The sequence below is a fragment of the Xyrauchen texanus genome, chromosome 17 (genome assembly GCF_025860055.1).
Source record: "Xyrauchen texanus isolate HMW12.3.18 chromosome 17, RBS_HiC_50CHRs, whole genome shotgun sequence".
NCBI classification, from domain to species: domain Eukaryota; kingdom Metazoa; phylum Chordata; class Actinopteri; order Cypriniformes; family Catostomidae; genus Xyrauchen; species Xyrauchen texanus.
In genome coordinates this window covers 34,802,952-35,091,309 of record NC_068292.1, presented here as the reverse complement: position 1 = coordinate 35,091,309, position 288,358 = coordinate 34,802,952, and the positions used below count along the sequence as shown (strand labels likewise).

General features: G+C 38.1%; 3 protein-coding genes across 4 annotated transcripts; 2 read left to right on the top strand and 1 right to left on the bottom strand.

Annotated features, from left to right (window-relative positions):
* Nucleotides 1-32,467: 32,467 nt before the first annotated feature.
* Nucleotides 32,468-83,597, bottom strand: LOC127658402 (ER membrane protein complex subunit 2-like). The gene is made up of 11 exons (XM_052147675.1): nucleotides 83,532-83,597; nucleotides 82,098-82,211; nucleotides 70,916-70,980; nucleotides 69,243-69,328; nucleotides 67,020-67,077; nucleotides 57,365-57,450; nucleotides 57,126-57,185; nucleotides 45,955-46,036; nucleotides 45,404-45,514; nucleotides 39,058-39,162; nucleotides 32,468-33,024 (listed from the first exon to the last, which is right to left on the bottom strand). Exons 1-11 carry the CDS (start codon nucleotides 83,569-83,571, stop codon nucleotides 32,938-32,940), a joined length of 894 nt encoding a protein of 297 aa, XP_052003635.1. The 5' UTR covers nucleotides 83,572-83,597; the 3' UTR covers nucleotides 32,468-32,937.
* A 20,983-nt stretch (nucleotides 83,598-104,580) lies between these two features.
* Nucleotides 104,581-163,574, top strand: LOC127658397 (eukaryotic translation initiation factor 3 subunit E-A-like). The gene is made up of 13 exons (XM_052147668.1): nucleotides 104,581-104,726; nucleotides 107,127-107,244; nucleotides 107,383-107,500; nucleotides 112,675-112,717; nucleotides 114,752-114,856; nucleotides 126,407-126,532; nucleotides 130,443-130,567; nucleotides 138,020-138,146; nucleotides 141,005-141,106; nucleotides 147,906-148,015; nucleotides 161,759-161,861; nucleotides 162,358-162,492; nucleotides 163,362-163,574. Exons 1-13 carry the CDS (start codon nucleotides 104,637-104,639, stop codon nucleotides 163,398-163,400), a joined length of 1,341 nt encoding a protein of 446 aa, XP_052003628.1. The 5' UTR covers nucleotides 104,581-104,636; the 3' UTR covers nucleotides 163,401-163,574.
* Nucleotides 163,575-166,220: 2,646 nt separating this feature from the next.
* On the top strand, nucleotides 166,221-260,283 carry LOC127658404 (R-spondin-2-like). Of its 2 annotated transcripts, none has more exons than XM_052147678.1 (5): nucleotides 166,221-166,999; nucleotides 211,688-211,834; nucleotides 229,011-229,154; nucleotides 229,529-229,717; nucleotides 259,014-260,283. In XM_052147678.1, exons 1-5 carry the CDS (start codon nucleotides 166,897-166,899, stop codon nucleotides 259,121-259,123), a joined length of 693 nt encoding a protein of 230 aa, XP_052003638.1. In that variant the 5' UTR covers nucleotides 166,221-166,896; the 3' UTR covers nucleotides 259,124-260,283. The 2 variants fall into 2 exon arrangements, with proteins under 2 accessions (XP_052003638.1, XP_052003637.1); XM_052147677.1 differs by having other exon boundaries at nucleotides 211,688-211,876.
* Nucleotides 260,284-288,358: the final 28,075 nt, after the last annotated feature.

The following is a 288,358-nucleotide window of genomic DNA, read 5'->3' as shown; positions in this document are numbered from 1 at the left end:
ATTTCAAGATACTTGTTTAATATATCATTATTCAACCTCAGACAATATAATGCTAATAGGCAGAGGCAAGTGAGACTAACCTTCCTGCCTCAGACACACATGGAATGGACATTTCTTTTTCAACTGTGTCTTATTTTTCATTTCGGTGTGAAGTTGGAAAGAAAATGATTATTGATACTGGTATTTTCAAGTTTAGCTCTTGGTGACAAAATTACATTTACATTTATACATTTGGCAGACGCTTTTATCTAAAGTGACTTACAGTGCTCTTATTACAGGGACAATCCCCCCGGAGCAACCTGGAGTTAAGTGCCTTGCTCAAGGACGCAATGGTGCTGGCCATGGGTATCGAACCAGCAACCTTCTGATTAACAGTTATGTGCTTTAGCCCAATACGCCATCACCACAATCTCACATTAAATGAAAGAAATGTTTGAAGAATAGAGTTTGTAAAACATCATTTTCAGTTCCAGGTGGTAAATTAGTAGATAAGCCGTAGACAATTATGAACGATGAGGCAAACACTGGTATTTCACAACATGCAGACTGGGAACACAAAAATATTCCCACCTCAGCTTGAGGTCAGTAAAGTTCATACTATTTACTCCAGAGTTTTAATGGTTTGGATTCCATTTTTGTTTCTCATGGGGAAGGTTTAAACACGAAAAACACAAACCTCCTTGTTTGAACACTGGAATGCAAGTTAACTGAATGATGCTATGCTGAGAACTTTTTAATGTCTGCTACAAGAGCCATGAAACATACTAATATCACCTTTGAAAAGGATACATATTTTTGAACTGCCCGTACAGTGGAGAGAGCCCTCTCAAACATGCGCTAATGGAAGCTAGAGTGGGGTTGTATGCAATTACTGGCAAATGAATGTGAAGGCGATACTGTCAGCACCGAGCCTCGCTGTGCCAATGTAACATAACACTTCTCAGTTTAACACAGCAAGAACAATATAAAAAACATCATCTGTTTCTACATCTCTCACTTTCCAAAGAACTTTCTCAAGCTGATTGGTGCAGAAGAGTCTTGATTGTGTTTAGATGTTATTTGGCTGTTGGGTTGGGTGAAGACGTTGAAGCAGAGGGAATCTTTCTATATCAATTTACACAATCTTCACTCTTTTGTTTCTTTAGTTCTTCCATTTGTTTGCCATTGTATTTTCACAGTCACATTTGCATTCGATTCAGACATGGCAAGTTTGACAGAAGGAGTCAGGGTTTGGCTGATTAGCATGGCCTGTTAGCCCCTACTGGTAGATGCTGTTACTACACCACCCTGCTGCCAAAAAGCTTGCTTTTCACTGATTGTCATTTAAAAGTAGCAGTGTAATCTGAATTTTTTTTATTTAATATAATTTAATTTAACACACACCAGCCGAGTAATGGCCATTGAGAGATTTCTCCAGGTATTATAAACCTTGTTGGTCTTGAAATGCTCAAAATGAATGCAAATGTGAATTAGATTGCTACTTTTATGTTGTTATTTTTTTTATTATTATTATTATGATAATTCTTTTTCATAGTATGTAAAAGAGCCATTTAGACATCCAGCTAAATATCTTGGTTTAAAGAAATAAGTAATATGGGTTTGGAACAAAATTTGAATAAATGATTAGATTTTTTTTTTTTTGTGAATAATGTCTAAGAGGCAGCAGATACAAAGAATAGAAGAGGCCAGAGGTTAAACACAACTGTAGATTGTGGCGCTGTATTTGACATGTGGGTGGTGTTCTACTGGATCAACATTGAACAAAGCTTTTCCCACAGTGAAGAGAGCAAGTCTGGCAAAGCATTGCCAAGAAAAAGCTTCAATCTGAGAAAGAAAGCTCTGACAAGAAATCTCTGCGGGTGCTGAAAAGACCAACATAGTTGGTCACCAACATACTGTATGGTCCCCAGCATGGGATGCTGGAGTGCTGGTGTTCCTACCAGACTTCTTAAAAGTTATAGTTCACCCAAAAATTTAAATTACAGTACTTACTCACCCTCATGTTATTCCAAACCTCCAATGACTTACTTTCTTCCGTGGAACAAAAAGGGTGATGTTAGACAGAATGTTCAGTCACAGTCTAGCGGATACTTTGGGCATCAGACTAGCACCAAACCAGCATTAACCAGCATAAGACAGTCTGAACCAGCATGGAAATTCTGGTCTTTTTTGGGAGGTTCCCCATTGTCTTTGTTTTTAAAAAAGGAGTAGAAGTGAAAAGAGTAAAGGTGGGTTGAAAGAGAGGTGCTAAAGGGTCAAATTCTCTTTTCGATCATATCATGAGTATGTGTGTCCATTTTCACACACTGCTCAAGACTGTGACTCTGTGATCAGTCTGGACAGATTCTATAAAAACAGAAGTCACCCAGAATAAGATAATATTGTTGTTCTGAAACTCAAGATGTGGCCCCAACAATGGCAGCTAATAACTTAGACCCTGCCCTCACTCCATACCTCCCACGGGTAGGTGGCATTATAGGCATACACTCCCACAGAATGTGAGGAATGCCTTCACACTGAGAAAAGGTCATTGGTCACTCAACGGTCTTCAGCAATGGCGGCAAAAAAATGCTCCGTCTGCGAGAATCCGCTCACGCACACACACCTCCATAAAGCTACACACCCGATCCTTGGAACCGTTAACATTCTCTGCTCAGATTACGATGTTGATAGTGTACATTTAGTGGGAAGAAATAGCTGGAGGTGTGTCTGCATCTCCATGGGCTGTGGCTGCTGGCGCCTCCATTGTTTCCTTCTGTTATTTCAGAGCTTAGAAACTCTTGAAAGTTGATTTTCTCTGGACATTAGTGTGAGAGCTGTGAGAGCTAATGTCAATCTGGAGGTCTACATCATTCAGTTGCATATCTGATCCTCAGTTTCCTCAACTTGCTTTGAAACAGGCCACACAGAGATAAAAACTTGGCCAACATAACATCACTGCCTGCTGTCAAATCCTGTTAGAGAGCCCGACTGCTTCAAAACAAAGCTTAAAGGAATGGGAACACGCCAATGAGTTACTGTGAACGGCCAGTGAGAGAAGAATCATAAAAACCTCAATCCCAGTCATTAAAGCCTCAATCCTACCTAGTATTATTATTATTTTTAGAGCAAACACATTGGTTGCGCACACTGGCAAGTTTCTGACATTTTAATGAATAGACATTGAACAGAGGACAGAAAAGGGGAAAGAAAGAGAAAACCTAAAACTTTAATGAGCACCACAGCCCTAACATGTATAATGGATCTCAAGTGGTTTGCTTGAAAACCCAGATTTTACAATAGGGACAAGTGGTGACCCAACACACTACTGAAATTCTTTATTATTAAAAAAAAAAGCCCTTAAATCAAACATTGAAATGTTCATTTCATGTAACCTGTCCATGCTAATTTGGCTAGCTTCTACATGGCGCAAAATAATATTTCACAAATAATTTTGCTTGAGAGGCCAAATGACATGTGTTTTTAGAAATCTAACAATATTCAGTGGGATTTATGCTTAAAACAGAGAAAAGCTGTTTACCAATTGGGTAAGTAAAATAAATCTAATCCAAATTAATTTGTTTAAGGCTGATGAGGCCTCGCTAAACAAAAATCAAAGTGTAAACGATCAGCTTGAGCTTTTTTCAGTTGCTTGAATGTAAATTTGTCAACAGCTAATGGCTCAAAGCCTTGAAAAATACTCACTATTTTTTCTTACACATCAAAGGACCTCATTGATTCTGTCATAGGCTCACTGACATGAAATAATTATATTTTTAACTCTTGCCCTTGCCATTCTAAATGTCTTGTAAGATGTGAGTTTTGTTGGCTCTTGCATGGGTAGAATTGGGGTTGAATAAGCAGGAATGCCCTCATGGCAGCACTTGGATAATAAGTGGTCATCAGCAGGCCTGAAATCCAGAACCTTTTTTTCCCATGCTGGGCCCATAATGAAGGGACAAGAGGGGTTAGGAAGCCCTGGAGGTTGAATCAGAAAGGAAGACCAAATAAGCAGCATGGGTTTCAAGCATTTACTGAGATATCCTCACTGGGCAAACAATGTTTAAGAATGACCTGGTTGCTCATCATTTAGGGTCTGTTGTATTGAGCACTGTGTTGCATATACTATAAGCTACAATGTGTTAAAGTTCTAACAAAGGATTCTTTGGCGAAAGAAAATTGAATATCGCCAATGACTAGCTGCGCCAATCCGATAAGACTGATTTACAGTAAATCCGATGCTGTGTGCTAGTCATGGTGGTTACTGTCCAGCTCTTAAAATGACATTAAAGACCCATAAAAGCACTATTAAAGGAATAGTTCACTCAAAACTTTCATTTACTCACCCTCATGCCATCCCAGATGTGTATGACTTTCTTTTGCACAACACAAATTAAAAGTTTTAGAAGAATATCTCAGCTATGTAGGTCCATACAATGCAAGTGAATGGTGACCAAGTTTGTGATCTTAGTTTGTGATCTTAGATCTTAAGATCTTAGTATGTGTTCTGCAGAGGAAAGAAAGTCATACACAACTGGGATGGCATGAGGGTGTGTAAATAATTATGAATAATGAGCATTTTCATTTTTGGGTGAACTATTCCTTCCAAGGAACATCAAAGTCTTCTAGACAGATCTAGACAACCACTTACCACTAGTTTGCCTTTAAGCAATTGCTGAGAAAAATGTATTTGCTGAACATTTTTTTTTTTCATTCCATTTATCAGAGGTTTGTCCTTTTCATTTTATTTGGGCTGACTTTGGCTCAAAACATAGAATATATGCATTCCACATTTTACTTCACTGTGTGAAAACATCTCAGAGACTGACATTTTGATGCTGCTCTCACAGCAGGCATCTGACCAGGATTTCTGAGGAGGAAAAAGAAGCTGTGAGTATTTTTGAGATCACTGGGAGAGTCAGTCTGCACTTTACTGACTATGTCCAAGTCAGTTAAGATTTGTTTTTTAACAGTTCTCTTTAAAATTTCTTTGATTGGAGGCCATTTAAGAAGGCTTCCTCTAAAATTCAGGTCAGGCTGGTCTATCTATGCCACGAGTGGCTAGTCTGTAGCTTGACCATTTGAAAAGATATGTACAATAATGTTTTACTGAGTTCATAAACCTTTCATGAATATAAGAACTGCTCTCCTCCATAAATCACGAGGTGTTTAAGGCAAAGCTGTAAAGTTGATGCAGTGGGAAAGGGAAATGTATGGTGGGGCAAGACTCCAAAGAGTTGAAAACGGCCAGATGGATCCTGCCTAAAATAATACACTTATTCACAATATTAATCAAAATTGATTTTGCACATAAGTCATGTTGGAAGAAATTGGTTAACGAATTGGATCTAGCCACTGAAAAAACATTGCACAGGTACTTTTTGTTTTAGCATTCACAGGTGTGAGAATTCTCTTGCACCAAAAGCATTTAATTTCTTACGCAGTGAAGGAAGTCTTTTAAATCACTGTCTGTAAATTAAAAAGCTCAGATTGGGGTCATAACGTCAGCCAACCCTATTGTGATATTGGCTTGGACTTCCAAAAAGGATAGCAAATGTCCTTCAAAGAATTGTTGCTGACTCTTTAAACATGATTGATGTACACCATTTTTTTTCCTTTCTTTTCCTTAAACGAATAGTTCACCAAAAATTATCTCATCGTTTACTCACCCTCATGCCATATCAGCTGTGTATGACTTCTTCAGCAGAACACAAACAAAAATTTTTAGAAAATATATCTCAGCTCTGTAGGTCCATACAATGCAAGTGAATGGTGATCAGACCTTTGTAGCTCCAAAAATCACATAAAGGAAACATAAAGGTAATCCATATGGACTCCATTGGTTGAATCCATATCTGTAGAAGCAATATAATAGCTGTGGTTGAGAAACAAACACTAGAAGTCCCTTTTCACTTCTAAATCTCCACTTTCACTTTCAGATGTTAAAGTGAAACATAACAGGCACCACATGTGACTTTCAGATGTAAAAGTGAAAGTGGAGAATTAGAGTAAAGAAAAAGGACTTTAATTTTGATCTGTTTCACAACCAAACCTATTATATTGCTTCTGAAGGTATGGATTACTTTTATGTTTCCTTTATGTGATTTTTGGAGCTACAAATGTCTGATCACCATTCACTTGCATTGTATGGACCTACAGAGCTGAGATATTCTTCTAAAAATCTTCATTTGTGTTCTGCTGAAGAAAATAAGTCATACACATCTGGGATAGCATGAGGGTGAGCACCCTTTTTGGGTATCCTTTTAATATTCAGCTAGGCCATTGCTTTAGTCATACAAAATCCTCATGTGGTTTTGGACTTGTTCAACAACAGTGTGTCATGCTGCTACAACACAGATTCTGTACCATTGTAACAAATAACATCTGTTTCTCTTCCCAACTCCATTATTCACAGACTGCTTTGCTCTGTAGCCTGTTAAAAGCAGAGAGCCTTATAGGTCTTTTCCTGAGTAGCGCAATATTTAATTTTTGACAGGAATGAAAATGAGACTGTGAGAGATTTTACAGGTTTACAGTCTCTTCAATGTGAGTGCTGGCTGATAAAACAATCTCAATATTTATAAAAAAAATGTATACAAAATCCTTGATATCCATGATAAGCTTTTGAATAATTTTCAATATTTAGCCTATGTTCTACATCTAGCCAATAAGATACATGTCACTAAAACACAAGCAGTTTGGTAAAGTTATACACTGAACTCTACACATAACTGAATCAAAGTCATGAAATCATAGACCTAGACCTTCTATCATGTAAACCAGTCATGAGGCTAGGCAGCCGCTAGCTAGCTATCCGGCTAATATTATATCATTATTGCTATTTACACTGGTGGCCAAAAGTTTGGAATAATGTACAGATTTTGCTTTTATGGAAAATAAATGGTACTTTTATTCACCAAAGTGGCATTCAAATGATCACAATGTATAGTCAGGACATTAATAATGTGAAAACATTTACCAAATAATTGCTTGACCAGATACACGCTTCCTGAAGCACTTGCCATAGATGTGGCTGTCTTGTCTGGCACTTCTCACACACCTTACAGTCTAGCTGATCCCACAAAAGCTCAATGGGATTAAGATCCATAACACTCTTTTCAATTATCTGTTGTCAAATGTCTGTGTTTCTTTGCCCACTCTAATCTTTTCTTTTTGTTTTTCTGTTTCAAAAGTGTCTTTTTCTTTGCAATTCTTCCCAAAAGGCCTGCACCCCTAAGTCTTCTCTTTACTGTTGAACATGAAACTGGTGTTAAGCAGATAACTAGAGACTCTGATGTACTTATCCTCTTGTTTAGCAGTACATCTGGCCTTCCACAACTCTTTCTGTCCCTGTTAGAGCCAGTTTGTCTGTGAAGACTAGTGTTCAACTTTGTGTGAAATCTTCAGGTTTTTTTTTTTTTGGCAATTTCAATCATTGTATAACCTTCATTCCTCAAAACAATGATTGACTGATGAGTTTCTAGAGAAAGCTGTTTCTTTTATTTTCCCTTTTTGGCCTAATATTGACCTTAAGACATGCCAGTCTTGCATAGTGTGGGAACTCAAAAACAAACACAAAGACAACGTTAAGCTTCATTTAATGAACCAAATAGCTTTTAGCATTGTTTGATGGCAAGTGATTTTCTAGTACCAACATTAGCAATGTAGCATGATTACTCAAGGATAAGGTGTTGGAGTGATGGCTGCTGGAAATGGGGCCTGTCTAGATTTGATAAAAAATGACTTTTCTCAAATAGTGATGGTGATTTTACAACAGTAATGTCATGACTATACTTTGTGATCAGTTGAATGCCAATTAAAGTACCAATTTCCTTCTGAAACAGCATCTGTACATTATTCCAAACTTTTTGTCGCCAGTGTATTTATGTACTATTTAGGGTTTTCATAATCCATAGCGCTGCCATGTCCACTACTTTTTTCACACAGGCAGTTTACATAATAACTTTTTGGCTACAGCAATTTAGTCATCGTTTTTAAAAATTCAAATTTTTGTATGTTTACACGGAGACGATAATGGCATCGTTTTCAAAAACGTGCACTTTGAAACACGTTTTCAAATGTTTGCGTTTTCAGGCCCCAAAACACCGTTGTTGTGTAAACGAATAGCCAAAACGCATAAAAAGTTTTCAGTTTTTAGTTGAAAACGTTTTAGTGTAAATGGACCCTTAAAAATGAATGACCATGAGGAGAGTTAAACATCTGCTAAAGACAATGAAATTGTGGTGAAAAGAGGTCACACACCTTGTGTAGGATTAAATCCAAGGTATACTTCTTGGAATTTATATTAAAAGTAAACAAACATGTAATATGTACATTTATTCTTAAAGTCTAACAAACATGAGGAATGTATTTCCTTCCCCATTAATGTTATGAAATGTACATCTACAAATATCGATATTGAGTACCGATATGAAATAAAATATTGTGATAAAATGTTTGGCCATGGGCCTATCGCCCAGCCCTACTTAAACTGCATACAATGTATAAAGATGTTTAAAGGTTCTAGATAAAATAACATGTGCTTGGGGCTTCTATAATGGCAGTGCCGCATTTAGTACCACATTTGTAAGATGCCATGATTCTACTTTCAAAAACATTTCTCGAGACACCTGCATTTCGTTCTACTCAGTGGCGTTTTTAAAATGCAATAGCAGGTTCTGTATGAACAGACCCTTATACACACATTCAGACAGTCTCTGTGGGTGCACTATAGCTCATCCCTTCCTCCAGTATTATAGCCAAAAGTTTGATAGCCCCCTGAGACCCATCCACAACCCGGCGTGAGTTATCCTCTTCCAGTCGGCCGGATATGCAATCGCCTCACCAAGGTTCAATGCATGAGGGAAGACACATGCACACTGCTCTAATCATCTGCAGATGTTCTGATCATAGAAACTGAATCATGGGTTATGTTTGTTGAATATGTTTTTGTGTCTGTCATGAGCTAGATGGACGTCTTTGGCCAGAAAACTGTAGGTTGTTTAAATGTTTACAGTGGCAACTGGTGTGGTCACAGGTGTGCATATTTTGGTATTTTATACATTTAAATTTTGCTCATCCAATCATATTTAAATTGTCTGAATTTTAGTTTTAACTCATTTTACATAACGTGAAGCAGCTGACTAATAAAAGTTAGAAGCCTAGCATTTGTTATGATAATCGTATCTTTTGGTTTTCATTTGTATGTAATTCACTGGATTATCGAAAAAGTACTGGGATTACTGCCACGTGGTTTTGTAAGATAGGCTATAAAACATTTTTGGGTGGATTTTCCAGCAAATAACTGAATCAAGATACAATTACCATGGTATAATATGACTCATACCGTAATATAAGATTTTGGTCATATCCCTCAACTATGCGGAGGACGACAGATCTTTGATGGGTGTGCACACTGGACGATTTGAACAAGCAAATGCTTAGTTAATATATCATGGTATCAGTAGATCAAATGGCCAATCAAGCCATGTTATATTTTCCATTGCTCAGCATGAAATGTTCACGTGAAATGCAATCCTACAGCCTGGGAGTGCTGATCAATACATTGATCAGGAACTATAATGTTACAACCAGAACACCATGTTACAGTCAATTACACAACATTTGCCCTTACTAAGCAAATGTATGCATTTCCTTTTTGTCTCCTCCTGTTTTAACAATTTCACATTGAGGTGTAAGGCTCTTCTGGTACATTCCGGACAAACTGATGGAATAGCTAACCAAAAATGTTAATTCTATGCATAAAACATAAAAGGAGATTTTAAACAGAATGTCTAAGCTTTTCTATACAATGATAGGAATGGACACTGGGGCTATCATGCTCCAAAACATAAATACGAGACAATGTGTTCGCTAAATTCCAAGTTTTCGGAAGCCATACGATAGTTTTGTGTGAGGAAAAGACTAAAATTTCAGTTGTTACTTGATGTAAATCTTCTCGGTCGTAGCTTTCAAATCTCAATTTTGGGCAAACTTCTTAAAGCACTCACAAAAAGGGGAAAAAATTTGGGAGTAAAACAAATTTACACATTTTTTTTTTTTTCTTTGTTTTACATGCACATAAAGGCTAACTTTATGCCTTTATTAATCTCTTGGAATCAAAGTTCATGAGACATGTGTTTGAAGTGACATTCTTTGAATAGAAAAAGCCTTTGGTAAAATAACAAGAAGTAGATGGAATCTGCAGGTCCAAAACCTCACTTGGATGAGATGGGAAAACAACCTCAAGATTCCTCTACATTATTAAAAGTGAGCTGCAGATATGTGCTGCCTCTGCATGAATCTCCATAAATGGTGGAATACAAGCCAGGTCAAGCAGTAACTTAGAACAGGTGATATTTCACAGTTTATTGCTGTGATCATTTAACCTTTATTTAACCAGGTTAGTCCCATTGAGATTTGAATCTCTTATACAAGAGAGAACTAAATGTAACATTATTGGGACTGCATTGAAAGTAGGTCTAATTTATTATTTGTAAAGGGAATTATGCATTAAAAAACATTTTTATTAGTAATCAAGTACTGATAGAAGATTTAAAATCCCATCACACCTGTTGAAGGCAAGAATTTACTTGCCAAGCCTTCATACTTTCTCATACTTTTTTTGTTTTCAAAGTTCAATGAACCAGTGTAACTCAGACTTAAATGAATCTAATTAGGGAGTTTTGTAATATCGCTTAACTTCCTAAAAACACAAAATGTTCACTTGAAACAAAACTATATATATAAAAAATAAATCAGGTAAAATCTCTTTTAACTGGTTTTATTCAAGTAAAATATTATTGAATATCACTGAATTAACCTGACTACAATAGGTGGCACCAGCAGAAAAGTTATTTGAATATTTAACAATGTCATATTGTTAAATGTCATATGATCTTTGTATATATTTTTAAGATATACATTATGTGCACTTTTGGCACCTATTCGGCATGTTGATGAACTAAAACCTCTTAATAGTAATTCTGGAAGTGATCGTGTCACCTTAAATGTAAGCTTATTGGGACTACATTAAAGTAATTGATTATTAATGAAAACTCCATTCTGACACCATGAAAATACCAGAAGAATAACATTTTAAAAATAAATGATGTGAATAACATTCCAAGATAGCCTTAGGGTTGCCACAATCTAAGAATGCTCTTTCCCTTTCTTTATTAAGTTGGAAATCTATAAGAGCAATATAAGTGGACACAGAGAGCTGTTATTTTATCACATTACTTCCAGCACATCGTGTGATTCTTGCAGTAGTGGACAGTAACGAAGTAAATGTAATTCGTTACTGTACTTAAGTAGCTTTTTTGCGTATCTGTACTTTACTGAAGTATTTAAATTTGGGGAGACTTTTACTTTAACTCCACTACATTTCAAAGTCAAATATCTTACTTTTTACTCTACTACATTTTCAAAATCAGTCGTTCCTTTTTATTTATGAGTGGATAAAAACGTAACTGGTCAAACGAGCCACCAATCACAGTACAGCGCGCACGCTTTGTTTTGAACTTGCCTTGGCGGCATCTACTAAGCGCGAACCAGGGGTGCGTTTCCCAAAAGCATCGTTAGCCAACTATGGTCGCAAGTTCCGTCGTTATCATCAAAGTTCAACGAGTCGGTGTTTCCTGAAACCATCGTTCCAACGAACATTCGCAAACAGCATCGCAGAGTTGTGTGGTTGGAACGACAGCTCTCGACCTGTGGTTAGAAGCAGAGTTTCTTGTTATTATAACATGTGGGCTTAATAAATTATTATCTTGAGCCAAATAAGCAAGATGACATTCAGTACAATCAGTATCTTTTATTTAGAAGACATACAAATGTCCTTTATGTCTTTTAGTTTGTCAATAGATTTAAAGCACCGTTTTTGAAGAGTGCGCATGTGTGAACGTGCTCTAGTGCGTAAGAACGAGCCTATGATTGAATCTGGAAATAAAGCAAATAACTGAGAAAAATATGAGATAGTCCTCAGATGACATGTCCGTAATTTATAACAAAACATCTAGCATTAATTCGATCGCAAACAGATTCATTAAAAGTAGTTTTTACTCCACCACATGTATGACATCATTAACCAACGTGGTTGAACAACCAATTTGCGACAATACGGTTTCGGGAAACAATCGTGACTAGCAAGTTGATTTCTTCAACAGTGCATCGTACTACGGTAGTGGAGCAGCAAGTTACGTCGTTGTACGGGAAACGCACCCCAGAGCCGTTAAATATGAGAGCTGCGAACATAGACGGTTGCGACAGTGATCTCGCCGCCGCGCGGTCACGTGATTCGTGTAGCTCTCAATAGTTCCAAAAAAATTGCGTTGCCAATGATTTTAAGCGGGGCAGAGAGCAGCAGCTATTATTGCAGCAATTATCGGTAAATATTGATGCATAATGTACATTGCTTATTATGTTGACACTAAAATGACTTGCACATAATAGCATTTTTTTCTGGGGAGTAGCAGAAACACTGCATTAATACGTTTTTGTGTTTAATTTTGGAGGAAATTGGCTGCTCCCATAACATAGAATATATATATATATATATATATATATATATATATATATATATATATATATATATATATATATATATATGTGTATATATATATTTATATATTCTATGTATGTGTGTGTGCGTGTGTGTATATATATATATATATATATATGTGTGCGTGTGTGTGTGTGTATATATATATATATATTTAATGGCATTGTGCAGGTTTATGTGAATGTATCATAACATTAGGATGTTAATAATTATGACCATAGACACTCGAGAAAAATATATACAGTAAATACTGTAAATGTATTATACCTTATGGGAACAGTCCCCTTCCCTCCAAAATTAAACACACAAAAAATGTATTCAATTCAAATATATATATATATATATATACATCTGACTAATTAATGTCATTTTATTAATAGATTGGTGTGCCAAGAGTGACATTAGTCTTCATGTAGACTGAGTTAAGCAAGAGTCTTGTGACAAATTATAATAGGACATTATGGCCATAAAAAATCATAGTACTTGGATACTTAAGTACATTTGAAGGCAAATACTTTTGTACTTTTACTCAAGTGAATGTTTAAAGGCAGCACTTCTACTTTTACTTGAGTAATATTTTACTTTGAGTATCTTTACTTTAACTCAAGTACATGGTATGTGTACTTCGTCCACCGCTGCAACATACTGGCTTTCCATGTTATCATGTTGCAAAATGTATAAACTTCATATCATTAGAAATTAAAATGTCATAAAAAATGTGAAGTGTCATCTGCAAACTGCAATAATGATGGTAGACCTTTTGTCAGTACTAACACAGCCATTTTTGCTACTACTTTATACTAAATATCCCCATGGTCATTTTTTAGTTGATGTATAAAGTCAGTTCCACTTAAGTTCATACTGTTGTCCTAGCAGAGTTAACCATATGTATAGTTCAGCACATTAACTATGAACATATTCTTTTAATATGTCTTTAATTTCAATTATATTATTTTGAACAGGATTTCAGTCTTGTAACTTTAAATCACACACAATTCTGAATATTCGAATCACTGCCCGCAAGTGTCCAAATAGGGAAGTGTTTTTGAATGTACCTGTATTTCCAGGAGAGATATCCACAGAGTGACGCCAAAAGCGAGTTGGATTTTTAGTTGAAAATGATGTAAAACACTCAACCGGAATACAAATTGTGTTAACTCTACCCCCTTACCCAAACATCAACCTTAAACCTTACTGTGAGTGGAGTAAATATTTACATTTAGAGCAGATATACACCCTCCAAACCGCACTCACCTTGTTTATGTCAATTACATTTCTTAATGATTTTTATAGGATCAGACCTCATGTCTCAGAGGTTTTGGTCACATGGAAACCAAAACATTATCACATTCATACCCAAAATGGTATTAGTTTAGCTAGAGTTAAAGATGATCACGCTTCATCATCTGCTGCAAAAATGTCTGATGGGGGATGGTGTTATTTGGCTGAATAGGGTTGATTTCCGTTTACATAAACTCTTGAAAACAAAATTTTTATTTCCATTTTCAGTTAGGCTTTAGTGTCCAAATACATTTATGTGGCAACCGGTTTTCAGAGTAATATGGTTATTCTATCTAATACCATCATTTTAACATAGTACCTTCACAGTATTTTTTGTAATGGCAGTCCAGAGATGCCGTAGATGCTAAAATATTGGAGTAGGGAGCGTATTGTGGCTTCTCCTCTTACTAAATAGTTGGCAGGCGGAAGAGATTACCATCTGTTTGTGGGAAAGCGAGATGCCAAAGCAACCACCGCAAACAGCCAAGGTAATAGTGGAGGGTTCCACTCAGTCTCTGTCTCTCTCCACAGCACGTGGCCAACCAGAGAAATCAATGTCACAATTACCCCTCACAATTATTATGGATAAATACATTCTCAATTTGATCAGTCTCTCTTACTTTATCTTTCAATGTTCCTGTTTTATAGTAATTGAGGCACAGTTCTGTTGTCGTATATTTTATCAAACAATAATTGTTTTCACAAGAGTCAGCCAGACAAAAAAGCCTCAGTTAAATAATTTTTATCTTGGGAAATGTGAATAAACAACTTCTAATAAAAGTTCCAAAGATAATAAAATCAAACTGCTTGCTGCTGTTGTTATTTAATAATCCTAAAAAAGGAGTGGGAACGTTCATGAAAAGTTCTGAATTGACGGTTAATCATAAATGTTCAGTTAAAAATCTATCTATTTAATTCTTCCCTGTGAGTGCAAACATTTCATAAAAAAAATATTACATGAACTGTATATATCAAAATCCTTGAGTTTCATGTAATCACTGCCATTCGACTCTTTATTTAAATTTTTGTGTGATTGTTTTTGATGTGAGAATAATACAAAAACTTATGTAGAGATCTATCCAAATACTGCACATATATTAGACATCCAACAACATTAACCACATTTGGAATGAAAATTGAAAAGAATAAAGTGTGATTCAGCAGTTGGACAACTAACCAAACAAACATTTTAAGTGGTTGGCTACATAAATTATGGTTGAATGAAAACAATGGAAATGAAAGCCTGCTGGAAGATATGCTCACTGTAAATAGCCCACCAACTATGACACATTTGCTTCTGCCAATTTATGCAACAATGTAATATTAATTTTGTAATCTGAATATCAAACCATGACAAATTAGCCCTCATTTTCTGTTTTGGGGTCTGAGTTGACCCCAAGACCAAATTGATATCTCGACAAATGCACTTAACATTGAAGTATCGGGTTGATGCCCTTCCTAGTATTATGAGAACTGAGAAGTGATAACATGGTCCAAAAATTATGAAAATTTTTACAATACGTATGATTAGGATCTCCGAGACCTCAGATATTAAACATGAATAAAACCAATTCATTTTCACATGTTTCAGTCAAGAACAGGTGAGGACCAAATGCGAAAATTTCAGGTATGCGAAAATGAAAATCTTTTATTTCTTTAGAAAAAATAAAGATCAGAAATCCACAGAATCCTAAGAGAAGGAATGCCGAAATTTGGCTAGTAATCCACAGCTCCGACCAGTCCTTTTACCTGGAGAGAGAGAGAGAGAGAGAGAGAGAGAACTGGTATCACTCCCAGGAATGAGCCAGTCCTCCAGTGAGTCTGAGAGAAGAGAGGAACAAATGGGTTGGCAGAGCAGAGAGAGAGAGAGACATGATCATCTAGATGACTGCAGAGAAATAGCGAGATACGGAGTTGGTGAGATCGGCCGAGAATCGACACAAACAAAAACAGAGGAACAAAACAGAGAGGTGAGATACTGATAGTCGATGCAGGGATGTAATGAGCCATCCTTTTTGTCCACAAAGAAGAACTCCGATCCTGCTGGGGACTGGGAAGGGCGGATGAGGCCAGCTGCAAGCGACTAACCAATGTACCTCTCCACTGCCTCCCACTCTGGAGAGGACAGAGAGTAGAATCGCTCATGAGGTGGAGAAGTGCCAGGGAGGAGCTCGATCGTGCAGTCATACGGACAGTGTGGAGGAAGGGATGTGGCCCTGTACTTGCTGAAGACTGTTCCCAGGTCATAGTAAACTGCCAGAACTCCATTCAGATCTGCCTATTCCGCCTGAAACACAGAAACAGAAGACGCAGGAGACAAGGCAGATCTCAAAAATGGGAACTCCATGAACATTTGCCAGCCAATTAATATACAGATTGTGTTTTACCAGCCAAGGATGACCCAACACCACCAGGTTATTGGTGATCATAACAGATAAAACACAATCACCTCTTCGTGGGTGCTAGACATTTTCACTCACCGACAGTAGGGTGGGTGACAGTGCACAATGCGCCCCCTGTGAGAGTGTGGGTGATGATGAGTGGATCCACAGGAACACAGGGAAAATCCCAACGTTTAGCCACTACAGGATCCATGAGGTTCCCTTGGGAACCTGAGTCTATAAGAGCAGACTCCTGGCAAGAAGTATTTCTCCAGAAATTTAAAGCAGGAAGAATGGCACAAAGGATGGAGGACTTCTCCAGAAGATCCTGCTCAGCAGTAGCATCTGATTTACTTTAAGCTCTGTCTTTTAATGGGCATGTTGCCTGTAGATGTCCATCTCGGCCACAATCAATGCATAAGCCTTGGAGGATCCATCTCTCTGTGTGGGAAATCTTGACTCAATCCACCAGCATAGGCTCTTCAGTGGACCCTGCAGGTGATGCGTGGGCATGCAGAGGTGGTGGAGAATGAGCGAAGGACGAGCTGATCCATAGTGGCATCATAGTGAAAGGTGGTCAATTCTGAAGGCCAAGTTGATAAGCTTATCAAGGTCCTCGGGCGGTTAGAGGAAGTAGTGGTAGGATAAGACTGCCACATCGAACCCTAAATTAGACAACATTTTCATTAGTATAGAACATAAAAACATCAATGATCCTGCATCAATGCCTTTGAATCCTGCATGTCTAGTGCTATAGGTCGGAACCCATTTGAAGTCTTCTAGTGCCATATTCAACTCAAGGCTAAACTTTCAAATGTAAAAATTAAATGAATGAAAATGTATTTTATAAAAGTAACCCATTCTATTAATGTGCTATATGTTAAGTCTTCTGAAGTCATATAATAGTTTTATGTGAGGAACAGACTGAAATTTAAGTCAATATAGTTGCTTAATATAATTTTTGCATTAATCTAATATATAACATCAGTATTTTAGGTCACAAGTTACATATGCCATTGTATTTCTATCCATCTCTCTCTTTTTCTTGCTATTTTTTCCAATATAAGGCCCAAAGAAGTTTCCTGAAACTTGGATTGTGAAGTTGCTCCATATGGACCCTCAGTTTTTGACCTCTGGATAAATATGGGTGTCAAAGCATTTTTATGTGTTGTAGGAGAGGGGTACTTTTGGGAGGGGTGTAGAGGTTCATTGCTACAGTAAAGCCCGAACCTAGTGCATATGATCTGTGGTAAATTGACACACTGACCCTGACTCAGCACAAGAAGCAGTCAGACGAGATTAATGAGGATGGTTGCATAACCTACGATGTCCTGTAGACAGCCCTGCCATTCTACACATCTGAAAGATCAAGTGCTGGCATTTTTCACCCTGCTTGTCTTAACACTCGATGGTGCCTGGCAACCCACACCACTGTACTACGGGTTACACATGGTTTCCACAGAAATGTTAGACTTTGGTTGATATCAAATCTGCGGTGACTTTAATTTGAGATACTAAAGTTCAATGTACTTTGCAAGCACACTGTAACTTTCAGTACCTTCCTTCTCAGTCCAAAATTACCAACTTTTAAAACTGAGTTGCAAAAACGACTTACTCTTAAATCATGAATCCTTGCAACATTCCAGTTCCAGTACCCTAGGATCAACCTCGTTTTGATGACACACTGACAAGTGGCATCTACTTTCAGACATTTTTGCAGTGGCTCAAGCATGTTTACCTTTCCCTGAAGCATGACTGGAATCACGTTGTGTCAGCAGCTTAGGAGACCCGTGTTCGGATGCAGCATGTAACCAGGCAGTAATTGTGTTCATATAATCATTGATGAGTGCCATTCGGAGGACTTTTTCCCACTAATATTACATTTTTACTCCACTGATTGTTAGTTCGGGGGGTACGGTTTATAAAATATGCATTCCTCTTCACTGTATATACTTTAATCCTGTACAGCTGTAAACAACTCACTTTTGATGCCCCTCTGTGGACAGTACACCCGGAAAATGGAGCTCATACATACCCATACAACCAACAACACTTAATGCTTCGGGCTCTGAGCAGTGTTTCGAATTTTGGTAAGCATTACCAAAAGCATTACCTTTAGCCTCCTTGTTAGAGCACCCGCCTCCCACGCCGGAGACGTTGGTTCGAGTCCCGTACGGAGCGGGTAGAACAGGAGCGTCACAATGGTGCCGTGACCCGGATGGGAGTGAGGTTTAGGGGGGGGTGAGTGTAACGGGAGCCAGCTGGTAGATAGCTGTGCAGTGTTTAAAACCTGACTCTCCTGACCTCAAGAGATGCACTAGCGACTGACGCTAGAGGCTGAAGCCTTTAGCCTCCTTGTTAGAGCACCCGCCTCCCACGCCGGAGACGTTGGTTCGAGTCCCATACGGAGCGGGTAAAACAGGAGCATCACACATAGACCAATTTTAGTTAAGGAAAAGTCAACTTACTGTTTCCAAATTCACAGTGAGATCAGTCTGGAAATTGAGGCCACAAATACAACTGGAATCACATATGTTTTAAGTGACCTAATCACAAGTAAACATCAAATTCAGTTGTAAACGAGGTCCAAAATGTTTGTGAACACTCAATTTGGAGGTTGTCAGAAATGCATGTGCATCCATCCTTACTTTAATACAAGCTTTTAACATTGTTGAAAATAACTGTCTGATCCAAAAAGTAGGTCCATATATGGAAAAATGTCCATAAATATACACAAGACTTCACATAACTTCTCAAGCTCTCCAGAAATCTTAAATGCACTGCAAATAAAAAATAGAAATTGGACTGTTTAATTGAAAGGGTCAGGGGATGGAACATTTCTAAACTAAATTATTGAAAAGCTTTATGAACATTAAAAATGAAATCATACAAAAGTATGATATGACACATTTAATAGTTCACCAGTATCCTAGTTTAAGTAGCTTAATCATGCCAAGAGTCCATTACACTGCCTTCCTGGTAAGCAGATTTGAAATATGCAAGAATCCAGTGGTGGACGAAGTACACATACCATGTACTTGAGTTAAAGTAAAGATACTCAAGGTAAAATATTACTCAAGTAAAAGTAGAAGTGCTGCCTTTAAACATTCACTTGAGTAAAAGTACAAAAGTATTTGCCTTCAAATGTACTTAAGTATCCAAGTACTATGATTTTTTATGGCCATAATGTCCTATTATAATTTGTCACAAGACTCTTGCTTAACTCAGTCTACATGAAGACTAATGTCACTCTTGGCACACCAATCTATTAATAAAATGACATTAATTAGTCAGATGTATATATATATATATATATATTTGAATTGAATACATTTTGTGTGTGTTTAATTTTGGAGGGAAGGGGACTGTTCCCATAAGGTATAATACATTTACAGTATTTACTGTATATATTTTTCTCGAGTGTCTATGGTCATAATTATTAACATCCTAATGTTATGATACATTCACATAAACCTGCACAATGCCATTAAATATATATATATATATACATATATATATATACATATATATATATATATATATATATATACACACACACGCACACACATATATATATATATATATATACACACATATATATACATACATAGAATATATATATATATATATATATACATATATATATATATATATATATATATATATATATATATATATATATATATATATATATATTTTCTATGTTATGGGAGCAGCCAATTTCCCTCAAAATTAAACACAAAAACGTATTAATGCAGTGTTTCTGCTACTCCCCAGAAAAAAAATGCTATTATATGCAAGTCATTTTAGTGTCAACATAATAAGCAATGTACATTATGCGTCAATATTTACAGATAATTGCTGCAATAATAGCTGCTGCTCTCTGCCCCGCTTAAAATCATTGGCAACGCAATTTTTTTGGAACTATTGAGAGCTACACGAATCACGTGACCGCGCGGCGGCGAGATCACTGTCGCAACCGTCTATGTTCGCAACTCTCATATTTAACGGCTCTGGGGTGCGTTTCCCGTACAACGACGTAACTTGCTGCTCCACTACCGTAGTACGATGCACTGTTGAAGAAATCAACTTGCTAGTCACGACTGTTTCCCGAAACCGTATTGTCGCAAATTGGTTGTTCAACCACGTTGGTTAATGATGTCACACGTGGTGGAGTAAAAACTACTTTTAATGAATCTGTTTGCGATTGAATTAATGCTAGATGTTTTGCTATAAATTACGGACATGTCATCTGAGGACTATCTCATATTTTTCTCAGTTATTTGCTTTATTTCCAGATTCAATCATAGGCTCGTTCTTATGCACTAGAGCACGTTCACACATGCGCACTCTTCAAAAACGGTGCTTTAAATCTATTGACAAACTAAAAGACATAAAGGACATTTGTATGTCTTCTAAATAAAAGATACTGATTGTACTGAATGTCATCTTGCTTATTTGGCTCAAGATAATAATTTATTAAGCCCACATGTTATAATAACAAGAAACTCTGCTTCTAACCACAGGTCGAGAGCTGTCGTTCCAACCACACAACTCTGCGATGCTGTTTGCGAATGTTCGTTGGAACGATGGTTTCGGGAAACACCGACTCGTTGAACTATGATGATAATGACGGAACTTGCGACCATAGTTGGCTAACGATGCTTTTGGGAAACGCACCCCTGGTTCGCGCTTAGTAGATGCCGCCAAAGCAAGTTCAAAACAAAGCGTGCGCGCTGTACTGTGATTGGTGGCTCGTTTGACCAGTTACTTTTTTATCCAATCATAAATAAAAAGGAACGACTGATTTTGAAAATGTAGTAGAGTAAAAAGTAAGATATTTGACTTTGAAATGTAGTGGAGTTAAAGTAAAAGTCTCCCCAAATTTAAATACTTCAGTAAAGTACAGATACGCAAAAAAGCTACTTAAGTACAGTAACGAATTACATTTACTTCGTTACTGTCCACCACTGGTATGTTGTTTCCTAGAGTTACAGTACCCTAGGATCAGACACATTATGCTGGCTCACTGACAAGCGGCATCTTCCATCTACGGTGCCAGGAAGGGACAGGTTGGGTTCACTTAGTTTTGTCGTGGCCACATCATATCAACTCGTGGGAATGTGATAATATGTTGTGGCCACTATATATTATGTTGAGGGAACAACATCCTTTTCTTGTGACCACAACTTTTAATTATGGGGTAAAGACATTCTTTTCTCATGGCCACAACTTTGTATGTTTTGGGAATGACATCCTTTTCTCATGGTTCTCGCCACAGCTTTTTATGTAGATAGAAAGTGCAAAAAAAGACCTATATGACCACGTCATGGACAAACAACAAAAATGGAGATGATTAATTAAATAAATAAAACATTGTTTTGAATTAGGAATGACATACAAAGACATAGTGCGGCTGCTGGTTTTAACACATGGTTACATTATAAATTAAAGGCATCTAAAACGCATTCTGAATGTTAATGGGTTTTGCAGACGAAAATGTACAAGTTTAAATTAAACTGTCGGATTTATCAATGATCAGTTAAACGGTCCCATACGCTTTCACGGATACCGCTGGATGCACACAAAATGTTTTGAAATGGTATAAAGAGAAAAGGATGTTGTTGCCTTAACATAATAAGTTGTGGCCACGAGAACAGGATGTCATTCCCTCAATGCAATATATAATAGCCACAACCCCTTATCATGTCCCCACGAGTTAATACGATGTGACCACAACAAAACTAATTGAACCGAACATGTCCCTTCCTGGACGCCGTACCCATTAGACATTTTTGCATCAGCTCAAGTGTGTTTATCTTCATTTGTGGCATGACCGGAAGCCCGTTGTGTCAGCGTGGAGTGTGGCGAGACACATATGCAACAGTCAGCTTGGCCTGACCGCTCACACCGGAGGCTAATTCCCTTATCAAAAGGAGGGCTATATAAATGCCTGCAGGAGTAACAGAAGGGTGGGAAGGGTGGATGCCTTGGTTCTGATGGGTTTGGAGGGGAGAAGGAGAATAAAAAGATAGAAAGGAAAAGGGAAGTCTCTAGTCCATGTGAACAGAAGAGGGCGGTAATGCACTAATAAGTCTGCGATCCAGCATAAAATACGAAAAGAAGAAGAGTGGGAAGGATCTCAGAGACAAATGCATATCTAACGGTCTTCTTGTTTCTCCCTGATCCAGGCAGTGATCGATGACCACTCACACTCGCTCACGCCAACGTCACGTTCCTTTGTCCAACAGCCCGAAAGTGAACTCCCCCCGGTCCACAGAACATACTGACTGTTCACATCACGACCTGCACGAGCACAAGAAGACACAACTCGGCGCTTCACTCCTCCCTTCCTTCTCTACACACCTTGATTATTAATGAATATCCCCCGGGGACCTCCTGTTTATTGCCTCATTTTATCCCCACACCCCGCTACACCTGGGTTGAGACAAGGTCCCTTTCAAGACAAGTCAATCCACTCCATGGCCATCTTTGGAACATTACCGGGCTATTTCCTACGTAAACAAGACCAATTTTAGATACAGAAAAGTCTGATTTTAAGGGTGGCCTCTGTATAAAATGGTATTCATAAAGCATGGTATTAATATGGGACTCCAAGATACAACAAAGTATACAGGGATGAATAACGGACAGGACAAAAAGAATGGGAGGTAACACATAGTAATATGGACCAATTCATATGGACTTTATTTCCACATTTTAATCAGAGAAAGAGAAGTAGAGCGAAAGCAAGAGAAAGAAATATATAACATTCAACACATTCCAATCATGCCCTTTGGAATAGGAATAATGAGGGAAGAAAAATCGAATGGGATGCATTTCAAACATACACCTCATATCTGGCAAAGGAACAATTGTTTAGATGGGATTACAAGACAAGGATGAGATTGTGTAGTAGATCTGAGATATCCATAATATCATAACAGGCCACATCAAACAGTTTAATCTCTGACTTGGCTTGTGCTGAAAGAGCGTGTATGTCAACACAAGTCGACCATACACTGTTCATGCAAAAGTCAGTGTGGTTCAACTGTCACCCTGATTCTTGTATGCCTTACAGATGTGTATGAGAATCCATCTTAGTGAGCAAAATCAAACAAAGACATGATTCAGAGCGGGTGCTTCGGGTGTTTAGATCATATCTTTGAGGGTTTTGAAGCCTTCCATTTTTCTCAATTATAATTTTTAAATTAGCATTGGCCAATTACCCCAATTTCTGTGGAGCATCTGAATGTCTTGCACAAGGAAAACTAAACAGCCTACTCGTAAATCAAACCATGTATATCCACCAATCATTTCTGCACATGTGGATGTCATAAAGATAGCTGTTGTTGGGTTCAGTTCAGAAACGACACGCAGAAGAAGAAAAGGATAATAGTGAAACTTAATCAAATAAAGACACCATTTTTAGGTGTTTAGTGAGGCTACGCTCAACTAAGATATCACAATCCCTAAACCTCTACTCAGTGAACCATCAAAACAGTTTGTGTTCTTCATCTAAAGGGGTGAGATTGTTCCAAATAATTAAGATTTACCACTATTGTTTTAACTGAATCATTCACAATAATGCATCTAAACAATATGAAAGGAATAATACGGAGGTGTAATCTGTTTGAAACAAAAAGATGGTCTCAAATGCAACCTTAACAAAATTTTCCCAAACATAGTGTTTTTGTCACCTGATTTTAAAAGACAAGTCAAGCCTCTAGTGAGCAAGCCTATGATATAATGCACCAAGTAATTGCGTGTTTATGTTATGCTAGCTCTTATTTCTCCTCTTAAACAGCTGTTTGACCAACAGCGACCAACCACAGTTCAAAATGTAGTTATGTGCCATTTTGGGGTAGGAAAATCTGAAATTGATTGATATTCAGTAATAAATCCAACAGCGGTGCAGTATTCATTGTGAACTGTTGAAAAAGTTTGTCATCAGACTCATTTACATCTATCTGTCCAAAAGTAATAAGTACTGATTCATTTATAAAGAAAATGATGCAGTTGTGGTGGCCTCCAACAGACTTTGAAAATCAAAGGTTTGATTCTACAAACATTGGAAAATCCAGTAACTAGTTATTCCTCAAATATGCTCATAGCATTAACCTGGTACCTTTTAAAACATTTAACATTTTGCTTTAACTGACAAAAACCTGTGCAATCTGACCCTCTGAAATCACGTAACAGTAGGGAATCTGATTGGTAAGTACTTGCCAGTTTGGCGTGCAACATAATTTTAAATTCTATGAAAAACGTTGGATTGGATTTTGAGGTATGTTAGTCTAAATGGTAAATACAATATGTTATGTTTATTAAGATGGATCATGGAATCTCAAAATGCTAGTGTCCACCATGAGAGGTCAACCCGCTTTATGTAGAAAACAAAAAAGCTTGTTCTAGACCACTGGAGGCTCTAAATATTTAACATAATTTCAAACATACTATTTGTCATATTGTTCAAAAGTACATTTGAGTGGAAAGAATGGCTTAGTGCACCTTGTTTCACAAATAGCCTACTACTGTTAGGTGCAAAAGAAGTTGCATGACCAGCAAATACTGTATAGGTGATAAGAATGCAAGTTATATTAGTAGCCTAGCCACGTCTTCAAAGGAGATCCAATGATTTTCAGAGCAAATTCAAATAGCTGAGTCATGACTAGATGTGTGAGGCATGCATGTGTGCACATGTGCAACACACTGAGAGAGATAGATTCAGGCTTGCTGTTGTTCACAAGATATCCAAACCAAACAGAGGAAGTGTCAGCATCAAAGGAGGGAACTGTAGTGAAATTCTTTTCACCTTCAATAGCTGCCATTATGAATTCAGCTTGGCACACGTCTAAGACTCCTTTGTCCTTGAGCTGAAAGGCATCATTGTTTTGAAAGAAGAAATGAGGAGCAGAGTGAAATGCTTGTGAAGAAGTTAGTGCGAGTACAGATCTGATGTTTTCTGAAACTCAACACGAACATCTTCTCATGTCAATTTGATGTGCCTCAACCTGAATGCTATTCACAACAATACAAGGGCTTCACGGAAAATAGAAGTGGCCCCTTTCTATTTGTCTTCCATCTTTGCTATCAATTAAACAGTGTCATTCAACCAACATGATCACACAGGAACTCGACATGTACCAGTAACCTGACACTGACCACATTCTGTAGGATCAGAATCTCCCATCAGATATTTTTGCATCAATTCAAATGCCTTTACCTTTTCATGTGGCACTACTGACAGCATGTTACGTCAGCAGCCCCAGAGATACAGGTTTTGGTCCCAAGTGGAAACCAGGAAATAATCATGTTCACCAAAACAATAGTTAAATTGATTCAGAAGTTGCATTTTACCTCCAACGTAAAATTTTTAGTCCATTGACGGTTAAGTTCAGGGTTGGGGTTTGGGTTAGGGTGTATGTTAAATTATGCATTCCTCTTTACTGTATTACATCATATACAGCTAAAAAAATAACTCACTTTTGGCACTATTCTGTCAACATTTCTCCTGGAAACTGCAAATTTGTTCAAACACTTCCTGCTTAGACCACTGGAGGAAGTGGTTAAAATTTCAGTAATCAGACTGATTTTAGCTGAACAACTTTCGACCAAATGTCGTCAAATTCACACTGAGATCAGTCTGGTTTAGCTACATTTAACTGCTGAAGCCGCTGCCATATTGGTTCATTTTACACGGCATCATGACTGTCAAGTCAGAGGTTTCATAGAATGATGTTGTAAACAAGCTGTAAACTCAAGACGTGAATGGTTTCACATCGTATTTACAATAATTACGGTAATTTAGACATGACAGGAATGCACCATAATTTTAAGAAAAAGTGCTCAAGAAGCATACCGTTTACCAACTCAGGTGAAAATGACTTCTGCTCGCAAACATCTGTTTAACGGCAAGTGAACTTTAGTCAGGGTAGACGCCATGTTAAATTTTTTTTTGCGATTGGAAACAAAGCTGTGAGTGATAGTACAGTATGTTCAATGGGTTCTATTTTTTAAATGTTTTTGATCACGTCTTATCACAGCCTGTGTTTTCTGGTGTTTTTCTTCAGCTGTATTTTACATTTTCAGCTGAACAAACCAACTAAATATATTAAATATATATATATTAAATGATGTAAAAAAAAAAAAAAGAAAAATGTATGGCATCTACCTTGTCTAAGATCTTTGTATGCTCTAACTAATCTAACTTCTGTGGTTACTGAAACATTGTTTTAAAACGCTGTTGAAGGGTTTTTAGTGAAATATGTAGAATTAAAACAGACTTGATGCTAGCTTGACCCCATATTCACACCCTGCATTCACCTCAGTAGTTCAGTCAGTGGCTATGTTTTGGCTACAGGGCCTCACTTGGGATAAGACACATCCATTTGAGCCCAAAAGATTATCTAGTGCAATCTAAAGTCTAAAGAACCAGGCATACTGTAACTGTCTGAAAATTGGGATTTGAAATTGGGAGTGTGCCTCTCTGTTTCCCTCCTATACATTGACTCATGCCATGTGCTGTGACAAAAGCAAGCTATTAGCAACTCTGTCTTTGAATACATTAGCTGAAAGTGAGCAGCTTGCATCTAAAGTATGGTACAAAGACATCCTGTATAATTTACAACTTTTGAGGTACAACTCTCTCGTAAAAACAGACAGCTCTGGCTGAAAATAAGAGTTGGACTTTGTACACAAGGTGGTGGGTTAAACTTGATGTTACTTGTCAAATGTAAATATTGCAAAGCACTTAGATTTTTCCTCATATGTCTGTGGTAAAATTTGCTTTGAATGATGAATCTGGCACTAACCAAACTTAAAAACCAAACACATCATAGAAGATTTATTTCCATCACATTATAACTTTATTGTTTCTTTTTAAGGCAAAACCACTGTGTATAATTTGCCAGTTGTCGGTAGAGAGGGGAAAGTATTCCACTTTGGTCTTATGCATGTTTCGTGAATATAAACACAATAAGATTAGCATTGGCTCTGTTAATCTGCACATTTTGATCAAAATGCAGTTTCCCACTCTAAATGATGTGTTCTTTCAATGCAATACAAAAACTTGTATAGCCTTGCTTCACCGGTACTCAATGAAAAATATATCATTTAAATATTTTTTTACCAAAATGGAGTCGAGAGACTTGCATTTTGAAAAATGGGATGTTATACTTATGTAACAGTGGCATTTGAAAAGCAATGCACATCTGTCTGTCTTCGCCAGAGTGAAAAATTGTCTCTTGCGATAGCCATTCTAAATGAATAACTTCTGAAAATAACTGTTTTACCCAGTAGTCAATATGGTCAGGTATTGCACAAATGCTTGGACAGTTCCGTAAATTAAGGGTAAATTCATAGAACAACCTTTTATTAAGAAAAACCTTTGGGATTTTTAAATGGCTAGCCATGTACTTGGAGGATCATTTCTTACAAAAACACATTGTTCCCAGAAACCATGCATTTAATTTTAAACAACATAAGCATACAAAAGAGAGATATCAGGGATGTTGAGTGAGTCAACGTAGGTTTCTATGCATTAAGAAATTGGCCAGCTAGCAAAGCATATGGTTTTATAAGTTAGGAGCATGTGGAACTTAAAGACTTAAGGTACAATTATATTTGCCCGTACACAGTGACGTGCACAGACCTTAGCAGGGATAGGGGATGAAGGAAATGGAGAGAGTGCCTGTATTGTACTGTAGCACGCTCTCTTAAAGGCACCTCTGCTTAAATCTCCCCTTGCCCAAAAGGGCACCTTTAGATTTGTGAACGAAAGGGGCAGAGGCTTGCACCCCTGTAGCCCCCGTTCAGTGCCCATACGTAACATCATGTTTGTGTCTTACTGGCAATGATTTTGTCATCAATACATTTTCAAATGGAAACATGCTTTGATCCACAGCTTTATAAAGCTCATGAAAGTCATTTAATGGATGCTGACGTCTTGCTGTCTGTGATTTTAAACATGGAAACTCTTCATAAAGAACCTAGTGGACTCCCTCCAGCCAGAGGGAAAGAGAGAGGGACAGAAGGCCACAGAAACTGATGTGGTCTGAGAACATTTCCCCTATTTACAGTATTTTCTTTTCTTTTTTTTTGTAGTGGAAAAAATCCTCATAGCCAGAAAAAGAGGGGATAAACACAATGCCCAGGTGATGGCAAAAAAGAAAACTGCATACAAAAGACCGGGAAAACCGCAGGTGGAGATTTCTCCAAACCTTTCAGATTTATTTACTGTACATATCAAGCAGAAAATATCTCAGTGGCTTGTTTTTTTTTTCTTTGTTTTTGGTTGATTTCATTACTTGTGGTTTTGTCTAGGACTGAGAGCACTCATTGCATCCTCTCCTAATTAATTTAGCTAAAAGGAATAGTTCTCCCAATAATGACAAGTCTTACTCACCACCTTAAGACTTTCTTTCTTTCATGGAACATAAAGTTTTAAGGTGAATATCCCCCTCTTTTAATATAAAGGAAATGGGCTGTCATTCTCCAAAAGAAAAAACAAAAGCAGTCCATATGACTATATTTGAATTCTTCTTACACAAGTCGTTATTCAATGAAATTCACATCTGCTCTAATTTTCTGTGGCACATTCACAAGAAGATGAGATTTCATGAATCAGACTGAGATCAGTTCCGGTTCTCAAGTTACATTTACATTTATGCATTTGGCAGATGCTTTTATCTAAAGCGACTTACAGTGCACTTATTACAGGGACAATCCCCCCCCCGGAGCAACCTGGAGTTGAGTGCCTTGCTCAAGGACACAATGGTGGTGGCTGTGGGGATCAAACCAGTGACCCTCTGATTAACAGTTATGTTCAGTTCAACAATTGACTGGTCACTGCAGTTAACATCTCACTAGAGGAAGATTATCTGTGAATAATGATTGAAATTTCAGTATGTTCTTCACACAGAATATATTGTATGGCCTCAGAACACTTGGAATATATTGAACGAGTTGTATGGGCCTCTTTAATGGAACTTTTCATTTGTAATTTTGGAGCTTGACAGCCCCAGTCCTTACTCACTTTCATTATATGGATATTCACCCAAAATCACAAACTTAATATGTGCTTTATGAAAGAAAATATCTGATGGGAGATTCTGACTCTGCAGAATGTGGTCAATGTCAGCGTACTGGAACATGTCGAGTTCCTGTGTGATCATGTTGTTTGTATGACACACAGTTTCTTTTTTCTTCTTTTTTTTTTTTTTGGAGGTAATAAACAGCCACAAATGCTGTTAACTGAGCTTCACTTGTATTGAAACCGGAATATTTCTTTATGTCAACATCAATTCAAATTTTAAGCCATAACAAATATAATAAAATATTCACAAGTACTGTATATTCTATGTTAAAAATAAATAAATTCATACGAGAGCATTAAGTACCCCTACATTTTTAATTTCCATACATTTTTGGTGGTATTTTGCCCTCAATTCTCTTGACAATTCCAGCCACCTTGGGAAATCTCTTGGGAATCATATTGAAACTCCCTCTTTTCTCACCTTCTTAGCTTCCTCTGATCATTTTGTCCTCTTCGCAAGAGCAAAGTCACTTTCTACATGCAAAGATTAATCTCCATTTGCCATCTGCGGTGCTGAGTGTATGGATTATAGATGATTAATACCTTCACTGACTCATCAACTGGGGAGAATCCACAGGGGCTTAAGTGTGTAATTCACAGCAGACATCCAAGTGTATCCTAACCACCTCAACCCTCCCCCATTTTCCCATGAATCACAGATCACATTTGAATCAATCCACAAGCTCGCTCTCCTGGTTTACGATAGAGGAAAACGTGAGCTGTGACATAACATGACCGAAGTGTGGTTGAAGGCTTTTTCTACCAACCTGCTGAGTTTTGAACATACCATTTGGAAGAAATTAAATAAAAAACAAAAAAAAAACATGAACTAATCCACAGCAATTTGTCATCGACATAAATGGCATAACCTATAATTGCTCCAGCTGTTTGATGTAATTGGCATAAACAGAAGTCTGGTTCAGCTGATTTTCTATCTTCATATGCCTCACCAGTGAAATTAAAGCAGTGATTACAAGACTACTAAATCAGATGCAGTCGTTTTTTCTGTATGTGTGTTGATGATAAATGACAATGTGATAAAAAAAAAAACACATTCCCAGAAATTTAATTAGTGGCTACACATACACGTCTTGAATGTTAAATTAGCATGACTCAAGGTGCACCTATGTGCCTTGGCAAATTTGATTGAATGTGAGATGGATGCATGTTACACTTTCTCTTTCTAAAAAGTTTTGACCTTTGTAAGAAGAAATATAACAGTATTTGAAAAGGGAAAGAAGAGAGGACACCAGAAAAATACCCTCCTGACTACAGATGGCACTATTGCATCAAGTTGAAGCTCGGTTTTCAGGGTTGTACACATCATTCACACATCAAAGTGATTGACATGTTCTTTTACAGACCACTTACAAGCCTTTAATGACCTTTACAAGAGAGGGCATTTACTTCTTCCATCCCTAGTTGCCCGGGAGACAGGAGAGCCACATGTAAATGATATTCTCTCTCAAATGAACCATCCTTGATGGCTCCTCAAAAAGCTACACTTCAATGCAGCGGTTGCTGTAAAAATAACCACTCTGTCAGTCTCCCTCCGCGGTCCCTGGGCTTTCATCGGTTCTACTCGTGTGGAATGCAAAATCAAACGCAGACACATCCACTGACCAAAGTATTAAAACTGATGAGTAAATGACTTTCACCGCTCCCACTTCAGGCTTTCAAGCCCTTAACAACAAGAGTCAGAGTCAGTACATGAGGGGAAAAAACGGAGGCAATAAAGTCAACGCTCAACTTTTCCACCGGCCTGCATGTGAAATTATGAGACAATTGCCACGACTTAATAAACAAAAGAAATGGAAGTAGCAGCCGACCCTGCATGGGTGATTGAGAAAATACGCTAATTTAGTCCCAAAGCGATGTGACCATTACAAACTAGTACTATAGGAAACCAGACCTTCTTTTCACAACGTCGCTAAATCTTTCCCTCTTTCCCACTTGAGAAAAGCCATCTAGATTTATGTTTTGAAAGTGCCGTTGTTTTAATTACTGGCGGAGCTTTCCTGATGGTGTTTCTGTAACTGAGAAGCATGAGTCCCAGTCGAAGTGATGGAGTGAGAGACTTCCTGCTCCTCTGCCTTCTTTTAATGGGAATTTCTGTTCTTCTTAAGCGTTTCAACAGATCCCTGTTGTTGCTTGTGGGGTAGCTTGAAGCCAGGGCTCTATCGCTTCTTTAACTCTCTGAGGGCACATTATATGACCATAGCAATGGTGATTATTATCCTTTTTATTGCTAGTATCATACAGACGTGCTCAGTGGGTGCAAGACTGGTCTGATATGCATAGCAGGTTAGAGCGGTGGGCTCTTAACCGTTGTTCTCATTAGCTATATTGCTGTGCGGTGAGGAGATGGTCTTCCAGACAGCATAAGCAGCTGGGCGATTGAAACCATCTAGCCAAAATATTACAAAAAGGAAGGCTAGATGGAAGAAATTATCCTTGGAGGTCTTCACATGGAACAGATAATTGATAAATGTACACACCAAAGCGTTGGTAAAAATGGTTCCTGCTCGAAAAATCTGCTAAAAACAGCCTAAGCTGGTTAGCTGGTCTTAACTGGTTGCCTCTGGTCAGGCTAGTTAATTAGCTGGTTTTAGAGGGGGGTTGAAGAAGACCAGCCAGGCAGCTTAGGATGATTTTAGCAAAAAAATTAAATATATATATATATATATATATATATATATATATATATATATATATATATATATATATATAAATAATAATACAAAAAAATCAGCAGGGATATTGAGCCAAGAAAGAGACAGATCAGTCATTTTAGTTGCACATGCAGCAAGCATAGTTTGAGTCAAAACAGTGTCTGCATTCTTCTTAAACATTACCAATTAACTAACTTTGAAACGCATAGATTTTTCTACATTTATGCTTCTCATCTACACTAGAATGGCAATCTCCTCTAAAACAGAATGAATAAAATGCTTTTCGTAACGTCACGTTTTGGAAAACAATGTCATTGAACAATGACTGATTAGTGTGGATGTGGTCAGTCTTGCAAACTACAAGAACTGTCATAACTAAAAACATTACGATTTTCCTTGTACGCAAACATCCATCCCAGACACATTTCATTCCCCAATCAACCCAACACTAAGCGTTTTTGATAAATATAGACACACCAAAGCATTGGAATGGTTGTTAAAAAAGCAGTCCTTTATTTTGTCAAGTGACAGATCAGTCATGTCATTTTGTTCCACATACATTTAGCAGTTTAAGTCTACTTTAAATATCACTCAAACTTCACAAATCAGAGCCTTTCAAACTACAAGAATTGACATAACTAAAAATATTCCGAAACATACAGTAAATGTTCTTGTACGCACACATCCATCCCAGACACTTTTGATACCCCCAAAAGCCAACGTTAATCTCTTTATAAATTAATAAAGGAGTGCTGGAGGTTGAATCAAGAAAATGTGTGGAATCACTGGTTTGAAGCCCATCCAGAGACCTGGAACAATACAAATATGGATGAACAGATACAGAGAATGTATGCTAGGGTGGTTGGGTGGTCTGGTCTGTGGGTGGTGGTGTACTGTAGTGAGCAGGGAGAGCTGCCATGGTGTTGTGGTGACAGAGGTTGGGGGAAGGGTGTACAGAACTGAGGTTTAGGACATGGTGATCTGCATGGACTCCAACATTTCTTCCACTGCCTTCACTGAGCATTTGTTCTCTTTCTTCCCACGGCCAGCCATCTAGGAGAAAGAGAGGGAAAGGGGTTGATGAAAGGACCTCATTCCATTTACAATGTTTTTGTACGTATTACGTTTTAACACAAACATTGTGGTGCGTCAGACTCAATAACACACTAATGCTAAAAGACAAGTATTTAGGTACACTTCCCATATCGCCTTGCAGGAGCTGCATTTATAAATAAATTCAGCCCATTTGTGAGATTGTGAAGGACCAAGAAGGGTTTAATTCTAGATCTTAGACACGTGGCCTATCCTGTACTAATGAGTAATTGAGATGCCAATCGCAGGTATCCTCTCTCTTTGTTCGCCCAATGAAAGTAAGTGGATTGAAGGGTTACTAAGGCCTAATGAGTCACAAACTAATACACTCACTAATGAAGACCCATTAGCCAAAAGTCCCCATGGCCAAGCATACTTACTCACCCATTCTTGCCACATCCGGTGTGACTCATCTGCTGAGACCCCCTGAGCACACCCTCCGCCTCACTCACATGAGACAAATTGACCATATCGGCCAAAGCACACTCCTCCAGCCAATGACACAATAAACTGATCTGCAGTCCTTTAAAGATTGCACTCTCCATTCCTGCAAATTAGGCCCGTCGAAAGTCTGAGACATATGCAGATCATCACTGGAACTTTAGAGATCGGCAACAACAGCTCATTGTGGCTGCCACAGCATTTGAACAAGGTATTTGAAGGAAACTGTTTCTCTGAGATTTAGTTGAAATCTTTTTTAACTTGTAGTCCTACACGTCGACTGCGACTAGAAAATAACACAGGCCTGAATTAAGAGGTTTAAGCATGAAGAACATACCATTCGTGTTAGCTGGACTACTCCCAGGTAAAAATAGCCTTTGGATGTGAATGAATATTTTTATATGTGATCGATAGCAAATGTTCATACAGAGATAGAATGGTATACGTCTATATGCTTATTGTGGGAACGTAAACAAATATTGCTAACATGAAATCAAATGTGTTTACTCAAGTTTATCTACAATTTGAGACTGGCTTAAGCCTGGTGACCTTCTCCTCAAGACTGTGGCTAAGCCAGGACTGTGCTTAAAAAGTTTGAATGCATTATTGCAGCGAGAAGGCTGCTTTTGCCAGTGTGGACCCGTGCTTGAAGTGGAAGAAAAAAAGTGCAGGTACTCTCCTTGTTAGTTTTAAACTTGATTTCTTTTTAATAAATAAACAATACTCTGAGACTGCATTAGATCACACCATATGTTTATTTACAAATAAATAAATACATTTGGGGTTTTATACAGTACAGCTGGGCTCTTCATCTACTTTATTGCAGAAGCCAGATTATCCATATGAAAACTCAACGGGTGCCAAACTCTTTTCCATATTTATCTTGCATAACACTTTCATTGTAACTGACATGTTAATATGACAAAACACTGTTAATAATATCCCTTTATTTACAAAAGAATAATCAGGGGTATTTAATAAAAAATTTTAAGGTGTGGCCATAAATTCCTTATACAGATCTGCATGGCTGAAGATCAACCATGACCTCACAAACTAAAATAACAAATAGGTTTTGATTAAATTTACTTTCAAAGTAAAAACACAATGATAATTTTTGTAGGGTTATTCTTTATGAAAACTGAGGAAGAAATGTAGACCTGCTAAAGTCAATAAAGACAATATCAACCCACATCAGGAAACAATGACAATCTAATGTTTCGGGGGCAGTGGTGGCTCAGTGGTTGAGGCTCAGGGTTACTGACCAGAAGGTCAGGGGTTCAAGCCCCAGCACCTTGAGCGAGGCACTTAACTCCAGGTTGCTCCGGGGGGATTGTCCCTGTAATAAGTGCACTGTAAGTCGCTTTGGATAAAAGCGTCTGCCAAATGCGTAAATGTAAATGTAATGTAGAAATGTCTTTTTACATCAAATAAATGTAAAACTGAAAATGAGTATAGTCTGTTCTTGCCTTTTTCTGTATTATCCTCACAATGAGGGAAAATTAGCCTTTCTTTGTAAATGAAGAATAAACGGATCTGATGATGTTCGGGATTGAGAACACTGACACACATGTATGTAGAACTTAACACAATCAGGATATATGCATGTATGCAGGTTTAGTGGCATGTCACGTTTTCACTTTTTATGAGCACTACAGAGAAGAATGAAGAACTAAAGCACACTTTCCTATGTATTTTCTTTGAAGGTTCATCATCGATTTATCTTTGGTAAAAAATGGTTGTGCATATGAGCTGACATCACCTCTGTGATGTATATTTTAACTTAAGTCAGTAGTTTTGACTGCACCCAGCAGCAAACCAATTTGCATAAACACATTTGATTGAATGAGACGCTATAAAATGTTTCCACCTAAAAGTTGCTGATACATGTTTTGGAGGGAAGTATAACTGAACTATTCCCAGACAAGCTTAAACACACGCACTCCTGTCCAGAACTGGACCACGGATCGCTTCTGAAGACTGCTGATGACGTTGCATTTATTGAGTGTTGTTAAACTCACCGCTGAGTTTTGCGCAGAAAGTGATCGTTTGTTTAGACTGTGAATCGATTTTACTAAAATCAGTTTGATAAAAATGATTGGTGGGCCACACAGAATCACCCACTGACTTACATTAATTAAAGAAATTACATTGTACCTGGGAGAATCTGAAAAACTACTGCCGGTACTCTGTAGACTGAATTATAGACATGCAGGTACTGCGTACCGGTGAGTACCCACCCACTTCAAGCACTGATGTGGAATATAACTCACTTTGGTTGCAGATTAGAACTTTGCAAACAGTCAGGAAAGTTAAAACTCTGGGGCAGGGAATCGCTTTCATCATTGGGATGGCGTCACCACACTTGTGCCAGTTTATTATAAGGGAATTCACTTAAATTAGGCTTGTCTGCTTGTGTCTGATAATATTTGAATTTGTCAGACATTGGGAGGTTTTTACAGTCAACAGGCTAACGGAAACTCTGGTGGGTGTGCTTGTAGAAGGAAGGTGGAGTAGCAAGCCATCGCAGTGAACTCGCTGCATAAACAGTGTGAGACACACCAAGCATGGCCAAGGGAGGATGGCAAAGTTTAGTTTCTGGACTTTCTGGAAGTTCATATCTGTGTGCTCGCAAATAATTCACGAGTCCCACTGGACATGTACACATACAGAGAGACAAATGTTGTTTTCTTACCGGAAAACCCTTGCAAGATTAATAGAGCTGATATGTGGTCCAAGTGCCAGGCTGCAGTTCCCAGCATTCTCACAAAATACCCACACTATTGTGCAAGTGAGTTGTGTGGTTTCTTCTGAACGATGGATTCCATCACGTCTGATTTTTAGAAAGAGTGTAGTAGTTATTTAAATGGGGAATCTATAAATGGTGCAAAAGTCTACTCAATGTTTACCAGCCTATGCATATGATACCTTACACATGTGCACATGCTGACACAATGCCAATGTTTTCACTCTTAATGTCTGCATTAGTCATGAATAACACTTGGAAGGAAAATTTGGGATTACTCAGCCATGAAATTAAGCAATGTGCATAATTCTGACCTAATTTTGATGGCAAAAATGCCATCAAAAGTGACATAAATGCCCCCAAATTCAAAATGTGAGGGGAAAAAAGCCTGCTGTAATAAATGTAGATTTTTTTATTATAATTTTTTTATGTATAACATTTGATACATTTCTTACCATTCTACTCGAGGCCTATTCACATTATTGCTTAAAATAGGTATAGATGTTGATTTAATTTTATGGGTAAGATGAGTAATCTTTTTATAGTTATATGCCCTCATTAAGGTAAAAATAAAACAATTATTATTCTTAAATTCTTAAGAAATTAAGACTTAATTTCTGTAACTATTCCAACTACACTGAGCATATCTCTGGGTCCTGTCGTATCACTCAATCTAATAGGAGTTATGGCTTCAGCATTACGCATCACAAGTCCTGTGCTGCACCCTAATCAATCAGTGGGGTGAGTCATCCGTCTGTATGAGTATTATGAAACATGGACTGACGCAGGCCTTGACAGCGGCTGAGGCAGAGTGATATCAGCGGTGAATTATTAGCTCTATATTGAGACATGTGGATGAAGTTAATGCATTTACGCTCAAAGTCAAAAGACGGGAAGCAATAAGGGGAGAAAGGACAGAGATGAGTAGAGAATATGCCATCAAATTCAATTCTAACAATCGTCTCAGGACTTCACTGTGGCCAGAACGTGACCTCCTTAGCAACTTCAACTACCCTTAAATGAAGGTATGCTAACCACACCGTAGGAGGCACAGTTAACCTCTAAAAGACCTCATCAATCAAAACTACTCTGGTAAAGAGTGACTCAACCTCTCTTTGAAAGACTTTAGAAGTTCTTCAAAGCAAGCCAACAGGTTACAATGACCTTCCGAACTGCCCCATGACAAAATAATACTCAGGTGCTTTCAGGTACAGTATCCCATGAACAAGGCTAAGAACAAAATGCTTATTCTAAACAGCCTTAGGTTAATTCTTTAGCTGCACAATCAAAGCCATTTCACCATTGCTCATTTGTGAAATTAGAGACCGCACATAATTATTTTACAGAATTTCATTTTAAAACCATCTTTAAAGTCTATGACTCATCCTGTGTGTCAAAAAAATATTTGTATATCATATATAATTCCTCCCAAGTGCAAGTGTTGACAGCAGATATCCTTGTACGCATCACCTCGTCCCAACAAGCCATTTCGTGTGTCATGTAATTTTTTTAGTACAATTCAGCCAATCAGAACATATTTCTTGTTACACAAAGCTATGTGGACCTCTTTTGGACCTATTTCGAGATATCACTGAGCGTATATTATATTAACCAAGTACTGTCAAAAAGTCTTGACATAAGATGCCATTCGTAACCAATGACGTTCTCGTGAGTGAAGTCTCTCCTGAGGCACACAGATCAGATCAGTGGATGGAGGAATTCAGAAAAAGAAACCACCCTTGATACCAGGATGGTTGTGTAAAACATGATAGAAGGAATTAAAGCAATATTAATATCTGTTATTGGGTGGTCTGGAAATTCCAACAGAAAACAGGCCAAGTTTTAAAACACCATCAGGGTACGAGACAAGGTCGATGTGTTTTGCTTTTGAAAAGTGGAAACAAGAATTGGGTATTTATTTTTGTAAAAGAAATTTGAAATTGTAACAAAGGACAATTTATAGAGCCCTTAAGCATGGTAAGTTCCCATTAATTCATCTAACTGATTAGACCCTGCCATTTTTTCACCATTTTCCTTTGAAAAAGCAGATTGCTTTTGTGATATTCAACTTAGATAGAAACCTGACTAGTGTTCTCCATGGCGTTTAATAAAACAATAAAATGTCAGTGGTTCTGCGATGTACCCTAGAGCTGAGACACCCACCATCAAGACACAGGAAAGGGGGCTCCATTCTACAGTGCGACAAAAGTCCTCTTACCGCAAAGGAAACTCTTCAAGGCTATGTGTTTGTGTGTATGTGGCCCTTGATGGCCCCACTTGCTGATAAAGGACCCCTTTACTACACTTTTAACTGTCATGCTTAAAAAAACTATGTATATCACCCTGATGGCAGTTAAGATTTCTAATAAATCTATAATATTTATGCTCCGTGTACCATGGCAACAGTATAAACTAAAGTTTTGAGTGATACCATTTGCGTTGCACTTCACTTTTTCCTCACTTATGCTATCATTATTCCCTTCCTTTGCAGCCGTGGTGAATGCACTGCACATTTTCCTTTATTAACTCCCGAGGCCTGTGTTTGGCACCAGCTGTTATGCTTCACAGGGATAGTGGCACTTTAACATGCAGACAGAAATCAGCTGCGTAACACAATGCCAGGCCCTGTGGGCTTAAGTCAACGTATTAGCTTTGCTTTGCTTTGCCTTGCCCAGGCACACACATTCAGTACAGAAGCAGCATGAAGGCATGGCATGCTCTCACCTTCCATGGCTATACTCTATTGTCTGTGTATCAGATTGTGCCCTGCATCAGAGAAGCATTATTAGTCACTCATGTACTCTTTTTACCTGATAGGCTCTGCTAATCTGAGACGCAGCCCATGCGGCGTACTTCACGCTGTCCTTCTTCACCTTTGCACTAACTTTTGGGCTGGCAGCGATGTGACTTGCAGACTGCAGAAGAAGAGAAGAGAAAAACACAAACAAGTGTCAGACAGACCAGTGCTTAGGGCAGTGCTTGAAATTTAGAGAGATGGTACTCGCTTTGTTTGCAAAAACTTATAAATAAATCATGTTTATTTGTTAATATATATATTATTTCTGGTAATAACATAAGTTTCTTTTTTAACATTATTAAATGCTCTCAAATAATTTATTAATCTTGGTTAAAATTGTTGAACTCCCTCATCAACAAGGCGTTTCCATCTGCAGAACTGCTGCTCACTGAATGTTTTTTGGCACCATTCTGAATACATTCTAGAGACTGTTGTGTGTGAAAATCCCAAGAGATCAGCAGTTACAGAAATACTCAAACCAGCCTGTCTGGCACCAACAATCATCCATGCAATTATCTAATAAGCCAATCATATGGCAGCAGTGCAGTGCGGTGCATAAAATCATGCAGACACAGGTCAGGAGCTTCAGTTAATGTTCAAATCAACCATCAGAATGGGGAAAAAATTTGATTGCAGTGATTTGGACCGTGGCATGATTGTTGGTGCCAGATGGGCAGGGTTGAGTATTTCTGTAACTGCTTAAAATGATGCTTGATATTAGGAAATAAACTGGCCTTATTTGCCTACAAGATGACTTAAATGATTAAGATCCCGATGAAAGGAAAACAAAATCTGTTAAGTAGTAATTTTTCACTAGAACAGTGACAACTCAGTAAAGTTTTCTACTAATGAGAACAGTCAGAATAGTAAATCTATTCTTGCTGATAATTATTTATGAAAAATAGTAGCCTAAACACATTTAGAAACTTTAAATTCAATTGCCACAGTTAGATTCCACCTAATAGATTACAATATTTAATATGACACTGCAATATGACTCTTTTCAAAATACCATAATTACAGTTACTGCTGTTAAATTTTGATTTATTTTAGTAGGGGTGATGTGTATTTGAAAAACCTTCGCAGAAAGGTTCTGTGATGGCTTGCGGGAGTCGCGCCGACCTTGCACAAAAACCAGGCTTCAGTTGCGTTGCACAAATGTGCGTCCCAAAATAGAAACATATTTAGTGTCTATAAAACACCAACATGGAATGCATATTGCTATTTTTCCGGTGCCCGCCATTTTCAATGTTGGAAAAACAATGAAATGGTGATTTAATATGTCAGTCAGACAGCCCCTTTATGTCTGAATTGACAGTTCTTTGCCAAAATAAATTACAATTAGTATTAAAGTTGATGGTCAAAACTCATGAGCCTAACAGCAGTAAGAGCTGCTGGACCCCAAGAAGAATTCCCGGTACAGGGAACAGAATGGAAATGCTCCACATCAGGGAGTACCAGCCCATTTTGCATGCTGGTTAAAGGGAAACACTAAAAGATTTCAGTGTATCACCATTCCTGGAAAGCGTCAATAAAGTGTCTTAGAGATAAATGCCCATCCACTCCCCACTTAAAGCCCACATAATGGAAGAGTGGCTAAACCCTGATGGCAATGTAGAGTATTTTTTAAAGTGTGGAAAATGTGAGGGTTTCAGCCCTAACTGTGTAGGGAAAAAAGCCAGGGTGCCCTGTGTCACTTAACACTGTCTGATGTCTCTGGCATCAGAGATACAATGTGCTGACAGGATTGGGAGTGTCAGGGAGGGAATGTGTGAACTGCAAAGCACAAGGGGAATCATGCTCTCCAGCCACGCAAAGATCTCCAGTCTACAACCACAAATCTCTGTCGACAAGCACATGAAAGAAAACTCTTCCCCATGGATGTGGTAAAATAATTCATGTTAAGGATATCAGAAACAAGTAGGCTTGCGATCGATGCCTTTGATGAATCGATAATCAGAAAATATTCCTAATGATTATCAATCTATATCAGCATTTTTCAGATATAAATAGGGCTACTCATTGCTACACCGAACACTTATATCTACAGCAAAGGCTTACCAGTATTCGTCAGTAGATTGTGAGGTCCTGGAGTCAGTTTTAAGAGCGCCATCTCAAGCTGCGTATGCACAATTGCATAAGATATATATTAAAAGATATTAAAGTGTGAGCGGCAGGGTAACTAAAACAGTGGTTTCATTTCCTTCATCGTGTTTTGGAAAAAGGGACTTTACACCACGTTAAGCAGCTACATATTTCTAACTACACATTTTGCTAAACAATTTGGTAGCTTTTCTGACTGTGGGGAATCAATTTATATTTTTTCCTAGGGTTCAAAGTTTCCATAATTTTAGGTTGTGTCTGTTTACTGCCTTTCACTGCACATTCCTGCCATTCACCATGATATCTGTTCATATGGGATATTAGATTGGTGGAGTATGGCAATTCTGCCATACACATTTTACACATGGTTTTTGATTTATCCAGGTATTGGCCAGCTCCATCAACCCAGAATTTGAAATGACTCCAAACTTTGCTTTTTACATCCGCTGAACAAATGTAGAGGTAACTGAGGTGAGATAACTTCAGGTAATCTGTATAATAAATATCACCCCTTTGTGGTCTCAAAAAGCTATTACGCCAAACTACATTAAACGGAAGGCCAATTCGCATGAAATTGGAAAGCACACAAATTAGGCTTCTAATGTCAATTTTAATACTGTATATCGATGCTTCATAAAATGTATCTAGAACATAACATCCATATCAATAATTGATGTATCAATATTTTATGTAGGGCTGGGCGATAAAACGATATCAATATTTATCGCGATAAAAAAAATTCTGCCACCATATTAATAATTGATGATAAGCTTGTGAGTAATTTTTTATATTTAGCCCGTGTTCTACATCTAGACATGTGTGTTGCTAAAAACGCTAGCAGTTTGGCTTTCTTATTGTATGCTTCCACTGGCACGTAGTGAGCGAATGGGAGCGTGCGCTTTCAATTCCTTTCTATTGAAGCCGAGCTTCAAGCTCACGAGGTGGATTGTAAAATTGACAGCAGCCCGGGGCAAGCGGTTCCCTAGAATTGGGAGTGGCTTTGTGCGGATATCTTCTGCGTCAGTGGAAACGCAGCCTCTGTATGAAGTTGCTATTGCCCCCGCTACGCAGGTCACCACGTTCCGGATCCGGACCCCAGATTGATTCCATCTTGACTGCAAGACATCATGACGACGGTTATGCTCCATCATCGTCTCTAGTGAGCAGCGTGAAAAAATAACAGTGCCGGATACATGATATCTGATCTTTCTGCTTTCTTATTCAGATCTTTCTGAATAATTTTCTCTAGCACCGAAACACGCTTCACTGATGCCCTGTCCCAGTCCACACCCGCTTCCGCTTTCCCCACATGTGAGTAAACATGAGGTTCGTGTTTCCAGAGTGCCTTTAGACCATAACGTTTTTTCTTTCTAAATTTAGTTTTATTAATCAGCATGTTCCAAGCCTTTAATAAAAAACAAATGGATTCACTCAATTGATAAACTTGATAAAAAATTATCAAGCAATGACTGTGTACTGCAATGGCTGTGTCTGGGCCCCTAATGCAGATTTGTAAAGACTATTTAGACCAATTAGGATGTATTTATATTTTTTTGGGGGGGGGAATTCAAAAAAATGTGCAATGTGCAAATGTGATTGAATATCGTGATAAATATCGTAATCGAATGATATGAAAAATAAATATTGTGATAATATTTTTTTCCATATCACCCAGTCCTAATTTTATGACATTCCTAGACACTAGCATTGCATATTTGCTTTTGTGTTTTTGAGTGGCCATCTGGTCACTTGTACTAAGTACTTGAGTACTTAGTTATGTAATAAATTGAACTTAAGAAATTTTCTTCAACTTCACACTGATTTGAAAGACAACCTATATGCAAATTTCCCAAAATCAGACCTCATTTTTAATTTTGCCATTTGTTATTGTGGCATTTTGGCTGGTATTTTGGGGTCAGAAGGGGATGGCAACTTGCATCTACACTAAACATAGTGACGTTGCTGGGACAGCAACTGCACTCATCACTGTATGAACTGTACAGATTTGATATTTTCTGAAGTTGCCTTCCTAACAATTAGGCTATGCTGATCACGGATTGATTCCAACCAGACCTACAAGTCTTCATGATGATGGTTGTGCCCTCTCATCGTCTCTAGTGAGCAGCACGACAAATCAACAGTGTTGTGTACACCAGCTCTGATCTTTCTGAACGGAGTTCTTGAAAAACAAATTATAGCGCTGAACACGCTTCATTTATGCAATTTATCCTGTACCCGTAGCCTCTTTTCACCGCATACGAGTAGACATGATGTTAACGTGGTTCCAAAGTGCCTTTGACCATATTGTTTTTCCTTCTAAATTTTGCTTTATTAATCAGCATGTTTCAAGCTTTTAATAATAAGTGAATACTGTAGATTTCTGTTCTAATTTTGTGAACAGTTATCAGATGTCATCATCTCTGGCATGGATGACAAAGAAAGACAATAAAATGACTAGTTGGTAGCCTAGTCTTTCTCAATTCAATGAAAATATAAAACTGTACCATTTACATTTTTTTCTCTCAAGGATACCCCTGAACTCCCATATAGTATCATTCCAGTCACAAGGGACTTCTATGCTCCCGATACTTCGGTATCTGAATGAAAGAAATATATAATTTGAATGTAAAAATAGGCAAACAAATACTGGACTGCTGTCATTATGCTTCAAAATGAACAGATGATCTTTTAACATTCATATCCAACTGCACTCGATTGATAAACTCTATAAAATATTGTAATATTTTGGTAGAAGACCGTTCAGAAGCCAATGCTTTGGCTGTCCCCCAATGCAGTTTTTTTAGACTATTTTAGACTAGTTTAAGATTCAAAAAAAAATATTTTCTTCTGCCAGCTTGGAAATTAAAAATATGTGCAATGTGCAAATGTGAATGTATATCGTGATAAATATCGATATAAAACAAGATAAAAAAAAGATAGAGATAATATTTTTGGCCATATCACCCAGCCCTAATAGACCATTCGTTGAGATCATACAGTGGTGGCCAAAAATATTGGCACCCTTCGTAAATATGAGCAAAATCAGCCTTGTTTATCTTTCATTCCAAAAAAAATAAAATCACAAAAATCTACATTTACATTTGACATTTATGCATTTGGCAGACGCTTTTATCCAAAGCGACTTACAGAGCCTTTATTACAGGGACAATCCCCCCGGAGCAACCTGGAGTTAAGTGTCTTACTCAAGGACACAATGGTGGTGGCTGTGGGGTTCGAACCAGTGTCCTTCTGATTACCAGATTACCAGTTATGTGCTTAGACCACTACACCACCACCACCACTCCAATAAATAAATCCCATGACTGTTTCACTCTTCAAAATAATTAATGATGGCTGACTCCAAATAGTGCATTTTTACAATTACATTAGAAATTGAGAACGGTTTTTGTGTGATACTGCATCTACAGTGCTAGATGTCAGCGAACGTAAAGGGATATTTTACTATTTGTACATTTAATTAAAAAACAGCGCCAATGGAACTTGTGTTCGGTTTCGCTCAGTTGATTTACTTATTGAGAATTTGATTAATAAAAAAAAACTAAAAAACAAACACAATATGCACATCCCTAATTCACTACATACCTGTAGAGAGACACGCAGTGCTTTGCTGTTTTAGGGGATTGAAACATTGTTGCATTGACCTGACTTTCTACTTGTAATAGAGCCAGTCTTGTCACACATGCATATCGCACATCAAAGACCGTCAATGACAGTCGTGGTTCTGCGTTTGAACTACTGAAGCATGTGTGTGCGCAAGTGAATATTTTAACAGTGCGCCTGTGAGTGGCTCCCTGTGGTGCACCCTCTGTCAGCCTTCTGCCCCTGGCTGGCTGTTTGTGTTCATATGTCAGGAGTCACTTACAAATGATGCATTGGTGTTAATGGACAACTTCCCGTTTAAACAAATACAGATGAAAGGCTTATTCAGCGCAGATATTGCCTGATCCTCTCCAGCAGAGCCACGTGTGACAGAGCAGTGGCCATTTCTCTTCCATTATTTTGTTGTCAAAGGTTTGTTTATCTTTGTCATAAACATAGAAATGCCCTACAAAGGGCCAACGGATTATGTTACAGCAAAATTACGAGTCTGGGTTTTTCCAACGAAGGGAGTGGAAACATCAACTTAAATTTCCCCTGTGTGAACCAATTACGGCCCCTGCATTCATTCACAGGCATAAAAGAGAAAAGGAGAAAGGTGTCTGTTATTCTGAGGCAGAGTGCGTGGAACAACTCACCATGTAAAGACCGAACAAGGCCCTCATGTTTCTGTTGTTCAGCTTCAGTGCCTGCGCAAAATACTTCCTGGCCAGCTCAAGGTTTTCAAGCCCACCCTGGGTGTACTTTACCTGGAAACAGATAGGTGATGTTACACATGAGATCTAAATAAGCAGGACATGACAGCCTTACATAAACAAATTGAACTTTATGAACAGAAAATATAATGGATGCAGCGAACAATAGAGTGCTAAATTCAAGATACTACTGGCATTTGGGACCGAGAGTGGAACATGTCCCAACCAGACGCAATGTGACATTTCTAGTGTAGAAATTTTACTATCCTTGCTTGAAAATTACACACTTCAATTTAGTGTTTAATAGAACTCTATGTGGACTGGGCTTTTGGAGAAATTAGATTTTACTGTATGCAGAACTAACCAAGAAACTGACAAAAGGTCTTTAATGTGCATTGCTTGTCCCACTATCATGTCACATCTGATTGGAATGTAGTCGAAGTGGCAGAAGGCCAAAGGAGTTAGAGACAGACAGGCAGGGACGGCTACTATACCTCAGCATACTGTTCGCAGTATAAGTGATTGTGTGGGTTTGTCATCATTAGCTCTTCAAGACAAAAAGCTGCTTTTGCATAACTGTGGGAGAGAAAAAACAAGAGAGAACAAAAAAGATCACAAATACACACATGTATAATTCCACACACACACAAACAAACGCACATACCCACCCACACCCAGTAGCATTGTGGGTGATTATGCAAAGCAAAGCTCTGTCTCGTTGACAGTCAAGAGACGGGACAGTCTGAGGTTTCCTTTCATCAGCTTTTACGAGGATTAATGGAAATCTGTGTATGAACACCCATATGGTCAAATGATGAATGAAACTTTGCAACAGAGGTTGCAATACTGCCCTAGATTCGTCATGCCCTTTTTTCCACAAGGCAAAAGACGAACGAGTGGCAAAATATGCCAGACCTTTGCCACATTTTTAGAAGATGGCTGCAAATTTGTCCAGGGGCTCTTAAAGGAATAGTTCACCCAAAAATGTAAATGTTGTTTTCATTTGCTCACCCCTATGTTGTTCCTAATCTGTATGCTTTTTTTCATGGAACATAAAGCCTGTGCGTAAGTTAGGGCTGGGTGATATGACGATACACAGTATATCGTGGTGACGATATAAAGTGTCAATCGATAAAGACTTTGCTATATCGTGAATATTGCGACATGTAGATAGATATTCATGTGTGCAGTGTGGGCTTATCTATTAGTGGGCAGGGCTTCACGTGAGATGGAGAGAATTTAACATAGACAGGGTTTTTAATGGTATCAAAAGATTTTCGGTTGCTACCAAAGCAAATTCAATAAGATTCATCTTGCGATCAGCGCTTCATCCGACATGCTCATCGGTGTTTCATGTGAGTGTTGTGTGCGCTTTCTCTGGAGCATGCAAGTGCACACAAGTCCAGGTAGATACTTGATATTACAGGAAAGTTCAGAGCAGGATCACTCATACTACCTAATAATTTTTGACCAAGGAAAAAAGCATCCACAGAATGGGACGACTCCCAAACAAGTCAAGAAAGGAGTTTTCTGTTTTAATAACAAGAGGAGCTTGTTATTAAAACAGGTGTGACATCTGTGGTGTAGGTTAAAAAATTTTTATCTGCAATCTGTCGCACAATAGGGCTGCAACTAACAATTATTTTTATAATTGGCTAATCTAATGATTATTAGAATGATTATTTGACTATTCGGGTGATTATTGCAACGATTAATCATTAGCTCTTAACTGACTATTCACCTTGTGCCTCTACTTAAAAGGTTGTATTAAATGTGCTTACTAACAATAAAGAGGACAAAATCATCTTAGAAAAAGACCTCTAAATGACAATCATTGAATTAAAGAGGAAAAACTACTTGGATTTTTATTGTTTAATTAAAAAATTGACTGCAAAAAATCCTATTGTTATCAAGTGTTTTTGTCTTGTTTTCCATTTAACATTATCTAAAAATCCTTAAAATAAGATACATTTACTTGAGAAGCAACATATAAGATATTTAGACTTTCTTTAAGAGAATGTATCTTAAATATAAGTGTATTTTTTCCACTTGTTCATATTTCTGCCAGTGCAGTAAAGACAAAATAGACTCATATTCAAGATATATGCTCTAAAAGCAAGTCTAAATAAAATATCTTCTATGTTGCTTCTCAGGTAAATGTATCATGTTTTAAGGATTCTTAGATATTTTTAAATATTGAAATTAATAAAAAAATTAAATAAAAAAATTCTTTCTTCTTTATAGAGCTGCGTATTACCGATATTCTTCACCATAAGATAAACACTGTGACACTCATATATAATTCACTATGTTGCAAGCAGTCACTAAAAACTAAATCTAGCCACAGCAAGCATGCACCAGTGATGAGCGTCTCCGTGCGGGACAGTGTATCAGCCGGGAGAAGTTTGAAAATCTCTCATGCTGTTTTTCATGCAGCTCTATCCGCACAGACAAATGCCAGCTTCGAATTTGTGCTTATGTTTACAGCCCACTTCCTTATTATTTGAACTTTAATAAAGGATGCATTAAATACAGTATATAATTGCGCAGTGTTTCCTTTTTAGACATTCTGACAGGCAAGTTTTGCTCAAGCGGAAACATCAGGAATGGCTCCGCTTTATTTCACGAAAACACTGCCTCTGTATTTACTTATTTAGCATTTTTGTATTAAAATACTCTGCAATCTACATCACCTTAATCTGTTTGAAAAGTTTAGAGTGCATCTGGACTGCGAGCTGTTTTTTTTCCTCTCCTTAATCAAGTGCGAGCTGAAGTGCTGCTCTCCCACGTCATCATTAGCATTTCAAAAGATCTCATGTTGTGTTAAATGAAATCAGATGACTATTCGACAACTAATTTTTTTGTCGACAATTTTTACTAATTGTTTCAGCCCTATCGCACAATGATAATCACTTGTTATAACAGCAATTTGTTTTACCTCCTTAAAAATTAAGCACACACAAAAATATTATGAAAGCCAAAATACGCTCTCCGCATTATGTGGTGAGTAGAGTGGTGGTGTCGTAGTGGGCTAAAGGACATAACTGTTAATCAGAAGGTCGCTGGTTCGATCCCCATAGCCACCACCATTGTGTCCTTGAGCAAGGCACTTAACTCCAGGGTGCTCTGGGGGGATTGTCCCTGTAATAAGTACACTGAAAGTCATTTTGGATAAAAGCATCTGCCAAATACATGTAAATGTATAATGATTGCATTTTTTTTTTCTTTTTACTTTGATTTTTGCCAAGTTCCAAATAAAGAGTAAATTTTATAAGAGGAAGTATTTGGAAGTATTTAATTCAATGACAGGATTATCCAAAAATAGGCATTACAACATGTTTTTATATATATATATATATATATATATATATATATATATATATATATATATATATATATATATATATATATATATATATAAAAACCTATTTTTATTGATTTTCAAACAAAAATGGTGATACATCGTTATCGTGATATTAAATTACTCATATCGTGATTCAAGAATTTGGTGGTATCGCCCACCCCTAGCATAAATGATGACAGAATTACAATTTTGTGGTAAAATATCTCTTTAATTCACAGATTGAGACTGCCCTGCGGGCATTCTCCAGAACTACTCTCAAATGAAATTACCTCTATCAGCAGACTGCTAAGCTTGCACTAATTTACAGTTCCATGTCTCAGACGCTCTCTCCTTTCTAAATACAACACAGGTCTTCAAATTTCTTATTGCTTACACTAAACAACCAAATGATTTCACCAAGGACTGCAGGCAAACCGCAGCACACAAAAATGAGCTGAATGCATCCAAAACCTGCAGAGAGGGCTGAGAGAATCGTTATCGCCTCTAGCACCACTGAGTCCCCCAAAACCGCACGGCTTTTCCAGCTACAATTAGCAAGCTTTCTGTCTCATTCCGTGCAAGGTCCACTCATCAAGCCCTGTGTCGTACGTGCTCTCGCACACATCAATTTATCAAAACACATAAAATCCTAAAACAGAGCTGGACCACTTCCAATCCAGTTGTGGATGCTAATCTTGAGCAATCATACAGCTAGCAAATGGTGGAAAAAAGCGTGCTGACGCAAACAAGACTTTTTGGTGGAAAAAAAAGGGGCTAGCATTACTGCCTCGCACGAGATGATGGGACTATCTGGCCATTTAGAAAATGTTCAAGGGACTTTTTAAAAGAGCACTACGAGTGAGTGAGAAACACAGACAGCGAGAAAGGTTGAGCGAGCCAGAAAGATCAGGCCACTCAGAAGGTTGAAGGCTGTTTGCAATTACCATTTCCTCTCCATAAAGACTTTCAGATGTGCTCCTGCCATGGCGTAAACTGCGGCAGAGCAAAGCCAATAGTGAGAGAGCGACACACGAGAATGCAAGGCAGGCATCAACCTACACTGCTGGTAAACTCAACATTTCCTGTGCATCACATTGCACCCAATTCAACATCCATGGCCAAATAATACAAGACCTCTATGTCATGATGAAACTACAATGTAAAATTAAGGATAGGTCCAGATGTTAAACTAGTTAATTAGACACAGGGAAAGTCAGCGCCTACTGAATGCACCTAATAAATTTGCGCATGTACAGTGCGTGAAACATACCAGCACATGGAAAACTGAAGTACACTTTGGCCTTTACAGAGACTGTTGGACTGTCAGCACACAAAGCCCTCTCTGAGATGTTGTGTTTTGTAAAAAAAAAAAAAAAAGAAAAAAAAAAAAGAGACCTAGACCAACCCATTCATGCGTTTATCTAATCAGCCAATCGTGTGGCAGCATTGCGATGCATACAATCATGCAGATACGGGTCTGGAGATTCTGTTAATATTCACATCAACCATCAGAATGTGGAAAATTTTTGATAACAGTGATTTCGACCGTGGCATGATTGTTGGTGCCAGACGTGCTGGTTTGAGTATTTCTGTAACTACTGATCTCATGGAATTTTCAAGCACAACAGTCTCTGAAGTTTACTGAGAATGGAGCAAAAAAACATCTAGTGAGCAGCAGTTCTGCAGAAAACACCTTGTTGATGAGAGGTCAACGGAGAATGGCCAGGCTGGTTCCAAATAACCCCTCTGTACAATTGTAGTGAGCAGAATAGCATCTCAGAATCCACAACACGGAGAAGACCACATTGGGCACTTTATTAGTACAGTTTTCCTAATAAAGTGGTTGATGAGTGTACTGTAATTCACACATGAGATCACTTTGGCCAACGAGTTTGTTTGCCAAACTGATAATTGCATAAATTGCCAAAAAAATGTGATCTATTATATTTTTATAATGTGTATAGTGTAGATAGCTGGCCGTCATGGCTTAAGGCCATGTAATCAGCCGGCATGCTGATAAAGCTAAATTGGCGTGGCGTGAGTATTCAATTAGCGAATCTCTGCTCTTGCCTAACAAAACAGACAAACTACATCTCCTCACCCGTACAAACAAGGACTTTTCAACCTCTGCTGCCTTGTGCTTCATGGAAACCTGGCTGAGTGAAGCCATTTCGGACAGCGCGTTATATCTGCCAGGCTTTCAGCTGTTCAGAGTGGATCGCAGAGTTAACATGGAAAATAAGAGGCGGTGGAACATGCTTTTACATCAATGAACATTGGTGTATAGATGAAACAACATTAAAGAAGATTAAAGTTAATGTTAAAGGAGTTTTTTTAGTTTATTTTGGTGACTGTTTATATCCCACCACATGCGTGCATGAGCACAGCACTGCAACAGCTGGCTGATCAAATCACTGACATGGAAAAACAATACCTGGACTCAGTTATTATTCTTGGGGATTTTAACAAAGTAAACCTCACACGTGAACTACCCAAATACAAAAAGCACATTATATGCCCAACTAGAAACAGAAATATTCTGGATCATTGCTACACAACAATAAAGGACGCATATCACTCTGTCCCTAGTGCAGCTTTGGGACTCTCTGATCACTGTCTTGTTCATCTTCTTCCAACCTACAGACAGAAACGAATATCTGATAAGCCTGTAGTAAGGACTGTAAAAAGATGGACCAATGAAGCAGAGCTGGAAATACAAGCCTACTTTGACTGCACTGATTGGAGCGTTTTTGAGGCTGGAGCCACCAACCTGGACGAGCTCACAGATACTGTGACATCATATATCAGTTGCTGTGAGGATATATGCATTCCTATAGGACTTATTTAATGCTCAACAATGACAAACCATGGTTTACAGCAGAACTTAGGCAGCTTCGTTAGGCCAAAGAGGATGCTTACATAAATGGGGATAAAGTCTTGTACAATCAGGCCAGGAACACACTGAACAAGGAAATCAGAGTGTCTAAAAAAAAATAAAAAAAAGGTACTCTGAGAAGCTGAAAAACAAGTTTTCAACAAATGAACCAGCATCAGTGTGGAGTGGCATGAAACGACTTACAAATTACTGGACTCCTGCCCCCAACCCTGTGGTGGGCCAACAACTGACTGATGACCTGAATGTGTTCTATTGTAGATAAAAAGGCCCAATCTCACACCCCACACCCCCTCTGACCTTTATTTCACAGAAACACCAACATCTCCTGCAACCCCCCTCCTGCTACTCAACCTGCACTTAAGATCTGTGAAGAGGAAGAGTTCCATGTCTTCCAAAAACAAAGGACAAGGAAAGCACAGGGCCCAGATGGTGTTTCACCCACGTGTCTTAGATCCTATGCTAACCAGCTGGCCCCCATCTTCACACTGATTTTCAATAGATCACTGGAGCAGTGTGAGACCCATGCTGCTTCAAAAATTCAACCATCATTCCTGTCCCAAAGAAACCAAAAATCACAGGACTTAATGACTACAGTCCTGTCTCCCTGACATCTGTTGTCATTAAATCATTTGAGAGACTGGTTTTGGCCCACCTGAAGGACATCACTGGATCCTTTCTAGATCCCCTTCAATTTGCTTATTGCAAACAGGTCTGTGGATGATGCAGTCAACATGGGATTGCATCATATCCTGCAACATCATGACAGACCAGGGACATATGCAAGGATCCTTTTTGTGGACTTCACTTCAGCTTTCAACACCATCATCCCAGTTATACTCCAAACTGAATTTCACCAACTCTCTGTTCCCACGTCTATCTATCAGTGGATTGCCAGCTTTCTGACAAGCAGGCAGCAGCTTGTGAAAAGGGAAATTCACTTATAGCACATATACAAGCAGTACTGGTGCCCCCAGGGATGTGTGCTCTCCACACTACTCTTCTCCCTCTCCACAAATGACTGCATCACCAAGGACCCCTCTGTCAGGCTCCTGAAGCTTGAGGACAACGCCACTGTCAGCGGCCTGATCAGAGATGACGATGAGTCTGCATACAGAAGGGAGGTAAAACAGATGGCTGTCTGGTGCAGTCAAAAGAACCTGGAGCTGAACACGCTTAAAACGGTGGAGATGATTGTGGACTTTAGGAGGAACACCCCAACACTGACCCCCATCACCATTCTAAACAGCACTGTGGTAGCAGTGGAGTCATTCAGGTTCCTGGGCACTACCATCTCAAAAGGACCTGAAGTGGGAGACCCACATTGACTCCTAGAAGAGGTTGTACTTCTTTCACCAGCTGAGGAAGTTCAACCTGCCACAGGCACTGCTGATACAGTTTTACTCAGCAGTCATTGAGTCTGTCCTCTGCACTTCAGTAACCGTCTGGTTTGGTTCAGCAACAAAATCGGATTTCAGAAGAATACAAAGGACAGTTTGGACTACTGAGAGGATTATTGGTTGCCCCCTGCCCTACCTTCAAAAACTGTACACTTCCAGAGTGAGGAAAAAGGCAGAAAAAAAAAATCACTCTGGACCCCACTCACCCTGCCTACTATCTTTTTGAACAGTTGCCTTCTGGCTGAAGCTTCAGAGCTCTGAGCACCAGAACAGTCAGTCACAGGAACAGTTTTTTCCCTCAGGCTATCCATCTCATGAACAGTTAAAAGTGCCCTAACTGCAGCATCTCAGTCTCCACCGCACACAGGCATCATAATAATAACAACGTGGGATACAGATGAGTTATTTAAACATCTTTATTAAATAACTCCCTGTAACGCAATTCAATGGAAAGGAGGCGGCAAGAACTGGCTTGACAACATAAATAATAGTTTAATAAAGAAATAAACCAAAAAGACACAAACACACACATAGGACGGACAGCTGCCTGTTAACATTCTCTCATTGTCGAATCACCATCCGCAGTCGGCCTTTATCCCTCTCGGAGGCTTGATTAGCCTGATAAGGTCCCCGTGTGAAGAATCACGACCCGGCCCCACCCTCTGCCCTGTCACACTCCCGAGCAAACTAACAATAATTAATGTGCAATACACAGCATAGTCTTTTTTTATATTTATCCAACATATACTACTTCTTCTGCCATTCCATTCCATTGCACTGTATATATACACTCACCTAAAGGATTATTAGGAACACCATACTAATACTGTGTTTGACCCCCTTTCGCCTTCAGAACTGCCTTAATTCTACGTGGCATTGCTTCAACAAGGTGCTGAAAGCATTCTTTAGAAATGTTGGCCCATATTGATAGGATAGCATCTTGCAGTTGATGGAGATTTGTGGGATGCACATCCAGGGCACGAAGCTCCCGTTCCACCACATCCCAAAGATGCTCTATTGGGTTGAGATCTGGTGACTGTGGGGGCCATTTTAGTACAGTGAACTCATTGTCATGTTCAAGAAACCAATTTGAAATGATTCGAGCTTTGTGACATGGTGCATTATCCTGCTGGAAGTAGCCATCAGAGGATGGGTACATGGTGGCCATAAAGGGATGGACATGGTCAGAAACAATGCTCAGGTAGGCCGTGGCATTTAAACGATGCCCAATTGGCACTAAGGGGCCTAAAGTGTGCCAAGAAAACATCCCCCACACCATTACACCACCACCACCAGCCTGCACAGTGGTAACAAGGCATGATGGATCCATGTTCTCATTCTGTTTACGCCAAATTCTGACTCTACCATCTGAATGTCTCAACAGAAATCGAGACTCATCAGACCAGGCAAAATTTATCCAGTCTTCAACTGTCCAATTTTGGTGAGCTCTTGCAAATTGTAGCCTCTTTTTCCTATTTGTAGTGGAGATGAGTGGTACCGGTGGGGTCTTCTGCTGTTGTAGCCCATCCGCCTCAAGGTTGTGCGTGTTGTGGCTTCACAAATCTTTGCTGCATACCTCGGTTGTAACGAGTGGTTATTTCAGGCAAAGTTGCTCTTCTATCAGCTTGAATCAGTCGGCCCATTCTCCTCTGACCTCTAGCATCAACAAGGCATTTTCAGCCCACAGGACTGCCGCATACTGGATGTTTTTCCTTTTCACACCATTCTTTGTAAACCCTAGAAATGGTGGTGCGTGAAAATCCCAGTAACTGAGCAGATTGTGAAATACTCAGACCGCCCGTCTGGCACCAACAACCATGCCACGCTCAAAATTGCATAAATCACCTTTCTTTCCCATTCTGACATTCAGTTTGGAGTTCAGGAGATTGTCTTGACCAGGACCACACCCCTAAATGCATTGAAGCAACTGCCATGTGATTGGTTGATTAGATAATTGCATTAATGAGAAATTGAACAGGTGTTCCTAATAATCCTTTAGGTGAGTGTATATTATTGTATTTACAGTACATTTATGTATTTGTATGTGTGTATATATATATATATATATATATATATATATATATATATAGTCTTATTGTGATTCTATATATACTATTTCTATTCCATTTATCATTTTTATATATATAATTTTTTTTATTCAATTTTAAAGTATTATTATTATTTTATTATTATCTGTCTTGTTAATGTTTTGTATTGTTGTGAACTGAAAGCTCCTGTAACCAAGACAAATTCCTTGTATGTGTAAGCATACTTAATAATAAAGCGGATTCTGATTCTATTTGTTTTTACTGGTTGGGAGAATGGGTGCCACCACATTCTCTTGGGAATTTCTCTTTTTCCCTGTTCTCCCTTTCTTTCACAGCATGGAAAGACATGTGATAAAACTGCCTTGCCGGAAGAGGAGGGAAAAGGGAAAAAAAATAAGAATTGTGACTGACCTGAAATAAAGAAAAGAAAGCAAAAAGGAGAAAGAGGAAGAAAGATTAAGAGTGACATTGACACACCTATAGATAGAGGGTTGTAGATAGAGAGAATGGTGTGATATTAGAAAAGTTGGACTAAGCGGGCAGATAATCCTCTCACCCCTGGATTTCCTCTGTCTGCCACAGAAATAATGCCTTTTATATAAAACCGTGAGGTATCTAATAAGCGCTCCTCTCACCAAGTGCCCGCATTCCAATGCCCAGTGGCCTCCAACTGGGACAACCATCTTTCTCTCACACACACACAAATCCCCCAAGCCCCCCTCGTGAACAATACGACCAAAACAATTAAAGAAGGATGCAGTAGAGGAGACATAAACAAAGTAAGTTTCCTACAATCCTGATGCCTGGCAGAAAGTATCCCCTGGCAAAAGAGATATCAGTAGGGGAGCGCAGTCTTATCCTGGGAGTTGGAGAGGGAGCTCAAGGAACAAATCCTATTATAGCCTTACTCCATGGGACTAACAGACACTGAGCTTTAAGCAGGAACCCTGGCTGAGACTGGCATTTCACTGTCTTTTACTCTTAAGTGTCCTACAGCTCTGCAGTAACCATCAAGCCTTAATGGAAGGTCCTGAGAATGACCAGCAAGTTTTGTGGTGAATGTGACTTCATCACCTCTAGTAAACATTACATTTATTGCAGAACACTTCTGGACATTTGGCTGACACATTGATGAATCATGAATCGATTTAAGACAAAATTCTATAATAAATGAAGAGTTTTTAAATTCCCTACACCATTGTTTGCCAATCTGACTTTTCTCAAACAATGCTAAATGCTAATGATAAAATGCAACTCACTGTGTAATTGTGCATATTTGGCTTAGCAAAATAAATAGGCTTGTCAACTTTTAAACGGGCGAAAACGCTTACCATATCGTTTGTTGCACGTACAATGAAATTCTATTGTATTTTGCCGCAAATTCATCTGTCACATTGTAATAAGGGACATTCTTATTTAATATTTGGCCCAGTGTTTGTTCCATGCATCAGGCAAGTAGCAATCCACGCTACTGCTGTTGTTTATGGATTTGCAAAATTGACAATTTTACTATTCAACATGTACAGTATGCCATTTTGCTAAATTTTGGTACTTTGTTATCTTGCCTCTTGATGTGCAATGTATGGGGGTCTGTTGTGCAGCAAAACCTGCCCTACACATTATTTTACATAGGCTAAAAAAATAACCAGCCTATTGACCAATTGTTTCTTGTCCTAAGAAAAACATTTCTGTGTCTACATAGAGGGACAGCACATTAAAGTCAACCTGAAACCTTGCTGATTTGGCTTATTCTCCCACTTTGAGAGAGAGCGAGAGAGAGAGAGAGAGAGAGAGAGAGAGAGAGAGATATTATTCATTTAATTCTTAAAAAGTCACGCAGTCGCAAACATTAACATTAATCAAATTATCACCTTTACCACTGTCAGGAATTCTCGACAGAATAACGATCCTTTTAATTATGTCTTGACTTTAAGCAGGTATAAAAGCGAGCGTACATATAAAATGAGGTGAGAAATCGTACTCATGCTCATTGATGTAGAGTTCTGACAGCTCATGCCATGCTTCCTGGTCTCCCACAAACCTGCAAAACAAAGAAGTTGAAGTTAGCTCATCAGAAAGGCCACTTTGGACAAGGGGTGGGTAAGGGTTAGGGAAAGACTTGGGGACCAACTCAATCAAATGCAAAACCCCTTTTAATTAAAAAGTGGAGAAGAAGGGGAGGAGGAAAGGGAGGTCTAAATCCTCTTGTAAAACACTCACTGCTCCAGATATTCGTTGAGCTCACGAATGGCCTCACTGGTTTTGCCCTGCGCTCGCAGAATGGAGATCTTGCGCTTCCTTGCTGCCTGTGAGTTGACAACAGAGGATTAAGGCTTTAGTTTCAAGTGTTTGTTAGGAACAGAAAAGAGCAATGACTGAAATAAAGAGTAAACATCTCGTCAGGTTTCTGGGGTGAATTACTAAAACGTCTTAAGTCTGGAATCCTATTTAATCTGTTGGGAACTATAGTGAATTCTTCAAGTTTATATACATGTTCTTATGTAACTTGTTAGACCTTAACTACTTACAGGGATAGGTCACCAAAAAAATTGTATTCTCTCAACATTTATTCCTCATGCCATACCAAACTTATACTTTCTTTCCGCTGCAGAATACAAATTAAGTTTTTGTCCGTACACTGCAAGTCAATGGGATCCAGAATGCTTAAGCGCCAAGAAAAACATAAAGGCAACAGAAAAGTAATCCACTCGAGTGGTGAAATCTGTGTCTTCTGAAGTGATACGAGAGCATTAGGTGAGAAACAGACCAAAATTCAAACCCTTAATCATTATCAATCTTGACATCAGCGGTTTCCTTGGTGCATTCACACACTTCCACGTGCTTGACACAAGCGCAGAGCTTTGTATAAAAACCAGATAAAGTGCTGCCAGGTTCACGGTTTTCATGCCCAGTTGGGCTATTTTTGTAAATTTAGAAGCAATTTTAAATTATAGAGTCTTGGGTTTAGTTCTTTTGGGGATTAGGCCTGTGCAATTAATTGAAATAAAATCTAAATTGCGATATGACCTTGTGCTATTATTAAATAAAAAATAATACACTAATATATATATATATATATATATATATATATATATATATATATATATATATATATGAAAGAAACCCAGAGCATCGTGGGTGAAGCAGTCTTCATTACTGTCTGCGGTGCCGGCATCTCAATCTCCGTCGAGTACAGGCATCATAATAATAACAATGTGGGATACAGATGAGGTATTTAAACATCTTTATTAAGTAACTCCTGAGCAAACTACATTAACAGAAGCACCTGTTGAGACCACAAGCATGCAGGAGGAGACAGGAGCGAGGAGTAGAAAGAAGGTGGGAGGGAGGAGAAAGGAACGAGGAGTAGAAAGAGGGTGGGAGGGAGGAGACAGGTGCGAGGAGTAGAAAGAGAGTGGGAGGGAGGAGACAGGAGCGAGGAGTAGAAAGAGAGTGGGAGGGAGGAGACAGGAGCGAGGAGTAGAAAGAGGGTGGGAGGGAGTAGACAGGAGCGAGGAGTAGAAAGAGGGTGGGAGGGAGGAGACAGGAGCGAGCAGTAGAAAGATAGAGGGGACGGAGGATAAAGGAGTGAGCAGTAGAAAGAGAGAAGGGACAAGCTTAGGAGTCAGGAGCAAGGTTCAATTTGTTTGCATTGCATTGAGCAGTATAAGATGAATTAAAATAAGTGGCACATTAGCTTTAACAGCATAATATATAATATTGTTAATTGATATGAAAAGTCCATATTTCTTCAGTTTCTTATTGTTTCACAACCCAAATGCATGCTGTCCACCTGAGTAGACATATAAAAAAAACTCTTTGAAAAATGAGTTTAAAAAAATGATGTTTGATTTTTTTACATATGCCTAAAGAGGATTAAAAACAATTGGGGGAAAAAATCCTGACTACGGTTGTCATAATTCATGCATGAAAGTGCTAGACTGGGTTCCAAAAAAGAATGATGCTGAATAGTGGGCTGCGACCACATCAGAAATGGACAAAAACAGGTACACAACAGACAGGTACAGTGTGAATATAAAGAAAACTGCATTTTTTATTATTAATTTTTTTCTTTCACTGTTTTATTATTTATTTATTTGTTTGTGGCAGAATTAAAAAGGTCCGAGTTTAGTGCTTTATAAAATGCCTGGGTAGTTCAGCGAGTAAAGATGCTGACCAAACATTGGCAAAACTTTACCAAATTTTGGTTAAAAGGACTCACTAGTTTTTTGTTTATCATATATATATCGCAGTCCAAATTGCAATTTTACTTTTTGTCCAATTCGTGCAGCCCTATTAGGGATACTTTTAAAATGCACTGTGGTGGTCAATAGTTTGATGACACTTGCAAATGAAAATGTCAAGATACATTGTAAATAAGGACTTAAAAGTTTGGTGTTTCTCAACCAAAGCAATCGTATCACTTCAAAAGATGGATTTAAACCACTATAGTCATATGGATTACTTTTATGGTGGCTTTATGTCTTTTTTGGTGCTTAGTTTTGGATGCCTTTAACTTGCATTGTATGGACAAAAACACCTCATCCTTCGAGATATCTTTGTTTGTGTTCAGCAGAAGACAGAAAGTCATCCGATTTTGAGATGGCATGAGGCTGAGTAAATGATAAAGGGTGAAGTGGCTGAAGTGGATGCTGGTTCATACGTTAACCTAAACAAAACTTCTATATTTCAATTAACCATGATTAAACATTTAAACTCATGACAAATTATACGGGTGTTATACAGTATATCTTAAAATTAACTTACAGCATGAGCATTATATAATATTTAGACAGACACTTTGATCAGGTCAATTTAAAGCAAAAGATGTCATGGAGGTAAATTAAACCATGTCAATTATTGGGCAGACGTGGCACTTCAGTTTGGTCTTCCTTCCATAAGGCAGTTGTAATAAACAACCTGACTTAATCAGATGGTCCAATAGGACGTTTCCCTGGAACTTATTATTACTGACACCACTGCATCCAAGACGAAAGTAATATACCAGAAGATATCGAAAAGTAATGTCTTTATCAAATTAGAAAGCCTGTGGATTCTGGTGCACGAAGCACCACCCTTCTGCTGAGGGACGGTTGAGAATAGAGCTCAATTAAGCAGAAGGTAAGAGAAGACTAAAGCCATTAAAGAGGTAAAAACAGCAAGTTGACAAAGAGCTGCAGGCCATATGCATTCACATAAACTTATGAAGCCTCGCTTGCATCAGTCACAAATAATGTCCGCCTTGTTCCAACGTAGAAGTGACCTTCAGGCAGATTAGATTCTCATCAATCTGAATCAGAAAGTATTACACCGACTTCAACGACTTTTCCAGGAGTGCTTCTTTTTCCTTAGTTTCCCTTTTTGCTGGTAAAAGGAGAGCAAAGAGCAGACACTTTACCATTAGAAGTGCCTTGCTCTGCTCCACATATTATTTATGGACTGGCACTTGATAGAGTGGGTCTTCCCTACTAGCACAGTATGGCCCAAACCCCATCAAGCTGGGCATGAGTCACTTCTGAAAGCCCATAAATCTGAAACCGCTATGATACTACCGCCACTCCAAATCCACTTATCCATCAACCAGGCAGCCAAACGAACCTGCTTCACCGGCTGCTTCAAGCCGAGACAGACTTGCACACATGAGCAAAGGAGTTGATGGATTGCCAAACCCCTACTGTATGCAAGTATGATAGTACTTACTGGATCAGTGGAAGACATGGATTCGTATTACAGGGCTATAGATGACACTATAGATGAGTGAAATAAGACAACAGCTACAACATCAAGCTGTTTGGAATATTGCACTAGTTTTATATATCTTTATCCTCAAAGTATTTAAATAAACTATGGAACCGTATTAAACAGAAATTCTAAACAATACAACCTATTAAATGTTATTTGCAATGTACACTTTCTGCCAACAAACTGATGCCTCTGCATTGCTTTCTTTCTACTTTCATAGAACAAGTTGGAAGACTGTTTGCAACAACAAGTTACAGATCCCATATCTGCCTTTTATTTCCTCTAAAAGCACTTGGGATAGATAGAAGCATATGGTGGCTGGTAGACCATAGTCTTAAGAAACTTTATTAGACATTGAGCTATTCTAAACCATACCAATATTTTCTTTCTTTCCAACCTCTCCACAAAGGCCAGCAGTGATCTCATTTTCATACTTTTCACGATCTAGCTGTTTCTATCACTCCTGGATTCACTTTCTCAAGAGGTCAGACTGTTATTGAGAGCCACCTTGAGAGATAGCAAAGACAACCATCGTTCCCAAAGGGTGAAGAGGACGACTCTCAAAGCTGTGGTACACCGACATGACCTGACTTCAAATTCATTCTCCAATAAGAGAATTACTTAATGATTGGATTTAACATCCACAGACTAGTCTACAGTCTCAACACTATGAATGATTATAAATTCTCCAAATGTGGTTTAAGATGAAAAAATGACCTGTCTCGGTCACTGAATAATGAATACAAATTTTCAAAATGACCATGACTTAAGTCAAAGTATGAATTCCAAAATCAATACAAACTTATTAGGACATCCAAATCTTTTAAACCAGCAGTTAACAGCATACATCACTTTTTTTTTATTGGAAACAGTAATTGGACAAAAATTTCAAAACTGAAATTTCTTCCGTTTTGAAGAAAACTCCAACTATGTCTTTAACATTTACATACTCCATATTGTCCTGTGTAGTAATTACATGTAATTCTAGGAGTCAACCTCAGGAGGATTCTCATTGACCTCAATTGGTTTAACAAGCAAAACCATGTTTATGCTGTTGAATTACAGGCAGAGTTAGAGGGCTGAATGCAGTGAATCAAATAAGCATGCTGTGTCAATCAGTGTTAAAATAAACAGCTTGTTAAAAGTTACCTTTAAGTGCTTAAAAATGTGCACTGTATTAAGTGAGCAAAGGAAGACCAAAGGGAGAGATGTGGGGTATAAACAAAAATCAAAGAACGTAAATAAATGAAAGGTACATTTATTGGACAGACAGACAGACAGACAAACAGACAGATATGAGCCAGGAAGAATTTATCTAAATCATTGCTGTAGGTATTGGACCATAATGAGCGATGGAAGGGCTAGGAGTTCGAACATTTTTGGACACCGCCATGGCAGAGAAACCTTGAGCAATTTTTGTTGATTCAACAATTTTGGTTAATGGGTACCACATCTATTCCACAGCCTATAATTACAACAGTTCAGTTTCCAATCTCAGCTCCGCATGCTGGGATGCCTCACAAGTCCTCATAGTAGCCGCCAATTTTCCGCCATTTTCTTGGATCATGCCCTCATCCCATTCCACTGAACATGTTAAAAAACACAGCATTTAGATAAGCCTGGCTTCAACCAAACATTTACAGACAGGTGACCTAGATGAGGTCATCCCTCCCATACCACAACCTCTGCCACCCCGCCAAAGAGGGTTGGATTGTGGGAAAATATGGTTTAGTAGACATTGCACAACGGATCCATTTTATTCCATTCCCTCCCCCGATTTAAGAAACACGCAGGATTTGATGGGGTGGTGGCTTAGTGTTTGGAGATCAGGAAACAGACAAATCCTCTATGGGGCCATCAGTGAAATCAGGGCTGAACCTAATTGTGTCAGGGTAGTTCACATGGTACCCACCTACACACTATTTCCACAAGTGCAAGGGTGCACCTTACTAAGTCCACTATATCCTGTAAATGAGCATTAAGTGTGAAGATAACACATGGGTACTTGGTGCTTTTCAAAGCAAAAAACATCCCCTTGATGACCATGCTCCTAGACTGCTTTGGTCATCTGTAGATTTGATACAATCATGAGATTATTTTGGAGGGATATTTCAAAATTCATAGAGAGCAACCAAATCATGATAAAGGTCTGAAAGAGCACAGTCCCAAAATCCAACAGCATGACATTTCACAGAGTTCCTGTGCTCAAGCAGAGCTTTAAGAATCTAAGTGTCCTGTCAGCCCATTTTACTTCATTTCCCAGACTTCCTGGTGCAAAAAATTCATTCACAAATGCACATTTCCCTTTAGGAGATGATGGTTGCAGTCGGTTTCTGAAAGAAACTGGTGAGGTAATGAGACGTGGTTGGACACTATTTTCCAGCATTTTTCCTTCTAAAATGTGTGTGAGAGGATCATTTCATTTTATTGATGATGACAATTCACATTTGGAATTTTGGTTAAATGACAGATCCTCTTACCATAAGAAAGAAATTTGGCACATCTGTTCCTAGGTTTTTCTCATTGATGCACATTTAAAGGAAAGTTCCTGGTTCAATACAAGTTAAGGTCAATCAACATAATTTGTGGCGTAATGTTGATTACCACAAAATAATTTCAACTTGTCCCTTGTTAATAATAAAAAAAATCAAGGTTACAGTAAGGCACTTACAATGGAAGTGAATGGGGTCAGTCCACAAACAGTAAAAAGTGTGATAAAATTGCTTATTAAACTTGTGTAAAGTTATGTTTGTATAAAGTTACATCCATCCAATACTTAAGTGTCATGTTACCATTTTTGCTTTTTTTTAATAAACGAGCCAACATAATTTTTTGTGGTAATCAACATTATGCCACAAATGCTGTCAATTGAGCTTAAGATGTATTGAACCTGGAACGTTCCTTTAATTCTGATTTTAAAAAAAAAAGACAGCATGCTTGTGCTTCAGACTTTTACAAGAACTGCATCTCAATACCCAATTTCACAAATATTCCTACCTGCAGGAGTTATGTAATAGGATATTATATTTGACCTGATGGTTTTCATTACTACAGCAGGCAAGGTTCACATAAAATCCAAGACTTTAACAGGGACATTTGCAAAATCATGTTAATGTCACATTCTATTACAAAACGTGTTTAGCTAGGATAACACTAGTACACTGGGAAACACATTTCCCCCGTGGGAAAATTTATTTCATATCTTCTGAATGTTAACAGAGGAGCAAAGCGATATTATTACAAGATTGTGAAGAATAATGTAACCACACTGGTTTGATAATATCCGTTTTGCGCCGATCTTCTCAACTTCCCATTTACACGCCGTTAAATGTGCTTGTAATTTAACCTTGATCATGGGAATAGGGAGAGTGCCTCGGTTGAAATTCACAAAAAACAAACAGAGGAGACCTCTCATTTTCAGAGGAGGTAAGACGGATGGGGCAGTTTGGTCCAATGGTAACAGATAGTTAAATAAATAGCAATGGTAATGATATAACATTACCAGTGTTTTAAAGTGATGACGGGAAGAGACTGGAAAAACACACTTGGAGTACACTTGCATACTGTAAACCACTCGACTGAAACTCAATAAATATTCAGTGAATAAAAATCAGATTGCTTGTGTTATGCCAAGACAAGAGAAATCAATATTTAACTGTACATTTGGTTTTTAATACCGGAGTGATCTTTAAATAATAAATAAGTTAAGACCAAATCACATAATTTATCTAAAAGGTTAAAGGTAAATAAAAAAAATTATGAAAACAAAAAGCCCTTCTCAATGGGGTCATAGGAAGTGCCATAAATCCCCCGTTTAAGAAAACAAGGCATACATTTTTGCTGAGGCTGCATACAACCGAAGTCCATAAATCAAATACCCTTTGTTAAAGGGATATTTCACCCAAAAACAAAAATTGTCTCATCATTTACTCACCATTATGCCATCCCAGATGTGTTTGACTTTCTTTCATCTGCTGAACTCAAATGACGATTTTCAGAAGAATTTCTAAATTTTCTATTTTTGTTCCATACAAATTTTGAAGCTACAAAAATCAAATAATTCAGCACAGAAGTAGGGCTGGGCGATAAAACGATATAGATATTTATCACGATAAAGAAAATCCATGATATCGATGAAAAGCTTTTGAGGAATTTTCGATATTTACAGCGTGTCACTAAAACACAAGCAGTTCGGCTTTCTCAGGCTGCGTTTCCACTGGGGTGGACGAAATCCGCTCAAAGGCGTTCACAGCGCTAGGTGAGAGTTTGCTCCGCACCTCTGCCAATCCTTTGATCCACCTTGCCAGCACGATGCTCGGCTTTCATAGGAATTAATTGCTCTCAGCTTCATTCACAACGCGCCAGTAAGGTCAGACTGGATGAACTTGCTAATGCTAGCTGCCTTGCTAACAATTAGGTTACGTCGGACAGGAATTGATTCCATCCGCAACGCAGGACTTCATGACTACGGTTCTGCCCTCACATCGTCTCTAGTGAAGAGCGCGACAGAACAACAGTGTTGTGGACAACAGCTCTGATCTTTCTGCGCTGTAATCTTGAATATTGTTCTCTAGCACCAAACATGCATCATTTCTGCCCTGTCCCGCTCCACCTGCATGTGTGTAGCCATGAAGCGCCGCATGAGTTAACATGGTTTCAAAGCACCTTTTAGACCAATATGTTTTTCCCTTCTAAATGTATCTTTATTAATCAGCATGTTACAAGCCTTTAATAATAAACAAATCGATTTCTGTTCTAATTTTGTGAAAATTAATTAGATGTCTGGAATGGATAAGGAAAGACTAAAATCACAAATTGGTAGCCTAGTCTCTCACTTTAATGAAAATCTACAAATGATTTTTAAATTTGAAAAAAAAAAAAGTTTTCCACATTTTCTCTCGGGACACCCCTGAACCCACATTCAGCATCATTCCACAGTCATAAGGGCTTCTATGCCCCATACTTGGGTAGCTGAATCTAAAGAAATATGAAAAAATATTTAATTTTAATGTAAAGATATTCCAACAAATACTGGATTGCTGTCACTATGCTTCAGAACAAACAGATTATCTTTTTTACATTAATTTTCAATTGATAAACGGTAAAAGAGGTAAAAGATCCTGCAGACCCCACTGCTTTGGCCATCTCTAAACCCCCTGTGCAGTTTTGTAGAGACTATTTTGACTGTTTAGAATGAATTTTTTCTTCTTTTTTTCGATCAACTTTTAAATAAAAAAAGAAAGTGCAATGTGTAAATGTATATCATGATAAATATCGATATTGAACAATATGAAAAAGATTATAGTGATAACAATTTTGGCCATATCACCCAGCCCTACATAGAAGTAATCCACAAGACTCCAGTGGTTAAATCAATGTCTTCAGAAGCGATTTGATAGGTGTGGGACAAGAAAGCAAAAATTTACTTAAATATTGATCTGTTTCTCACCCACACCTATCATATCACTTCTGAAAATATGATTTAAAACACTGGAGTTGTATGGATTACTTTAATGATGCCTTTATGTACTTTCTGAAGCATCAGAATTTTGGCACCCATTCACTTGCATTGTATGGTCCTACAGAGGTGAAATATTCTTCTAAAAATCATAATTTTTGTTCTGCAGAAGAAAGAAAGTCATACACATCTGGGATGGCATGAGGGTGAGTAAATGATTTGAGAATTTTCATTTTTGGGAGAACTATCCTATGTATTTACTCACACACGTTTGAAAGTGTGCGTGTTTTAGTGTAACTTTATGACTGTGGCTGAGGTCATTGAGGGGAAAGGGAGTTTAAAGGGTTAGTTCACTCAAAAAAAATGTATTGTGTCATAATTTACAGTCTCATGTTATTCCAAATATGACTTTCTTTATTACATGGAACACAAAGGAAATGTTAGGCACAATGATAGCCTCAGTCACCATTCACTTTCATTGCCATTTTGTTTTCTGTACAATGAAAGTGAATGTGACTGAAGCTATCATTTTGCCAACATCATTTCCATTGGTGTTTAATAGAACATTTCAGGTCATCTAGATGAGGGTGAGTAAATTATATCAGAAATGTCCTTTTATGTTCAAAAGATGCAAAACAAGCTTCAACCACAATTTCAAGACATTATTTTGCTTACCGTATTAGTCGGGTCATCTTGTAGTACTGAGTCGTAGAGCTTATTAGCATCCTCGTACCTTCGCAGGCAAAAAGAGAAATCATGTTTTAGGGAAAACAACAAGAACACCGTCCATGCCAAATTAGGTGTTAGGGATATCAAATAAAGTTCACAGAAGCCAACTTTTTGTATACAGATTGCCTTGTTTCTATAGTGATTGAGAATATATTTTCTCTATGTATCTAAGATGCAGAAATAGTCATTACCATTGCTGCTCATATAGCCAGTGTTGCGAGAGGTCTACTAGCTCCACAAAGAGTGTAATCCACAAACACGATTGCCTGCACTTTGATTAATCTTGAAACAAATCAGCATGCACTTCCACCACAAATCAGGCATCGTTTCTAAGAGCCGTTCACTTAAAAGGCATACAGAGGCAGGACGTATATGAGTTACAGATTCAAAAAAACTAAATAAATATATAAACACTTCAACCTGAACAGTGTTAGAAAGTGCCATGTGTTATGAATTATGACGCTTAAAGGCATGGTGACTAAGACTAACACACTGCCTAACTTCTTGTTTTGTATTCCACTGTAGAAAATAAGTAATACGGGGTTTGGAACAGCATGAGGGTAAGTAAACGATGACAGAATTTTCATTTCTGGATGAACTATCCCCTTAACTCGTGTAGCCTATTCTGTGTAATGGGCAGGCAATGCAACAAACACTTCACTTGTCATTTTAAATGAATGTGGCAGTATGAAATGGTGCTCGTTTTTATTAAGGACGACCTGCAAATCGAATCCTTGCACAGCCAAAGACCAGGCCATATGATCAAAACCTGTTTCAGCACACAACCAACAACAGAAGCAGCTCTGGTTCCTATTATCACAGAGTTACAATGCCACTCCTCTCATATCCACATTAGAGCTCAATCACTCTCTGGCACATCTCACATGGCACCAGCCACTTTGACTTACTCTATTTATGTAGGATTCAGTTGTGTGAGAAGGGAGTTTCATTTAAGCTGAGCGTCTGATGGCAATTAGACCCAAATTTGCAGTTTATTTAATCTGACTGTGCAGGAGCAATCACTAACATTTATGGAACAACCCCTGGCATAACTGATAAACAAGCTGAAGATATAGTGGCAGACTGCTGCTGAAATTATATACATTAACATCAGTTTATGACTGTTTATGAATTGTTTGCTCAAACACAGAGAGAGAGAGAGCAGAATACTGTTAGAGAAGAAATGCAGACCATGGGTAGGGGTCATATACATATAGAAATGTGTTTTGTTTCTATTGTGGTTATCCAAAATGCCACCATATGTTATAGGGAATGTTTGTTCTAATCATTTTACATTTAGAAAGAAAATGAGGAAGAGCATAATAAACGAGCTGTGTCCTCTGTGATGTGGAACCCCTTACTGATGATTTAATTATTAAAAATCACACCTTTAACATGTATTTATACCTAGTACATATTCAACAAAACGTTTTCCGGTCTCAAATGAAAGACTAAATCCAAAATAAACAAATAAATATATAATTGAATTGCGTCAGAATAAGAACATAAAAGTAGCCTCATTTTTGGTTTTAGTTTGTTATTATTACAAATACAATTAATTAGTCAATCATTTGTTATTTATTTATTTATTAGGTTTTTATTTATAATATACTGTACATTAATGTTAAAAAACAAATATTGTAACTATTTAAATGTGTAAAAATTCTGCCATTGCATTGGTAGATAGATTTTAAATAAAAAATAAATTTTAATTATAATTTTTTTAGAAGTTTTCTATAAAAACGTGTCGTTTCTATAAAATATCATGACGTATAACACTATCAACCAAAATAATGCAAGAATATTGTTAGTGTGCCCCTGTTTATAGGTCTGGCCAGCCATGTTTTCCCAACTAGGGAGACAAATAGAGAGAGACAGGAAAAAAAAAAAAAAAAAAAAAAAGAGCAGACGAAGAAAATAGGAACTCCCAGAATAATAGCAGGAGAGACCACTTCCACTTTCGGAATTCCTTGCTCAGGCAAAAGAGCCACAGGACTACCAAGTGCTGAAGCGATCTCGCTCACTTTCCCACTTAGCAGAAGGAACAGTGGCTTGCAAAATAAACAGCCTCCCTTCCCATGCATCCTGCCACTTATGTCCCAGAACCCCCCCCACCCTTGTAGCTAATCCAAGGCCATGGTGTTAAGACGGTGTTGCGGTGTATCTTACCTCTCCAGAGCCTCAAGCCGCATCCCTGCTAATCGCTTCACTCTGTGACTGTCTGGAAACTGCCTCTTCAGCTCCTGTAGACAACTCTACACAAATAATAACAACAACAGTTGGAGTGACTGTGTGAATATGGACACATACAGTAGATTCACCAAAACAAGATTCAGGAGGTAAACAAACAAACAAACAAAGCACATACTCACAGCAGATGTCACTTTGATTATTTTATTATTATAAAAAAAAATTATTCATTGTGATTTTTTGCCAAAGAAGAACGATAAATAATAAAAATTACATTCGAGATGGTTAACAAAAAACAAAGCAATTAGCCTTAAGTCACGATTAATTGTCGATTTTCTGACGATTATTTACAATTAATTCCCAAGAGTTTAAGAGCAAATTCAAAGCATGCTGGATTTACAGAGCACTAGAAAATTATATCATATCGGTCAAGGGTGATGAAATGTGGGCTTCATAAAAAGAAATACCAAAAATTTTACCCACAGCACTTTAAAACTTTATAGATCTACTCTAAAATGTGTGATGTGACTAGTCTGACATGACGATATTACAGTGAAGGTTTTTGTTGACCATAAAGTGAAACAGTAACTTTCCTGTCTGTGGGTGCCATGATAAACAGGTCAGCCATACAGCTGTGAGGGAAGATGTGAAAAATGGCAACTGACGTGGGTGAGAATTTAGAACACTGCACAGTGGGATCCCACAATTCCACACTGGCTACTATAAAAAGCATAGGCGGGATGCTACTTTTACCAGTTCTTTCCCTCCAAGAAGTACTGGGCCCTGTTTTTTTGTCACACACTCATGACTTGGTGAGGAATGGTTACTGTCAAATCCAATATTTTCCTGGTTCGGATGGAAAATGTGCTCTGTAGTGTGGCCCAGCTGATCCATCAGGCACTGTTAAGAACCTCAGAAACGGACTACTGTAAGAGTCTCAAGTCAACAAGGAGGACTGAAGTAAACAGCTGACAGCAAAGAGTATGGTTGCGTGATTAATCTAATAAATAAACAAGATTACAATTACAGATTCTCCACAAGTAATTAATTGGAAAACTTCTCAATTACAGCATTCCATTTAGGTTAGCTACCATTGCGTCACATTAAAACAGTAAGCCATGAGAGGCTGTGCATCACACTGGCAAGGATGTTCTTAGGCATAATCGCAAAGTGAAGTGGAATAGACACCACTGTCCTTTGCAACTTTTTTGTAGGTCGATTTCAGCATATAACTTATTTGTAATATGAATATCTGTTTCTTTTATATTCTGTCTAGAGGGTTAATGTGAAGTTCATCATTTATCAATAAAGTAATTAAAGGAACAGTTCTCAGGTCGTTTTGAATGTGTAGTCACACAAAATAACTATTTCAATGTAATTATATTTATCCAATTAAATCTCCATTACAATATCATGGGAAATGAACGACAATTATGATTTTGATTATAATTGAGCAGCCTATTACAGAATTCCTTTTTTTACCATCCCTGATTTTAATCCTAAGAAAAAAACATTCCTAAACAGAACAGGCAGTGATGTGTTTTGGATGGGTAAAAATCATTATAATTTTGGCAAATGTGCTGACAAAGTAGTGTAGCCTGTGAGAGATGAAATTGGGTAAGTTAGGGATAAAGTTTCTAAAAAAAACTAACCCAGGCCAAATCGTCCCGACTGCAATCCAGCGCGGCAATCATCACCTGCTCATAAATTATCCAAACTGGGCACAGGAGACACAAAAAATGACACCATATTAGTAGATTCTATTTTTCAGCCTGGTAGCACAGATGATAAATTAATTTCAAACCCATGTGAACTCTACTCAAGCAAACTGTGACATTTCTTCTCTGTATCATTAGAAAAGACAATCTTTAACATCCTTCAGCAGCTCAGTTTGTCTTCGTAATCTCTGGGTGTGGTCGAGCTGGCAGATCATATGGAAATGGTCAGGAAATTCACACCACAATGCCAAATAAAAAGAAGCTGAATTTTGACATGCAAACTTGAGCATATTCATCAGTTTTATGTAACATTTCATTAAAACACTGCAAAGCGTGAATGATATTCAGCCTTTATTCAGCCTTTCCAGTAAAAAGTTTAAATCATTAAAGGAATGCTCTACGTGTTTTTGTCTTGTTTTCCATTTAAAATAGTCTAAAAATCTTTAAAACACGATACATTTACTTGACAAGCTATTTAGACTTGCTTTAAGAGAATGTATCTTGAATATAAGTGTAATTTTTCACTAGGTTATAATTCCTGTGCAGTAAAGGAAAATAAACTTCTATTCAAGATCTTTTCTCTAAAACCAAGTCTAAATATCTTATTTTCTGCTTCTCGGGTGCATGCATCTTTTTAAAATGTTTTCGATATTTTAAAATATTTGTATTTTTAATATTATATTCAACATTCTCAGATAACAATTTTTTGTTCTGCAGTATAGCTGCTAAAGAAAATGTGCATTATTTTAAAAGGAGTTTTAGATATTTATATTGGAAAACAAGCCAAAACAAAAACAAATTAAAAATGTATTTTGTTGCAGTGTATAATGGGACGAATACTACCCTCTCTCAACTTTGTTCACTGCAATCCATCTTTAACTCACAAAAAAGAAAACGCTCTCATTTTAATAAAGCTGTGTATTGCCTATTTTCTTCATGATAATAAATGCCCAGTGAAGCAAATATTATGATTCAATAAGTTGCGAGCCATCACATTATAATCTAGCTACATCAATCTTGTGCGTTCAAGGGATGAGCGTCCCAGTGACAGATTTTGCCTCAGCCGGGTGCAGTTTCAGTCTCTCCCCCTTAGATAGGGATACTTCACGCAACTCCTAGAAGAGGCACTGACAGCACAGAGAAATGCCAGAGTTAGAGTTTGTAGTTATTTATATGACCTGCTTCCATATTATTTGGATTTTAATTAAGCTATAAATGCATTATATATAGTGCATCCGGAAAGTATTCACAGCGCTACACTTTTTCCACATTTTGTTATGTTCCAGCCCTATCCCAATATTCATTAAATTCATTATTTTCCTCAAAAGCCTACAAACAATACCCCATAATGATAACGTGAAAGAAATTTGTTTGAAATCTTTGCAAATTTATTACAAATAAAAACCGCATCATAAAAATTGGCATCAATTACAGCCTCAAGTCTTTTTGAGTATGATGCTAGAAGCTTGGCACACCTATTTTTGTGTGACAAAAAGCTACAAGCTTGGCACACCAATATCCTTCTTTGCAGGACCTCTCAAGCTCCATCAGGATGGATGGGGAGCGTCGGTGCACAGCCATTTTCAGATCTCTACAAAGATGTTCAATCGGGTTCAAGTCTGGGCTCTGGCTGGGCCACTCAAGGACATTCACAGAGTTGTCCCGTAGCAACTCCTTTGTTATCTTGGCTGTGTGCTTAGGGTTGTTGTCCTGTTGAAAGTTGAACCTTCACACCAGTCTGAGGTCCAGAGCGCTCTGGAGCAGGATTTCATCAAGGATGTCTCTGTACATTGCTGCATTCATCTTTCCCTCGATCCTGACTAGTCTCCCAGTTCCTGCCGCTGAAAAACATCCCCACAGCATGATGCTGCCACCACCATGCTTCACTGTAGGGATGGTATTGGCCTGGTGATGAGCGGTGCCTGGTTTTCTCCAGACAAGACGCTTGCCATTCAGGCCAAAGAGATCTATCTTGTTTCATCAGACCAGAGAATTTTGTTTCTCATGGTCTGAGAGTCCTTTAGATGCCTTTTGGCAAACTCCAGGTGGGCTGTCATGTGCCTTTTACTGAGGAGTGGCTTACGCCTGGCCACTCTACAATACAGGCCTGATTGGTGGAGTGCTGCAGAGATTGTTGTTCTTCTCCACACAGAAAACGCTGGAGCTCTGTCAGAGTGACCATCAGGTTCTTGGTGACCTCCCTGACTAAAGCCCTTCTCCCCCGATCACTCAGTTTGGCCGGGCGGCCAGCTGTAGGAAGAGTCCTAGTGGTTCCAAACTTGTTGAAGGCCATTGTGCTCACTGGGACCTTCAATGCTGCAGAAATATTTCTGTACCCTTCCCCAGATCTGTGCCTCGATACAATCCTGTCTCGGAGGTCTACAGACAATTCCTTGGACTTCATGGCTTGGTTTGTGCTCTGACATGCAACTGTTAACTGTGGGACCTTATATAGACAGGTGTGTGCCTTTCTAAATCATGTCCAAATCAACTGAATTTACCAAAGGTGGACTCCAATACAGTTGTAGAAACATCTCAAGGATGATCAGTGGAAACAGGATGCACCTGAGCTTAATTTTGAGTGTCATGGCAAAGGCTGTGAAAACATATGTACATGATTTTCTTTATTTTGTTTATTTTTAATAAATTTGCAAAGATTTCAAAAAAACTTCTTTCACGTTGTCATTACGGGGTACTGTTTGTAGAATTTTGAGGAAAATAATGAATTTAATCCATTTTGGAATAAGGCTGTAACATAACAAAATGTGGACAAAGTGAAGCGCTGGGAATACTTTCCGGATGTAACACTGGGGTATTTCCTTTAAAGAGCTCCAGCTCTGCTTATTCTATAAGGAGTGTGCTTCTGAATTTACTTATTTAGTATTTTTGTATAATTTTCTCATACTTGGTGATCTAAATCACCTGAAGCTGTTTTGAATGTTTAGAGTACATCTAGACTGTGAGTTGTGTTTTCTTCCTCTCCTCAGTAAGGTACAAGCTGCAGACTGCTCTAAAGTTTCATATGATCTCATGTTATGTTAAATGAGGTCAAACGACTATTCGATAATGAAAATCTTTGTCAAAAATGTTTTTATAGTCAGCAACGTCGACTCATCGATTCAGCTCTAACTGTAACCTGCGAAGTGATATACTACAAATATGTTTGACAATTAAAGGATCTAAACTAGAAGTGACTGATAGCGGATATTGCCGATACGATTACTAAGCGAAAGTGGTGGAAAAGGCCACTAAGCAGTTAATTGGCCTATTACAAATTCTTAGTCTTTACTTACTATGATGGTATGGACATACGGAAGATGGTACAAGAGTCCAAAATAAATAAAATCCCAGAAGCTGTTTATTGTGCAACTAAATTCCCAACAAGAACCAGAAAAATAATATTTGAAAAAAACTAATATTTGGTGCATAATGTGGGACTGTGGTAACTATTAACAAGCTCAAGGGACTCCTAATTGAAATGGAGATTTGGCTCTGTTACAATACTCTACCAATTTTACCAGATCAGGTTTAATGAGGAATAAGGTTTCTTATTACATTATTCACAATATATGCGGTTGGAGATCTCAACTATCAGCATAGATTTTTGCCAATAACCGATAGTTCCAAAAAGCAACTATCAGCACAGATTAATCGGTAAAACCAATATATCGTTCAACCTCTAATCTAAACCTCCTAGATTTACCTCTTGGCTTAATTCAAAGAATAACAACTTCAAAGCTGTATGGTTTGCAGTGTTTTGCGGAAAAGCATTTAACATTTTGAATTAATTTGCTATTATTTATTAAAAACGGAAGTCCTAGGTTGTGAGTGTGACATCCTTTTGCCCATATTGTTGCAAGGTCTAAAGTATTTTGCAAGCATAAAGCCTAGTGTGACCATACCACTAGTTCTTTGCAAGATGGTAATGAGCTTGTTAAAATTGACACCAGTTTGCGGCATTCCTGACTGCATGCACTGTGTTCACGGCTTTCTTTTTACTACTATTTAGATGCGGCTCTGTCAGTAAGCAGCTTTATTTGTAGCATTAAGCAGCTTTATTCGGAGCAAAATTCACTATTTTATTATCTGGTGCTTCACTTTATTTCCTGATTTTCCAGAATTGTTGCTGTGTTCGTCTCCTTCACTTTCCTTAGCGACTTGCAGAGCAAGAGTGGGGTTTCCCCACTTATGTAAAACTCTGGGATTCTCGTTTACATGTTTCAGAATGCCGCTTTCAGCAAAAAACCCTGGAATAAACAGTTTTCTTAAGTGCATGTAAACACGGCCAATCTAAACGTACAACTGGCAACTGTCACAAAGGGAGTGGCGCTGTACTAACAGTAGCTGTACTATTTCTTTAAAAAAAAAAAATAGCGGATTAGTGGGTTTGGCTAATGGATCCAATTAATGAAACTAATGCTCCATAACTGTCAAGTGTGTTTTGACAAGCATGCCAGAGTCTATCTGCTGAATGATTTAAAACCTGTTAATTGAGAAAGAATAATAAAATCCCACTGAACAAGAAAAACTGATATGCCAAAACAAACAAGTGCCTGGAGTTTTTTTTAGCTGTTTTTATGGTTCCATGACTTTCTTTGATAATTACCATCTTGTTTCAAGGCCAATTTAAAAGCTGGTTTCAATAAATCCAAGCTGTGTAAAGTATTTACCCGGCTCTTTAAAGACTTTTATGAATCATAATGACAACAACAAAATAAAAACGTTTGGGAAAATGCACTACATCATGCATCAATACGACGCAACTCATCACAGCAAGTTCTATTTCTCAGTGTCAGGGCGTAATTCCAGAATTCACCACATTCAGACATCTGAGTGAGTGGAAAGGAGAACAATGCCTATTCACAAGACAATCACTAATCTTTGGTATGTTCTTTCCTTAAAAGGAAAAGTTCACCTAAAACTGAAAATTCTGTCTTTATTTACCTGCCTCATGTTGTTCCTGTATGATTTTTTTCTTCTTCTGTTGAATACAAAAAGAAATGTTAGGCAGAATGACAGCCTCAGTCACCCTTCACATGAATGGTGACTGAGGCTTTTATTGTTCCTAACATCATCTTTTGTGTTTCACATTATTCATGAAGATTCAGTGAATATTTTTCTTTTTTTTCCTTTTGTGTTCCATGGAAGAAAGACATTCTGGTCTGGAACTACCTTAGGGGAGTAAATAACGGCAGAAATTATATTTTTGGATAAACTGTTATCCAAAGTTAATAAGAGTCACATATACAGTCGTGGCCAAAAGTATTGGCAGTGACACAAATTTAGTGTTTCGCAAAGTTTTCTGCTTCAGTTGTTGTGGTGTTGATTCACATTGTTCCTAGATTATTGTGTGATCAGATGCATTTTAAATAATTGCAAAAAGCTTCATTGACCAAAAAATGTCACTGTTTTTTGGCCCCGACACAAAATGACCAGCTAACATCAATTCACTAATCATATCAGCAGCAACTGGGAAAGTGTGAACGAGTACTAGTCAGGTGAAATCACTATCATTTTGATTGGATTATAAGAGCAGACTGATTGCTATAAACGTTGGGAAGAAGTGCTTCCAATCATTGTGTTCTTGTTCGCAACGGTTACCTCTAAAGAAAGACATGCAGCCATCATCGCTTTGCAGCAAATTCCTTGCATGTGAGGCCATTTTGATGCAAAGAATATTGCACCTGAAAGAGCCATTTACCGGATCATCAAGAACTTCAAGGAGAGAGGTTACACTGCAGTGAAGAAGGCTTCAGGACATCCCAGAGTGTCCAGCAATTGCCAGGACCATCTCCTCCTGAGGAGTAAGCTACGGAATCGTGTCACCAACAGTGTAGAGCTTGGTCAATGGTCTGCACCTATGTAGCACTTTTTTTTTAACCTTGGAGGTCACCAAAGTGGAGGTTACTTTACACGGTGTCCCAATCACACACACACTCATACACTAATGGCGGCAGAGCTGCCATGCAAGTCGCTAGCCTGCCATTGGGAGCAACTTGGGGTTCAGTGCTTGACCAAGGACACTTCGGCATGTGGAGACGTGTGGGCTGGGAATCGCACCACCAACACTTGCTCAATATTGGCACAGTGAGGCAAAGACTTTTGGACAATGGCCTGGTGCCAAGAAGGGCAGCAAAGTAGCCACTTCTCTCAAAAAAAAACATCAAGGACAGATGGAAATTCTGCAGGAAGTACAAGATCGGACAGCAGAAGACTGGTGCAAAGTTATTTTCTCTGATGAAGCCCCCTTCCATCTGTTTGGGACATCTGGAAAATCGATAGTCCGGAGAAGAAAAGGCGAACGCTTACTATGAGTCCTGTGTTGTGCCAACAGTTAAGCATCCTGAGTCCATCCATGTGTGGGGATGCTTTTCATCCAAGGAGTGGGCTCTCTCACAATTCTGCCCAAAAACATTGCCATGAATAAAGAATGGTATAAAAACGTCCTGCAAGAGCAACTTCTCCCATCGATCCAGTAGCAATTTGGTGATGATCCGTGCATTTATCAGCATGCTGGAGCACCATGTCATAAGGCAAGAGTGATGATGAAGTGGCTCAGAGATCATTACGTTGAAATTTTGGATCCGTGGCCAGGCAATTCCCCAGATCTTAATCCAACAGAGAACCTGAGGTCAATCCTCAAAAGGCAAATGGACAAGCAGAAGCCCACAAATTGTGATCAGCTCCGAGCACTAATAAGGCAAGAATGGATCGCCATCAGTCATGATTTGGCCCAGAAGCTGATATCCAGCATGCCAGAGTGAATTGCAGAGGTTATGAAGAACAAGGGTCAACACTGTAAATATTGACTCTTTGCATATATTGAATGTTTTTGCCAAGAAAAGTATTTAAAACTCATGAAATGCTTATCATTGTTTTCCAGTATAACATAGAAACATGTGAAAAAATAATTTACAAATACTGAAGCAGCAAACTTTGTAAACACAAAATGTATGTCACTGCCAATACTTTTGGCCACAGCTGTAGACGTTTGAAACGTTTCCTAGAGCCATGCAAATCATTATTTTTTTGTATCGCAGTAATTGTCTTTTTGAAGGCTATTTGGCAACTTACAGCTTGGCACTTTCATTGTTGTTTGCTACTATTCCTCAAACAGTGGTGGCGTTTTCTGATGAAACAGCCAAAAGATGATTAACAGTAGTTATTTGAGATTACATGTGGTTTTAAAATAACAATATGGATGCTGCAAATAATGGCCTAAATTCAATGAGAAGAAAAGAGCTCAATTTTTACAATTGCTAAACCAAAATTGTCATCTATATGAGTGATTTTCAGAGCCAAATTTTAATGGATTGGATCACCTCTAAGATAATGATTTTAGCTGAAAAGGGTCTTGGCTTTAGTGGCTGTTTGGCAACATGATTGCATGACTTCATCTGCTTGTCTCAGAAACCGATGACTGACCAAATCAAATAAAAAAAGCCATCTGAAATGTTTCTGGAATATAATCTTTTTTTAATGTAATAAGAAAGCTGAAAGGTATTTTTTTGTTAAAACTTTAAGGAGAATTCAAGACCAGAAAAAGGGAAAAATAAAGTGCATGTTCTTTTCCGACCTCTGCAATATTTATATTCAAGAGGTCAAATACTAGATACTAAGACAATCGTTCCATTGGAGAGTTCCATTAGTGAATAAGATTCGTTTTCAAAAGTGGCTGGGTTATTTAGCAAAACTGATTGCTAATTATTACTTATTTGTCATTTTGCTGATGCAATGCGAGATAAAATAGACTACATTTATTACAGGGCGACTCCCCCAAGAGTCTTGCCAAACACCACAATCATAATTTCAATGACTGTCCATCGTCAAGTTTGCGCTGACGAACTTTGCTGTAAACAGCATTCCCATTTTTGGAGATAGAAGCTTCCACTTGGTTTTGAATCAAGCGAACAGATACATTTTTCAAGCTGGTGCAAATAACAACTACAATACTTTTCTATCACTCAAGACATTCAAAACAAAATTTGACATTTAACTTTAAATTTGATATTATCTCCTCCACTGCTAAATTTATATGGGAATATGCTGTATAATGAATGATAGAAATTACTTTGGCAATATACTAAAGTATGTCCTACAAATAAATCAAGTTTAAAAGTACAAAATCATTTTATGGATAAAAGAAAAAAAAAAGAAAAGAATGGTAACTGAGGTAAACATTCTACTAAGGATATCCTTTTGTGTTCCATGGAACAAAGAAATTCATTTGGGTTTGGAAAAACATGAGGATGACTTCACTAAATTTCCATTTTTGGGTGAACTATCCCTTTAAGTTGATCTGAATTCCAAGACTGTTTGCACTGAATTTAATAAGTTTGCCTGTAAAATGACAAGTAAAAAACTTTAAAGGGATAGTTCACCCAAAAATGAAAAATCTCTCATTATATGCTCACCCTCATGATATCCCAGGTGTGTATGACTTTCTTCTGCAGACCACATTTGAAGAAAAATAGAAAATTGGACCTTAAATTGCAAGTGGATGGATATTTCTCCTTTGAAGCATCAAAAATCACAGACAGTCAGTATAAACATCATCATATGACACCAGCTGTTAAATTAATGTCTTCTAAAACATGATAGTTTTGGTGCAAAAATAGATCAACATTTAAGTGCTTTTACTCTAAATCATGCTTCCGTTCTGCAGCAGTATAAATGTGTGATGTAATCACACTGGCATTTGAAATGCGATAACTGAGGCACGTGCGACACAGCCGGAGCAGCACTGTTTACAAGTGAGGAGGAGGAATGCTGTACAATAGCTTTGTTGGTTTTGGTTTAGAGCTGTATTTATATGTTTGTTTACTCCCAGTGGTGCATTTTGTGTGCTTATCCTGGATGTCTCAACGGAGTTTAGATTGTGAGATTTACATTTATGCATTTGGCTGACACTTTTATCCAAAGCGATTTACAGTGCACTTATTACAGGGACAATCCCCCCGGAGCAACCTGGAGTTAAGTGCCTTGCTCAAGGACACAATGGTGGTGGCTGTGGGGCTCGAACCAGCATTCTTCTGATTACCAGATTACCAGTTATGTGCTTGGACCACTACACCACCACCACTCCATTACAGATTACCCCTGTATCATGGCAAAGCGAATACGTCACAAGAGAGAACGGCTGAACTCCCCTCTCTCCGAAGCATTGGACTATAGTTAAAAAGTACTTAAATATTGATCTTTTTTTGCACTGTGATTGTTTAGCTTTAGAAGACATTAATTTAACCGCTGGAGTCGTATCAATGACATTTATGCTGACTGTCTTTGATTTTTGGTGCTTCAAAAGTCAGATCACCATCCACTTGCATTTTAAGGACCTACAGAGCGAAGATATTTTTCTTAAAATGTGTAATGCAGAAGAAAGTAAGTCATACACACCTGGGATATCTTCAGAGAATTTTAATAAATATTAATTGGGATGCACCAATTTATCGGCCAAACATCGGTATCGGACGATATTCGCCTTGTTGCCTGCCATCGGCCTATCTGCAAATACGATGTCATTCACCGATGGCAGTGGCCAATGTTTATCAGTTTATATGCATTGGTTTTTTGCAGTTGACTTGGACAACAGTTTCCTACCCAGCTGCAGATTCTGAGAAGATCCAACAGGTGGTACTATAATACCAACACCAAAACGTTCAATTCTGGTGACTTTGAGATAAGCGTTTATTTATTTTCTCGAGTATGAGTAGCATTCATGTAACTATTGGCTAAAGCATTTCTTTCAGTAACCGTTCAGGCAGACATTCTCTCGCACTAAAAAAGAAAAACACACCACAACGAATAGAGCAGAACGCAGGAGTCTCGAGACAGTTGAAGTGCTTTTTTAAGTGCTTTTTTAACTTGACGTGGTGTCTAAAAATGCTGCGCTCCCATGAGAGATGCTAAAAACACAGTGAAACGTGACGTAGTTGTCAAGACATCCATCTAGCGAATGTTTACATGAAAGACGATTGAAAAACAGCACGCGCGGACGCAAAAACACGTTCAGTTTGAACAGCCCCTTGTTCACATGGCACAGCACTAGCTGAAGTTTCTCAAAAGTTACATCTGATAAATACAGCCTTTTGTTTCAGTTGACTATAGCTACATTTACAATGTATCCAGATGCTGTTTTACTGTGTGAAAAAAACGCTCCAAATGATTCAGTGAGAGAGCACTCTGAACGAATCGTCCTGAACCATGAATCAATTCAGACCATTTTGCAAGCCCGTTTGGCCAATTCACTGAAAAGAACCAACTCAAAAGAATTATTCATTCGCAAATTGAGCATTGCTAGTTCTTTTAAATAGCCATCAGAAATACGGGGCACATTTCATGATTGGTGAAATATTCTGAGTAAATATTTCTCAGGTCAGCCGTACACAGGGCACTCACATACAAAAGTAATTTTTTTAGTTTAAAAAAAATGTAAGCCAATTTTAGTTTTGTAAAGTGGCCCATGTTCAGCCCCATGTTTCAACCTACTGTAAGATTGTGCTAAATGGAAACACAAGAACTTTGTATTCTGTATGAAAAACACAAGAGCTGAAAGATAGCCCCATTTATTTTGTATTTATTAATTATTTATATTTGATATTGTATAGCTTTTAGAATCACTTTTACATTTAAATGTAATTATATTTATAATATATTTTTGTTGGGCAATTCTTCTCATTGAGTAGGCAGATGTATAGCAGGCTAAAAAGGCTCTTGAAAAAAGTTATTTTTCGCTAAAAAAGAAAAATCTTTGTCATGTGAAAGAAGATTATATTGTTTCATAAATTTGTATGATTGAATTTGTCCTCATTCAAATATAGTGAAGCAGGGCTGAAAGGCTTAAACAGCTCATTAATTTTTTTTAAATGAAGATTTCTTTGTTTCACTGGTCAAAAGTGGGATTAAAAAACAAAAACAAAATAAACAAAAACTAAAACAAATCTGTATCATATCGGGCAAATTTTTATTTTGAACATAGGTATCAGCCCCGAATTTCACAATCGGTGAATCTCTACATTTTAATTAACTATCCCTTTAAGAGCACTGTAAAATAAAATGTGATGGTACCGGGAGATTCTTGTGCACAACTTGTTTTGTTTACACTATTTGTACTTACTGTCATCTCCCAGTTTAGAAGAATGCTCATTAATTAACTCTTCACCAACATCCACAATCTGCTCACTGTTCCTGTAATTCTCTTCTCTCCACTTACGGAGTTTGTCACGCATCTCTGAAACGTAATAAAGAAATGCATTAGCCCTTGGCTGAAACACAAAAAGGGGTCGATTTATTTTCATAACTTATTTAATTGTAATATAGCTTGCCTTTTTTCAGCTTCATGCTTTATTATAGTAGTCTAAACTTAAGTTAAATTGCATATAGGTACATATTAAATGCCTTGACAAAAAGTGCAATTAGTACAGCAGAAATGTTAACCTGCTACTAAGTGCGGTGTTGTCCTTTATGAAATTTTACCATACTTCTGCCATATTAACCATCATTAAACTGTGGCATTGGTACATATCATTGACATATCATAGTAACCACAGGAAAATCCATGGATAGGTTCATATGACCCTTGTTAAGCATTGTAACTATTTCAATAAAGAGAACATTTAGTATTTATGAAATAAAGCAGCCTCATCCCATTACAAAAATATAACTGGGTAGATGATTTGTCATTTTAAGCAGTTTTCTGCAGTGTGATATAGCATGCCAATAATTCATCTAAACAGTTTCTAACCCATTTTATCTAAAAAAAAAAAAATAGTTAAAAAACGTAAAAATAATGGTGAAAACAGCTAAAGCACCCACAATATATAATTTCCCTTATAGTTTCATATAAATTGTAAACACAATTCTTGATTCATGTCTGTTATTTGTCAACTACCCATCTACAACTGCCATAGTGTAAATAAAAGGATGTATATTAATTCCCTTTCATAATAGTAAAAATACTGCTCTAGATTTGGCTATACAAAGATAAACACTAGCACCTGCTAATCATCATTTAATCATTCATGTCGTGTCCTGTCGACTCCCATCACATTTTAGTCACAGTAAGTAGCAATGTGAATGATTAAGGAAAGATGTATTGTATTTTATTACACAGAATTATGACATGTCCGATGAATGGGCCACCTATTTAAGGCAACAATATTATCAAGTCAAATCCAACAGGAGATGATAATCTATAAATGAAGCATTATTTACTGTCTGACTCTGGGTGGTCGAAGTGATATGATACATCAGAGACGACTGAAATAGCTACCTAAAATGTCTGTCGTTGCACTAGGCACCTCGTGTATCTTGTGATATTGTGCGAAGATAACATCACATCTTGTTGCGTTCTAATAAACAGGTTTTGATCTAAGCCTGTAGCTTTATTAGCTAACTGGCTACTTAGCTTGTAGTTGCGAATAAATCAGAACAGTGCAAGCACTTAAATCGTAAACATTTATCATTTGTATAACATGGGTGAAGATAGAATTACTACAGAGAAGTACCGACTCAACTAATACGCACTGTTAACGAAAACAAAGTGATTTACCTTCCCAAGTGACATCGTAGAGCTCCGATATAGACGACATTTTTTCACAGCGCTGCCCCCTGCGAGTTGATTGGTGAGGACTTGTGACATCGTTGGTTAAAGCCGTGAGAAGTCTCTTTTTTTCTTAGGTCCTTTGAGTCGTAAATGCCCTGCCATTTTTTATAGTTTGGATAACAAAATAGATACATTGTAATAATATAAGGCTAATGAGGTATAATTTCTAATGCTGGTTTTGGAAATGATTCCACATGACTAATTTTCAAAGTAATTAAGGCAAGACGTTTAATAAATATTTAAGATTGGATGTGTATAATGTAAAAATGTAAGAATTGGTCACTGAAGTGTTGAAGAATGAGTCATTGTGTATTTATTGGAATATACTGTGAAAATTCTGTAACTTTTGTACATTATTAATAATGTGTACCTTCTAATGACATGCATTTATTGTATTTTACAGGAATATGGTACTATCTAAATTTGAAGATTTTTACATAAAGTTAGGTTAAAGTCATTAAAAACAAATTGGTTTAACCACTCCACAGATTTCATATTAGCATAGGGTACTATAGTTTTGGCCAGTCGTTTAGGCCATCTACTTTGTGAGTCATTTTCCCAACAATTTTTACAGACAGATAGTTTTACTAATAATTGACACTGGCTGTGTCCCGTTTCGAAGTCTGCGTGCTAGGTAGGATGCGTCCTTTGAAGGCTGCAGTTCTCATTTTAAACGAGACGGCGTTCGCAGGATGAACGGAAACAGAATGTAACATGGTTGCAATGACAGCACGCCACTCTTTAACAAGCGCGAGCACTTTGAGTGGAAGGGAATGTATGAGGAACATTTTAGGAGAGTTTTAATGATATAGATAGAACAGAACATATATTTTACAGGTGTGCTTTTAGTCTAATACTTTATTTTAATTATATATTAATATAATTATACATATTATATACTCTGCACCAATCTGCTGAGGTATTTTAATTTGGGAATTAACATTACTTGCGTTTGAACATCATATTTATGGGCAAATTGGCATTGTTATATAAATATATATATATTAGACTTTTCCGTTGAAGCAAATAATTGTGGGTTGTGAGTACCCACAAAGGCACCTCATGCATCCTCCGAATTCCCTTGAAAGAAGGCTGCATTCGAAATTTCCTACTCGATTATTTATTTTTTCTTTCTTTTTTTTTTTTTTTTTGTGCTTTTCTGAAACGAGACAGCCTCGATGACGTATGCGGCCAACAAATGCGACCTCCGAAGGACGCAGCCTTCCAAACCAGACACAGTTACAATCATAGACATCATGGTTACAATCACCATGCAAGCGGGTTCTTCTTCTGGTATTTCATGGTGGTTGGCAATCAAACTAAAAAGGTGCATTCCCGCCACCTACTGGATTAGAGTGTGGAGCGCTAAATGGTTGCGAGGTAGGGGGTGAGGGGCACAAGTGTCTTGTGTTCTATTGATCAGTCTTGTAACTTTGAAGTAATTAAAAAAATATTGATTGCTTTGGGCCATTGCCTAACAAAACCTGAAGTGACACATTATTTACTCCCAGAGATTTTAAAGCTTGAGTTAGATTAAATTTTGCTCTTTCACATGCATCACATGTTATAATTACGTGTTCTACTGATTCTTCTTGACCACATTTGTCACATCTACCATGCTCATGTTTCCCTGTTCTGTACAAACACTTTAATGTAAGCATTCTCGAAATTAAAACATCCTCTTTCCTGTTTCCAAATGTTCTTCTTACTAGACCAACGTTTTCTTGAATGTGATGCAAGTGTCTACCTTTAGTTCCACTATCCCACTCTTTCTGCCATATCTTTCTAATTTAATTGGCTATTAATCCTTTTATTTCTGTTTTACTTAAAGATGCTTTTATGTCAATTTGTGAATGTTTCAAAGCCTGCTTAGCCAGATGGTCTGCCTCCTCATTTCCTTTTACACCCATACACCTTTTACACATTGTTACTGAATGCAGACAGCGAAGGCAGACGAGGAGAGCGGATCTAAGTGCAGCTTTACTTTATTAGAACACAAAAAACACAAAGGAAAACCCACAATGGGGAAATAAACACAACACCGAAAACACAGGCAGGGACCACACACCGGGCTAACAACATTCAACGAAAGACAAGGACTAAACCAAAAACCAGGATATAAATACACAAGGACAGGATGATTACAAATAATAAACAGGTGTGAACAATGACACAAAATGGCAGTGATGATGACAGGTGGATACTGGGAAGTGTAGTTCTTTTAACAATAGACTAATGAGACAGTGGAGCTAAACAAGGGACAAAAGTGTACCTATGGAAAACAAAAGGGACAAAAATGGAAACCAAAGGGGCAACGGTAAAACAAGACAAGGTAACCCTAACACATATGATGGTACCCACTAAAAGATTACTATAAGTCCAGATTGTCTTATTCTAAATAGACTCAGCATCATTTCATATATCAAATCTTGTCTTGCTACAGATATTCTACTTGACAAACTATTGATAGCAGAAAGCGAGTCTGTACATATTACTGACCTTGTAGGATGTATTTCTTCTAACCATTGAAGTGCTAGGAATATTGCTATTAATTCTGTATTAAATACAGAAATATTATCAGAGATTATTTTTGAAAGTTTAACTTTAAAATGCTGCTGCTGTAATTCCAGAAAATGGATACTTTGAGCCATCTGTATATATTTGCACTGCGCTATAGTATGTTCAATCAATATATCACTAAGGGTCATCACTGACCCTCAACACTGGAGCCCCACAGGGCTGTGTTCTCAGCCCACTCCTGTATTCACTATACACACATGACTGTGTGGCAACACATGGCTCCAATGCCATCATTAAGTTAGCTGACGATACAACGGTGGTAGGTCTGATCACTGACAATGATGAAAGAGCCTACAGAGAGGAGGTGCACACTCTGACACGCTGGTGTCAGGAGCACAACCTCTCCCTCAACATCAGTAAAACCAAGGAGCTTGTAGTGGACTTCAGGAGGAAAGACAGAGAACACAGCCCCATCACCATTAATGGAGCACCGGTGGAGAGAGTCAGCAGTTTCAAGTTCCTCGGTGTCCATATTACTGAGGAACTCACATGGTCCGTCCACACCGAGGCCGTTGTGAAGAAGGCTCACCAGCGCCTCTTCTTCCTGAGACGGCTGATGAAGTTTGGAATGAACCACCACATCCTCACATGGTTCTACACCAGCTCTGTAGAGAGCATCCTGACTGGCTGCATCACCGCCTGGTACGGCAATAGCACCGCCCACAACCGCAAAGACCTGCAAAGGGTGGTGCGAACTGCCAGAAACAACATCGGAGGTGAGCTTCCCTCCCTCCAGGATGTGGATAGATTCAGAATTGAATTTTAAAGCACATATTCAGAAAATGATTGACAAATGCTAAAAAGCAATAAATGAAATGAGGTGTTTGGCAGGAACTGAATGGGGAGCATGCCGTCAGTCTCTTAAAAGTATATATTGTGCACTAATAAGAGCTGCTATTGATTATGGAAGTATGGTGTACAGTTCTGCATCTAAAACACTACTTTTAAAGGTTGAGGCAATGCATTCACAAGCTATATGTTGTGGAGCAATAAGATCATCTCCAGTAACAGCAGTACAAATAGAGATGGACGAAATGCCTCTAGAAATTAAAAGGCTCAAGTTAAAGATGAGATACTGGACTAATATAAAAGGTCACTCGGATAGTCATCCATTAAAGATAGTCTTGAATGATGAGTATAAAAATGAACAAGGTGCGGTCCTGATGCTGCGATCACTGCTGCCTGATGGTAGCAGTGAGAGCAGCCCATGACTCGGGTGGCTGGAGTCTCTGATGATCCTCCGAGCTTTTTTCACACACCGCCGAATCTGACTACTGATGTTTGCTCCAATTGTTGTCCATACATTTAAATATTTATTGTTGGGTTAATATTTAATTTTGCCAAACAGATCACCTGAGTTTTTGCCACTGAGAAATTAAAACCCCATTCCAAACCCAATTCTCTACCTTTATTACAGCAGTTTGAATACACCTCTCCACATGCCCAACATTGCATCCTCTCTTCCACAGCGCCCTGTCATCTGCATATAATGACCTCCCTATCCCCGTATCTATGTGGTATTTTATTCTCTACTTGATATTCTTGAGAAAAGGCAGAACCCACTCTTACTTTTATAGTTCTTTTAAACAAGATTTTCATAATCCAGTTATACATTCTTCCTTTTATTTCCATTCTATCCAGTTTTATTAAAAGTCCCTCTTTCCACATCATATCGTATGCTTTTTCAACATCAAAACATACTCCTACTAACACTTCTTTGTTTACTTGGGCCTCTCTTATTTCAGCTTCCAAGCATAAAACAGAATCCATTGTGTTTCGCTCTTTTCTGAAACCACATTGGCATGCAGAGAAAAGGTTTTTCTTTTCAATAACATATACCAGTCTGCTCATAACCATACGCTCCATCAGTTTGCATAAATTCGATGTTAACAGATGTTGGGCCTGTAGTTAGTAGGCTGCGAACGATCCTTACCTGGCTTTGCTATTGGCACAGTGATCCCGTGCTTCCAATCAACTGGTAATTTCCCTGATTCCCACGCTTATTAAAAAGACTCAAAATAATATTTAGGGATGTTTCTGATATGTTTTACCATATCATAACAAATGTGAGAAGTTTGCAAGTGCTTTCTTCAGTTCAAACAGGGTAAACTCTAAATCTAACGTACATCCTGATGGTCCTTTTTCCTCCAAAATTCAGAATCCAGACATCACCAACCGCCGTCTAATCACGCCTTCATCTGTTCTCTCCCTCCTTCCACTGGGTAGGAAGTTAACTGTGTCTTTAAGCAGCTTGTAAAATTCCAGAAAATTATGTCAAGCCTTTAGGCAATTAGCCAATTATCTTCTGATAGGCTAACTGACTAATTGGAGTCCATTGGAGGTGTACCTATGGATGTATTTTAAGCCCTACCTTCAAACTCAGTGCCTCTTTGCTTGACATCATGGGAAAATCAAAAGAAATCAGCCAAGACCTCAGAAAAAAAAATTGTGGACCTCCACAAGTCTGGTTCATCCTTGGGAGCAATTTCCAAATGCCTTAAAGTACCACATTTATCTGTACAAACAATAGTATGCAAGTATAAACACCATGGGACCATGCAGGAAGGAGACGCATTCTGTCTCCTAGAGATGAACGTAGTTTGGTGTGAAAAGTGCAAATTAATCCCAGAACAGGACCTTGTGAAGATGCTGGAGGAAACAGGTAGACAAGTATCTATATCCACAGTAAAACAGCATAACCTGAAAGGCTGCTCAGCAAGGAAGAAGCCACTGCTACAAAATTGCCATAAAAAGCTGGATTACAGTTTGCAAGTGCATATGGGGACAAAAATCATATATTTTGGAGAAATGTTCTCTGGTCTGATGAAAGAAGAACTGAACTGTTTGACCAGAATGACCATCATTATGTATAGAGGAAAAAGGGTGAGGCTTGCAAGCCGAAGAACGCATCCCTTCTCCTTCCCGGGTTTCGGCACCAGTGTAAAGCTATCAATGGAAAGGAGGAGGCGAGAACCGGCTTGACGATATAAATAATAGTTTAATATAAATGGAACCAAAAATACAAACACACACACACATACACAGGTGTTGGACAGCTGTCCGTAAATCTCTCTCTCTGTCAAACTGCTGTCTTCGATCGACCTTTTCCCTCTTGAGGGCTAGTTAGCCTGATTAGGGGCCGGGTGTGCAGAATCACGACCCGGCCCCGCCCTCCGCCCTGCCACAATGAATCATTCTATTCACTATTATTATTCTCTACTATACCATTCTTAAAATTAAGTGATCCTAACTGACCTAACACAGGGAATGCTTTCTACGATTAAATGTCAGGAATTGTGAAAAACTGAGTTTAAATGTATTTGGCTAAGGTGTATATAAACTTCTGACTTCAACTATATCTTTCAATCCATCCATCTATCTGTCTGTCTGTCTTCTATTTAACTATCCTCTCAAAATCAATGGTTACAGTTCTAAATTTAGGGACTGCTAATGTGCAGAGCAACAAACAAAAAACAATGCTTGAGCTAAGCTGCTGTCAGACTAAAATGAGATTCTGTCCAATAATTTCAGCATTGGACATCCTCAAATATGTAAATTGGATTTGGTAACAAAAATAGACTTTACAAATGTTTTAAAATAAACTATATTGAATTCCTCAACCTTATTCCATATAACAGTATTACCATGGAGAGTCGTTGCAGCATTTTCAAAGGTTATTGTGGTTTATGCAGTGTCTATTTTCTCTCTGTATGTGCTCAAGTGGTCTCTTAGGAGCTGTGGATCTGGCTCCGTGTGTGATTCACTCTGCTGTGTGTACCACATTGTGCACTCACCAAGTGGACTCAGCACATGCTTGTTTATAGCAGCATAACCCTAAACTTGATGTCATTCCCATTGTGGCTGCTGGTGCATTGTCAAAGCTTTACAAATGTTTTCATTTCGTAAAGGCCACTGCTAAGTTAGCAGTGAAACAAAAGAGCACCTTTGTCATCTCTTTTTTTGTGATCTTAGCTTTGGTGACTTTCTGGATTTGTAATTTCCAGGTTTGCACTTGGATGGCAGTTGCTTGATATTTGGCAGGGCCTTTTTACTGGAAAGCTAAACCATGTAATAACCAAATTACTGTAAAACAGGCAAGCTAGTTTTAACCATTGGGCATTTCTCTTTAAAGTAATAGTTCACCCATAAAAATAAATTATGTCTTTATTTACTCACCCTCGTGTTGTTCCAAAACTCTGACTTTCTGGTGAATTTTGGATTCTAGCCCCTCTTTTACATATTATGAATGTGAGTGAAGACTGGGACTGTGAAGCCACAGACTTGTGCACATAATTCTAAGTCTTCTGAATGCCAGACAATAGACCTTATGTGAGGAACAGACTGAAAATTATGTCATTATATAATGATTATTATATGTGTAGCCTCCCAATCTCTACTCTCTGCACAGGGGTGGATTTAGACATAGGCGACATGGGGCACGAGGTTGTGAGGTAGACCTGTGTTTCCTCTCATATGCCTGGTGCTACAGAAAGAGTGCATTCACTGAAATACTTCAGACATTTTGTTATTATTTCTGACAGAGGTTTTCAGCCCTACTGATCTCTTTCACAAGCAGTTGTAAAACCAAATCTGGAGCAATGTGTGAGGTGTTCTGTGGCTTCAAATAACTACTGAGCTTTTCCAGTCATTTTTCTCCAAGCAATATCGTTACAGAAAGAATTACAGAAAATTAAGAAATATTTATCCCACTCTCACAGGATCACTTTCTGCCTTAGACAAATCCACACCTGGTCTGTTATGATAAAGCTTCTTCCAAGGGGCCTTTGTGTTCTAAATTCTAAAATGGCAATGAGGTGTCCCTGTCCCACAATAAAAACATCTTTTATAAGGTTACTCATATCATGTGAGAGGGCATTAATTTATACATGTATTTCAAAATTACTATTCGTTTCTTTAGGAGGAAAACTTTTTTCATTGGGGAAAAAATTACTAAGTGCACCTTTAACGATAGGAATTTCCAAGACTTTTTCTGGACTTTTTAAGAATATTAATTTCCGTGACTTTTCCAGTCACTCATTCCTAGGTTTCTAAAAATAATTTTCAATAAATTTAAATGGATTGTGCTAATAAAAAGCCATTTCTAGCCAAATTATTTTAGAGCTGAGCATAACAAGAAAATATATATTTATAACAGAAATTTCCATTACTTTTTAGGATTTTATTCTTTTTAATTACGTTCCAAGTCACTCGTAGTAACTGGATAAATATTTCAAATATTTTTTTGAAGAGATGTCGCTCACAAAGAGCAATTGCATAGAGCTGAGCATTACAAGACGATATACTGTATGCATTCACGATATAAATTTACATGGCTTTTACATGACATTTTAGGATTTTAATCTTTTTAATGACTTTTGCAGTCACTTGTAATAACTGGACAAGGTTTTTTTAAAATGCGTCTCCATGGCATCTTTTAGAGATTTTACTTGTAAAAAGCAATTTCTAGGTGATATACAGCATTTGTTATATTTTTAGAGCTGAGCAAATGTAACTAGAAAAATGAATGTTCACTATAGAAATTTGCTTTTGAAGATTTTATAAATTACACTTTTAATTACTGGATAATAATTTAATAAAGATTTCCCTAACAAATAGCAATTTCTAGACAAAATATGGAATATATTTTAGAGCGAAGCATAACTAAAATGTATGTTTATAATAGAAATTTCCATGAATTTTAGGCATTCTGGACTTTTGAAGATTTTATCAGTTTCCACACTTTTCCAGCTACTGGACAATTAAACACAGAGCAACTTCCAGCCAATATATTTTAGAGCTGCTCCTGCCTGATATGAGCTCAGATGTGTGTGCAAGAGTGATGCTTTCAAGAGCTTCATGTGATGTAAAACATGTTAATTAACCAGTTTTACTCAAGTCATACATATTTTTAATTAGACTGAATCAGCTTCACAACAGTAAGTTACAACTATAAAAGGGTCAGAGATAGACATTTGGCTTCTCCTTCAGGTAACCACTTTTCAGTTTCACCTTTTGGGAAATTAATGTTTCAGGATTTCAACATGAGATCCAGCATTAAGCATGTCATTGGTTGGTGAGTGGGATGGCCAAAAATGGCTTGTGATATTTCCCCAAAACTTACTCCAGCACTTATTCGGGAGATGTGAATGCAAACAGCAGATCATGAAGGCCTGTTGAAATATACTGCATACTGTCAAGCTATTGTCTCTCCTCTCAAACAATTGCTCTAAAGCTGTGAAACCACAACCAAAGAGCACCTCATTTAATCTGCCTGTAAACCTTTTTCATTTTGTGAAACTTCATTGAAGCTCATAACACTGCACATTATTCCTCGTACTCAATTGGAGCTGTTTTCGATTTAGCAAAACGCTTCCTGAGACTGAATGGGACATGCCTCAGTTGCCCTCAATATGTGAGGGCAATAGAGCATGACTCACTACTCACCCGTGCCACTGTGACTCCTTGGACTCAGTCCATAGCATGAAGATGTTTCAGAGTCTTCCCATGTGTCTTTTTAATGTTAGCAAAGCTACGACCCATCAGAAACGGTGCAGGACACCTACTGTTGTAACACCAATACAAAGGAATGACTGTTGTCACCAGTTCTGTAAACAGTAAGCACAATTACGAGAAACCACTGGAAATATAGCTTGTTTTTATAGCACGTCTGTAATTTCCTCAACTTTACTCTGGCGGTGAAGAGCAGCTGAAGCACAAAGATTTCACAAGACCACGGGCTTGATTCGCCGCAGAAATAGGCCTTCCCAAAGTTGCAGTATCCAAAGTAGTGGTGGTCTGGCCCTTGTCTGCTATTGTTGCAACTGAAGACGTCTATGTCCTCAGGGGATCGGCAATCATTTGAGGTTTTGGTGTACTTCAAAAATGCAAAGTTAGCTCCATTGCTTTTTCAATTTTTTGTTACCTCATGCTTGCTTCTTCGTTATGGTATTTCTGGACATATAGAGATGTTAGGCTGTATATTAATTCCCATTCACTTTCATCTTTTTTTTTTTTATACAATTAAAGTCAATAGTGATCTTTCTGACAAACATCTCCTTTTGTGTTCCATAGAAGAACGAAAGTCATTTAGGCTTGGAACAACATGAGTGTGAATAAATGATTACACAATTTCCATATTTGGGTGAACAATCCCTTTACTTGTTGATTAATTATGATCAATACACTAGATATAAGCTACTAATGTTGATGTACAGTCAAACATCAGTGTTTATACCTGATATTATTCTTGAATATATAATTTCAAACATTTTCTCAATCACATTGGCAAAGATGCATTATGTTCTCTTTATACACCAAGGCCTTCAAATAAAAAGAAAAAGTGATACATCTGTGATTATGGTGTAATGCTATAAACAATCCCACAGTGGATATTCAATTTCAAGAGGTTATAACATGAGGAATCAAATTTCCCTTGATCTTTTGACATACAAGATGTACGTGTATGTCAAATACTATTAAAACACAGTTTTATATTATTGTATTGTACTATTAAAACAAAGTTTCAGAACTCAAAATTTCTTTCTCACTGCAAAAAGTGAATTTGTTGGAACCAAACTTTTAAAACGACTTGTTCCCTACTTCCTCCACATTGAGGTGTCACACTGTGCATCTGACCGCTTCCACAACAACGCCTACTTTACCTTATCACTTCCGTAGCCCTGCCCAGTAGTGGTGAGCAGTGAGATGGCAAGGAGAGAGCAGGTCAATCAAGAGCAGAAAGCCAGTCATAACAGTGGCCATTTAATTTCACGTCTTAAAGGAGAAGCAGCACTAAAACCAAGTGTTTCTGAACTATAGGGTCAGAATGAGGGTGCAAAATTATCATGTTTTACAAATGTATGGCTGATTTTTGTGCAAAAACTTTACAAATATTATAGGTGAACCTTAAGGAACATGTTGATACATACATATTCTGTATATATATATATATATATATATATAAGGCATGTCATGACCCCTTTAAATAATTAGTCAATTCACAGGAAGTTCCGGATGAACTTCAAAGACATTAGTCATTAATCGTACAGTTCATTACAAAATCTTTGTTTAAACACTGGCCCTTAACACTTACTTAGTTTATTAATTTTAAACCATGACTTGCATTATACATAAGTAATATTAGCATTATGTTCATGATGTTAGCCAGAGGGGAACTGGCCCCACACTGAGTCTTTTTCTCCATTAACCAACATCATGGAGTTTTGTAGTCCTTGCCACAGTCGCCTTCGGCTTGCTCACTGGGGATCTAAATACAATCATTATTGAATTACTTATTTTTAAACACAATTCAAAATCGTATTTTATCAAACTACACAATGATGACTAATACATTATAGATATTACTGTTTTATATTCTGTTAATGCCTGATCTTCTGTAAAGCTGCTTTAAAACTATGTGTGTTGTATAAAAATAAAAATGACTTGACTTGACATTGTAGGTTAGAATTTGTCTTTCTTGTCTAATTTTTAGTAATTTCTTTATTTGTTATTTTCTTTACCATTTACAGTAAAACTTGTATTATTTGAAGATTATTTCAATCATGTTTTTACAATCTCACAATATTTTAAATAGATTTGCACGTCTACAGAAACATTTATAGGCATTTAGGTTTTCCATTAAATCATTATAAGGTTGAAAATGTAGTCTTGAATTCTCTGAGCAATTGTGTTCAGGGTTACATGTGTGGTGCAGATGCCTCACCATGCTCAGTGCAATTGGAGGCTCACTGTGAGTTTGCATTGTTTGCTGGCTCTCTTGGCTCCAGTGATAACGCAAGTCCAGTGGCATCAGGTGCGACAGTGCTGAAATCAGCGCCGGGCATGAGATCAGGAGGCGGGGCTCATGATTTATCACTAGACATGTCCTATGAACAAGGTCATTTTAATTCCTATCACTATGGCACTGGGACCCAAAGTGAATGGTTTTGACTATGAGGTATCATGCATGGAGGCATGCACTTATAACTGCACTTTGTCTCTGTCTTTTTTCCCCTCTTATTCACAGTGCGGGCCATGGCTGCTCATAATGACTTTTGCCTTCTTCTCTCCCAGGTTTGGTAGACTAGAAATCGCTTGGCAGCAGCAGCCCTCATGAAGGTGTGGAGAAAGGACAACCCTTCAATCTTCTTCCCCTCAATGAAGTCAGTTAAGTAACAACAGGGGGTCTCCACAATGCTGCGCTTAACAATAGTTCCCAATGGTTAAGAAGGTGCCTACAGGGCCTCATGATACATATGAACAGGGTTTGATGCCAGGCCATTCCATAGGCCATTTATATTACTACCTTTATGTATGACACCTTTTCTCTTATAAGCTTCCTTTGTCTTGTTCCTGGTGACTTTGCGAATCACCATTACAGACATTTTAATGAACATCAAGATTTGAGTTTAAAATGTAAATTAATTTGTAAGGCAAAATATCAAGGAAAATAAGATATTTAGGTTGTCTTTTAAGTTTTTCAAAATGTTTACATTTTAACCTATTTGACTTAATTTTAAATAGTCTTGCAGTGTGACAAATTACTTTTTTTAAATGTGCAATTATTCCTGCTAGTCTCTGTAATGTTGCTGTCAAAGACAGACTGACAAAGACGTAAGTGAAATCCAACAACCTTAAATCCAAACGTGAAACAAAACATTGAGACTTGACTTGGACTTGGACTTGGATTTGGTCTTGGACAATCCAACAATGTTACACTTACATTATCTGACAATGGACAATGGCAAACATGAGGCTTAAATACATAACCAATGACAAGACAGAACTGATAACAAGGTAACAAGACAATAAACCAATGAAAGCAAGACACTTGAACATGGAGGGAATCATGAAATCACATGAACAAACACATTAAACATTACAGTCTCTCAAATAATATGTCATAAAAGCTACATGGATGATTATTATAAAATATATATATTTTTAATTACTTTTAGATGGAATATGGCAGGTATACAGCTCATGTGTATTTAATCGGTGTGTATATATATATATATATATATATATATATATATATATATATATATATATATATATATATATATATATAGAGCTGTCAATTGATAAAAAAATGTAATCAAATTAATTACATAGTGTCCTGATTAATTAATCACGATTAATCACATTTAATCGCATATACAAATATTTGCTGAGAAAGCCCCTCATATAACAATAATTCAATAAATAATGATGAAATAATTATACATAGTTATCTTTAAATGTAAAAAAAATCAATATAAACAATATTCAGATAATTATAATGCATTACATTCTTGTAGCAGAAGAGTTAATCATTGATAAGACAATACAAAAAGCAGCTTTAGAATACAATGTATTGTTTACTACCATATTATTGATCATAAGTCAATCATTGGCATACAGTTCACAGCAATCCATTAAGCAAGTGAATTTGTCAATCAGTTTGAGATTTATTATGAGGGCTTGTTTAAGTACCCGTCAATGTACACAAGCATCAGACATGCTTGTGTAGCGTCTCGGTGCGTTGCGTCATAAACATAAAATGTTTAGGACACTGTGTCAAGTTAAATATTGTTTAATACTTAGAACACATCTTGAGATCCCTTAAAGTTCGAATTTAGGCTCCATCAAGTGTTTTGAAAGCAAGAACATAACGCATGTTTGTGTTGGGTGTCTGCTGGATGGTTGTTTTCTTCACTGTATAAACTCTGCATTGCCACACAGCTGAAATTTCAATTACTGCCCTCTGGAGTAATTAATGTGTTAAATCGACAGCCCTAATATATATATATATATAAAATATATGCATACAGACATACATATACCACCGATCTGCCACAACATTAAAACCACCTGCCTAATATTGTGTAGGTCCCCCTCGTGCCACCAAAACAGTACCAACCCGCATCTCAGAATAGCATTCTGAGATGATATTCTTCTCACCACAATTGTAGAGCGGTTATCTGAGTTATCGTAGACTTTGTCAGTTCAAACTAGTCTGACCATTCTCTGTTGACCTCTCTCATCAACAAGGCATTTATGTCCACAGAACTGCCGCTCACTGGATATTTTTTGTTTTTTTACACCATTCTGAGTAAATTCTAGAGACTGTTGTGCACAAAAATCCCAGGAGATCAGCAGTTATAGAAGTACTCAAACCAGTCCGTTTGGAACCAACAATCATGCCATGGTCCAAATCACTGAGATCACTTTTTTCCCCATTCTGATGGTTGATGTGAAATTAACTGAAGCCCTTGACCCATATCTGCATGATTCTATACACTGCACTGATGCCACATGATTGGCTGATTAGATAATTGCAAGGATGATTGTTGGTATTGAGTATTTCTGTAACTACAGATCTGGGATTTTCACACACAACAGGCCTGCAAGGCCATTTGAGAAATAATTTGAAAAGCAAAAAATGGCCTTGATTCAATCAACCTAAAAAAAAAAAATCCTTTCAAATAATGTTAAAAGTAATTTAAAATGATAAAAACAAAAAATATTGTATAATATACAGACCTTTTAGTGTTTTTGGTGTGTGAGCATGTAACGAAATGCGTACATTTATTTCAACCCCCAATTATAAAATTGCAAGCAATTGTATGGCCTGCGAATAATTTAGAAAATTCTCAAATGGCCCTTAATGGAAAAAAGGTTCCCCACCTCTGTTCTAGAATTTACTCCAAATGGTGCCAAAAACTAAAAACATCCAGTGAGCTGCAGTTCTACAGATGGAAATGCCTTATTGATAAAAGAGATCAACAGAGAATGACCAGACTAGTTCGAAATTACAAAGTTTATGGTAACTCAGATAAACTCTCTGTACAATTGCGGTGAGAAGAATATAATCTCAGAATGCTATTCTGAGATGTGGGCTGGCGCTGTTTTGGCAGCACAAAGGGGACCTACACAATATTAGGCAGACTGTTTTAATGCTGTGGCTGATTGGTGTATATGTATATGTATATATATGTACACACACACACAAATATAGACTGTATATATAGAGAGAGAGAGTAAACAATACTAGAACATTCATACATGGCTATACATGGTGATGTAAAACTTGTGACAGTGAAGTGTAATATATTTCAACACAAAATGCAGGAGTGGTTAACAGTTACAAATCTTATGTAAGGTTTAGTTTTTTTATTTTGAGGCTTGAGGTTTAATGATAGCGAAATGAAGAAAGATGTGCATTTGTGTGTGTGTGTGTGTGTGTGTTTGTGTGTGTTCACTTAGAGTGGAATACTTAATTGTGCAAGTTATTATTTTTGTGGTCGTACCTACCACTTTTCTCAGTTGGGATGGGTGGAGATCTAGTGTTGGCATGGAATATTCACTTTGCCATGTTCTGGAGCATCTGCATAGTGAAGTTTCCAGTTGTAAAAAAGCAGCAACAACATCTGGGGCAATCAGAAATTTTCCTGCAAACATTTTACTGTCTACCACAGACATTTAAACCATCCATTTCCATCTACATAAACAGTTAATGTCCAAAAAGATCAAGAAATATATTTTTGCAAAATATCAATTGAGTCAGGTTTTTACATCAAATTGATTTGCAGCATTTCACTGGGAAATGTATGCCCTCAGCCATTAGCTCATTCAACACTTTGTCAGTCAAATAAGGATTAGGTCTCCTTTTAAGAAACTGGCTTTAAAGATCCAGGGGGATTTGGGTTTACTAATGGCATCCAATTGTGAATGCAGAAAGGTCTGTATTTTTCCATAATAGTGAGTAAGTTTCCCTCGAAAGAACACCAATGGTTTAATCACCTTAGCGTTCAGAGTTTCCTGTGCATTAACAAAGCCACAATTTGGTATGATTCATTGTAAAAGACAGTTCCTCTTTTTAAATGGCTCTATATTTGTGTTGAAATGACCTGTGAAGGAGTGGTACTGAGGCCAAGAGAAAAGCTTTTTTGGGTGCTTGTGTTTTTACCTCTTGGGTCACACACCCAGCCAGGGTACCTATTACTTACCATATTCTCTAAAATGTGTTTGGTGACACATGTTAGTCACTGAATTTGAAGTGTGGTTTATTGTCAAGGTCTGCATATTATTAAGGAATGGTTTCACATGTCCTTAACCAAGATAACATGTCAATAGTCAGGAACCATTGTTCCTCCATTGTTTCTTGAAGTTGCTTTAAATTAATTTGTATTCAGACTACAATATAAGAGTGTGCTGTAAATTTAGTTTAATGTGAACTTTAAATGGCAATGCAAAAAGAATAATAAAAAAATAAAATGCAAGAGGAATGAAAACTAAATTAGCGTGGATTTTCTAATGCTGTGCTCCAGAGATTCCTTCATTAAAATGATTGGCTGGTTGAAACAAGAGAAACCAGAGAAATTTGGCCTAAGAATAATTTTTCAAATGTAAAACTTAATGTCAATTAGTATTCCTCTTGCAGAATTTAATCTATTGCTTCTTCCTTTTCCAACAGACTTTGCCAGCGTTGGACTCTTTCTGTCAATCTTTGCCTTTTCATGTTTGCTAGCAAAAAAAAAAAAAGAAAGAAAGAAAAGGTTTTCAAGACTGATAACTGTATTGTTTGATTTCAGCATATTTATATGCAGCAGCATATTTGTGATTGATCTGAAACAACTAACAAAGTCACATTGCTGCTTTTATATGGATGCTGAACAAGAACAATTTAAACCACCTAATAGGCCACCTAATAGTCTTGTCTCCAGTTTAGAAGAACACATTATAAAATTGCTAGCACCTCAAGTTAATGCCCCTTTCATATTAAAATAATGCTTTGAATCTAGATCCTACTTTATAAAAAGGCACAGTGAGGAAAAATTATTCTACCTTAAGTGCTGAAGCATTTACAATCCCGACATGGTGCCTATTTGCACAGTTAAACCAAACCACTTAGTAATAGCCAGTAATGTCCTTATGTTAAGCCATGAATAATAATTTCTCAAGAATCTTCATGGATGCCTTCTCAAACCTGTGCCAACTAGTCTGATGTGCCAAATTGTTATAAGGGCTGGGGAAAAATAAAAGGAATAGTTTACCCAAAATGAAAATTCTCTCATTATTTACTCACCTTTCTGGAATTCCAGATGTATATGACTTTCTTTCTTCTGCAGAATACAAATTTAGATATTTAGGAGAAATTTTCAGCTCTGTAGGTCCTCACAATGCAAGTGAATAGGTTAAAATCCAAAATCCACAGAAAGGGAGCACAAACATAATCCATATGATTCCAGTGGTTATATACATGTGTTCAGACATGATATGATAGGTGTGGGTGAGAAACAGATCAATATTTAGGCTAAGTAATTTTTTTTATAAAAGTCCTCCCTGCACAGTAGGGGGCGATATGCATGCAGAATGTGAATCACCAAAAACACAAGAAGAATGATAAGGTGAAAGTGGAGAGATAGTAAAAAAGGACTTAAATATTGATCTTTCTCACCTGCATCTATCATATCACTTCAGACGATATTGATTTAACCACCAGAGTCATCTGGAGTACTTTTATGTTGCCCTTATGTGGATTTTGGAGCTTCAAAATGTTGGAACCCATTCACTTGTATTGTATGAAACTACAGAGCTATGAAATTCTTCTAAAAATCTTTGTTTGTGTTTAGTAGAAGAAAGAAATACATCAACATGTGGGATGGCATGATGTGAGTAAATGATGTGAGAATTTTCATTTTTGGGTGAACTATACCTTTAAATTAACAATGTCCTTGCTTTTCTTTTGTGAAAATAAAATAATATATATATACATATATATATATATACACACTCACCTAAAGGATTATTAGGAACACCTGTTCAATTTCTCATTAATGCAATTATCTAATCAACCAATCACATGGCAGTTGCTTCAATGCAATTAGGGGTGTGGTCCTGGTCAAGACAATCTCCTGAACTCCAAACTGAATGTCAGAATGGGAAAGAAATGTGATTTAAGCAATTTTGAGCGTGGCATGGTTGTTGGTGCCAGACGGGCCGGTCTGAGTATTTCACATTCTGCTCAGTTACTGGGATTTTCACGCACAACCATTTCTACGGTTTACAAAGAATGGTGTGAAAAGGGAAAAACATCCAGTATGCGGCAGTCCTGTGGGCGAAAATGCCTTGTTGATGCTAGAGGTCAGAGGAGAATGGGCCGACTGATTCAAGCTGATAGAAGAGCAACTTTGCCTGAAATAACCACTCGTTACAACCGAGGTATGCAGCAAAGCATTTGTGAAGCCACAACACGCACAACCTTGAGGCGGATGGGCTACAACAGCAGAAGACCCCACCGGGTACCACTCATCTCCACTACAAATAGGAAAAAGAGGCTACAATTTGTAAGAGCTCACCAAAATCGGACAGTTGAAGACTGGAAAAATGTTGCCTGGTCTGATGAGTCTCGATTTCTGTTGAGACATTCAGATGGTAGAGTCAGAATTTGGCGTAAACAGAATGAGAACATGGATCCATCATGACTTGTTACCACTGTGCAGGCTGGTGGTGGTGGTGTAATGGTGTGGGGGATGTTTTCTTGGCACACTTTAGGCCCCTTAGTGCCAATTGGGCATCGTTTAAATGCCACGGCCTACCTGAGCATTGTTTCTGACCATGTCCATCCCTTTATGGCCACCATGTACCCATCCTCTGATGGCTACTTCCAGCAGGATAATGCACCATGTCACAAAGCTCGAATCATTTCAAATTGGTTTCTTGAACATGACAATGAGTTCACTGTACTAAAATGGCCCCCACAGTCACCAGATCTCAACCCAATAGAGTATCTTTGGGATGTGGTGGAACAGGAGCTTCGTGCCCTGGATGTGCATCCCACAAATCTCCATCAACTGCAAGATGCTATCCTATCAATATGGGCCAACATTTCTAAAGAATGCTTTCAGCACCTTGTTGAATCAATGCCACGTAGAATTAAGGCAGTTCTGAAGGCGAAAGGGGGTCAAACACAGTATTAGTATGTGTTCCTAATAATCCTTTAGGTGAGTGTATATATATATATATATATATATATATATATATATACAGAATCCAACCCTATTTAGCCCAGTACATGCGCTGTCATGCAAGATATACATTATTAATGTTGAATTATTTGGACAAAATAACTTTCTCATGAACTCTGGGAATGTATGGTGGGTGTGACTGTAAAAATACTCAATACCAAAGAAAAAACATGATTGGTTTATAAAGAAAACCTCATGCACACATAAAGACTGTAAAAATTGGCTCATATCACTGTAAAGCGAGCGTGAAATTTTGATGTGAGCTTTCCATTTTTCAAAAGGGACAAGTTAAACTTTGCTCTGATCAAAACCAACAAGATGTTATGCCACTTTTCGGTATTCAAACTCTGAGAAAATGGATATGTCCAAACAAAACTATTAGAATTAAAACAAAAGAGACCTTTATCTATGAAGTGCTTTGTCTAGACATGAATGTTATGCAACTTTCTCTAACGTAACTTCTGTTGTTTTCACTCCAGTTTTACAGAAAACATCAGAGGTGTCCCATAAAACAGATTTAGCCAAAGTGACAATGGTGCGTTTTTGACTCATTCCTTCCTGCAATCTGAAAGAGAGTTCACTGTTACAAGAGAGAAATTGTTTTGGGATCTAGGACAGTGCCGTATGGTTGCAAACATGGCACCAGTGGAACCTGAATCAAAATCACCCTCATGTTGGATCCAGACCCATATGACTGTCTTTCCTCTACAGAACAAAAAAGGAGATGCTAGGCAAAATGTTAGCCTGAGTCACCATACACATTCATCGCATATTTTGTTTCCATACAATGAAAGTGAATTTGCTGTAGCTGGCACTCCATGGTGTAGGTAATATGTGGACTGTCTGTAACCCATGCAGCATGATTATTTTGACAGTAATAATGAAAGAAAATGCTGAGTAAGCTTTTTCTCTTTATGTTTTGATCCTTATGTGTACGTAAAGGTGTGTTTCAGAGAGAGGTCTCTTTCCGTGAGCCCGGTGAACTCTAGCTGATACTTGTCTGCTGGAGGCATTTCAGTGGGTTCTGGAACAGGACCATTTTTTTTTTTTTTAATTCAGCAAGTTCACTTGGCAAGGCTTAACCTCCTTATAAATAAAATGTTTCATTGTATCAATTCTGCAGTCAAATTATGGGAGTCTTGAAAGGTTTACAGCATAACTATGCTCCTACTTCACTCTACAAATGAAAATCAGAATAGTCATAGTACACACAAGTCATAGATTATGAAAAGTGAAGAAAAAAAAAATTAACACATCTGGCACATTGCATTTACGGAACTATAAAGCAATAAAGTTTTTTCCCCAGTATTCTATTCTATTCTGACACATGCATAGCATTTTCCCCTGGCCAGAACTTTTGTCACCATGGTCAATTCTCTCATCATTCATTGTAACGTTGTAACACAATATTATTTTTCAATCCCATCGATATATTATATGCTTTTCAACTTTCAATAATTTAGCATCCTTTACCCTTTATCTTTCTTTCTGTTTGTTTCTGTATTGTATTTGCCACATACATATATATTTCTTCTTTTATAATTATGTCTACTTCTGATTCGTAATTTATATTATTACGAGCACCAACTGAAATCCTTGTTCTTGAGTACTTGGCAAATAAAGCTTTAAAAATGTTAAAGGGATAGTTCACCAAAAACGAAAACATTCTCTCAACATTTACTCTCTCTCTCACGCCACCCCAGATGTGAATGACTCTCTTTCTTTTGCTGAACACAAAGACTTTTAGATGAATATCTCAGCTCAGTAAATCCTAACAGTTCAAGAGAATGGTGGCCAGAACGTTGAAGCTCCAAAACTGACATATAGGCAGAATAAAAGTTACCCATGCAACTCTAGCGGATTAATCCATGTCTTCTGAATAAATGTGATAGGTGTGGGTGAGAAAGAGATCAATATTTAAGTCCCTTTTTTTTTTTTTTTTTTACAATAAATTCTTCTTTCTGCCCAGTAGGAAAACAATAGAAGAATATGAATGTGAAAGTTGAAATTTAAAGTAAAAAAAGGACTTTAAAAAAAAAACCTTAAAGGAAATAACCTGCATGCTCTGTTTGTCACCAACATATTATTGCTTGTGAAGACATTAATCAATCCACTGGAGTTGTATGGATAACTTTTATGCTGCCTTTATGTGTTTTTTGACGCTTTAAAATTCTGGTCACCATTCATTTGCATTGGATGGACCTACAGAGCAGAGCTGTTCTTCTAAAAATCTTTGATGTGTTTTACAGATGAAAGAAAGTCATACACATCTGGTATGGCATGATGAGAAAAGTTTAATTTTTGGGTGAACTATTCCTTTAAATTGTATTCTAATGATACTGTCTGCTACTTTCACTAACTCCTCCAGATGCAGAAGCCTGGCGTGTCTTCTACTGTGAGAGAACCCGTTCACATACATAAAGTTTTCATGTTTTGAAGCGCGTCCTCTTCTGTTGTCAACATGGCGGAATACGATCTGACCACCAACATCGCTAACTTTCTTGATAGACATCTCGTTTTCCCGCTGCTGGAATTCCTCTCAGTAAAAGAAGTATGTGTATAACTTGTATGTGTTTTTATTTGAAGGTGTAATGTATCGTTATTTGTGAAATAAGCGGTAATTTTAACCACGTGCGCGCGTCATGTTAGCCACAATGCTACTTTCTTACCGGCATGATATCTCATGTGTTCACTTTCCAATAAAGACCAAGAGAAAAACAATACATGACTCAGTGTACGCAAATAATAACACTAAAAAGTTTGATATTAATAATAGATACCCCTTTAGTTATCTTTCAGGTGCTAGCTTGCTGTCTACCTATATTTTATTTTTAGATAAGGTTTGTGTTACTTAGTGAGCAGCTTGCGATCGTGTCTGGAAGCGACGACACTGTGTTTTTATTGCTTTGGATTTCTAAAGAAACCATACACGACCGCTGCCTGTCAGGATAGATTTTTAGTCTAGAGTCGCCTGCCTAGACAGCATGTTGGGCAAAGGCATTTTGGAACAAGCCCTCGATGCCCCAAAATGCTTAGTGCCTACTAGATTATGAGACCATAGTGTTTAGCATTTTAAACTGCCGGTGTTTCCTATACATGCTGTAGTAATTGTATAAACTCAGCAGAAAAAAGAATTGTCCTCTCACTTTCAACTGCTTTTATTTTCAGCAAACTTAACAAGTGTATATGTATTTGTTTGCACATAAAAAGATTCACAGACATGTGACTAACATAAATGGAATAACATGTCCCTGAACAAAGGGGGGAGAGAGACTTTAAGGCACTTGAACAGAAGGAGTATGGCTGGAGGCATTGTCATGCTGGACGGTCATGTCAGGTACCACATGAGGGAGGAGGATGTCTTCCCTGTAAAGTACACTGTTGAGATTGCCTGCAATGACAACAAGCTCAGTCCGATGATGCTGTGACACTCCAGAGTACAGGCCTCGATGTAACGCTCATTCCTTCGATGATAAACGAGAGTCCGACCATCCCCCCGGTGAGAAAAAACCACGACTCATTAGTGAGGAGCACTTTTTGCCAGTCCGGTCCAGCGAAGGTGTGTTTGTGCCCGTAGACAACATTGTTGCTGGTGATGTCTGGTAAGGACCTGACTTACAACAGGCCTACAAGCCCTCAGTCCAGCCTCTCTCAGCCTGTTGCGGACAGTCTGAGCACTGATGGAGGGATTGTGCATTCCTGTTGTAACATGGGCAGTTGTTGTTGCCATCCTGTACGGTCCCGCAGGTGTGATATTTGGATGTACCAATCCTGTGCGGGTGTTGTTACACGTGGTCTTCCACTGCGAGGATGATCAGCTGTCCTTCCTGTCTCCCTGTAGCTCGGTCTTAAGCGTCTCACAGTATGGACATTGCAATTTATTGCCCTGGCCACATCTACAGTCCTCGTGCCTCCATGCAGCATGCCAAAGAAATGCTCACGCAGATGAGCATGGACCCGTGGCATCTTTGTTTTGGTGTTTTTCAGAGTCCGTAGAAAGGTCTCTTTAGTGTCCTAAGTTTTTATAATTGTGAACTTAATTGCCTACCGTCTGTAAGCTTTTAGTGTCTTAACAACCATTCCACAGGTGCATGTTCATTAATTGTTTATGGTTCATTGAACAAACATGGAAAACATTGTTTAAACTCATTACAATAAAGATCTGTAAAGTTATTTGGATTTTTACAAAATTATCTTTAAAAGGAAAGTTTTTTTTTTTTTTTGCTGAGTTTATATATTAACCCTCCTTTTGTCCTTTGGGACATTTTTGAGCCGTATTGAAAAACATTCATAATGCATAAATTCTTGACTACTGGACAACTGTACTAACACCCCCCACCCCCTTAAGGAAAATCTTTTTTATTGTTGTCCGAGAGTGTATACTGATTGGGAAAAAATTTATAAATTCTGAATATTAATGGAGTAACATAATTTTTTTTTTAATTAAAATATAAAACACAACAAAAAACTGGACAAACATTGGCAAAGGATGGGGCAGTATGGGGCTAGGGGCTAAATTTGAGAAAATGTCAAATATATGCCAAATGTTATTCAAATATATACCAAAAACGAAAGAAAAGCTGCAAAACATCCAGAAAGTCGGAATGTGAAATGTCACAACTGGTTCTTCCCATCCAGGTCAAAATTGACCCGTTGAGACAATGGAAAGAACAATTTGATTTAAGCATTTGTTTCTCTTAAACATTTGTATACAGAAATAAAAGTTTTTTTATTTAGTTTGTTTTGATGATCTTGAGGTTCTGGAACCAAAAACTATGCAATGTTTATGCTGTATTCTTTACCTGTGCCTGGTCAAAAATGACCCTAAGACAATAGGAGGGCTAATACATTTCTCTTTGCTTTAGACAGTAAGTAGACATGATTGTGCAAGGCTGGTAAAAATAGATTTGGATTTTGGGGAATTGTAAATTTTTCCATACCTTTGTTCTAGATTTACAATGAGCATGAGCTCCTCCATGGAAAGCTGAATCTTCTCAGTGACACCAACATGGTGGACTTCGCCATGGATGTGTACAGGAATTTATTTCCTGATAAAGAAATACCAAACTGTGAGTTTTTGCTGATGAGTTCATGTAACTTGCTGCTCCCTGTAACCTCTGTGTCAAAGATGCTTAAAGGGAGTATACTATATATGATCATTGGTTGTTATAGTAGGTTGTGATTTACAATGTGCCACTTGCTTGCAGCTCTCAGAGAGAAGAGGACTGAAGTTGTGGCTCAGCTGAAGCAACTGCAGGCTGAAACGGAGCCAATTGTGAAGGTGTTTGAGGATCCAGAGACCACCAGACAGATGCAGTCAACAAGGTAAATGTGGAATTCAGACATCATCTTGCTTATGACCATTTATCTCTTCTGTTGTCAGTTTAGTTAAGCATCATTCTGACTCCCTTCACTTACTGTGTCTTGTGAAAATTAAAGGGATCCGCTTTCTGTACTTTGCATTGCAGTGTTATTTAGACCAATGTTGACAAATTATTTTATGTTGAAAGTTTTGAAAAAGTTAACTGTGGTGAAATGCTTGACTTGTAACCTAAATTGTATGTATAGATTGCTAATTATCTCTAAAAACATACGTTTAAATGGCTCAATCATTAGTTTTTCTTGTTCATCTAATGCAATATGTACAGTGTACAATGCACAGATGAGGCAAGACAGTCCTCATTAAAATGGGATGGAGCCCTGCTCGATGCTAGACGATACTCCAAACAGAACATTTGTGGCTCTTTTTTGGATGGTCGGGCTTAAGTGCCATTTAATTAAATGGATAGCAGAACATCAGAAGGCATTTGTATTCACAATGGGGGTTCATATTTGATGCAAATTGCCATATGGTCAGTTTTAGTTCCATTCTGCAAATTCAGAAGAGCAGAAAGCTTGAGTTTAACTGAGGCTACTTTTTTGGTTTTCGGATGCTGCCATAATTAAAATATTTTGGTTAAACTCTGTCTTTGTCCTTTGATTGCTTTTCTTGGATGGTAGCCCTCATTTCATTTAAGTAATTTCTTGCCACCGGCCAATGTAGATATTTTAGGTGTATTATGGATTAGAAATTTGTATTTATTTAATTAACTGAAGGTCGTTGCACTCATTACTGAAACCAATAGAGATATTTTCCAAATAGTTGTCTCCATTAACACTTGGAGGGATTTGCTACAGTAGATTAGAGACAGTGAAATTTGTTATTTTCCTGATTTGGATTCATGGTGGATTGGAAAGACATCGTTTTGTTGAGTCACTATCTAACTCAAAAGCTCTAACGCTATCCCAAAAGGAAAATTCTGTAATCATTCACTCACCCTCATTTGTTGTTGTTGTTTTTCTTTTCTTTTTTCAGTTGAACACAAAAGGAAATGTAAGAATGTTTGCTTCAGTCACCTTTCACTTTAATTTTATGTTAAAAGGATGCAATAAAAGTGAATGGTGACTATGGCTTTCATTCTGCCTAACATCTCCTTTTTTGATAAATGAAAAAGTCATATGGGTTTGAAAAAATATTAATGTGAGTGAATGATTTTTTTATTGGGTAAGAGCATAGCATTGACTTAGTGGCTGCTTTTAATTTTGATCCATGCAGGTAAAGCAAGTAGCTGAGTCTGTGATCTGCATTTAGTTTTTGTTTAATTGGTCGCTTTGACTAGTGCTAATACCGCACCATACTTCTATATATTTTATCAGGCTACCAGTGTGTTTTTGTGGTGTCTCTACAGTGAGAAATCTCAGTTGGTGGTATTGCCTTCCCTAGACATCTTTAAACACCAGTTTGCTTTTCATTTCTCCCAAACATGTTTTTATCACAGTTCAGGATTAAGTTTGTGGCCTTAGAACCAGGCACAGTCTTAATTAACCCACTCAAATGGATGTCTGCTCTTCATTAACAAGCCACTTTGAAGTTTAGTCGTTCTATCTGAATATTTCGGTTTCGGAGGGCATTTTTTGGTGTCTGGAGTTTCACAGGCCGACACGCCACCAGGAAGTGCAGATCAGGACTCGTCTTTATTTGTTCCTTTGTTTGTTTGCACATTTCATTGCTTTTTTTTTTTTTACTGCGTCAGTCTGATGTTTACAGTGTTGGCTCTCTGACAATGTCGGATATAGAGCGGATGTTATTAGCAGGTGAAATCATGTTTGAAAATCTGTCAGGACCATTGCTCAAGTGTGCTGGAACATATGGAGTGGTGATGGATTCTTTCTATAATGGGCTGAGGGTGATGGATGGATGAGCTGCACTGAATGGCAGAGGGGAGAGTCTTCTCAGTTCCCTCAGCACCAGTTGCATTGCCCTGCATGGTGAGGGCTGGTCTGCCTGTTCTTTATTTTAGTCCAAATGGGAGGTGGTGATAGCTTACAGGGTAAAGATATAGGCTAATATTCTCTTTGGCAGACAGACGCACATAGACTGACAGGCAGTAAATAGTTATGGGAGATACTAAGTGAGGGGGTCGCCGAATGCGAACATTTTCAATAAGGACAGCAGGAGTAGCTTTTCTCCATTAAAGCAGGTAGAAAAGTCATAATTTTGAAGTATCGTGGTATTTGACCTCGTGATGCTGTATTGATATTGTAACGCCAAAAATTTAATTTGTTCGGTTACATTTTTTCACACTAATAAATTGATAAAAATAGCCACTGGCCACCACAAAATGTAAACGTCTAACAAAATGCATTCACAGGATGAGTTGATAACTTGTTTCCTTTGTCAAGATGTGCTAAACTGCAAGTTTTTCCATACAGCTAATCTGCTTGTTGGAACAAGGAATGCAGCAAAATTATATTTCTGGGATGATAACTGATAATTCACAGGTTATTGTGGCCGATACTGATAGCCCATTGGTATCGGCCACGATGAAACATAAACTGAATGAAACATGAACAGAGTATGGAGAACGGCATAGCCTTCCTTCCAACAGATGATCCTGAATAAAACAAGCCCCTAAATATTGAACACTGCATAGATTTAGAAATTATCTTAAAGTGACATAATATGCTTGAGACTGCCTGACAAAGGGTGAGTGAAGCCACAAGCAGTCTGAGATTCTCTGCTGCAAGCAAATAAATGGTAACCAATTATTGGCAAAAATATTGTCATTAATTCCACTGTTGGTGCAAAAATATGGTTATTAAATTTTCTCTGTTATCGGGCTGTAAGATATGTGCACCCTGAATGACAATACCCCAAACATAAAGAATAGCAATATTATTGTACCAAAACACCAATAATGATATCATATAGTTTCTGCAGGTCCTTGCTGGTTCCCACCCCTAGTCTCCATCCAGAGTCCCAGCATCTGTCAGATGACAGTATAATGGAACAGAAGCAGTCCTGCAGGAGAACGCCTTTATAAACAGCCTTTGAACCTCCCCACAAATAAAATAAACTTGCAACCTCCTTTTTCTGTCTGGAGCATGCGGTGACGCACAACTTCATTTGCCGAGTTCTTTAGAGGCGGGCCACATTTGGCGGAGGTGGTCGTGCGGTAAGCATGGCTACCAGCTCCCCCTTTGCCGAGTATTTTGCCAAAACCCAATGATACACCATCACACAAGTAGCAGTAGATCTTCACCCCTGCTTACCTGATGAAGAGATTCTGGGTGTTTGTTTTGTTTGTTTGTCTATCTTCTTATCTGATGTGGGCTTCCACGTGACTTGTTGCAAAATACATTGAGCCTTATAGAGTGAAGCATCAGCATTGCACTTCTGTCTGCGCTCAAAGTAAAAAAAAATAACGACCCTGTTGCTGCTGACCTTTCAAAGTGCTTGGCAATGATAACGGGGCAATTTGCATATGTGCAAAGTCTGTCTTTACAAAATCAGGTCCAGCTTAAAACTTAATTGTCACACATTGTTTTACCTCATTAACTGTGTCTTTGAATAAAAGCAATAAGAAATATTTAAAAACTGTTGAACAATATGAAGAGCTATTGAATGAGTTATTTACGCACACACACACTTTATCAGCCGTCTGGTTTCCAGAAGTATTTTTTTTTTTTAATGAATTCAACCAACCCTACCAGCTCCGAGGTGAATTGAAACATTACCACCATTTAATCCCACTTTAATCCCATGAAGCATTACCAATAAAATAATCAAATATAAAACAATGGGAATATATAAACATTTTGATTTTAGGTTGTTATTGTTATTGTATAGAAACAATATAGTTTATAGTTATAGTTTAGGATTATTGCTAAATATTCCAATATATTTTTGGAACAGTTCTCTGATTGGTAGATTTTTCTCTGCTGTACCATGGATAGTGTAGTTGTTCACCAGGAATTTCACTATCAAACACTATTTTTAAACAATGAAGTTGAAATAATGTGGACTGATGGCTTCAACAGAATCATATTCCATTGATGATCCACCTTGAAGTTTATGATAGGTCTGTCTTCAAATGTTTGTAAATTCTCTGTAAAAATCAATTTGTATGGAAAAAATGCATGGGATTTTTACTTCCGGAACCCAATTATTGTGTTCTGTTTCAGTGGATCCAGAGTCATCTGTTCTTGAACTCATTTAAATTCACCAAGAACTATGGCTGTTTAATTAATCAAAATAAAACAGAAATCGCGATATGATGTAGTGAAAAATAAATTTTTTCTATAAAAACAATATTTTTTTAAATAGGGACAAATAGATTTTTTTTTGTCCAAATCGTTCAGCCCTACCAAGTACACACTAAGACTTTAATGTAAACAAATTCTCTTATTACAAATTCTATTACTTTCTGTCCTCAATTGCCAGGAATTTTGTTTCTGTGTACACCTGCTTCCTTGCCTGGCAAACTCTTAAATTTGTCCTTCTGTGACGCTCGCTGCAATGCTTGTCATGTGGTGGTCAAAGCAGCTCTTGACACTGATGCTGAACTCTGCACAGACATGCCACCGTGAGTTACATGGAAGCCCCTACGTTTTTCAACTGGCAGACAATTCAATAGGTGTAAACAAATTCTAGACTTTTATTGAAGGAGCCATATGTAGGAACCAGAGCATTATAGAAACACCTTGGATAGCAATACTCTGGCAACCAACCACAATGACCTAACATTTTGGGATGACTTTTGACTTTGGCAAGCACCATCATGTAAAAATCGAATTTATAATTTTTGCCTCTTTTCTTTAGAGGAGACAAGAGAGATGTCCAAAAATTATGGTGAAAGAGAGTGGGAACTGGATAAGGAAATTAATCAAGAGGGATTTGAACTTGCTTTGCCCACGTTTCTTCTCTCTTGATACTTTGGGATTTCTCTGTTTTTACTGCTTGTGTCAAATCTTTCGTTTTGATTTTTTCTTTGGATTTCTTTTTAGTCAAGGAAGACTTACTAGATTTTCACATCTTATGAGTTACTCTAATATCTTTGTACCTTTTAGAAAATAAGTGTTGAACATTTCTTCTATTGAATGGCTCAGTCAAGAAAATGTCCACACTAATGCATCTTTTAAAAAAACCTTGTTCACCGCAAAATGCTTCTCTCTTTCAGGGACGGGCGTATGCTGTTCGACTATCTGGCCGACAAGCATGGTGTAAGTGCTTCTTCTGACTCTTCCACCCCTCTGCAAAGTTCTCATGACTTCTCTGTGAACCCGGGGGGGTGGGTAACGGGAGGGGCAGTCCCGAGCAGTGAAACATTAAATTACTTCCCAAAACCTAAATTAATTTTCGGGGATTTTATTGCTTGCAGAAATTTCTGCGGACATGTACATTCTGTGGCGAATTGGTAAGAATAAACAGAACGGCTTGAAACCCATGGGTATGGCCTCAAGAATGCTGGGGAATCTATATTTGACTGGATGGGACTCCCCTCCCACCCAAGCATCCTGGGACTGACCTGAGGCCTGTCCTCAGTGCACCTTCACTGCACGGACTCTGCTGCCTTTACGACACAATCCATGCAGGCACGCCTCCAGGAAAGCCCCTCTTGCCTTAACAACATCTGCACCGGAGCTGTAGTTTACTGTGACCACACAAACAAAGAGACAGAAAATAGCACACACACAATGAGCTCTCTGTTCAGAGATGCTCTGGGAGCAAGTTTCTTGAGCATTTTATACCGAAACTGTCCATCAGACTACTGGTACTCATTGGTCATCACTGTTAGTTGAACTCAATGATTGTGGTTTAAAAGGGTGGGCCAAGTAACCTTGGGTCACATTTTACACTGTGTCCTAACCAGGTTTGATGCAACAATTTTCCAGATTTAAGTAATTTATCTGTTGTTCTTACAGAAAGCAAAATAATACATTAAGCAATGATATCATACCCAATCGGTTAGGCCTGCACAATTATGACAAATATCATTATTGTCAATTATTGCCCTTGATATAGTAACTGTGATTATAAATGGCAGCAAATGAATCCGCAAAATAAATCAATTATTTACACTGTGTTTATGCATTGATTAGAACAGGAGTGTTTTAGTTTTATCACGTTGCTCATTTGCAGTGTATTTATAGTACAGTCTAAGTAGCATGTGAGCAACGCAACATGCAATTAATCCAAAATAACTCCATAGTGCTTTTAGCTTTGTTCTAAATCTTCTTAGATCCCTCTGTATTAATTTTCATGTGCCACCGTGAAAAGAGGTGAAACATAAAGCATCTGGGCATCAGACTGTTAAAACTTGCGCATTAGGATCAGTTGTCATTACTGATAGCACGGAAGGCTAATTTAAGCATCTTTGATTGGCCATTGCCATTTCATTGCTCAACTAACATACCTGTGATTGGTTAGAATTTGCAACTGCTGCAAAAACACATTGAAAATAAAAAAACATTGATGCAACAGGAGCAGACTTAAATTGAAAGCTGTAATTGTCAGTTTTCACAATTATATAATCGTGGCAGCCATCATCCTAATCGCAATTCGTTTTTAGATTAATTGTGCAGCCCAGCAATCAGAAGATATTTGATGTTTGATAATGTGGGGCCTATTAGATTTCACTGTGGTCAGATCTAATCTAGCACAATAGACCTCAGTCAGGGTAAACTGCTAATTTAATTTTACAAAGATGAAAACAAAGCTGTGAGGAAGCTGATAGATTTGCAGTATGTACAGTGGCATGCATTTTATAAAGGTCCTCGATTTTGTCTACTATTTTCTTTTCCAAATGTTTCTGAATGATTTTTAAAGTAAAAAATGATTTTGAAAATGTATTTTCAATATTTTGTCAGCTAAATGATCAACATCGATCTAAACGACATTACAATCAATTGAAGAGACACTTCTATCTCTCGCTGCCTCATTTTCATTCCTGTCAAAATTGTAATATGTCGCTACTCTAATGAATGTCCAAAATGTAGACCAGCCTATGGATAAAATGTCACATGTGTTCACAATGCTGTTCACTCCAGTTTTTTTTATTCTGTTGCATCTCCAGAGTTCTCTGTCACTAATGGAACTTCCCTTTAACACCTCTAGTTATCACTTGGATTTACTCTAATGAGATAGTATTTATCACATGCTAGGTGTGTCATTAATGTTTAGCCTCTAAAGTTGGTCTTTCCACATTGAGAAATTAATTTCTGTCTTCTTTTAACTCCTCCTGCTTTTCCTTGCAGTTCCGCCAGGAGTACTTGGACACTCTGTACCGATACGCCAAGTTCCAGTACGAGTGTGGGAACTACTCGGGTGCAGCGGAGTACCTATACTTCTTCAGAGTCCTGGTATGTCTCTTACCACGCCCGTGTCTTTAACAGATGACTGAGTTGTGTTTTCTAGCATTCTCCTCCAGGACATTCCCAGTTGGGTGATTTAGAAGAGCTTCTTTTCATCACGACACCCTTTCATTTTCTCCTTCACAAATTGATGCCATAAAATACATTCTTGTTTAAGAAGTTCTCATTTAATGGACAAACAGTTTTATTTTGATGTAGAGTTCCCCTGTGAGTGTTAATTAAGCCAGACGGTCCCCCTATTGAATGCTTGAATTATTGTCTCTGCTTAATATGGTTGTGCTGTTTTAGTGCGAGACTGCCAAATCCCAAGAGTGATGAGCACTGTGCTTGCACTTAACATTGTGTTTTTCAAACTGACGTCAGTAAAAAGTGGAGATCACTCGCTCATATGTAGATTTTCTCAAATTAAGATCCAAACAGTGTTATGGCTTTTATTGTGAAATATTAAGAGTCATTAATCCATTTCTTTGTTTTTTAAACAGTTGACTTTCATTTTAACTGCTTTTTGCACTCAAGGCTGTCAAAAGCACAAAAAGCACCTGATCTGTAATTACTTTTGAAAAGTGAATGTCATGACTCGTTAAATACTTAGCATGTTTTCAGTGCTGAGAAGTTCCTCAATGACTTGGTTAGGAGTTGTTCTTGGGCCAAGTGTTCTGTGGCAGACTTCATGAATGTTTATAAAATGGTTAAAGCTGTTTTGAAGCAATGTATGTTGTAAATACCTCCATACAAATAAAATCACTTGACAGAGCAGCTCCACTTTGATAATTGGTAGGGAATTTTGGTCTAATTACAAATTGGTTTCCAAGATTATTTCAGTTATTGCAAGGGTTGTAGTCAACATGAAATACAAATTAGCCATATTTTCTGTCTTAGTACATGTTATTTGTCATATGTCTGATTAATTACTGAATATTATTCCTAAAAAGAAAAAAAATGTTTAAGTTTGTTAGTAGGTCGTAATCATATCATCAAAATGTAATAACTTAGTTTGCCTTTGAAACATCACTTAGGCTGCACGGGCTATTTTTTTATGTTAACCAAATGGCTATTTAGGCAATGTTTTAGGCTACTGTTGTAGGTAATGCAACCTTTCCAAAATGTTATATTTGAAAGAAAATTTTATGACTGGTTATGTAAAAGGAATAAATGTTATGCCACTAATGGCAAGAAACGAATTGAAAATAAAAAAAACCATTGCGATATGTCAAGATGCTCTTGAGGGTGAACTTGACTTTCAGATTCTGCATTCTAGTTCCCAGTAGGCAGTGACTCCAATAAAGGCCTGATTCCTGGGACAGAATTATCATCTTTACCAGAATTATTGGGAAACTCATATTCATGTCAGTTCTAATATGGAACGCCCACTTTTTGGGAATCAAATCAAGTTCAGCCTTTAAGTTTTATTTTCTCATTGAGTATTCGAGGCAAATATCAGGGAATTAAAAAATTGTGATTGCAATGAAAAATCATGGAACTTTGCATTTGTGAATATACTAGTCATTTTTGGCTCCAATATATTTTGAACAAGAAATTGTTCTTTGTGAGTGCAGCCTCTATAAAAAATATTTTATATTATATTTAGAATTTCTAGTAATTACAAATGGCTGGAAAAGTAATAGAAAAATCATGGAAATTCATCGTTTTACTCTGAGATAGATACATCACTTAACAGTAGTAAATTGGTTATTCAATGCTGTTTCATGTTGACTTTACCCATTATCCAATTTGCACCAAATGCAATCCCGAGACACTAAAAACTGCCTGTTGAATGTAAGAGGAAAAGTGCTCTCTCCCAGCTGTCAAGTCATTTTGTTAACTCTTTTACCAAGCCACAATCTTATTGGAGAACAGAATACTAGAGCACACACAGACACCCACACACAAGTTCTCTTCATCTAAGATTCCTGTTCTAGAATGATTCCATGTATCTTTTTTTGTAATGTTGTTGTCTGGAGAAAGATCCAGTCGGTGATGCACCGAGGATCATGGATTAAATAATTTTCACCAGTGGAATACTTTTGGAATCAGATAATACCAAAGTAGGTTTGTGGGGGAAGATAATTGCAGTTCACTGAGAGTACTGGCAGTATCCACGTTACACATGCGTACTTCTTATTTCCTCTATAAACAAAGGGCTCATTGCTGGGGCTCTGGTGTTTGTGGCTTCTCTCCCACTGCCTGTAGAAATGAGTGAAAGATGAACTTATGGGTGAAAGTGGCTGGACACGCAGGGCTCAGTGTAGTTTTGTTTAGCTAGGTGGGGTGGGGGGGATGATGGCTGGGAATGAACAAATTGACCCCCTTTTTTCTCCCTGGCCACACTGAGTGGAAGTAGTCCAGTGTCTTGAAGAGAGGTGCCCATTGTCAATGCTGCCCTGGGCCAAGAGTGTTGCGAGATTCCCTGCCGCGGAGCGTTTCTCACGTAACCACATAGCCTGCCGTTTCGCATGGAATGCACTCCAGACAGACCTCCTCTCTCATGATTCACCCAGCCTACATTGTGTCGTAAAAAAGCCAAATATTTGCCAAGCAATGCTTTGCCACTGTGGCAATGAGTCTCATCAAAAGTGAGGTGACCAAACCCTTAATTTGATGTGGAATGGTTTTCATTTTAGCATTTTAGAGGTGTGATGAGGACATTGTTTTTTAGCTTTGTTGTTTAACTTGAAGCTTGCGATTTGTTTCCCATTTGAGAATGATTTGCTGCATCAGTCATGCTGTTTGTTTGTTTGTTGTGTCTCCTGTGGTTTTCGTGGGTGCCGAGGGAAAGATCAGCCAACGAGCCTTGACTTGCACCCTTCAGTTCATGCCGTCTTTTTGGCATAATCATAACACTGAAATATGCTGTAAAACATGATGTCAATTAGGGCTGCTCGATTATGCAAAAATCATAATCACAATTATTTTGGTCAATATCAAGATCACAATTATTTAACATGATTACTCATTGGCTTTGCAAACATCATGCATTTAATGAACTTAAAGAAAAAACTTGTCTTTTTAACAGTGAATCTCCATGTAAACTGCACTGGTTAGGGGACTAGGCTATTGCCATTTGGTAATTATTTTATGTTATGGTTGTCAAATAAAAGCAAGCCTCCATCGCCATCAATTACAGCAAGGGTGCTCACACATCTATGGAATGAGATCTACTTTTTCATCATGTTATTGCAGCAAGATCTACCATGTACATTATAGGCTATATACATTATCACAATACCAAAATTTCAGTAGTCAGTAGTGAATTTTGACAATTCTCAATACCAGCCTCTAAACCACAACAAATAATAACACTAACTAATATGTTAATAATGGAAGAATGGTTTCAAGTTCTTAAGTAATTATTCAAGACTAGTAATAAATAAGGACTGCCCAATGGCCCAGGGCCAGTGTGAGAGAGAGGTTCGGGCCAGTTGCAAAACTGTCACTTGCCTAATCGGGCCAGTGCTGCATTTATAACATTAGTGTTAGCAGACAACAAATGAGAGAGCACAAAAAATACACTGGGTGAACAAAGTCTTCTAACCGAGCACTCTGAGACGAGATAGTGCGATTATATTTAGCTTGCAATGACGCGCGAGTGCATAATATACAGGAAGCGGTAAGGAACAGTCTCGTGAGCGCTTGTGCATGCATACACCGAGCACGCTCTCCTAAAACTGTCCTCACTTATTTCCAAGTGTCTTAGCAGCAGACATCACCGTTATTAGGCCTTTTTTAGGAGGGCTTCAGCCCCCCTAAAATTATGTAACTTTGCAATCAGCACGTAACTTCTAAACAGCCGCAGCCGCAACACAGCACTTGTTTGAATCGTGAGGCACTTTGGATGCTTTTCCCACATGTAAAGACTGACTGTAGTGTGAGCCAATAGCATTGGAGTGTGGGCTGTGAAGGAGCATATCATTGGTTTGAGCCACTGAACGAATACGGCCCATTTCCTCATTCAATTTATGAATGAGCAAGGATCAGCATATTATTATGACCGATTGACAGAGGCGGCATGTCATTCATTTAGTTCGGTAATCCCGTTTAACAAGGAGAGAGAGGAGCTGGATTAATGAAGTGTAAAATGACTAATGACATTACAATGTCTGCTGTAATTACTTTCAGGCTATTTTGCCTTTTTTGTATATTCCTTGATGGTCATGCACAGCAGTTCACAAAATGATATGCTTTGTTGTCATTTGCAGGGAAAACACTTTTAGCAGTCTTTTAAGTCTTTTTGCAGACACGCTGGTTTGAATAAAGTATAAATAGACCTGTATTGGCCTCTGTGCTTTATCAATGGTTTAATGACTCAACTTGATTTGCTGCCATTTTAAAGAAATGGTTATCTGAGTGAATCGGTAAACTAATTCAACATTATATGTATATATATATATATATATATATATATATATATATATATATATATATATATATATATATATATATATATATATATCTCTCTCTTCCAAATTAGTGTTTTGAAAACTTCAAATTATTATCTGCTCATTTGAAACTTTAAATAAAATAAAAAATGCATGCTTTTAACTTACTATACCTTCCATTTGCATCTGCATTGGGAAGGTGCTTAAAAAAGCCATGTAAAGAATTTAGTTATGTGGCTCTCCGGTGTCTATTAAGATTAAGATTCAACTTCATTGTCATTGTGCAAAGTACAGGTACAGAGCCAATGAAATGCAGTTGTTTTCGCATATCCCAACTAAGCTGGGGTCAGAGCGCAGGGTCAGCCATGAAACAGTGCCACTGGAGCAGATAGGGTCAAGGGCCTTGCTCAAGAGCTCAACAGTGGTATCTTGATGGTGCTGGGGCTTTTTAAATCAAATGTTTCTAGATTGAGAAACCCTCTCCAACGTAATATCACATGCAATCAGGCCTGTCTTACAAACATATATACGAAAATAAGCTTCTTATCCAAATTCAGGTTCGATCAGCTTTTGCAAGGTTATATTTTAAAATGGATCAAAACTGGAAAATTTACATTGTGGTTATTTTGTCCATCATTAGTTGCTTTTGCATAATTTCTGCATTGAAAAGTACCTGTTAGCACAGTCACTGTGCTTTCCCTATTCCTATGTCTTTTCTGCCGCAAAACGGAAGAAGTGATCGTGGTAATGTAGTAACGTGTACATGTAGTCACATTTTTATTTATCCAGTCGAGTGTTGTCGTAGAACCCATGTCCACATGGCATAAAAAAAAAAAATGCAGCACCCTTGCACATCTAAACAGGGCACAGCGGTTAAAGACGTCCATTAAACGCATGTTTACAGATCCTTAAATTGAGGTCTTTGGTCTTGTTACTACCAGCGTCTCGCAGCATAAGCAGCTGGTTTTAAAACGCTGTGTCGTAGGGCTGTCAAATAAAACTTTGAATATTCGTCGAATTTAAGATAAATATGCACATTCGCATGCCAAGCACTGGCAATGACTTAAGACCGATCGCATTCTTACCCTAAAAAAGGCTAGGTGAAGCGCAACATAATACAGTTTAACAGAAACCAAGTGTCTCGGGATGTGTTTTAATGTTCTTTTTAACTTGACACGGCATCTAAAAACAGTGCTTCTACGCGAGAAGCTGAATAAAAAAAAAAAGATGTCTAGTGTGTTTACATAGAAAAACAAATGAGACTCAACTTTTATCAAACATGTTCATGACTGGCATTTCTATATTCGCTTAAAAATTCTTTATTTGGATAATGCAATGTGATTAGAATTTGAAGTGCTCAATAATCAAATTTCTCGCAGATAAGCTTAGTTAAATCAAACGGTGATTTAATAATCGCGACAGGTCTAATATTGAATCCTCATTTGTGGTTTTAGATTACAGTTTTATTGTAGGTCTACTATTTTAATCTTACAAAAGTTTCCTTGCATTAACTGAGGCAGAATTTCTTTTACATTAAAATAATTAAGGGTCTTCCATTGAATTTATTCTGCCATATAACAGGTTTCACTCCTTAAATGTATTGTATTTTTGAGTGTGTTTATTATATTTTGCTAAGTAGCTGCCCCACCCAAACTTCATGTTTCAAAAGGAAGTACATCGACACAAAACAGAAAACGTTGCTCGTCAAATTATTTCATGGAGTCTTTAGTCGGTTAGACTTTCTTACCATTTACCTGCCTTATTATATACTATTTCTTCTCCATTCTATTTCTTATCCAGCCCTCTTCTATCATTCATGTCAGACCTCCCATCTCCTTTGGCAGCTCCTAGCATGGGAGGGGTTGGGGTCCAGAACTCTTCTAACGTGGGAAACGCAGCCATTCAACAGAGGAAGCCATGCTTGCAAAATCCAGACCTGAGGTCCTGTTACAGTGAGGGCCCGGTGCGAAAAGAGCAACTTATTCATATCATCTGTTAATGCAGGGATTGAATGTTGAGAATAAAGATTGAGTGTCCCGTCGGATCCCCAGCACAGTATATTTATTGTTGCTGGTCAGTGAGTGCAAATGTGCCCATTTCGGGAGGCAGTGGAAAGTCAAGGTAGTGAAACTATTCTTGCAGGCTACAGCTGAAAGCTTGTCAGTGTGCAGAAAGCTACCATAATGACATGGAGCTTTGCCAAATGTAGCAAGCAGGGACTTCCAGGAAAAAAAAAAAACCTTTTTTTGAAATAAACCGTTGACCTTTATATTGGCAACATGGATGGCTTTTTCCACCTTCTCTCTCCCAGCTGATCTATCTTTTAGAGTTTTGGGGTTTTAAAAGTAATTTAGATCCATCCAACTTGGGAATTTTTATCAAAGTGCTGCGCTGTTGCAAGTGGATGGGTTGTTGTGTCTGCATGTTATTTATTTGTATGCTGTTCCATACATCTGTCTGTCTTACACTATGCAAATATTAGTGTGGTATATTTTTATTGCTTCATAAATTTACCTTTGTTTTGTTTGTTTTCTTTCTTGCCAGCGAATTATTGAGCGAATGTAATGTTTTGCAAACGTTAATTTGTTTGTATGACTAAATGGAAAATATAATAATTAAAATTAGGGCTGTCGATTTGACACGTTAATTCAGTGCGATTAATTTTACAAGAAATAATGCGTTAAAATAATTAACGCAATTAATCGCATGCCCACGGACCATAAGGAAGATTCCTGAGAAATTCAAGCTTGTAGTACCACCTGTTTACTCTGGCTGTATGAGCAACACACAGTTTATACAGTGAAGAAAACAACATTCAGCAGACACACGACACAGACATGAGTTACGTTCTTGAGTTCAAAACACTTGAAGAGTGCAAATGCGAACTAAGGGATCTCAAGATGTGTTTAAAGATTGAGTATTAAACTATATTTAACTTGACACAGTTACCTAAACATTTTATGTTTATGACACAACACACCCAAGACGCTACACAAGCATGTCTGATGCAGGTGTAATTGATGGGCTCTTTAACAAGCCCTCATAATAAATCTCCAACTGATTGCCAAATTCACTAGTGAAATGGATTGCTGTGAACTGTATGACAATGATTGGCTTATGATCAATAATATGGTAGTAAACAATACAATGTATTCTAAAGCTGCTTATTAATGATTAACTCTACTGCTACAAGAATGTAATGCATTATAATTATTTGAATATTTTATATATATATATATATATATATATATATATATATATATATATATATATATATACACATTTTAAATATTTAAAGATAACTATGTATAATTATATATTGATATTAATATGTATAATCTTTATATATTGAGTTATATGAGGGGCTTTCTCAGCAAATATTTGTATATGTGATTAATCGCGATTAATTAATCGGGACACCGTGTAATTAATTCGCTAAAAAATTTTAATCGATTGACAGCCCTAATTAAAATACATTGATGAAATAATGTTCATTCATTAAAGTATCAAGTTGAAGATTGTTTTTGACTTATCAGCTGAAATTTAATTTAACTTCAAATAATTTTAATAAAGGCTCCACTTAGAGTTTTGCTTTAAGCACATATTATTAATTAAAGCTAAAAGAATTGGAATCATATAAAGGTGAAAACTATACTGTATTTATTTTTAAGCTGTTGCTTATAACTGCATTTCTTACACTTTCCAAATATTTCTGTGGTAGATTTTTATCTAGCCAAAAATCTACCAACATTTTGGATTCTGCTTGTCTTTTTTGCCAGTGAAATATTGGGTGAATAAAATATTTTAAGAACATTGATTTTAATATTACTATTGTTTGTTTGTTTGTTTGTTTAGTACAAATATGACACCCCTTAACCTTTAATCATTTGTAATTAGAGATGGGTGATATATCAGTTTAATTGATATACTAGTAGAAATGTGTAAATGGTAGAAATGTTATTTTAGAATATTGTTTCTATAGCAGTTATGCAAAATGGAAGGGAATGCACATTCCATTGAGAAGTTGTGCTACAAATAGTCATTATATTATTTTGTCATAAATTACATTTGTGCTTTTTTGTAGTCTTGGATGAGAGGAAGATCAAGTAGATAAAATATTATTTTTATAAATAGTTATTTATTTATGTCAGAGATTTTTGAATCACTTTTCTTAAAAATGTTGATATTGTGATATATATTGTTGTCGACCAAAAATGAAGAATAATGCAATATAATTTTTTAGCTTATATCACCCACCACTATTTACAATTGTACGCTCTTATTGAGGAAGTAGAGGTGAGAGGTTGTATTTGAAGCATTCAGACTCTGATTCTTGATTGTCTCCATGCCATGGCATCTTTTGTATGGCATTTTCACAACTTCCTGAGCAATGGTCTGTCTAACCACTCCACTTCCCATGAGCCATAGCTGATCCTCTTTGTTTTAGTTTAACATGTTGAGATACTTGAGCAGCTCAATAATCTGCAACAGATTATCTCCTGCTTTTGTTTGTTTTTGACTTTTTAGTTGTAATTTAAAACAGCAGTTTATGTTCCTTTTTGAAGCTGATTGTCTCTTCAGTGATGGACCAAGATAAATAGTGTTCATATTTTTATACAAGAAGCTGGACAAATATCTTTCAGCGACTTTATAACCGAATTCCACAGGATGTTTTTCTTTTGCGCTAAATGATCAGGAGATCATCGCAATTACTAGTTAATCAAGTTACCTAAACATTATTCCAAGGGCCTGTTTCTGCTTAAAAAGACTTTGTTACTGGCTTGCAAGAACATAATGATGCTCACTTGTCCTGCAAAGACCTTCTCACCAGAGCAGATACTCGCAAAGCTGTTCTCAATTAACCGACAATCACACGACCATCTGTCCTCACCCAGATTTTGTGTTTAGTTAGCAACTTGGATTTGATTGGTTGTTCCTTTACCTAATGTCTGGACCTCATTCACCCACTCCTCCACATACAGACACTTTGATTAGTGCCCTGCCACGCCAATCCTGTCCACATCTTAGAACTGATCAAAGTCTGCAGACATGTGTGAGTGCCAGTAGCAGGGGCTGCAATGGTAGCAGCACACATCATTAAAGACCCTCACTGAAGACAAAGGCAGTGCTAGGAGATCACAGAGAGTTCACGTGAGCTTCGCAGTGCTTTTCTTTCACACTAATGCTTAATGATTCTTCTCCACTTCAGATATCAGAAAGAGTCAATTGTATAATAATATAAGACTTCATATTGTGCTTCTGAAGTTTGAAAAGTTGTCGTTCGTGTAACTCAGCTTTAATGATTTGTAACCGCTGTCATCTCTTGATGTGACTCTCCTTTCCCCTGAGATAGCACTTGACCCCAGGCTAGTTAAAGAGCTCTTGTTTAACTTGTTTAATTATTTCCCAGCAATATCAGAGACATGTTGGTCTTAAACCTTTGACCCTTGTCTGAGGACCTCTTTGACCTGACCTCCTGAAAAAAGAAACCAGATTAAAAGTGAGCTATTATTATAATATCAATTCATTAAAAAAAAACTTGACATTGATAATTACAAAGCATTAGTGCTCTGCGATATTTCTACTATTTGCAATTAGGCATTTTTCTTGACAATATAGAATTAATCAACATTGTGAATATTGCAATCATTTTTAATTGACTTTTAATGGGCAATTATGTTTTCTAAAGGCCACGTCTAGTTTTTGTCTCGACCTGTGAATATGAAAGTGCTGAGACAGATATTTTTATAACGTCTGATTTAAACTTGCAAAAATGAAAATTCACTCATTACTTACCCTCATGATATCCCGAGTGTGTATGACTTTCTTTCTTCAGTGGAACACATTTTAATAGAGATTTATCTTTAGAAGCTCCAAAAATCACAGTCAGCTTAAATGTCATCCATACGACACCAGCTGTTAATTTAATGTCTTCTAAAGTGACAATCACTTTTTGTGTGAAAAAGATACATATATGAGAACTTTTTTTAACTCTTAAATCATGCTTCCGGTCAGGAGCGGTAAGCACACGTGATGCAATCTCATTGGCATTTGAAACACACAAGAACTGAGGCATGTGAATCACAGCCTGATTACAAGCAGCTCTGTTTACAAGTGAGACGGAGGAACGCTGCACAATAGCTTCATTGGTTTTGATTTAGAGTTCTGTAGTTATCTGTTTCTTTACTCACAATGGTGCATTTGTGTACTCATCCAATATGCCTCAACCTTGTGGAGAATGTGAGATTAAGTTTGTAATCATGGCAACACGGAACCTTAACACGAGGGACCGTGTGATCTCCACCCACTCGTGAAGCTTACATGAAGCATTTGATTATAGGAAGCCATTCACTTGCATTTCAAGGACCTACTGAGCTAAGATATATTTCTATTTTCTTCAAATGTGTTCTGGTGAAGAAAGAAAGCCATACACACCTGGGGTATCATGAGAGTGAGTAAATAATGAGAACATTTTTATTTTTGGGTGAACTATCCCTTTAATCAAATTAGAGGAGATACATATGAAAATATTTATTGAATATTGTTGAAAGGCTAAAAAAATGTATAGAGGTATTTTAGGTAGTTTTCATTGCACAGTATTTTAGAAAATAGTTCATTCTTGGAATTGCAAATCAAAGAGAAGAAACCCATTTATTTGTTGTTGTTATTTTTGTTATGTGCACACATGCCTAAGATGTGCTTACTAATGGGAAATGCCAAAGTCTTTTGGAGGACTGTTCTTGTGTGGGACAGTGGTGGCTTTACAAAGTACATCAAATTTGGTTTTATAAAAAGCTAAACAGTCTTTCAGGGTCCATTTATTTCTCCCTTCTGAGTCCTGTTCCCAAAGTTGACCTAGTTTAATCCATTTATCCACTGTAAATAAATAAAGAAGTTACTTCGGCAAGCAGAGTGGCCACTGTTGCTTAGAAAGCTGAAGCTTGTATGTTTTCAGCAGTGGGAAAGGACACGTGTCAAACACAGTTTTCAGATAATGGAAAGGTACCGAGATTTGTGGTCTTGGTGTCAGAGTGTCCACCCCCACCAAACTAATTTTGTGAATAATGCACATTTTAAAGGCTGTGTGAATTGACTTGATTGTCTACTGATGTTTACACTTTTTCAATTTCTCTTCCTATGTGTGTTTCTCTGTTTTGTGCAGGTCCCAGCCACGGATAGAAACGCACTGAACTCTCTGTGGGGCAAACTGGCCTCCGAGATCCTGATGCAGAACTGGGAATCTGCTATGGAGGACCTCACCCGCCTGAGGGAGACTATCGATAACAATGTAATGTCCCACCACTCAGAATTCAATACGGCACTCGGTTTCCCTTACATAGGCCATAATATTGACTGCCTTGTGTTTCAGCAACAGCAGCGCCGCCTTTGCCGTCCACCTCTGTCTCCCTGCTCTCTTCTCACCACAACTCACAAGTCAAGCAAAACCTTAATTGCACAGTTATGTTGGTGCAGCTTGATTTTTAATTGGATGAATTGAGCTGGGAAAGGCTGAGGGTTTGGCTTCAAAAATTTAAATCTTGGACAATGATGGAAAATTTCTATTTTGAACTGTGATTCAAACTGAGCCTAGAAGGCAACAGAAGCCAAGTTTGGTTTCTCAGAGTCAGAAGTTCATCAAAGTATTAAAGCTAATTAGCAAGTCACCTTTTAAATTATTTAAAAAACCTGATGAAATAGCTTGACAAGTGAAGTTTTCTTTCCTGTCTTGATATATTTTACATTGCAACAGATTGTTTGTGTAGGACATATCGATATCAATCACCATAACAATTAGAGTTTTTCACTGCACAAAAATATGTCTAGTACACAATGAGTAATTTATTGTCCAGTTTCTTGAAAAAAAAAAAAAAATTTAATGCTGCATTTATGTTGTGTCGGAATTACTCTAATTACAAGATGAAAACTTGGATGTTCCACTCAGACCGGTTCACGTCCTTGGACGAAATTATTTCTATGGCAACCAGAGGTGGGTAGAGTAGCCAAAAACTGTACTCAAGTAGAAGTAAAAGTTCTAACATAAATAATTATTTGAGTAAGAGTAAGAAAGTATCCAATTAAAAGAGTACTCAAGTAGTAAGTAACTCATTACTTTCACAAATGACATAATAGACATTTACTCCCCTATATTTCATTACATAATACACATTTAACATGTATTATAGAATTATTATTAATGGAAATTCTCTCATCATTCACCATCATGTTGTTCCAAACCTGTATGACTTTCTTTCTTCCATGCAACACAATAAGTAGATATTAGACAGAATGAGTCACTATTTACTTTCAGTAAATGTTTTATATATATATATAAAGTGAATGGTGAGCGAGCCAGTCAGTCCTAACATTCTGTCTAACATATTTTGTGTTCCACATAATACAAAGCCTCACACTGGTTTGGAACAACATGAGGGTAGAGAAAGGATGACAGAATATTAAATTCTGGCTGAGCTATCACTTTAAAGAGATAGTTTACCCAAAAATGAAAATGATCTCATAATTTACTCACCTCATGCCATCCCAGATGTGTATGACTTCCTTTCTTCTGCAGAACACAAATTTAGATTTTTTTTAAATAATATTTTCGCTCTGTAAGCCAAAATTTTGATGCTCCAAAAAGCACATAATGGCAGTATATAAAGTAATCCATAAGACTCCAGTGGTTTAATCCATGTCTTCAGAAGTGATAGGATAGGTGTGGGTGAGAAACAGATCAATATTTAAGTCCTTTTTTGCTAGACAGCAGGGGGAGATATGCAGAGGAGAATGTAAATCACCAAAAACACAAGAAGAAAGTGAAAGTGATCTGTTTCTCATCCACACCTATCACATCACTTCTGAAGATACTGATTTTAACCACTAGAGTCTTATGGATTACTTTTATGCTTAATTATGTTTTGTTTAGCTTTAAAATGTTGCCACCTGTTCACTTGCATTGTATGGACCTATAGAGCTGAGAAATTCTACTAAAAAATCTTCATGTTCAGCAGATGAAAGAAAGTCATACATATCTGGGGTTGCATGAGGGTGAGTAAATAATGAGAATTATAATTTTTGGGTCAGATTTGGATGAATTTGTCAATAAGAAGAGAGGTTGGGAAACCTTTCTAGTAATTATTACAGTGAAAACATGAAAATGTCCCACAAGGACATTATATATAATGCTGAAATATAATGTCTTCTTTTGCTATATCATAGCTTTTAAAGTCCTGTGTGGATTCCTATTTCAGTGTAGTTACAGTTTTCAGTGACGGAAGTATTTAGATCGTTAGTTCAGTACAGCAGTACCGCCGCTCTCTAAATACAGAGTACACATCCTACGTAGGGCACCAACCCTGATCGTGGAACACTCGCTGTGTCTGTATATAGTGCACTATTTCGAGTTTTCGCTATTTTGTAGGGGTATCTGAATTCTGAGTGAGCCACTCGTTCCCTACTTTGTTCACTCATTCTTACCCACAATGCACTCTAATTTCAAGTGTACATTTTAAGTACACTCAATGACGGTTTATTTCCCACAATCCACCACGGGGAAGACGTTCGAGCTGGGAGTTTACTGCTTCCTTCACTCTTGTAATGTTTTATTTTATTCTCAATGTAGTAACTTACTTATTGACAAATCATTACTTGATTAAAATAACATAACATATTGAGAGACAAAACATAGATACGTTTTAAAATGTACTCTTTATTTGATCAAATGTGTTTACTCTTAAAATTAACACACAGTATATATTAAAAATGACAAACAGAATGCTCACACACACCCGCCCCGCACACCTTGCTGTGCACGTGCAGAAATGCTGTCTGTTCGCGTTCCAGTTGTCGATCACGCGAATGTCAGCAATGAACTTGGATGTTTATATGGATTAATACAGTTAATCCGACTGATGTAGCTGCGATAGTTTCCAGTACACCTGCGAGGGCGCGGAGTAAATGCATAAATACTGCTTATGACATACGGGACAAAGCACACTGAAATATTTCTACACTAATTTAAAAATGTACACTTAAAAACTGATGTCATAAGAGCCCAGTTACAGAATCACCCTGAAAATGACCATCTCATTACACAGAAAAGCCCTCATTAGAATTAGAGCCAAAATTGACCTCAGCGTGCTGCCTGAAGTTAGAGCTGTGATTTAATCTTGAAATATCCGCTTGTCTTAGTGTTAAATGAAGGCATTGCATGATGAAACTATTCTTTTTTTCACTGTGTGGAGTGAAGAAAGTGTTTCACTTTGAAGAGTTTGATGCTGCTGCACTAATGACTTGAGTGACAGTCTCATCACTCAAGTGGGAGTGTCTCATCACGAGCAGCTGTGAACTTAAGCTCTCGTAAAAGTCCCATTCAATAATCTTTTAATAAATTACACATTCATTCAAATTAAACTCAGTAATTTAATGACAGTAACACCACATATTTTAAAGAAGTAAAAGTAAAAATATAATCATTAGAAATTTACTTGAGAGTAAAAAGTGCCCACTTTTAGATCTACTCTAAAAGTAAAAATTTCCCCAAAACGTTACTCAAGTAAATATAACGCGTTACTACCCACCTATGATGGCAACACACAATGGCAAAATAGATGCAGGTGGATAATAGATAATCTACACTTTCACTTCCACATTCAGCCACCTACTGGTTGGGGCTGGTCAGAGGTGGAGATTGATAGTAAAAAAGGAGCTTCACCTTTTTTAAGACCCACAAATATTAATCACCTTAATAGCAGATATTCTTCTAAAAATCTTAATTTGTGTTCTGCAGAAGAAACAATGTCAAACACATCTGGGATGTCATGCAGATGAGTATATGATGAGAGAATTTAAATTTTTAGGTGAACTATCTTTTTTTTACATGGCTTTGATCAATATCTTATAAACAAAGAATTTCATAAAATTCCAACTTGAAATAAGTTTGATGAAGATGTGAACGGGTTTAACAAGTCAAACTTAATAATTGTGTTAATTTTGACATGATGTGATTGTGAACCCTCCATTATATCACCATTATGAAATGCATATATCTGCTTAAAGTTAATTATGTAAACTGTCAGAAGTTCAGAGTGTAGCATATTGGTGCTTTCAAAGCCAAGAGACATTAACTAAATGCCACAAAATTCCAATTTTGATTTAATGTGATCTTTAATACCTTTACCCCATCTTTTCCTTATCTGCAGACGGTAAGTTCTCCTCTCCAGTCTCTCCAGCAAAGGACATGGCTGATCCACTGGTCTCTCTTTGTGTTCTTCAACCACCCCAAAGGCAGAGACAACATTATTGAGCTTTTCCTCTACCAGCCACAGTAAGCACCTTCTGCAGCTATGGGGTTTGGTATTGCTTAGGTAACACTAATAAAAATGGATGAGGTAGGACAAGAGCACAGGTCCAGGTTGGAAAGCCCACCACAGTCCAGAAACGAAACAAGCTCACCAGCCCGCTGCTCGCAGACCCACGACACCGGCGGTCAGCATGAAAATGAGCTTGGCAGCTCATGCGAATGCTGACAATGGCAAAAAGGCTGCTTTACTCATGGTTCAATGTTTTAAGCTTCTTAAAGTGATGTGTGAAGACTGTGCAAGCTTGTTGATCTTTATTTAATCCTGTTAAGTGTATGAATAGACAAGAAAAAATTGTTCCATCCATACAAATATTGGCCACCCAAGGTTCATCCCCAGCCCTCATCCCGATCAGCTTGGACTCTCCCATTAGAAATGTCAGCTGCGATATTTAAAAAAATGTCACTTGACACTTTCTGGAAAAAAAGTGGTGGTGTTATCGTGGTGCAAATGTTACCGTCTTTATGCTTAGGTTGCTATGGGGGGTTGCCAGTGGAGCTATGTGGTTGCTAAGGAGGTCTGTGTCATTTTAAGCACATTACTATGGTGTATCTAGGGTGTTTTATGTGGCTGCTGGTGCATTGCTAAGTGGTTTGTTTACTTGCCCAAATGAAAAGAACCGACCCTAAATCTAGCCCTTTTCCACCAACATAATAATTATTCCACTGTTACAGTTTATAGTACTTAGCAAGTTAAGCTCCATTAAAAAGTTCATAAAAAGTAATGTAATAATGTTACCTGTTGTTTTGAGCGTAGATGTCGTCTCTGGGAATCTTGTTAAGAAGTGTAAAAATGTTGGATTGCATTTCTCTGTATTTTTAAATTTTACTCTAAAAACTTAGTGGAAAAGCGTGGCCCGTTTGCAAGAGGCTATAGATTGCCCTGGCCATGAACCAGCCGAGCACAGGCTCGGCATGCGAACCATCACCATTTTGATGGAAAAGGACTATATTATGATATTATTTCAAGCTGGGAGCCACAGTTACGCTTGGCCCTTTCCTCCTGCTCTTGACCATTACTTCCTTTTTCCTTGACCATTGACCTGTGGCTGTGAGCCTAGCTTGAATGTTTGACCTGCTGATTGAGCCCATAGCATAGGCTATAACCAGGCCCTATCTGCTTATTGCAGCCCTAATCCAAGCCTTTTAGTCAGTCTGCTGGCTTAACAGTTACCCTTTTGGACCTTGGTGCTCATTATATAAATGAATTCATTACGCACCATTAAAACCCCTCCAAAATGGTACTTCTAATTTGTGGTTGGACTCATCAGAGGAGAGGTCTTTCAATGCTGGCCACTTTATTTTATTTTTTGTATTTATGTTGTTCTGCTTTTATTTATAGAGTTGTGGCCACAGAGCAATCAGACCCCATAAATCTGTATCTGAGTGTAATTTACAGAATTATATACACTGCGTTTTATGTACCAAACCAGTATTGTTTTCTTGGATGCTAAGTACATTGATTGTCGAGTTTTAGTTGGACAACTACATTGTGGACTGCTTTGACCCTGTGAAAAAGACCTTTTGTTTTCTGTACTTCTACTTTTTGTTATTCTTTTTTTCATTTGTGTATATTTTGTTGGCAATTAAGCTGACAACAGCGTGTAGCATTACAGTTCATTTTATATTAGTTCAGGAGAGGGTACGAACTGGTGCTCTCGGCCTGAAGATCGTTCATGATGTAGTCATGCTGTTGAGCAGAAGACAAATACACAAACAGAAACCGAAATTTTTTAGCGCAGGAAAAACGATACCAAAGATAGGCTATCATATAATATGCTCCCAAACAAGTCCAAGGGCAGTTTGAGAAGGAATATTGTCACAAGATGACCTATGATGTAGGTGCAAACATGAAAGTTAATACTGTCGAAACACTATCCCAGACAGCTCAAAGTGGATTCAGAGTTTCATTTGATTTACCTCTAATCCCCCCTCCCCCTCCCGTAGATGCATCATGAAATTGGAACTGCACAACAATTCCCTCCTTGGCTTGCTTCGATTATACCTTTAACTCTCCCTCCTCTCGCAAGACACTACAAATCTACAGCTCTAAATAGTTTGAGCAAGTGTTAAAAAGTAGCTTATAATTGAGGATACTCATGCTGTTTCAGGAGCACAGGTTTTCAAAGGGAAAGTTTTCACCCTTTTTATGTTGTTTGTTTATGATTGTGTTGTTTTTGTCATGACATTTAGGGGTGGGTTAAAAACAAAGATCTGCACTGGCCACACTTCTGTGTTGTTACAGAACATGACAATATGGATACACAACCCTCTATAATGAGAATAAATCACTTGAAAAATTTCAGATTTAACTTTTTTGATAGTACGTTTCAGATTTCACCTCAGATTTTAGTTGTATAGTGGTGAAGAAGTTTAGCGGCAAGATCCTTTTTGCTGCATGTTGTTGCTTGTTATACAAATTAATGTAAACTCAATGTAAATACTGGTAAACTAAAAAACAAACAAACAAAAAAAACATTTCAAACAGTGATTAATATCATTATTCATATTTAATCACATATTAATTGAGAAAATTTGGAATTTATTATTTTAAAAAGCTAAAATGTGATTATAATAAAAATGACAAACAAAAAATTCACCGATCAGCAACAACATTAAAACCACCTGTCTAATATCGTGAAGTTCCCCTATTTTCACCAAAACAGCTCTGACCCATCAAGGCATGGACTCCACAAGACCTCTGAAGGTTTCCTGTGGTATCTGGCACCAAGACGTTAGCAGCAGAACCTTTAAGTCATGTAAGTTGCGAGGTGGGGCCTCCATGGACGGACTTGCTGGTCTAGCACATACCATAGATGCTCAATCGGATTGAGATCTCGGGAATTTGGAGGCCAAGTTAACACCTTGAACTCTTTGTCATGTTCCTCAAACCATTCCTGAAAATGTTTTGCAGTGTGGCAGGGTGCATTATCCTGCCGAAATAGGCCACTGCCATCAGGGAATACCGTTGCCATGAAGGGGTGTATGTGGTCTGCAACAATCTTTAGCTAGGTGGAACATCTCAAAGTAATATCCACATGAATGCCAGATCTCAAGGTTTCCCAGCAGAACATTGCCCAGAGCATCACACTGCCTCCACCGGCCTGCCTTCTTCCCATGGTGCATCTTGCTGCCATCTCTTCCTCAGGTGATGGCACCTGGCCATCCACATGATCTAAAATAATATGTGATTCGTCAGACCAGGCGACTTTATTCCATTGCTCCATGGTCCAGTTCTGACGCTCACATGCCTATTGTAGGTGCTTTCGACAGTGGATGGGGTCAACATGGGCACTCTGACCGGTCTTTGGCTACACAGCCCCATATGAAGCAAGCTGTGATGCACTGTGTGTTCTGACACCTTTCTATCATGACCAGCAAGTTTTTCAGTAATTTGTTCTACAGTAGCTCTTCTGTGGGATCAGACCAGACGGGCTAGCCTTCACTCCCCATGTGCATCAATGAGCCTTGGGTGCCCATGACCCTGTTGCCAGTTCACTGGTTTTCCTTCCTTGGACCACTTTTGGTAGGTACTAACCACTGCCTACCGGGAACACCCCAAAAGACCTGCCAGTCGTCTAGCCATCACAATTTGGCCCTTGTCAAAGTCGCTCAGATCCTTACGCTTCTAACACATGAAATTCGAGAACACTTGCTGCCTAATATATCCCACAATTTCACAGGTGCCATTGTTACAAGACAATAAATGTTATTCACTTCACTAGTGGTTTTAATGTTGTGGATGGTCAGTGTAGATTTATAGCATGTTACTTTTACTTTCTGGTTACATATTTGTTAATTTTTCATTCATGCAATATTGGAATTAAGATTCTGTAATTACAAGTTTATGACTAGTAAATATCATTCATGTCAGTGTAATACTAGTTGGAATCTCAGAAAGAAAGTTTTCTTGTATGAAGTCCTTAAAAAAAACAACAACATTGATGCACATTATCAACTAAAACATTATTTTCTTTGACCTTAATTTTATGCCATTTTCGTCTTAAGTTGACTTGTTTAAATTAATAACCGTTTATGCAATTTTTATGTTTTAATGTTGGTTTTTGGTCATTTTACACTTTAACGTCAACGAATGTGACCCCCACCCCCCACAATAAATTCCTGTGTCAGAATAACTGGACTAAAACGATTGGATATTACATTATGTTCTCTACATTTAAAGGACATTTTTACACATTTTTTTAATTTTTGCTCAGAATTGTCAACTAATGTGACATTTGTCTACAAAAATTAAATGTTTTTTTCACTAATTTTTATCATTTTGCACAGAATAGTCAACTATGAGGTTTTTCTACACAAAATGTATATGCCGTTTTAGTCTGAATAAAATGAATTAAAATGAATTGGATATGACATGAGAAAATATTTACGAAATTAAAATGACATTATCGTCAAAACAAAAACTATAACTAAAATAAAAATCTGTTAAGGGACTGTTCACGCTAAAACTAAAATGCACTTACCCACATGTTGTTCCTAATCTTCATATTGTTATTTCTTTGAACACAAAAGATGTTTGAATCTGTCACCATTCATTTACATTGCATCTTTTCCCATAAAAATATAAATGTTCCATAAAAAGTATTGACTGAGACTTTTTGCATTACAGACAAGAAGTAAAGCAGGTTTGGAATAACATGTGGCCAAGTAAATGATTTCACTTTAATGATTTTGTGATCTTTCTTCATTATTGGGTGATCTATCGCAGATTGTGCTTTACCCTCGAGGAGAATGTGACGTGCTCGATTTGAATTTCTGCTTTCGTTTTTATGCTCTTCCTTGTGAAATATTTTGCTGCCGATTAAGTCGTACCATAGCTTTGGTTGTAGCTGTCAGGCTCAGTTAGATAATGCTTATTCTTTTCTATGTGCTGCCCAGATATGCCATCAGAGCCTCCCTGGGAGATCGAGTAGGTGTAAGTTAATCAGGAACGCAGCATGAATTGTTGTGGTTTCCCATGAAGGCAGACAACTACAAAGGGAGGAGAGGCTGAAGGCTGCTCCATCTGGGATCACGACGCTGAATCTTGCTGCCGTTTTTAGCTCCTACATCACAAGTGCTACAGGTCCCCTTGTCCCTTTAATTGTTTCGGCTAATTAAACCATCCGACAGCCCTTCCCCTTCATTCAAGTGACATGTGTTTATTCATGCTGATCCCTAAGAGAGCTTTAGGGCCTTGCCAAGGCAGAGCAGCTCTACTTCCTCCTCAAAATTTAATTTGGTCCTCGTATGAGGGACGTGGAGGAGGAGGGGGTCAAAGATGTTCATACAGATAACGCAGGCACGGAGGCTGTCATCCAAAATGGCTCAATGTTAAGTGCACCTTAACAGGAGCTCTCAGTCCTATGACAAGGCATCTGTTGTATGCTTTTTTACCTCCATATAAGAGAAAGTTCTGGCTAGTTGTTACTAGAGTGGGAACTTTGTCTTGGGTTGTAATAGTAGTGCTATGTAGCTTTTATTCTTGGGCTGAGCCCAGAGCTAGTTGACCTGTGGCTGAAAAACAAGTCCCTGGTGGATAGAGTTTCACTGCTCTGCAGGCCTGGTGCTGGTGATCCGTGTCTGCAGAGGGGGTTGTCCTTCCCTTCTTTCCACAGAAGGACAAAACAGAGGTGCTTTCAACACAGACTGACTTTCTTTCTTATGTTGAAAGTAACTCCGCAAGATCTCTATGTTAGAAAGGTGAAATCGATTGCTCTCCCTATCTATAGAATAGCGTTTCTCAATCCAGACCTGGAGGACAACCAACCCAGCACATTTAGGATATCATCCATGTCTTACACACCTGATTTTACTGATTTATTACAACATTTATTTTACTAAATGTATTACTTTTCGAAGCAACCAGACTTGCGATTCTTGCAATCTGGTGGGGCTGGGCAAAATATACTGTATATAATCACACTGATTTTAATGACCGTTTTTGTCACAATCCTTCAGGGCTGCACAATTAATCAAAATAGCATCAAAATCACTATGTGTTAATATGTGATTATTAAACCATAAAAGGCTGAGATGAAAGAAGATGCAAATAAACCTAGTCTGGTGCACTTCAAAATAATTAAAGCACTGAACTGAAGAATGAGCAAACTATGTACAATGAACAAACAATATACATGATAATCATGTCAATTATTTTATAATCCTTTATTCTCTTGTAGTCTTGTGTAATTGTTCTGTTTAATTAATTTTCAATCTACATAATTTAATGTCATCAAAAACCCTATCAGATGGGATTAGTTTTCTAAACAACGTTTGAGTTACAATTATTATCTTATTTGAAATTACTGTACATTAAAAAAAACAAACAATGAAATTCAACATCATCTAATGTGTAGTTGTAGTGCTTTCAATATATCAAAGGGTGAATATAATTTACAAATCACTCTTTTTTTGTTTTTATTAGCCTTTTTCATACTGTCCGAACTTTTTCGGAATTGGGGTTGTACCTGACACTGATATTACAGTGGCCAGTCTTACCAGTTTCCACGATTCAGCTTACCTTGTTGATTTTATATTCTTATTTTTTTTTTTGTCAGATGGCAAAAAATCTACAGGTACATTCATTTTGAGAGGCAGGCAGAAGATTGGCGCACATAAGTACGATCTTAATGGTAGTTCATGTAGGTCAAAATAGTGGGGAGAAACGATGTGAACATTCAAAATCAACAGTCACAGATGTTCGCATTCAGACAGGATTAGATTTCTAAGTGGACCCTTGAGTTATCCGAAAAACAGTAGGTAATTTGCTCAGAATGTTTTATAGATACACTTGTCAGATTCTGATGGGATAAAAATCAAAGTATTTCTGTGAAACTAAAATTTCCCTAACCTCCTCAGGCACAACTAGTCCCATCCAAATAGGGCCAAAGCCCAACTTTTTGAGGCAGTCATCTTATTTATACACCTTGTTTCTGGTCATAATTACACATCATTGTCTGTCTATCCATTTTGATTTGAAAAGCCTACAATGGTAACAATTCAAAAAGCTTTAAGGAAGGTTACCAGATTTTAAAGATGCCCGTATGATGCATTTGTCTTGACCAACGAGAAGCGTTTGCTGTTCTAACTCCACCCAAATCGTTCCACTTTGCAATGAAAATTCAACCTCAGCAGCAGGTACTAAGAGTTCCTGGTTTGGTTCAGGTTTTAGTTTCGTGTGGAACTAGTTCATGTGGTGGAAAAACAAGAACCTGAAATATTTCCAGCAACTAAGAAAATATCCTGCATTGGAAAAACTCCTAATAAAGATGTCTAAAGAAGCTGTGAAAATTGTGCCAAACCTTGACAAATTACATCCATGATTCTCATCAACCATTTGAACAAGAATTATGTGACTGTGTTTTCCTGTAAGCAGAGCTATCCCTCAAGAGTGTGATCATTGTTATTGTTGTTCAGGTACCTCAATGCCATTCAGACCATGTGCCCGCACATACTGCGCTACCTGACCACAGCCGTCATCACCAACAAGGACGTCCGCAAGCGTAGGCAGGTGCTAAAGGATCTGGTGAAAGTCATCCAGCAGGTATTAAGCAGCAAATTGGTTCTTTTATTTATGTCCAACATCCTCAACTTGTAAATTCACTTCATGTTGATAGAGTTTGAGTTGTGATGTAAAAGTCAATATTAATAGCATCTTTGAAGAATAAATATATGATGTAGTTTTTTTTTTTTTGTTAATTTTTTTTTTTTATGAATAGTTCATCCAGAAATCAGAATTCTCACTCAATTTACCCTCATGTCAATCCGTACTTGCATGACTTTATTCAGTGGAACATAAAAGGAGATACAAGGAAGGTCAAAGTGGATGGACACTGTGATAAAAAAAAAAAACACCATTATAGTCGTCCTTATGTTTTGTTAAATATATTCCATATTTTATCATTTGTCATTTTTGGAGCTCAAAAGCGTCCGTTCCCATTAATTTGTTTCTCACATTTGTATGAGCTTTATTCTAAAATAGTTTATCATGTTTGTATTGACCCTGCATACGTTCATAGACCGATTCATTTGGAGCAGTTGCAGTGCAGCACACTTCTGATTGGTAGGCCTGTTTCAGTATAAGCACTCCTATTGGCCAGGTGGTGCTCCTTTGAAAGCTGTTTTGTTCTCTGCTGGTCTCACTGCAATCATCTACGCTGGCCTTGCATGTAGTGACAGATGTTTTTCAATGGGAGGTTGTCCATCACCAGATAAACAACACTTAGCTTCATTTTTTCACTGTTTTAAATAAGAACATATTTTTATTTGAAGTTACTACATCCAGCAGGGAATCTTATATCTCACTGCCTCTGTGGGAATAAATGAATGAGCAGTGGGTATTGGTATGAAAATAAAAGCTTGCTCTCCGAGTTGCAGTTTATCCATGTACCTCCTTGGGCCTTGTGAGTCTTGAACCCATTAGATTTGATAAATGGTGCTGGACAGAATGATTGTAGTATTCTGATGTCTCCGTGTCCAACAACAGTAGCTTCTTCAGAGATCAATGGCACTGAAATCCAAATAAGCGTGTCTCCTTGGCCTTTGCGTAATCACTTAAACATGTGTCCTAAGGTGCTCACCGTACTACTCACACAACTTTCTCCTCTCATGGTTACTCAAGCATCTATGGTATTTAGATTCAGGGAAGACCCAGAGATATCACATATCCGAATAGTATTCATCCCATATGGGCCTCTGCTTAAGGGACTGTACTGTCTTTCAGCTCAGGGCTGTTTCTAGACATGGGACATTAGGCAGTGGTCATGCTCATTATTGTCTGCTTTGGCTGAAAATAACCCTGCTTGGCCTTGACATTTACATACTGTGAAATAACACCCAGGTTGTTAAAGGGATAGTTCACCCCAAAAAATGAAAATTCTTTGACCATTTACTTGAACTCATGTTGCATAAGTAGTCTCTGACTTATGTGCTATATTCCAAGTTTTCTAAGCAACTTTGTGATAGTTTTATGTAAGGATCAGACCTAAACTTTAAGTTGTTTTGCATTGAACATGTTGATTTCTTTAATATCTTTCAAATCTCGTTTACACCTCACAATACACACAAGAACCTGGAAACTGGAAGTAAAGGACAGTTTTTCTCTTCTTGTTAAAAAAATCATTCTCATTACATGATCTTTTTGTTTTGTTTTTTTGAGCGATTAGTTATGTACTCTACTGTAGAATTTTTAACTGTCAACTGAAAATAACAACTGTTTGGTAGCTATTTATTTTACTGTACTGTTCTACATTTACGTACTATATAATTACAACAACTACAGTAATTACTAGTTACTAACCCTAACCCAAACCTTATCCTTAACTCATATTAAGTACATGTAGTTGCCTAATATTACTCATTACTTTCTTGGGTATACTGAAAGTGCACATACTGTAAAATAAAAATGTCTTTGTAACTGCAAGTTGAGAGATGACTAATTTTGTGCTTAATACTTAGAGACCAAGCATTTTTTATGGTTGTGAAAATTAGGATTTCTATGAATATTTTGTTTTGGGGTGAATTAAAATAAAAAAATAAAATAAAAATAAATATATATAATTTTGTATTTTTTTTTGGAGAAAATAAGTGGAAGTTTTTAGTTCACAACACAATTAAACACAACTATATGAAAAAATTATGTAAAACATTTTGTAAAAAATAATGCATTCATAAACAGTTTATATTTCATGAAATGTTACTATTTAAATGTGAAAGAGGATGATGTGATTTTTGCTGGTATAATCAAAATAATACAAAATACACTTTGCTATAATATATATATTATTAATTTAGTATATTTAAAGCTACAATCCGTAATTTTTTTTTTTTTTGTCATCTTAGACTTATACTGACACCTAGCAGCATGGATGCGGCCTCATTCACACACAGTAGTTTTCAGTTATAGATGTTATTGTAGAAACTCACTATTCATGGTTAACCATGTTTATTTTATTCCACGAGTGAAGTTTTAACACTAATGTACGCTTAGAAATATTGTAGAAAAAAAGAATTATAGGTCAAATACTTATTTGGAAAATTGCTAAACTTGTTCAAAAACTGTTACAGTTTCATTCAGTTTAGAGTGTCAGCTTATGTGTAATTTTGTAGTTTTACTAATATTTAATGAAAATTTGATATATAATTGATTTAAACAAATGTTACAATTCTTCTATGCTGGGTCTCTGAGGGTTACATAACTGAAATCAGTAATGCTTGTAATGTGACATTTTATTTGTCAGTAAAACACTGACATGCATGCCATTTGAGTAAATGTATCAATTTAACTCTCCCACTCGACGCATCACGGTATAGCTGGTGTAGTTGCTAGCAGAAGTTTCCTTTTTGGGTCAACTCTCCCTTTAAGGACAATTTTGCAATCCTTTTTTGTTCTCTTCCTTTTAGGAGTCATACACCTACAAAGATCCTATCACAGAGTTTGTGGAGTGTCTGTATGTGAACTTCGACTTTGATAGTGCTCAGAAGAAGCTGAGAGAGTGTGAGGCGGTAAGTTTCCAGCTGTGTCTTCCCTTTTTCCTTTTTACTAGCTTGTTTCTCAGCATGTCCTTAAAAGCTTGACACACCCTCCTTTGTACAGGGTGAAAGGGACTCCACAGAACGGCCTTATCCTATGTTATGTTCCTGTTTCTCAAAAGCATAAAATTGGCTGTCTTCGTGTTACACCCCAATCGTTTCATAACCGTTTCTATGAGCAAAACAGTTTGGAAAGATTATCCTACATGACGTTGAGCTCATCCTTTTCTTGACTGGCCACAAAAAGCCTTTAACTTTCTAATTAAAGTTGATATGCCCCAATTAACCTATATGAGTTGTGATGACACAAAGTCTCTGACCTTTGATTGGCCAGAGGAGTCCTATGAACTTTCCTAGAACTGGTGAGGGTCATTATTGATGCTGTGCGTCACATTTGTGCAGCCACAAACTGCCTGTCCTACTGTTGCAGGCCTTGAAAAGGCTCTTAAAGCTCAGGCGGTCTGAGCGTGCCACAGTGGCATAGGCAGCTGTGGATGTGGGCCCCTCTAAGAACCTCTGACTCAACGTTTGTCATGTTTTTATGATAGCTGGTAATTGTCAGATCAGTGGGATGGTTAATAAGAAGTGCTTTTGGTGTGTGGAGGCGGACACACACACTGGAAAGAGCTTTCTGTGGTGTAGAAAAGCCAGTGATCTGTATTTTTGTTCACATTTATAAATGGTCTTCTGCAATGGTCACTTCATCAGTTTTCACCCATGCCCTGCTGTGTCATTCATTTCGTTTTTACAGTTAAACTACTGACTTCTGGTGCCAACACGCCACTGAACAGAACAAAACAACATGAAGCAACTAAAAGAACAACAAACTAGTTTTGAAAATTCTGTCATTATTTTTTCTGCCTTTTGCCTAGTGTGCACTTATGTCAAAGCTCTTAAAAGGTCATTCCTATTTACTAAATTATTACGAATTCAAAGACCATTTCTACTGCCCAAAATAAACTTAATTTAGAAACAAACACCTCATATGTTAAAAGGCAGGCTTTTTATAGATGAAATAAAGAATAACCCAGCCTAACACTGAAATGGGAACCTTCCTAAACACTGACATGATTTATTAACATTTACTCTTTTGAGAGTGCCCAATTGATCAGGCCAGATGTTTTTCTTTTTAGACAATTCACTTAAAGAAGCAAAGAAAAAACAAGACCAAAATCACCAGGAGTTGAGGGTTCTTTGGGGGTCTTTGCAGGTCCAACTGATCAAGTCATTTGGGAGATCTCCATTACACAAGCTCGGAGGCCAGGTCTTCTAAGAGTAGCAGTAATCAGCACACCTGCATCTGCGAGATCTGAGAGCCCTCTGGCTACTGGATCTCCAGAACCAGGCATGTTCTACAGCAAGAACTCAGTCCAAGCACTGAGTAAACGGCTGCTAATTAGTCATGACCCTCATTATGAAAGCCTGAGGCATTTGTGAGATCACAAGACTTAAACTTTGGCATGTGAGCGTAACTGGTTAAGCTCAGCTGTATGTCAGCTTTAAATGTTTGTAAATTAACAAAGCTGGTTGAGTGGAGACTTAGAAAATAAGCGTTCACTGTTTCAAACAGCCCAAGGCTTTTCCTGTTCGACTGCAGAAGCCAAGTCATCAGACTGTCTGCTCTCAATTGCCTATTCTCGTACACAAACAAACATCTTCTCACCTTCAAACAAGTCCTTTCCTCTTAACTAATTTGTTGTTAAGTGCCTGTAACACTTTATAAACAATGTAGCTTGAGGCTGTAAAAAGCAAGGTAGAAAATTATTTTGCATGTCCCAAATTAGCAACACACTTTTGAGTTATAAGAAAAGTATTAGCACTTTCCTCGTACTGTTTGAAAATATAGCTTGAAACTATCAAGAAATAATAATATTTTTTTTTTTTGGTGGTGGTGAATGGAGGTGCTTAACATTCAGAAATGTTGTCTGTTCTCCAGAGGAGGTCAAGCAAAATGTATTGTGCTTTATTGTTTCATAGCATATGCGTATGTGTTAGTAGCGCAAATGTCAATATTTAGAGAATAATCTATTTCGTTATTTTTAATATAAATAAAAATAATAATTTTAATGAAAAAATACTTTAGTTTAAAGTTGAAGTTTAGAAGTAGTTACTTGTGGTTAATTTAATGTTTATCAAACAAATAATTTTTTTTTCAAAGTTGTGTGTGTGTGTGTCTGTATGTGTGTATATGTATATATATATATATAATATAAAATGTATATATACAGACACACACACACACTGGCTGCTAAAAATTTGGAATTATTTACAGATTTAACTGTTTCGGAAGGAAATTGGTACTTTAATTCACCTAAGTGGCATTCAACTGATCACAAAGTATAGTCGACATTACTGATGTAAAAAACAGCACCATCACTATTAAAATATATATATATATATATATATATATATATATATATATATATATTTTTTTTTATCAAATCTAGACAGGCTGCATTTCCAGCAGCCATCACTCCAACACCTTATCCTTAATCATGATAAATTACTAATTAGGTTCTAGAAAATCACTTGCCATTATATCAAACACAGTTGAAAGCTATTTAGTTCTTTAAATGAAGCTTAACATTGTCTTTGTGTTTGTTTTGTGTTGCCAAAGTATGCAATTGACTGGCATGTCTTACGTTCAATATTAGGTAAAAAATGGCAAAAAAGAAATGGCTTTGACTCGTAAGTCAATCATTGTATTGACGAATGAAGGCTATACAATGCTTGAAATTTCCACAAAACTGAAGATTTCATACAAAAGTTGAACACTACAGTCTTCAAAGACAAAGGACAATTGGCTCTAACAAGGACAGAAACAGTTGTGGAAGGCCAGATGTACAACTAAACAAGAGGATAAGTACATCAGTCTCAAGTTTGAGAAATAGATGCCTCACCTGTCCTCCGCTAACTGCTTCGTGACCAGCACTCAACACCAGTTTCATGTACAACAGTATAGAGAAGACTCAGGGGTGCAGGCCTTATGGGAAGAATTGCAAAGAAAAATACACTTTTGAAACAGAAAAACAAAAAGAAAATGTTTGAGTGGGCAAGGAAACACAGACATTGGACAACAGATCATTGGAAAAGAGTGTTATGGATCTTAACCTCTTTGAGCTTTTGTTGGATTATCTAGATTATAAGGTGCACGAGAAGTGCCAGACAAGACAGCCACATCTATGGCAAGTGCTACAGAAAGCATGGGGTGCAATGTCACCTGAGTATATGGACAAACTTGCAGCTAGAATGCCAAGGATCTGCAAAGCTTTAATTGCTGCACATGGAGGATTTTATGTTGAGAACATTTTGAAGTATTTTAAGAAGTTTTTTTGTAATAGTAATTTTTCATGTTATTAATGTCCTGACTATACATTGTGATCAGTTGAATGCCACTTTGGTAAATATTTTTTATTTCCATCAGAGCAAAATATGTATATTATTCCAAATGTTTGGCTGCCAGTGTGTGTGTGTGTGTATATATGTATGTATGTGTATATATATATATATATAAAGAAACGGCTTTCTCTAGGAACTCGTCAGTCAATCACTGTTTTGAGGAATGAAGGCTATACAATATATATATATATATATATATATATATATATATATATATATATATATATATATATATTATTACACAAACACACACACATATATACATGGTGGTTGTGTAGTGGTCTAAGCACACAACTGGTAATCTGGTAATCAGAAGGACACTGGTTCGAACACCACAGCCACCACCATTGTGTCCTTGAGCAAGGCACTTAACTCCAGGTTGCTCCAGGGGGATTGTCCCTGTAATAAGGGCTCTGTAAGTCGCTTTGGATAAAAAGCGTCTGCCAAATGTATAAATGTAAATATACACACACACACATACATATATATATGTGTATATATATATATGTGTGTGTGTGTACATTATATATATATATATATATATATATATATATATATATATATATATATATTTTAGTATAGCCTTCATTCCTTTACTCTAACATGTTTTTTTTTCTCCATAGAATTCGTTATAAGATAAAATTACACCTGGCAACGGTTGCATGTGAAAGCAAGAAATAGCATTTTAACTTGTAACTGTAGTGGAATACAGTTACTCATATTTAGTTTTTAATACGTAATCCCATTACATGTATTTCGTTACTCCCCAACGTTGTATGTATGTATAGGTATATATATATGAGGTAGAGGTGGTACCATACTGATAAAAAAATGACGTTAAAAACAAATAGCGGGGGTGAGAGATGAGCGTCTCCGTGTTAGTGCACGCATCGGCCGGCAGAACTTTAAATCTCTCCCGGTCTTGACTCCCACTCAGATTGGGTCACTTCCGCGACTGGTTGAAGCGGCTCTGACCGCATTGAGACAGTTTTGGAGTTTGTGCTTATTTACATGTCACGCTCCCGTATTATATAAACTTTAATTAAGGATGAAATAAAGATATCTCGCCAAGCTGTGATCTGTTTCTATCAGACATTCAAGCTGCAGCGCTCCTCTCGTCTGGCTTGTCATCATTATAGTTTTATATGATCTCAAGTTATGTTAAATGACATCAAGCGACTATTCGACAACTGAATTTTGTATTATTATTGCCTAGATTTGCAGTTACAAATGTGTTTCCCTGAATACACCCGCCAGAGTTTTGTAGACAGCTGGAGGCGGCATGACATTTGATGGTGGTGGCTGCCTAGTAATTCTCTATGCAAGAAAAACCCTGAGTGTGTGTGTGTGTGTGTGTGTGTGTGTGTGTGTGTGTGTGTGTGTGTGTGTGTGTGTGTGTGTGTGTGTGTGTGTGTAAATAAATATATATTTGGGTTTATAGGCCTAAATATATGTTGCTAAAAAGCAAGCCATTTTGTGTATTTAATTTTCATAATGTTACATTTAGAATGAAAAAGGCAAAAAAGAACTAGATGAGTAAATAATGTTTACAGGCAATTCCTTTGCATAATATCAGTGCCCAATGTCTCCAGACATTCTGCAGATTTGTGATTAAGTCCAACTGGACACAATGCTGGATCTGTAGAGACTGACCGCATAAGTGATTTGGGTTTTTCCTTGAGCTGAGGATCATCACATTGCTTATTTTGCATTGTGATTACCTTATCACGATTATCCAGTCAGCTTTTGTAATCTTTCCTTCTCCAATTTGATCCATCTTAGTGGAAAAGGAGCCAACTTAGGTTCATAATGGGTATTCTGCTATGCATAAAACATAGACACAACCTATTATATAGTAGTGTTTTCCATCGTTTTAAAACCTGGAAAAAAATCTAAGAAAGCTGCACTTTAAATTCCAGTAAGTGGAGCTTAAACTGATGTTTATTTAAAAAAAAAAATTATGAAATTGTTATAGCCCCGTTCTCCACCTCTCACTCTCCAAAAAAACTTGACAGTAATAGTTACACTTAAGTGAGCTGTGTTATTAGGTTAAGACATTGTCAATGATGAAATTTGTGTTGCCTGATTGGGCCATAGCCATGTAGTTGGGATTTCTTCAAGCAGAACCACAGAGATAGTAGCTCTCAAAGCCTAGGCAAACAAAGCAGGGGCCATCAGCACAGTCTAGTCATAGATCCCGGGACGAGGACTGCACATGAACCGTGCAGGGACAGCAGGGGCTCACACATGTCTTCAACTGTGTGGAATGCGTGCACCACACTATTTGCTTTTTGACTGTGCTCCATGTGAGAGAAAGGTAAGGGCATACCAGGTCCCCTGCAGTAGGGTTGTGTGTGATAGGGATCAATAATCATGAAGAATGGGAGAAAATGCCCAAAAGCCAAGCTTGTAGCATCATACACAAAATGACTTGAGGCTGTAATTGGTGCCAAAGGTGCTTCAACAAATTATTGAGCAAAGGCTGTGAATACATATGTACATGTGATTTTTTTTTATTTTTATTATTTTTTTTTAAATACATTTGCAAAGATTTCAAACAAAATTCTTTCACGTTGTCATTATGGGGTATTGTTTGTAGAATCTTTAGGAAAATAATTAATTTTATCAATTTTGGAATAAGGCTGTAACAACAAAATGTGGAAAAAGTGAAGCGCTGTGAATACTTTAAGGATGCACTGTAATATTTCTTAATTATTTTTATATTAGACCATGAGATTTTTAGCAATGGCACTTTTATTGCTGCATTGACAGCAAGATTTAGCAAATATGTAGCTTTGTACTACCCTTATAAGCGCTGATCAGAGCTCTGCTGGTCTGCACCTCTGAGATTGATTGTAGACGGTAGTTGAGATGTTTAAAAGCAGTGGCACTGTAAATTGTTTCCACCACACAGCCCCTGGACCCTGCGGCAATGGGCAAGACAAACGGTGATAAGTCACAGCCACTGCGGTGAGTTTGGTGGCTGGCTCTGTTCCTGCCCTGTTTCATGTGGTGACTGTGGAATTCCAAGATCTGCGGTTAGTTTAGAGTGCTGAAAATGACCCCAGATCTGTCGTTCCTTTTTTTTCACAGAAAGTCGTTTAGTCCTGTGAGAATTACATTTAACACTACCCTATATGTGTTAGCTGTAGGCCTCCCTTGCCTGAACCTTGAGCCATGTACTGTATTAATTTCCATATTTGTTTTATTTCTATTTTCGTTTGGCTTCTTTTGGGTTTTTCCCCCACAACTATTCCCCATTTGCTCTTACAAAGACCCTGGACCAAGAAGTTTTATTTCAGTTTTGAGATTTTCTGTGTTTCATTGAAGATTGGTATAGGATATCTTATAGTATTGTTTATATCTTTTAAAGGTGCTGGTGAATGATTTTTTCTTGGTGGCATGTCTTGAGGACTTCATCGAAAATGCTCGTCTTTTCATCTTTGAGACCTTCTGCAGAATTCACCAGTGCATCAGTATAAGGTAAGAGAATACTGTCTAAAACCTCCAAAGAACAAGGGGACTTTAAAGGCCTAACTTGCAGAAATTACTTGGTTACAAACCAAGTGTCATTTATTTTATAGAAATATAGAACAAACACTTTTCAAGCAAAACATTTTTAAGAATGCAGTTTGTTAATTTTCAGATTAAAAAAACAATAGTTCCATATCTGTCACTCACTCGACGTTGTATCGATGTAGTGACACTACGGGTCACACTTGGGAGCCAGAGACACCTCTGATCTTTGATAATAGGCCAATGGGAATTGGCGAGTGGTATTTGCATGCCACTTCCCTGGACATACGGGTATAAAGGAGCTGGTGTGCATACCGCTCATGCAGATTTTCTCTTCAGAGCCGAGTGGTCGAAGATTCAGTGAGCTGAATTTCCCATGGCTTCCATTTCACCTCTTCTGGATCCTTATGCCGCATTACAGCGGCTTTCTCCCCTCTCTGCACGGGTGCACTGCAGAGATCGCCCCTGGGCGCTTCGGCAGATCTACTAGAGTATATTCTAAAAGAGTATTTTTCACCTAAAGAGTATATTCTAAAAGAGCGGAATGGGCATGCAGCCGCCGGCTCCTGGACGGGCCCACGGCTACGTTGGAACATCAACTGCCTCGAGTTGTTGGTAATACTGCTCGCCCTGCAGAGGCTATGGCCATTGATCTAGGGAAAGCATGTGCTGGCTCGAACAGACAACACGGCAACGTTAGCATAAAGGGCTGGGTATCGAGTTCAAGACATTTTAGGCACCGACCGAATTGCCTCTAAACAATCGAGTATTGAAAAATGTCTTGTCGTTCGGTACCAAATTTTGATACCTAAGGGGTTAATCTCATCAATGTCAGTGATAAGCATGTAGCATGCTAGATGTTCCCAAATCTAATAGTGCTGGTATCAGAAAATGGTTTGAGTTCCAGGGCTGAGAAAGAATGTTATAAGTAACATTGCTAACACAGAGCACGACGCAGCGAGCACACGGGAAAAGCGGTAATGATTCTGAATGTATCGGAAAAACCAGCAAGAGACTGTCTGAACATTTTGTTAATTTATAGAGAGAAATGCACATTCGAGTTGAGCAAACAGACGATGATCTCGGGAACAATGATGGTCAGAGTGATCACCAATAGCTGATGCCTTTGACCATGTCATGACGATTTTTGGCTAGTTTTCCCATTAATCTATAAAATTATTATTATTATTATTAGACTAATAATATAACAAATAATTTGCCACTAGACACAAAGACATGCGTTTTAAGAAACTCTTTATTATATTATTAAGGACAGATGACAGAAAAGCCTTATATGGGTATATATGACGCGTGCAGTCTCGTGGAACACGCGCATCTAAGGATCTCACACTTTGTTTCTGCCTTCCGATTTTTACGAGTGCTGCAAATGACCTCAGACATCTCAGCTCTGGAGGTGCTTTGATTTCAGTTCACTTTATATCCACAGAGCAGTTTATTGTGAACACAATTCTGCAGTCTGTAAAATAATACAAACTATTTAAAATAATACAAAAACCTGTTCACCTCGAACCATGATTTATATTTCAGTGATTATTATTATCATTATAATTATTTTTTTTACATTTATAAATGTTTTTATGTCTTCATTTGTATAAGTAATTTTTCACCTGCATGTTTAGACGGATTCTTGCCTGACGGTAAATGGAAACGTGGTTACGTATATATATATATATATATATAGTTCTGTGGCATGCCACACTCAGCACGTCCCGCCTCCTGCAAGGCTACGACGTTTGTAGAGCAACAGGCTGGTTAACACCCAACACCTTTGCGAGGTTCTACAATCTCCGGGCTGAGGTGGTTTCATCCCGTGTCTTAGCAGGAATGAACAGGTAAGTCTGGTAAGGTTGGCCAGGTGTATTGCTTGCACATAGTGCTTTTCACTGAGCTGAAAAAGCATTTTTGTAGGGGACCCCTAGTGTCACTACATCGACACAATGTCGATTGAGTGACAGATAGGGAACGAACGTCCTGGTTACTTCCGTAACCTCCGTTTCCTGATTGAGGGAACGAGACGTTGTGTCCCTCCTACCACATTGCTGAACTACCCGCTGAAATGGCCGAGCCCTTATTCTCGGCTCCTCAGCACAAAACCTGAATGAGCGGTATGCACGCCAGCTCCTTTATACCCGTATGTCCTGGGGAGTAGTGTTGTCAAAAATACCGGTACCCCGGTACTCAAACAAAATATTATTTACGATACCAGAATTTCTGAAGGTACTGGGCTACCGAGTACTGGGTCTACTTGGTACCCATGCAGAGGCGGGAACTTTCGAACACTCACAACAAGCAAAAGATTGCAGCTAGCAAAACTGCTGCAGAGCCTCAACTGAATCTTGTTGAAATTAAAAGTGGAAAAAGCCAGGTAATTTGAGGCTGATGAAAACGGAAACATCACAGATCAGCAAAAACCTATTTGTAAACGCTGTTTTCGCACTTTTTTGACAAAAGGAGGAAACACTTCAAACTTAATAAAGCACATGAAAGACAGACACCAGGATTTATTCAAGCAAATAAAGTAGTTGAATTTAAACTTTCACACTTTATATTATGTAGATCCCAAAGTATTAGGGAATGATTAAAAAAAAGTACATTCAGAAGCATGTACCGTTGTGGAATAAGCGGAGGAGGAGCACTTTAAAGGAAACATCCTGTTGTTACATCTTAAATGCAGTCAAATTTAATGCGTTATTGATTTATTAAAGTTCAAATAATACAGAAGCAGATCATGTTAATAACTATAAACTCAGAAACTGCCATTTCTCTGTGTGGTCGGTGCCTCTTCTATAAGTTGTGCCAATGTCCCGATCTAAGGGGGAGAGATTGAAACTGCAACCGGCTGAGAGAGACTCTGCCTCGGGGAACTCATCCCTCGTGCGCGCACGCTTAATGCAGCTAGATTAGAACTTATTTAATCATAATATCTATATATACACTCACCTAAAGGATTATTAGGAACACCTGTTCAATTTCTCATTAATGCAATTATCTAATCAACCAATCACATGGCAGTTGCTTCAAAAACATGCAGTATGCGGCAGTCCTGTGGGCGAAAATGCCTTGTTGATGCTAGAGGTCAGAGGAGAATGGGCCGACTGATTCAAGCTGATAGAAGAGCAACTTTGTCTGAAATAACCACTCGTTACAACCGAGGTATGCAGCAAAGCATTTGTGAAGCCACAACACGCGCAACCTTGAGGCGGATGGGCTACAACAGCAGAAGACCCCACTGGGTACCACTCATCTCCACTACAAATAGGAAAAAGAGGCTACAATTTGTAAGAGCTCACCAAAATTGTACAGTTGAAGACTGGAAAAATGTTGCCTGGTCTGATGAGTCTCGATTTCTGTTGAGACATTCAGATGGTAGAGTCAGAATTTGGCGTAAACAGAATGAGAACATGGATCCATCATGAAGTGTTACCACTGTGCAGGCTGGTGGTGGTGGTGTAATGGTGTGGGGGATGTTTTCTTGGCACACTTTAGGCCCCTTAGTGCCAATTGGGCATCGTTTAAATGCCACGGCCGACCTGAGCATTGTTTCTGACCATGTCCATCCCTTTATTGCCACCATGTACCCATCCTCTGATGGCTACTTCCAGCAGGATAATGCACCATGTCACAAAGCTCAAATCATTTCAAATTGGTTTCTTGAACATGACAATGAGTTCACTGTACTAAAATGGCCCCCACAGTCACCAGATCTCAACCCAATAGAGCATCTTTGGGATGTGATGGAACGGGAGCTTCGTGCCCTGGATGTGCATCCCACAAATCTCCATCAACTGCAAGATGCTATCCTATCAATATGGGCCAACATTTGTAAAGAATGCTTTCAGCACCTTGTTGAATCAATGCCACGTAGAATTAAGGCAGTTCTGAAGGCGAAAGGGGGTCAAACACAGTATTAGTATGGTGTTCCTAATAATCCTTTAGGTGAGTGTATGTCACTATACATTTCTTATCATGAAGAAAATTGGCAATATGCAGCTTTATTAATAAGAGAGCACTACGCATTAGTTTGGAAATGGTTTTTTATTCATTCTATTGTATGCTTGGTAAATTTAGGTTTTGTTTTTTAGTACTTGGTTAAAACTTTAATTAAAAGTTGCAAAAGTTGAAGCAAATCTTATATAAGTGTTCAAAAATACTTTAAGCATACATTGTTCAGTTTTGTTATAATAAAAAAATTATATATTTAAATGAAAGTGTTGCTCAATGGCATATTTTTGTTCTTAGTTCTGCTGCTAATGTTTTGTTAACTTTGTTATTAAAAGTGTTGTTCAGTAACCTGTTTTTGTGTTTTACTTTGTTTCCGAAAATGGTATCGAGTACTGTGAAACTTCACTGGTATTGGTACCGACTACTGAAATTTTGGTACCGTGACAACACTACTGGGAAGTGGCATGCAAATACCACTTGCCAGTTCCCATTGGCCTTTTATCAAAGATCAGAGGTGTCTCGGGCTCCCAAGAGTGACCCCTAGTGTCACTACATCAACACAACATCTCGTTCCCTCCATCTGGGAACAGAGGTTATGGAAGTAACCAGGATGATATATTATTAAAAATTAAGAAAAATGTTTGTACACTTTGGCCATTAATCCTTGTGGAACATGTCCATATTTAATGTGATGAACTACCTGTGTGAACTTGAAGGGAGCCAACTTCATACATCAAATCATAAAACAATAACGTTGAGATTTGGTTAAACATAATTTCAGAAATTGCTACGAAAATATGGTTGTAAGAAAACTATATTTGGATGCAGATGCCCCTTGGTTTGATTGTTTTTATCTAATGCAAAGATATTCAGAATTAAGTGCGACTTAAGTGTCCAAAAGTGTCTCTGTATAATGCAACACAACATTAATATGCCATCATGAATCCTCAGGAATGATAAAAAATAAAAGAGTGTAGCTGAAAATGTGTCCACAATGTGGGAATGCTTCCTGTTTCCTCTTTTCCATTCCTACTCTACTCTGATAAGTTTTTATTACCCAGTGTGCTGTAGAAAGCATGTCCAGAGACCGGCTGCCAACACCTTAATCTCACACATGCAGACACGCATTCAGAACCAGACATTACAGGCACATCCACCCATCTGTTTTGAAGCATGTCTAAAGGGTCTACATATTGATTCTCAGGAGTATATTAATGGCTGCGACCCATCTGTGGATAATACAGCAAATCTGTCTCTTCTAAGTGTCTTACACCACACTCCGTTATTGTCTGATATGACTTATTATGTCAGGTAAAGAATGTAGTGGTATTTTAAAGCTGAAGTGTGTAATTTCTGCACCCCTAGTTGCACAAAACAGAATTGCAAAAATACTAATATTTTTCATATAGGTTTTCCAACATTCCCCCGTTTTTCCTATGGTTGGGCTAACAGATTGCCTTACCACAAACTCGTACCATTGGTTGAGCCCATGTTGCTGTTTTGGGTTGTTCGGGATGCTCAAACAAAGAGCAATATTTTTATTACATTACAGTGTTTACACATTTGGGGGAAATTAACCTATAATTGGCATACTTATATTTGTCTCTGCATATGGAGCTGAAAAAACATTATGAATTTTAGAGCTGAAGCGATTAGTCGACATTACCAACAATAAAAAAATTGGTGACAAAAATTGTAATGGTCGAATAGTCGTTCGTTTAACGTAACATGAGATCACATTAAACTTTAATGATGACATGCAAAAGCAGCACTGCAGCTCGCACTTGACTGAGGAGAGGAAGAATTGCACAGCTCACAGTCCAGATGCACTCTAAACTTTCCGAACAGCTTCAGCTTATGTAGATCGCAAAGTACATGGGAATTATAAAAAATACCAAAAAAGTAATTACTCTCACTCTCGTTGTGGAATAAGCAGAGCCGGAGCTCTTTAAAGAAACACCCCGGTGTTACATCTTAAATACAGTTATATTTAATGTGTTATAGCTTTATTAAAGTTCAAATAATGCGGAAGCAGGTCATGTAATTAACTACAAACTCTGAAACTGGCATTTCTCTGTGCGGTCAGCGCTACTTCTATGAGTTGCGCGAATGTCCCGATCTAAGGGGAAGAGATTGATACTGCATCTGGCTGATACACACTCTATTGCGGGGAAGCTCATCCCTCGAGCGCTCACACTTAATGCAGCTAAATTATAACGCGATGGCTAGTGACTTATTGAATCATAATATATGTCACTGTGCATTTCTTATCGTGAAGAAAATTGGGAATAAGCTGTTTTTCATTTTTTATCTATTTTTGTGAGTTAAAGATGATTGAAGTGAACAAAAAGGTGAGAGAGGGTAGTCTTCACCCCATTATACACGGCAACAAAAAAAGTTTTTGATATTTTTTTGGCATTTCCAATAAAAATATCTAAAACTAATTTAAAACAATGTACATTTACTTTAGGAACTATACTGGAGAAGATTTTTTTTTTATCTGAGAATGTTTTAATATAATATTAAAAATACATATATTTTAAAATATCTAAAAGTCCTTTAAAAAAAGATGCATTCACCTGAGAAGCAGCATATAAAATATTTCGACTTGCTTTTAGAGAATAGATATTGAATATAAGTGTATTTTGTCTTTACTGCATTCGCAGAAGTATAACCAAGTGAAAAAATACACTTATATACAAAATACACTTATATTTAAGATACATTATCTTAAAGCAAGTCTAAATAGCTTCTCAAGTAAATTCATCTTGTTTTAAGGATATTTAGATAATTTTAAATGGAAAACAAGACAAAAACACTTGATAACTATAGGTTTTTTTGCAGTGAATTTCTTTACTGAATTAAAATGAATGAATAATAGTTTCCCTTTAATTCAGTGAATGCCATTTAGAGGTGAATGAATTTGTCCTCTTTATTTTTAGTAAGCAAGTTTAATACAACTTTTAATTCAGGGCACAAGCTAAATAATCGATTAACCCTCTGGGGTCTGAGGGTGTTTTGGGCCCTAGAGAAGTTTTGACATTTGTGCTTTTTTCAGTTGCTTAAAAACACATTAATAGCTAAAGTCTGATAAAACTGTATTCAGCACAAACTGGGCTACAATAATATGTGAGCAACATGTGTGTACATGTTTGTATTTTTGAGAAAATAACTATAATAAAAATGTTTTTTTTTAAGTCATTGAAATAATGCCATATAACACATACTAAACATTTGTCCACAAGCCTTTTGAGCTTTTGCTACAAAATGATGTGAAAACCATCCTGATCACTTATTCATACAAAACAATATAGTACTTTAACTTTTGTAAGACATTTTTAGTGTTAGAAATGTCACGTGCGAGGAATGTCATGAATATTGAGGTAATTCACACCTGAGGAGACAAAAGACCCCTCCCCTGGGCCTATCAATGAGGAATGTGACAGAAAGAGAATGAATGTGAGGAGACTTAATGATCAAAATCAAGTTTTAAGTTAAAAGAAGTAAACTGATTATACATTTTCTTTACATAAAGACATTACTTAATTTTATACCTACACTACCATACAAATGTTTTAGAAGTCTCCTCTGCTCACCAAGACTGCAGTAATAACATTGTGTGAACTCATTTTACAATTTAAAAGAACAGTTTTCTATTTGAATATATTGTAAAATGCAATTTGTGATCAAAGCTGAATTTTCAGCATCATTACTGCAGTCTTCAGTGTCACATGATCCTTCAGAAATCATTATAATATGCTGATTTTCTAATATGGTCATATTTAAAGTGCATTTTACTCATTTACACCTGAACAGATATTTGTAAGCACAAGCATTGATAATAATGAGGCAGCATAAACACTAGATAGAATATATTCTAAACATTCATATAATTTTATATCATAGTACATATCATATTTATATCATACAGCATACAATTTAAAATCCTGCTTTAGCCGAAACAGCATTTAAATGTAACTAAAACTTGCTTATTAGGAGTCATATTTCAAATTTCAATACTCTGAATCCTGGCTGGCAAGTCTGGAAAGAGTCCCACTAGTAAAATATGTACATGTTTATATAAAATAGCATGTTAACTAAAGAAAACTAAATGACTTACTCGTCCGAAATTGTATCCTCGGCTAGATCAAGTCTCTCTTCAAAATACAAACATTCATCAGAGTCCCGCTCTTCTTCTGAGGAAAATATTAACTCTTCCTTACTATCCAGGAGTTTCCTCGCCTGTGTATCGTTACAAACGAGCAGTAAAGTGAATGAGTTGTTTACATCAAACCTCACTGTCGGGCCGTGCGTGTACCATCGTCTCAGCACATTAGCCTATGAATAGCACACTCTGCTGGTGGGTGGGATCACATTATCTATAATTAGATGAACCATTAAAAAAATGTCATTGCTTTGTTTCATACAGAGTACATTGCAGGAGAATTTTTTTTATAAATTTGAATTGTTTTATTTAAAAGTAGAAATATTAAGCTTTCGTTAGTCATGTTTCATGTTTGTGTGATAAATATTCTTAGAGTTTCAGTTCATTTTTGTGATGTGTTTCTGAAATATGCTCGTGAACACGGAGACTGCTGAAAGCTCACCCTTTTTATTTTCTTTATTTTACAATAGCACAAGGTTTTGTTGTTATTGTGAGTGTACACAGATAAAAGAAGACCCTTTATAGTCTCTAATGATATCTTACACGTATCTGTATGCCCCAAAATGGTATTTTTAGTTCTTTCCGGTGTAATGACGAAAGTATCCAGCAGGACGTGTCGGCGCGTCCGTCGACTCCAGAGGGTTAAGAGCTAATGATTAATCATTGCAATAATAGCCAAATAGTCTAATAATCGTTCTAATAATGGTTAGATTAATCGATTATCAAAATAATCATTAGTTGCAGCCCTATTACTCTTAAGCATTAACAAAACCAAGACATTTCTGTCTGTGCTAATTTGTTTCAAGCTGAACAGAAGCCAAATATTCCTGTAATTTAACAGATTTAAAAAAGAATAATAAAGCAAGTTTATAGTGCTCATTGTGGTTCATTGATTCAAACTGTTCAAATAACAAGGACGCTATGTGTCTTCTGAACTCCTCATAGACTCCACCATCTGTGTTTGGCTGAATGCGGCAGGTGTTTTACTGCCACTTTACTCTGGTTACGCTTTTTTTATTGCCCCTTTTACAGTATTTATATGACATTGTAGGTTTCCAGAGAAGACACGCAATGGTTCCAGTCCCCAAGATTTTCCATTGGTGGAAAAGAATTGGTCTGGTAAGGGAGATTTGGGCGGGTGTCACTGGTTTCCCTCAGCCTGGTTCCTATTAGCCTTCCAATGACGGAGTACAGAGCAGAGAGGCCGCATTGCCCTTCTGCCTGTTTAATGGGCTTTTCATAACTAGTAGTCTTTTAAGCATCTGTCCCACATTCTTTTGCCTGCTGCGTCCTCTGTGTGCTGGACAAAAAGCACTTGACAGCGATTGGAGATCTGCTAACAGGTTGCATCTACCTCGGGGGATTTGACATCCTGAAAATCCTGAAGAGTCAGTGTTCACATATGCAAACACTCACACAACACAATATCATATACTGCATTTGATGAAAAGATGTTTACATAGAAACTCTCCACGGCAAACAAGCAGTGCTCCGCACAAGAAACTCGTAAGTTTGATGTTAGCATGTTGCTAAGCTAACAGTGCGATTGTTCTAATTAACAAAAATAAATGGTTTGTATTTTTTTGGTAATTATAAGATAAAATAATTGAATTGTTTTTATAATATTTCTCTTGACTTGTCAATCAATGCCTGTGATGCCTTAAAATGCTACTTTTCGGAGGTTTTGGAACAAAGCAGCAGTCTAGGTATTGGGAATCTGTTACTACTTTTTAAAGAAGTACACAAACCCAACGATCAATAACCAGTCAACCCCAGGTTCGCACACTATTTCCATGCTTCATTCTACAGCCTAATTGCTTTCTGCATTTTCAGAGCTGTATATAAACTGAGAAGGTCCCAGGTAGTCAAGGTTGAAACATGGAATGCGATCGGGCTCTTTACAAATCTCCAGTTGCAGATAATCTGGAAGAGATTTGGAGCCCTGGGTCTTTTTGGCAGTCTTGTTGCAATTGAATCCAAGGCGACAAAGTTAATGCTGAACTAGGAAACTGAATCACGATTGCTGTTTATCTGTTTAAGTTAGTATCTTGTATTAGTCACCTGAAAGATGCATTGTCCGTTCAATTAAATTATAGGGAATTGAAATAAATCCATTTGTAGATTTATGAGCGTGTCATTGGTAGGCCTACTGTACGTAGAAGCTCTCTGCAGTTAATTGTGGGCTCGCATGAATCATGAGCCAGTTTTTTTTTTGCAACATATTTACAGCTGTTGGCCATGAATGGGTAGATAGAATGTTTGCCTGTTTCTACCCTCAGCATACACAAAAAGGCCACAACTACAGATTACTTTATAAAAAGTGTCTGCAAAAATTTCTATTTTAAATTGGATTTTATGACTTGCACTTATGGATAATGGCATTTACATTTGTCTCTTTTCCTCAAGGACTTTTTGTTTTCCATAATTAAATTACCAATTATACATTGATTTGGACATGATGATTTGGTTGTTGATGTGATGTTTTTTGTTTTGTTTTGTTTTTTGCCAAATAATAAATTGAGAGACTCGTCCCAATTAAATTATCAATTTTTGTAGACTTCATGAGAATTTACAGTTATACACTAACAGTTTAAAAACTCATTATACATCTTAAAACCTTGCATTTCCATATAATGATTTTTGTAAATTTTTGGAAAAAATAAGAGGTTTGGCAAGAGGGAATGAGTTTCACCCCAAGCTATGAAGCAGGGGCCACGTCAAAAAGCCAAGAATTTTTTTTGTGCCTTCATATGAAGATGTTTAATAATACTTTTGTTTTAAGCCCTCTATGTTAAAAAAGATACATCAGTAGAGCAAGTCAGCTCCATCTGAATACCATCTCATACAGAATTCACAATTCAATGTGTATGGCTCCTAGTGTCAGTCCGGTTACTCACCGTACTGGAATCGGAATTGGATAAATCAACTGCAAAAAAGTGGTACATTTAAGGGGTCAAAGTGAAAATGATCCTTACCCTTCAACCCCCAACCCCAGAGGACCAGGTTTAAGGCTGTGTAAAATGAGACCGTGCTGAGAGGAGTCAAGTACCCCCCCAACAAATATATATTTTTTTTTCAGGCCAGAATTTCATTTTAATTTATATTAGTTGTAAGCATGAATAAATAGTTTGCAGAAACAGTTTTTTTTCCTTTTCCTTTTTAAAGTTGAAGTTCTTCAGGATGAAATTAGATTGTGTGTGGGCCGTTTCATTGCACAGAGGCAGTGGTTGACCTTGGTCTCTGGTTTAACTTGTCTGGAGGGTCAGATCCCCTAAGAGGAAACATGATCTTATTTGTTTTGAGGCGATCTTTGACTCTGGGTTGACTGACGTGTTGCCACTTAATACAATCGGTGAAATAATGTTCATTGCACTTGTGGCAGTCAGCAGTAAGGCAGGGCAATATAGCTAAAAAATGTTTCTGCCTTTTCTGTATTTTTCTCTATATATGGTGTTTGATATATAATGTCTTAAAAGGGTGTCAGAGGAACCATAATTAACAAAATTTTGTTTTGTTTTTGCCAAATAGATACAGATATTTAATATATGTATCTGTCAGAATTATGGACAGAATTTTTAATCATCCATCAATGTTTTCAATTTCAGTAAGTGATGGAACATTTTTGGTTAATGCAATCTTTTTGCTACTGAAGTTGATGCTATTGAAACATATTTTAATGCTCTCATACATGCAAGAGACTTGCAACAAAGAAGGATCAATATTAGCCTAATGACAGTCTTTAGGAAACTTAAGGACCAAATAAATGTTGTTAAATGTGTTACGTATATTTGTGATGATTTTGCTGCCAATACAAAATTAACAATATTCATTATATCGCCCAGTACTAGTCCACGGGCACTACTGTAAACCAGAACATTGTTAGTTTTAGTAGTTTATTGATCATGAGTTTCTCTTCTAAGGCCAGTTTAAAGGGATTTAGACGGGCAAGGAGGAGGTGAGAACCAGCTTGATAATATAAATAATAGTTTAATGAGAAACTTAAACAAAACACACAAACACACACATGACGGACATGTCCGTAAACGAACTCTCTCTCCCTCACCATCCTCCGCAGTCGGCCTTTATCCCTCTCGGAGGCTTGTTTAGCCTGATAAGGGACCGGGTGTGTAGAATCACGACCTGGCCCCGCCCTGCCACAGCCAGATATTTGGCTAATAAGCAATTCTGGGATTATAAATTGTGTCTGCTTCACCTCAGTCGTGATCTATACCTCTAGGTCTGCTGGTCTGTAGTGGATGTACAGCTATTCAAACTTCCAACTGTTTTAATTGGTTTCCTGTTCCTTTTCTGCTATAATTGTTCAGCAGTGCACACCATGTTTTGATGAGTACTTTGGGGCTGCTGAAGAGCTTGGTTTTCATGTCACTGCTTTAACCCCTGGAGTCAACATGCATTCCATTCTCTGGTACCTAGTGTCACTGCTTGATGTTGTACATGTGTTAACCATCACCAGCTTGGAACTTTTGATGTGACAAACTGCACATTTTTTGAATGTTAGCTTCTAAATAATGAGCGTTATGACCAATCTATACTGTCACGCATCATTTTCGAAGGGTTTCACTGGGAGTGAAATTATACAAGCTGTCATCTCTCCCTGTCTCCAGACCCATGCTGTTGCCACGGTGGGTGATTGAGTTAACCTTTCACTGTGTAAGTATATTCAATGTTTAGAACCTGTTTTAGGCTTTTCATAAAGAACAGAATGGGAAAAGCCTGGTCTTCCTGACAAGCATGAAATAAGGGGATTGCTGGGCTGATGGGGAGAGAGAGGATTAGCTAAAATAAAGCCAAAAGGGGCCAGCTGCAGTTGTAAGATTTTGGATCAAAGAACACTAGGTCCCCTACTTCACTTTCCTCCATCAATGGCACATCCCTGTCCTAACCAATCAAAGATCATAGGACACACCTGGCTTTTATTTAGGCACAGTGGCTCCAGAAAGAAGTAAATGGTCAGTAGAAGTCTTGCTATCTCAGTGGTTTAGGACCAAACCATGCCAGAAAGTCGGATGAATTTACTACTCAGACTCAATCCATTTTCCAGTCATCGTTACCTTGACCCATACTCATGAATGGACAATGATGTAATTGTATTCCCTTTGTATGGGTTTCTTAAGGCTAGGGCATACTTAGTTTTTCCGTGTGCCATTACGTCTTGTGCATGGTCAAGTCAGCCTTTGAAAGTATACTCTTTTAACGCTAACCTATATTGATGTGTTCAGCGCATACACACTACTACTTCATGATACTCCTTTTAGTACACTGCTGGTGCAGTGTGCAGATGTGGACTGTTTTTGTCTTGAAAAACTGGTCTACACGTAGACACTCCCTGGATATAACACTAATTACTTAATTTATGTTGTGTGTTCTGTACGCAAGATGTAGCTATGTGTGGAAAATTTCTAAATGCTCTAAATCCAGTCCTTTTGATCAGCACTTTAAACCTACACACACAAAACCCATGAGATTGTTATATACCTCCCAATTTTCATCTAATACCATCAGTGTATATAATGGTCCCTCTCCACCTTAGTTTGTCCTAATGGACTCTGTTTTTCTTGCAGTATGCTGGCCGATAAGCTGAATATGACTCCCGAGGAGGCAGAAAGATGGATTGTAAACCTCATTCGCAATGCAAGGCTGGACGCCAAAATCGACTCCAAACTGGTAAGAGTCTCTCATATTTTATTTAACTTTTTTTTCTGTCTCCCTCCTCAAATTGCAAACAATTGATATATGCTGCGTAGATACATGCTGTGTAAGTGTCCTTTAATTAGTCTGAAAATCAAATTCAGTCTCTTTTGTGTGGGGATTATGTTCTGCTTTAATACAGAAAGTAGGGGCAATCAATTACGTTAGTAATTCTGCCCAGGATCTCAATACAAACCTCAATCTTACTCTGTATCCTCCCTTGAGAGTTGTAGGACTGTGTCATTGCATTCCTGTAGGAACGTTGCATGTCATAACAAAGAATAAAGCCCTCTGATTTTTCAAATCACATGACATTCTACTGGAATGACCTAGTGTTAGCTCCTATGTATTTTGAACTGACAGTGGGGAGACAGTGAATTTCAAGTCTTTGAATGAAGGTATGACTGTTGAAACTAAAAAGGATTGGTTTTCCCTTAATTCAGTCCTGACAGTCTTCTCTTACCTTTGGCAGGGTCACGTGGTGATGGGAAACAACGCCGTTTCGCCATATCAGCAGGTGATCGAGAAAACCAAGAGTCTTTCGTTCCGCAGCCAAATGCTGGCCATGAACATTGAGAAGAAGTTGAGCCACACTAACAGGAATGAGGTCAGAGCACCAGAGCATCTCTGTCTCCTCGTACTTACCCAAGCCCATCCTCTTTCTCATTCTCCTTGCTTTTATCTGATCTCATCTGTTTGTCTTGAGCCCTGTAGTTTACACACACAAATGATCTACCCAAAGCACATTTTGAAGAATGTTGAATAGCAATCAACCCAGAACTGTCTTTACATGGTGTAAACAAGTAAGAGCAAGTTTAACAGAGCGAGGGCTTTCATCATGCCATTTGTCTTTAAAGGGCTAATGACAAGGTAGGGCAGCACTGCCATGAAGAAGTGGGTCTGAGTTTAGTGACTCAGCGTGGCAGAGTAAATAATGCTTGCACACGATCGCACAACCTTCGGTGGACTCAAAGCTGATGTTCTTTGCATTTAGGAGTCACCACATATGTTTTGCTTGGGGTTCAGTCAGTCTCTGTTTGATCTCGGCTGTGAATGTGTGCATGCACTGATTGGCCCACTGAGGCCCACAATGCATACCATGTCCCTTCAAAGTACTACTTCGGGAAGTATTTTAAAATAGAATGTTTCAATATAAAAAAACACACAAATTTACTGACTCAATCTACACACAGCAATACACAAACACCACAATGGCAATTGCCATAACACAAAGTCCTATATATTGATGTGTTTGGCTAAACGCAATTTAATATAAAATATTCTCAAGGCACAAAAATGTAAAAGATGTGAAATTGTACTTGAACAGCTTGTACTTAAGAAACAATTTTGTCTGTAGGATAGCCATGTGATACACTCAATACCATGTTTAATCAACTCTAATGAAATCACCTGCTGTTTCTCTTGAGATTGTTTTGGGATAATGACATATTTGGCTCTCTCTCTTCTTCTATTCAGACTCCAAACTGGGCGGCTCAGGATACTGGCTTTTATTGAGTGGTGCTTTGTGGACCGTACACTTCGATCTTGCTTTCCAGCATTCCCATACTGCAGCCCAACATACTGTTCTCCTTATTGTGTCCTTCAAAGGAGTGAGAGAGAGGCTTTATATTTGCACTTGGGGTTCAGTACATCTGATAATAAATAATAAATAAATAAAAAAACATTACAAAACCATTTTCACCTCGTGCTTGCATTTTATTCCTGGACATTACAAATGGTGGTTGAAGGTTAAGTGGTTGTGATCTTTTGTGTAATAGATGAAGTTTTAATGTGCTTTGAGTTACTGACCAGGACGGAGTTTGGCTCTGTGTTTTTGCGCCGTAATGATAAATGAGTGTTTAGTCTGCTGTGTTTATGGCACTGTTATGTAGCGGCCCACTCCTCTGCAGCAGACCAGGGAGATGTATGCGGTGAGGGCACCGTAAGGTGATTGTCCCATCCTTTGTTGTCATATTGGATGCAAGTTGTCCTCTCTATTCACAGATGGGCAAGACAATCAACGCCCCTCACATGACTTCTCTCATCTTCTGTGCGTGACACCTACGTTCTCAGTCTCTCTATCTGTTATCTATTTCTGTCCCTACCTCTTCTAAACATGCCGAGAGCTTGCAGACACTGCAGGCTGGGATTCAAAGGGTGTCTTAATGTCTGCTTTGGCCTCTCTATCAGCTGACATGTTTATGGGCCCTGTCTCTCTGGACGAGTGAAGAGGGGGCTTATAGCTGCCACAGTGCTCGGGCTCTCAGCCAGACTTCTAAAACAACTGACGTCACCTTTACTTTCCCAGCGGGCGGAGGAAAGGGGGGGGCTAAAGTGATTGGTTTACCGGTCCTTTGCCATGACACATTACGAAAATAAAACCCTCCTAGACCTTAATTATCACATTCACCTTAAGAGTGCTGTCTCAGATGTTGTTTTAGTAAGACATCCAGACCAACAGCAGACGTGCGGCCAAGAAGATTGTCCACCACAACGTCTGTCACTTCACTTAAAATAAATAAATAAACACCCAAAAGAAAAGGTCAACATAGGTTTTGGTTAAAAAGGCAACATAATTTCCTTTTTGCATTGTTCATTCCATTTTCCACCAATGAAAAGGTTGAGGCATTTGTTCAAAACAAGGTGACATAATTAAAATATACATGTTCTCTAATAATTGTGCACTTTACAAGAGGAGGCCTACAGCATATTTAGATAAGTTTTTCTGTAATATGATATATCATTAGAGAATCTTGCCCAATACAGAAGCTTTACTTTCCCTTAAGCTATTAAGTAAAAAGTCAGGTACTTTAGATTTATATTCAGGATCTTCGTATAATATGCACTTAAATGTCTCGGGAGTTTATGCTGTAAATGGTGTTAATATGAAGTAAACAAGGATAGAAAGTCTTTAGATACTCTTAGGGAGAATAGAATCTGAGCTTTATCTGATTACAATTCTGGTAATGCTTTTCCTTCAGTTTTTAAAGGCAGGTGAAGAAAGATATTGGCCATAATATCTTTTTTGTTTTTCTTCTTTTTAGAAAAAAAAAAAGAAACTATTGTCTCGTACTGATTGAAACAAATTGCTTTTCATATAATTAACATTCACTTTGTGAGAATTTCACTTTGATCTCAAGGAGAGAGTGTCATCACTTAGAAATTACAAATGCTTTTCACTTAGAAGGCAAACGAAGCGCCCATACTGACAGAAGCAATCATGATTTTAAGACAAAGATTACTTTTTCTGGATTTAAAGTGCTGTGATGCACCTGTTATAAGTTAGGGAATCAGTACCTGCTCACTTTGACCTGACCTGGAAGATTTCTGAATGTTATATCTGAGCCTAAATCAGAGACAATGAAGACATTATCAGATATAGTCCAAGAACATGAAAAAAAAATAAATCGATATATAAATAAAAGATTAAGTGCCACACCTAGTGGTCAAGCTGGGTAAAACATGTCTTTCGTTTAAAAATAATGAATGCCCATTTTTGCATATAAGTCTCAGGGAATCTTTTAAAGTTGCCTCACCTGATGTAATCACACACTCTATTTGTATGTGATTGTATAATTTATATTTGCTTTAAATTATTTTATACTACACGTTTTAAATGGTTTTCACTCATATACAAAATCTATTTAAATCAACCAAAAAGATATATATATATATATATTTTTTTATTAATGCTATTAGCCTATATAAAAATCTTTTGTGAATAGATTTACACTAGCTTTCATATCAATAAACAAAACAAAAAATATATAAGCCATTAGAAACTTCTCATGGGTTAAATGAGATCATTTCCATTATTTGTGAGAGCTGGATACAAGGGACCCCTTTTTCCTTTTCATTCTGTCCATATTATATATATATTTTTTATTTTTTTTATTTCATAACTTCCAATTATACATGAATCTGTCTTGCAATTTAGTTTTGATTGGAGAACTTTTATTGCTGTAGTTATTGCAATGGGCTATCACTGTAGTTTAACAATAATACAGTTCCCAGTAGTGTTGTGATAAATTATGTGATATTTCATGTGATTTAAATAATCAAATATGTCTAAAACGGTTTCAAAATACGCATTGCTATTAATTCCAACCAATGCAATAGGACCCTGAGGAGGCTCATATGTGATGTATAGATACAGTGGGAGAAATTCCATTTGTCATCTTCGCAAACTTAAACAAGCCCCTCGCTGAGCGAGGGGCTCCTCAAACTACTCTGAAAAGCCCCACCAGATCTTAGGTCTCCACGTGACAGGAGCGCCTATATAGCATCAGCACCAGTAGAGTGATAGTACTCAATCATCAGCCGAGCACTGCAGCATATACCACAGTTACACACATCTTAATGCACCACAAGGGTTTATTCAGAAGCTTTTTTTATACTATTGCATCCATGTGTTTTCTCATTATGTCTGGGGAGATTTTTCCGACTGTGAAGCAAAGGGACTTCTGAGAGACTAAACTTTTGCGCGAGGGATGCTGGATGCTCCAAGTCCAGTTTTGCACTCGGAAGGAACTTGCTATACATGTTACTATATTTTTTGGACTAGACTCACATTCGCGCTGGTATATTCGCTTTCTGCAGCTACTTTGAAGGAATCCATCTTGCCCTACGCGTTTGTGGTGATGTCGTTAAACCATTCAATTTTGCGCTGAGCAAGTTCTTTGAATGAAATTGTTTTGCCTGTAAGTACGTTGATCGACCAAACCGTAGCCTATATATTAATCAGTAGAACTTTTGAGTTTAGAGATTTTTCCCTTTCCTGGCACTTTTCTGGTGTGAATAAAAGCACTTCGCTCTCTTTACATAAAATGACATAAACCGGTGTTGAGAAATGGTGTTTTCTTTACCCGTCTAATGTGTGACATGAGTGCGGACTCCTCAACTCCCCGATCCTCTGTACATATTTAAACTAAATATACGAACCTTGGAGGCTCACGGCGAGTACCTTTGACTCTTTCTAACCTGAGTCGGGACCAAACACACAGCCGCCCAGATGCAGTTTCGACTCTTCTCCTTTGCGCTCATCGTGTTGAACTGTATGGACTACAGCCACTGTCAGACGCAGCAGTCTCACCGCTGGAGAAGAAACAAAAGAGGTGAGGGATTCCTGCATCCTCTCCATATGGATTTCATAGGTCATTTAGGCTACTATTCACTAAAGTCATCCAGCTAATGGCTTAATTTAAAGTGACTCGCAGTTCACCTGGAGTGACTATCGTTACCATGGTAATTTAGGATGATGTTCAGTGTCTTTCTCAGGGGTTGAATGATGATAATTCATGGATCGTTCCTTACAGAGTCTGAACCCACAACCTTTCGGTTGCCAGCCCAGAGCTTTAACCACTAAGCTGCGCCACCCTACACCTCAGCGTAGTAACTTGACATATCCAGACTTCCACACTTATAAGCACTCCGCACATTATATGACTATATTTCAAGACAAATCTGTTGACATTTTAAAAAGACCTGTTACTTGTAGCAATGTTTATTTAAATGTGGCACAGTTCACTGACTGCGCGTGCGTATTTTAGTTACTGAATGTTTTTATGAAGTAAACTATCAAAGAGTGTCAGGATTTGATGTGTAGGGCCTACTTTATCGTACAGCAGCTTCAATGAGAGACGTTTACATTACATTTTGTTTTGGCATCTGTTCCTGTCAGATAATTCCTTCACTGTGTATGAAAATTACCACAACGGTTCAAAGACTCGAAAAAAACACGTCACATTTTTGCCTTTCAGTCCTGACCACTGATCTAAATGTGGTCTTGGTCCATTTTCAACTGGGATAATGTTCTAAAGAGCTTTAAAGGTGCACAATTAAATTAATACGCAACATGGCATAAATGAAAAAAAGTTCGAGAACCGAATTCAAATATCGCTAATGTCCGCTTAGCTTTTCGGTCACGTCATTTTATTCTTTCGATGATAGTGACGGTTGGACACAGCCACATGTAGTTGTCCTTTAAAAAGTACTGGTCAAGGGCTTTATCTTTGGGGTTAGTCCGAGTTTGCAGGATTAAAAAAAGGCGCGAACTCGCCCAGTATGCGCGCGAAATACCTAGCTCTTTAGTATAAAAATATATTAAACACGCTCATATAACGTGTGTGCGTTGAATACCCAAATATCTCAAAGATATACCATTAACAGAACACACCTTCACGTTGCGGTGCTGCCTGATGGCAATTTGATGAATAGTCAAGCTTTCCTTCCTCTTTTCAAATGACCTTCTTGTGCCCTAAGCCGCTTTTAATTGGTCTCATAGACATTGATAAAGCTTTGAACAACTGGTGTGCGTATAACAATCCATAGGTTATGAGGGTTGGGGATGCAAGTAGCCAATGCATAAGGGGCACTGGGGTGCTGGAAGTCAAACATTTCAAAATTATCCATCCCTGCCCTAAGCCTTGAACCCTTCAAGAGAGCACTTGTCATTTACTCCATGTGAAAGGGCAGCCTCTTATGGTTCAAAATTGAACTTGAAACTTTGAATTAAGACACTTGCTGACACACAACTGATATGCGCTCTGAGATGTAAATTGGGGGGCATTCATAGATTTAATCACATGCATGGCATGCCAGGGGAAACCTCTGCTGCGCCTGAGAGCCCCATCCAATGCCCATCTGCAAATAATCATCCAGTCACTGTAGGGAACTGGCACACAGACGTTTTCAGGTCTTATTTTTTCTATACAAGATTTGCAAGTTCAGATACTATGTAATATAATTTTCTTAATGGGATCAAACTTGTTGGCAGAGGCAGACTAGTTAAGTATTTTTGAGGGGATCTGGGAAGTTTAACTGGGAAACTGGTGGCGGAATTGCATTTGGAGGTGAGACAATCCTGTGTTTGTGTAAATGATTACACATTGGTAATGCATGCCTTAAAGGCACAGTCAACTAGATAATAAGTATAATACCTCACAGTCAGAAAGGTGTGTGTGTGGTTAAGTGTGTTGTGGGGATGTTTCCAAAAAAAAAAAAAACAGGGCCAAGAGTGACATTTGAAATGGTGTGGCTGACCGCCAAGTTTTAGATTTGCTTCCTATATTTATCGTGGTTACTGAGGGCAGTAAGGGAGGGAGATCACTATTCAATTGAGTCTAAAATGCTGAAATATTTTTCTTGCCCTCAGCGCTCTTTTGACAGCTTTATGTGCGGTCTTTTCTGGCATGCTCCCATGCACTCTAAAATCCAACATCACCCAAGGTACATGGTCAGTTTCCTTGAACTGCATTTTACAAGGCTTTGTCTCAACCACCCCACAAAAAACTATTCGTTTTCAACTGATACTCAGATTTGGCTGAGCATGAACATACTACTTAAAGGACTCTTCCAGGTTCAAAAATAATTAAGCTCAATCGACAGCATTTGTGGCATAATATTGGTTACCATAAAAATTATTTTCACTCTTCGCTTCTTTTCTTTAAGAAAAGCAAAAATCAAGGTTATAGCAAGGCACTTGCAATGGAAGTGAATGGAGCCAAGATTTGGAGGGTATAAAGGCAGAAATGTGAGGCTTATAGTTGAATAAAAGCACTAACATTAATTCATCAGTTAAAATTAATGTGTTATTTGAGCTGTAAATTTAATTAAATCAGCACTTTTTACTATTGCTTTCGAGTTTAGGTCGTTACGTCATCATTGCAACAAAGTTGTAAAATTGTACATAACTTTACACAGATGAGGCTAGTAAGCAATTTTACCACACTACAATAATGCAAACACACATTTTGTTTATGTCTTGTGGCTAAACTTTTGAAATAGTGAGAATTTTAATATTTATGGACTGGCCCCATAAATGTCCATTGTAAGTGCCTCACTGTAACCCAGTTTTTGATTTTGAAAGAAAATGAAGGACTAGTCAGAATTATTTATTTGTGGTCAACATTATGCCATAAATGCTGTTGATTGAGCTTAACTTGTATTGAACCTGAAATATTCCTTTGAATCATAAAGAAGTCAGCTCTCTTGACTCATCAAACAGCTAAAATGTGAAGAATTTATAAACATCTCAATACATCACCATCAAAAAATATATAATTTTTATGATATTTCATTGATATTTATGCATTTATTCATGATTGGCAGTTTAATTAGAGGAATAGTTCACCCCAAGAGGAAATTGCTGTCATTAACTCACCGTTATGCTATCATTCCTTAACATTCTGCTTAACATATTTTGTGTTCCACAAAAGAAAGTCATAAGGGTTTGAAACAACATAAGTAAATAATGTCAGAATTTTCATTTTTGGGTGAACTGTCCCTTTAAGTGTTCTATATTTACACAACCTCACAGAACCTTTTTTTGATTATTTTAATATGACATAACCAACAGTAAGAAGCACATAAAATTTGCACCTCTGTACCCTCCATTCAGTACTTTGCAGAACAGGGAAATTATGCCAGGGAGTTTTGCTATGATATCATTGCTCGGCCCATGGATATTACTTTTCATTTTTATTCTCTAGCTAATGATGCCACCTGCTGACTACATAAAAACTGTGGGCTCGTGTACCAGCGTAGACCAGAGAAGAGATCCACGTATAGGTCTTGCAGGTTAGGCAAGCCATGAGGGGTGTTCATTCTTTACCAGTAAAGCTACTGTTCTAAACAGGGCAAGAAAGAATTGTTTGAATTTTGTTTAGTATATATGACAACATTAAACATAACAGATTTTATTTTGATCAGATCCATGCTTGGCATCCAGGATATCTACCTGCCTGTTTGTTGGTACACTTTAAGTGAAACCCAGCACTTAAAAGCAACAGCTAAGAAACAGCTAGCTCTGATGATGAATGGTCTGATTAATCTCACAGAAATGGAACTAATAGAAGCCTGTTTCCAGAGAAACACAGTCGCAGTAATCCATGGGAAAGTGGAGGATAGGGAAGGCTTAGCTCCATCCCGGAGCTCCTGATCTACAAGGCAGACACCCTGATAGGATTAGGGAGAAAGCACCTGTATTTTAACACTAAACCATCAAACATTCAAACTTAATTTGCTGTCAGCACACAGTGATCTGTTCTGGACATGTGCTTGCTTTATACCTCTGAAGTTATTATATATTTAATATATGTTTTATATTTTATAAAGAAAGTGCAAGGGGAAAGTGAACAGAAATGAGATGGAACGTGATCAGTTCAAGAGTTAAAGGGATAGTTAACACGAAAAGGAAAATACTGTCATCATTTACTATATTATTTTATATGACTAAATGTCTGACATTCTTCAGTGGAACACAAAGGGTTTGTTAGGCAGAATATTAGCCTCAGTCAACATTTACTTTCACTGCATCTGTTTTCTATTCAATGAAAGCGAATGGTGACTGATGCTAACATTCCGTCATTCCCCTTTTTAGTGTGTGACACTATCAGCACGTGCAGTTTGCTGAGTCAATTATGTGTGTAAATTAGAGAATGAATCACTTCATTTGGTGACAGTGCGTAATGCTAGTCAGGTAAACTGAAAAACAAATAGCCTTTAAAGGGATGGGTAAGGTTGTAAAGTCATCTTTGTTTTAGAATGATCATGTCTTTAAATCCTCGATCTAATCTAATCCAAAATCTAATGGTCAGCACACAGAAAGGACACAGAGAGCTGTTGGTTTCACAGCTATGCCTGCTAGAAATTTACCCAAGGTTCCAGGTTTAAGGGTGTGTTAATCTTGCCCCTTCCAATGTTCATGCCATTTAATGCCTTGATGAATTGCCTGACAGGATGGGTGAATTCTCCAGAGCCTTTTGATTTAAACAAAAATAAAGGGGGGAAAACATTCTGCCACTCTTCCTTCAGAAACTTTGAAACCTGCTACGGATGGCATATCTTTGAAAGTTGTATTTTCGTATGATGCCATTCTAAGCCACAATGGAAAGGACATTCTTTGGAATGGATGTTCATCTCATAAAGCAAAGGAGTTTGTGAGTGTGTGTATAGCCTAAGTCTCTCACCCATTCATTCTTGCAGTCAGGAGTGACTTTGTTTTTATTCCAGTTGTTGGACAACGCTCCCTCTCTGTCTTGTTATGTACTCGCTGTGTTCCTCTCTTGTCGCAATGCAGCTTGCCATTGGTCTGTGGCATGTTCACTGGCAAATCTCTTAAAGTAAATGTGCGTGAGACAGAATATCATTAGCGCTGCTCAATGGAAGAGGAGTTTGAACTGGGGCATGGGAGAGAGTGTAGGAGTGATGGAGAGCATATTTTAGGAGATCAGTTAGAGATGGTTTAATGGGACCACCATCACCTGAGAGGGATTACATTTTTGCTGTCCTAAGTGAACAAATAACCGATGAGACATGACTACTCAGTGAATGGGGCCAATTTTTGGAGGGTTTAAAGGCAGAAATTTGAAGCTTATAATTTTATAAAAGCACTTACACATATTTTTCTGTTAAAACTCATGCTCAATCATAATTTTTACAGGAATGTTTTAGTGTTTGTTGACATCAAATTGTCATAGCAACGAAGTTGTAAAATTGGCTCTAAATTTACACAGAAAAGGATATTATTTAGCACACTATTTAGCACACTAAAATCATGTTAACACACATTCTTTGTATTATATGACTGTACTTTTGAAAAAGTGAGTATTTTAACATTTACGGATAGGCTCCATTCACTTCTATTGTAAGTGTTGTAACTGTAACCCAGATTTCTGCTTTTTATTTTTATTTTTTTAAAGAAAAAGAGGGACAAAATAATTTTTTGGTAGGAATCAAATTTATGCCGTAAATGCTGTCGATTGAGCTTAACTTGTTTTGAACCTGGAATATTCCTTTGACAAATGGAACTTTATTGTAAAGCATTAACATTAAATCCAATTATTTTTGTATGTGTAAAAGGATATTTCTCTAAAATGTTTTGGCTGAAATCTTCATTCACATGTCTAAATTTTTCCAGTCTAATCAAGTCACACGTTTCACCATAGGTGGCGTCCCATGTTTGCTCAGAAGCTTGAGCTTTCAGGATAGGTCAAGCACCCAAGGAAATTCACAGGGTTAGTAAAATATTATGTTAATGGTATGTAAAAAAAAAAAAAAATGGTACATGACGCCCATAATTAGTCTATTAGTCTCTATAATTCTGATCCTTATATACTGTATATATATACACACTCACCTAAAGGATTATTAGGAACACCATACTAATACTGTGTTTGACCCCCTTTCGCCTTCAGAACTGCCTTAATTCTACGTGGCATTGATTCAACAAGGTGCTGAAAGCATTCTTTAGAAATGTTGGCACATATTGATAGGATAGCATCTTGCAGTTGATGGAGATTTGTGGGATGCACATCCAGGGCACGAAGCACCCGTTCCACCACATCCCAAAGATGCTCTATTGGGTTGAGATCTGGTGACTGTGGGGGCCATTTTAGTACAGTGAACTCATTGTCATGTTCAAGAAACCAATTTGAAATGATTCAAGCTTTGTGACATGGTGCATTATCCTGCTGGAAGTAGCCATCAGAGGATGGGTACATGGTGGCCATAAAGGGATGGACATGGTCAGAAACAATGCTCAGGTAGGCCGTGGCATTTAAACGATGCCCAATTGGCACTAAGGGGCCTAAAGTGTGCCAAGCAAACATCCCCCACACCATTACACCACCACCACCAGCCTGCACAGTGGTAACAAGGCATGATGGATCCATGTTCTCATTCTGTTTACGCCAAATTCTGACTCTACCATCTGAATGTCTCAACAGAAATCGAGACTCATCAGACCAGGCAACATTTTTCCAGTCTTCAACTGTCCAATTTTGGTCTTTGGGCTCTTGCAAATTGTAGCCTCTTTTTCCTATTTGTAGTGGAGATGAGTGGTACCCGGTGGGGTCTTCTGCTGTTGTAGCCCATCCGCCTCAAGGTTGTGCGTGTTGTGGCTTCACAAATGCTTTGCTGCATACCTCGGTTGTAACGAGTGGTTATTTCAGGCAAAGTTGCTCTTCTATCAGCTTGAATCATTCGGCCCATTCTCCTCTGACCTCTAGCATCAACAAGGCATTTTCGCCCACAGGACTACCGCATACTGGATGTTTTTCCCTTTTCACACCATTCTTTGTAAACCCTAGAAATGATTGTGTGTGAACATCCCAGCAACTGAGCAGATTGTGAAATACTCAGACCGGCCCGTCTGGCACCAACAACCATGCCATGCTCAAAATTGCTTAAATCACCTTTCTTTCCCATTCTGACATTCAGTTTGGAGTTCAGGAGATTGTCTTGACCAGGACCACACCCCTTATTTCATTGAAGCAACTGCCATGTGATTGGTTGATTAGATAATTGCATTAATGAGAAATTGAACAGGTGTTCCTAATAATCCTTTAGGTGACACCTCTTGTCAATAAGATGCATCATTCATCTCTGTAGCACAGATGGTGCTGGAGTTCAGTTAAGTATGAGCAATTGTTATGGAAGTATTTGCAGGTTAAGTTTATTCATGTTTACTTACTTGACCCTATCCTGAACCTGGTTTGTCATTTTAATGATGTATATTTTATCTGGTGATAGGCATACTTTGAAAATTGAGCTTTTAAGTGTGGGCTGGGAAACACTGGGTGAAGCAAACAGCCAGACGAAAGACACTCAGCTCATCACTGCCATATTACTCTGTTGCCTCACAAAAGCAAGGCAGATCATTTACATGCACAAAGATGCTGATTACTCCCAAAAATCAGCTTATTTTAAAAAATCAGACAAAAGCAATAAATCAGCATCTACATGGGATTTGAAATAATCTTGCTATTTTCTGCTTTTGATGTCAAACCGCGAAGAGGTATGGACATAACGTGTGCACATTGCACAAAATTGCCATAATTGGAAAAAAATTGTGTAACGCCGTTTATGACATTTACAACACAGATGAAGGAACGAACGCCTTTTAATATGTTTACATACGTTAACACATACGCTATCAGCTTAGTACGCATAATCGTATAAGAATATGCATGTAAACGTGCTCAGTGAGATGGTGGCCCTCGGTTTGCAGATCCGAATCTTTTTTGATTTGTTTCCTTTCACACAAAAAGCAATGTCCACACACAACCGTGACATGTAAACTCAATTAACTCCAACTCACTGAAACACCCAAAGTTTGCTGTCCAAAAGGGTGTGCTGTGTTTGCTGTGCCAGTCCAAATGGTTTCCTCTCATCACCAGGATGCTGCCTCATGTTCAAAGCAGAGGATTGACAAGAGTTGAGTCCGTGCAGCTTTCAGAGACTGTTTTGTAACACTTTCCACGCCTTCATTCGTCATTTCGCAGCAGAGAAATGCCCATTGTGCATTTTATTTTGTGGGTATACAAGGGGATCCTCTCCACCAACCTCAATCATTGTCATTCGAGGATCCCATATGCTGGCAATGCTAAATGCCAAACAGCTGGTTTGCTTTTAGGCTCTTTTACCACACTGTAAAAGTTCATTTTCGGAAATGTGAAATAAAATAGAGTTATTATATAAATCTTATAATACGCTCCATATTTCCCAACGGTGATTGAAAATTCTAGTGCAGCGGACAAAAGGTCCAGTGTGCCTTTTTTTAACCTTTACCTCTGGTAGTTCCTCACAGCCAGCCCCCTAAAGTAATTACACCTTAATGCGTTTTGTATAAAGCTACTAAATATGTTAAGCCAGTTGGTTTTGATTCTCTTGAGTTTATTGAACAATAAAACTTTTGAATATGGGACTTGTTTCCAAGAGGTGAGCATAAAACAATGTTGCATAAGAATGGTTTAAAAAAGTAACTTTTACAAGAGGTAATCGATGATGTGGCTTAAATAAAGATGCAAATGTGTGTATGCATCAGACAGATGCCTTTGGTATATGTATGTTGCGTTTTATCAGCGTTTTAAGATCAAATGTCTAGTTAAGTATTTCAATAATAATAATAAAAAAGAAAAAACTTCTCTGCACCCCTGCATTTTATTTCTCCATTTTGTTATGCTCCAGTTTTCTGATGCCATTATGTGGGAATGCCCTCTTAGATTTACACATATGTACCATACATGTTATTTTCTGCTGAGCAAAAGCATTGTCTTTTACATCAGATTTTGTTTTACATGCTTGCTATCATTTGGACATATAGTATGTCGCCAAACATACAGCAAACCTGCTGGTCTGAGCCATATGCTTCCATATGAATCACCCACCCCTATATGAGAACTATATGAGAAAGAACCGGAGAGCACAGACAGACTAATGGGGTGTCAGTTGAGTGTGCTGGACATTTTGAAGATTTAACTGGTGGTTCAAAGTGCTTTGGAAGGGTAAGAGAAATATCGGACTGCCTCGAGGAGGCACTCTGTGTTCCCAGCCCTTGCCAGGTTTTATTCCGTACTACATTTTTGTTTTCTGCCTACAAATTTGTCCGTCCGTGTGCATGCTGTCTCCTACCTGGTCCAAATCGATCTGTGATGCCTTGTTGGAAATGTGAGCTCTGGAAGTCTACTCAGACAGAAACACACAGAGCCGCAGGCAAACAGGTTTGTGTGATTTTGCCAAGTAAGCCATTTTTCTTGATGTTTGGTTTGTCTTGGAACAAGATTCCAAACAAAGAAACATATTAGATCTTATTCACTAATGAAAGCATACAAATTGTAATATTTATGTGCACCAAAAAGTGGAACATTTCATGCAGATTCATAACAGGTGCACACATATACATTTTTTCCTACCCTCTGTAACACAGTTCAGTGGAAAGGAAGAGGCGAGAACCGGCTTGACAATATAAATATTATTTTAATCAAGAACTGAACCAACATGACACACACAGGTGTCGGGTAGCTGCCCATAACTCTCTTTCTGTCACACTGCCGTCTCCTGTTGCCTTATCCCTCTCAGGCTTCATCAGCCTAATTAGGGGCCGGGTGTGCAGAATCACGAGGGGCGGGGAGCACGTACACCCCTTTTTTTCCCTGGGAGCAGCAGTGGGAGAGAGAGAGAGAGAGAGAGGAGAGAGAAATTAAAAAAAAAATGTACTCACCGGTTCTCCGATATGCCGTAGCCTGGTCTTCGGCCACTCCTCCACCCTCTAGCTGGTGCTGAGCAGGCAGAATTTAATGAGGCTGTCAGCTGAGGACATGTGAGGCATCTATTTCTCAAACTAGAGACTCTGATTTACTTATCCACTTCTTTAGTTGTACATCTGGCCTCCAAATCTCTTTCTGTTCTTGTTAGAGCCAGTTGTCCTTTGTCTTTGAAGAATGTAATGTACACCTTTTTTTTTATCTTCAGTTTTTTGGCAATTTTAAGCATTGTATATCCTTCATTCCTCATCCCTCAAGCCATACTAGGTGCATATGACTTTCATTTTTTCAGCCAAACACAATCTGAATTATATAAAAAAATATACTGGCTCTTTGTAATGGAAGTGAATGGTGCCTTAGATTTTGAAGCCCAAAAAAGTGCATCCATTGCACAAAGACAAGTTTAAGCTTCATTTAACGAACCAAATAGCTTTCAACTGTGGTTGATATATTGGCAAGTGATTTTCTTGAACAAAATTAGCAATTTAGCATGATTACTCGCATGAGTATAAGGTGTTGGAGCATTGGCTGCTGGAAATGGGGCTTGTCTGGAGTTGATAAAAAATTACTTTTTCAAATAGTGATGGTGCTGTTTTTTCATCAGTGTTGTTCTGACTTTACTTTGTGATCAGTTGAATGCCACTTAGTTGAATTAAAGTTTCCTTCTGAAACCGAAAAAGTGTGAACTTATTGAAGGATCATGATTTCTGTGTGAAAATGTTTGCACACAGGTTTTTCGTGCAATTATGTGTGTACACACGGTAAGTGAAAGAGACCCATCGTCCTAAACCAAATCAAGAATGACTCTTTAAATCAGAGTAAATCGACAGGTTGATATGAATGGCATTTCAGTGCCTAACCCCAACCCTGAGCTTTACCCTAACCCTACCCTTTATTCTATCCTAAAAATCTGATTTTGATCTAGGGACATTTCCTACTTTTCAAAATCACAGTCACCCAGGCATGCGTGTGGGGCCTATGTCTGGCTCTGATAGATATTTACATCCACACCTCCATAAATCGCTGTAACGACAACACTGGGAGCACTGGGCTGCCTTTTCCCCTCCCCATCTCTGTAACACCCAGCAGATGGACGGGCCTCCTCTGTTGCCTGTGCTTGATAGGACCTCTAATTATGCATTCATGCCACATCAAACCAGCCCTCTACACCCCTTGCCTTCAGTATGGGGAGGAAGTGAGCTGTCAGTGGCAATAAAGCTACACTGCTCGCTTGTAATTTGTCCATCCGACGGACGTGGATTGAGCCTAAGTCTTGTCCCCTTTGCCCTGTCATTGTGCCCGTCTCCATTGTGAGTCTGGGTCGAGGATGTCTGGACCTGCTAACCACTTGGAAATGATGGAGAGACACCCTGGCTGTGTCAGCCTGTGGAACCCAGAAGCCCTGGTGTGGTTTTAATCAAGGCCAGACTTAGTAGTCATTAGAGTGCCATGGTGCTGCGCTCATTCTCTCTCTCTCTCTCTCTCTCTCTCTCTCTCTCTCCACTAACACTAACTGAAACTAACATATGGAGTCACCAGTCAATATTCGCTTATTGCAACAAAAAATAAACAAAAACTCTTCAGAACACACTGTTCTGTATTGCATAATAAGCCATGATGTTTTTGTAATGGGAAATTATTATTATAGCCTTTATTCCAAATTTAAGGTTATAGGTACATCTGTGTTACCCTTACGAATATGTTATATATGAGTTTATAACGCTCAATTAACTTCATTATCTTGCTGTCGCTAACATTTTTTATTAGTTTTCGCTCACAGATTGAGCTATTCCTTTTCCTCAGGAGAAAGAGCCTTTTTCTTATTATTTGTAAGCGATAATGTACTTTCAGCCATTCATTATTGCGAAATAAATTCAGACATGGTGATCAGGTTCCAATTTTTATATTGCATCAGCCTGATGGTTAGGGCCCTATGAAATTTTTTCCCTTTTTTTTCTAATACTGTTTTTATTTATTTATTTATTTATTTTTCCTGGATTCCATGTTTTATTAGGGGCCAAGCCTCGAAGGGACTGTAGCCCCTATTGTTTTCATTGTTTTATTCTTCCTCCCCAAAGGTAGTCTATGGCAGCCGATTGAACTGTACATCGGAAAATTATTACACATATTTGGCATAATGATAGTGATGGTATGAATAGCCCCATACCAATTTTGGGGTCTCTAGGACAGACACTATAATGCCACCACCAGATAAAATACTTACAAAATAAATGTTAATATCTTTTGAACCATGTGTCCTAGAAACCAAATTATTTTGCATATGATTACTCTCCTCCTGATGTTTCAACACTTTACATTACAACTCCACCCATTACAGTGGCAGTTTAAACATTTCACGTTGTTCAAACTTAATCTAATTTGCCCAAACAATGGCTCAAAATAATCTCTAGACTGAGCATCACAGAACTGACCAAACATATTTTTGATTTGTGGTACCGTTCTAAAGTTATGCCAATGTACATTTTACGATATTGACGTAAAACAGGATTTGAGATTGTATCTTGGCAACACTTTGTCCAATCGAAACAAAACTTGGCATGCTTCATCTGAGGGTACATTCAAAGTTTGGTGAAAGTGCCACCTATGGGTCAAGAAATGTGAAAATGGTTATTTAACTTTTGAACTGTATGTCCTAAAATTATTCCTTGTCTATCGATTCCTTGAGTCATGAGGATTCCAGTGATACCATATTTTTGAACATTGGCCATATTGCCTTTCCACCATATTGAATTATATTAAAAAGGTTTATATATTTTGAAATCATTGTTTTATTTGAAAGGAAATTTGTATGAATCATCAACATCATGTCCTTAGGAAACCTGAGCAATTTGAAGATAGCACCAGCTACAGTTCAAAAGATAACCCACATCTGTTTCTGACCCTAACCTCGGAAAGTCTTTTTACCACTCATAGAGCATGTCAACTGATTGGCACGGTGTTTTAAACACTGGACTATAATTCCAAAGGTCAGGGGTTTGAATCCTACATAGACCAGTATTACAGTGGCTTTTATATTGAACTGGAGGACTTTGTATTTGCATACTGAATAGTTGCAGGGCTTATTCCAGATCATTTCTGCTTGCAAGTATTCTTATCGTTTGTCTATGTCTTATTATTGTTCTTCTGATATATATGGTTTGTTAGAAACATATATATCTATTGAATGCATTTTCAGATTTCTACGAAGATTGATATGCATCATTGACATCATCTCCTGAATGTACCTGAGCAGTTTCGAGACAGCACCACATATAGTTAAAAAGATAATCAGTGCATCAACCTGTGCATGTCTCAGTGCCATTAGGACCCAATGTCAACTGAGGGGCACACTGTGTTATGTTCTGGCTTATAGTTCCAAAGGTATTGCATTTGAATCCCCACCTAGGTAGGAGGCAAGCAACCCTGCTTGTGGTTATTCATAAATTAGTATACATTTGCAATGTACATCACAGCCACTCTGTGGATGCTATGGGTCATGTAGGTCAAATAGGCTTGCAGGCCATTTAGGGGCTTGCTCACAGCTATATTGCTTTAATTGAATATGCCATTTAATAATCACTCATGGCCATCTCGTGATTTAAACTGGATATTTTTTTCATTAATCTGTAATTGTCAAACTGTCCATAATTTCATCCCAAATTTGTCCAATTCTATGAAATTCTGTGTTTTACTTTTAATTATATTTGAATCACTAAATTTCATGATTACGTCCGTTTTCTGCATCGCTGAAATCGTAGGCCCTCGAAGGGGTTTATTTTGGGTTCTAATATGTAAAAAAATGTAATAAAATTTTATATATATATATATATATATATATATGGTTTAATTCTATACAAGAGGTTAATTATTAGTGTTTATTAATTATACAATTATTATTAGTGGCCAGAGTGAGATGAAAGACATGTAACTAGCACAGCTATTTAAGGAAAAGGATGCCTGGCTACTTAATTAGAATATTACCATTTACCAATAAGAATCAATAATTCCAGAGAGCCAGACATTTTAGTTCATGTATGGTTGCTTGCATAAACTATTGCAATTTATATTTTCACATTGACTGCTGACATTAGGTAATTTACACTCATGTACTGTAGTCTGACATTGTGCCACTCAAGTAGGAAACAGAGCTGAGCAGAAAAGCACTGTTTGTGCTTTGTAATCTGTTGCATGTAATTTGGGGAAATTCACAAGCTTGAATTATGGTTTTAATGTGCATGTGGCCTTGAAAAGCATTCCTCAGACTCCTCGGTTTCAGAACATGTTTTGTCATGGGAAGCTTCAATTGTGGTGAGTTTATGTATTTTGCGACTGCTCTATGGCTCTGTTTTTGTCCCTTTATGTTCTGTATGTCTTTGTTATCTACTAAGTGGGCTCAGTGGTAGATAGATATTTAGAGGAATTCAAGCCTGTAGTGGGGGAGGAATGGTAAAGAAAAAGTTTGGGAGGTGGAAAAACCCAAATATCCTTCTACATTTTTCAAATTCCTGTTTATTTATTTATTTTTTTAAGTTTTTTCCCCTCGCAGTTACCCACTTGTATTACATCTTGGCTGACTACAACTGTGTATTATTTTATTTGATCTAGAGCCAGACCTCAGGAGCACACCGTCTTCTCTTGTGTAAATAGCTGTCACAGAGTAGGATGTACGTAAAAGGTAACCTCTGGCAGGGGTCACATGTAGTTTTCATGTTCACTTGCTAATGGTTTTACTGATGCCATGCCAGTAATGGACAGTTAAAATGACAATCTCAGGCCATGGCTTAAATTAAAGCAACAGTTGGCCCAAAAAGGAAGATTCTGTCATAATTTGCTCTCCCTTTTGTTGTTTCAATCTTGAATTACTTTCTTGTGCAGAACACAAAACAATACATTTTAATTAATATTGCGGTACTTGTATGCAATTCAACGGTAGTTGTTGTGATTAACTAAAGTATCATAGAAGTAGCTCAAGTGGATTGTGGATCATATTACAAGTCTTCTGAAAGCATGCAATAGGTGTTGGTGAGAAAGAATCCAAACTGTATGTAATTTTTCGGTCGATTTGACATAATGACATCCACAAAAACACTTATTCAATCTGGCTCCCATTTTAGCACTAAAAACCAGTCAAGGTCTCACGTGAACGCATACCACTAGCTGGGTTTCCATCGAACTCTTTATGTGCATTTTGAAACTTTCTAAATTAGCATAAAATTGAATGCGCTAAGAGGAGGTGGATTTTCTGGAGTTTTGCATCAAGTTAAAATGCACATTAAAGTGATGGAAACTGTTTTTTTGCACAATGTTGACTTGTTTTGACCATTTGTAAGTGTATTATGATCGTGCGATAGCTTGATGTGACTGGCCCAATGAAAGAGAAGACCATGGCACACAATTCTTTGAACATAGCCCTTGTTATTCTGAAGTGTTTAATCCACAGCTAGTTGATAAAGTGGGTCCTCACAATCCACTAGAACAGTTTTGAGAGTGGGCGCTCCCTGGTATGTGGAGACTGGTGGCATGTGGGCATCGCAGCCATTTCAGCCCCGTTATATCAAATATTACATATCAAATATTACACACATAAAATTACAAACTTGTTCCAACAAAACTTTCTCTGAAGCAGGGAGGTCATTCAGCTGCTCCATCATGATGAGGCGGCTCACTCATAATAATGCGCATTACATAGTGAATGGAAACGCGCAACAATAAGTATTTTTTTTATTAAAAAATGCGCTTAAAAAAATTGGAAACCCAGCTACTGTGAACAAGCTTCTCACACACAACTTCCAACAAGCTTCTCACTTTTTTCTCTTACTTAAATCTGTTGAATTCTTTCAGAAGACTTGCAGTATGATGCGTGAGCTACATAAGCTATTTTTCTGATACTTTTGGTTGCTTTTTTAAGCTTTGAAATAAGACATTATCAACTGCCATTGTATTGAGTAGTATTAATATAAATTAAAACATTGTGTTCTTTACTAGAAAGCAAGTCATATGACTTTAAAAAGGGCGAGATATGAAAGTCACATGGTGTGGTCAATCTGTTTAAAGGAGTAGGGGGCTGTACAGGGGCCGAATCTGAGATGTATCTGGCTGGCAGACAGGTCTGTTTTGGTAAGTGCAAGAAGAGGTTGAAGTTGAGTAATTGTCACAGAGCACTTTAGTGTAAGCTTTGCCCTGGGGTGCAGAAGAGATGAGCAACCATTACATAAAACCCTGCCCTGGTGTGCCTTGGCTTGCTAAGTTTCATTGCAATTTGACAAGTTGTGCCGCCCATGTGTAGTGGAAACCGCAACAGTAGAACCCATTTTCATTGTTTTATTTTCATTCAAGCATATGCTATAGGGCTTGTTTTGAAGTTAATAACATGAGTGTTGCATGGTATCCTGTCAAATGTTTTCTCTAATTAGCTCAATAGGTTCGGCAAGGTTTTTGTGGGCCTCATATAAATGTTGGAGCTATTTGTGGAGTAGAAGCCTCAGTCTAGCTTTGAAGTCCCTTATGAGGAACCATATGAGGTCCCCTGCCTGCCACCCCTGCCGTGCTCTCCACTTTTGACCTGATGGATCATTTGTCATCAGGTCTACTGAGGAAGGGTTTTACCATGGAGGTGGAGAAGAGGTCTCATTAAAGGGTTAATGAGGTAATACATTTCATGTTCCCTAGGATAGAAGGCGTCACAGCAGACAGTACTGTGTAGAGGAAGCCCTGTCTGTATGCATTCGTAGAAGTGTTTTGTGTGTGCATTAATGATCAACTGGATTTGAAACAGAGATTTTCTCCCATTTATGGCTGAGTAAAAATATAGATTTCTGATAAGTTCTGATCTTCATTGGATCAATCCCAGTATAGATTTTTTAAAATTCTAAGATCAATCTTTTACTTTAAAGTTTACTTACAGTTTTGGTTTGGTTGACTGGTATATCTATTAACCTTTGTGCATGTATATTAATACTGTACTGACTAACACATCCACTGGAGGAATTATTGTACATTTTAATACTTTTATAATAATTGGTTTGTGTGATCAGATGTGATTATCAGTATGTGCTCAGCCATGTTGTTAATGTTGCAATGCTGCATGGGAGTCTGTGTTCATCATTGCTAAGATGGTTAAAATAAATTAGTCCTAATTCTTTCTCAGAAAATTGGGAAAATGTGTGATGGACGAACTGGGAGAAGGCTCAAATGGACTAACTAGTTACCTAATACATTCTTTGACACCAAAAAAAATAATACTGCATGAAAACAAACCAGTTTAAAAGAACTATAAAATGTTATTCTTGTACTTCTGAGGTAACATAAAATTGAAAGATATTATGTGGTTGTAAAGGTTTGAGCAGTTGTTTCAAACTGCTTTAATCCCTCTTCTAATCAGTGGGAGCATAAACAACGGTGTGAATTCAGCACATCAGTTTAATCTCACAAGTCATCTGCTCTCCATTTTGATTTACTGTCAGTAGCGGTTTTAACCACCATGCAATTGTGTGGGGCCCTAGACATCGTGGGGGGTTGGGTGGGGGGTTGTAGTAAAGCTTCACAAAAATCTGACATGATATTCCGAGTATGCACGCGAATACCCTGTCATCAGCACTCTTAGAGTGTTTCACTTCAGAGGTCCGCCGGTATCGGGTCAGTTTTTCCAAGTTTGACTCCGGGTTTGTAATTTATGAAAAAATAAACAGGACTTCCGAACTTGTTTCACCCATGAGTTAGGAGCCGTTCACACCGAACACGTTTTGCATCTGCTCTGTTTTTCTACTATTTTCCTATGTAAACATGCGCTGGACGAATACCTTGACTGCTGAACCTCTCGCTATTTCTTCAGCGTCTCACACAGAACCGGCACATTTGTATACACCGTGTCACGTTAAAAATAACTTCAGGTCTCAAAAATGCACATTGTTTGTTGCGCTGTGCCTAAATAGTTTTGTGCAGGTGTCACAAAGATTTCATGTTTTTAACAAATTCAATTTGCAAAGAGGTGACTGTTACAATGTTTAGCATTATTCCAGATTATTCTGCACCAAGCAAAGTTTCAGCGCTTGATAAACGGCAATGTTTTTTCCTTCTGCTCTAGTGTGCTGAGGGGCTGCCATGCCTTTCATGTTTACTGTTACGAATGTTGCCTACGATGCTTACATAAAATACAGCCTTTTACATCATGAAGGACAATACACTGCAGGATTAGAATATAAAGAACAAGAGGATAAGTACACTCTCTAGTTTGAGAAATAGACACCTCACATGTCCTCAGCTGACAGCTTCATTGATTTCTATCTGCTCAACACCAGTTTCATGTACAACAGTAAAGAGAAGTCTCAGGGGTACAGGCCTTATGGGAAGAATTGCAAAGAAAAAGCCACTTTTGAAACAGAAAAAATAAAAGTTCATAGTGTACAAAGAAACTGGCATTGGACAAAAGATAATTGGAACAGAGTGTTATGGATCTTAACCCCATTGAGCATTTGTGGGATCAGCTAGACTGTAAGGTGTGTAAGAAGTGCCCAACAAGCAGGGGTGTAAATTAACAAATACTCACTTTACTGTAATTACAGTTGTGCTCAAAAGTTTGCATACCCTTGGAGAACTGGTAATATGTACCATTTTTAAAGAAAACATGAGTGAGCAGTCTTTTGTAATTGTGGACTATGAGGCCCTGAATTCTTGCAGGTGGTGTAGCTGCCCATTCGTTTTGGCAAAATTCCTCCAGGTCACATAAAGTCTTTGGTCCTCTTGCATGAACCGCACATTTGAGATCTCCCCAGAATGGCTCGATGATATTAAGGTCAGGAGACTGTGATGGTCACTCCAGAACCTGCACCGTATTCTGCTGGAACCACTGAAGGTCAACTTGGACTGGTGCTTAGGGTCATTGTCAAGCTGGAAAGTCCAAGAGCATCCCATGCGTAGCTTTCGTACAGAAGAATGCAAATTGTTTGCCAGTATTTTTTGATAACATGCTACATTCATTTTGCCATCAATTTTCACAAGATTCCCCATACCTTTAGAGCTCACACCCCCCAAACATCAGTGAGCCACCACCATGCTTCACAGTGGGGATGGTATGCCTTGTTGACCCCTCTCCAAACATAGCGCTTATGGTTGTTACCATAAAGCTCTATTTTGGTCTCGTCACTCCAAATTACAGTTTTCCAGAAGCTGTGAGGCATGTCAAGGTGATGTCGGGCATATTGTAACCAAGCTTTTTTGTGGCATTGGTGCAGTAAAGGCTTCTTTCTGACAGCTCGACCATGCAGCTCATTTTTGTTCAAGTATCGTCGTATTGTGCTCCTTGAAACAACCACACTGTCTTTTTCCAGAGCAGCCTGTATTTTTCCTGAGGTTACCTGTGGGTTTTTCTTTGTATCCTGAACAATTCTTCTGACAGTTGTGGCTAAAATCTTTCTTGGTCTACCTTACCTTGGTATCAAGAGATCCCCTAATTGTCCACTTCTTAATAAGTAATTGAACAGTACTGAATGGCATTTTCAAGGCTTTGGATATCTTTTTATATCCTTTTCCATCTTTATAAATTTCCATTACCTGGTTACGTAGGTCTTTTGACAGTTCTTTTCTGCTCCCCATGGCTCAGTATCTAGCCTGTTCAGTGCATCCATGTGAGAGCTAACAAACTCATTGACTATATATACACAGACACTAATTGGAATTTAAAAAGCCACAGGTGTGGGAAATTAAATTTTAATTGCCATTTAAACCTGTGTGTGTCACCTTGTGTGTCTGTAACAAGGCCAAACATTCAAGGGCATGTCAACTTTTGAAAGAATTATCTAGATGTTTATCGAAAAAAAAAGAGAGATGTCCTCGATCAAACATTTGGGTAGTTTTCTATATTTAGCCTATGTTCTACATCTAGAACAGGGGTGTTCATTAGATCAATCACGATAGCAAGAGCACCACTGGTTGGTTGATCTAGATGAAATCTAAAAGATTGACTTTTTATTTCTTGACGTCTGTAGCTGCGCGCTGTTTGATTGACAGGCTGCTAATATTTGTGCGCTAATGTGATTTTGCGCCTAAATTATCAAATACACTTTATAATCCTGCCAATGCCCATCTTGATGAGGCATTAATGTAAGCGCAGTCGTTTATGTCTAAAATGAACTTCGTAAACAGTGGGACAAAAAGCGTATTTGCATCAAAATGTTAGACTTGAAGAGTGCACGTAACTGAAGAGACCACTGTCTAGTTGGCTATGTCATATAAAGGCTACAAAAGGAAATGAGAAAACCACTCACTGCTTTTGGCCGAATAACTTGAGTAGCTTTAGAAGTATTAATGTAATAGAATAAAACAGTGGAATTTTTGTAAATAATATATTTTTTAAATATTGTTCATTTTTTAATAATATTGACCCTTGATGTAGAGAGTGTGTTAATTGGTCAAATAAATGACCAGGAAAGCAGAGATTATAAAATAATTTATAATTATTTGGGCTGTCAATCGATTACAATTTGTAATCAAATTAATTACATGATGTCCCGATTACTTAATCACGATTTATCACATTTAATCGCATATACAAATATTTGCTGAGAAAGCCCCTCATATAACAATAATTCAATATATAATGATGAAATAATTATACATAGTTATCTTTAATATTTAAAAAATGATATATCTATAATTAAAATGCATTAAATTCTTGTGGCAGAAGAGTTCATCATTGATAAGACAATACCAAAAAACAGCTTTAGAATACAATGAATTGTTTACTACCATATTTTTTTAACATAAGCCAATCATTTGCCATACAGATTTATTATAAGGGCTTGTTTGAGGACCCGTCAATTTCAACAAATGTCAGACATGCTTGAGTAGCGTTGCGTCATAAACATAAAATGTTTTGGTCACTGTGTCAAGTTAAATATAGTTTAATACTTAGAACACATCTTGAGATCCCTTAGTTCAAATTTGCACTACATCAAATGTTTTGAACACAAGAACATAACGAATGTTTGTTTTGTGCTGTCTGGTTGTTTTCTTCACTGTATAAACTGTGCATTGCCACACAGTTGAAATTTTAATTAGTGCCCTCTGGAGTAAACAGGTGGTACAACAATCTTGCATTTCTCAGGAATCTTCCTTATTACAATCGTTGAGATTAATTGCTGAAATGTTTTTAGTGCGTTATTTAATTAATCGCACTGAATTAATGCGTTAAATCAACAGCCCTAATAATTATGCTTAGCCTTTATAAAGATAGAAAAGTATCAACATTTGTAGAGCAATACTTCAGCAGAACATTCCACCACTCACAAACTTCAGAAAATTGTGCATCATTCATTAGAATGAGAAAACAAAAATTTCTTGGCTTAAAAGATGCAAGAACTAAATCAATGTTGAACATTGTATCTCAAAAGGAGAACAGTGTGGCCCCCCCATGTGCTACTTAAAGAAATAATTCACACAAAAATTTAAATTCTCTTATAATTTACTCACCCTCATGTCATCTGTCTATGACTTTCTTTCTTCAGAACACACATTTTTAGAAGAATATTTCAGCTCTGTAGTTCCATTCAATGTTAATGAACGGGTGCCAAAATGTTGATGCTCCAAAAAGCACATAAAAGCAGCATAAAAGTAATACATACTACTCCAGTGGTTTAATCCATGACTTGAGAATTTAAATGATAGGTGTGGGTGAGAAACAGATAAATATATGTAAATTTTTTCTAGAAATTCTTCTCTCTGCCCAGTAGGTGGCGATATGCATGAAGAATGTGAATCACCAAAAACACAAGAAGAAAGTGAAAGTTAAAGTGGAGATTGACTGAGCAGGGAGGAGAATTAATAGTAAAAAAGGAATTAAATATTGATCTGTTTCTCACCACATCTATCATATCGCTTCTGAAGACATGGATTAAACCACAGTTTATGTGGAGGCACATGAATTAGACTACTTTTATGCTGATTTATGTGATTTGTGGAGCTTCAATATTTTAGCACCGATTCACTTTCATTGTATGGAAGAAACTCATACACATCCAGGATGGCATGAGGGTGAGTAAATGATGAGAGAATTTTCATTTTAATTCATGGACTCAAGATGGCGCCGAGTATGGCTGCTGCGTTGCGAGCTCCGTTACAACACTGCGGTTTATTGTTTGTTTTGTTTACAGTTCTTTGTTTTTTTGTCTTGGATGTTGTCTGCCTTATTGTTTACGACAGACAAACGCTTTTGGACATTGGTTCTGCAATTACACATCGAAAACCGGACTTCAAATTCCTTAATGCCGACCCGCTGTTTACAAACACGCCAGCGGAGCCCTTTGTCTGGGCTGCTCGGCTGCAGAAACGCAGAAGGAAAAGAGGAAAACGAGCCGGCGTTCTCATCAGAGTAAGACGTCGTGCAAATCGTGCACCGAGCGGACAGAGCGAAAGACTTCTCCGGTAAAAGCAGAGGTGGTGGTGTGTGTTTTATGATCAACAAATCATGGTGTGATCAGAGGAATGTACATTTCATCAAGTCTTTCTGCTCTCCTGATCTGGAATATCTCATGCTTCTGTGTCGACCATTCTGGCTGCCGAGGGAATTCACAGCGGTCATCATCACAGCTGTGTACATCCCCCCACAAGCCGACACAGACCGGGCACTCAGGGAACTGTATGGGAGAATAAGTGAGCAGGAAACCGCGCACCCTGAGGCTGCGTTCATTGTTGCCGGGGACTTTAACAAAGCCAACTTCAAAACAATCGCTCCAAAATAAAGTACATAAAGTTCAACACACGAGGGGACCGGGTTTTAGACCATTGTTACTCTCCTTTCCGGGATGGCTACAAATCCCTCCCCCGCCCCCCATTTGGCAAATCGGACCATTCTTCCATTCTACTTCTACCTGCTTACAGGCAGAAACTAAAATGGGAAGCACCCACCCTCAGAACGGTCCAGTGCTGGTCGGACCAATCAGACTCTGCGCTACAAGACTGTTTTGATCACGCGGACTGGGAGATGTTCCGGTCCGCCTCTGATGATGACATCGAGGTTTACACTGACAGCGTAACGTGTTTCATCAGGAAGTGCGTAGAGGACGTTGTTCCGACCAAAACTATACGGATATACCCCAACCAGAAACCATGGGTTAACGGCGATGTTCGCGCGGCACTCACTGCGCGGACCTCCGCCGGAGGAGCGTAAACAAGCCAGTTATGCCCTCCGTAACACTATCAGTGAAGCCAAACACCAGTACAGGCACAAACTTGAAGGTCAGTTCAACACCACTGACTCCAGAAGTATGTGGCAGGGAATTAACACAATCACGGACTACAAACGGAATAAGTCTCCGCCATGAACACCGCTGCATCTCTCCCGGACGAACTTAATACATTTTATGCTCGTTTCGAGGACTACACCACCGCCCTCGCAGAGAGAGCACTCGCGGCTGACGCTACAGAGGCTGATTCACTCTCCGTCTCTGTTGTGGATGTAACCTGATCCTTCCGACGGGTGAACATCCGTAAAGCTGCGGGTCCAGACGGCATTCCGGGCCGCGTCATCAGAGCGTGCGTGAATCAACTGGCTGGTGTTTTTACGGACATTTTCAATCTGTCCCTCTCCCTGTCTGTAGTCCCCACATGCTTTAAAACATCAACCATTGTGCCTGTACAAAAGCAAGCCACAATCACTTGCTTAAATGACTGGCGTCCTGTTGCTCTGACCCCCATCATCAGCAAATGCTTCGAGAGGTTAATCAGAGATCACATCTGCTCTGTTCTGCCCCCCTCTTTGGACCCATTGCAGTTTGCCTACCGCAACAACCGCTCCACCGATGATGCCATTGCATCTACAATACACACTGCTCTCTCCCATCTGGAAAAAGGAACACATGTGAGAATGCTGTTTGTAGACTACAGCTCAGCATTCAACACCATAGTGCCCTCCAAGCTTGATGAGAAACTCCGGGCTCTGGGCTTAAACAGCTCGCTGTGCAGCTGGATCCTGGATTTCCTGTCAGGCAGACGTCAGGTGGTTAGAATGGGCAGCAACACCTCGTCATCACTGACCCTCAACACTGGAGCCCCACAGGGCTGTGTTCTCAGCCCACTCCTGTATTCCCTGTACACACATGACTGTGTGGCAACACATAGCTCCAATGTCATCATTAAGTTTGCTGACGATCACGACGGTGGTAGGTCTGATCACTGACAATGATGAAAGAGCCTACAGAGAGGAGGTGCACACTCTGACACGCTGGTGTCAAGAGCACAACCTCTCCCTCAACATCAGTAAAACCAAGGAGCTTGTTGTGGACTTCAGGAAGAAAGACGGAGAACACAGCCCCATCACCATCAATGGAGTACCGGTGGAGAGAGTCAGCAGCTTCAAGTTCCTCGGTGTCCACATCACTGAAGAACTCACATGGTCCATCCACACTGAGGCCGTTGTGAAGAAGGCTCACCAGCGCCCCTTCTTCCTGAGACGGCTGAGGAAGTTTGGAATGAACCAACACATCCTCACACGGTTCTACACCAGCACTGTAGAGAGCATCCTGACTGGCTGCATGGCAGGCGGTGCCTGGTATGGCAATAGCACCACGCACAACTGCAAAGCCCTGCAAAGGGTGGTGCGAACTGCCAGGAACATCATCGGAGGTGAGCTTCCCTCCCTCCAGGACATATATACCAGGCGGTGTGTGAAAAAGCTCGGAGGATCATCAGAGACTCCAGTCACCCGAGTCATGGGCTGTTCTCACTGCTACCATCAGGCAGGCGGTATCGCAGCATCAGGACCCGCACCGGCCGACTACATGATAGCTTTTTCCCCAAGCAATCAGACTGTTGAACACTTGATCTATCAGGATCAATAATTAGCACTGCACTTTATTCAGCTGTAATCTCACACTGGACTGTCAACATATTCTCCTCAATATACTACTTCATATATATATATATATATATATATATATATATATATATATATATATATATTTCATATACTCCTTACTTATTGTATTGCATATTGTGTATTCTATATTGCATTCTATATTGTGTGTATTGCATATAATTATCGTGTTGTGTAAGTATGTGTACATTTGATATGTAAATTGTGTTGTGTAAGTATGTTGTTTATTGTAATTGGTATATGTCTCGTCACTGTCATGACTGCTATGTTGCTCGGAACTGCACACAAGAATTTCACCTACTGTTGCACTTGTGTACATGGTAGTGTGACAATAAAGTGATTTGATTTGATTTGATTATTCCTTTTTAAGTGTGATGTAGCCCCTGTACCAAAAATTTTCCCATGCCTGCTCTACCTCCTCTATTGTACAGGACATTACGTGCCAAGTGATCCTGCTTATTTAGCTTGTTCCTGCTTATATATTTTTTGCATTCCTTGTATTGTTTGAACATGCCTTATGCACAACAATAATGCTCTGTCAGCATTAAGGGAAATTTAGACCCTACACATTTACTTATTTTAATGTAATTGTTTCATACATTATGATTTAAAATGGTGAACAGTGAGTTTAGAATAACTTTTTAATCTTTTAATTTCTGTTATCATGTCTGAATGCTGAATGCCACTTTGGTGAATAAAAGTACGAATTTCTTTTCATAAGAGCAAAATCTTTACATTATTCCAAACTTTTGCCCCCCAGAGTATGTAGGTAAATACTACTTTTTATCACTATATTGTCGAAAAAACTGGAAAACATGCATTAATGATCTTGACCTAGAATTTTATTTCATTAAACATTTGAAATGTATTTGGCTACAATTTGATGTCATTTTTGAAGCAAAAGTTTCGAAATGGTGCCCCGGTTTGGTCGGTTGCTTGGGGAAATCGTAAACCTGCCCTTGCTTACTGTTGTCTAAGAGAAGCAAATGAGATTTGGAACGGAGCTTCTTTGATTTTTGCCTCATCTTCTTAATTCTCATGTAATTTTCTGTTGATTTGAATTGTGGGGTTGTTCTGGTATTTAGATGATGTGGCATGGGATTGTAGAAGTGGTGGACAAGAAGGGGGGACTATGTTTGGCTGCTAATGCTTAATGGTGTGAAAAAATCCCAGGCATGCAGTTTCTCTGATCACTAGATGTGACGTTGCGCTGACTCCATGCAGGGAACCCACCACTATCTCCTTCAGAATTTCACGTCTGACTCAATTACGGGATTCAGAACCCATTTTGCCACAGGTGTGAAAATTAGGTGTGAGGTTTATGTGTGATAAATTACCAAAAGGTGTGCTAATTTTAGCCATTCAACATCATGACCTGTTCACAACCCTCAAGTCTTTCTGTTGCTCTACCACTCTCTTTAGCTGTTTCTTTCATCTCTCTTCTCTCTTGAAACCCACAATGAACTAAACCTGAGAACACAGTATGCTCTCTCTCACTGCCTGAGAAAAATGTGTACAGTGGAAAAGTTCCATTATAAAATTGAGCCAGGTAGGAACATAAAACATATCTACTCACACAAAACTTGTCATGACCTTTTTACACCTTATGGCACCTGCACCTTCTCTATGGTCAGGACATAAAACATTTTCATATTTACAAGATGCATAACATGCAAAGGGCTATTTGACCTCTCAGTCAAAATGCTTTGCTTTGATAACTGAGAGCAGATTTGGGAAAGCTTGCAGCATGAGTACAGCTTGTATTTGATGTTTTTAAGTGGGAAACATTTCTTATTCCATTAGTCGAAGTTCATTAAAGTCTTAATGAACCCAAGACAATCGGATGTGTACTCTAAAGATATTAAATACAAAAATATATATTTTCATCTTTGAATATCGAAGTGCATTCATTTTGTTGCCTTCAATTCCTTAAAACAAACCTCTATGTCCTGACTATTGTATATGATGTTTCAATCAAGCCTAAAAACAAGCCTCAACAAGTGCCACGTGGACATAAAGATAAATGATTGGTAATAGAAATCATTGTCTTAATGCCAGCTAGTGTATTTTGTCAAATTTTGCTGGAATATCAGGTAGCCAATCAACTTGCACCTCTGTTTTTGTCTAACATTTATATTGCTCAGTTTTGCAGATAAGCCATTTTCACTGCAGCGTGCTGCAAGAGCTTTTCTCTGAATCCCACCTCCATCTCCACATGTCTAGATCTGCTACATGGGGATTGATTATATGTCTATTTTTGCAGAAGCATGCTTCACATGTTCAATGCAGCAAGTCTTGCTATTTGTCTAATTGTGCAGTAGCAGCGTCCACATGCTTAACTCAGTTTGTCTGTGTATATTCTAGCAGTAGCAAGTCTCAGTACTTGCTCTGCATTAGCAGCAGCATAGCAGATCTAGTCCACCAAGACCATTATCCTATCAATATATCATACCCATGTGTGACAGGGCGGAGGGCGGGCCAGGTCGTGATTATACACTCCTGGCCCCTTATCAGGCTAATTAAGCCTCCGAGAGGGATAGAGGCCGATTGCGGACGGTGGTGCGACGAGAGAGAGATCGTTTACGGACAAGTCCATCTTGTGTGTGTGTGTGTGTGTGTGTGTGTGTGTGTGTGTCTTTTGTTTAAGTTTATCATTAAAATATTGTTTATATCGCCAGGCCGGTTCTCGCCTCCTCCTTTCCATTGAACTGCTTTACACCATGGTAACATGCCAAATCCTTCTGAGAGATGCCATGGCTGAACTACACTAGTCATGATGCTGAGGTAAAAAGTCCAACAAGTGCCAGTCGAGCACTTCATTGACCACCCTCTCCCATGACACATTGTGAATGACGCAACCAAGTCACTCTCCTTACACGCTCAAACTACTTATATATGGTATTTATATGTATCAATAACATATTTATATGTTGCAATAAACTTAAAATAGGTTGTTTCCATACATGTATGGACAACTTAAAATCGATTATTTAATGTATTTACATTGTTGCTTCATGGGAATGTAGCCTCGTTACCTCATTAAATACATTTAGTACACAATCTTGTACCTTCATTTCTTTGTCAGATTTTCAAATACGTTTTTTTCTTCAGTAACAAGAGTGTAATTTTGTGATTAACCTCGCATCTGGTTTTTATTTATACTTGAATTAAATCCTTATGGAAAAATTTATGAGAAAAATAGTTCAGGAACCAAAATAGCTGAAAAAGTATTGTGTAAAGATTATTGTTGTGCTCAGTTACAGGGACAATCCCACCTTGCTCAATTTTGTTTTCTATGGGAATCGAACCTGAAACCTTCTGCTTAAATGTTCTCTTTATGTAGTCCTTTTAGATATTTTAGAGATTGGCATGTCTGGCTGCCTTAAAGCTGAAATGTAATTTCTGTGACAATGGTTCCACTGAATGGAATTTCAAAAATAAACAATGTTTTCAAAACTGCTTTCTGAATATGCCCCTCAACTGCTGTTGATTGAACAGTCAGATAGTCCAACCTTCAATTTACACCACTAGTCGAGTAATGTTGGTGGACGAGGTATAAGCGTGCCTCAAACTCAAAACAAACAGATACATTTTTATAGCTTCAGAGAGACACTGTGTTTACAGTTTTCAAGAAAATGTATGGCTTAATTATAGTTGTCTTTGTATATTAAGCAGGGATAGAATAAATTATTTTAACATTGGAAAAAGTTACATACTTCAACATTGACAAGTAAACACTGGCTAATTAAAGTGCAAGATTATGAGTTAATTGTCTTTGATAAGAACCTAATCAGCATGTGTTTGCCTGGAATAAGCATGCACGTCAGCAGGTTTGCTTCCAGGTGCTCTGAATCCCCCTTTTTCTTGTGCCAACTGCAAGCAAACACCGATACCACTAGAAGCTGCCCAAGTTTACAAGATATGTTTAAAATTTAACCCCACCAATTCAATCACAGTGATCCAATCTACAAAATATATTGGTGCTTGCCATGTCTTGCACCACCACACTCTCACTAAGCTAATAAGCCAGTTCAGCAAAACAAATGTGTTTGCTCAGACACATGGTGCAGAATCATTATAAGTAATGGGATTGCCCCAAATTGTAAACATATGCATACAGTACAATCTGTTAAAGTAAACTGAAGTGGGGGGGGGACATTGATCCCTAAATCCTGACTATTTCCAGCTGCAAAGTATTTGGAGGTGAGGTCCAGCTTATTTTCTGCTAAACTGGTGCAGAAATGTGCCTGTAGAGCAAAATGTGCCTCTGCCATCCACCGCACAATGGATCTAGTTTATTAGACATTAGCAAAGTGTGACTTCTGTGTCCATGACGAATAAAGTCTGATTACAACAAATGTGGTGGTTTGATGGAGTTTTCCATGTACTGTCTTCAACCATGTGGAACAATGTGGAGGTATCAAGGGTCTGGCACACTTTACGTTTTATTTCATGGAATTGACTCCCAGTTTATTTTTCAGTAAAAAGGTCAAGGATTGCTGGCACTGAATTGCCAATGTCGGCAGTTCTGTCCAAATATTTTTATGCCAAAAGAAGATCAGACAAACAAGTGAAACCTACAATGCTTGCAACAATTACTGTAAGACAAAAATGAGGCAGTTAAGGTTGAACACTGTAACTGATGTGGTTTGGTGCAGACAGTTGTACATAAAGGGGTCTATTTGAGGTGCTTTTTACTACGTGCTTCGTTTTTATCCCACTTTTCTACTGTTTCAACTGGGTCTATATTACGGTGTGCGCCCGTTTTCTTTTCCCTTTTTTTTCTCCCCGTTTTTCTACATCTCGCATTTTGACTGCATGCATTAGTTTTCTCCTCTGTGTTTTACATGGATTATTGCATCAATCTCAAACCTCTGCTGATCAGGATCCACCACAACAACAGCAAACAATTGCGTGAGAGATTCACATCGATCTCAAACCCTTGCTACTCAAGAACAATCATAACAACAACAACAACAACAAACAATAGCGGTAAGTCATGGCCTCCGCTCATGTTATTGCTTTCTGCATTTCATGCCACATGTTTACTATAGCTTCTTCCATCATCAGTGAGGGATTTACATGTGATAAATGTAATGAATTAGTCAGGCTGACAGGGAGGGTTAATGAGTTAAGAGATCCATCTGAATGCTAGTGGAGGTCATTGAGAAAGAGAAGCCAGTAAATACTGTTTCAGATATCAGTAGAACATCGAGCAACACACACACTTTGGTTCTGGCTGTAGAGCCCCCACAGTAGGGTGTTTGGGTGATGTCTCTGTGGCATGCTCGCTAAGCAAAGTGACACCACTCTCCTGTTCCTGTTAGGGTTTCCAATTGATTCTCCCCACTCAGTGATGCACCCACTGAGAATTTTGTTGAAAGCGCCCTTGTTATAGGAGATTCTATTGTAAGGAACGTGGGAATAGAGACTCCAGCCACTATTGTTAAATGCATTTCAGGGGCTTGGGCATCTGTCATCTGATAAAAATTACAATAATTGGCTAATGCTAAATGTAGATTTTCAAAATATTTTATTCATGTCAGCGCTAATGGTGTCCAGCTTCGCCAGTCGGAGATCACTACAAATAATGTTAAAGAGGTGTGTGTGTACTTGCAAAAGTGATGACAGACACTGTAATATGCTCTGGCCCCCTCCCTGCTTGTCGTAGTGTCAAGGTTTATAGTAGATTAGTGTCACTGAATGGCTGGATATCTGAGTGGTGTCTGGAGAATAGCATAGGATTTATAGACAATTGGAAGAGCTTTTGGGTTAGACCTGGCCTGCTAAAGAGAGTCTCCATCCTTCTAGGGAAGGTGCTGCTCTCCTCTCTAGTAATTTGGCTCATAGTCTTAAAAGTGATAGTGTTTGACTAACTGGGGCCCAGGTCAGGAAGCAGAAAAACTGGCTAATCTGAACATCGGCTAGCTGCCTTGAGACATCACACAGGTCACATAAACTACAACACATAGAGAACACTAGATATCACATAGAGACTGTGTCTGTTCCCAGAACTACCAAACACAAACCTCTCACTAAATCATTTAGAACAAATGTGATTAAGGTAAAACTTGAAAATAAAAAGCTAATTTTAATATTAAGGTAGGGCTATTAAACATTAGATCTCTTCCAAACAAAGCACTAATTGTAAATTAAATTAATACAGATCATAGTTTGAATGCGCTCTGTTTGAATGAAACCTGGCTTAAACTGGAATAATATATTAGTTTAAATGAATCTACTCGCCCAGGTTATTATTATAAAAATTAGCCTCGTCTGAAGGTCGAGGAGGAGGTGTTGCTGCAATTTACAGTGAAGTTTTTGGTGTTATTCAGAGGACAAGATATAAGTTGAAGTCTTTTGAACTAATAATGCTTAATGTGACACTGTCAGATACAAATAAAAAATATGTCATCTTTTGCAATTGCTACATTATTTAGATCACCTAGGTAGTATTCTGATATCCTTGGATCTAGTAGTTGATGAGCTTTAATTATTGGTGACTTCAACATTCACATAGATAGTGAAAATGAAGATTAAAGAAAATTAAAGCAAAAAGCCCCAATCCCCATCCAAGCTCTTAAAAGGTATTCCCTGTAATCTCAGAACCTCGTCAACTCCTGACTCCTAATCTCAGAACCATGTCAACTCCTCACTATTCTTTGGACATGTCCCAAGAAACTTTAAAATGGTAGTTATCAAACCGTTATTAAGAAGCCACAGCTTGATCCTGGAGAATTGGCTGATTGTAGACTGATTTCAAATCTCTCTTTTATGTTGAAAATGCTAGAAAAGTTGGTGTCCTCCCAACTATGTTAATTTCTACGTAGAATTAGTATATATGAACACTTTCAGTCAGGATTTAGGCCCCATCAGAGTACAGAGACTGCACTTATCAGAGTTACAAATGACTTGCTCTTATCATTTGATTGCAGCTGCATTTCTCTTCTAGTGATTTTAGATCTTAGTGCTGCCTTCGACAACATAGATAACAACATTCTCTTGAATAGGCTTGAAAATTAGTTTGGCATTAGTGGACTAGCATTATCAAGGTTTAGGTCCCAACCAGGAGTGCCAACACAAATATCTTGTGCACGTTGAACAAATGAATGGCCACCGTTTGTGATTAATTTAGTGTCCATCCGCAGTGTCCATCCGCTTATTTATTAAAGTTTCTTTTCCACACCATTCAAAATAATAGACGGCAGTCACAGAATTACCCCACAGTACAAAAATGACAAAGATGTTTTAAATTAAGAATAATACACAATACTAGGTGAAAAGCTTCACCGTGTTTTTTTTTTTTTTTTTTGTAACAGCCAAATTCTATTAAATTATTGTTTAGTTTACTTTTGAAAAAATCCCCTGTATTAAATTAAATAAATTTCCAAATGAAAAAAGCATTAAATTAAATAAATAAATTTCCAAATGAAAATAAAACAAACATTTGTAGACCTATATATGCCTTTTCTTTTCTCAAACTCAAATGAGCTTTACCCTGTTCTGTAGATGAAAAAGTAAGCTGAATGACATTTTTTTCAAGAATATAAACTATCAGAACTATTTTTCCAATGCGGAGTTCACTTTCAGAAAACTAGCTTTTGAACATTTTAAAACATTTAAATATTTTAAATCTAACCTTCTTCACCTCGGATCACTTTTACTGCTTCTTCAGAAAATATAATCATAATTTGCATTGTGAAGCTAAAATAAATTTTAGATGATGATCAAGTTCAGTTGGTCATTAAAAGTTGCTGGAGAAATATGTGGGACATAATGCAGTTGTGATGGTGATGCTTTTGATTAGATGATTGTTCAAATATTGAATATCAGGAATGTATCATATGTAAACACGGATATTACACCGCATAATTTTTGTTCTTTAATAGCTGTGCACACAGCATATACACATCGATGGATGGTCCTTATACTAAGAGAGAAAGTTTCCCCCGCTACTTGGTGCAGGTTGCCAGCTTGAACAAGGCCATGACAATCCGCTTTCGGGTCGGAACCGGTGCCAACTTGCGATAGGTGCAACATCAGGACCAACCAGTCTTATCAGAATGGCAACTGTTATCTTTTGATTGCAATTCCAGCTTTTATTTGTGAAATTAAAATGATAGTAAACTGGCTAATTTGAATGAATTGTCTCAATACTCCAAAACTTCAGAAGAAAAAAATTAGGGACATCTGGGAGGCGAATTAGCGATAAACAAACATTTCTGAATGGAAACGGCTTCAGGGCAGATTTATTTTGTGCTAAACCAAAACTTATGTGACAAAGTGTTTTTTTTAGACATGATGTCATCATGTACACCCTTTTTATCTATAAAAGGCCATTTGAATGGAAACGGGCAGAAATCGGCAAATGTTGCAATTACATTTTTCGCATTTTCAGATTGTCGATAACAAAATAGCGCAAAAAGTGGATGGAAACTAGGCTAAGGAAATGAAAGATTGGTTGGCCAGAAATTACCTTCTACTCAGTTCTGACAAAACAGAGGTACTGATATTTGGACCAAAAACCTCTAAAAATAAGCCGCTAAAATATAATTTCACTCTATATGGATACATCCATATAGTTACATCGTCTTCTACAGTGAAGAACTTTGGTGTTATATTTGATACCATTATGTCGTTTGAAAATCTAATTTCTAATGTTTGTAGAACAGCATTCTTCCACCTCAGAAATGTTAATAAGTTATGACACATGCTCTCTGTTGCTGATGCCAAAAAACTACTTCATGTTATCATGACCTCAAGACTAGATTATTGTAATGCATTACTGGGAGGATATCCTTAAAGTTCAATAAATAAATGTTTGGTTCAAAATGCAGCAGCCAGAGTGCTGACTAGAACCAAGAAATAATCTCATATTAGCCCCATTTTGTTGTTATTACATTGGCTACCTGTTACATTTCTTATTCATTTAAACAATCTGTTAACTCTGTACACAGCTTTGAATGGTCTAGCTCTGCAGTACTTAAGTGACCTTCTACCGTGCTATATTCCATCACGTTCATTACTATCACAAAATACTGGCCTGTTAATAGTTCCTAGAATATCAAAATCCACAAAAGGAGGTAGATCCTTTTCCCATTTGGATCCTAAACTATGGAATAATATTCCTAACACTGTTCGGGATGCAGACACATTCACTCAGCTAGCTAGGCATACACCTAATTTATCCATCAACTTACAATTAGGCTGCTTTAGTTAGGTCTTTCTGAACCAGAAACATTTATCATGATTTATAACATTGCAAAATATTGAATGGCATCTATGCTAATATAATTCTATTTGTTTCCCTGTATCAACCCCGGGATTCATATCCCGGCTAGCCGGCTAGATCCAACTCTGTTCCTGCTTGGTGTTGGACTCCACTGCTACGAGCCTCTGAGTGATGATGACTAAATGCAGCCGGTGGCAGCCAGGTATCACTTCAGTCTATTACAATGAACTTCAGTGGATGAACTGATGCCTGAACCTTGGACTTAGGATAGACCTCACCGAAATGACCTGCCGGCTGAACTGTGATGCACCTCACTAATCTCTGCCTGCATCAAATTGGTCTAATGATGGACTACACTCTTAAAATGCAATACACATACTATCAATTAATTGCAAACAAAAGCCTTCATCAGCCAACTAACAAGGACAATTGCTTCTATGTGAACTCCTGCAGTTAACCCAGGATGAACTTCAAAGACATTAGTCATTAATCTTACAGTTCATGCAAAATAATTTTTTAAACACTATTATTTATCTATTAACCAACATCTTATGGAGTTTTGTGTTCCTTGACACAATTGCCTTTGGCTTGCTCACTGGGATTGTAAATACAATTATTTTTAAATTATTTATTTGTTTACACAATTTACAATCATATTTAATCAAACTACACAATGATGACTCTTAAGACTTTATATATATATATAAATATATGTTAATGCATGATTCTCTGTAAATCTGCTTTGAAAAGATGTGTGTTGTGAAAGCGCTATACAAATTAAAATTACATGACTTTACTACTTTAGATTGCCCTAATGAAAGTGGAGTCTTTGTAAGAAGCTTTTTTGTTTTTTGGGATCTGATTTCTCATTAACAGGTGCAAATTTGCAACTTTTCCTTTTTTCTTGAAGTTCGACCTGGTCTCATTGGAAAACGTTACAATACCAACATTTTTGCAACATTTTTGCATGTGGCTCGTTGTTCATATCACAGCAGTTTCCTAGTGAAATGAATACTAGAGGCACTAAAACAAGATTTATTCCCTTTCACACAAATCACGAGTATTGGGGCAAATTATCACTTTAATTTTCACGCTGTTCCTCACACAATGTTATTGGTAAGGCAGTGCATTTTAATGTTTGCATTACATAGCCAAGTAAAGGATAATGTACAGTCAACCGGTTGTTATCGCACAATAAACCATGACTGGGTGATCAGAACCCCGATGCGATTTTGCGTCGGAGTTCTGTTGGTGTTTATTTTGTGGAAATGACCATCTGACTCTACATTATTCAGCCTATTACAAGACTCGTGCCAAATAAATGAATAAATTGCCATGGAACTGTGATTTGAGCTGAAATTGTGTAATTATATGAGAAGAAATAAATTGCTGAACAGCTGAAATCAACTTCTGGTTTGCGTCGGAGTTCTATGCGTGTTTACTTGTTTTTTATTTATGCCCATGAAACATTGATTTGAGTTTAAATAATTTTATTAGCTTACTTGTAGAGATCGCACAGTGAGCGGAGAAGCAGGAGTGACGGCTCGCAGAACCCGGATGAGCCGTCTGATATGCCTTTATTCCCAGATGAGCGGTTGTTACAGAGCAATATCTGACCACTGGATGGTGCCATTGACCAATCACAATCAAGTATTCTAGAGAGCTGTGTAATAACTACATTTAGAAGCCTGCTGCTGTATATTCAAATTGCACAAATTGGCCCAAGGCAATGCATGTCATGGTTATTTTTTAAGAGTCGTTAAATGTATCTTAGACTTTTCTGCTGGATCATACTCAAAATGAAATTGATCAAGATTCAAAACAAATTCAGCCAAAGCTGAATGGAGGCAATACACTCCAACAATGCCGTCATACTTAGACCAAGATTTTTGCGTTTACCTGAATGAACCACAGTCTCGCCACAAAAACTGGGCAGAGTAAAACTAGCATAGAATATTGTTGGACAGATATTTAGTCCTCCCAAATTGAATTTCATTTTGCAGTCTGAAAATAAATGTTTGTCTTACCTGTCATTGTTAACTACATTTTAAGATCTTTAGAGGTGATGTCTTAAGGGATGTGTCAGTTTTAGATGAGAGAGGGAACCAAGTACTGCCTTTGCCACAGAACCTATAAATTTGTAAACTGGGGAGAAAGACTGAGAGAATAAGGGATAGAAATGAAAACACAGCTAAGAACAAAATAACATCTTCAAAAGAGTAATGACCTCGTATTTTGCTCTCCAAACAAATCGACATTTACCTCTCATCCATTCATACGGATGCTTTTCTGTTCCCCCATGCGGCCCCATTCTTGGCTGACAGAAAAGGCAGATCCATATACTTTATGATCCAGATATTCTGTTGGCTTTTTTACACAACACATAGTCACATTCTGGACAATTTGCAGAAGTGGTCTTGTCCTCTGGTCAGACTGCAGTCATTTGGAGTCCTTGTGGTGTCTTTTGCACAGATGTTCAAAGATGACAAGGCCTTTGTAAATGCAATTGTTTATGTTGTAGAGAGATTGCTTAATGCATGTTGAAAGAAAGCACTTGCATATTTTGATTTAACGAAACATTTGTACTGTGTTTTCTGTTTAAACTATTTTGCTTTGTTTTGCGGTAAAGGGGAGATCAAAGAGTGGTGCACAGGTTGTACAAAGTAAAAGGAGTAAAATCTATTTCAAAAGTGGGGGTTAGAGGGGGCATTTAAAGTAATTTTGCCTCGGTAATGTGACATATTACCAAGTAAAACAAGATATCCCATGAGAAAAAAAAGTGAGGTAGGGCTTGCTTTAAGTCATAAGAAATTGATTGGCTCTTTAAAAGTGGTAGTAGGATTGGTTTTCGAGTTTACAAATCCAAACCAATCCAATCTGGCTTTATTGGTGGTACCATGATGCTGCTCATCAATTTTCTCTCAACTCGAGTTTTGATCCTAAGTTTAGGATTAGTTCATGTATGCATGCTCAAGAATGAGTAACATTTGCAGCAAAGAGCCAATAGACCTTATTCACACAAGCACCATCTTTGATTTTTAATAGGAATGACAACGAGGCTGTGAGGGATAGACATCCAGTCTCTTCAATGGCCCATACTGCATTTTAAAGTGTTTTTGGATCGTTCTGCAGACAAAATATTGAAAAAATCCTTCTCAGAACATTCAGTATACAAAGAACTCCAGACAACATGAGTTGTGGAAAATCAGATGTGATCTAGGACCTTTATACAGCTTTATCCCATTCATGCCATTGAGGAGATGGTAAGTATATCCCTCACAGCCTCGTTGTCATTCCCATTAAAAATCAAAGATGGCGCTATTATGAATAAGGTCATGTAGAGAGAGAGAGATTTACTTCTTGTGTTTCTTGAATTTACCTCCTCGCTGAAGGCCTATCATTATAAAAAGATAAAGAACTTAGATACATTTAAACCACACAACAAGCGATTGTTAATTGATTTTACACTGCACAAGAGATCACCAGAGATATCATGTTTGGGGGGGCATTTGGCTTGTTTGGGGGGCAACATAAACAATTAAAATAATCGGCGCAAAATTAAGCTATACTACACACAATCTGTTTTAGTGCATATCTTTTTCTACGCCAGGAACCCAGAGATAGGCACAGGGCCCCTATTAGACTATAGGGCTTAAACTGGATTTTTGTTGTGTCAGACCTCACTCATCTGCTAGCGATGGAAAAATATGCACAAAATAATCCACTTTTAAATTGTAATTTATCATCAGATGCAGAGGCGTTTCTAGCATTGAAGGACATCCGGGGCTTAGCCCAGACAATTTTATTTTTACACTAGCAACCACTTCCCTGTAGTCCAAAGCTGGTGAGAGGGTATTCTTTGAGTTTTGCTCTGGCTGGGCCTGTTTCTACAGTTCCTAAATCTTCCACTCTAGTACAATCCTCAACATCCTCTCTCCTCCCTGAATCATCTGTGATGCAAAAGAACAGATACAGCACATAACTTATTGCAAATCAGCTTCAAACAACTAATTCATCTAGTGCTACATATGTCAAATTGTAGACCAATACCATTGAAGAAAATGTATTGGGAAGAGCAGATCAGTGGGATTGCCCTAATATCTATCATGATTCTTGAATTTTCATGTACATTAACATAAAGTCATCACAAAAGAGTTATATTATAGTGAGTAAAGTGAGGTAAAAAAAATATTGAATATAAATAATTTATATTTTTTTGACATAAATAGTCAAAATGATGTATAAGATCCTAAGTTAAAGCAATACATGAATGACTTTAGTCTAAGTTCATTGACACACCATGGCATCGAACTGTATATAATTCTCATCATCTCTATGAGAATAATTCATCTGTCAAAATCCTTTCATTAGGATCATTGAGATAAACAATGTTTCACTTGTAACTTTCTCTAAAGTAAAGTGACTTATTAATTGTTACCAGTTTCCATGCCTGATTCTGGCACTGCAACTGCTGCTGCTCCTCAGTCTGTTGCTCATCTTTGCTACACTCTACAAAACCATTTAATCAAATCAAAGTGTATATTTCCTACAAACTAATATCACAAAACAAGTCACACATACAGTACATTTTATGTTAATGCTTATTGGTTATCCTTAGCGAAAACAACACCTGATAAACAAGAAAAGTACGCTCCGAACGGGGCTCGAACCACGAATGCGTTAACTCGGAGCTACCAAGCTGCGTCAATTTAAACAAGGAAGTTAGAGGCTACAACTCTTGAGGTTTAGCCTACTGTGGGTGAAAGCCAGCTAGATGATGATCTTAAGACTTTAAGGACAAAAACAAATGTGAATTCTTACCCACTGACTTCTTTCGGAAAAATCCCCAAAGCCTCATTTGCTTAATTTTTGCTGTCTTTCTTGCTAATTGCTGTTAACTCGCCACTAAGTAACGTTAGTTGATGGCAACGACTGTGCAAGCTCCTCCTCTACCTGCTGCATATTCAACAGAGAGGAAGAAACGGAGTCGCCCATAGGCTACCGACAGCAAAGGAACTTATTCTGTAGGCTAGATTATGCCTATGTCTATTTTTACAGGCTGTATGCAGTATGTGCAAAGCCAAAGCAGAATGAAATAAGGCAACTTATGATTTCGGGGGTTTACATAGGCTTTTGTCGGTTTCATATTTGTCAGTCAACTATTCAAAATACATTCGGGGCTACACTCAAAACAACAGATGGACAGATTATTTCTCAAATTCTCAGCTAGACACGCCCCTGGAGATCACCATAAAATTATGAAGAATTAAAACATGATTTACACAGCACAAGCTATCGCTGTACAATTATGACAAAATTAAAGACATTAACACAGCAACAAGAAAAAGCGGCTGCTGCAAGAGCTCAAGTGGTCTGCTGGAAAGAAATTCTTCATGTGATAAAAATATAAAACAGCTGATATATGAATACGTAAGAGAATTCATATAGGCCCACAACAAGAACAAACAGGCTTATTCATCCCTTTTTTATAGCCATCTTGTGGAGTGATTAAACTTTAAATATTTTAAAATGTATCATTTAAATTTTGTGGTTGAGTAAGCAAATTTAAACAAGAACACCAGTAAAGACGGTCCTACTTTCACGTACATTAAACCCAGGGTTGACAGCTAAATTAAAACTTATCTGGATAGCCACCTAAACCGGCTTCTAGGTCCCTAGAATGTGTTTTTAGAAAGTAAATAGGGTGACTTTTGATTTGATGTTAACTTTGTAAATTTTAAAATAGACAAATGTAGACATGTCCCCAAGATGCTGAATTATCCAACGTGGTCTCATAGAATAACTTTACCATAATTTTCACAAAATGTTTTATACGCGCCTCGTTGTATACCATGATGTTCTAGTAACATCTAGTTCTAGATGTTCTACAGCAATGACTCTGTAAAGTGATCAATGGAAAGGAGGAGGCGAGAACCGGCTTTTCAATATAAATAATGGTTTAATGATAAACTTAAAAGAAGACACAAATACACACATGACGGACATGTCCGTAAACGATCTTTCTCTCCCGCACGATCCTCTGCAGTCAGCCTTTATCCCTCACAGAGGCATGATTGGCCTAATACGGGACCAGGTGTGTAGGATCACGACCCGGCCCCGCCCTCTGCCCTGCCACAGACTCCTTTCACACAAATCACAAGTACAATGGCAGGTTTTCAGTTCATAAACACTTACTTTTCACCCTCTTCCTCACACAATGCTATCTTATGTCTTGTAAGACCATACATTTTAACATGTACAGTACATAACCAATTACATTTACAAGCTTATTTGAGTGTGAAACAAAAACAAAAACACGATAGCTCCTGAAGAGCATACGAGTCAACATGTGAGCCGAAAGTGTCATAGAAGAATGTGATTACTTTAGCAATGGCTTTTTTCATGCAACATTTGCTTTTTATGAGACTATTGGTTAGGTTTATGTTTAAATTTTAGGGCAGGGAGAAAGAATTTGTAAATTTAAAACTTGATAGAGCATTAACCCAAGATGTTGAATACATCTCCATGTGAGATATTGTGAGTTGTATGGTGTAGCTGATGGAAAATTCTAAATGTTTTCTTCAATAACTTAAAGCTACATGTATCTTTTGGCCCTCTAGCGGTTGAAGCATAAAACACTTTATGTCCGTTGTGATTCGGTGCTGCTCTTCTGCACGGATTAATTTAATGGTTTGAGGTCTCGGAGATTACCTGTAGAGTGGAGCCATGAAAAGCTACATTCATGTTGATATTATGTTATTCTTACACTTAAAAATGTATTACTGATATATTACTTAGAGGAAGATAAACAACACTCTCAATTGTATTTTAATATGATTATTAAAGTGATTCACTACACGATACACATTCATGTTTGTATTGTAATACACTTAGAAACTGCAGTTTCTATGTGAAATAAACACTAGAGGCGCTACAACAACTGTGTGTTTTATTCACTCTAAGTCAAGTCGTGACTTTAATGGCTGATTATGACTTTATAAATACTTGTTTATTACTCAGACCCTGCTATTTTATGATATCCATTCACTTTTCTTCAAAAACATGTTTTGAAAACCAATACATTTTAATGCTTGTAGTACTAACTCTCCTACATACACTTATTCTAACATGAATAGCTTACGTGGTAGATCACTTGATAGAGCGTTGGACTCAGAGTCGGAGGACCAAGGTCCAATACCAGTCATTAACTCTAACTAACACGAGACATTACAGAGACATAGACGCCACACCAAATGAGGTGCTTGCTTCAGAAAATTTGCTTTTTTCATTTTGCCTCTGCAGTTCAAAACACTAATGGTTAGATTTAGGCATTGGGGAGGTAAGGATGCCATTTTTAACTTCTTGTATGTATTGTAAAATACTAATGTTTAAAATTAGTCATTGATTTGGTAAGGATGTCTTTTTTTAAACGTCATATTTATATTTGAAGTTCAGGCAAACATTTTAAGTTCAGGCAAACATTTTAGGTTAGGAAGGTATGGTTAAAAAATAAATAAATAAATATATATATATATATATATATATATATATATATATATATATATATATATATATATATATATATATATATATATATATATATATTACTTGCTTTTGTCTCCCCCAGCTTGACATTTCACTGGAAAACTGCAGTCAAACTTGATATACAGCATGTGCAGTTTTATTGCAAAATGTTGTCATGCACATGTAAATTCAATGAGACTAGGCTTATTTAAGTGGTTAAACTCATGAAATGGTTGATATGAGTTAAACTGAAGACACTACATTTTTATATTACAATCTAAAGCCTAAGTGGACAAAGCAAAGTGAACCGTTATACTACAATAATAGGTCTATGCACTGCAAAGAATAAGACTGTTTAAAAACGCAAAACAAGGATTTAATAATTAATTACTTTATTGAAAATGAAAATAATGTGCAGAAATGTGCTATACATATAAATATTTAATCGATTTTTGGACGTAAATTTACAACAGAGAGATGGTTACACACTATACAAATGAATATACATTACTGTGCTATGAAATCGTTACATCATAAACAACTTGAGATGAGCATACATTCTTGGGAAACCACCTTGTACCCTTAAACAGGCTATCTGCTGAAAGGAAAAAATGGCACGCACAAGTAATGTTTGATTCATTAAAGCATGACAACCAATATAAGCTTCAACAACCCTTCCAGAAAACATATCCAAACATTATAGCATATAAATAACTTTGGCAAAAAGTTAAAAACCATTAAATCCAATTGGAAAGTGATTTCCCTTCACTGCTGTCCTGACTCCTGAAGCGACTGGACTAACTGAATCACAGTCACTTCTCGCGACACAGAGTTTATTTAATGCATCTAACAGCCTTTTTACAAATCACACTAATTATGTCTGGAGGTTGCATTAGGGCAGAACAAGTAATTTAAGCTAGAGAGAGGTGGTGGCTCTTGTTCATCAATGATCCCACATTGGCCCTATTTTATCCTCTTCCACATATGAATTTTGAGCTACGTTGTGATTGGTCAAGAAGGAGTTTGATAACATCCAGCTAGATTGCTCTTTCTGAGTACCTCAGTGTCTTTGTAAAATTTACCAGAATCTGAATATAAAACCTAAATCAGTTTATTAAGGAATGTAATCTGAATTTAACGATCTGAATTCATGTCACATACATGAATGGCTAATTCCATAAATAGCACCCTTACTGTATGATTGAGGAACAGGGGACATGGTTTGTGATATTCCCATACCACCATCAATAAAGTAAATCAGAAAGAAATGTGCTGATAGTTTTGAGCTTTTTGAAGTTACAACCTCATGCCAGTCCTGGTTTCCTCCGCTCTTTACATTATGATTGAAATAAGGTCTGAAGTGTGTGGGCTGAGTAGGGGAGATTTTTTTTTCCAATTTGGGGTGAATTTTAGGCTTCTATAAACATGTTCAAACTGTATACCAAATAACTCTATATGCACCGTGGTTGGGTAAAAACATGTCCAGATAATTTCATCATCATAAAAACACTGTAAATATACTTTCAACACTAGTTGTGCTTGAAGTGCCTCAAATCAATTGTGAAACATTTGTTTTTGTTGAAACAAATTATGCAATGTAAAATTAGCATATACTTTACATAACATAAACAGAGAATGTCAGATTCTTGAAAAGCATATCTTTAAAACTGTGATGTATAATTGTCATATAAAGCAATATATGATTAAACAACCTTTATCCATTGTCATATACAGTATGTTTATGGCTCTGATCAAGTGCAATCAAACATTTTTGTTAACATAAGTTTTGTATAATGCAGTAGTTCGTGTTCTCTGAAAAATATAAATGGTGTATTGATGTCTTAGTCTTAGAGAAAGAAAGTGGAAAGTGATGAAAATTATGAAGATGGTTCATTTGAAACATATTTTGCAGTGATCAATTTGGTGTCAATTATACCTTCTCTTCCTCCAGTTGAGTCTATACATGCTAAATTAAGGTATGTCATCTCAAAGCTTTCTCATCTCAAGCTGCAGTATGTCATCTCAAAGCTCAGTTGTACTGTACAATGTTCTTGACAACATGACATAAAATGAAAGACCAAAAGTTTTAAAAACTGGGCATACCTAAACTTTAAACTTAACCCAGATTAATATATAATTTAGATGTATTTTAAATGGTGGACACACATTTACTTCTTCAATCTGAAGTAGAGGTCTGAAAAAAGGTAATGGGAAAACAGTCAGCGAAATGCAAATGTAGGACCTAGGTTTCCTATCTCCAACAGTTCTATGCATGATATTTTATGAAGTATTGTGGTGGGTCATCCAGTTAGGGCTGTTACTCTATCTCGGTTTGTGATATTTAAAACTTGGCTCCAATCAATAGCCATGTCTCTGGTTTGCTGTTATTGTGTGCGCCCAAGGACATTTTCCTGTAAAGGGGATGCTAAGGAGCTTACATTAAGAGACCTTTATTGTGGAATGGTATGGTCGATACTGGCTCCTTTGTCTTCTACCAGCAACACGATCCGGCTTGAATTTAATGCGGTTTTGGGCTTTCAATGGCTGTCTGAACTCCATATACAGCAGTTGAGCTTTGAGTCAAATCACGGTGTTGCTCAGATTCAAAATGGTTTGTTCTGCAAAAATGTCAGGGCTTGCTAAAGTCACAGCAATGACAGTTTCTTTGGTCAGTGATATTTTAATGTGTCAATGAAAATGAGTTCTATTGCAGCATGTGTTTAAGCGTTCAACACAGAATTCAAGGCTGGTAAATGAAAGGGTGCTGATTCAATCCCTGCAAGGTGCGGGCCTTTAGCGTGTCCTTGAGCAAGGCACTTAACCTCAGGTTACTCCAGATTGTCTGTCCATGTGATATATGTATTGTAAGTTGCTTTGGATAATAAACATGTTGAAAAGACCAGCATCTCTCAACATGACCAGCATCTTTAACAGCATGGCTATGCTGGTCCACCAGCTTGACAAGCTTGGACCATAGAGATTCGTATAGAGATCTTAGCTGGTCTTTTCAGCAGCAAAAGTATCTGCTATATGACTACTTACTGCTTATGTCTTGTCTGTCAAGATATCACTATACTAGTTGTGTCAAGTGTCCATTGAGAATTATTTGGTGTGTTTTTTTCTTGCTTTATTGCAGCTAGCTATGGAGCGTACCCAATCTGTAAAGGCTGTTCGGTGTGTTCGAAGGACAACGGGTGTATGAACTGCCAACCAAAGCTGTTCCTGTTTCTACGGAGGGAGAGGATGAGGCAGTACGGCGAGTGTCTCCACGCCTGTCCGTCAGGTTACTACGGCATGCGAGGGACAGAGATTAACATGTGCTCCAGTAAGATCCTTATCTCCACAATCCCCTCTACTGTCTGTATTATTTACAGTTCAAGTTCACATGTACTAGCGCCTGCACATGCTTCCTATTTGTAGCACACATGTGAATATGCTATTGCACACACAAGTCGATTTAGCTTGGATTTGATCTTAAGCTTAGCTCTGCAGACAATATTAGGCCTACCACTAATATTAGGACTATGTGATTAATCTGACAAATATCCTGTTGGCAAATTGGACATGCAGCATATTACTACTGAAATCGTCTAGGTTACGGATGTAATCTCTGTTCCCTCCATTAGGGAACAGAGGTTACATCTGTAACCTAGACGTTCCCCATCTGTCGCGTCGAAGAAGTGACAGTAGGAGTCCAATTGAAATCACGCCATGCGCTGAGCCGTTTACGTGTACTTCTGACACAGGAGCGGGCAGGAATTTTACACGCCAAAGCGACTGGCTGTGCCAGGCTGCACTTACCCTTCCCCAACGCCCCATAAAATCATCAAAGCCTTCTGGTTCTTTACCCCCGACAGCGAGGAACAAGGCGACGTGCCAAGCATGGGAGCAGGCCGCGCCATCCGCACCTTTTCTCTCTTTATGTTTCTCGCATAGAGTTAAAGCGGCTGGGGCCATCTTAACGCTATCATATGCATCGGGGAAGGCGATCTTTCCCAGTTTTCCTATTCTTTCAGAGGGGAAAGAACCTGCGGAGACCACAGCTGCCCAGACTGGGGGAGGTAAATAGTGGTGAAATACATCACATGGGCTTTTAGGTCACATGTGGAGAATGGCGCGGTCGTAGATCCTACCTCATTGGGAGGGAGGAGTTGCTACAAACACGGCGACCGTGGGTCCGTAAGGACTGCCCAAGGGAGACGCGGGTCCGCTCCCAAGGGGACCGTACCACGGAAAATACACACAGGGGGAAAGTCCACGTGGGAGCCCGTCCTGTGGAGGACCTATTCCAGTACAGGGTAAATTGAGTACCTGCGTTGGTCTTGGTCGGTGAATTCCTCCGCTGAATTCGCGTACCAGAGGGCTATGGAGGAGTCATCCAGGGAGCCGAGTTCGATATCACGCATGATTTTACCTCAGCGGAGGGAAAGGGCGCTAGGTGCAAGCGGTCCACCCTGTCAGTTTGTCAGCGTGTACCGAGTACTACTGGCTCGGACCTGAGAAAACACGGGACGAAACTGACTCAACCCTGAGATTGTAAAATCTCGCAAAGGTATTGGGTGTTGCCCAACCCGCTGCTCTGCATATGTCTGCTAGGGAGGTGCCCCTGGCCAGTGCCCATGAGGACGCAACACTTCTTGTTGAGTGTGCTCGGACCCGCAAGGGGGCATGGCTTGGGTGTTATAGGCCAATGTAATGGCGTCCACCACCCATTGGGAAAGCCTCTGTTTGGAGACAGCGTTCCCTTTCCGTTGTCCACCAAAGCAGACGAAGAGCTGCTCAGAACATCTAAAGCTCTGCGTGCGGTCCAAGTAGATACACAAAGCACGTACCGGACACAGCAACGAAGGGGCTGGGCCTGCCTCCTCCCGGGGCAGCGCTTGCAGGTTCACTACCAGGTCCCTGAAGGGAGTGGTAGGAACCTTGGGCACGTAGCCCAGTCACAGTCTTAGGATCACGTGAGTGTCTGCCGGACCAAATTCCAGGCAGGTGTCGCTGACAGAGAACGCTTGCAGGTCCCTGACCCTTTTGATGGAGTTGAGTGCGATCAGGAGGGCCGTCTTCAAGGAGAAGGCCCTGAGTCCGACTGATTCTAGTGGCTCAAAGGGGGGTCTCTGAAGGCCCAAGAGGACCACTGAGAGATGCCAGGATTGGAACAGGCTTGGCCGGGAGGGATTTAACCTCCGGGCACCTCTTAGGAACCTGATAATTAAGTCGTGCTTACTCAAAGACTTGCCGTCTACTGTGTCGTGGTGGGCAATAGCAGCTTCATACACCTTCAAGGTGGAGGGGGACAGAACTCGTCAGCTCACCATGCACTTCCGGGAGAAGTGCATGGTGACTGTGAGCGGCGCGCCGACCCGAGTAACCAATCATCCAGCCGCGAAGGCTGTGGGGAGGACGGAGGGTTCCAGTCCAGCTCCACGCTGACGGTGGCCCTGGCAAGCATGACGGACATCTGGGCGTCAGCTTCAGACTGGGCGTGCTGGCCCGAAGGCGGCAGCCCAGTCGAGTCATCCGCATCAGACGCCGGACCACTCTCCGATGCAGTGGCGAGCTCATCCGGCTCGGGGGGCTCAAGAGGATAGGCAGGCTGGCCGTGAGGCAAGCCGCTGTTGCCTTAAGTCTGGACGGAAGTCAACGAGCATGTCGGGGACGGGTGGTTCGCGGGGATGTACCCGACGAAACCGAGTCCACTGCCAGCCCCAAATGGCATCCATCGCCAGCCGGGTCGTCCTCAATCCCGTGGGAAGAAGGAGCGACGAGGGGGTGGCTGGAGTGGCGTTCCTTCTTAGGAACACATGAGGCAGCGTCTGTGACTGTCAGGAGTGGAGAGCACTCTACCGCATCCAGGAACTACACAGGGGCGGAAAGGCATCTTTATAAAGAAGCGTCCTGAAAATGACCTTCAATGCTGCTGTGTATTTTGCTGTTTTAGAGAAAATAACTCTTTTAGAGACATAACTCTTTTAACTGCGCTGTCTAAACACCCAGGGGCAAGCTGCACTGCTGTGCAGAGAAGGAGAAAGCCGCTGATATGCACCATAGATCCAACAGCAATTGCTCAGAGATGGGAGGAACAGACTGTGACTCGCAGCTCGCTGCATACACAACCGATCGGCTCTGAAAAAAAATTCTGAATGAAACAGACGCATTTACCTCCCTTTATACCCGTATGTCCAGGGGCAGGACATGCAAATTCTGTCTGCCAATTTCTCATTGGCCTTTTCTCATAGATCAGAGACGCAAAAGGCTCTCAAGAGAGACCCCTAGTGTCGCTTCTTTGACACAACGTCGAAGTGAGCGACAGACGGGCAACTGCCATCTCATTAGATTGCAAAGTTTTTCTACTCCCAATTCCTCATGTTATTTCAAACCTATGACTTTCTTTGTTCTGTACAACAGAAAATTATATGATTGGCTGAATGACAGCCTGTGCCACTATTCACTTTCATTGCATCTTTTTTCCATACATTGAAAATGAATGGGGATTGAGGTGGTCAGTCTTATTATATTAATTAACATACAGTGTTGTTAGGTAATGTAATTTTTTCTGTTTTTGTGTATATCTCATACTAAAATGTAAAAAAAATTTAAACAAAAGCTAACATAAAACAAAAGCAATCTGAGTAAACACAAAATACCATTTTAAAATGATAATGTAAATTATTGACGCAAAAAGTTATCCAATACCAACTGAGCCTGTATAAAATGTATTTGCCCCCTTTGTAACTATATCCTCAAATCTGAAACTGCATTCAAAATGGGGTTCGGCTGGACTAGACACACCCAGGCCTGATTAATGCCAGCCCTGTTCGATCATATCAACACCTAAATAGAACTTTTTCAGCATCGTGTAGTTGACTAAAACATTTCACCCAGTAGCACACTATGCCAAGGTCGAAAGAAATTCCTGAAATTATGAGGAAAAATGTTATTTAAATACATCAGTCTGGGAAGGGTTACAAAGCTATTTCAAAGGCTCTGGGATTCCAAAGAACCACAATGAGAGCTATAATCTTCAAATGGAAAAATCTTGACACAGTTGTGAACCTTCCCAGAAGTGGCCAACCTTCAAAAATATCTCCAAGAGCACACTGATGACTCATCCAGGAAGTCACAAAAAGGCAAGGACAACTTCCAAGGAACTGCTGGCCTCTCTTGCATCAATAAAGGTCAATGTTCTTGACTCCACTATCAAGTGAAGTCAAGTCAAGTGGTTTTTATTGTTGTTCAACCATATACAGTTAGTACAGTACACAGTGAAACGAGACAACGTTCCTCCAGGACCATGGTGCTACATAAACAACATAGGACAAACACAGAACCACATGAGACCACACAGACTAAATAACATACCTATATAAAGTGCACGTGCAAACATGTGCAAAAAGTACGGAACAGTACAATTAATTACTAAAAATGAACAGGACAATAGGCACAGTGAGAGACAGTGCAGCGCCGACCAGTACACTGTAGTACAAAAAGTTTCTAAAAATGCCAAATATAAACATAACATTCTATGAGATGAGTGTTCTATGCACATAGCCGTTATTGAGGTAGCAGCCAGGTAGACACTGACCAAAAATGCCATCCATGGAATAGTGGTGAGATGAAAACCACAGCTAACCCAGAAGAACATTAAGGCTCGTCTGAATTTTGCCAAAACACACCTTGATGATCCTCAAACCTTTTACGAGAATGTTCTGTGGACTGATGAGTCGAAAGTGGAACTGTTTGGAAGACAGGGATCCTGTTATATCTGGCGTAAATCAAACACTGAATTACACATACCTACGGTCAAGCATGGTGGTGTTAGTGTGATGATGTGGAGATGCTTTTGAAGTCTTTTTTCTCTTCCAAATAAATGTGTTCAATGTTGTACACACCTCTCGCTTTCTTGTGTGGCAAGATCATAAATTCGCCCCTCTGTGACGCTTTCTGCAATGCTTGTCATGTGAAGGGCAAAGTGCCGCTTGACTCTGGCATTGAGTGGAGCTTTGACGCCTCATCTCAACTAATGTGATATGCTATTTTTAATGATGAAAGGGCATTATTAAAACTCAAAATTAATATTATTAGGCTATTATTTATGTCTATTGTGATAAAAGTCATGCTCAGCAGTTTATGTTTAAACATTTACTGATGTCTGTAGATTTGACATGCAAATTTTAATAAAAGAGAAGGTGATGAGGTTATTGAAACTCATTATTATTATTAGACCATTATTTAGTCTTTTTGGATGAAAAGACATGCTCGCCAGTTTACAAAATGAATGGGAATTATAGATCTGCTTTTTTCTTATAATGCTTAAATACTATATAGTGTCTTGGCAGATTTCGGTGGTGAACAATTCAAAATGATTCAATGATTCACTCGAAGCACATAAGACATTCATCTCCAGAAGTGGTCACTTAACTAATCAATTAATGAAACTGTACAATTTTGTGAAACAGAAGCAAGCCACACCAAAATACCTTTTATTGCAGTTAATTTTGCGCAAGTGTGCAGATAAGTTGATAAACTTGAATCATTAAAATTAAGCTTAAGTTTGTGCTTTTAGCTTATTCTTTAAAAAACAACCCCAGAAAACATGTTCGTAGATCAATGATTGTCTCAAATTTTTCAACCCTCATGAATTTGCATCCCTGTGAGTTATAAACATTAGACAAGGATTACAGTCGGACCACTGATTTATGTTTATTTGTATTAATTCACACTGGGTTGGTTACATAGTGATTTTGGCTTAATACCTCGGGATGTGAATTAATTTTCAATAATTCAATGATCAGAGTCAGCTTATACCATGGTTACCACATGTAGTATGCAGAAAACACAGAATCTATTCATAAAAATAGCATTAGCAATAAAATGCAGAACATCATAGAATATGATATATTTGATTGTACAACTTATCAAATTGTTATATGTCCTGGTGTGATAATTAAACTAAAATAAGTCTCTGATTTAATTGAATAAATTATCTGCAAGTGATGCACACTTCAAAATGAATGTGTAGAGCTGTTTGCTCATTCGCCAAACACCTCACTAAAAACACCTCATCGTGATCATCACACGTGCTTATGTGTGAGATGACAGAGACAGAGTGCACTCTGAAGTGTGAAGCGCATACAGACTATATATTTATTTAATGAAATCACAGCTTTACAAGGATTAATAATTACACTGGGCAATGGAGCAGACTGCGTATCTGGAGGTGAGAAACTACCATTAAAATAAACACAAAACCGCCAAAATAAAAGAATGAACACATGTTTAGTATTACACTTTGTGCCTTGAAAAGAGTGGGAACACTGTAGAAAGTCATACAGATTTGGAACAATAAAATCATAAAGGTTTGGAACAACATGACTTGTTGTTGAGTAAACAATGACAAATTTTTTATTTTTAGGTGAACTACCCCTTTAAGGAATGGGATTTTAAGAGAGTGCTCATTTACTTTGCAAATACAGTGAAATATATTTTCCATATGCTGTCATTGGTTTAAATTCAACATGAAATTATGTTCAAATAACTTAAATCTTTCTCATTGAATATCCAAATATCCAATATAATTTTGTCACAATACAAAAGTAAAATGTTGACTTTAAAAGCTGTCTGTAATACACATGGCCAAAGATCCTTTTGGTCCCTTAACTTGAATCAAAACAATTCTCTGCAGAAATTTTTGGATTCAGTATCAAACAATAACATGAAGAAAAATTCTCATAGCTGTCTGTAAAGAGCAAAACAAAAAAACCTATTAGAATTATGCATCCCTCTTGCCTTCATTCCTTTTATTTTATATCCTTATTTTAACTCTGAGCCTTAGACTCTCTGGACCTTTGTGGTAAAATGAAAAGCTTGAGGTGTCTGAGATGTTACTGAGTGCTTCGTATGAAAACAGAACTCTAACTCTTGGGATTGTTGGAGTCAAACTCCTGACAGACAGACCTAAAACAAGTCTTTAAAGTTATGTCAAGACCTACAGTACTAATAACACAGACAGAGTACAGACACCCTTGCAATAAAACCTGGTCACTCTCACTCAACAACTCAATACAGATTTAGATGCCAATTTGATCATACCTTTTAAAAGAAGAGGAGAAGTGTTGCCCCTTTTACCATAAACTGGATATCAGTTGACTCAACATTCCATTTAGAACATCCATTTATTCACGCAGTCATCAAAGTATGCAGAGGAGGCCCCAAGTGATAACACCTCGACATTTGTAAACTTTTGCAAGTCATACAGTAAGTAAGTTTTGAAGAAGGAAAAAGGTCTAGTTTTCTGATTCCTGTGTCCCCAAACCATTCGTTTTACTGTTTGAATTTTGATTCTAAATGATGCAGATATGTGTCCAGTTTATTTGGATTCCTTCACGAAAAGAACTTCTCCCAGAACAAAACCTCATATTGTCACGTACCATCAAATCTCAGTGCAAAGCCCACTTTGATGTGATCACATTTTCAGTCATGATTTTGTAATCCAGCTTCGCATTTGACCCTCCTCAAGTTACACTCTTTCTGTCATCTTCGCTAAGCTGTACATGTCTGTCAGTCATAACAGGATTTTCTATCAAGGTTCGAGCAAGAACTAATCATCGGGTCACTGGAAACAATTTCGAGGACAACACATTCATTTAGCTCTCTCTTGAACCACCACTTTTCTAAGAGCCATGAATGGGGATTATATGTAGTTGGTGTTTTTAAAAAACAGGCTCTGAAATCACTTAAGCAGCAGCTGCTTATCATTAGACCCAGATTGTGTGTGCGTGTGTGTGCGTGTGTGCATGTGTGTGTGTGTGTGTGTGTCTGTGCGTGCGTGGGTGGGTGTGATACTATCTCCTTTAAGAATACTTTGCAAAATCTCCAGACCTAAGCTAAATCAATGGCAAAAAGAAGACAGGTTTGCTCTCTATCTGTGCACTCTTCCATTGGAGCCATGGGGTGGGGTTGTTTTTTTTAAATCCATGCAAGCCTATATCCACCACACTGAAGAATCTGAGCTACCTCTGGTGAGCATCATATCCGTGACCCAACCCTGCAATATTGCAATGCACACAAGTATGTACAAGGAGGGCTAGACACAGTTTCCCACTTTTCCCTTCTCTAGGAAGATGGGTCAAGTTTAGGAGCTGCAGCTTACCAGATGAAGACAGAGTGAGGGAAGTAGATAAATGCTGGAAAAGGGGCTTGGAATGAGAGAAAAATTGTGGGTTGGCACCGTAATCTTTTCCACAGTGTTGTCAAGTGGATGTTCTCTTCCTCATTCATCTCAAACAATCCTTGAGGCTCCCTGATGATTCCCTACACATATTAAGTCATCCTGGTGTCATCACATTACAACCCCTTCACACTTTTCTCTCATGAACACATAAGCAGACACATTAACAATAGGCTCAAGGCTGCATGTGAATTAGTAGCTAAACCGCAAACGGAGAGGCTTGGTCAGCTATAACTTTTCCAACAGTCATCAAGCTACTTATCTTATCAAGTACTTATCAAGGTACTTTGTGCTTCACATTGGCAGGGAAGATTTGCTTGGGCTTGGGGAATTGAGATGAGTATTATTGTTCATAGTTAAAATACTTTATGACTTCATGATATATTCTTCAGATGATTGACCGTCCATAGCAGTCCCACTGTCAGACCTTTTATAATGATACATTGTCCCCAAATGAACCACTGCATCTCCCAGATCTCTCTTTACTTCCATGGAAAACCTTTTAAAGAGGTTTTTGATTGCCAATGTCCTGGAAGTGTAGTTCAAGTATCACAGTTCATTCAGGACTAGTAAATGTTCCACATTAAACCTCCATGTCAAGTATAATTTTTTCATCCTATTTTATAGTGTTTTATTGTTCTTGGTGTTGTAAAATCTGTTACTGTTGTTCTGTTGTTGTAGTTATTTCCACATTGTCAATATTTTAAATAAGAGAACACAGGCATTTGGATTAGTCTGTTCTATACCTTTCTAAGCCTCGGTTTTACGGGTATGCTTTGATATTCCTATGGGACAAAGGTGAACCTCAGCCACACGAAAGGTCTGTTGCCTAAAGTGATACACAAATGCAGTTAAATAATCAACACAATTCAACCATAAGCCCTGCTAAAGCTGCCAGACTCCTGTTGCCTACCTTCTGGAAACAAAGGGGTTATTTAAGTCAAAGTGATGTCAGTTGGGACCTGCAAAAGAACTATTGCCTTTGGCCCATCTGTCATATACCCAGACCAGAGTATACGTTTTGCCATACAATATAAGCGGCACACCTATCCTTAATCAATCAGCAGCTCCACTAAAAAATGTTCTATGGTTTCTATGAGTCCTTCAGAACTATTTGATAATTGGGAATGTTTAGCATGGTGTCTCCTGTAATGAGTGTGATATAACCTGTTAATTGACCAGAAGTTTGACTTTCTCCTGGTGGATGATAAAACAGCTGAAGAAATCCCAAAAATGTACATCGAAGGAGGGACCCAAGCCAGATCTAGAATCAGAATATGATAAAGATTAGGAATCAGGCTATTTTAACTTGGGCCAATAAATAACCACCTAGCAACTGCCCACAACACCCTAGAAATGCCCTAGCAACCACCCAGAATACCCTAGAAAATGCATAGCAACACGCTTCCAACCACTCAGAACACCTGACCAGACATCTTGAAACACCTTGATAAACCCTGTTTTTTTCTGTTTCATACAGACCACAGCAGAGAGGCATTGCTGCCACAAGCTTTGCAGGATTAGATCACCCCTAAACTTCACAGTTCAACTCAACATGCATTTTACTTCAATACCACATTGAAAACCAAGTGGTGAAAAAGGAAAAAAGTTGACAATTTCAACTTCCTCCAGTATAGGTACCTGGGACATTCTTTTAAGGCTCCTGTATTCATTTTGTCCCTCTAATTCCATACAAATACCTGATAAATGTCAATATATGAAAAACGCATACACAGATCAGCCACAACATTAAAACCACTGACAGGTGAGGTGAATAAGATTTATTATCTCATTTCAATGGCGCCTGTGAAGGAGTGGGATATATTTGGCAGCAAGTGAACAGTCAGTTCTTGAATTTCATGTGTTGGAAGCAGGAAAAATGGACAAGCGTAAGGATCTGAGTGACTTTGAAAAGGGCCAAATTGTGATGGCTAGACGACTGGGTAAGAGCATCTCCAAAACGGCAGGTCTTCCAAGAGAAAAATGTTTTTGCTCAGAGGTTGCTTTTCCTCAGGAGACTTGGTGGTGATTCTCAGATACCTCTCATTTTACAGTCATCAGTGTCTCAGATGTTTATCCAAAAATGACTTAGGAGAAATAAAAGGAGACACAAATGAGACATGAGAAAGTTATCAGAGAAAAGGAGAAAAGACTGAGAATGAGTGAGAAGCTCAGGAACATGAAATTTCCACGTATGCATTTGGCAGATGCTTTTATTAAAAGTGACTTATTTCAGTACACTTATTACAGTGACAATCCCGCAGAGCAACCTGGAGGTAAGTGCCCTGCTCAAGGACACAATGTTGGTGGCTGTGGGAATCAATCCAGCAACCTTCTGCTTACCAGTTCTGCACATTATCCCACTATGCAACCACCACTCAAATTCAGAGTTTAAGTCTATATTAAGAGTGAAATGATGAGGAAATGGGGTTAGAGCTATGCTTAGTTGTTAACATACAGTAAGACAGAACTATACTGTTTATGTGCATAGGGCAGGTTATTTTTTTCTGGTAAGTAAGTCTGTAGTCGGTTCCAGATGCTTTTATCCAAAGCGACTTAAAGAAGTCTTATTACAGGAACAGTCACCCTTTTTTTTGCTGAAAGACACAATGATGATGGCTTATGACTTAACTCTTGAATAATTTGATAATGAATAAATATTGTGTGGTAGTTTAGAGAAATGTTTGAGTTCATATTGAGACCTTTGTCTTGGTTCACTGTTTGTTTAATTGTTGATAGCTCTTCTGAAACTTTAATGGAGTCAAATGTGAGAGCACCAGAGTCTTTAGCTAAGGATACAAATCTGAGCACAGTGTGTGATATTGTTGAGATCTCTTCTGAAACTTTAGAGTAGACAAATGTGAGAACGCTAGAGTATTTTTCTCAGGAAAGAATGTGAGAACAGGAGACTTAAGCGAAGTCTCCATTTGACGTTCATCTAACCTCATTTCTGTCTTTTTGAGATATTAAAGAGGTCTCATTTGTGATTTTTCTTTCCTCTGGGTTGTGGGGTGTTCCCATTATGCAGTGGTTAGTACCTACCAAAAGTGGTCCAAGGAAGGACAACTGGTGAGCCTGTGACAGGGTCATGGGCACCCATGACTCATGGGTCATCAGACTGCCCATGCTGACCCCTGTCTACATCCGAAAGTGCCTTCAGTAGGCACGTAAGTGTCAGAATTGGAGCAATGGAAGAAATGTAATGGTGGCCTGGTCTGATGAATCACATTTTCTTTTAGATCATGTGGATGGGCAGGTGCATGTGCATCATTTACCTGGCGATGAGATGGCAGCAGGATGCATCATGGGAAGAAGGCAGGCAGGTGGAGGCAGTGTGATGCCCTGGGCAATGTTCTGCTGGAAAACATTGGGTCCTGGCATTCATGTGGATGTTACTTTGACATGTACCACCTACCTAAAGTTTGTTGCAGACCACATACACCCCTTCATGGCAACAATATTCCCTGATGGCAGTTGCCTCTTTCAGCAGGATAATGCGCCCTGCCACGCTGCAAAAATTGTTCAGGAATGGATTGAGGAACATGACAGAGTTCAAAGTGTTGACTTACGTAGCCTCCAATTCCCCAGATCTCAATCCGATTGAGCATCTATGGGATGTGCTGGACCAACAAGTCCGATCTACAGAAGCCCCACCTCGCAACTTACAGGACTTAAAGGTTCTGCTGCTAACGTCTTGGTTCCAGATACCATAGGACACCTTCAGAGGTCTTGTGGAGTACATGCCTCGACAGGTCAGAGCTGTTTTGGTGGCATCAAATCAAATAAAATCAAATCAAACGAGGGGGACCTACACGATATTAGGCAGGTGGTTTTAATGTAGTGGCTGATCGGTTTATATTTTGTAATATGTATTTTCATGTATGGTTTACACTGATAAAAAATGTCATTACAGAGGACAAAATGTATTAGCACCTATTCAAGCCCTTTAACAGTGGCACTGAGGTTAAACATACCAGAACAGAAAACTTTTGTTTTGAATATTACTTGTTACTGTCGAGAATGAACATTCAGTAGAGGACACTTTTTCTCACTGATGACAAGAATAATCATTCAATATGATGATTTTGAACCCAAGTTGATCTTATTAAACTGCAAATTTACTTAACATTTACACCTCTTTTGTGCATGGCATTTTAGTGCAAAACCTGCATCTCATTCAGTTTGATAATTTCAGCTCAGCTCAGATTTTGTGGTGCCTGATTTGTATAAGTAATTGAATGAATTAGATACAAACATTTTGCAGACAGCACATGTAAATAAACTGCACTTTCAGCAGGTGCAATTCATTTTTAGTGAATTCCACCCTAAGGTACATACATTTTTTTCTTCTAACTGATATCAATGTTGCAAGATAACAGTGATTTTTGATATTGGAGCATCTGCACTTGATCACGGGTGACAGATCACGGACACATCAGTCAAGTCATTATCTTAGACATGCCAAAGCAAAAGGAATGTGCTTGTCAGTAATTCAGTAGAATGGGGTAAATTTCAGGGTCTATAAACATTTGGAAGAAGAATGATGATTTCCCATGCGATCTTGTTGATTTGTTTTTTTTATTGTGAATGGAAGTGCCTTTATGGAAATTGATTGGTTAGTGTCATAGTGCTCACAGAAAAGTTTCTTGAAAAATACTCTCTCCCTGAGTGTAAGATGATGATGATGAGGTTGTTTGGACGTGTTAAAAAAAGCGTGAGAGATGAAGAAAGGTGGCTGGAGGCTCTGCTGTTCAAAGGGAGAAGGGGAAAGACTTTCTTGTTGGGAAGGAATGTAGACAAGGAGACTGGCTGGTTAGTTGGAGATGGTCTAATTAGGGGGCATGATGCTGAGAACCTTCATGAAACCCAGAGAGGATCAGAGATAAAAGAAGCCTTGTCTCTTTGTAGCATGCCAAATATTCTCTCTCTCAAACAGACAAATTTTATATATATTTTTATTTATTTATTTGTACTCACCTTCAGACTGGTTAAAGTCAATTGCTTCACACTAAAGATTGACACAGATACCTTTGTACCTAAGTGGAATCAGCAGTGTTGCTTCACATGGATGTGGACGGCTGTAATCTGAGATCCAAAGCCTATCAGGACTCTGAAGGAGCTTTTAAGAAGTGCCATAAATTAGACTGCCCCCGGTGGCTCCTTTTAATTACACATACCAGCACATAGCCCTGTTGGTGTGGCGCGTATAATTTTGTTTTGCCTGTCATGCTATTTGCAGAGTCACAGATTGATGACATGCTGGCACGCTGCTTTTGATATGTTGCGGCAAGGCGGGGCATGGGAGGAACGGTGTGGCTATGGAGTTAATTTTGTGCCATAATTAAACAAACAAATGCAGCATTTTGCAAACAAACTCAATCTGCTTTGCAAAGGAAAAAACCGACTCGCAAACAAACGCGATCTGCTTTGCAAAGGAAAACTCGACTCGCAAACAAACAGAAAGCAATGTGCAAATACAAAGGTCAATTTGAGTGAAAACGAGCAGAGGAGTAACAAATATGTATAGTGTTTTACAAATATAAATAAACGAGCCAAGATCATATTTTACAAATAAATACAAACCATCCTACAAATTGCTTGTAACCTTTAAACAAATACCAAACCTATTGCATACAAATGCATACCTGTCTGTTATGACTGTGCAGATGGCTTTTTATGAGATCCCTCGGCTCGATTTTCTCACAAATGCATCCAGGCAGATTTTCTCACAAATGCATCCAGGCAGATTTTCTCACAAATGCGTCCAGGCAGATTTTCTCACAAATGCAGTAGATCCTCTTCCAAAACAGTAGATGGCGCTCCCGGTATGGAAGCATATGGGTAGCAATATTCAATTTGACATTTAATATGCAAAATGACAATGCAATATGTAAAATGGCAATGCATTCTGTATATAAATTTACATTTTACATTACCATTCTAGCAACGTTTGGTGCAAAATGAAAATGAAATTACATAATTTACATTTGCCATTTCATACACTCGTTTTAATATGCATTATTGAAACGCTTTATAAGTTGCAAAATTAAAATGAAAATGTATTACAGAAATGATTAGATATGTGTAACATGTTCAAGCAAAAACTGTGGCAAAATGATCATTCAAATGTTATTTTTCTTAATTGCATTTACACTCACAGTCAAGACACTTGCGATTGCTTTTTCATGAAATGTCCCGCAATGAATGTAGCAAAATTCAATGTGCACATTGAAAATGCATTCCGAGCCGATCATGCACCTGCCCCGCCCTCTCCCGCCCTCTCCTGCCCTGTCAATCACTGCATCAAGGCGGGGCTCGGCAACAGGTAAACATAACATGTTATGGCTATGTTACGTGTTTTGAGTTTACAGTCTATGGTTTTGAGGTGTTGGAAAAATGGCGGCGGCAGAGCTAATACGAGCGTTAACTTCACTAGCAGATGAAGTGGAGCGTGAACAGAGAAACGGTAGTATTTCCGAAGATTATTACGAGTATGTAGGTGATAGAACCAGTACGTTGTTGGAACGTCTGGGAGAATTTTCTGCCTTATGGCTTTGACCTCTAAAGGTACGTACACACTGCCAGCGACATCGCGCGCGACAGCGACTCAATACCATTCATTTTCAATGCGAGCACAGCGACTTCCGGCGACACGAGCTGTCGCGACCGTTGGCGCTAGATGTGGGCGTGTCCAGCGACGCGACAAAGTTGAGAAAAGTTCAACTTTGGAGCGACTAACGGAAGCGACAGCCAATAGGAGAGACGACGGGAGAGCTCACGTGATCCTTCTCTCTTTCTCTCAGCTCCTGCAGTAACGGAAAGATGGATGAAAGGCTAATTCTTGCTGTTAGAAATGTTCCAGTGCTCTATGATATGTCTCTTCCCACTGTACAAGGACATTTTAAAGAAACATACTGCGTGGAAAGGTGTATCTGAGATCGCGGGGATTTTATGGACCCATACAGACCGACATTTGCATTTTCGCCGCAGATAAACAGCCGCTCTGGCAAACAGCACGCCTTGTTTCTCATTCATCTTTGATATAAAGCATTTTATGTACTGATTCCATTTATATTTAGTCTTTTCCCTACAAAATGTTTGTTTTTAGTGGCAAGAAAAGAGATTCGCTGTCAACAGCAATGGAATGACATCCGTGAATGTCATTTATAAACGTTACTAGGCAACCAGTAGTGGGAACACCCACTAGCGACTTCGCCAGCCACTGGCGACCTGCAGCGATAAAGTCGCTGGCAGTGTGTACGTAGCTTTAAAGGTGGTGGAAGAACAATTGTATTCGGAGAGGCCTAGGGGAGTGGGGAGACCACTTCATCTGCTAGTGAAGTTAACGCTCGTATTAGCTCTGCCGCCGCCATTTTTCCAACACCTCAAAACCATAGACTGTAAGCTCAAAACACGTAACATAGCCATAACATGTTATGTTTACCTGTTGTCGAGCCCCGCCTTGATGCAGTGATTGACAGGGCGGGAGAGGGCGGGAGAGGGCGGGGCAGGGGCATGATCGGCTCGGAATGCATTTTCAATGTGCACATTGAATTTTGCTACATTCATTGCGGGACATTTCATGAAAAAGCAATCGCAAGTGTCTTGACTGTGAGTGTAAATGCAATTAAGAAAAATAACATTTGAATGATCATTTTGCCACAGTTTTTGCTTGAACATGTTACACATATCTAATCATTTCTGTAATACATTTTCATTTTAATTTTGCAACTTATAAAGCATTTCAATAATGCATATTAAAACGAGTGTATGAAATGGCAAATGTAAATTATGTAATTTCATTTTCATTTTCATTTTGCACCAAACGTTGCTAGAATGGTAATGTAAAATGTAAATTTAAATACAGAATGCATTGCCATTTTACATATTGCATTGTCATTTTGCATATTAAATGTCAAATTGAATATTGCTACCCATATGCTTCCATACCGGGAGACTAACTCTAAATTAATCGCATAGCGCCATCTACTGTTTTGGAAGAGGATCTACTGCATTTGTGAGAAAATCTGCCTGGACGCATTTGTGAGAAAATCTTCCTGGATGCATTTGTGAGAAAATCTGCCTGGATGCATTTGTGAGAAAATCGAGCCGAGGGATCTCATAAAAAGCCATCTGCACAGTCATAACAGACAGGTATGCATTTGTATGCAATAGGTTTGGTATTTGTTTAAAGGTTACAAGCAATTTGTAGGATGGTTTGTATTTATTTGTAAAATATGATCTTGGCTCGTTTATTTATATTTGTAAAACACTATACATATTTGTTACTCCTCTGCTCATTTTCACTCAAATTGACCTTTGTATTTGCACATTACTTTCTGTTTGTTTGCGAGTCGAGTTTTCCTTTGCAAAGCAGATCGCGTTTGTTTGCGAGTCGGTTTTTCCTTTGCAAAGCAGATTGAGTTTGTTTGCAAAATGCTGCATTTGTTTGTTTAATTATGGCACAAAATTAACTCCATATGTGGCTGTCTTGACTTCCTCGCAGAACTCTTTCCCCTCCTCTAAACCTCCACCCAATTGTAATGTGAAAACAGAATGAAGAACTTTAACATGTTCTAAGTTTTTGATAAGACAAGGTCATTTCATTGCAGTGATCAATATAGATCTAATTCTTGAAAAAACTAACATTCCGTTCCTCACTTTAGGCTGATTAGGGTAAATCAATCAATCAATCAATCAATCAATATATCTATCTATCTATCTATCTATCTATCTATCTATCTATCTATCTATCTATCTATCTATCTATCTATCTATCTATCTATCTATCTAACCTAGGCTGTTTTTCTTACAATAAAGTGTGTTAAGCCTTCAAACTTCAAGCTTTAAAACTTAAACTTTCAGGCCAGGCTTTTCAAGCCAAGTTTGTCTAGTTGAAAATCTACTGTACCACCACTTTCTCGACTAGGACAGTTGATCAGAGTAGAAATGTCCTGCTTACTCTTGGATGCTTACCTTCCTTCGGTATAAAGTGTTTTGCCCTGCACTTATGCCCTGCACTCCAAGGTCAACATGTATGTATAAGTATTTGAGAAGAGGTTGCACTGTGCTATCTCAATCCCCTCATGTGAAGGCCTCTCAAGGCCTTAAAATCTCTTTTCAAACCCATAATTCCTCTCTCATGTTGATCCCTTCCCCCTTTTAATATGCCCCAGATGAGAAGGTCATGTCTGGTGTCCTGGTGATGTTTATCTCTGTTGTTGCTTTGCAGGGTGTAGGATAGATGACTGTGAGGCCTGTTTCAGCAAAGACTTCTGCACAAAGTGCAAGCTTGGTTTTTACTTGCACAAGGGTCGTTGCTTCGACAAGTGTCCAGAGGGTTTTGCTCCCCTGGAAGATAGCATGGAGTGTGGAGGTAAGTGACAAAGATAATACACTAAGACAATCTCAACCTGTTTTTATAATAAAAAAAACTGTTGATTGGAGTTGAAGATGCTGTCTATTTGGTTTAACATTAAGGTTATGGTATACATTGTTTTTCCCACGTGCCATTTCATCTCACACATGGTCAAGCACTCAGCCTTTAAAAGTTTACTCTTTTGACTGAAAATCCATGTGGATGTGTTCAACGCATGCTCACTATAACTGCTTTGTGATATTATTGTAGTAAAGTATTGTCCAAGAAGGGGCGACACGTGGAAAACTGAAGTATACTTAGAATTGTACTTTATTCATTAGCATTGTTTTAGACATTGTCCTTGAATTCCTGCTCTGTTTTTCCCCTAATAGAGGGTTGTGAGGTGGGCCAATGGAGTGAGTGGGGGACCTGCACTAGAAGAAACAAAACATGTGGCTTTAAATGGGGGCTGGAGACCCGCACACGGCACATTGTGAAAAAGCCTCCAAAGGACACAATACCATGTCCCACCATCGCCGAGTCCAGAAGATGCAAAATGGCCATGCGACATTGCAGGAGAGGTGAGCTGCTCTGTATGTGTGTGTGTGTGTGTCAGTTTATCTGCATGATTTGATCAGCATATGTGTATCTTCTCAATGCCTTCAATAGAAGTCCATTTTTAATATACAAATCATTTATTCCATCTGCAAATCATAATTTAATTTGATTTCCAAACCTTCTCCAAAGGAATAAGAGGGGTCTGTGTAGCATTTTGGTTATTTCATCTGAATCTCACCTGTTTAAACTTGAGCTTTGCTATTTTTGAATGAAAAAGTCCTCTGCCCAACCTCAAGCCCTAGATTTGGACTTTCAGTGTCGACTGGCATTTTCATGCATGATTTATTAGTATTTTTCCATGCTCACTTTAGCCAGCTCGCCACACTAATTTTTTTCTTGAGAGCATATGTGTTCTCTCACTTTTTCTCCCCTCTTCCCAGTGGAATACCTTAAAGAATGAAGTGCAGGTTTCCTCAATGGTACTCTCTGTTTCCTGAGTTATTTGTAGTAGGTGCTACATGTATGCACTTAAATGTGAAGTCAAATCAGGAGGAAAATATTTTTTGAGTAAACACAGTCAAGGAAACCTGTTTTATAAAGTGTTTAGTTTAATAAAGATGGTCCAAGTTTACTCATGGATATAATTGCCTCATTCAGAGGGCTTATCAGTGAAAACTCTCGATAATAATTAATTTAGACGTTTAGAGTTTTTTAAGCTGCTCACCTGAATGTACTTAAATCTTTTACGGGCGTTGACTTATGATAATGTCACACACCAAGTGCCCATGCAGTTTCAATTAAGGTCAGTAAAGGACAACGCATTCAGTATCTCAAGTACATTTTTCTCTATGTACTCTATAGAGCTCAGAATGTATTTTTGACGGATTATGGCAAGGTTATTTGTCATTCAGAAACCCAGGAACCCAAGGCAATAAGAAGCTAAACTTATTCATATTCCATTATTTATTTAGTTTCCTCAGTCTCACATTATTTCAGAATTTCCATAATGTTCAGTTTGCTTCAAGTATCAGGTTACAGCTACTGAATATTACTCCATGAGCCATTTTTGAGACAAGCATCGATAAGAATAAAAATCCATTCATCTTCATTTAAATCAAAGAATGTTTAACCAACACAACAGATACTCCCTGGCTTACCCTTTTAGTTGAAAGAAATAAAAAATAGACTGTTTGTTCTGCTTTTGAATGTACATATGAGCTATGAGCTATTTTAAAGAAATGCTGATTGAGTGAATACATTATATACACATGCACATGCCATTCTGCTCTTTTTTTCTTTCAATGGTTTTAAGGTAGGGAGGGTTTTCAAGGTTGGAAACCTTGGTTTTCGGGCACTTCCTCCTTTTCTACTATACGTTGGTCTCTCCACAGGAATTTTCCCTCCCTTATTTAGCTCCTCCTGACAAAGTATTTTATTGCCTTCTTTAGTTAAACACTGGAATTGTGATGTATTCTTATGGGACTCAATTATCTCATATGAGGTCATTGATTAGGAGTCATTTTTTAAATCTTAATTGAACGTGCAGTGGAGTTTTTCCTTCGTACATTTGCTAGTCTTTAGTAACCACTTTTCTACAGAGCTAATATAAAGCTCTTCCATGGTGATATGGTCAATATGAGTCACCAAAAGAGTGTATGTAAATTTTATGTGGAATCTATGGTCAGATCTGCCCAGTTCTACCACTTTGAGGAATACTTACTTTATATAGCAACATACAAAGAACAATTTACACAATTGCCATATTGTTAGAATTTCCACTCTCAGTATATCCTTGAATATTCTCTGATGTCTTCTCAAATGCTCAAGAAAGCAGAGCAATCTATCTAATGCTATCTAATACGACAGCTTTGTTCTGCAATATAACAAATTACTTTGTGAGACATAAATAGGATTACAGCCAGACTATAAACATGTACGCATGTGTAAGTTTATGTATGCCCTGCTGCCAAGCAAATTGCTCTACATAAGAGAAATTAGGTAAAAGGTAACTGCGGGAGAGCATGCTGGAATACAATCCCTGTTCGAATAACGCAAATAATATCAAACACTAGACACCCGCCTGTGGAAAAGGTATAAGATTACATAACCGCAGACCTTGCAGATTGCTATGGATTAGACAGGGACAGGAAATACGAGAAGGTAAATAATGTCAAATGGGGGGAAAAATACGTCTACATGTGAAAGTATTTTTGGCATTGTTTACCTGATCATCCAGCTTCCATTTGGCTTAAATGTCACTGGACATCATTTGCAGACCTCATGCCCCAGCTTGAACTTGTTGCACATTTGACTTAAGAAACTATGAAAACATCTGGACACCAGTCGTTCAAACAATACACATTCATCAGTGCAACAATGAGTAGTATGCCTTTTTTTCTGATAAATTCTATATTTGCAGTTTCAATAGAATGAGGGTTTAAATTGTTCAAAAGTTGTAGCTCACAATGGCCAACTAGTTGAATATCTATATTTTTCATATATATGTGTGGGGGGAACCAACAGTCTGCATAGGGCACCAACTCCCTAGGGGGGCACCACCTCACCCTAAGGGGGAACCAGAAACTTCACCGGCTTCCTTTACTCACATGTTATACGTTATTCAAGGCCCCGCTCGCACTTTCGCATGCACACTTCCCACACATTATAAGCTTCACATTTTTGCCTATTAACCTTTCAAAAATTGTCACCATTCACTTCCAGTGTAGGCCTCACTGTAAACTCAATGTTTGCTTTTTTTTTTTTAAAGAAAAAGACAGACATTTTAAACAATTGCAATCAAATGCTTTCGGTTGAGCTTAACTTGTTTTAGTAATCACGGAATATTCCTTTAAGACCAGTTGGTCGACTATTCATTTAGAGAACCCACCGACAAGTCAGTTTTGAAAATATGTAGTTTTGTGGATCCCTAAGAGCTTTTACTCTAGGATAGCAAATTCAGACTTGGCTTCTCCATATCTGAGCTTTTGTGTTGGTTGCTTGGCCGGAAGGCTAGTCAGCCTCTTTCTGGCAACTTGACGTTACTCCTCAGGGTGGTGTTTAGAGTGGGCTGTAAACACAATTTATTAATAGTCACCTGGCTGCTTGGGAAAATGAAATGCCTGCTGAGCTCCAGCTTGAAACTTAACCGGCCCCTGTCATCAAATCATTGACTGACCGGTCACATTAGAGGAAAGAACAATGTTGAGATAATTCTGCTGTGAAAGTGCTTTGTAGAGTGATATTCCAGCTGGGATTTTCTTATTGGTCAGGAGCACCGAGTTCTGTGGATAACGATATATTTACCTTATTTGCACTACTCTTCCTAAAACTGTTTTGACAGAACCCTGCAAAGAAAAAGAAAAATGCATGTCAGTCTAGGCTGTTTTATGCTGGTTTGGTGCTGGTCTAGCTAGCAAACATTACTTTCTTTCTCCCATTAACAACACAAAAGATGATTTTAGGAAGAATGTTAATCTCAGTCAGCATTCATTTTCATCGCATCTAATGAAAGTGAATGGTGACTGAGACTATCATTCTGCCATACCCATCTTTTTGTGTTCCATGGAACCAGAACGTTTTACTGGTTTGGAACAAAATGAGAGTGAATAATGAATTTTTTTTGTTGAACTATCCCTTTTAAAAATCCATGTTTTGTTGGTGACCAGCATTACTGGTCTTTTCAGCAGGGAGGTTTTTCTCAAAGTTTGTGAGCCCTTAGACTTTTCCGGACCAACAAGCAGCAGGTTAATTCATGTCAATGATGTTAAGAGTTGTGTAAACAACATAGACTGTTATTGCCTCAAATCATCTCCTTAATCCTGTAGTAATTCCCTAATTTTGGATTTGGTGTGACTGAGGTTTAGACACAAACACGGGATTGAGACTTATTGGATCATTTTACTGTTTGTAGCGAAGCGGCTTTCAGATGGGGTATTGGTGCAGGCATAACTGTGTCAGTGCCACCTTTATGTGTACGTAATAATTACATTCTGTTGAAATGGCAAGTTTGATTGCTGTGGCACAATGATACGCAAATGATGACAGTGGGAAACAAAATTCTACTTTCTTAATGATTTTCAGCGGTCTTGGGATTGTATAGCCCCAAGGCTTGTGTGATACAATTGATGTCCCATTTCTGTAACAAGAGAAACATATAGTTTTCCCTATCTGTCCCGAGATCAGTTCCTTATCCTACTTGGGCATTTGTTACCTTAAAAGGATAGTTTACCCAAACATTATCTCATTGATATGCTTGTTGTTCCAAATATGTGTTACTTTCTTTCCTTTGTGGAACTTTTCTTATATGAGAGCATTAGTCACCATTCTCTTTCATTAGCAAAAAAAAAATGCATTGAAAGTAATTGATGACTGAGGCTGTTAATCAGAATGTTAGCGATTGACAAATTCAATCACCATTAATTTTCTTTCTTTTTTTTTTTTTTTTTGCATTACCGGTATAATGAAGTGAATGGCAACTGAGTCTGCCAGTCTGCCTATAACATCAATGTTCAGTGTTCCGCTGAAGAAGAAAAATAGTAATACGGGTTTGGAACAACAAGAGGATGAATTTTCATTTTTGGAATAACTTTAAGAACCATCTACATTAAACCGTTATTTATATGCTTATATCAGCCTTGAGAATAGAGCTTTGACTGCTTTCTAAATATGCCACTTGCCTGTTGAATTATTATTATTTCCATGAACATTCAAATGTATTTTTGAGAATGAAAAGTTTGACTTTCCTTCAGTCACCTATTGGCTCTGATACCTTCGTCAAAATCTCCTGGATATGGATCATGACTTGAGAATGACATTCACTTAACACACCCTTTAAAAGGTGTGGAAAGATCAGAGGCCTCCGGGGCCCCCACACCTGTTCCAGAACTGTTACAGAACTGTAAAACTGTTGGTGCTATTTGCCTCCCATTTGTTTTTAAAGAAGATAGATATACAGTCACCAATGTAAAGCCAGCAGACCTGGATCTGAAGGAGCTCCACCCCCTCCAAATGTTCTGCTTATCAGTCTAGGCTAGTCTGGGAGCCAGATGGAGACTATGGTAAAGTGATGCCCACAGAGAAGTAATTGCTTTTAATCTGTTATCGAGGGAAGCAGGACAACACCACACCAGGGCATGCCCCACTGTGTCACAGAGAAAACAGTGGTGGAGTTAGTTTTAATGTGTACATTGCACAGCACTGGTGTGTTTATGGCTAGTAAGCGGACTGATTCTGAGTCTTGGCAGGGTGACCTTATCCTCCCCCCGTCCTCTGATCATTTTAATTATGCACCACGATCGCATCTGACTCGGGGCCTGTGTTTAGTTTGGAAAACCAAAATCCAAATCCATTTTTGAATGTTTTTTTAGTGTCAAACATTTTTGGCCCAGCTGTCAAGCCAGACAACTAATTAACTTCTTGGTTGTTGTTGTTTGATTTTTTATTTAAATAAAATGGCTACTTCTTTGTCTCGCTAAGTCTAATGTGTAACATTAAATTTTTTCTAAATACACACAATTATAAAACATTTTCACACTCTTTGCATAATTTGATAAAATGACACCCAATTTAAATATTTTGCATTCAAGTAAAATTAACATTTACCTTAAACTATTTTTTCACAATTTGTACTATATTTAATCTCAAGCATGCTCTTCGCTGACACTTTTGTCAACTTGGTTAACAAGTACCCTAACTTTTGGAAAAATATTCATTAGGAGCAAAAATATTTTATGTGGTGGAAATGATGCCACTACTGTGGGACAATAGTTGTCATATTTTTTTTTTTATTCAAACATTAAATATTAAAATGTTTTTTTTTATTTCACTTTTTGTTTAGATAATCATAGTTTTAAACATGTAATCATTTGTATGTTTATATTGGATTTACATAGTTTAATATTTAAATATCGGCTAAACCAATAACATTTTTACATAAACTGGCATTTGAAAAGTACCAAAAATAAATGAAGACATGGTAAAATTCATAAGTTCTACGAAAACCCCTGGGACACGAAATTACCCAAAGTTAAAGCTATACACCCTCTTATGGCTGTCTCTTTCTAACTTGTCCTCCTATGCTGAGCACTGTTCTAGGTTGTGTTTCCAAAACAAATAGCTAACGCCTCTCTTTTGCCACCACTGACTCTTGGATACCATTTGCAGACTGAGAGAGTGGCTGTTTGGACATATTTATTTTATAACTGTCAGGCTGCCTTACCATTCTCACTAAAACTTGGGCCTCTCACCAGAAAAAGTGATCTGCAGATGACGACCCCCCAGCAGATTCTGACTTTGTGTTGAAATTCAGGAATGATAAATGGTGAATTATGACTGGGTAATATTGCAGGCTGTCATTGGATAGAAGCACCGGCCGGCAGGAGAACGGTGTACACAGCTTTCCCAGGGCAAGTGGAGCTCATTAATTGGCTGTTGTGTTGGGTGATTATCTGTGCCTTGCGCTCAGGTCTGTTGTGACTGGTGTGCCAATGGACTAATCTTTCTTTAATTAGGTGACTCCGCAGGACTGCCACGGGAGCAGGGGGCCACTGTCTCGCAGCCAACACGCCTTTCTGCAGTCACACACATACGATCTCCCCCTACATCAACTTGAACCCTTTTGGTCAACTTCTAGATTCTATATTATAGACTTTCACTCGCTTGTTTCACAATGTTCCTCAGTTGTAGGTCGCTTTGCATAAAAGCTTCTGCCAAATGTAAATGTCCACTTAAAACCCTGAGTCCTGGCCAGAAAGGAAGCATCTGTGATCAGACACCTGACCTGAGGTCAACAGTATATGGTGTTAGACAATATTATTGATCCTTAATTCGTATTGAATTATTCATAAGTTATTGAGGTTGAGTCAGGTTTGGGAGTTTAAGGATACTCTTATTGTCAAGGACTGTCTCAGATCTAAAAACAGAATAAGTAAAAGTGGATTGAGTTTTGCAGCCTTCAAGTGGAGTCGGAAATATATGAGTTCCAAGCACATGAATGACCAAGTTAAGTCTTACCAGTAGGAAACTCTAGATCAAGGGTTCTTAGCGGGGGTGTTAACGTATGTCAGGGGACGTTTACTATACATAATAATCAAATCTATCCTCAAGTTCCTCTTTGCATTAAAACATTTATCTAGACTTGGAGTATATCAGTTGGCTCTATCAAACCATATAACTTGTTTACTTTTTTATAGATGTTATAGATAACCTTTCTGTTGTTGATACTAGAAAATTTACATCTACATCCAACTCAAAATCAACGCTGTAATGTACAATGAGCATTTCAGTGGGAAAAAATATGTAAAATTTTGGTCTTTTCACTTATTTTTGAAATTATAAACAATATCACTTTTATTATTAGTTTCTGTCTTCACATTTTCATTTGATAGACCCCAGATATAGCCCTCCATCTGCTTGAATTCAAGAAAGGCAAGGTTTGGTCTCACATTCATGATGCGTAAACCTGCTGAATTTATTAACAAAACTTTAAAATTATGCAATTCATCGAAGTTGCTTAGAGCAAATTAAGCACATAACACAAATATTGAGTTTTGTATTTTATGTTTTTTTTTTTTTTGGTACAACAAAGTCTCTGCTTTCAAGAAGAGGGGCATTCAAAAAAAAAAAAAGGTTGAGAACCTCTTCTCTAGATGAAGCAATGATTTAGTCAAATTATTTACATTACGGCCATTTATTTCAGTAATATAATTTTTATGCATACAAAATGCATGTCCAACGTAGACGTAGGGGCTCCCCAGGTGCACTTGAATGCAGTATTTGATACTTATGTACAGAAACTAAGCTCTAGTCCACTGATTGGAGGTTTGGAATTTTTACCACTAGCTTTCCTAAATGTGCCTAATTGTAGGAAATAAACCTCCTCACTCAAATGGAATACTGTCAGATAAAACTGTCTATTTTAAGTAACCCAAAGTGGATCATAGGTTGGTCACACTACATTTCACACTCCATTTATTCCTATTTAAATGCATCTGAACGCGGGAGGCCAGAAACGCAAGCTCATATGAAGAAATTTTGCACAACGCTGCGTACCAAAGTTCAAGCTTGGTCTTGGTCAAGTTTTATTGTTGCAGAAAAATGAGTAGACAATATATTTGAAATTTTTTAATATAATATTATTTGTTATTTGTGATGTATTATTTACTTACACCAGAAGCCCTCCCATCGTGACATCATATGTCACGGAATTGTTTTTCCGAACAATGCAGCAACCTTGCTAACATTGCTAAAAACATAAGCAGGTGCGTAGCTTGCTTATTTAGCTTACTGTTTAGCTTCTTGTTTGTTCACAGTCTTAACTCCCAAAACTTTTTATTTTATTTTACAGGGCAGCTTTGTCAGTCAAAGCTTTTGTCAGCATGTGCTTCTGCTTACTGAATTTCTCACCTGTTTTACAATATCTTTCACATTATCAGCCTACTTTTTTGAGGTCTCTAAAGAGTTTTGCCCATCCACAGGGAGCGAAACTCATTACCAGTAGTCTCTGGCCCCTCTTTTAAATATGTTTTTATTTTCTTCATAGTTACATTCCTTTTTGGGGGGAGAGGGGAGATTTTGATTAACTCCCCACAAAGTTCCCTGCTCCCTGACCAAAATAAATATGCCCCTGACATTCTACCAGCAAATGTCTACAGAGAACAATACTTGAAACACCCCATGATCCCGCTGTCTTTTATATGGAGAATCCATCGTCATACCACAGGCACGAAACTCAGAGTCCTAAGGAAGAGTTACAGAGGTGAGGGGAAAGCGCCCAGCTCTATTTGACCATGTTCTAAGGGGATGCTTGTGAGTGCTAAGCACCCTCAAATGAACGTTGGAGAACCCTCAGTTGAATATGTAATATAGAATATTGGAAAATGTGCAAGTGTTTTGCCTATTAAGAGCATTGCAATAAAATAAGTGTCAGTGTACTAGGCCTACAATTAGTACAAGCAGTCTTACATCTACTTTGCTATTTGAAATCTTAAGCATGAATATGTTTTAAGTGTTGAGGTAATGCTCCCTCATTTGAGGCCGCATTCAAAATCCGAGAACCACAATTTTATGAAGCCTACCGTACAGTGCGCAAAAAAGAAAGAAAACAGAAACTAAAAGCAGATAAAAGAAAATGCTAGAAATGATTTGTTTTTCCCTAAAAGTCTGTGAATATCTACGTAGATGCTTGTCTTCGAGAGGACGAAGACAAGCATCCTCTAATAGTCTTTTCAGATAAGTGGTCAACAGATATGGGTTTTTCAGTGGTCTATTTATAAACCATAACAATGAATATGTTAATAAAGTCATTAATTCAAAAGTTTTTTATTATTATAACAAAGCAGGAATTTATAAAATACATATCCTTTGGAGTTTTAGAAATTGCTATCATTTATCTTAACATGTGCATTATTAGTAATCATATATATAATTATTATATTAAAATATGTTATAGATATGGGTTTAATGAAAATGTGACTGATCATTTATTTAGCTCTTCCATATGTTGTAGTTGCTACACTTGTAAAACACTTAACATTACAATTAAGACAAGGAAGTTGCTAGGAGATTTTAATTTGTTCAATTTTAAAGGTTAATCTCAGTTTTATACAGCATGCCTATGGAATTCCCATAGACCATTCACTGGAAGTATGACACATATTGCAGTTAAAGTGGCGGGAAAATCCATTCTGACTGGCTGGTGTGCTTTAGTCAATTCTTGTGAAACAGGCGAGCAGGTTTTTTTCAGTTCATCAGATAACAAAGTTTTGTTTAAAAGTTACCAAACTGCTCCAATGAGCACCTCGGAAGAACTAGTCTAAAACCTTGTATTAGATTTGTCAAAGCTTGCCAAGTTTATGCTATTGAATCTAAAGACTAGCTAGTGTTAGAAGCAGATTAAGTGATTACCACTTTGTTGCATCCCCCACCCCACCAGATTTCTTGATCTAGAACTGGGCCTGAGCTCCAAATCTGCATCATACAACCCACCTTAATCAGGAGACACATTGCCCTTTTGTGGAGGACTTTTCTCTAACTTAACATATTGTCCTGTGGTGCTTTATTCGGGCACCCTAAATGTATAGTTTACCAAAGAATTATAATTCTGTCACAATTTACTCACCCTCTTTCTTCATGTTATTCTTATGGCCACATTGTAGTATTGGGCTGCAGTCTTTTGGTGTTAGATGTTTGACTGTGGCCCTTCTGTCTTCCAGACTTCACAATGTAGATGTAGCCTACCGCAAGCCCTTCTACAAGGGCCCCACACATTCTTTTATCTCAATAGGCACTTGCAACAGGCGTACATACGTCACACATGACAGGCCATACACTTCCTCCACACAGCCTTCAATATACATGCATTCATGCATTCCCACACTAATACATACATTCTCACAAACTTAAATTGTGTGTGTATGCTGTGGTTCTGTTTCATGTGCCCACAATATCAGTGGGACACTGGCACAACCCAGACCACCCCCTCTTCAGGGCTAGCTGGGAGCGGGCTATGACTTTCAACATCTGGTGCACAGTTGTACCAAGTCATCCGCTAAAATCTTCTGTCCTCTCTCTTTGCCTCTCTCTCTCTCTCTCTCTCATACACTTTGTCTCTCTCACACACTCTCTCACTCGCACTTTCTCTCTCTCACTCTTACGGGCATTTTTATTGAGACATCACAGCTTGTAATCAGAGCCTCACTATACTGAGGGAAGTTGTGGCTTCTGACCCTCACATGCAGAGGCCTGGACCAATGAAACAGACACCCAGACAAAACAAAGTGTCATTTGCTGCTGGATGTATGGTGTGTGTTCACTTTTTAGGTGTGTGTGAGTCTAAGCTCACATACACAAAGCTTGGAATTACAAGAAAGACTGTGTGGACTTACAATTGCGTAAAAGCACCGAAATAAACTAATTGTTTTGAGTTAATATGTATCCTCTCAGGTTTCCAATCCAAATGTTATAGTTGTTCTTGGTAGGAAACCTACTTTTCTTTAGGGTGAGTTTATGCAGATATTATTAAATGCTATTATTTTGGTGTAATTGCCTTAGAGCAATGAAAGACATCCTTTAGGGTTGTCATTGAAGGTTTTTTCTTTTAGCTGGTTTGTTTGTTCTACCTTTGCCTTTGCGAATCCATCCCACAGTGTTTATACTGTGTAATACTTGGATATAGGACAAATCCCTGTTCCCCTCCAGAAACTGTTGGATCGTTTCCCTGACATGTTCCTAGTTTTCTCCCTGTTGGTGCAGTGTTCAACCTTGATCCTGTTGGGCCTTAAATATGGTTAGCAGCGATAGAAACAACAGTGCTTGCCTAATTTTTTTAGCCTTCTTTGTTCCAGGATTATTTTTCCCAAAAAAGTATTTATACAAACGTTTTAAAGGGATAGTTCACCCAAAAATGAAAATTCTCGTATCTTTTACTCACCCTCGTGCCATCCCAGATGTGTATGACTAATTAAGTTTTTCAGAAGAATATTTTTTAGCTCTGTAGGTCCACACAATGCAAGTTAATGAGTGCCAAAACTGCAATGCTGTAGAAAGCACATAAATGCAGCTAAAAGTAATCTGTATGACTCCAGGGTTTTAATCCATGTCTTTAGAAGTGATGTGATAGGTGTGGGTAAGAAACAGATCAAATTTAAGTCAATGTCTGATACAAATTCTCCTCCCTGCTCAGTAGGTGGCGATATGCATGAAGAATGTGAATCACCAAAAACACCAGTGAAGAAAGTGAAAGTTAAAGTGGAGATTGACTGAGCAGGGAGGAGAATTTATAGTAAAAAAGGACGTAAAGATTGTTATGTTTCTCACCCACACCTATCACATAGCTTCTGAAGACATTGATTTAACCACTTGAGTATTAAAGATTACTTTTATGTTGATTTATGTGATTTTTGGAGCTTTAAAATTTTGGCACCCATTTGCTTGACTTGTATGGTCCGAATGAGCTGAGAAATTCTTCTAAAAATTTCATTTGCGGTCAGCAGATGAAAGAAACACATCTAGGATAACATAAGGGTGAGTAAATGATGAGAGAATTTTAATTTTTGCGTGAACTATTCCTTTAAATAATGTACCAAACCAACCAGCTCTGAGGTGAATTACAACATTACAAACTTTAATTTTAAGAAGAAAAGTAATTGAAAATTTGACCAAAAGACAAAGGTATAAGACTGTGTACTTAGTGTACTGTATATAAAGTTATTGATTTTTGTTTAAAGTTAATGGTTATAGGTATAGAATTAATAAAGTTAAAGTATGTTACAAAATAGTCATACATTTATAAATACTGAAAATAAGTAGTTTGAGATTGCAGTGAGACAGACTTGGTTGAGTCATTCTCAGTGCTTCATGGAAGTGGGTGTCACTGCTAGACTCTTTTGCCATTGTTTGTTTGCTGTGATTCTCTGAATGGTGATGGTTTAGAAGATGTATATCTTCGATTAACAACCTTGGATCTCACTGTAGGTCTCTGTTTAAAGGTTTATAAGTTAATGTTAATAATCGATTCCCTTATGGGAAAAAAATAAATGGGATGTTTTACTTCCAGACTGTTGTTCTCGATATTTGGACCAGCAGGATTACCCACACTGGGGCGTTGTGGGAGTTTGAATAACTTGCTTCCACACTGTTGCAGCTTTGTTGATAAAAAAAAAAACTATGAAAAAAACAAATGAAAAAGTCATTTCAACTCAAAAAACCAAGTGAGTGCTGTAAAAGGACAGCCATTTGCAAAGGCAAAAGACTTTTGCACCAGGCCCCTTAGGACTCGATTCTTAAAACATTAAACACACCCCTTAGCCCCAAAGATTCCAGTATGGAAGAAATGGATCAACTTCTACCTCCTTTTTTTCTGGTCTCGAAAAGATACAAGCACACCATTTAGATAGATAAAATGTCTTTGTAGGGAATTTTATAAATTATAAAATTGAAGGAGAGCACCCGTGACGCCCTTGACGGGAAGCATTTCAAAGACGGCCCCTCCAAAACACTCACACATTGCTTTCTTCAGTTTATCATGTAAGTCTGTCTGATTTGTCACGGCCCTTTTGCCTCATGGGCACTTCCTCTTTTTGTAGAAACCTGCTCAGATTCTCTAGACATGAGGCAGTTTTCCTCCCTGTTCCCCATTGGAGGGGGGATTGAGGGCCTTGTTCTGAAATTAGATATAAGGAACACATCATGCTGCACAATTTCCTCATACATCCTTCAGAATGCCCTGGGGAGAGTGGAGCCAACAGGGCTGTGAAAGGCCATAGAGATGCACATATGGTCCAGACAGGGCTAGGACCGGTACATGGATTAAGCTATAGCCAGCAGGTTTACTTATAATGTGTCCACGTCTCATGTGAGATTATATTAGGAACAGATAAGAATGTATGAATTTAACATGAACCTCTTTTTAAAACCCCAGTGGTGGTGATTGTGCTGATGAAGTTTAAGGCAGACATGGGGACTTGTGACTTGGTGACTTGGACTCGAGTCGACTCGAGTCACTATTTTTATGACTTGTGACTTGACTTGACAAAAAATAAAATACTTGAGACTTGACTCGGACTTGGAAGTTAAAGACTCGGGACTTGACTTGACTTGAGACACGAAGACTTGAATGACTTGAGTGTTAATCACATCATGTTTTCAGTTTGAATATAAAATATATAAATTATTTTAAAAAATAAAGTTGATCCAGCTGGAGCGCAGGCTGAGAATAGTTTTGTCATGACTGGATCATGACACTATAGGCTATCATCAGCCATGCCCTCTCGTACCTTACGCACACCACGCCCACTTAGATCAGATAACACATCAACATGTCAGCCGGAGGGGTAACGTTACCGAGGGTCATCGCTTTTGGCTTCAAAAATTATTATCAAGATGGCAAAAGACGAACAGCGCTTTGCAAGACATGCAACGTTAAGATCGCGGACAGCCAGACGACAACCTCCAATTTCGTCCGCCATTTGAAGAGCCATTCTGCCCAGTAAGTGCTTGTCAATTTGTTAATTTTATCTGGTTAGTTGGTAGTTAGCTAATGTAATAATAGCAGGGTTCCCACGGGTCCTTGAAATCCTTGAAAGTTTGTGAATCTGAAAAATAAAATTCAAGGCCCTGGAAAGTTCTTGAAAATAAACATACATAGATACAGGTCCTTGAAAGTGCTTGAATTTATTTTGTGCAATAAGTTTTCTGGAAAAAAAAATCTGTCCATTAATTTTTTATTTCGCCAACACTTCGTGGCTTATGCTGCATACTAGCCTGCTTGATTTACGTTAGTTACGCGCATTTACGTTAAGTGTTTCCCGCGCGAGGTACTTTGTTTTGTACGTTGCCTTGACGTTCACGCGCGCTGGTACCTCAACGTTTCCCACTCACAGACATTGCAAAAATAGGCTTATGGATATACTCTGTGTAAGTGAGTGTGGGTGTGGGAGTGTGAGAGTGAGTGTGGGTGTGGGAGTGTGGGAGAGAGAGTGTGTGTGAGTGTGGGTGTGGGAGAGAGAGTGTGTGTGTGAGAGAGAGTGTGTGAGAGAGAGTGTGTGTGTGTGTGTGTGAGAGAGAGAGTGTGTGTGAGAGAGAGAGGAGAAATGTAACAAAGTTTAATGTATGTAACTGTGTTTGAGAGAGAGAGAGGGAGGTGTTCAGAGAGGAGTCTGTTGGATGTTAAGCTGTTATTTGTTTTATGGACTCAATGTTGAAAATTTAAAACATTTCAAACACTGTTGGCAGAAGTGAAAAATAAATAATTTTATGAAGTTACAATTTTGTTTGATTCCATGATGTATTTTACTGAACATGAGTATTGTAATTTACTGACAGTTACTTATATCTTGTCTTTTCACTTTATTATGATCAGATTCTGCAGGTAAACTTGACTGCAGGTAAAATAAGGTGACTTGACTTGGACTTGACTTGACATAGCCTGTGACTTGACTTGACTTGACTTGCCCAAGAAAAAAATACTTGGGACTTACTTGAGACTTGAAGGTTAAGACTTGAGACTTACTTGAGACTTGCACATGTGTGACTTGGTCCCATCTCTGGTTTAAGGGCAAGTTTAACATTCTAAAAAAATAAAAACATGCGTGGTGTCTATGTGGACCACAACAGCCATGATTGGTCCACTTTGTAATCAGGGATGATTAACCCTGTGAAGCCTGATATATGAAATAATTGTTTTTAATAAAATCTCTTTTTCCTGTCCTTTTGACAAAATTTGTAATCTTCCTGATAATATTTTGATTGTCCTGTTTCTTTTTCTACCTATATTAAAGGATGTAGGGCATATAATATACATTCATATTTTACATTTTCTCAATATAGTTAACGCTTATACATTTTTTTTTATTATTATAACAAAGTCTATGTAGTCTTTCAAGAGGAAAGATTTTTTTTTTTTTATAAATATAACACTTTGTAAAGTTTCTGTCAGATACATTTCTCTCAGATACATGACAGAAATGGTATATTTAACCTGTAAAGCATAATGTATCAAATTGATACACATCATTTCAACAGTAATTTATTAACGTAAACATAGTGCTTTGAAACAATGATAGGCTAATGTTATAAAGCTAAATATTTTTGTTAAACAATTTCAGTATTTTCAGTATAATTTTTATAATGTTACATTGAACTTTTAAAATAAGATGTCATTTATCCCAACATAGAGTCACTTTTCACGAAAGTCCACCGCCATTTATTTGAAACCTTAAAAACAATTCCACAAATAACCACTAGAAGGTGCCATAAACAAATGAATCTTACATACCATAGGTTGTTTGGCTCATTTGCTTGATCAGACTGTGAAACAGGAGCCCTCAAACACTGTGTATCATATATGATACACATTGCGTCATAGGGTTAAAAAGATATCTGTGGTAGCTTCACATTTACTCCAAGATTATTTTTGGATCTGTGCATCATATTACTTTGTATTTGGTCTCATTTTAATCTAGAGCATCTGCTGTTTTTATATTCTATTTCAGTTTCATTAACTTACAAGTGAAACGCAACAAATACATTTGCATATACTCTATGTATATTTAAGTTGTGAGTGAAACAATATTCTTGTTGTAATGTTGAAATTGTGAAGAAAATGTGTGCTCAGTGATGTCACACAATGGCAGTTTATGGTAACCATATCTTCCATATCTTCAAGCTTCAAAAGGACACAAAAGTATAATTCAGAAGTCTAATAAATTATTCCTTGAGACTCGTGATCATTAAGAAAGCATACTATGAGCTGAGAAACAAAATGAAATCGAATGTATTGTTTAGTGAAATTGTTGACCGACCGTTACTCTCCTCTGCGTGTTCATGATGAGACCGCACGAGAGAAACAATTCACGCAGCCCCCTCATGACATGGGGCGTTCAAGAGAAAATGCATTTGAACGGCACATGTCACGAGCGGGAGGCTGTGTGATACCGCAGCTCTTGTGCAAGGTGTGCCAAAATATAAATGTATTATAATTTAAGCAAGTTAAGAGCAAGTATACAGTATATGCTTGATTTATTTTCTCTCTGCATGTGTATAACAAATAATATGAACCTAAATCTCAACATATTCACATACTTTGATGAAATGTAGTAAATATGTTTGAACCCATGAATTAAGTTGCTTTTGTTTATTTGTGTTTATTCTGTATAATATAATTAGAAATGAAGGCATTGTCTCTCAATACATTAGCATTTTGGCTGTACAGCTACTCGTAGAACTACGCAGACACAACACAGAACTATGAATGCAACTAGCAGCATATTCAACCGCATAGAGGCAGCATAGGTTCAACGCAAAATTATCAATCGGCCTACAGCCCTTTCTAATCCCAATTCTTCCACACCACAATGGAAAAAGTAGCCGTAATCCTACAAAGAGCCAGGATTGGTCGTGAACAGCACGGTTCCACAACGAGAAACGTTCGGCCAGATGGTTCGAAAAGTGGTCTTTTCCTACCTTTCCTTAAAGAGGGGCACATCACGGTGTAAAATAGTGCTACCCCTGTATCCATATGTTCATGACACAATCTAAGGCCTGGCCCTTGTATAGGGGAGCTACGCTGTTCTCCTTTGCAGAGGCAAACATACACACACACACACATACAGACCATACTTCCCATCACCCACTCCACCACTTGAAGGAAATTCAGCTTCAGGAGTGAAATGGAAAACAAATGTTTCTTCAAATAGTTAGTGTAATTGTAGTGTGACGAGGTCACATCCTTGGCAAAGCTGTTAATTTTCTTTTACTTCTTTTTTGTTTCAAATAAGGACAAACATGAAAATTAGCTTTTAAACTTACTGTAATTGTGCAGCTGAACAGTGCACAAAGCAAAGGAAAGATGAATTCCAGGGAGGAAATATTTTCCCTAGAAACATTTTGTTGATTTGTAGGTCAGTGAAGACAGAAGCCTTAAGCTCATTCTATCAACTGCCAGAATGATAGTCAGAATGATAGTCAGAATGATAGTCTTAACCGCCAGTAGTATATCATTTCTCCTTTCTATCACTACAGAACAGATGTTTATTTAAACCTGACAGATCAAAGCACAGCTATCTTGTAAAGATTAAAAATGCTTTATCGACTTCAGAATAAGTGAATACTTTTACCTGAGCTTGTGTTTGATTCACTATTATTTGCCTTATCAAAAATAACGCAATTGTCAAGTTGTGACATATGACAAAAATTATGATTGTGTGGTATTCCCTTGATCTTTTTATCGTCCTGCTCCCGCTTTCTCAGTAATGCTTGGTAATAGTGTGAATGCTGGTAAAATAGCGCAGAACTCTCTTTGATAAAGTGGTGTAAGCTTTTTATGTCTCTCGTCAGAAAGGTAATATAACATTTAGACAGTAATTAAATAAAACTAAAGCTAATTATGCCTCATTTTCTGAGGGACACAAAACTAGGGCCCTATATACTTATGCCCAGATGTGAGGGTGAGTCAGGCGGTGAGATACCAGACCGCAGAAGTTGTTTTGCAGCCCTCTCTTTAGGCTTGCAGTGGCAGGCATATCAGCTTCTGTCTATGGTAGTCATCGAGGGCAGCTTGCATTGCTTTTGCAAATCTTTGGGCTCAGGATTGATCAGAGTATGCTTAATGTTTTGTGGTGGACATCACTAAAGTATGCTGGTGATTGATTGATTGATGTCTGAAAAGATGTCTCCATATCCCAAACCCATGACCTTCTTTCCACCACAGAACACAAAGAAGATGTTAGGTAGAATGTTAGACACTGACAGCCTCAGTAAACGTGAATGGTGGCTTTTTGAGTTTGATGGTAGAAAGAAAGCTATGGTTTGGAACAACATGAGAGTGAGTAAATAATGGGGGGGGAATCATTTTTGGGTGAACTATCTCATAAAAGGATATCCAGAGCTGAACTGTAACAGTCTGACTCTGAACACATTACCTTAAATGCAAAAAAAACACGCAATATTAGCAATCAGATTAATCAGTGTGTCAGTCATGCATGTGTTTGTGCTTAAGACAATGATCTGATTATAGGGCTTTTCACTTTGACATATCACAGAGATCTTCAAAGAACATGTGGGAGACTATCCTGCTCCTTAATCTTTCTACACTTCCCTTCAACATTGCACAGAATTAGGAAAATAACGACCCAACTAATCTCAACATTAGTTTTTTAGCTGGAATGCATGTGTTTCACATAATACCATCTGATAGTAAGCAGAGCTTCAGAGGGAGAGACTGCGAAAGAGAGAGGGAGAGAAGAAGGTATGATCCAGAGTAATCTTGTTAGGCTAAGAGACTGTGCAGAGAAGCTTCTTGTCAGCTGGTTGGCAAGATGGACTTCTTCTTATAAAGGATTGTGTTCTCAGGGTGAGAGTATTTTGCTTGTTCTCCAGTATTGCTGGCCACCATCTCTCCCTCTCTCTGTATCTGTATTTGTTTCTCTCTCCCACATTTATGAATAATTTAACAAAAATGATTTATGTTTTGAAACTTGTTCTTTTATGACTAAATGACTACTGGTCCAACAACCATGTCTCATCCATAACCATGTAGTTTATATAATTACAGTATACAGTATATATTCATCAATACACAGATGAACATTTTATGCTATTGCATCACGTCTAGGAATGTAACAACCATTAAACCTGGGTGGGGGACATGTCCCCCTCACATTTATAAATAACTAAATTAAATAATTATTTCATTGTAATACCTTTATTTTGCATAATTTAGTGCGATGGAATAAGGCGCAGTCGTTTGCCTAAAACGAAGCCTTTAAGACCCAGCAGAAGCCACGGCCAGATGGTTGCTTCGGAAGTGGGTGGAACAAACTCAAAAACGGTAATCCCATTGGCTAGCGCTCACATGTGAAAGTCCCCGTTTGGACTCAGTAAATCAGTTTGGGTGATCGCAGACAACATGATTAATATTAATGAGCCCATTAGCCTGCCAGGTGTGTAACAGACACTGAGTTGACATCTACACAAGATACGAAATAAGAAAGAAAGAAAGAAAGAGAGAGAGAGAGAGAGAGAGAGAGAGAGAGAGAAAGAAAGAAAGAAAGAAAGAAAGAAAGAAAGAAAGAAAGAAAGAAAGAAAGAAAGAAAGAAAGAAAGAAAAAAAATCACTGACCAAGCCAGAAGTGTAGACAGAGAGGTGACACAAGCTTCTGAAATTGTTCAGGTAAGATCATATTTGACAATGACATTAAGGAATATGTTTTTATTCTCTGGTTTTAGCTGACTGGACAAATGTTTGACAGCAGTCATTAAATTATAAGATAATTATTTTGTTTAATATGAAAATTTTCATTCATATTTGGTTGCTAAATTTGAGTTAATAAAGTGCTGATGTTTCTTTAAAGTTCCATTAATATGCTTTCTTTCAAATTATATCACTTACATATATCAAAAACATTGTAAAGCAGTTCAATGGAAAGGAGGTGGCGAGAACCATCTTGGCAATATAAATAATAGTTTAATGAATAAATAAACCAAAAGACACAAACACACACATAGGACGGACAGCTGCCCTTAAATATTCTCTCTCTGTTGCACCACCATCCGCAGTTGGCCTTTATCCCTCTGGAGGATTGATTAGCCTGATAATGGGTCGGGTGTGTAAAATCATGACCCTGGCATGACATACATCCCCCCACCTCTTTCCCTGGGGGAGGGTGTGCCTTATGCCCCATCTGCTGGCAGGTCTTCCCTCCTTCCTGAATCTGGGAGGGGACAATGCAACTACCTGTAACAATGCAGTACCCCCCAACAAATACAAAATTTAAAATTGAGAAGAGAGGGAATAGGCCAACGCGGGCAGCAGTGGGAGAGAGAGAGAGAAAAAAAAACACTTACTCGCCGGTTCTCCAATAAGCCATAGCTTGGTCCTCGGCCACTCCTCCACCCTCTAACGGATGACAGCCACTCCTCCCCAGGTGGATCGGAGACAGTCCTCCAGCCCCTGGTGGACGGAACGCCCTGCAGTGTTCTCGGGGAACAAAAGGGGTCTCCCCCACCCCTGGCAGCAGCTCTCCTGCTCCAGGCGGTCGGCAGTGAGCCCCTCCACGCTCGTCCTCGGCCTGGTCCTCGGCCACTCCTCCACCCTCTAACGGATGACAGCCACTCCTCCCCAGGTGGATCGGAGACAGTCCTCCAGCCCCTGGTGGACGGAACGCCCTGCAGTGTTCTCGGGGAACAAAAGGGGTCTCCCCCACCCCTGGCAGCAGCTCTCCTGCTCCAGGCGGTCGGCAGTGAGCCCCTCCACGCTCGTGGTCAACGGTTTAGACCCCGCCGCGTTTCAGCGGCTGGTAGGCTCTCCTCCGCCCCTGGCAGCGGCCCTGACCGCTACAGGTGGTCGGTTAAGAGCCCCTTCTCCCTTTGTTTGCCCTCATCAGCATTTTGTAATATAAAATCACGTAAAGCAGATCACATCTCAACACCAATATTGCAGGTTATTTTATCTATTATTCCAGTTATCGTGACAAGCATATATCTCTGGTTAGTTATTCAGACATGTTTGACAGAGATTTATGCTGTGATGAGTGACTCAATTGAGATTTGAAAGCCTGCATGATTTACACAGTATTACATTGGATTGCATTGTATTTTGGATTGTGTTGTTTACATCCAATAAGAGATTATTAAAACTCAAAGTGAGGAGATGGGGGCGGTGGAGGGATGCTGATAAACTGTCAATGAACAGAGGTAAGTCTGCAGTATATATACCTCTTATCTCGTTGATTATCTGAATGTGCTCCTCCCGAACTTTGTTAATAAAACATCATTTAATGAAAAAGACTTGAAAACAAATATGATTCCTAACCATTTTATTTATACAAAACCTGTTATCAGTATTTTTATATTTGTACTTAAATGTGCATATTAATGTAACTTTAATTAAGGTAAACAAAAAAAAAATCATCTGAAAAGTCATCTTTTTTTTTTTAGCAGTCAGGAAGTTTTTTGCAGTAATTTGTTCAGTAATTTATTTATGGTAACACACTAACCCACTATATTAGGTATGTATTGTAGAGAAATACCTTATGATACACAAATCAGCTGCTAGTGGAAGTGAAAAGACAAGTTAATTTCGTCAACTGTAATTGTGTGCTCATTCATATGCTTAAGATTGCATACTTATTTTCAATAAATATTGCAACAGTATTTATGATTGGAAAACGAAAAAATGAAGTCTATTATGGTCTATAGTCAATTATGATAGACTAGAGCAGTTAAACATCTGCGTTTTAGAAGATATACAGACTGTTTTAAAACATAATAAACAATGCTTTAGTATAGTGCGTTTGCTCTTTGACTGACAAACTTTACTTTTTCTGTAGTATTTTGCGACTCAGCTCCTGACTAGGGCTGGAAATCGATTCTAAAAGAATCGATTCCTTGATTCAGAGGCGTTAGGAATCAAGATTCTATTCCACAGGTTGTAATCGATTCCATCGAGGAGAATCGACTCCTTTGTAAGATTCAGTTCAACAGTTAATCATGAATTCGCCTCTATCTCTCCAACAGTGACTGGAAGTCCGATTCATTTCCGCGAATCAGACTCTTTCGGACGGTTCATTTAGAACGTGTTTCTTTTTTCTAACAAAAGTTTGCATTGTAGCTATACGCTCGGATTCAAAGTGTCAGAAGTGAATTCAGTCCATCAACGGTGCTCGCGGTCTTTTGAACTGGAAATAACCGTGAAATGATCTATCTCAAAATGACGCTGATCGTTAGAATCAGTTTATTTTTTACAATACATTACAATCACTCAAAAATAGATGATACCTGAATCACGAGCTGCACTTTCTTTGCGTGCCTGCTTAGCCTTACGCTTAGCAGCCCCAGAAGGATGAGTTCATTTCGCCGCCATCAGATACATTTGCAGAAAAGTTGGATTTTATTCATCTACAATCTCTTCATTCATAAATTCAGAGGTTGGGAGTGACTCGCATGTAAACGGTGATATTAATTGGTTTAACTACAGGTGAATGACAATTTTTATATCCAATGGACAAACAGCATAGTATTTTGCTGCTCTTGATTGGTGGATAAGCATGTGTATGTTTTGGAGGCCCCGCCTCCAAGGCCGAGGCCCTAGGCAACAGCCTAGTTCGCCTATAGGTAGCGCCGGCCCTGCCCCTAAGAGATGCATCTAATTGGGGTTCCTTAAGACTGTTTAATTAACTAGTCGTTCACACAAATTAGTCAATTTTATAAGCAGTATAATTTAGCAGTTTAGAGCAGTTTAAAGTAGTTTTGCAAATTCCTAGTAGCACTATAAAACCCTGGATCTGCTTCAATAGTTTAAAACATGTTTTTATTATTCTATTACATATGCAAGGAAGTTTACAACCATGTAGGAACATATTGTTAATGTATTCCGCTACTTAAGGGAACAGAGAGAGAGAGAGAAAGAGAGAGAGAGCATTCTGCATGGATTGCATATAAACAATCTTTAACTACAACCACATACACTGTGTTCTGTCAGTGTGGATCTGCTTGCAGACACAGTGTCCACAGTGTAAGTCAAGGGGAGCTGGCTGCAGTTACGCTCTCCTTCGCAGCATTATAAATGTATGTGTTAGGAGGCCCTTAATGGCTGCTAATCCAATTTCTGCCACTGAAATCAAATCTCACTGGCGCCAGTGGTCCTCTCCTTCACTCAAAAATAATGACTTTGCTTTTGGTGTTTTGGACCACCAAAACGATAGCTTTATCGTCTTATACTTCCACAAGAATCCTTTTCTGTCTTTCTTCTTTATTCTCACTTCATCCCTCCTTTTTTTGGGAGGGGAGATGAGATTAAGGAGCAGCAGAGAAGGCAATTATTAATTGTTTATCCCTTGAAAGATGAGAAGGTTCTGAGCAGAAGAAAAGCCTTCGCAGAGAGGCCCATTTACCGCTCGCCTGTAATGCTTTCCTGAGGTCAGGCATCGATTTCCTTAAACAGCATGCTTTGCTGATAGGATTAGGCCTTTCGATTCCTGAACTACTTCAGTCATGCAGATGAAGCCACTTCTTTGAGCAGGTCACCACCACCACCAATTCCCTTGCCTTTCTACCGGATAGTCCCACAGGTCAAACTGTCATAGATCAAACACAGAATAAATCACATCAATGCACTGAAACATGCTCTATGGAGGTATGTGAAAGTAGCTTCTAAGTAAGCTCTAACCTTCATGGGTTGTAGCATTCCAAAATGTGTCAGACAGTAAAGGTCCCAGCACACTCTTGGCGAGGTGCTTCTTCGTCCTTTGCTCAGGGCCAAAAAGAAGTTCAAAACAGCTGAGCAACAACATGCTGTTTAAAAAAATTCAGACTCCCGACACACTGCTGGAGGAGGCATTTACATGCACATTTAAACACAAGATTTTTACACGATACATTTACGCAAGATCAGCAAAGAAGCTGTGATTACTACTTGTTGATTATTTAAAGTAATATACTGTAAATAAGGCGTAATTTGTAATATTTAATTTTTGCAATCATGGTGCTAATCCACTATACGCAGCAATAATATGTGCCAATTACACTCTATATTAAAATTTTTGATGACACTGATACTACTGCAAAGATAGGTGTACTGTATAAAAGAGTGTTAATGTGCAGAATATAGACAAAATAATGATGATAGGCATATCTTACTTTAGGCAGATGTGTAAATGGCTTTCGGCTGCAGATGGCACATGAGTGAAGTAGCATTTCAAACAATCGAGTGAATTGGAACCTAAGAGTATTTGAGTAGATTTTTTATTTTATTTTGTAGAATAATTAAACCAAAACATTTTAAATGTCACTTTGTCACCATAACTGGTTTATGCAGCAAGTCCATTATGACCATAGGGAATTTCTTTTCATTTTTAGTTTTTAGAAGGCCTGACAAAATGACATGTTCTTGCAAAATATCTCCACACGAATGATTGTATAGATGTAGATGTAGTGTTGCATTAGCTCTCAAATAACTCTGCATGCTGGTGTGTTTATGTTGACCAATCTTAACTGACTAAACAAGAATAAGTTGTTGTCCTAAATGTTGGTGGAGCTCCAGGTCAAACCTACCGATGATGTGGACTAATGGCAGTAAGAAGATGTTTGGCATCCGGTTGGAGGTTTTCCTGAAAGTTCATCAGGGTTGAAAGTTCAGGGGGTTACGAACTGAAACAAACTTTGCATTTGAAACCACCTCCCGATGTGGTTTGAATCAGATTTGGAAAAATCTGATTTCATGTGGTTTTTTTGCTGTCCAGGCTATCAAAACTCATCTGGATACAATCTGGATATGCAAAAAATCTGATTATTAGTGGCAGTCTGAACATAGCCTGAGATATTATAGATATTACAGTTTTATCTTCTGTTAATGCCTGATCTATACAAATAAAAATGACTTGACTTGACTATTTCTTTTCTAAAGGATCAGAATAATGATTTTTTTTTACTATGGCAGATGATAAAATGGGTGGGACATGAAGCCATATTCATCAAGACATGGGGGTGAGCTCTTTTGACTGTGGTCTGTAAGCAACCATCTAACAATCATCCAGAACAACCTAGCAACCATATTGCAACTCTCAGAACACCTCAGCAACTTCATAACAACACACAGGCTGGCAACCACCCTAAACATTCTAGCATTGGGCAAAAACCGCACTTCAGATGTTAAGCTCTTTTTTTATTTTTATGGAGAAACGTTTTATGACAAAGCAATATGAAAATAGGAGGACAGTTGTGGAATATGTTTGATTTTGTGGCTTCACAAACACTTCATTTGGAATTTTTCATCTTGATTGAACTGAAATCCATCACATGCTTAGAAAACTGTAACATTTATATGAAGGCTGGTGGTATCATATGTTATTTTGATGGCACACAATGAGAGAAATTGAATACAGTGCAGAGAGACAGTGCCAGGTAGAGGAAAGATGGATTGAAAGTAGACAGAAATTCATAAAATTTGCATGCTGAAGGAATTTGCGGTTGGAAGATGAACTTTCACCCAGCAGTACATTGTCAGGCTCATCTCAGAGTGCCAGGTGGAAGGACAAATGTGGAAGGACAAAATTGTTTCAACTTACACCTGTGTTCTCTTTGCTTTCCTCTCTTCCCTTGACACTCACACACTCAGGGGAAAACTCTGTCTTTTGTTGCCAAGTAGTGGAAATCAATTATCCGTGCCGATATCGGCCATTTAAGGAACATTAGAGAGCACACAAACACAGTGTTTTTGATTAGCGTTAACTTGTTTTTTTGTTTGTTTGATGCTGAAAGTCATGTACAACTGAGTGTCTTTTGTTAGATGCTAGTTTTATCTACAAAAGGAAGGCAATCAGTGTCAGAAAGATCTTTTTTTGAATTCCACCCAAAAGAAAAGGAAAATGAAACAATGTTTATAGATAAAAAGCCATTCTTGCATATAGAAATGTTTACTTTGAGCTTTCCCAATCAGAGACCCTAAACATTTGTTTGCGTCTCTTCATGGTAATGCATCTGCATCTGCTGAGTTGTTTCAAAAAGTCAACATTTTCATGAGACTGCCCATGCTAACTGGAGTTGGCAATTAACTGTAAATATTATATCAAAAGTAAATATTATATCAAAATTGCAAACACTGGCTTGTTCAAACAATCTCATGCCTGACAGAAATTCAGGTTGAGACACATCTTGATATGATTTTCCATTTCAGCCATTGTTGTGACCTGCACAGGGATAAGGCTTTCAGTTAGTATTGGTTGCCCTCTAGCTGTCAGTTCTGAAATGTTTTGAAATTATGTCCAGCTTTTGCTCAGAATTCAAATTTAATTGATGATTTATGTGTCCAATGGGCCATCAGATACCAAAAGTGTTGCTACATGTAAGCATGTAGAAATGAAAGTTACCTGTTAGCACTTTAATATGACTGTCTCTTGTAATGACTTGGACAAAAATACAATATAAACAATCTCATGCAACTGTCCTTTAATGTCCATTTGATAGCTTCGCAAATGATTTGAACAGCATGCAATAATCACGATGAGTGGATATGTGGTCCATAGAGGCATAGCCTCAAGTTTATTTCTTTCATAGTTAATCACAGCACTCCAATAATATAAACAGAGCTTAATGAGACAGGATATTGTTCTAATGGTTGGGAGTGAAGAACATATGTGCTCTGGCCCGCTACTTAGGTCTTTCTAATATACTGTAGAACTCTGTTCTAAACAGCCATCAAACTGAGTCCCCCAAATTGATTGCAATGGAGAATGTTAAAAAGCACGCAACAAATCAGTTTTGAACGAAAATGGACTCTTAAAAGGAAAAACGAAAAGAAATTCCAATGGTCATTATAGACTTGCATATTGTGCCTACATAAATCCGTAATGGCTCACTTGGAACAATTGAAAGTGACATTTATCAAAGAGGATAAACGGCTTTGCTCTTTTTATATGATGTGCTTGTGGCAAAATCGGGCAGCTGGCGGAATAAAATAAGTCTGACTCTACTTGAATGTTTTCCGGGCGTGTCGAAAGGCATAACAAGCCATTGTGTTAAGACAGCAATTTAGCATTCTGGCAAATTGCGGGACTACAAGAAATTGTTCCAGAAATAGCACAATTGTATTAATTATGGGAAATTGCCTGTGGAAGATTAAACAAAATCGTTGCTTTTTTTGTTTTTGCAGCACCACCAAAAGCGAGCTAAAGCAGCCATTCTGGTTTTCTCATGGTTGTTTCCACTTAAGAAAATCATTTTCTAAGAATGCACATTGCGGAATGGCAAATGGGCAGCTGTGTGAATGCCAAGAGCTGGGACTGTGTGAGAGAAAGGCCCACTTGAGATAAAGTCACCACACATTATGCAGCCTTGCCTCATTTTGTGCCGCTAAATGGCCTGAACAAGTGTAATAATAAGACTTTGAGCCAGGCCTTGAAGCACAACTATAGAAAGATAATTTTCTGCAGCCTGTATGTGAACCATAGCATAGCTAGTGGAGAATGTGTGCTGGATTGGGATCCAGATACCACCCCAACATCCAAGTCTGACTCGATTTTCCCTGCTGAAAAATGTTCTGTGCCTTTCAGTCACGCTTTCTCCCCTCAAACATTCACACACACACACACACACACACACACACACACACACACACACACACACTCAATCATACACACTTCGTTATCTTATTTGCCACTGTTGGATTCAACCAGCCATCCTTAATTGTGTGTGATATGACACATAGATTTACATGGGCCAGTCTTTTTACAGAATGCTTCGCTTGGTACAGTGGACACCTGGGTTACATTAATTATAGTCTGAGGGGCCTGGCTGAGAAGTGAATGAGTGTTATGCACTTTGCTCCACTGTTTTTTAAGCTGGTGTGCGAGTGAGAAAAGGGGGTGAGGTAAGGTTCATTTGGTTTGGGGTTCTGCTGTCTTTAAATCATAAAAACTTTATTCACAGGCAGCTGAAAGTCTCACGTGGTACACTGTAAAAAGTGGTAACCTGCAATTGTATCTATTTCTTACCCTAAAGATTATTTTCGTTGGTGTAACTCAGGGCTGTACACTTACTACTTTAGGTGTTAACATTGGTGCTAGTGAACTTAAATATTTATGGGGACAAATTAAAATGTATGAGTATGGTTGGAATCTATTTTTATTTTCCTTTTTTATTATTTGCAACTGCAATTACTGTGCAAATTAATCTTTCTTTTTTATTAATATCTTTAGATTCAATGTCATGAACCTTGCAAACGTTGGAGAATCCAACTACTGTAGTAGTTACTCAAAAGTGCTTATTCAGCAGCCTGGTATCTAAAAAAAGCTAAATGTTGTTAGCAGTCCACCAGGTGGACTGCTAAAAACATGTGCAAAAAGTCAGAATTATTTCCTGCCAGCTCTTGTCATCAGTTTCTACCACTCTATGTGGTGTGTAACTGGTCCAGCTTGACCCGCTCTGAGTGGGATTCGTACCGGCATCAGCCGGCATAGGAGTCGAGTGTGCTAACGAGAAGGCTAAAGGGTCCATAGCGTCAGTAGCTAGTGCGCTTCTTGAGGCCAAGGAAGTGAGTTTTACACATATCGCATACCAGCTGGCTCCCGTTACACTCACCCCCCTAAACCTCACTCCCATTTGGGTCACGGCACCAATACAGTGCTATGAAAGGAGATAAAAGACATGGACAGAAAGGAGATGTACCAGCTGGCTCCCGTTACACATGCAACATACAAAAAACATTTCCGTGATCCTGACAACACGTCCATGGCAAATCACTAAATTTAGAGCACTTGAGATTTGGCAAAAGCAAAGCAGACATTGTAGCATTTATGTTACATATTCTTGATACTCGTTGCATAATGCTTATAGCAGACTTGCAAACTAAAACTGCAAGTCATATATTACTGTACAGCCCTGGTATAATCAAATGTGGTCTGGTGGATTCAGTCATATTAAAACTAAAGTGTGTGACTTTTCAGATGTTAAAATACTTTCTCCTGTCCTGTATACACTATAATAGACAAGTAAGCCATTCATAGGTTGATATCCTCGAAAACTGTAACTACTGTCTCTGTGGCACTATATAAAATATTGTTCTGTTTGTTTGAACAGCCCAACTGCTCAAACACAGCAACATTGACTCAACCAATTTCTTGAGTTTGGGAAGGGACTATCTGTATGTTGGATCAATGGCAGGGAGCATTCGGGAAAGCTGTTTGAAACAATGTTGCAATTTTGTTTGGTGGCACTAAAAGTGGTGCAGATATTGCACATTTCAGATTTTAATCTTTTTTTTTACTACTTTTTTACTTTTAAGGTTTCTTGGCAAATCAATGTTTTTTTTCTTTCTTTCTTTGTCTACAGGCGGTTCGGGGAAGGGGCAACGAACCAAAGAGCAGAAGAAGAAGTCTAACAAGCAGAGGCTGCGCTTTCAGGCCCAGAACCAGCACAGCGACCACCTGGCCAGCCAGTAAAATACTTTTTGATGGAACAAGACCACAAAGCTGCTAACCCATGCTCTACAAACACCTACCCTGATGAAAGTACACACTCAAACGGTGTTATTCACACTCATGTGGACACACTCCTCTCACACTGTCTCTCCGTGCCTCCTGCTGCTTCCCTCGCCAGTGAGACGTCCCGCGACCCAAGACCCCACTGTGACATCATGGAAAACTTTAGCAGCTGTTCATATAGCTCGCATCTCATCCCATTTTAGGAGGAAGAAGAGAATTAATTGAGCTGGAAGCACAGTAAAGAAACCTGGGTGTGGTGATCAGAGGTGTAGAAAGAGCACAGCGCTATGAAAGGAGGTAAAAAACATGGACAGAAAGGAGAAGAAGAGACTAGTGAGCTAATACAGAGGATAATAAAATATTATAGACTGATATAGATGCCCTGAGAAACAAGAGAGAAAGACTTATCTGTATCTATGTAAAAATCATTCCATTCCCTTCCCTAAAAGGCTGCATGCATCATGTATAGCCTTTTTGGTCAAATAGGTATTTTGTTTTTGATAGAAATGTTACAGAATCCATGCATAGTTGCAAAATTATTATTCTCAGCCAAAATGTTTACGTCCAGACCGCTTTATGCTTTAACTGTATATTGTGGGTAAGAATCTTAGTTGTTCAACTAGCATGGCATAATAAACTCATCTGTACATAGTCGGTGAGTTTATCTAATAACGGTAACATTGAGGATGAAAAAAAAGCCTTACTGTATTTTCAGTATTGACAACTTAAATGTGTAAGAAAAGGTTTATAATACCAGCTACAGTTAAAAGAATTTAAAAAGAACAAAAAAGCTAATTAGAAAAGCATAGCCTCCACATAGCTATTAAATTTATATGGTATCTAATTGATTTATTTATTGATTCATTTTTTATTATTATAATTTTTATTTTTGGTGAAAATGATGTACCTGATACTCCGTGCTAAAATATTCTTCAAACCACTTATAAAAATATAAATATCTCCAACAGTGGAAATTGATTGTGTCTGATTTGCTGGTAAATGTTCCTCAATGTGTAAACTTGGTTTAAGCATCCTATTTTAGTTTTTTGTTACACATCCCATAGCAGCTGAAATATATCATCAACTGATTGATAATGTGTATATTGTGTGCTATTAAAACGCAGTTCATGTTGCTGTTCGTGCCATTGTATATTTTCAGAACTTTGCCAACGTCCCGTCCAGCTCAACCAACTCAAGTCCCAAAGCACTATTTAGTAACGGTAGTCATTTCACAGTGCATCAACAGATACGCCCAATTGCCAACAGAGAATAGGGCCCTTATTGGTGGAATGTGACATCATTCAGAGTGGGCTGTAAGTCTCTCTGACGGGTTGAAATTGCATCATCTTGTCCACTGCTACAGTTTTCACACGTTCTTCAGATGTCTATTCTCTCTGAACCTCTCAAGACAGAAAAGGAATAAACATTTTCTCTACAGGTAGGTTCTGCCAAAATGGTTTAATTAAATTCAAGGCCAATTAACCTTGCACTGTGCAATATAATCATCATTGCCTTTGAAAGAATGGGCCTAATATGTCAAAAAGTTCCCATTCGTGTATGTGGAGTCAGCAAATTTTCAGCCATTTGGAAGTTGAGAGGGAGTATAACAGAATTAAATGTAATATATATATATATATATATATATATATATATATATATATATATATATATATATATATATAAACTCTATACTGTAATTATGTAGCCAAGGGGTGTCAGATGGATCAAATATCAGGTATTACAGACTGTGCGCATTTTTGCAAATGCCAGAATGAGATTACACTTCAATTTAAAAATGTTAAGAATAAAAACCACCAACAGTCTCATGACAACTCGTCATATTTTGTTCGAGATGGTGAAATTGTAAGGCATCAAGTGACTTGGCTTGTATGACTTTTATTCCCATAGAAACCAACCTATTAAAAAACAAAATTTCAAATCTATACAATATAGGCATCACATTTTACCTAGCCTCATATCCAACACTTTAAGAAAGAAAACATCTGTAAATAAATTTGTTTACTTATTCCATAATTATTTATGCATTACAATGATTGATGTATGACAAGAGCCTGTAACACGCTTCCCTCATCTTGTTCCAATAATTTTTCACAATCATTTCATGTTGAAATACACGTGGAAATAGTTACTTTTGAACCAGAGAAGACAAATTAAACCAGCCTTTTAAGAACTGTAAAATTTTATTCCATCTTTGAAGCAGGAGTGGGGTCCATAAACTCTTCATGTAGTCAATGTATATGTAAACTTGCTAGCTGTGTATTAACACCCATCTGCTGTGGGTTACAAGTTAATGAAATGCTCACAGATGTCACCTAGGGGGCCACACCATCACCAAACCAAATTGGATACTGACAGCCAAGACAGAAGCATTCTGAAGTGGATTCACTAAAGGGAAAACCACAAACAGTTATAAAACACAAATTTCTCTGCGTAAAAATATCCATTAGTGTTGTTGTTGTACAGCATTACAGAATTAATTCTCTATCTTCTACTGTCTCTCTTAAAGGAATAGTTCACCCAAAAAGAACCAATGAGGTTTCGACATGATGTTTGGCCATGAGACATGCAATAAGCAATGAGGACTGATGTTATCAGCTTAGCTGCCAAACCACACCTGGTGTCTTGAGTTCAAATCCAGGGCGTAATGAGTGACTCCAGCCAGGCCTCCTAAGCAACCAAATTTGCCTGGTTGCTAGGGAGGGTAGAGTCACGTTGGGTTAACCTTCTCCTGGTCGCTATAATGTGGTTAACGCTCTCAGTTGGCCACGTGGTGAGTTATGCGCTGATGCAGCGGAGAAAAGCGTGAAGCCTTCGCACACGCTATGTCTCCGCAGTAATGCACTGAACAAGCCATGTGATGAGATGTGCAGATTGATGGTCTCAGACACAGAGGCAACTGAGATTCGTCCTCTACCACCAGGATTGGAGTCACTACACCACCACGAGGACTTAGAGCACATTGGGAATTGGGCATTACAAATTGGGATGAAAATAAAATAAAAACATAACAAAAAAACATTTGCTAATGATTTGATTTGATATGAAGGTGAAAAAAACTTGTATGTCTTGGAACATGAAGCATAAGTCGTTTGGACTACTTTTATGACACTTTTGGATGCATCAATAACCATTAGGTTGCTATCTACTGCCACTGTAATGAATTATGCTAATGGGACATTCATTAAAATATTTATTTTTGTGTTTCACATAAGATCGAAAGTCAAACAAACTTGGAATAACATGAGGGTGAGTAAATTACATCTGAATTCAAATTTTTGGGTGAACTATTCCTTTAAACACAGCTTTAGTATGAAAGTCCAGGACATACTGGAACATGTTAATGTCGGTTATGTTATCCCATATCTGTCCACACATCACAAGTTTGTGTTGCCCATATCCTCTTGCCATCTTGCAATTCTCTTTTCATCATAAAACCACTTCTGTAAACTATGTGGCAGCTTAAAGGCAGAGAATCATACAGAGTATGTCTGTATTTTCCTTGTGTGTGTGTTTGCCTGTGGTACGAGGTTCTGGTCTAGTTGAGTCTATGGCTTCCTTTTAATCTGACAGAGTGCGTTTTCATTAGCTCCATTTGGTTCTATTATTATGGCACACTTCAAAGACTGAACAAGTGCAACCACAAACAGGAAATACAGTTGAGGCCTGAGCACGAGTGATCTTCTTTCTGTGCTGTGCAATTTCCTTCTCATCATTTCTGTCATGTATAGAGTGTTTGCTGCCTGAATGACACATTTGTTCCTATAGCAGATGGCGGCGATGGAAGTTACGACTGCCTGGGACAATAAATGTTTAAGTAATTTGCTGTTTTCAATAACTGTGTAATGGGGCACTGGGTGCCCACTGAGGCAAAGGAAATTTGGGATCATTTTCCCTCTCATTGAAAACGACTTCTTTGGTGATAGACACTGCATGGATTCCAAATAACAGACCAAAAGTATGGCGTGCAGAGTACAAATGTACAATATGTCAACTATCAAAGACCAAAACATGCAACAGTATTGAGAAAGAGCAGAAATGTATGTTGATTCTGAAAAAGAAATCTTGTATAATTATCAAATGTATCCAGAGTAACAGTACTTATGAGAGATTTGTGTTGATTGTGGCAAAAAGTGCTCACAACACATTTGAATAAATTCTCACATATGGATAAATCTATCATTGAATGGTAATATAGTGTGACGTTCCCTGAGCTGATAGGATTAAAAAATGAAGTTACATTAAAAAGTTATTTAAAAGTTACATTTGTGGTACACTGCAAAATATATTCTTTATCTCCCTCTAGGTGTCTAATATTATATATAAGTAAGGTATAGTCTACAGTCAGATGGTCATTATCGCTCCGCTCTATGTTGGTGTCCTGATCACATTGTCAGGGTTTATTTTGTGATAATGATTGGGGGACTTGAGATTATCTTGCTTATTACATGGCTAATTACCAAATAAATAATTAAATGGATATTAAATAATCATTTGAGTTGAAATGACGTTATTATGTGAGATAAAAGAGGCAGCGGAGTCTCAAGAAACAGCTGAATTCCACCTTTGGTTTGCATCAGAGGTGAATTCTTTAATGTGTTTACCATATATAGTGAAAATTACAGTCTGAATGCTAATATTTAAGCTTTTTAAGTATATCAGTGAACATACTGATTAGATTTCTTGTAAAAATCAAGTGATACGAGTAAAGATTCTCGCAATAAAAAACATGCAATACCTGAATGACTGGTGAAATATTACTTTATCACCAGATGCGCAGCCACAATATCAGAACACTGGATGATGTGATTGACCAATCAGAATAGAGTATTCCAGAGAGCTATGTATAAAAAAAAATATGTTGTATATTTATATACAGCATATATAACTTTGTCAAGTAAAGATATCGAAATGCCCTTAAAATAAGACAAGTTCTCTTGAGAAGCAAAATTGCAATGCAGCATTAAGACTTGTTTTCAGGGAATGTACTGTATCTTGAAAACTAAATTAATTGGTGTTAAAGTAAAAGTAAACAAAATAGCATACTTCCTTCATGAACTCATCATGGTTGAACAATACAATTTTACCATATAAATTGCCCAAATTACATTTTCCTAATTTCAAGATTTATTTTTATGTGTTTTAAGCATAAACCTAAATGCATATTTTTGTCATGATTTCCATCCATCCATCCATCCATCCATCCACATTTTCAGACTAACTCTTACCATCAATCATGCATGGGTTTAATGGCCTCTTACTACTGATTCAATGCCATAGTATGAACGGGGCCTCTAGAGATTAGTACCCCACTGGTGGTGATGCCATTTCTACAATAAGTACTAATGTCAAGTTATGAGGTAATTATTTAAGTGTTTTTAGAGGTGACATTGTATTCAGTCAATAAAGGTTTTGCAGCACATAAGAAACAGTGCTAACATTACTAACTCTTTTCTGTGGTTTTCCTGAAACTCCATCTGCATACATAAGGATTATGTCATTGTTATAGGGGTTACAGGGGTTTATCATAATTTCAGGAATCTGCTTTTATGCGTCTATCAATGTTATGGCCTGGTCCTCCTAATGTTCAGTTATAGCCTTGAATCTAAGAGGAAGTCAAATATTATTTACAACCCAATTTTTTATCCCGATCAACTTGGTTTCATAATGGCAGGTGCACCAGTGGATATGGACTGCACTGAACACTATATTATTCCCAGGGAAGCAATATTTTTAGGCAGAGCTGACATGAGGTATCAGGTCACATTTCCACATTCTGGACTCTCTCTTCATGTCAGCATAAAAGCCCATTTGTAACTCATTTTACTTTAAGTTTGGGGATAAAATATCCCTTTATGAAAGTAAATAGGGTCACTTTCGATTTCATGTTGACATTAATTATTATTTATAACATCTGTTCCATTGCTATAGCTAGTTTCCTTGCAAGTGACCACTGTTTTACCTAATGGCAATTCCAAACTAAGTCAGCTGTTTTACTTCACTCGGACAACCATCCAAGACCTCATGTCTTCCCTTAGGGGCTTGAGGTCTCGAAATCATGTAAGAGGTTAAAGCCCTGAGTCGACCACACCATCACCACCTTCCTCAGGACTCCAGTTCAGGTCTTACTAGAAGGATCTTTAACACATGTTCTTTATCATCTCCACTGAGTACAGTTACATATATTTAAAAGACATTAGCTGGAGCTCTGAGCTCCCTTTATGAGCAGACAGCGGTATGTGGAGACAAAAGTCACTTTTGGCCAAGCTTCCTTGCCTGTTGCCATGGACGAAATTAAACCCTCCATCATGATTGTACATTCTCCTTTTTGTTTGACAACAGCTCTCCATTTATTGAATTTTATAGGGGTCTAGTAGCCACATTAGCCAGTGGTTTCAAGGTAGGAATAATCCAAAACAGCCCTTATTAAACCATAATAGAAAGACTGTTGCGGATAGAATTACCAGCAAGGACCCAAAATGGCAATATCTATCCCATAGCTGACACAAATATCTCTGAGGAGTGAGAGATATTGTTTTGCTTTGGCCAAAATGGAGCTTTTATTAAAAAAAAAAAACTTGAAGGACATATCACTGCTTATGTGTGATGTGTGAAGCAAGAGTTTTATGGAGGTGAAGCAATGTACAGGAAGTTAAGCAGCTGGAGGGGTGAAACATTGAGTCACATTTAATCCTCATAGCAGTTCTTTGAGGTGGGCAGGTCAACACCTAAATCACACCTCCCTCACACTCTCACACTTTTAGGTGGTCTTGGATAAAAATCCCTCTTAACTGCAGATTGCAAAAGTACAAAGTGCTGCATGCCTACATTTTAAAAGTGGGCTTGTTTTATTTGTTGTATGATTATGATTGACAAGATTCTTGTGAAGTAACAGTCTACAGTCTCTATCACACTTTTCTGGTGCCATAACACACACAAATTCACTTTAACATACACCTTGGCCTCAACCAGGCCACTGTGTTCTTCTTTCTAAATGAAGCATGGAATAATTTCTCAATGTTCCTAACATTTTTATACCACAATCATGGTATTGCAACTGTGTTTATTCCAAAATGAAACAAATATTTTTTTTTCAGTTTGTAACACTGTTTGCTATATCATTTCAATGCTTGATCCTATGTTGGTTTCTTTAAGAACTATTTTGTTGGTGAAGCCAATATAAACAAAATAGCTGGCCATATTGTGCAAATGAGAAGCCACCCTCAATACCGGCCACAACACACATCAACAAAGATAGATTATAAATAAAATATCAAAACAAATATTTGTGTGGATATCTGACACATTTCTGTTCACTCACTCACTGATTCAATCATTCAAACCTGCAAAGGGATCAATGAACTATCACCATTGTGCCATTGATCAAGACACTTAGGTGTTGCTATGCAGTTGCTATGGTGTTTTGAGTGTTTTATTAGAATGTTACTATGTGGTTGCTAGTGTTTCCTAAGGCTACATCCAAATTAAAATAAGAGGGAAATTATGTAGATTTGGATGAAAGTGTCAGCTAAATGACAAATGGAGGGTAGACGTGGTAACAGACAAGCTGACATAAACCATTTGAGTGACACCGTTAAGCAGATTAGCATCTCTCTTTATAGCCCCACGCTTTATTGTCTCTCAAATTAGCAGAGCAAATTATACCAGTAAGATTCTCTTGAACAAAATAAAATGGAACGGTTTATCTCTTTGGAGGATTCTGGACAACTTTTTCATTGTTGCACGCTCCTTGAGAAATGTCATTCAAACGTCATTCAACCTAAGGGCATTCACATAGTTGACTAAAATGTAAAATCTGAGTCTAGGTGAGGTTATTCTGAGATATGATCTGTCTGCCCTTCATCTCCATATTACACACTCATTACACTCTTCTCTCATCAGCATGTCTGAAGCAATGACAGACAGTTTGTCAGAGCGGAACACCAATTGCACACTTAATACATGCTATCACCGGCCTCTAAATGAATGGCTAGTGTTCAGTGCAAGCCTTTAATTCAAGACATTTTACTACAGTATGTAATTAGTCTTTAACCTTTTCACAGAATGTTTGTATGCTAAGTGCAACCTACCATGAATCTTCTTTGAGTTTGTTGTCTGCGTATTACTCTGTCAACTAGCTTTTGTCTTTACAAAACCACTTTTATTTTTTTAGCTTACAAAGTGACCTAGATTTCAGATTTTCTGAAGAAAATGTGAGTAGTGTTTGTATGTTAACAACTTCCACCTCAATGCTAGGGTGCTGTAGTTGGCTCCCAGGGTGTTGCTGTGCAGTTGCTATGGTGTTTTGAGTGTTTTATTAGAATGTTACTATGTGGTTGCTACTGTTTTCCGAATGTTCTTTGGCATAGTGTTACTATGTAGTTGCAAGGTGGGTTCTGTGTGGTTGCTAGGTGGTTGCTTAAGCCTACTCCTAAGGCTACATCCAAATTAAAATATTTTTGGTTTTACATTTCCTGATATCATTGTTATCCAAAGTATGCAGTACTATTGAGCGTTTTTGAAAGTATGAGAAAAACTTATAGTTTACGAAAATGGAGAAAAATGCCATTCCAATTTGGATGAGAGGCCAAAAATCTAAAAGATATTAACATGGCTTCAGTCTCTGGGGTTTTCTGGACATACTTGTTGAAAACCATAAATCCACTCCCTTGGAAAAGTAATGAAGCAGCTCTGCATTGTCAGAAGCCATGTCACCTTGCAGCTCTCACCTGGTTACCCACATTAACAAAGCTGGTTTGAGCATGGTCAGTAACTGGATGGGAGATCTCCTTGGGAAAATTAAGGTTGCTGCTGGAAGAGGTGTTAGTGAGACCAGCAGGAGGTGCTCACCCTGCAGCCTGTGTGGGTCCTAATGCCCCAGTATAGTGACAGGGACTCTTTTCTGAAAAAAGGCACTGTCCTTCAGATGAGACTTTAAACCAAGGTCCTGACTCTCTGTGGTGATTACAAATTCCAGGGCACTTCTCGTAAAGAGTACAGGTCTAACCCCGGTGTCCTGCCCAAATTCCCCCCATTTGCTTTCCTCAATAATGGCCTCCAAATAATCCCCATCCAATAATTTGTGCTTTCACTCTACACTTTCCTCTTCACCAACAGCTGGTGTGTGGGAAGCGTTCTGGCACGCTATGGCATCTGTCACGACATCCAGGTGTAGCACTCTTGTGAAGGTTGAGTAGTGTCCCCAGTTCACTATGAAAAGTGCTTTGAGTGTAGTGTCAGAAAAGTGGCTCATTGTGCGTGAAATGAAAACTAGAGGCTCTATATCAACAATTACTTTTATTCACTTATCTTTACCTATGAGTCCTGAAGAGCATGGGTGTAGACACCTGAGCCGAAAGTTTCAAATAAGCACCTGTGGTTACCTCAGTAATCATGTTTTTCATCTCACATTTGCTTTTATGACTCTATTGATTAGGTTTAGGATATAGTGTAGGAATGTACTGTAGGTTATTACAACTCGAGAGGGCATTAATCTTTAAAAATCTAATTAGTGGTTAATTGGAACATTTAAGTAATGAACGTAATATTTGTGTGTGTGTGTCCAGGTATTCCCTACGTTGTGGGAACCAAATGTCCTGAAATTGGAAAAAAAAACAATTTGACATCGTGGGGACATTCAGTGTGTAAAAAACAAGTGTTATTATATAAACAAACTGGCATTTAAAGGGTTAAAATCCTGAAAATGAATGTTTATTTGGTAGTTATGATCAGGACTGATGCTGTTAAAAAAATTACTAATTGAAGGTAGAAAATAATATTAATATATAATATTATTATGGCAGTTTTTTATGCAGACCTCTCAGTAACTTTTTTTAATTGACAAACAAGGGTTAACACTACTAACATACCAGTCAATGTCCTCTCATTCAAGAAAGAAAGAAATAAAGGCAATAAAAGCAGTCAATATTAAAGAATGCAGTGTATTTTCAACAGAGCGTACACATCCCACTTCCACTGCTTCCACCCTATTTACTGACTGGATGCATTGTGAAAAATAAAGTAAACCACATGGTGTCCTCCCTTGCTATCTCTTTGTGGTTTGAGCTCCTCATGAATGGGTGGTACACAGTGTGCATGTGTCTAGGCACAAGAAATGGCACAAAGCTGAGATCTATCATGCTGCTTAAAGAGACTGTGTTCAGGGGATGTCCCACCGCTCTCAGGCCTCCCTGTCTGAGACAGCGGCTATGAGGCACCAGTCTCTGCAGGGAAGACTTAAACTCCAGTCAAAACAGGATTATATAGAGCATAGTTTAAAAGAGAGTAGTGCCCGCACACAAAGACAGTTGCACTGAGGCATGGCATGGTGAGGGCAGATTTCTCTCACTGCTCACTGAAGGATTTCAGGAAACCATTAGAATACGAATTAGTTTTATTGCCAAGTATGCTTACACATACAAGGAATTTGTCTTGGTGACAGAAGCTTCCAGTGTACAAACAATACAGCATCAAGACAGAGATAATAATAATAAATAGAAAAATATGTGTGTGTATGTAAAATCTGTTATATGCAGAAGCAAGGGAATGTAATGGCAGAAGAGGTATGGTATGTTGGATAAATATATATAGACTAAGCTGTGTATTGCACATTAATTATTGCTCAATGGGGCAGTTTTAACTGTTCATGAGATGGATAGCCTGTGGGAAAAAACTGTTCCTGTGCCTGACGGTTTTGGTGCTCTGTAGCGCCTGCCAGAAGGGTAGTGGGCTGGGTGAGTGGGGTCCAGAATGATTCACTCTGGAAGTGTACAGTTCTTGAAGAGAGGGCAGGGGGTAACCAATAATCCTCTCAGCAGTCCGAACTGTCCTTTGTAGTATTCTGATATCCGATTTTGTAGCTGCACCACACCAGACATTTACTGGAGTGCAGAGTACAGACTCAATGACTGCTGAGTTGAACTGTATCAGCAGCGCCTGTGGCAGTTGAACTTCCTCAGCTGGTGAAGGATGTACAAACTCTGCTGGACCTTTTTCACAACAGAGTCAATGTGGGTCTCCCATTTTAGGTCCTGTGAGATGGTAGTGCCCAGGAGGTGCAGGAGGTGTTGATGTTTGTGTGAAGTGAAGGTCAGGGATGGAGTGGGATGTGAGATTGGGCCTTTCAAATCTACAGTAGAAGATGTTCAGATCTTCAGGTCATCCACTACAGTGTTGGGGTACGAGTCCTGTAGTTATAAATGTAAATGGTCTGTACTTATATAGCTCCTTTTTTTTAACCTTAGCGGTTACCAAAGTGTTTTACATGGCATTTCCATTTCTTTACTTCAGGTTTAGCTGATTTTAGTTTCTGTCTGTAGGCTGAAAGAAGATGAACCAGACAGTGATCAGATAGTCCCAAAGCTGCTCTAGGGACAGAGTGATATGCATCCTTTATTGTTGTGTAGCAATGATCCAGTATATTTCTGTTTCTAGTTGGGCATGTAATGTGCTGTTTGTATATGGGCAGTTCATGTGTGAGGTTTACTTTGTTAAAATCCCCAAGAATAATAATTACTGAGTCTGGGTGTTGTTGCTCTGTGTCTGTGATGTGATCAGCGAGCTGTTGCAGCGCTGCGTTCACACACGTGTGTTGCGGGATTTAAACACTCACCAGAATAAATTAGGAAAACTCCTGCATCGAGTAAAAAGAGCAATAAAGAGCACTTAAAGAGCACTTCCAAACTTAGGACAGCACATCTTCTTTAACGTTGTTACATCTGTACACCAACATTCATTGGTGTAAAAGCATTCTCCACCGCCGCTCGTTTTCCCTGTTCCCCGCTGTACAAAATGGCTTCACTCGGCCAGGTTTCTGTGAAGCACAAGGCAGCAGAGGTTGAAAAGTCCTTGTTTGTACGGGTGAGGAGATGTAGTTAATCTGTTTTGTTAGGAAGAGAGCGGAGATTCGCTAGATGAATACTCAGCAGCACTGTTTGAAAGCTGCACTGACGAAGCTTGACCAGCTCACTGGCTCGTTTCCCTCGCCTGCATCTCTTAAACAACGCAGCTGCGCCTTCAACTAAAATCTCTAGCAAAGTGTCCGATTAGTCAAAAATCAGGAAAAGATTGTTTGGTATGTACTGCCGAATGTTCAGCAGTTCATCCCTGGTAAAAGAGATTGGAAAAAGATTACTAAACACAGGACAGACAAACAAAAATGAAAGAATTTGAGAGCTCCACACCGTGACTGCCATCCGTGGCACAACTTGATCAGTCATCAATTAGGCCTTTGGAACAACACCTAGGTTAAAGGAATAGTTCTCAAATTTGCAATAACAACAATCACATAAAAATTTAAAAATAATAAAAAAGATCTGCATGTACAGCCATGTGTTATATATCTTTGGAAAGATCTTGATTAGTAGAATATAACATTGATCTCTACGTCAGATTCCATATTTAGACAAGTCATGTGTCCCACATGTGGACCAAAAGTGTGATGGAAGGAGTGATGGAGGAAGTCCATCACTGCAATTAAATGTTAGATGAAATATAGGAATAGTTTAAGCATTTATTTATTTTTAGATTTTTGCATTTATAGTTTTCAGTTATTCAATTTAATATTTAATAAAACAAATGAATTATTGTTTGGAGAGGTTATTTGGACACTTTGATAAATAAGTCTGAAAACTAATAAGTCCACCTTGGGAACCATGGTTCCATATGTTAAAAGTTTGGATTGCTTTGTCTTATCAACATTTTTTATTTTCCTGGTATAGTTAACATGTTATAGAACAACACCAATGTTTTTGACCATCCATACTTACTGTCTAAAAGTTATAATGTCAAACTGATTAATAACAGATCAGCAGTGTTGTAGAATAACAGTCCCTGAGCAGGATCCAAATAAATGTTCTTACATATTGAAAGATTTTCTAAAATTGTATACCATGCATTTGACATTCTTTGCTATGTTTTATGTTATAAACTCTTACTTTTGGGTATGCCATTTGAGTGGAAATTCATCAAAATGTCTTCTAAAACCATATGATAGCTTTGTGTGAGAATTATGATTTTAGTCTCCTTTCATTGTAATTGCATGGAAAAGAGTGATCAGCACAGTTTTCAGAGTTTATCCTTTTGATTTCCATGGAAGAAAGTAAACTATCTTTGTTTGAGACGACATGAGGGTGAGTAAATGATCACAAATTTATATTTTTGGGTGAACTATTCCTTTAAATCTAGAACAAATTAGATAATTGATCACAATATTAACATTCAGACTACACAACGGAAACTCCTAAGTCAATATACACATTTTGTGTTAATTCTTATTCGTATACCTCATAAACAATTTCCTTTAAGATAAGCATAACAATACCAAGAAACTAAATGCATATCTTCCTGTGCCAACAAATGTCGCACTGACACGTATGAAGCAAAGGTCTGGAATGCCACCTGAAGCTAAGCTATAGCTAGTTTTGTTAGTTAAACTCACAAGTGGACACTGCGGAATGAAACATAATTGTGACAGGACATGGGAACTCTGCCAATGCATCTGTAACACAGGAAGAAAATTCAATGGGAGCCTGCTGTAATTAGACTAATAAATGTTTTACCATGGATGTATTGGAAACAAATCAGCAATGAAACAATTTAACTGGAGCTCAAGGAAAAACAAAGTGATCTGCTACTAAGGAAGCAGCAAATGTGGACTTGGTTTGTTAGTTTTATAATCGGTCGATGTTAGAAAATTTGCATGAGGATCTTGTTTAATTGAAGCACATTTTTTTTTTATATTATAAATCCTGATTTAAGATATAAACAAGGCACTGAGTGAATGTCATTGGGAAAGCACATTGATGTGACAATGTCATGATAATGTGTGAAACATTAACAACATACGTGAACAACTTCCATTAAAAACGTGCCTGCTGCTGTTACAGTGGCAGAATACACTGGCAGAGAAGGAGGTGTGTTTTTAGTTTAATATGGTACGAGGACTCTGGCTCATTATTGAATAGGACTGTTTAGGCCTCAGTCACAGGCTAGGACCTGTTTAGACCTGACTGGCCTGATTTAATGGCCCAGAGTTGCCATATCACATTCCCCCAATTTATTGAAGATGTGGTTAGTCAAAGGTTGTTCAGGGAATAAAATGAGCAGAGAGAGTGTCTGGAATTTATACATCACTGGTTGCTAGCAGACCAAATCATTGCCACATGAATGATACTCACTTAGGAGAATTACACAGATAGGTAGGCTAAAGTTGGGTTGGGGCCACCCAGAGCAAATCAGATGATTAAATTGGAGAGCCAGACAGGTAACCCAAAGTGTGCATTAGCAGGGCATACTTGTACAGTGTACTTGGGTACATTATGGCCTCCATGTGTGTATATCCAGCCTTCTACAGTACCTTACATTGCTCTGTAATTTGCACAGACTGTGCCCTGTGCTGGTTAATTAATCCTGACTACCAAACCAGAAATGACCGCCTTTGGTCTCAGTGATTTTTATTGGGATGGTTATATTTAGCTAGTCTTGTGTGTGCCACTCTGAGGTGTTTGCTTTGGAAGTAACCGTGAAATTTGGCCTGCTGGGTTACAGACTGTCAGAGCTGTAAAACATTCTGTGTAAAGAAAATGCCCTCAAAGTGCTTTACATTACTACCAAAAGTACTCTTCGCATAAATACAAGCCAAGATAAGAGACAAATGGGCTGTTTTTCACTCATCAAAGACCTGTGTTAGCTAAGCTAAAAATAAAACGAATTCTGAAGTATGCTACTTTTTCGTGATAATGTAAACCTGTCTCAAATTTCCTGCCATTTCTCTGGGAAAATACCTTTTTATTTCTGATGTAAGCAGCACTATCAAGATTGATCATAGTTTGGGTAAGGGTTATTTTCCAAGTCCTCAACCCCAAGCAATGATCTACATTACGTAACTCATCCTGTACCGTTTTTGCCACTGACATGATACCTCAAATCATGCAATTTGCTGAGGAGAGGTGTGCTATCAGTTTAATTAGTGATCATACTTTTACTTGCTGGACCATAAAATGGGTGAAAAAAAATCCCATAGATTACATTAAAGGAGGTATCCGAGACATGTATGGACTGAAATATTATAGAGACTTGGGGGTGGGGTCTTTTGACATGGGCCCTATAACCCACTTAAAATACTCTAACAACCATGCAGAACACTTTAGCAAATGTTTGGAACCTGCACATCATAGCATTGAGATGGCAACTTTTGCATCATCAAACAACCCTCACATCTTTTTCAGAAAATTAAAAAACTTGCCACAAATTTGCCACTGATAATTTTCATTTGTGGCACACTTGTGGCCAATTTTATATTATTGCCAAGGGTTCCCTTCCGGAGAACTCGAGCTGCATATGATTGCTATGGGACACCATCCAATTGTCACGTGGTTTGACGCACTTATACAATCATGCCAATTTATTGGCTGATGGCACTTAAGCTATGCCCCCCCAGGGAGCTACGTCATGGGCTCCATAAAGGTGCTTGCTTTCGCACCATTGAGTCAGATTTTCTGTTCTTCAGTGCACAAAATGTCTAAGCCTGTTTTTCTAGCGACTCACATCAAAGCAAGGATTATTTTTCTCCCTTTTGAGTGGCAAACGTGTTAGGATGTCGTTTACATTTCAGCGCAATTTTAATAAAAAAAAAATCCAAACATTACAAGGGACCGACGAGGACAACAGCTCTTCATCGAGGCTTGAAATGTCTCACCACAAGGCATTATTCCCACTTGCTCCAGTTCTACGGCTTCCAGATTTGGAGCTCCATGTTCTGGAGCCATCTGGGATTTCGGCTTTGAACGAAATCATTGACATTGGAAACTTCCTTGTGTTTGTCACGCTCCCCCTGAGTGAAAGCTCTCTCTCTCTCTCTCCAACCATGCATATTCCATTGAGGAATTCCTTTGAGTTCACCGACTCCATTTGGGCTTTCCCTTGATCCCTCGAGTGAGGTGCATCGCAGTTCAACAGGTAGGTAATTTCGGTGAGGTCTACCCTAAGTCCAAGGTTCAGGCAGTGGCATATGAAGTATTCCATGTGTTATGATTGTAGTTGGCATCAGTTCATCCCCTGAAGTCCATCGCAATAGACGGAAGTGATGTCTGGCTGGCACCGGCTGCAGTCGTCATCACTCAGGGACAACGGACTTTGTGCCTTCTACGAATCAAGGTAAGCAAATGCTCCCCCACAAATGTATTGTGTGAATAATGTAAAACAATATATAATAATGTTGAGCATTCTCAACTAAATTCTCTGTCCGGTGTGCAAAACCACTTTGTCTCAAGTACTACATGATGTTCCCCCATTATATGCTGGGACCGGTTTAGTGTCTAATGAAATTTTTCAGTACACCAATTTTGCATAGTTTCCCCATAATGTATGTACTCAACTCAATGTACAATAATAATAGGTCTACACATAAGCCTGACGGACCAAATTTGACAATATAAACATATCCGTTTCTCCCCTGTTATCCCTTCGGTCAGTATCGGGACGAGTATGCTGTTGTACATGCCTTGAATGCCCGACAACCAGAATATGGTTCAGTTTCCCCCAGCAGCTTTCTCTGGGGAGTGAACATTAAAGGGGACCTATTATGCAAAATTCACTTTTACGTGGTGATTTTATATAAATGTGAGTCTGCAGTGTGTGTACAAAACCACCCTGCAATGTTAATAGTCCACCCACTCCTCTTTCTTATATTTCTATTAATCAAAAACAGTGTGTCAAAATGAATAGTTTTCGTTTCTCCTCTAACGTGACGTCACGTTAGAGCAGGCCTTGCCCACAATTGGTGACGGACTCCACCCTATTATCATAGATCTTCCCCTGAGTGATCTAAACACAGTCCGCCATTTTTTCTGTGCTGGAGCAGATACAGTGAGAAGAATAATGTCTCAGCTTAGTAAGCATTCTGTTGTTGGCTGTAAAAGTGAACATATGAGTCTTCATGTACTCCCAGTATCAGAGCCACTGAAGATGCAGTGGACAAGTTTTTTTTTTTAAGGAAATGTGCCCCAAAACATTAAAACATTTGTGCATGTTTGTGCAAATCATTTTACACCAGACTGCTTTGTGAATGAGTGTCAATATGAAGCACGATTTTCCAAAAATGTTATTCTCAAGCATGGATCAGCACCAACTGTTCATGTTCCAGCTTTATATCCTAAAGATGTATGTATCGCACTTTATATTTTTTGAATGATTGCAAATCGCCTTTCGGAATGTGCTTGTTAGCTGATTCCATGGCTAATGCAGCCAAAGTATACATTGTCTATGATTGAATTCACAGAGACCAGAGCTCATTGTTGCCAACTAGTTTCAATGGAAAGTAGCTAAAGCCTGCTCGAAAAGTCGCTAAATGTCCCTAGATGAAGTCATGCGCTAATTATCATATTTGTGACATCACCACGTCTCATTTGCATTTTGCACAGTGTCCACCCTTTACATTTCTCTGTGCTTACCGTACACATTGCAATACCCTATTAATTCCCTATATACAAATGTAGCAAAATGTAAAGTTTGTTACATGTTTGAATAAAGTACAATGTACAGAGTTGTCTAAGTAAGTGTCTGAATTCAGAGAGTTCAGAAACAGGAATGAACAACCGTCTAAATATCTCCTGTGATTAAGTGAAAAGAATAAAAATAAACGGTCAAATTAAACTCTTTAACTAGCCTGCTCACCTCTCTCTCTGTCAGTCTCACTGAACAGAGTAGACGCAGAGAGAGGTTTGCCTCCAAGTCCGGTCAGGAAAGCAAGACCACGCACTCACGGGGCAGTATTGGCAACCTTCTTTTACGGAAGCTAAAGAGGTCTGAAAAGTTGCTAAATCTAGCGACAAAGTCACTAAGTTGGCAACACTGCCAGAGCTATGTCGGGGGCAGGGTGCAGCAGCTCATTTGCATTTAAAGAGACACACACGAAAACAGCTTGTTTTTGATTCCACCCAAAAAGAGGCATTTACAACATGGTATAATAAATGATCCGTGGTGTATTTTGAGTTGAAACTTCACAAACACATTCTGTGGACACCTGAGACTTATATTCCATCTTGTAAAAAGGGTCATAATACCATAAAAACGTTGTCCCCCCAAAAGGAATGCTGGGGCCATTATGGCGAACCATTTTTCTCAAATAAACATTCCACTCCAACGTTCACACACTCTCCTCCATTCAAAATACCAGGGAAAATGTTTATTCTGTCAGCGTTCCTGCTGCAAATGCATTTCAGGGAGCTCATCATTTATGCCGAAATAAAATTAAGACAGAAACATTATTAAATACCATTGAACTAGCCACAGTAGTAGAGGTGCAAAGGCATAAATAATAACAAATGCTGAATAATGACGCAAACATTTTAAAAGGTAACTCTATCTCCAGTCAGACAGTCATTGGTAGTTAATCACCTGAGGAATTTTAGAGAGCAAAATTATTTTAGCCTAGTGTTTCATCTCCATTTGTCTCCACAAAGCCCCTGTAGCTCCTCTAGCATGCAGTTGGAATGAGACATTCTGAAGATAGCATATTTTATCCATTCTTCTTTACAACCAGCTTTCATAATGTAACATGGCACCAATTACTCATTAAACATTAAATTATAAAATTTTTTCAGCTGGAAAACTGGAATAACACAATGCGCTTCAATTAAGTATTCAGTATCACTAATTGAGTGTGTGCAACGTGAAAAACTAATTGATGGCCAGCACAGCAACTAACGCTCATGATTTGCCAGGGAGTCCACATCCCACCAAGCAAGAAGAAATCTTTGAGGGAACATGTAATCTATAGAGGAAATGAAGTGTCCCGCCAGAGAAACATTCACAATACCCAGACTTCATCCTTCTGACAGTGGTGAAATATCCATTTAATGCAGGGGAAAGTAGGTCTGCACAGACAATTTCATCTCTTGGTTAGTGGAAACTTGACAGTCCGTGTTCTCTCCAAAGCGGAGCTACAGCTGTCAAATCAACCTGTCAGGAATTGAGTTGAGGACATTTTTTTGCAGTAAAGTGTACAGTTTTTAAACTATTCAATCTTCTCGTAACCTATTGTGTCTTTAAATAATAACATGTGGATGCTGTGCTTTTTTCACATTGGAATAATGATGATCATATTCCTTATTTCAAATAAAGCTATGCTCATCAGTTTAGCTGCCTGGACATAACCACTACAGCTGTGTGTGGCCTCTCCTTTGCTCGTATTTTTAACCTTGAACAAATAAACGGTAATAACAAGAAAAAGCTTCTTTAAGGACATACTCAGATTTCTTACTCAAAACATAGTGGCTTCAACAAGCCAAGTGCATGCACAGCATTCCATGTCCTTTGCATGTAGAACTGGACAAGATCATCTACAGTAGTAAATTATATTATAAACCCATTATTAAAGGAATGTTAGGTTCAATACAAGTTCAATCTGCAGTATTTAAAATCTGTAAATCCCAGATTTATTACACTATCATGTTAACATGTAAAACGTTTGTCTCATGGCTCTACTTGAAGTTTTGATTTGAACGTTCATAGCTTCGCCTCATTCACCTCCATTGTGAGTGCTTTACTGTAGCTGAGATTTTTGATTTTGTATTTATAGAGGAGAGTAATGAGAATTACATTTGAAGTTATAAACCATATGCCACAAATGCTGTTAATTTAACTGAAATTGTCTCAAACCCAGAATAATTTATTAGCCATCATGTGTTTTTAACCTGTGTGACTTTCTTTTATTCATGGAACAGAAAACATTATTTATTTACAGTATCCTAGCCACTCTTATATATTCTCAATATATTCGCCTTTTTTCTGTCATTTTGGAGCTTGACAACCCCAGTACCCAATGACTTTCATTGAATTGAGAAAAAATAAAACAATAATATATATATATATATATATATATATATATATATATCATTATTATTATTATTTTCTTTAGAATTTAAAATTAAGTAAATGGTGAAATAATTGTATTTAATATTTATTATGAAATCATTTAAAATCATACACCTTTGTTTTACTGCTAAAAATTTTAAAAATAAAATAAATAATCACTTGCAGACACGTAATTATTTTGACAGTTCTTTTTCATTTAGAGAGACTGTCAAAACATGGTCAGGCTCCACCAAGTGTAAATTACTTCAAGTTATACTTTAAAGTGATCCTTTCCTTTTTTTCTTCTTCTGCCATTCATGGAGCTGAGAAGGGCTGCGAACAGATTAACTTTGTGTGCATAATGTTTCTTATATTTAAATGCACAAGAGGACCACATTACCTTTTTTTATGATTTTGAATGTAATAGGGCCTTATCAAAACCAGATGTATTTAGTAATAACAGGCAGCTGCATAACTCTGCCTCAGGGATTTTCCTTACATTAAAAAAAAAACAGAGACTAAGAAAAGGAAAACATCCACATGCTAACATTTACATTGTGATTTCTTTGTACTCTGCTTTTTAATTTGCCTTGTAATAATGATTTAAAAAATATGCAGGAGGTATTTTATTGATGCTGGACTGAGTTGCCTTGCTTGTTGCTCTTTGCCGCATACCTTATAACCTGCATTCGTTCCCATTGTCAAATGTGTCACACGTCATGTAGAGCTGGAGCTATGGAAGAAACATGTCGAATGAGCATGTTTCCGTCAGCTCTTTGATTCAAATTATTACTGTAAATTAACATTCCTTATGTTGGGCTGCATGGACAAGTCCTAGTCTAATAAATCATGTTCAAGGCTTTGGTTGCAGGCTGGACCAAAAGTAAAGATTTTAAAGTCAAGTCAAGTCATTTTTATTTGTATAGCGCCTTTCACAACACAAATAGTTTCAAAGCTGCTTTACAGAAGATCAGGCATTAACAGAAGATAAAACTGTAATATTTATAATGTCTTAGATTCATCATTTTGTAGTTTAATAAAATACAATTGTGAATTGTGTTTAAAAATAAGTAATTAAATAATAATTGTATTTATAACCCCAGAGAGCATGCCAAAGGAGACTGTGGCAAGGAACACAAAACTCCATAAGATGTTTTGGTTGGTTAATGGAGAAAAATAACTTACTGTGGGGGCCAGTTCCCATCTGGCTAACATCATGAATATAATGCTAATATTACATATGTATAGTGCAATCAAGTGTTAAGGGTCAGTGTTTAAACAAAGATTTTGTATGAACTGTATTAATGACTAATGTCTTTGAAGTCCATCCTGGATTAACTGCAGAAGTTCACATAGATGCAATTGTCCTTGTTAGTTGGCAGATGAAGGGTTTGTTGGCAATTAATTGATAGTCTATGTATTCCATTTCAAGAGTGTGGTCCATCATTAGACCGAGGTGATGCAGGCAGAGATCATTTAGGTGCATCGCAGTTCAACCTGGCCGGTAATTTCAGTGAGGTCTATCCTAAGTCCAAGGTTCAGGCAATGGCATATGAAGTATCCCATGTCTTATGGTTGGTGTTGGAATCAGTTCATCCTCTGAAGTCCATCGCAATAGACTGAAGTGATGTTTGGCTGTCACCGGCTGCTATTAGTCATCATCACACAGCGACACGTAGCAGTGGAGTCGCACACAGAGCAGGAATGGAGCAGGATCCAGCCAGTTCTGGTGACCTCAGGTTAGGAGTCCAGAGGTTGAGACAGGGAAACAAATAACATTATATTAGCATAGATGCCATTCAGTTTATTGCAAAGTTACAGATCATGATCACTGTTTCTGGTTCCGGCAGACCTAACTAAAGCAGCCTAATTGTGAGTTGAAGGATAAATTAGGTGTATGACTGGCTAAATAGATGAGTCTTAGTCTAGACTTAAACTGAGGGAGTGTGTCTGCGTCTCGAACAGTGTTAGGGAGAATTTTCCATAGTTTAGGAGCCAAATATGAAAAGGATCTACCTCCTTTTGTGGATTTTGATATTCTAGGAACTATTAACAGGCCAGAATTTTACGATCGTAAGTACTGTGGAGCTAGACCTTTCAAACTTTGTACATAGTTAACAGAATTTTAAAATTAACATGAAATTTAACAGGTAGCCAATGTAATGATAACAAAATGGGGCTAATATGATCATATTTCTTGGTTATTGTCAGCACTCTGGCTGCTGAATTTTGAACAAATTGAAGTTTATTTATTTATCTTGCTGGACATCCTCCCAGTAATGCATTACAATAATCTAGTCTTGAGGTCACGAATACATGAATTAGCTTTTTTCGGCATCAGCAACAGAGAGCATGTGTCATCATTTAGCAATATTTCTTAGGTGGAAGAATGCTGTTCTACAAACATTGGTAGTTTGAATTTCAAAGGACAGATTTATTTATAATCATATATTCTTTAACCTAATTTTGCTAATGATATCGTTGTAAAATTGTCAGCTCCAGAGAGCGTGGGTTGGAGAAACCGAAAGTTAAATGAATAACAAGTGAGCAACTAACTTCTGGAAATAAGGTAGAAGTTCAGTGTTAGTTTCAAATCTTTGGACCAGCCAGCTCCAGTTTCAGTTCTACTTAATGTGGTTTATACGTGCTGGAGTAAATATAAGTGTAAGTTAAATGACTTAAAGTGCATCCCCACGTTATTATCACGAAACCCAATGAGTGATTTTCTGCCTTTTTGAATGTACCTTAGCCCAACTCCTTAGAGATCGCTCTTATTTGGAAAGCAGGTTTTCATTTTAAAACATTTCAACATCAGCTGGGGTTATACAGGGCAAAAACACCGCACCTGCAATGGCAAATGTATTATGAATACACTTAAAAATGAAATAATTTGGAACCCTTTATAAACCACCCAACTAAAGCCCAAATAAATACCTTACCTCAAAGTTTTTCTAGCAAGTCAGTCCACTGTAGGCCATCTTTGAAACACCCTGGGAGGCTATTTCCAGTCATGCCAGTGCAGCGGCAATTTTCTTGAATGGGGGAACACAGAAATCAGAGTTTTAACAGAAAAATGTATTTAAGTGCATTTATAAAATTGTAATCTTCAAATTTCTGACTTTAAAACCTCCAAAAATGCATCACATTCAAGTGAAATGTAAGTATATAGTAAGTGCCTCACATTTAACCTCGAATTTTTTTTAATTTTTAAAAAAATATTTATTTTAAAGAAAAGGAGAAACGAGTCGAGATTAATTTTTGTGGTAATCAACATTATGCAACAAATGCTGTCTATTGAGCTTAACTTGTATTGAACCCGGGATATTCCTTTAAAACTGCTTAAAAGGGTGATTTAAAGGGACAGTTCACCCCCAAAAGAAAATTCTGTATTCATGTGCTTATCCTCATGTTGTTCCAAACCCATTAGTTTTTTTTTTTTTAACATCCAAGCTGCTCTTTTACATACAGTGAGAGTGGCTAGGGACCATGGGCTGTACCGCTATATTACTCTGTTGTGTTACGTACAAGAGACAAACTCAAACAGGTTTGGAACTAAATTTGTCTGAGGAAATGATGACAGAATTTTCTTTTTTGGTTGAACTATCCCTTTATGCTGAAGGAAGCGTTTCAGCTGTGAAGAGCCAAGGGGTGTAAAGCAATGTTTCTATAAACTTCCAGTGATGGTGTAGCATCTGTTTGAAACAAGTCTTCAGAATCTTGACAGTTTCAAAAAGCTTTTGATGCGTTTCTTGGATGACTTTCGGTACCTGGCTTGCAACATAAGGCAGATCTTTTCTGGGCCATGACCAGGATTTGCATCATCATCTTAGATTTGTTATATGAGTCTTCCATTTCTGCTATTACTCTGTTTATTTATTAATGTGTTAGGACCATCTGTGTAGATAGATTACATTTTTAACCGTCATGTTGTGGTCAATGAAACAATTAAAAAAATGTGGGTGGTAAAAGATTGTTCCTGATTCTGCACGTCCCTCTTATCACACACTTTAACCTCAACCGTCTCCTAATGAGAAATGCAACTACATAAATATTGTGGGTGTATTTATGGTTATGAGCATACAGTAGCGGTTCTGATCAGGGGCCCTACATTTCCTGCTTTCAGCTCATGGCAATGAGAGAATGAAAGCTTGAGGAAGAGCCTGGACCCCTATAAAGCAGCTTTGCAGTCTTACAGCCATGGCATCGTCTACAACAGTTCTCCAAAGGAAAAAGTGAATGGAGAAGCAGGCGGAGGGGGATACATTTATAGCCTCAATTTTCCATGTGAAGAAAATTCTAGTAAGTCCATGGGATGCTTTGGTGAAAAGCATGTTTTGTGTGTGTGCTGGTGGATGGACGTGGTCAGTTTTTGCCTATATTGCTGGAACTATATTTCCCCAAATTGGTAAAGCCTGAAGTCACCTGCATTTTGGGGACCAACCAACAGTTTCTACGAGGAAAACAAATAAATAAGCATACTTAAGAATGTCTTGATGAAAATAAAAAGATACAAAACATTTTCTGTCAGAGTTAGATTAAAGGGGATAGAAATAATATTATATGGGAACTCAACATTTTGCTACCGAATGTTTCAGTACCCTGACATCGACCCCATTGTGATTACTTACAAGCGGCATCTCTCATCAGAAATCTTTGTATCAATTCAAAAGTGTTTCATATTAAAATGGAAACCATGAACTTATGACAAAATAGCTTGACCATTCTAGCTAGACCTTTTGAAATGTGTGAAATTCAAAACTCCTCTCTAAACTCTTTACTTAAATTAGAATCAATTTTATGTCTTTCCACCCACAATTTCATGTTAGAAAAAAATATTTCCTTCTAAATTGCATTTATTTTTATTTGACTTTTTTCAATGCTATTGAAACATCCACTGTGACAGCTTTAATTCAACTCATATTTCATTTTTGGGCAGAGCTGCTTTTGGTAATTTGCTCTTTAGTGTTTTCTGAACTTCTGAGATAATCATCTTGAAATAGGCAACTTGTGACAGAGAATTAGATATGATGGTGTTTTGAGTTTTTTTTTTTTATGCATGTCACTGAACTTTATTTTGAAGGGTCAGTCACATTATATCCTCACTAACAGCAAGTGACCTATCTATTCCACTCTTTTAGCTTTCAGTTTGTCCCTGGCTATAGGGTTTGACGTATTCCATCTTAAAGAAACTGCAAACAGGCAGCCCCATCTTGTGGTGAACGTGAGAAGGTCAGCTGTTCCCAATGAGTGGGGCAACTGAAAAATACATTTGGCTCATTCTGATGAAGCTTACAGACAGTAAAAGGTCTTTACAGTTATGAAGTCATAAAGGCTTTTAGTTAGGGATTTAAAAAAACCCCTAAGAGGAAATGCATTCTGTGCTTTTTATCTTTTTACAAAAAAATATCTCAAATTGTGAGGCTTGTTGAGAAGAGGCATGCTATTACTTATCAAAGGGATTGGAGTTTTGCCTGGCAGATGATAAAATGGGTGAAAAAAAAAAATCCATAGACTTACATTGAAGGAGGGACATGAGACATATTTAGGGAGCAAAAGTATCATAGAGACTTCGAGGTGGGCTGTGATGGGCCTGAAAGTAAACCCCTAGAAAACCCTAGCAACCACCCAGAACATGCAAGAAACGGCATAGAAATGTGATTACAATGACTTTTTAAATGACTATTGGATTATTTTAAAACATTTTAATGTACTCTATAATTGTCCTGTATTATTGGACAATATGCATATAAAGTATTACAAAGTTGCATAGGTCTACTGATATGGTCATGAATGATCAGGCACATGTTGTTGTTAATAAGTGTGATGAGTGATTGATGACAAGAAAATTTAGACAGCCCTACAATGAACCTCAATATGTGAGTACCAGAAGAGCATTTGCCATCAATGGCAAATTATTTCTCCATTGTTATGAGTTGAAAAATAGTAAAAGATGCACCTTTCACATAACTCTGAATGACAGCTGTGGAGTTTTGGAAAGACACCTTTATTTTCTTGAGGTCTAAGCTGCAAGAGCATTGTTTGATGGTGGTCCTGCTCAAACTCATGGAGGTTAATTAGAAGAGTCCTGTGGGAGCCTGGCAAACCCTTTTTCCAATGAAGCCAAGTACATGTTTTTTGGAAAGCACTTTTCACAACACACATCGTTTCAAAGCAGCTTTACAGAAAATCATGTATATATATATATATATATATATATATAGTCATCATTGTGTAGTTTGATGAAATATGATTGTAAATTGTGTATAAGTTATTTATGTGCAGATAATTTCGGTGAGGTCTAATCCTAAATCCAAGTTTCAGGCAATGGTATATGATGTATCCCATGTCTTATGGTTGGAGTTGGCATCAGTTCATTCTCTGAAGTCCATCGTAATAGACTGAAGTGATGTCTGGCTGACACCAGCTACATTTAGTCATCATCACTCAGAGACACGTAGCAGTGGAGTCTGACACCAAGCAGGAACGGAGCTGGATTTGGTCGGATCTGGTAACCTCGGGAAACATTCAAATGTTTGCAGAGTTATAGATCATGATAAATGTTTCTGGTTCTGGCAGATCTAACTAAAGCAGCCTAATTGTGAGTTGAAGGATAAATTAGGTGTATGCCTGGCAAAATAGATGAGTTTCTAGTCTTAGTGTAGACTTAAACTGAGTGAGTGTGTCTGCATCCCGAACATTGTTAGGGAGACTATTACATAGTATAGGAGCCAAACAGGAATAGGATCTACCTCCTTTTGTGGATTTTGATATTCTAGGAACTATTAACAGGCCAGAATTTTGCGATCCTAATGAACATGATGGAATATAGCATGGTAGGTCACTTAAGTACTACAGAGCTAGACTGTGAATCTTTGAATGTAGTTAGCAGAATTTTAAAATTAATACGAAGATTAACACGTGGAAAATGTAACGACGATAAAATTGGGCTATGATCATATTTCTTAGTTCTAGTCATCACTCTGGCTGCCGCATTTTGAACCAGTTAAAGTTTATTTATTGAACTTGCAGGACATCCTCCCAGTAATGTATTACAATAATCCAGTCATGAGGTCATGAATGCATTAATTAGTTTTTCAGCAACAGAGAGCATATAACTTAGCATTATAAAAACCTTTGAAAACCAATTAAAACCCTTCGGTCAAAGCCGAAGTGTCTCCACTATATTAGGCCTAGAGTAACAGGCTCACAATAACTCTCTCTGTGTTATTATACCTTCTCAGTCAGCAGAAAACTACACTGCTGTCTCTCTCTGATTAGTCAAACACTGAACCCTCTGTCATTGTAAATGTTTGCCTAAACTAAGGAGAGACAGCCAGCTTGTCATAGTAACTGCAGTATCCAGGGATCATACCCAGGATGCTCCTAACACAATGGTGGGCTTCTTCTGGCTTAATGAAGCAGATGATGTTTAACCCTGAGGTGGATGAGTAAGTCATCACAGAGCTGTTATATATGCTTTTACAGACACATTTACAGCATGATACAGCATAATACAATGTATTAAAGCATTTTTAGAATTTTCCAATTTGTTTATTTATTTATCCCAGAAACACCTGATGCTTATAGCTTTGTGTATAGGTCAAAATACTTTGTGCTTGGAATTGCTTGGAATCCTGAATTTTAGCACATACTGTTATTTTATAAACAATTGTTTAAACAAACCTTCTCTCTATATGTGCGTGTTTGATGCAGATTAATTTGGGAGAAAATTGTGTTTTTATGGCTCCCATTATATGGTTCTAGGGATTATAAAAAATCTGATAAAAAGAATAAGCCGGTGTGATGAGGAGGAGGGCGGGCCGGGCCGGGCCATATCTATGCACACCTGGCCCCCAATTGGGCTAATCAGCCAAGGAGAGGGATAAGTGCAGTAGGATGAGGCAGTACATGAGAAAGAGAGAGCTACACGCAGCTGCCGCGTGTGCGTTTGTGTACCTATTTCCATCCATCCATCCATCGTCAACCGCTTATCCTGTGTACAGGGTCGCGGTGTACCTATTTGTTTAAATTAAATATTACTTTGACTGTTCAGCCAATTTTTTTTCCACCTCCTCCTTTCCCATTGTAACCTTACAACATTGGTGCCGAAACCCTCACAGAGTCCTCACCACTGCCATCCACCCAAAGGAGGAGCCGCGACCATCCTCTAGGGGACGGAGGAGTCACCGCCGGCCTCCTACGCGTGAAGGAACGGCTGCCATCCGCGAGGAGGGGCTCTCTGCCGGCCACCTGGAACGGTGGAGCCGCTGCCAGGGGCGGAAGGGCTCCCTATCAGCCGCCAAAACATGGAGGGGTGTTCCAACCACCAGGGGTTGGAGGATTTGCTCCACCCAGGGAGGAGCGGCTGCCGTCTGCCAGAGGGTGGAGAACCGTCAAGCTAGTTTTTTTTCTCTCTTTCTCCTCTCTCTCTCTCACTGACAAAGGGCCTTGCCCTTTCCCTCTCCTTTTTTTTTTACTTTTGTTTGTCTCTCCCCTTGTCCCCCTCCCCAGCTCTAGTGAGGCAGGGAAAACCCTGCCGGCAGGCGGGGCCAAAAGGGCAGCGCCCCCTCCCTGGAAAGGACGGGGTTCCCCGGCCTGAGGCAAAGGAAGGAGGAGTGTGACAAGGAGGAGGGTGGGGCGCACGCCCGGCCAGCAATCGGGCTAATCAGCCAAGGAGAGGGATAGGTGGAATGGGATGTGGCAGTTTGAGAGAGCCACACAAAGCTGCCATAACAAAAAATAATAATAATAGGGGATAATGAGCATTCATATGATATATGATATATTGAGCAATACTTTTTAGTCCTTTCAAAGGGGAGGAAATTATTCAATTGCAACAGATTATTTTTTTTACAATATATGATGGAAAACAGCTGTGATTAGTAGTATAATTTTCATCTACTTTGAGATCAGTAGTGAGACATCTTCAGTAGTACTTTGTTTGAGCAACAGGTTGAAATGTATAACAACATATGATGTGCACTTAAGTGTGTGTGTGTGGGGGGGGGGGTTGGATTGTTTAGGAATACATTTTTTAAGGTTAAAACTGGTAATTACAAGGGAATTATGCTATAGATGTGGTTCATGATGACATTTCTAGTGTCCCCATAATTCAATTCACTTAAAAAAAACTTACTAAACTATGTTTTTTTTTAAATGTAAAAATGCTGAAAAATGTTTGTGAGGGATAGGTTTAGGGGTAGGAGAGAATGTCCTCATAAGTATAAGTATATCTGCACCAACATGTGTGTGTGTGCGCAACTGTTTCAATGTGTGCAAGGATGTATACGTAAAGCTTTTCTTTAAACAGATATTTGTAAT

Coding starts and splice junctions, on each gene's coding strand:
- LOC127658402 (XM_052147675.1), bottom strand. CDS start 83,571: ATGTCGTCTATATCGGAGCTCTACGATGTCACTTGGGAAG. Junction 39,163..45,403: donor CCTTGTTCGGTCTTTACATG/GTGAGTTGTTCC, acceptor CTTCTTCTGCAG/TCTGCAAGTCACATCGCTGC. Junction 33,025..39,057: donor AGATTAGCAGAGCCTATCAG/GTAAAAAGAGTA, acceptor TCTTTCTCCTAG/ATGGCTGGCCGTGGGAAGAA.
- LOC127658397 (XM_052147668.1), top strand. CDS start 104,637: ATGGCGGAATACGATCTGACCACCAACATCGCTAACTTTCTTGATAGA. Junction 104,727..107,126: donor AATTCCTCTCAGTAAAAGAA/GTATGTGTATAA, acceptor CCTTTGTTCTAG/ATTTACAATGAGCATGAGCT. Junction 141,107..147,905: donor AGCTGAGAGAGTGTGAGGCG/GTAAGTTTCCAG, acceptor TATCTTTTAAAG/GTGCTGGTGAATGATTTTTT.
- LOC127658404 (XM_052147677.1), top strand. CDS start 166,897: ATGCAGTTTCGACTCTTCTCCTTTGCGCTCATCGTGTTGAACTGTATG. Junction 211,877..229,010: donor AGAGATTAACATGTGCTCCA/GTAAGATCCTTA, acceptor GTTGCTTTGCAG/GGTGTAGGATAGATGACTGT. Junction 229,718..259,013: donor CATGCGACATTGCAGGAGAG/GTGAGCTGCTCT, acceptor CTTTGTCTACAG/GCGGTTCGGGGAAGGGGCAA.